General features: G+C 38.4%; 8 protein-coding genes and 1 long non-coding RNA gene across 42 annotated transcripts; 3 read left to right on the forward strand and 6 right to left on the reverse strand.

Moving 5' to 3' along the window:
• Positions 1-3,675: 3,675 nt before the first annotated feature.
• rims1b (regulating synaptic membrane exocytosis 1b) lies at positions 3,676-76,336 on the reverse strand. 20 transcript variants are annotated; one of them, XM_028017890.1, is made up of 35 exons: positions 75,755-76,328; positions 57,766-57,979; positions 52,693-52,704; positions 52,216-52,236; positions 42,956-43,251; positions 41,371-42,257; positions 36,645-36,685; positions 36,371-36,481; positions 35,660-35,759; positions 34,342-34,465; positions 33,851-33,897; positions 31,497-31,612; positions 31,293-31,423; positions 30,948-31,119; positions 30,273-30,426; positions 30,064-30,120; positions 28,095-28,248; positions 26,619-26,735; positions 26,185-26,247; positions 25,712-25,789; positions 22,849-22,968; positions 20,206-20,295; positions 19,447-19,524; positions 18,884-18,949; positions 17,237-17,353; positions 16,833-16,933; positions 16,325-16,428; positions 16,051-16,211; positions 15,690-15,842; positions 12,008-12,225; positions 8,878-9,016; positions 8,658-8,767; positions 8,019-8,120; positions 7,158-7,297; positions 3,684-7,084 (listed from the first exon to the last, which is right to left on the reverse strand). In XM_028017890.1, exons 1-35 carry the CDS (start codon positions 75,919-75,921, stop codon positions 6,866-6,868), a joined length of 4,980 nt encoding a protein of 1,659 aa, XP_027873691.1. In that variant the 5' UTR covers positions 75,922-76,328; the 3' UTR covers positions 3,684-6,865. The 20 variants fall into 20 exon arrangements, with proteins under 20 accessions (XP_027873674.1, XP_027873691.1, XP_027873671.1 ...); XM_028017873.1 differs by lacking the exons at positions 15,690-15,842; positions 25,712-25,789; positions 75,755-76,328 and adding an exon at positions 59,297-59,638 and having other exon boundaries at positions 3,676-7,084; positions 17,231-17,353; XM_028017870.1 differs by lacking the exons at positions 15,690-15,842; positions 25,712-25,789 and having other exon boundaries at positions 17,231-17,353; positions 75,755-76,326.
• Positions 76,337-80,288: 3,952 nt separating this feature from the next.
• LOC114144757 (keratin, type I cytoskeletal 13-like) lies at positions 80,289-85,550 on the reverse strand. The gene is made up of 8 exons (XM_028017899.1): positions 85,140-85,550; positions 84,075-84,157; positions 83,717-83,873; positions 82,569-82,733; positions 82,330-82,455; positions 81,946-82,166; positions 81,661-81,722; positions 80,289-81,054 (listed from the first exon to the last, which is right to left on the reverse strand). The coding sequence occupies exons 1-8, from the start codon at positions 85,521-85,523 to the stop codon at positions 80,948-80,950; spliced, it is 1,305 nt and encodes a 434-aa protein (XP_027873700.1). The 5' UTR covers positions 85,524-85,550; the 3' UTR covers positions 80,289-80,947.
• krt222 (keratin 222) lies at positions 85,539-118,159 on the forward strand. 5 transcript variants are annotated; one of them, XM_028017896.1, is made up of 12 exons: positions 85,560-85,649; positions 96,447-96,763; positions 98,973-99,118; positions 99,349-99,552; positions 102,443-102,525; positions 103,096-103,249; positions 104,475-104,747; positions 108,638-108,763; positions 110,098-110,318; positions 112,305-112,525; positions 112,614-112,716; positions 114,800-118,159. In XM_028017896.1, the coding sequence occupies exons 4-12, from the start codon at positions 99,355-99,357 to the stop codon at positions 115,011-115,013; spliced, it is 1,593 nt and encodes a 530-aa protein (XP_027873697.1). In that variant the 5' UTR covers positions 85,560-85,649; positions 96,447-96,763; positions 98,973-99,118; positions 99,349-99,354; the 3' UTR covers positions 115,014-118,159. The 5 variants fall into 5 exon arrangements, with proteins under 5 accessions (XP_027873696.1, XP_027873697.1, XP_027873698.1 ...); XM_028017895.1 differs by lacking the exon at positions 96,447-96,763 and having other exon boundaries at positions 85,539-85,649; XM_028017897.1 differs by lacking the exon at positions 85,560-85,649 and having other exon boundaries at positions 93,904-96,763.
• A 126-nt stretch (positions 118,160-118,285) lies between these two features.
• On the reverse strand, positions 118,286-140,653 carry LOC114144755 (tensin-4). Of its 2 annotated transcripts, none has more exons than XM_028017892.1 (12): positions 140,547-140,653; positions 138,321-138,591; positions 135,498-135,849; positions 126,259-126,644; positions 126,028-126,159; positions 122,845-122,937; positions 121,221-121,298; positions 121,065-121,124; positions 120,543-120,714; positions 120,348-120,416; positions 120,209-120,238; positions 118,286-120,117 (listed from the first exon to the last, which is right to left on the reverse strand). In XM_028017892.1, the coding sequence occupies exons 2-12, from the start codon at positions 138,559-138,561 to the stop codon at positions 119,985-119,987; spliced, it is 1,746 nt and encodes a 581-aa protein (XP_027873693.1). In that variant the 5' UTR covers positions 138,562-138,591; positions 140,547-140,653; the 3' UTR covers positions 118,286-119,984. The 2 variants fall into 2 exon arrangements, with proteins under 2 accessions (XP_027873693.1, XP_027873694.1); XM_028017893.1 differs by lacking the exon at positions 140,547-140,653 and adding an exon at positions 139,892-139,912.
• Positions 140,654-143,318: 2,665 nt separating this feature from the next.
• Positions 143,319-148,161, reverse strand: ccr7 (chemokine (C-C motif) receptor 7). Its single transcript, XM_028019180.1, has 3 exons — positions 148,050-148,161; positions 147,101-147,147; positions 143,319-144,604 (listed from the first exon to the last, which is right to left on the reverse strand). Exons 1-3 carry the CDS (start codon positions 148,063-148,065, stop codon positions 143,498-143,500), a joined length of 1,170 nt encoding a protein of 389 aa, XP_027874981.1. The 5' UTR covers positions 148,066-148,161; the 3' UTR covers positions 143,319-143,497.
• Positions 148,162-151,525: 3,364 nt separating this feature from the next.
• On the forward strand, positions 151,526-153,774 carry LOC114145061 (uncharacterized). 2 transcript variants are annotated; one of them, XR_003595606.1, is made up of 4 exons: positions 151,526-151,709; positions 152,091-152,199; positions 152,309-152,444; positions 153,643-153,774. It is a non-coding gene; the product is annotated as an uncharacterized LOC114145061 (long non-coding RNA). The 2 variants fall into 2 exon arrangements; XR_003595605.1 differs by lacking the exon at positions 151,526-151,709 and having other exon boundaries at positions 151,787-152,199.
• On the reverse strand, positions 152,638-164,961 carry LOC114145060 (SWI/SNF-related matrix-associated actin-dependent regulator of chromatin subfamily E member 1). 5 transcript variants are annotated; one of them, XM_028018405.1, is made up of 11 exons: positions 164,720-164,956; positions 162,951-163,001; positions 162,786-162,829; positions 162,407-162,505; positions 160,035-160,115; positions 159,582-159,713; positions 159,169-159,340; positions 156,270-156,442; positions 156,059-156,160; positions 155,412-155,673; positions 152,638-153,822 (listed from the first exon to the last, which is right to left on the reverse strand). In XM_028018405.1, exons 2-11 carry the CDS (start codon positions 162,955-162,957, stop codon positions 153,617-153,619), a joined length of 1,278 nt encoding a protein of 425 aa, XP_027874206.1. In that variant the 5' UTR covers positions 162,958-163,001; positions 164,720-164,956; the 3' UTR covers positions 152,638-153,616. The 5 variants fall into 5 exon arrangements, with proteins under 5 accessions (XP_027874206.1, XP_027874205.1, XP_027874208.1 ...); XM_028018404.1 differs by having other exon boundaries at positions 162,401-162,505; positions 164,720-164,954; XM_028018407.1 differs by lacking the exon at positions 159,582-159,713 and having other exon boundaries at positions 164,720-164,961.
• Positions 164,962-181,325: 16,364 nt separating this feature from the next.
• Positions 181,326-201,157, reverse strand: LOC114145587 (insulin-like growth factor-binding protein 4). 2 transcript variants are annotated; one of them, XM_028019225.1, is made up of 4 exons: positions 200,181-201,157; positions 191,131-191,291; positions 187,294-187,419; positions 181,326-185,170 (listed from the first exon to the last, which is right to left on the reverse strand). In XM_028019225.1, exons 1-4 carry the CDS (start codon positions 200,530-200,532, stop codon positions 185,033-185,035), a joined length of 777 nt encoding a protein of 258 aa, XP_027875026.1. In that variant the 5' UTR covers positions 200,533-201,157; the 3' UTR covers positions 181,326-185,032. The 2 variants fall into 2 exon arrangements, with proteins under 2 accessions (XP_027875026.1, XP_027875025.1); XM_028019224.1 differs by having other exon boundaries at positions 191,131-191,294; positions 200,181-201,144.
• On the forward strand, positions 187,440-220,017 carry LOC114145586 (zinc finger protein Eos-like). Of its 4 annotated transcripts, none has more exons than XM_028019222.1 (10): positions 187,440-189,966; positions 191,803-191,979; positions 205,759-205,879; positions 206,604-206,706; positions 207,020-207,124; positions 211,201-211,584; positions 214,471-214,638; positions 215,087-215,203; positions 215,957-216,070; positions 218,982-220,017. In XM_028019222.1, exons 4-10 carry the CDS (start codon positions 206,655-206,657, stop codon positions 219,608-219,610), a joined length of 1,569 nt encoding a protein of 522 aa, XP_027875023.1. In that variant the 5' UTR covers positions 187,440-189,966; positions 191,803-191,979; positions 205,759-205,879; positions 206,604-206,654; the 3' UTR covers positions 219,611-220,017. The 4 variants fall into 4 exon arrangements, with proteins under 4 accessions (XP_027875023.1, XP_027875021.1, XP_027875024.1 ...); XM_028019220.1 differs by having other exon boundaries at positions 187,441-189,966; positions 207,017-207,124; XM_028019223.1 differs by having other exon boundaries at positions 187,441-189,966; positions 207,017-207,124; positions 211,201-211,437.
• The last annotated feature ends 2,516 nt before the right edge of the window (positions 220,018-222,533 follow it).

A 222,533-nucleotide genomic window follows, 5' to 3' on the forward strand; every position in this document is an offset into this window, starting at 1 on the left:
TCCTGTTCTTACTCCAGCTGTTCAACAAAGTCCCTTCCACAATGTTCAACTCTGCACAGCTGGAGTGTAGATGACACTCAAGGATGCTTCATTTCTCTCGGGACTGCTACGCTGGAGCACATTCTGAGCAGCTGACCAAAGGCTTCTGACGTTGCTGAGGCCGTGACACAGTGCTTGAGGCTTCTTCAAAGCCATCTGGAGACCCATTACCAGCATCCCAGCAAACAAACATTCATCAAAGCCACAGAAACACCAGGAAATACACCAAAAAGAACGTTAGGGATCCTCAACTGTGCACCAAGACGGAGATAATATTATGATAGAAAAACTGCTCATATGTAAGGAACAGAGCACAGCACAGAAGTGAGGTTTGTAAAGGTGAAATATTTAGTCACTCAAGAATTACATGGCATAAGTCTGGACAATTTAAACCCAGTCAGAAGAGCAACACAGAAATCTCTGGATTTACAAAGTGATGGTGGTGTCACAAGAAGGACATGTTGTTGGAGTCTTTAACTTTATAATTTTTTGTCTTGTTATTAGAAGATTAGAAGATTCTTCAAGTAGAGTAATAAAAGAGACCAGTAAAAAAAAGTCTTTCAACATGAGAGGAACACATATGGTCTTTAGAGCAAAAAACACAAACTCAATGTCACTGTTAATTGTGTCTTAAATGCAAGAACCGCAGTATCTGTTCCTGAAACACAGCAACAGATGCTGGTGTTCGGTTTTGTGACGCAAAAGAATCAGAGGGCTTTTTGTTGAAGTTTTTGCCTTCATTTCTCTTGACTATTATGTCAGAGTGCAAGCTACTGTTATCTTGCTCTGGTGTGGGAAAGCAATGATGAACTCAGGATCTTAAAACTGATGAGTAGTCATGTCATCTTTTCAAAAGTAGTTTCCAGAATCACCCTGTCTCACATCTCCATGGAAAACATCAAAACAGTTCAGTGTTTCTTTGAGTCAGCAGAAGGTTTGCAGATTAGGAGCTCTATGTTTTCATTTGCTTCGTTTAGTTTCTTTGGGAAGAACATCTCGATGGATTTTAATAAAGCTAAATTTGTGGCATGTATATTCCAGCTCTTTCCAAGACTTCTCTTTCCACTCATGTGGTACTTATGACCTGATTTGATTAATCTTTTTCCATAGCGCGAGATGGAAATTTTATTGTGGCGTCTTACATGACATGTGATCAGCTCTCTGCTTTTCCACAAGGCCTCCATCCATGTGTTGAACCAGAGGGCCGTGACCCCTGGTGCAGCAGCGAAGGGAACAGAGAAGGCCCGGGGGCCCGGCTGGCATGGCAAGTGTGCTGGGAGGATTAGTTAAGATTGCCTGCAGATGTTGTTTCAAGGGGCCCTCTGTTTATTTAATGAGAAGAACATAAATCTCTTAAGCTCTCTACTGCACTGTATTACATGTTAGGTCACGCATGAGGCCATGAGACTCTGACTTCTTCTATGGAAATATAACAGCAATGAAATAATCAGTAAATGTTGGGGTGCAGACGTGTAATGAGCTTTTATTAAGAAACACTGCTGTTTTCAGTTTTTTTCTTGTTTTGTGGCTTGTTTACTGAAATTATTGGTTTATAAAATGAACTAGAAGAAAAGGCATATAAACATAAAGCCGTAGTTTAGCGGGACAACAATCAACAAGGTAAAAAACATCCTGAAAGTGATCTTAAAATATAAACAGGGATACTGAACTAAAAAGGATTGAACATGACTGAAACTACCTTGCTTCTTACTTTTCCCATATGTAAAGGCAGTTTCAACATTTTCTCCCAATTTAAAGTCCAGAGGAGTTTTTTTTCTCTTTTTTGTAAAAAATATTTTCCCCCAGAGGAGAAAACAATGCTTCACATGTTAGCTGCATTGTGCAACGTCAGCAGAAAAGTGTAAAGCTACTCAACAACAGAATGGTGACTAAAAAGAGAAAAGAATAGCAAGTGCAAAAATTGTGCTACAATTCTTGAAGTGTGTAATTGCTTTGCTTCATATGGGGGTTAGGCTATATGAGTGTATATACATATATACATGTTGCAACGTCCTCCCAGTGTGCTAGAGTGGAGTCAAATTAATGCTGGTGATATCATTCACAGTTGAGTGGTAAAAATTAGGTGGAGACGTGGTGTAGGGCTTCCTCTTCCTGTTCAGATCACATGTAACAAGCACTCAGTTCTGACTTCAGACCCACTGTTACCACTCTGTCATGCTCCACTCCTGTATGATTGTTTTCATGAAGCAGTCACTCTCTCAAGTATTACCCCCAAAAAAGTCTCATTTAAGAAAACCCTTAGTTAGTGGACTTACTGTATTTCTCAAAACTATTCATACCCTTTGCAGCTGTTCACGTTTTTCACACAATGTACTTTACTAGGACTTTATGTTGAAAAAAAAATACAAAGTAGTGTATAATTGTGCTGTAGGTGGATGTATATAGGATTTATCCTATATACATAAATGTTATGTGTATAGGATTTGAAGTGTATATATATATATATATATATATATATATATATATATATATATATATATATACTTGTAGTGCAGAATATGGACTGGAAACCCCGAGATCAAAGTGGGAAACACCCCCAAAGGTGGCGGGGAACGCCAGAGCTAAGATCCTGTGGGACTTCCAGATCCAGACAGACAAAATGGTAATGGCAAACCAACCAGACATTGTCGTAGTGGATAAACAACAGAGGAAAGCCGTTGTGGTAGATGTAGCAATACCAAGCGACTGCAACATCAGGAAAAAGGAGCACGAGAAACTAGAGAAATACCAGGGCCTCAGGGAGGAACTGGAGAGGGCCTGGAAGGTGAAGACCACAGTGGTGCCTGTGGTCATCGGGGCCCTCGGGGCAGTCACCCCCAAACTGGACCAATGGCTACAACAGATCCCAGGAACAACATCAGACATCTCAGTCCAGAAATGTGCAGTCCTTGGCACAGCCAAGATACTGCGCAGATCCCTCAAGCTCCCAGGCCTCTGGTAGAGGACCCAAGCTCAGAGGATAAGAACCACGGTGGGTGAGAAGGGAATTTTTTTTATTTTTATATATATATACACTGCTCAAAAAAATAAAGGGAACACTTAAACAGGTGTTTAACACTTAAAGTGGTCCCTTTATTTTTTTGAGCAGTATATATACAGTACAGACCAAAAGTTTGGACACACCTTCTAATTCAATGGGTTTTCTTTATTTTCATGACTATTTATAAGGCAAGAAATCCCACTTATTAACCTGACAGGGCACACCTATGAAGTGAAAACCATTTCAGGTGACTGCCTCTTGAAGCTCATCAAGAAAATGCAGAGTGTGTGCAAAGCAGTAATCACAGCAAAAGGTTGCTACTTTGAAGAAACTAGAATATAAGGATAACATAGATTTTCAGTTGTTTTACACTTTTTTGTTTAGTGCATATTTCTACATGTGTTATTCATAGTTTTGATGCCTTCAGTGTGAATCTACAATGTCAATAGTCATGAAAATAAAGGAAACTCATTGAATTAAAAGGTGTGTCCAAACTTTTGGTCTGTACTGTATATATATAAAATTTTACACTCTGATCAACTTCAAAAAGTAAAGTGATGATACACATCTCATTTTAAAATGACTAATATTGGTGACAGAACAATTACACTTGGCAAAAACTCAAACGATACATATTTTTTCCACACATTCGATTTTTATTTGTAAATAATAAAAATGAATTTTTTTTATATATATATAAAACATACACATCATTTGAGCCACATCTGTTATACAAACAATAATTGTTGCAGTGAATGCTTTACTATTCTCTAATTTTCTCATTGCTTCAGTGGAACACAGAAGATTGTAAACAATTATCGATTTTTTTTTCTTCTCCTGTTAATACTGACAAAAAGAAAGGTGTCGGGGGACAGGAGGGAGGCTTCACCAGACGATGCAAAGAAAACGCTTGTGAAGAGGGATTGAACTTGGCCCTTTCGGTTTCAGTGTTCAGACTGTATAACACCTTGTAAGCCATTACCTTGATGCGTCCGTCTGCATGGTCCCTAATTGTATGTAGTGATATAACCACTTAAATGACTTGGCCACTTTTACAGTAATCGATAGTTGGCTGTTGAATAATATGATTCTCTGTTTATTCGCTGTATAACTTAAAAGCCCATGTGTAACCATATCTGAAATTATTTTAAAACTTAATTATTTCCATATAGTTTAATGTTATTTGTACATATTTATTCATACATCACCTCAGCCCCCTGTGAGGTATAATGTGAAGTGGAATAATAATATTAAGAGGGGCTGTGAGCTCTGCTTAGTATGACTGTACAGTACAGTACATCTTCTAGAGGATCAGGGAAAGACATCAGCAAAATCTCGGGTTTCAGTTTGAGAGACATTCAGCACCAGACAGAGGGACGTGGAACACACTCCAGCTGAGTTCAAATGTCTTTTGCGATATGGGAATGGCTTCTTGGTTTTTATCTCTTTAATATTCAAGTACGAGCAAACTGTACAACTGCATGCAACATACAAGCGGCCCTACAGTACGTGGAACTAACACGCATCAAGGTCAGTGTCTTTTTTTTTTCTGTATCGGTTTTACAAAAAGAGAAAAAAAAAAGTTCAAGAAAAAAAAAAAGAAGTGCATGCAGCTTGGAATGCATTCCCAAGTCATGCCGGCCCCTCCCCACGTGGTGGCGGGAGGTGTCTGCAGACAGACTGGCATATGAGTGTTGGTGTCCCGACTTTCATATTCACATAGATGCACGAGGAAACTGCAATCTATTCTTCTTTTCTGCTTCAAGACAAAATAAGTAACCTGAACCAATGGGATTGTTGCTTTTTTTTTCCTTTTTCATAACTACATGTTTGTTTTTTCTTTGAAAAGTTAAACTTTTTCTAGTAAAAAATCAAGCTCTTGTGCTTGTATTAAAAAAAAGATAAACTAAGGTTTGAATAAAAACCTTTAACGTGCTGGGGTGAGGGAAGGCACTCCCTCAGAAATGTGAAAAGTTATATGGTCCAATCCAGCTCTGGCATAGGTGAACAATAGCATTTATTTATTTTTATCTGACAGTGATACTATATCCCTTGCACATTTCAAAGTGACATAACCTTGATTTATTTGTCAACCCCCGGGGAGGCCTACAACACAATTAAACAAAGACAAGTGGTTGAACATTGATCTCATTATTGGGTGTAAAAATCTAAGACATGTCATTGCTTCGGTCCATCAATTTGCCTCCATTCTCAGCTTATTTCCTTGGCAACACTCTTGGAGGATCATTAGGAGGTTTGCTGCATCTCCGAGAAAGGAGAGGGTTTATGGGAATGAATGCTCTCCTAAAATATGTTAAAATACATTGCAAACAAAGAGACATGAGCTTTTGTGAGGGATACTTTGAGCTTCTTAAGGGGAGGTCGGTTTGGATCAACAGGAAGATCTTTGCAATACATATCCAAGAAAGTGTGGGAACTCATTTTAGCCTGTGCAGCTCTGAACAATACTGCGCTGGACAGTCATGTTTAATGTGCTCTGCCATGTGATGAACTGATACGGGTCAAAGGGCTGTTTATCGCAGAGTGGACCACATGTCAAATGGGTGAGTGTTAAATACTTATGTTTGGAAAGAATAATTAAAATGAAAATGCATGACACAGCATTTGCAGAAATGTATTTCCCTTTGAAAAAATCTGTTTTTTTCATGGCTTATTACTTTTGTGAGGCTATAACTTTAAAATCATAGAAATTAGAATTTGACAATTTTTGTTTCTCTATCGCATTCTGTAACTGAGACGACCAAAAAGTTGAACAAGTAAGAGTGTGGTATATAAATGATGGTCTCCAGCCACCAGGATTATCAGCATAAGGTTGAATTGCCAAGGATTCTTACAGTTTCACTGGTCACACATGGGACATCTTCTATAACAATTTCTGCACCCAAATCTATTTCAGTATTTGACAAATGATGTTTTACTATGTGCAGCAAGATCTCCATTGTCCCACCCAGGATACTTTCAGGTGAGCTCAGTGAAGAACAGAGGCAAAATGGTGGACCACCCTTTATTATTACCTATCATCCCGGAGAAGAGCCGCAGACTAAATTTTGTGTCCTTATAAAATCTCTTTTTTTCATCATGCACACTTCAGACTGACCACATATCATGAACATTTTGCACACTGCAAAAACATTTTGTGCCTTTAGTAACAAAAGGAAAGAAAGGAACGCCACAATTCATTCTTAAAAGACTATGGCCCCAGAGTAGCCATGGTAAACATGTTGAAAAGAGAATATCATGACAAAGAAAGGGACCAGTGATCTAGGCACCAGAAGAAGGCCCTGTGCTTCCAGACTGAACACCCATGCGGGGGAGGGCAGGGCGGCATCCTGACGGGGAGAGAGAGCAGGAATACCGGCAGTCTGATGGGCTTCTGGAGGAGGCCGCTGCAGAAAGGACTGCGCCCCCTGCAGTCAGCAAAGGGAATTTACCTGTCACAAGGCCATACATTCCAATGCTTACGTACATTTCTTTGCTAGGTTGATTCGGTTAAAAACCACCCTGTTTCTTTTTGATTCACTCACACTCATAGCTATCACATTCCGACTGGAGAGCAAGAGATAAACCGTGAGATTTTTCTTTGAATGGAAACGAAACACCGAAATATGACGCTCCCTACAACAGACAAAAATAACTGCGGCAGGAGTGATTGTCAGATTTCAACAAAGCTTTCTCGCTGTGACCGTTTCTGATTGTTGTTGTTCTATGTTTCTACCTTTTATTGTATGGGCCTCTCTCTTCAGTTTCTTTTCTTAAGTTTTTTCCCCCCTTTCCTTCGAGGGATAGTGTAGCACTGTTGGTCCACTACGTTCGAACACCAGGCGGCCCCGAGGAGCTGTCAAGAGATGATTGGGAAGCTCTCCGTGTCAGGGATGCCAGCGTCGGATCGACCAAAGAGGACGGAGGGAACAGCTTGTACCAACCAATGACTGTGTTTGACAAGTCTAACTCATCCAGCAGGATCTGTGCAACTCCCATGAAACTTTTATGGTCCATCCTGCCATAGTCACCCCAAACGATAACCTGAGGGAGAAGATTTGCTTTAAGCTACTCAGCTCAATCATGCGATGAGGAGGAAAAAAAATATGGCACTCACCTGTAGGACTTTCCCCTGTGGGCTCTCCTCAAACAGCAGTGCTTGCTGGTACAGGGGGTCAAGTGTTTTCCGTGCAATCTTAGTTTTCTTTTTGGCTACATATGCTCCATTATTCAGCAGGTAGACTTTGACATATGGAGCTAAAGAATAGACAAACAATAAAATGGTCTGAAAATACAAGCTGATCCAGATTTTCTAAATAAAAAAAACAACTGGTTTTAGTCTAATTGGAATAAAAAAGAAAAAGAAAAAAAATGTATTCAGACCATATAAACATTATAAAGCAAAAGAGAGCAGAGCACCTACAGTGTCTCACAAAATGTACATTGAACTTTTTTTATATTTTGGAATGTCACAGTCACACCCTTCAATGTTATTGGGATTTAATGTGAAAGACCAACACAACGAAGTACACAACTGTTACATACAGGATTTTCAACTGGTTTTTAAAATTAACAGTCTAAAAGGTGTGCCATGCATTTGCATTCGGCACTCTTTACTCTGAAAAAGGATGCTCACAAATGCCCCCGATACTGAATATGACTGACTTGAGCAACTGGCTAAGAAGAATGAAAAAAAAAAGTCAGTTTTTACAAATGCAAACTCAAAAGAGTTCTTGGCTGTACCAAAATGCTTGATGTACCACCTGCTATTTGTGTTTTATCATACGACCAGCTCACAGCACTGAAAACATCTGTGAGCAAAAAACAGCTTTGCAAACAATCAGCAAACAAAGTCAAAAAAAGAGAGTTGTTGGACCAGGGCTAAAGAAGCAGCCATTGCCCATCATGTGAGTACAGGGCACCTCTGCAAATCATCTACAGAAGCAGTAGCTGGGCGTTATTAGGTGCAGGTTCTTACCAGGCAGAGATTTGGATCCTGGCTTTTGTACGAGTCCTCGAGCTCTGATGACCTCCACCTCCAGCTGCCCTTTTTTCTCTATCATTCCAATCTGAATGTCACCTGAGTAATGACAGAGCAATGCTTGCTGAGAGGAACGACAATTGGTTCAAATGATGAAAGGAAAAGATGATGTAATGCTGTGAACCCAGACCAAACAGGATAGTAGCTAAGCTGTTACCTCAGAGCTTTGCTAAGACAATGGGAAGCTCCTGAAGTGGTTAATGATTGGACAGAGAAAAAGACATCTATATGTCTAAACAAACACAAGACAATGATAGTAGGTATCTTTAAAAAATAACCAAATGGAACAAAATCTTTAGAGAAACAAAACAAATTATTAAAGACTAAATTAGAACTGAACAAAGAACTACACAGTAAAAACATATTTAAATAAACAAAAAATGTTTTAAATATATTTAAAAACTAACAAAGTTAGTTATGAGAGAGGAAGAAAAGACAGGTAGACAAGATGCAAATGACTTATAGCAATGGGAGGAGAGAGAAATATTTATAGCATAGATGGGACAAATAAATGAGAGGAGAAATAATAAACTGAATAAAAAGACAACAGTAGAGACAAGTGTGACAATTTAGTACCTATGGCAGGAGTAGCCAGAGTTTGCCTGCCCACCAACTGTGCTGGTCCCAGTCCATCCAGGAAATCACTGAACTGGCTGCTGGCACCCAGATTTAAACTAACACAGAAACTAATACAGAAAACACAAACAAAACAGAGCAAATTTGTTCCTCGTGAAGTTCAGGTAGATCACTGATAAATCTTATCTGTTTTTCAGGAGGAGATTTGTGGTTTACTTACTTTCCCTCAGAGTTGCAGCTGTTCATGCTGCCGTTGTTCGACTCTCTGCTGGGCTGGCGGCTCATGTTCCTGGAAAGCTCCACGGCCATGCCAGTCTCTGTGCTCCTCTGGATGCCCTTTTCCCTTTTAGTCTTCCCCTCTAGAAAATAGAGAGAGAGAAGAGGCAAGTGCAAAAACTTTTCATCCAACAGTTTACAGCCTTCGAGTTTGACGCAACAGATAAACATAAGCTCCTGAGGTCAGGCAGAGACTGTTCCAGAATGATTCAAGTCTGCCGTTTTGATTAAAATTGTTGCATGAACATTTCAGTCCATGTTTTGGACTGAAAACATGGACTTTATGTGTAAATCTCTTTCAAAACCATATTTTAAAACCACAGAACATGTTTGTTGATGACAAAAACGCAACATTTTGCCAACATCTTTTAAGCTTAGTTCTCTGATTTTCTAAGTGATTTCTACTTGTACATGTACAATCCATGTGATTTAAGGAATATAAACATTAAACAAAACAAAGTAAACCACAATACCTACAGTGCCATGCTGCAGTATTCCCACTCCTTGAACATTTTCACATTTTGCCATGTCTCAATCTCAGACTTCAATATATTCCATTAGGATCTTTTGTGAAGAATCGACGTGACCGTAGATAATAATCAATCAATCAATCAAATTTTATTTGTATAGCACATTTCAGCAGCAAGACATTTCAAAGTGCTTTACATCATTACAAACACAGAAACACAATGCAATATAGAATCAATAATCAAAACAAAGCATTAAGTCAAGTTCCATCCATAAGCCTGATTGCTGGTTTTCAGTTGTAATAACTGAAGCTGTGCATTGACTCTAGATCGTTCCTCTTTAGGTCGAAAAATAATAACTTCAGTTTTGTTTCTGTTCAACTGGAGAAAGTTTTGGCACATCCACACATTTATCTGTTCTAAGCATCTGTTCAGTGATTGGATGGGCTCTGAGTCACCTGGTGACATCGTAATGTAGAGCTGTGTGTCATCTGCATAGTTATGGTAGCTAATATTATTTCCTGTTATAACCTGAGCTAGTGGGAGCATATAAATATTGAATAAAAGGGGTCCTAGGATTGAACCTTGGGGTACCCTACATGTGACCTTTGACCTCTTTGATGAAAAGTTTTCAATTGAAACAAAGAAATCCCTGTTCTTTATGTAGGATTTAAACCAGTTAAGCACTGGACCGGAGAGTCCGACCCAACTCTCCAGTCGATTCAGTAATATGTTATGGTCAACGGTGTCAAAAGCTGCACTGAGGTCCAACAGAACCAGCACTGTGGTTCTGCCACAGTCCGTATTTATATGGATGTCATTGAACACTTTTACGAGGGCGGTCTCTGTGCTGTGGTGAGCACGAAAACCAGACTGGAAGGAGTCAAAGAGGTTGGTTATAGTTAGGAAGCTAGTTAATTGTTTACACACAGCTTTTTCAATAACTTTGCTGATGAATGGGAGGTTGGAGATCGGCCTGTAATTCTGCATTAGTGATTTGTCCAGATTGTTCTTTTTTATAAGTGGTTTGATTACTGCTGTTTTCAGAGCCTCGGGGAAAACGCCTGACGAGAGCGATGAGTTTACTATTTGGATCAGATCAGCAGCAATAACAGGCAGGACTTTCTTAAAGAAATGTGTGGGTAAAACATCCAGACAGCAGGAACTGGAGCTTAGTTGACTTATAATTTCCTCTAAGGTTTTAAAATTAAGTAGTTGAAATTGGGTCATTTTTCCTGTATTTGTTTTGTTTGGGCACAGCATTGGTACTGTAATGTAATAATGTGAGGTGGAAGGAAAATTATCGGTGCTTTTTATGTATTTTTTACAAATTAAAATCCGAAAACTGTGGCGGGCATATCTATTCAGACTTCTTCACCCTATCGCCCCTAAACACCTGTCAGATTTTTATTAATTGAAAGCCATATGTCCTTTCAGAATTATGCCCTACTTTGTGTTGTTCTATAACACAAAATCCCAATAAGATCTATAACATGGTACAGATTCAATATGAAAGTGTATAAGGGACGTGAATGTTGCTACCGTTTAATTTACACAACAGAAGAAATATGCAGCAATACATTTGAATAAAATAATTTAGATTCTAGTTCATTCTATGAGTTACAAATTAAAACAGTCCGTTAGTCCCAAAACGTCAAATAGCATAAAATAGCTGGAGGATAAAGCTCAGATTCAACCATACGAATCCAGTAAAATGAGGTTAAAGCCTTACCTGATGTAGCTGTCATCCATCATGACCAAAATAGATTTTTCTATGAATTAGTGTTGGTCTCTGTCCCGTCTCTCTCTCTCTCTTTTCTCCCATCTTTACATCAGAGATGAAACAGCGAGAGTAGGAGAACCAACCTCCGACTGTCCCCCCCGTCCCCCCGGCCAAGTGCTTTTTAATAGCTTTTTATTCCAGGAACAAAGAAGGGAAAGGCAGAATCTGGCTTTCATTCTACATGCCCTTAGTGAAAAGAGTGGATGCTGGACATTTAAACTCTAAGGCAGCAGAAGATTTTGTCTTCTTTGGAAGAAAAGTACACTTTAAATTTTCTGGGTCTGGACTAAAGAATGTTTTAATGTGTCGGGACAAATCATCAAGACTATTCCTATGAGAAAAAGATTTAGAATGTTTTAAATAATCATTATTCCCAATAATTTAAGTAACATTATAGAGCTTAAAATAAAACTTAAATGCAGTCTTCTAAATAAATACAACAGCTGTTATTCTCCTTTTCCAAACGATAAAAAAGTATTAAAAATTAAGGTTAAAGGAAAACAATAGAAAACTTGTGTCTTTTTACAACTTGATAATGAGTCAATTGCTGACAACAAATTTTGTCAGTGAAGAATAAAACTGTGAAGATGCCTACAGCCTAAAATCTCAACATGATGGCATAAATGTTACCCAAAACCCTACCCCCAGAATTTCTACTATTTTCCTGGAATTTTTAATTATATGAATAATTCCCCAAATTTCTTCTGATGTCCAGGTGATCAAAGACAAGGTATTCAAATTATAACTAAACCTGAGGAGTACATAATCCTGTTTTAGAGGACAATAGTGATACAAAGTTTGAACAGTTTGTGTGTGCAACTCACCAGGGTCGCTGATCTGTGAGGTGCTGCGGCTGCGGTTCTTGCCGACGATGGCCACGAAGCGAGCGCTGATGCTGGAGCGTCTCTTCTTGCTGCCACCGCTTACGGTGCCCAAAGCGGTGTCTGATTGGCTGCCATCTGTGCGCTCCTGCGTGTAGATCTCACCGCTCACACTGGAGCTCTTCATCATGTTCCGACCCATAGAAGATCGCATCTGCCGACTGTAAGGTAGAGGACTCTGGATAAACCTAGGATCTTGTTGGTGTTATTGAGTATGCTCTTAATTAATGTATATAATAACCTTCCGATAATCTGGCATAACATAAAACAGCAGGAGCAGAACAGAAAGTGAACTTCTGTTTATTATGCCAAATGGGAACCAAATAGAATACACCTTCTGTTTTAAAGGAACATAACTAGAGTTTACAGTTGTTGTAGGACTGAAAAAGAGTGTTCATCAACCAAAAGGCCGTGATGTTATAAGTTCAAATTTCTTCTTAAACATTGCACTAAACATGAGCAGCAGCAGCAACAATAACGTGAGCGATGCCGCCTCCTAGGGTTTTGGAGGAGCCAGCGCACGTCGATCCCCTCGGAGGGTGTCGGTGTGCTGCAGGACAGCGCAGCCACACTGCCTCTTTCACTCAGACTTTCTGCTCCCAGTGGCTCCCTGATAGCTCTGGTCCAATGACCCAGAGGAGCCGGGGAGAGAGAGGAAAGAGGGAGCGTGGTTTGAGGCCTCTCCACTGCCTCCTGCAGTGGAGTTAGAGAACTTCTGGCAGAGGATGGGTAGGATGGAAGGGGAGGATCCCGGTCTTGAGGATGGAGGGGGTCCGGGCAGTCACAGCACAGAAGGCATGCAAGGAGGGATCTAAGACATGCAGGGGAGGGGGTGGGGGGAGGTTGCACAAATACATAAACACACGGACAAAAGGACAAATAAGATTTCAGTGCAAACATGTAGTTTTTGCATTTCTGTAATGTTCAGCTCAATCTCTCAAAGATACTTTAAGTGTGTATACAGTGGATCTCGAAAGTGCACCGTCTTTAAAAGGCCATGTTTTGTTATGTCAAAAAGTGTCACTTTATTTTATAATTTCAAAACCTTTTCTGCAAATAGTGAAACAATTATCCTGTACAATTCAACAGAAAAACACAATTTATTTGTGGAAAAAGAAAAAAAACCCTACAATAACTTTGTGGTGAAGCACGTTTTGATTTCTTTTTAGAATTCAACCTTTTTGAATTCAGAGCTGCAACAAAATAAAGCAACAGAAATAGAAATAAAGTTTTGATGTTCCTGTTGGATTTTCTTGTTTATTTGTCTGCTTCTTTTAGATAATCAATATTTACAAAGACGTTACAAAGGAACAAATTGGTGCACCAAGGTATCTGTCAGTGGAAGTGGACAAAAATATATTGAAAAATGGCTGCTTATGAGATTGAAACTGGTCAGGAAGGTCAGCAACAACACTGAAAATACCAAAGGATTGTCCAGGAATTGGTGGCTCTTTTCTGAATGTGTACGATTCGTTTTTCTTTAGATGGAAATAGTGTTTTCGTCAAGGCAGATAAAGTTCCAAATTCCATCCAATTTTGTCCCCAATCTTACTGTTGTCGACTAGTGAACTGAAGATGAAGAGGGATTCAACTTTTCATCATAACACTGATACCAAACATATTGTACATCCAAATGAGCAAAAGGATGAAGTCATGAGAAGAAAACAATTTTGGAATGGCACGGTCAGATTTATTTTTAGTTTCCTTAGAACATATTTGTCTGTTTTTCAGCCAAATTGTGAATGAAGTGGGTGTTAAGGTTTATGGAGAAGGTTTTGAAATAATCTTCCATGGTCTCATTTTGTCAAATCCCAGAACAAACACTTCAGCACTAATGAAATCCCCAGTATGTTTAACAATTTTCTTTCATCTAAAAATAAAGCACAAAAAAAAAAAAAATTACTTTCAATTACTCAAAAATGCCAATTGCACAGGCAATTAGAGAAAGATGGCTGATGGACGGTGGTATACAAAAAAGCAATGAAAGTGAATGTGGTATGTGTTTGTGTAATCCCACGTCTTCTCTGTTTCCTTCTCCTGTTTATCCCATGAAGTTGGACAAACTGTCCTGAAGCAGATAACAGAATCCATGAACACAGATATCAACAGCCTGATTGCCTTCAGAATACAAATAATTAGATCCCTAGTTAAAGTGGGTGAACAATGCCTAGATAGCCACACAAGTCTTGCAGTGGACACAGAAAAAGTGGAAAAAAGATGGCCTGAACTAAAAGATCAAAACTGAACTATGTGTAAAAGGATGCAAGTGATGGAGAACTAGTCTGCAATATTGAAGACAACATGGTAGAGTTTAAAGAAACGGCTCTTTCAGCAGCAGTCATATTAGTAGAGGAACAAGCGCTAAAACAGGGATATTAAAATACCTGGTATTGTTTAAAGTCTTTACACTCAAACAGACTCCTCTCACATCTGACTCTTTAAAGTGTGAGAGGTTCTGCTTATCCATAAAATCGGTTGGACTGTAAAGAACAGAGTCACCTTCTCTCACTTTCCCAGACTTCAATATATTTGCCAGCTAATAAGCTCCACTACATCACCACCTGACCCATGGAGGAGTCCTGGGATTGGGTCATTTGTCCCTGTCAGTGCCCTGCTTCTGGTCAGCCAGCACTGTGTGCGTGTTTGAGTTCAAAATGTCCTTTTTATATCAGCTTGACGTCAGTTAAGCGTAATTATGGTTTGCTTATGTTTAGTTTTGCTTCAGTTCTTGCTTATTTTCAGATAATTTATTAGCTCAGTTCAGCATTGGATGCTGCTTATCATCAGGCTTTCGGACAGCTATGTGTGATAAAGAGTCATGACGTGGGTGGAAAGCACTGCATCCACTCATTCAAATATAGTAAACCTACAAATAATATTTAATAATAATGAAGCCTTATTTGCTTCTAGTTAAGGTGAATAACCACATTATCTTTGTCAAAATACATTTAATCACTAACGGGCCGAAAGACAATGACTTTATCTGAATTTTCTATTATGCATGTTTACCATTTAATGACTGTGAAAGAACAATTTCACCTAAAAATCTATGAATGCACTATTATATGCCCTTATTTTTGAGCAAAACCTTTTCTAAACATGTTCTTCCCCGTTTTCACACAAATCACCGCTAGAAAATGAAAAACATTACAAAAAAATTCGCAAAATAAGACGCAACTAATTTATATGGGTTTTTTTGTTGTTGTTTTATTTTTCAAATAACTACAGAGTTTGGGAAATATTTGGGAATACTTAGATGCTTGTGAGGTTTCACTGGAAACCACCGCGGCACAGACGCCATACATGAACAGCTGAAGAGCAACACCAAAGGGCCATCAATAAGCCAGAAAAGCAAAGCTGTTTTTTAAAGCTGCTGAAAGCTCTCTGAAGTCAGTAGATCTCTGTCTGAATGTTTTTCTTTGTGTTGGTGATTTATTGAAATATTTAGATGCACATTTTTATTAATGGTGTTTCTGAATGTGTTAACGTGCAGACAATCAAATCTATTTTACTTATGTTCAGTTCAACGTTATTCAGTAAATTACATAACGTTGGTGTTTGCTTTTTTCCTCCGTCATAAGGAAGGGAAGGATTGATTTTAGAGGAGGTGGAGAATTATTGTTACCTGGACTCCCTTGTGTCTCCTGCTACAGTATGTCTTCTGCGTTTCAACTCCTGAGAGAAGCGTCTCTTTCCTGCTTCCCTCTTTTTCTCCTCCTCTCCGTTCACCTCCCACGATATCCTCCTGTCCTTTTTGTCCTCCTCTAAAGACTTTGATCTAAGTTTGTTTTTAAATTGTCCCATTTGGTGAGTTTGCGTGATTGTTTGCATGCGACAATGTGTGTGACAGAGGAGACCGATCATGCAGAGGAGCGGAAGCATGCAACATTCAGAAAGAAAAAAAAAACAGTGATTAGCATGCAGTTTAAAAAAAAAAAGTAAAATATTGTTCAGATTGTGACCAGAGCATGCACCAAAAAACTGACCTGAGCCGTCCTCCGGGCCGCTCTGATTGTATAGACATGTAACTGGTGCTACTGAGACGAGAGGCACTGCTGGCACGGGAGAGAGCCGACACGTCGCTCATGTCACTGTCCGAAGATCTAGCCGACATGTTGTCACTGCTGCGCCTCTGCTCTGCGTACATCTGCAATCAAAGCTCTGGCGGGTTAATCTGATTTATGCCAAACTAGGGATCAAAAATCTACATTCTGAAAAAGTGATCTAAAGCTTCACAGAAGAAGAGTTGGAGATGTATACCTCCCGTTTGGTCTTGAGGTCTGTTTGAGAGTTGTGGGAGGCTGAAGGCCGGTAGGAATGTACTTTCATTGGCAGCTGTCGGGCTCGCTCCTCCACTGCTAGGGCTGATACAAATAAGAAGATAAATAAAGCATTAAAAAAAAAAGAGTAAAAACAAATTTACCTTGAAAAACATATTGATTGATAACCCTCTTATGTACAAAGAGGAAATTCATTTTCATGCCATTTTGACTATGCATTAGAACTCTTAAATTTGGTCACGGTGAATCCAAAGTAGAATATATATTTAAAAATCAAAGGATAAAAAAAATTTAAGATAAAAGATAAAAACAACATATTTGCATCCTTTTACATTCTCCAGACCATCTTAGTAGAGACAGGGCACACCACTCTTAACTTATAAACTTAATGTAAAGCTTCATTGCCAAATGTTGACTTTGGTGTAGTTTTAAACTGTTCATATATTTTTTTTTCTGTTTTGCTTTATATTATGGCTTGAGAAACATACCATGCTCTATGCTGCTGCTCTTCGCAGGGAGCTGTGGAAGCTGCCGACCCCTTCGACCGGATAACACAGTTGGAGGAGAAGGGCTGCCGTGTGGGTGTGCTCTAACAATAAGCATCAAAGACAAAAAAAAACAGGTGGAAGGATGAGACATGTCTAGTCCCAAAATTAAATATTGACATATTTAAAAGTGGAATCACAGGAGCAACAAAATGACATCTGCAGAAAAGTTAGACAATAAAGTTAGGAGAAAAGGAAAAGGAGTAAAGGACAATTTTCTGGGTATGTTCTCTACATAGTCAACACACATCCTAGAAGAGCACATGGGGAAAAACATACCTGCTTGAAAACATCAACAGAAGCACACATAGGGGGAGGAAAAGATCAACATAGATAACAACATGCACCTGTCCGGGCGCGGCGAGTTAGGACAGGAACCAGACAGCACTGTCTGTGCAAAGGGCCTGAGGGGGCCCCCTCTTCTTCTACTGCCTCTTAAGATAGAGGTGGGCTGAATTCGACTGCTGGCAGCAAATAAAAAAAAAAGATAAAAAAAAGAATATCAAACTATCTAAAGAGAGCAAAAAAAAAAAATACCTCAAGAAAAATGTTGCACAAAGTTTCACTCCTCTTGAGGTCCGGTGTTTCATACAACAACCCATCAAATACATGTTGCTGTGATTTTGACTATTGTGAACTAAGAAATAATTTTACAGACATTAGGGTAAGACTCTTAGTATTCACATCTAACAGGTTTTTTTTTCTTACAATCGCTGCACCAATCAATTGCGTAAAAATTGTATTGAGATTCTACTTTCCTACTTAATTAACTGGAACAAAATGAAACACTTTCACCATATTTAGCCCTTAAATGCATCAGTGAACGGCATGAGCTTCGAGGCAAATTTTTTGAGTTGTATAAAGATCTGTTACATTTTAGGGACATATTGTGTCATGCATAAGATTGGGAAAATCTTTTATTCATATATTTTATTATCTTTGTATTAAAAACATCTACCTCTGTCTCAGAACCCACAGAAAAACTTGCTCTCTAGTCCTTATAAATAACATCAGAAAGACTCAAAATCAAAACCCACAACATCAGAAATGAATTTGGTATCCGTCAGGCTGCTGCTCCATTTTGTAGCAGCTCTGACCATCTCATGATGAAGTTCGCACCAAACATACCAGGAGCTGTTTGAGGCTCAACAGATGGCTGTAAACATTCAGCATGTAAGTTTAAACTGCAAATGACCTAATCGCACGACTGTAGGCTCCCTGAAGGTGGGTCTGCTACATGATGAAATTAATTGTCCTCTTATCACATGATATCAGTATCAAATGTCAGTTTGCCTGTGAATGCAAACTACACAACTGGACATGGGGGGTATTTTGTAATCTCATAGGTTCAACTTGGATTCATCTCACATTATTTGTCTATCACACTCACCACACTTACCAAACCTTCTTACATTCACCTCTAATAGGGGCCACAAAGTTGTGAGATCAGTTGTAGATCCACTTTATTTTATTATGTCGTATTGCATTGTATCACATTATACAATAAAACTGGTAGACTTTATTAAAGAATTGTGTTCTAAAACTTTCTATTAAAATATTAACGTTATAAAGGCTGCTAAAATCTGATGAAAAAACTTTGAATAAACAGTTCATTTCATTTTAATTACTATTAAGTCAACAATTATTCACACTTGTGGCAGATTTAGATTAAAAACATTTTCAAAAATCTGGGAAGTTTGTCTCTGATAGTCCATGAGGCAGGCATCTCTCAAAAAATGTAAAATATATGTAAACATAACAGGAGTTGTTTACATTTTTTTAAAAGATGGCTTGTTGAAAATGATTTATATCATACAGATTTTGTGCTGATTGTCTGGGCCAATTCAATGTCATATGTAGTGCTGCATACTTAAAGATCTCACCAACCAGTTTAGATGTTTATAGTCATTAAGAATTAAGTGATGATAAAAATGAGAGAGGAAACTGATCAAATGAATGAATGAATGAATGAATGAATGCAAAAATGATCTTACCTGTCCAGTTCAAGACACTTTCTGCTTTCCCACAGACAGTTTAGACTGGATGAATTAATACTCTCCCTGTTTTGACAACCAAAAAATAGAGGAAGACAAAGAAATGTGTGGAAAGCAGCCACCCCTTAGATGTGCACTGAATGTTGCCTGAGTATTAAAAAAAACTAAGATCCTAAAACTGATGCTGTACTTTTTTAGGGAGGATTATGAAAGCAATTTAACTGAGAACTGCACATCATGTAAACTCTTTTTCTTCCCTAATAACAATGTTGAACCAAATAAAGAGCTTTAAAGCCAAAGTAGTGTTAAAAATGACAGTGGGAGTTCAGCAGAGAAGCAGCTACAGCAGAATAAATATGGAGTTACATAGCTTTAGACCACAAGTCTTTACGACAAAAGGGAACGAAACAGCATCGATCTCAAGGTTTGTGATACGTTATATCAAGCTTGAGCTCTAAGCAAAAGGAAATGCTTCCAGAAGGAAAAGTCAAGGAGGTTTGAGCAGCAAAGCAAAGCAAGCAAGAAGTAGGGAGAAAGCAGATGGGAGGGCAGGCCTGATATACCTCTCTTCCTCTGGGGCCACATGCTCTACTAAGATCCTGGGGCTTGGGGGAGTCCTGCGGGGCAAAGAATTGGAGCACCTAGAGGGGCAGGAGAAGGAGGAGCGTTCCAGGGTGAGAACACCAGGAAATTTTGTTAGTAAAGGCCATGAATGTGCTGCACACTTCATGGCACAGTATCAGAAAGCTAGAAGAGACATGAACCATCAGAACTACTAAGACGCAGCTTGAGAAAAAGTTCATCATATGTGTTTGTCTGTACTTTTAATTTTCATACCAGCACATTTACATGTGAACACATAACCTGAAAATTATATCTGAAGGACTCCACCAATGTGAACTGAGATAACTTTCCACAGCACAATATAGAACTGAAATCATGTTTAAACAAATTAGCTTTGCTATAAAAGCCCAACTTTATGATTCTTCAGTTCTTCAATTCAACAATGTTGGGAAAGTGTAAGTAAGTATTTAAATACCAGAGCTACTATTTCTGTAAAGGTTAATCTGGACCTATTGGCATCCATAGATGCCAGTTGCTTGGAGAGAAAGGTTTTTCATATTCTTCATAAAGCACTCTTGTGCGAATATGGAGAGAAAATGTGTAGTTATAAGGGGCAGGGCACATGATATGAGATGAGGTGAAAACATGGAACATCTTTAAAACAATAAATACTGGATCACATCATCCTTGTAAACGCACATACGTAAAGTCACTGTAAAGCTGCCTGAGTCACACATTGCACATTTTTTGTCGGATACCTGTCTCTGTCAGAGGAGTGAAAGTTGGTGTCTGGTCTCAGACATGTGGTGCTGGCACTCCTCACTCTGTCCAGGGATGGCTGCAGATCGCTGCAACGCCACAAAATGGCAGAAGAACAAGGCAGAGAAACAAAGATGAAAAACAAAATCAGCTAGATCCAATGTGTGATGATAAAAAGTAGAGTGTTTTATTAAAATGCAGGAAGGAGAGAGAAAGGACAGACATAAGAAGAGTAGAGACAGAGATTTAAGAAGGTGGTGGTGGGGGGAGAGGTAGAATCAGACAATACAGTAACATGTAATGGCTCTGCTGTTACACTTATCATAGCAAGTCATTCCTAGCAACCAAACGCTGGGAGATCACTGAGATGGTAGGCTGATGAGTTACCATGGAAACCAGGTGTCAGAGGCAGAAGGATTGGTTTGTATGAGTTCGTAATTGGTTCACAGATATTTGTATACGTCTGTGTGTTTGTCCCATTTCACTTTCTGACATCAAGTGCCTTTAAATGGATGCCATCGTATAACATCGCATGACCTAAGTGTTGAAAGTGGCAATCCTGCAACTAAACAAAGAACATGCAGCGACATGGAAACAGGCAAACTTAGAAGTAATTGGATCATGTTTGAATCAACAAATGCAATTTACAAATGCAAATAACACAACACATAAACACAAATGCATTTCCACAAAAGGACAGAAAAACAAACCAACTAATTTAGCTGGGGTTCAATTGAATAGTTTCTTTTATTCACCATAGTCAGTGAATTAACCCTGAAATAGCAGCAATGATAAGTAGTCGTGGGCTCATATGAGATAATGGTGTTAAAATAAACTTGAGTAAAAACTCCTCCAAATTGCATAGTAATAAAAAAGGTAAAATATGATCTAATTGTTTGAATTCTAAACCAAAGGTAGCAACAGTGAAGGGTCATTTTATACAGCATTAAAAACATTAATACTGTTATTAATAAAAAAATAATAAACACTCCAAGTAAATATATCCCCTGATGAAATAAAAACAATGTATATTTTTAATGCATAGATTATTTTGTCAATCACATTTTTATTTCATTATGCATTTCATAATAGACTTAATTTGTGATTTTTTTTGATGGAATATTTATTAACATTATTCCTTTTTTTATTTTGAATGAAATAGCGCTTCACGATCTCTAAAGATTTAGAATTATAATAAAGTAATTGTTGCAAGTTTTATTCTAATAAATATTTGTAAATTGGGATTAATACATTCCAAATTTGTAGCTTCGTTTCTTAACATCTTCAATCTTTTCACATTAAAAATGCTAGTAAAACAAAAGGTAAGACAAAGCTGCCTAAGATTTTATGGGTTCCGTGGTTATGTCTTCATCATCTCATTTCTTGTCTCTCAATTTTAGTGTCGAAAAAAAATAAATAAATAAATACTGCTGTTTCTTTCTAGATGTTTGTTTTTCTTACGAATTAGGCTTATACAGTAGGAAGAAATTTGTTTCCATTTGGCCAGGTGTTTTGATGCTCAAAGCAAAACATCTAAATCTACTCATCTTAAATCTAAATATTAGTTGTAGATGTTATTAGATAATGACTTGTTTAAATCTCAACACTAGTAATTTACCTATACATCCAATTACAGTGCAAAGTTTGTGTGATGTAAAAAACAAATATAGAAATAAAACATTTAATAAATACACGGTAAACCATTTCAGAAGTCCTTCCACTTTAAAGGTGACATAAACCTGTAAAACTCAATTAAAACATTAACTTACATCTTTTTGAGAAAAACAGAAACATAGAAATTTACACAACCTGATTACACACCTTTGCACTAATACTAAATTGAAACAACTTTTGATTCAATTTCAGCATTTCAGATGCAATTTGTTTCCTGGGTAGAATTTTACTCTTGATTTGGATGTGTGCTTGGATTCATCTTTGTGCTGAAAAATACATATTTTTTTGTTGTCAGCTGTCTTAGAACTTTGGAAGTTTTGTTGCAAAATTGGAAACTTTTCTTTTTTTAAATTGTCCATTACTCTCGCCATCCTAACTAATACTTCAGTCCAAGCTACAAAATAAAAACATGACAAAGCATTATGCTACCACCACCATGCTTCATTGTGTGCTTGTGTTTAACTTTTGGAATGAGTTGTCAGGAAGTTTAAGGAAAAACCTACTAGACCACACATATGTGAGTTTGACCAGAGGCGTTCGACAAGATGCCAAGTGTTTACTCTATAAGTCTAAATGTGGTGGGTGACCCTCAGCAAAGGCATATGTACAGCTTTAAAAGAGTATACAAACTTAAAAAAACACAGTACTGTTTGGTTAACAATCTATATCTCTCCTAAACAGCGTTAGTATATTTTTTCTTTTGAGTTTTACAGGTTATAGCTAATATTTAAAGATAGAAAATGAAATGGTTTATCTTGGTTTAACTTCTTTAAATTAAAAAAAAATCACATTTTAAAAGCTGTGTGCAGATTTCTTTTAATGTACTGTTAATTACAAAAGTAGATCATTAATTTAAAACTGGTGCAATGCTTCACATGTTAGAATTAGCTGTCAGTCGAGAGTAAAACCATGTTTCAGAATGGTGACAGAATGAGAGTGGAAATGTGTGAAATTCGCTCTGTTCTTACCTAACCGTGACCTCGTCTGTGAACCTGAGAACACGGTGTGTGAGGATGCTACGAGGCAAGATGCCGCCCCCCTCTTGTCTGGTATATGGCTTACTCTTTAGGCATGGAGGGAGGGTGGAGCTGTGTACCAAACACCCGCATGCAAAGAAAGGCAAAGGAAAACCAAATGACACATGCAAGTGACAGAGTGCAGCAGCAACTCAACAGGTGAAGGTGGGGTTAAGAAATGAAAATTTGCATCACAACATCAAGCATCAGGTGCACTGAACAAATGTTTATAACATATAAACTAATAAAGCAGGTTTGTTTTTCTTTTCTTTTTTTGGTTTTTCTTTGCACCTAAATGCATCAGATCATCAAACTAATTTCAGTATCAGACAAAAGTAATTTTATTTACTGATGAAAAAGAAACAAGCCAAACCAACATGCCGCAATGTGAACCATACTATTCCTTTGTTAAATCATGAGTTAACTGTGATTAGCCACATTTTTTGGAAAGCTGAGTTCAGTTATGCAAGCCACACAGAGATCTGATTATTATCCAGACATCCACAATTAAGAAATCCCTTAAAATATTACAGAAAGCATTATACCCACAATCTGAAGCAATTCAGGAACAGATGAGAAAAACGTAATTGAAATATATCTGGAAAATGCAATTACAGCCACAGTCCAGAAATTGAGAAAACAGAGAACAGTGATAATTTTTCCCAGGAACAGGAGGCTTCATAAAATTGTTCTAAGAGCACATTGCAAACTCATTCAGTTAAAAACAAACCCAGCACAATATGTAAAGCAGCATTCCCCAATCTTTGCCCCCAACAGAAAGGACTTGCTCCCCTAGAGGACTATGGGGATCAGGATTTGAGATTTTAGTCACATCTATTGCACATCTCAAGATACCTTACAGTATATACCTTAAAGCATCAACATCCAGTGCCTTTGGCAACATCCAGAAGTTCCCTCCTCTATATTGACTTACACAATGGCCTTCTTCTCCCTTCCACTCTGCATTGTAATACTTCTAAGGCAAACTGATGGAAGCACATGAATGCATTAAAATAAAAACTGCTCACACAACCTGCTTGTAAATATTGCCAAGATTACTACATATTTAATTGACTGTGGAAGGTCATAAATCTAAACTCCACCTAGTCAAAGTCTCAACTTAAATATGACTGAGAGGCTGTAGCAGGTTCCTTCACTGTGGTGTAAACATTTCCTTGCCACTTATCACATTCTTGATGGCAGTTGTTGCTACCACAGATAGCACAACCAGTTTTAAAAGATGATGGCTTTTTCACTTAGGGTTAGACTGATTTTGTTAAGTTTTCCACGTTATAAATGAAATCCTCATTTGAAAATTGTTGTTTGTTTGTATTCTTTCAGGTTATTAATGTCTGACAATAAAATTAGTTTTTTGATCATGTGGAAAACCAGCACTGTAGCTACATAAAGACATATTATTCAGTGCAGTTGAGTTTTCTGTAAGCTCAGATCGCCTTCAGATTTTTAAGATAAAGGAAATACTAAATGAACACATGAGCTAAACTAAATTCCATCTGCAACTTCAGAGCAAGGATTTCATTACATAAAGGCATAGAGATAGTTTATCTAGTTGGAGATTATGTGTAATGCTTATTACATAATATAATCTACAGAGCTATTTCTTGAGAGAAAACAACAATACTGTAGATTTATATAATGTACGTACATATAATTTAAACGGTTATAGCTGGGAAGTTTATTCTGTTTAATATGAGAGTTTTTGCCTCATGGTAGTTATGAGCAATGAATATAGTAGTGCAAATAATGACAGATTAATTTTAAGCTGAGTCAGATATGGAAAAAATGGAAAAGCTAAGAGTATGGAAATGGATACTACAGTCAATATCTCCTAGATATATAAGTGCAATGACTAGTTTAGCAAGCTTTGCCTTCAGACCTACGTGACACTGCCTTGTAGCACCATATATCTCTAACTTTTCAAATTCAATTTTAGCATCTTTTCTTGTTTGAAAGAAATGTTTCATAATTATTCTCATACTTGCTATATTATACTTTATATATTTTCTCAGATACTCATCTCCATTTTGTAGTGGTTGTATATTGGTTCTAACTAATAAGCCTGAGTCAGTAAATTAACCGATGTGTTCTTGATTTGTATGATTACACCCCACTGCTAAGTTAACCAATGCTAAACTGAGACCTCATTGCCTCATTTCGTTTCAGCTCTCTAACACACAGCTCCAGGTAAGATGGTATAAAACATGTTTTGAACATGTTGAGTGTTTCGCTGACAACTAGTTTTCTGTGTCAAGGAATGAAATATTCAGTAGAACTGGCACTTATAATTCGGACATTTGCTGTTCGGAATTTTGAGACCCCAAATGTAAACATTTGAAATAAATAGCAATTTTTTTCATATGCAAAGTGTTTGGAAGCTATTTGCAAAGAGACGATCTGTACTGAGCATCAATAAATTGAGACCAACAAATGGTACAGATTGTGTTTGATTTAAAGAGCATTTCTTTAATAAATTAAAAGCAACATTATATTGCTCCAATAAATGTGATTGATTGATTGATTGATTGATTGATTGATTGATTGATTGATGAATGATAACAACAACATTGAAATTGTAGCAGGAAGAAATGAAAGGGCAACACATAGGTATGAAATAGGTGTAGAAATTGGTGATGGGTGAATTAATCCAGACCGGCTTCTGCAACATTCTGACCACAACAAAAACACAGTGGGAGGCTTGTTGTACCAAAAAGATTCACAAATGAGTAATTGAAATAAGACAAGCACAGAGTAAGGAAGGAAAGACAAGATTGCCTTCCGAGTGTAAAACGCTTACCTGTAAATGTCTTTATGGATACCATTTACTAAAAGGGGCATTTTGGGGGGGAGCGTGTTGCTGTATCTACCTATGCTCCTGGTTGAACGAGTAGAAATCATGCACATTGAAAGCAAGACAAGAAAAAAGCGGAAAATAGAGAAAATATCTCAGAGAAAATGCTGGGAAATGAGAAAGAAAGCTTTGTCTTCTTTCAGCTCATGGAGAGGGTTGGCTTCTAATTCAATTTTATATTGATTCATGTGTTTTGTGTTGTTTTTTTTTTTATAAAGGCAGTAGTGAAAATCTAAAAGAATTCTGGAAAAGAAATTCAAAGTATGCTGCAGCACCTAGGCACAAATGCAAAATCCTTTGATTTCATGCAGATGCAGAAAACATTCAACTCATTCCTTATACACCAAAAAACTTCTGTTAAGATGAAGTTGTTAAGGTATGATGGCAACCATTAAAACACAGCTGAATGGTGTTTGTACCTGTTTGTATGTAGGCACTCTGCACTCCCGCCTCGAATTGATCTGTTCATCTCCAGGACCTCACTGTCAGTGCCATGACGATGAGTGAACGAATGAAAAACGACCCAGGAGAACACACAAAAAAAAAAAACAGGATGGCAATGCAGATGAGCAAAGTGGATTTATGAATGATAGAAAGCAGGAAAAATATTTTTCATATTACAGTCTAAGACAAACACAGTCAGACGTATTAGTAGAATTAGTTTGGTGGAAGCAAATAAAAAACAAAACAAAAAAACAATTAAGCAAATTAAGAGGCAACCTTCACAAAACAAATCGAACGTTTTACAATTTTAGGGTTTTGTAGCGTAAAATGTTGTGAGCAGTTACTGATAAATTACTGTTTTACACATTTCTTCACTCTATAGTTTCAAGACATCCCAATGTTAGTTTACCTGTCCTCTGAATACTCGTAGTCTGAGTCGCCGGAGCGCTGGTGCTCCAGGGAGGACTCGTGGTAGTGTGTTGGGGAATGTGAGTGGTTGCGGTTTTGGTGAATCTCATCCAAACTCCTGAAGAAAATTAAAAGCATTTACATTAAAATATATGTAATCCACTACATATTTATTTAATACACTATGGATTCTGACTGAAAGATATTGATTACTACAAATAAGAAACAAAGAAAAAATCTAATTTTCTTGATTATCAGTATCTTAACAGGGATACAAAGAACAAGTCCTTATCTATGTGATACAGCGACTTGCAAAGTGTCACTCAGACTTTTCCACATTAAGCTATATTAAGCCCCTTTGTAAAAAAAAAATAAATAAATAAAGGGATAAACAAAATTTAAGTCTTCCCAAAGATTTTCTTACCACTCTTCCACAAGGGTCAAATTTGTGAAGCATGTAGTTTCACTGACAACAATTTCTCTAAACTGAAGAGTTGATCTGCCATGGGACTTCTGGTAGTTTCTCTACTAATGCTCTCCTTTGCCTGCCTTGCCAGTTTAGATGGACAAAAACCCACATGTTTGTAGATTTGCAGTACTTGCTCCTTTTTCAGTTGTTTGAATGAACAGTCCTCCGTGAGATCCTTAATAGTTGGACTATTGTTCGATACCCTAACTCTCCTTTAAACCTCTCCACATCTTTCTACCTGACCTGTCTGCTGTGTTTCTTAGTCTACATGATGCTCTTTGTTCACTAATGTTCCCTTGGAAACCTCTGAGGCATTCACAGAAAAGCTAGGTTTATTCTAAGAATAAATTACTCACAGATGGTGTCTTTTTACTAGATTATCTCTGAATGTAACTGGTCACACGTTGGGGCTTTATTTTGGATACAGTAGAAGAAGAGGTGCTGAATACACATGCATTTAACCTTTTTAAGAATTGCATTTGCAAAATTTAATTAAAAACCACACACCATCTTTCCACTTTGATGGTATTCACTGCTCTGCTTTGTGTTGGTTTATTACATTTAATTTTTATAAAATACATTGAATTTTGTTGTAATGTGACAAAATGTAAAGAAAAGTTCAAAGGGTATACATATTTTAAAAGACGCTGTAGCTAAGCATTTTTAACTTTAACTGAGGAACCATGTCACAAGACTATTAATAGACGCATCTCAATCACCTTTCAAGAATCTGAATTACCACAGATTCTGTGACATATAATAACACAATATGGGCGAAATGTCATCTGAACATTATGTATGTTTTATGTGGTCTTTAAATTAGATCTATTCTTGAAAGAAGTTGCTGATACAGTTCAACGCAATGAATTGTAAAATAAATAAATAAATAAATACATAAAAAATAGAGGGAAAAAACCCACATAGTTCACTTGAATTTATCAAAAGTAGGAAGTTATGACTACATGCAGAAATGAAAGGCAACGTGAGACACTGTTGTGGGAAGCTGACCTTTGCATGGGCACGTGTGGGGGCCGAGACCGAGCCCTGCAGGAGTCCTCTCTGTGAGGAGACACGGAGCGGGAGCGGTGCTGGATGGGCCGCGGCTGATCTGGGACAGCCAACGTGCTGCTCCGATCTCTCTCACGGGAGTTTCGCTCTCCACCTTCGCACAAACACAGGATGTGGACACGCATGACCAACAAAACATCCTTCGGGGATTTATATGGATGCAAACATAAATTCACAATCAAGAAAAAGTGAACCCACTCAGATCAAACCTTTTCATTTCATTTATAAATGATGCATCAGTTAGAAGAGGTATTCAATTCACTACTGCTACAACAACTACTGCTACTACTACAGATGCAAATCTTTTGCTGGATGTAGAACATCACATCAAGATGTTTTACAAGCAAATCAAGTGCCTGACTGTTTCTGCAGTGCCTCTTTCAGGTTAAAGATTTAAAAATGTATGTAGCACCAGATGAATTACTAATCAAACATTTAAAGTTGTAACTTATTTACAGATAAAGCTATTTTTTTGGCCAAGCGATCAAATAAAGTTAAAAAGCCATAGTTCTGGATTCAAATAACCTGTTGTAGCTTCATTTAAACATGTATTTCTGAAGAAATGAACATACGTGTTATTTAATTCTAGTTTATAATATATTACATAGTGAAAGGTGTTGAATCCAAACAAACAGGAAACAGCAAACAGGTGCCTGTTTCTTCCTGCTTCCTTGTCCAGAAAAGACATGTATTAATTTAGACAGAAATGTTTTGGTTCTAAACTGGGTAAAGTATTATGCATTTTTAGTGGATCTCTCTTAAGTCTTCTGGGGGTTTATGTATTTTGAGTAGGTCTTTTTGTCTTAATGAGTAAATATTTTCAGCCATTAAAAATACTTGTTCTTTCTAGCTTCCAGTTCCTTGATAATATCTTCCATTTGGAGTCAGTTCACCTGAAATTGCTTAGTTATTACCCTCCCCAATCATTATGCTACCTGGTTATCTTTCAGGTTTCTCTACTATTTTTCTGTTGTTAGCTTTTTCTGTTGATGTTAGCTTTTTCTCAGGTTTTATGTGTTTTTGATACACCAAACACACAAAACCTGTGTTTTGTGTATCAAAACACTGGTTTTTCCCGTGTACTATACACGGGAAAAACCAGTAACTTTATTTCTTCTAAATAAATTTACTGACTCTCTGAGTCTGCTTTTTTTCTGGGGCCTGGAGTCTCTGGTGATGGTTGTACAAAGAAGGATTTTTCATTAAATGAAAAACATTGCAGATAACCATGAGCATCGACTTCATGTGGAATTGGTTTTTGGTCTGCCATCCTTTTCATACTGGCAATGAGCATACTAGTGCTCCTTTAGTCACAAACAACACTCTTATGGCATCTAAAAAAGGCTCAATTAACTTTGAACATATACGACTCAGTAATCAGGTGCACATTAGACTGGTGAGAACTAAAGCTACTGCAGAAACAGACAAACAACAAAGACATTTACTGCTGGTCAAAAAAGTAAAACATAAAAAGTAAAATATATCAGTATAAAAAAGAGGTAATCCTCATATGCATGTTGTCTCCTGTGAAGTGAGCCACAAGTTTGTAGGACTAAAAACATGCAGGGGATTGAGAGAAATGGCAGAGAACAAAAGAGCTCTGCAGTCTAACATGCACTCGGTGCTTCAGTAAGTCTACAGTCCAGCAGAGGAGGAGAAACAGCTCACTGCAGCTTCTAGAAAGGTTAGTACAAACTAAAGGGCACAGGATTACTGTGGACTGTGCTGCAGGACATGATGAATAGTAAAAAATCACAACAGAATTGTGTATTTTAATATGATGGTGCAAATTAGATCTTTAAATTATTTATATGAGGAGAGGAAGGATGCAAGAAGAAGCTTCTCACCAAGTGCTGGACAATTACAAGCTACTACAAGGAAAAACTCAGTAGTCATGCCCCCCACCCACCTTTAGTCCCACCTATCAAACCATCATCAAACTCTGTATCAATGATGCGATGAGACCCTGCATACACACATAAACAGGGTAAGACGGGGCAAAGCTGAGACGTCCTGACACAAAGGAGAAAGCTCAGAAGAGGGAGAGGTTAACTGGTGCAGACTCAAACACATCGCAGGTCCAATGAAATGTGGAAGACTGCATCCTGAAGGACATACTCTGTAGTTTCTTGCTTGGACTGTCTCCATGGACGTGTCGGCGCGGGAGGTATGGAGATGGCTGAGGCAGAGGTATGGAGGACACGTCATGAGTCTGGAGTTTGTACCAGTGGGGGGTGTCGTCCAATAAGGCCGTCTCAAGCTCTATTAGGATCTGACAGGACAGAGTCGAAGGACAGATGATGAGAATATTGGAGAAGAAGAACTGAGAATCAAAAACCAAGTGTTTTATGTGTCATCGGAGTGGTGGAAAGACTCAAATCTTGACAAATCTGGGTTTTTTTTACTTGTTGGGGTAACAAGTTTATGAGCACTGATTACTGACTCAACCAAATTTCTCACAGATTTAAAGGAAGGATGAAAAGAGCTAATACAGAAAACTTGCTAATATTTGTAAAGGATGTAATGACTTTTCATCTTTTAAGTTAAAAATAAAATAAATATTAAATGACTTTAGCATGGACTTTTCAATTTGTTCAAACACACACAACCATTGCTTGAGAGGAAAAAAACATAAAACATTTTCAGCTGTAAATTTTGTCCTTTGGCAGAATTTACATTAAAAAAATGTCAGCACAGCATGATTTGTATTTTTTCATTCATTATAAATACAGCAACATCTTAGCAATGTTATGTTCTGTGATCAGTATGGGGACATTGTGAGACATTGCCAACCTCGCCCAGAAATTCGCTCTCTTCCTCCTGCACTCTGGGCTGATCCCAGACAGTGATTTCCAGCATGCGCTCCCTGAAGTCCCGCCGGTGAACATGGGAATATATGAAAGTCTGGTTCCACTTGGGCTCAGAGCTCTTCTTCACCGTTTTAGTCCGTCGTTTACTCTTGTCACTGGAACCCAGAAGAAAAACAAGCAAAATGAGTTCAAGCGGATAATATAACCTTTAAAATGCAAAATGTAAATGTTATACTTATATAATACAAGCGCTGGGGGGTGGTATTGTTAGCTCAATACACGCAAGGCAGGGTGGTAAAGAGAGCGAAAATACAATAAACCTCCTTACCTCCGATCCGGCAGGAAATACATTTTGACATATGGGTTTCGAGGTCGGCCGTCTGGTCGAGGTGGCAGGTCTATGGCTTGAAGGACGTTGACAATCAACTGGTGACCCACTTTGTCGTACCACAGCTTTACCTAAAAGATGTTGAAATGTAGTTACCCTCCACTAGAGTCAAACCTCAGACCAAACACTTCCTTCTTTACTTACAGAAAGCTGTCCAGGCAGCACCAGAGGAAGGTCTCGAAGGGTGCCAGGACTGGTAGGGGACATCACCGATATAGAGGGACGATCCATCTTCTGTGACTCAAACGAACTGGAGCCAGCTGAGAGACAGAAAAGAAAGGTTCTGGTGAAATATTGTAAAAGTAAGACTACAGAGTAAACAGTAGAAAGAACGAGAATATTTTGCAGATGGTTTCGGAAGGTCCCTGCCTTTTGACTCATGATATCCAACAACAACACATGATTCATACTTTTTACACTGAGTTTACTATAGTTTTGAGTTTTCAATCATGTTAAGTTACCTGGGCTGTAAATCATGTTTGTAAGAAGTGAACCATGAAAAAGCAAGGACTTCATTCTGAAAAGTATACTGAGCAATTCAAAACCATTTATAAAGATGGAATGTGCAAAGCTCAAACACATTGCTGATGTCAGACACATTTTTTAACCAGGAGCAGCAGGATTTGATAGAAACCCCTAATTCTTACAACAATAACATTTCATGAAAATACACACCTGTTTTCCATCAAAAATAAAGTCATCTGAGTAGATTGAAGTTTGTAGCTGTGCAAGAAATTTAAACTGAAATTCTTCAAAAATCTTTCTCCACTCTACAAGTTATTAACCACACTGTTTGATTTTTTTTCCAAAATCTGTTTATTGTCTTTTACATTTCAAAAGAGACACACAGACAAATAATTCACAAGTGCACAAAACACCTAACAAAACCCAAAAGAAAACACATTAACAACTTAAACATTCAAGGTGACAGACATTAGTTGACTGCAGTGAGACATAGTACTTTAAGTTTGTTATCTCAGGGGTGTAAGTTGAGACTTAGTCCAAGAGATTTAATCACAGTCCACAAGCTAGGTACGAGGTGATGGCATCGTCCTTCCTGGTCCTAGGCATCCTGACATCAGTGTTTCAGTTTCATACATTTTTTGAGCAAGTGAATACATTTGGAATTAACATGACGATAACAGACTTACAGCCACTATAAGAATATAAACATAAGCAAAATTAGCTAGAGTACATTCAGTCAATCATCATTATGAGTATTTATATTTTCCAAGAATAGCAAAAACTTTTCCCATATCTTTTTGAACACACAATATTTACCCTTAATCATAAAGGTGAGTTTCTCCAAGGCAAGAGAGCTTGATAATGTAGACATCCAAGTCTTTAATCGGGGTCTGGTTACAGATTTCCAGGACCTGGCTATACTATATTTAGCCTGCACCAAACAATAAATTATGGATTTTTGATCAACCTTGCTTATTTGAGTGGGAAAAATTCCTAAGACACACAACCTAGGACAGAGATTGAGTTTAGTACCGACGATAAGTGACATTTTATCCAAAACCTCCTTCCAAACATTCTGAATCTCAGGACATTCCCAAAGGCAGTGAATCAGTTTAGTTTAGGAATTTCATGATGGTCATAAAATCAGGAGCTCTCTGGCCCTGCAGCCTGTGGGCCCGCTCCATAATGGGGGAGAGGGGGAAACGCGTCCCGCCCCAGGACTTCCATCAGCCAGGTCTGCAGAAAAGCCGCGATGTCCCCTTGCTCTGTCTTCTCGGATAAACCCACGAGCCTCAGGTTGGATCTCCGGCTTCTGTTTTCAAGCTCGTCCACCTTCAAAGCGAGATCCTGGATTTTCTTTTGCATGGACGCTTCTTTGCCTGTTAACGAGGCGACGCCGTCCTCCAGGTTGCTTATGCGGGATTCTGCAGAGGTAAGCCTCTCGAGGAATACTCCAATTGTGTCTTTCATTTCTTGATTCGAAGTTATAACCTCCCGTAGTTGCGTGGTAAAGTGAGTTTTCAAAGCTTGAATTAGTTCAGAAAGTCTGGGAGCTAGCATTAGCCTCCTCCATGTGCTCGGTTTCCACTTCGCTGCTAGCGTCTCCTTCGGATCCTTCTTTGCTGGTTGTTTTCGCTTTTAATTTGTGTTTACTCGGCATCTTCGCAGGTTGAATTGAATTGAAAAGAGTTTGCTCGTACGAAAAATATCTTAGCAGTGGTCTAGATATCTAAATGCAGGGTATATTGGTCGGAGCTCAGAGCCCAGCAGCTGCTCAGTAAGACGCCATAACCGGAAGTGTATTAACCACACTGTTAGACGCCCCGCCCAGATTTTTTTTTTTTTTTCAAAGCCTTTGTAAAACTTAAATGAGATTTTTAGGAAAAGCCTAGAATGTACTAAATATATTTGACATTGAAATGAAGAACGTATTTGTCCACAGAAATTAAAACTGTGTTTCTAAGTCACCTTCTTCATATAATGCACTGCTCTCCATTCATGGCCTGCAACAACAAACGGCTAAAAACACTTACTGGATTCTAGTGGAGGGTGTGGGGACCCTGGGATTCTTGGGATGTCTCTGTAAAAGGTAACAGGTTGGAACACATTCAAATTCAGACATAACTATGTTGTTCACAGTTTTTATGATCATATTGAAGTGTTTCTTTTTTGCAAAATGATGTGGAACAAACAGCTCAATTGTGAAGAATATAAAGGCCATCCATAAAAATAGACTTAGGTAATACAGTGGGTAGGAGAGGAAAGAAAGAAACATCTGGAAAAGAGGATTTTTCTGATGGATCATCAGGATTTTAGGGAGGACACACTGTAAAGGGGCTCCACCCATTAAATCTACTTACTGATATGCTCTATAGACTTTTCTCAAAAGGTTTTTGGACATAACTCGACTGATGGAGCTTTTATACAAGAGGAAAGATATCAAACGCATCTGTTAGAATAAAACCTGTGCCGTTACTCCTCTACTTTAAATGCAATAGTTACATACTGATAACACCAGTCTTACCCTATTGGCCTTGAGACTACAATTTCCACTTGAGGTTCAGCTTTGGATTCAAGAATGATGTTGTACACTTCTTTCTTGGTTGCTCCTGGCAATGACTTCCCATTCCACTGTAAGACCTCGTCACCTGGAAATCAGATTACCAGCAGATGATGCAATCCGAGTTTAGTTTTGATTTGTGTATCAGGTACAAAGCTGTTATATGATGAAAAGTGTGACATCAGGGGCAGACTGGCTTTAGAGACCATCAGGGTTTTCCCTGTTGGGCTGGTGGTTTAGCAGCTGGTGGTTTAGCTCGTGGAGACACAGTCACTCTCTCCCCACGCAGCACGTTGTTATCTTGCAGCACCACTATGCCTCAAATTATTCCATATGAAATGTCTTCTCTACATCTCCTCCACTCGGGCAGATCTCCTTAGTGTGTGGCCAGGGAGACTTGTAAACATATGAACAAGCATTACAATGAGGCTAGACGGCTGAGAGCGGAGTTCAGAAAACTCATCCCATTTAAGCTGGAATATGTAACTTTTATAAAAAAATAAAAAAAAATGTTTTCTACATATTTGTTAAAACTGTCACTATGTTGTGACAGTATAGTATGAGGCAGGTATTCTGTGAAAAAAATGAGCACCTCTCCCTTCTCCCAGTGCTCCCAGTGTTGACTACAGAAATACACATCTCCATCAGAAACAACCAGTCAGGAGGAGGGTCTGTGTTTCATAACATACTGTCATGACATGACAGTTTTACCAAATATGTAAAAAAAAACTTCTGCTTTTTTAAAAAAAATAAAAGTTACATACCAACTTGGAAGAAATGTTAAATTTATTTTAATTTATTTCTGCTAAAATCATTAAATCATATTTAAAGTATTCAAAGTATTGTCAAACTGTTGTTAAAATTCTAGACCTCTATGCTGTGTGTTAAAGTTAAAGCATATAATTCAATTCAATTTAAAAACACTTTATTGATCGCAAAGGGAAATCAAACGTGGTTGCAATGCTCACTAATTCAGGATTATTTCTCAGGCCCCCGAGACCTTCACTGCTTGTGAAGACAGTGCATCTTATTGAATAAAAATAGCTTTGAAATATGAAAAGTTGAATCTTGATATTGTAGTAGTAAGCTTTTTAATATATTCTCCATGTTATAGACGCAAAATATTAGTAAAATAGAACATGTAAAAAAATTTAAGGCATAAAAAAACTTAATCCAATAACTAAAAACAAGAATTCCCTAGAAAGGCAATCACTTACTAGGACAACTGAGTCTGCTTATGTGAAAATAATTCTTGGTTGAAAACAATGTGTAAATCTATTACCTGCACGTAGATGTCCCACAACATCTGCCAGGCTGCCTTTTTTGACTTTGGTGATAAAGGCCCCAAGTCTTCCAGACTCTGTAATCTTTCCTCCAACGACCTGCACACAGTATGCAGTAATCAATGAAACTAAAGATAAATATATGAGTTTCCCTAGATCTTGTTGTAACATTAGTGCTTTAATGCTAGAAATGATCGTCAACTGACAGAAGGCCGACTTTGTGATTGTCTTTATATGTCTCTGAAGGTTCAGGTCTAAGTCTATTCACGGACTTAGACTTGAACCTAAGACAGGCCTGTTCAGTAGTTTCTAGCTGTGTGCTTCAGCTGTTATTCTGTTTTGTTTCATCAGCAACAATTATTTTGCTGAAATTATTGTTTTGATTCCAAATCATTGTTGATTTCCATGTGTAAGATCAACATTCACACATTGATTTGGTCTATGCATCTGCTCAGCATTTGAATGGTTTCATAGTCACCTGGTGACAAACTCATTTTTTAATTTGCAACTTTTCATGGGTATTGTGACAATCAGCCTTGATCTTTAGATCAGATTTGAGTAGGAGTAATTTAAGGCTTAAGCACACTATTTAAATACAGATCTCACAGATTTCTCCTCAGGAAACAGAACATTTATACCTTCAGTTGAAGGACAAAGTCAAGGACAAAGTTTTCTCTGAATGCAAAACAACAATGTAGTTGTGCTCTCACTTTGAGGCCCAGTAGGGAGCCGGCCTCGCGGGGCATGGCCGACCTCTTGCTTAATGTGATACGTCCAATCAGGTGGTCACCCTCTTTGGACGGCTGCCACGTAACCGGATGCTGCAAAGATAGAAAACAAAGAAGACAGCATACGAGAGTTCAGATTATTCAGAGTAATGACGTGTACATATTTTAGTTTAACTGAATGTGATTCTAAATTAATTTATATTCTCCAGTAGGAATTCACTCACAGCAGTGGCCATTATAATCCTTTCATACTTACATGCCATACTGTAGGATCTAAAGGATGACAGTCCAAATCTCCTGTCAGGACAGAGAGCAGAGATTAATATCTTTGCTTCAGGTTGGATTCATAGAAAAATTTTGTAAATATTGAGAACTTATCTTAGATAAAATAGGTTAATGCAGGTGTAGGCTACTTGAGGACCAGGGTTGTAAAAGGTTATGGACTCAATTTTAACAGTCCTTTGGAAAGACACTAAACCTCAATTTCGGGGGTGAGAAGTGCGATATTGTCACAAAATTATATCACAAAATTTTTTTAAATACCTTGATAACAATATCACAGATGATATTCCAAATTATCAACTTTTTCTTTTTTGGGGGGAGGAGGGCTACTTTATATATATATATATATTTGAAGTCATATTAAACATTTTAATTAGTAAATATATACAAAATCACACAATACTAATGCAAAGAAAATCCAAAATTGATAAATATAAATGTAAACTAATTTGACTAACAAAAACAGCCTGAAATCAGCTACCAAATGAAATTATATATACACAAATAAACAAACTGTTGTGGTTCATCATAGCATTGGCTTTACAAGATGTTAAAAAGTGGTTTCCACTTGTTTTAAAAGCAAGCCCTATGGGTAACACTAAGAATCGTCCTTTTTAAAATGGTCAACTCCAAAATATTTCACACAGTAAACTTAAAACCAAGTTCCAGCAATGACCTGGAACTTGGATTTACTGCAAAAGGACTCGGGAAGCAAAGGATATGAGGTCATATTTGATTTTTTGAAACAGAGTAAGTCGTACAATAGGATATAGTGTTTTTGTTTTTTTTTGTTTGTTTTTTGTTTTGTTTTGTTTGTTTGTTTGTTTCTCATGTGGTCCACACTCCTTACCAGTATGTGGCGGTAATGCTCACCTAACATTTTTTGCCAACTGCCAATAAATTTCAAGAAGAAGAAGAAGAAGAAGAAGAAGAAGAAGAAGACCTGAAACTTGGTTCACTTTCATTTCTTCCATCTATCACGGACATTTCCTCCTCCTTCCTCTCTTCCCGCAGCGCCGTTTTCGTTACTTTACTAACAATGAGTGAAATTTGTTTGATCTTTTCCCTAAAATATATCTGATTCGGGATGCAGAGTAAGAAGAAGCTTCAGCTCTTGCCTCCACTAATTTAAATGTTTACGGGTTAGCAGACGTGATTGGCTGCAGCTAGCTAGCTTCTTCTCTATGCTACTGTTTCTGAGTAGCTTTCCAGTCAACCGGGAGCTGAAAAAACGGTCAGGAAATACTTCTCCTATTTCATATATATCGGTGGCCCTGAACCTTGCTCAAAGCTGCGAGTTATTCATTTATTTATTTTCTGGGAAGACATCGGTGTTTCAGAAAGTTTTTTACGTCGTGTTTGACTGGTTTATACTTTCTGTGTGAAGGGGAGAGGCGAGGTGACGCAGGGCAGAAAACAGCGAGTACGGGAACTGCAGCGGCCAAAACACTACAGACGCTACTGTATATCCTTACCTTACCGTAGATATATAAGCTAATTCTGTGAAATACGGCCCAGTCAATACTGTAGACCAGTTGACCAGCTTCTTCTTTGTTTTTTATGGCGGTTCAGCCATGTTTGCATTCACTGTGACAACTTTAATATTGGTGCATGTGATAGTGGAGTCACATACACTCCTGATCAAAATCTTAAGACCAGTCAAAAAATTGCAAGAATTAGCATTTTGCACCATTGAATCTTAAGAAGGTTCTAAGTAGAGCTTCACAATGTTAAAAGGACAAATCAGTGCAAGAGACAAGAACATTTGAGCAGGGAATTGTCTGAAAACTGCATTTACACTCAAACATGATTTTTTCAGCTGATCAAAAGTTTAAGACCATAGTCTTTAAAAGCCAAAAGCTGTGCAAACATCTGGATTCCATGTCATTTTCTGTGAAGTCTTTACACTGTCAAGACCTCCTGATGGCAAAAGCAAAAAAGCTCACTGACTTTGAACGTGGTAGGATTGTTGAGCTGCATAAGCAAGGCCTCTCACAACGTGCCATCGCTGCTGAGGTTGGACGCAGTAAGACAGTCATTTTGCATTTTTTAAACGATCCTGAGGGTTATGGAACAAAAAAGTCAAGTGGTAGACCCAAAACATTTCACCAGCTCTGAGCCGCAGGATCCGATTGGCTGTCCGTCAAGACACGGGACGATCCTCTACCCAAATTAAGGCCATTACTGGTGCTGACTGCAGCCCAATAACCATCAAACGGCATCTGCGAGAGAAGGGCTTCAGAAACAAAAAACGTCTTCAAAGGCCACGTCTTCTTCAACGCCACAGAATTGCCCGTTTGGACTTTGCAAGGGTGCACTAAACATGGGACATTGAAAGGTGGAAGAAAGTTGTCTTCTCTGATGAGAAAAAATTTAACCTTGATGGTCCTGACGGCTTCCAACGTTACTGGCATGACAGGGAGATCCCACCTGAGATGTTTTCTACACGGCACAGTGGTGGGGGCGCCATCATGATTTGGGGTGCGTTTTCCTTCAATGGAACAATGGAGCTTCAGGTTGTGCAGGGGCGTCAAACAGCAGCTGGCTATGTGGAGATGTTGCAGCGGGCATCCCTCATGACTGAGGGCCCTCGTCTGTGTGGTACTGATTGGGTTTTTCAACAGAACAATGCTGCAGTTCACAATGCCCGCCTGACAAAGGAGTTCTTCCAAGAGAATAACATCACTCTTTTGGACCATCCTGCATGTTCCCCAGATCTAAACCCAATTGAGAACATTTGGGGATGGATGGCAAGGGAAGTTTACAAAAATAGACATCAGTTCCAGACAGTGGATGCCCTTCGTGAAGCCATCTTCAACACTTGGAGCAACGTTCCCACTAGCCTCCTGGAAACACTGGCATCAAGCATGCCTAAACGATTGTTTGAAGTCATCAACAAGAATGGTAGAGCTACTCATTACTGAATCCTTTTTTTTTTGACACTTTGTTTCTGTTTTGGGGGGTTTTCGGGTTTTTTTGAGCTATGGTCTTAAACTTTTGATCAGCTGAAAAAATCATGTTTGAGTATAAATGCAGTTTTCAATTAATTCCCCGCTCAAATGTTCTTGTCTCTTGCACTGATTTCTTCTTTTAACATTGTGAAGCTCTACTTAGAACCTTCTTAAGATCCAATAGTGCAAAATGCAAATTCTTGGAATTTTTTGACTGGTCTTAAGATTTTGATCAGGAGTGTATTACACCATGACTTAGCGTCACGATAAAAATTTATTTTCCGGGCAAGTTTTTATTATTTTTTAACGGTATTATGGTATATGGTCTGATATGGTCCACCCCTAACCACAATCAATCTGTGTATTGCATGAAGGTGAGTGTGTCTGTAAATTTGGCTCCAGGTTCAAAACCCTTGAAGTGACCGGTATGAGAAGCAAACAAGTATTGTTTCTGTCTATTTACCATGTACTTCACTATACATCAAGACCTATGTTATGTGTTCCGGCATGCCAAAACTACTGCAATATTCTGCCACAAGCATCAATATCATTCGTAATGCCTGATGTAGTTGTTTTTTCAAAAAAGACAATATTTTACTTGAGCAGAACCATCTTTACAAAAACTTTTTAAGCTATTTTAAAAACAGAAAAGGTATTTTAAACCGTCTTTCTCTTTTGAGTTCCACTGAGTATTTAAAATGGCTAATAATCGGAATCTACACTATTTACCCATTAGTGTCCTCTGAGTTACATTAATCTGGATTAAAACAGCCCATTTGTGTCACCAATGAGGTGATTAGCTGATTGGGCACAACTAACTCCACCTGCTGGCCCTTGAAAGCAACTATCCCAGCAGGTCTTATTTTAGTAATGCTGAGAGTGCAGTATACAGTGTGTAGCCACAACCAGGAATGATTTCAGATGGTAGTCCATGCTTGCCTGTGGCAGCTGGATGTTTGCAGAGCATTACGTAGCCAGCAAGCCAGTGACCTAATTCCACAAATCTGCTGGCCTAAATCATTGGGACTCTTCAAATAAACGAAAGCTTTTCTCAGAGCAGCAGACTATACTGATGCGCAGCACACAGAGGTGTAGATGACGCACAGATATAGTAATGCACGCTGTGATGAGTGGCTGCAAAATCTCCATCACTTGGCATTTACTTTTACAGTCCAGACACTGAAAGTACTGATAATGTAACAGTCTCAGGGATTGGATTCTCACTCTGCTTCAAAATGATTGAAAAATGTATTTTTTAAAACTGGTTTTATTGTTGTGGTAAGAATATGACTACAGTTCCTTATAAAGCTAAAGATGCATCTAAATTACCCTGTCTTGATACATCTCTAGGATCACATTTCTTCTGGTTAACAACTCTGTCATAGCTTGAAAAATGTGTCTGACCTTTTGCACAATCTATCAGTGCTGTCTGCAGTCCCTGCAGATCAGATTACAAATACCCATGTAACCATTTACTCCACTGATTCTAGTCTTACAAGCACAGAATGCAAGTTAATGTGTTTTGCCATGACTTGGACGATGATGAGAGGATAGCAAGTGCAGAGATCAAATTTAGTTTAAATGCACTAAACAAAGAGAAGCAGATGGTTATAACTAAGAAAAGATGAGATTCAGCAAATAACTATCACAATGGCTGTGCAATAGTATTCAAAAAGGAAAGGATGGCATGGGAGTTCAGAGAGATTTAGATTAGTAAGTAAGTGGACTGAACACATCTGTCTGACTGACCTTTCTCGCTGACGCTTTCCATGTCCACGTCGTCACAGCTGGTGTACTCGGGTGTGGAACCGCCCTCCTCTTCTGAGCTGCTGATGGACATCTGTCTCTTGTTGATTCCGCGCTTGCCTTTGTATGACCGAGGAGGGGGCGGCCGCAAAGAATCGGACTGGTCTGAGCTCTGAGAGTCTTTCCTCAACAGGGGGTCCCCACCCTTGTCCCTTGTTGTGCCAGTCTCTGGACGGGAGTTGTTTGAGCCCAGATTGTTAGGCACCAGCCCTCCAGTCTGGGGCCCTGATTTCCCTCCACCTCCTGTAGGTGGTGGTCCACCTCCCATTCCCGCGGTCCTGTCAACAGGAAAGGCTCGGTGGTTCTCAATGAGGCCCTTGCGCTCTCCCTCACCACCACCTCCACCCCTCCTGGCCAGACGGTTTGGAGGTACATGACCTCCCCCACCACCTCCTTCACCTGGTCCCAACCCAACCTCATTGATCGCAAGATCACTGTGCCGTCGCTCGTGCCGTACCTTGGATACCTTTGCATGCATTCGCATCTCCTGCTCCTCTTTTTGTGGTTTTACAGGATACCTTGCCAGGTTGGGGTCACTCCTATAACGATTTTGGAACTCTTCTTCACGGCGCTGCCTCTCCCTCTGTTCCTCATCCTCCGGATGTCTGCGGTGCATCCCTGTATGCCTCAAGTTGTCCTCCCCATCCTCATAATCTTGAGAATTTATCTTCTCCAGTCGCCGTCCTTCTCCGAACCGTCTCTCTCTGTCTCCAGTGCTCACACGCTCATCCAGGGATGACTGAGACTGAAGCTTGCCAGGAGGTCTGCGACCACTGCCCCGTCCCATCCCTCCCCTACCGTTTTGCTCATGAAGGGATACTGGCCTTTTTCTAGATAAGAAGAGACAATACTTGTTGTCGAATCTAAACACACATTTCTAGCAATAACTATTTAGATCCTATTTTACGTTGTCTTTTTATTGCTAAATAAGTTTGCAGTCGATTAATAATTCAGAATCAAAGGAAAATTTACAAGGATAAGAAATGTTATGTGGATGACAACATTAGTTATAATAACTTATTAGTTTTATACAGTGCCTCTCAATAAAACCAAGGACTCTTTACAAAGCTTGTAAATGTCTTATGTTTTGAGGAGCTTCTTAAGAGTTCAGTGATATGACATTGCCATCCTCAGATGAGTTTACAAAGGTAAGCTCAACCCCAAAGCTATGGAGGTTTGTGCAAAGAGCCATTGAATGAGGATCATAGTGCCCTATTTGTGTGGAAGGTCTAACTAACTGGTACTAGGGGCCTAAGGTTGAGGGTTTTGTGGATCAGAAGAAGGTTCTTTTAAATGTTAGTAGCTGAGTTTTGGAAATCCTGGAGTTTCTAAGTGCTTTGTAAAAGTTCCCAATGAAGACTTCATGGCAGTAATCTGAACAGAGGCCTGGACCAATATCTAAAACTTTTGTATGACAAGGTATTACTGAACTTTTTTCCTAGTGCTCTTATTGTTAAAGTGGAAAATGGTGGACATAAGGTATAAAGACAGAAACATATAAAATCCAATTTTTCAATTTGTGACTTACTTTTCTTTTGGTGGTTCACTTTGGGAGCGAGAGCCAGGCATGGTGTCACCAGATTTGGCATGGAGGACTCCGGCAGGCAGCTGTGTCCCGTCCAGCGGCCCTGCGTTTGTGCTGGAGGGCGGAGCTTGCGATCTGGAGCGGAGAAGCTTCCTGTCACGCTGACCCTCACCTCCTGTGGCCGGGTCTTTCAAGGAGGTGCCCAGGCTCCCGGGCCGCACTCCTGACCCCGAAAACCATTCTCCTGATTTGGTGAGAATCTCCTGTTGCTTACGGCACAGGTTGCAAACCCACATTACCTGAAAGGTTGAAAGGAAACACATGTTTTACAGACTCATTTCAGAAGACAGAAATAAATTGTCTTAACATGAGAGAGATATCAGTGGTTTGGTATATACAACATATACTTTGCAAAACATAAATAGCAAAAGAACCATAAAACTTACTAATAAATAGACCATAAAACAATTGAATAGCAGTTTATGGGAGGTGATTTTGCCTGTTTAGTTTTAAAAATGTTTAGCATTCCTCCTTGAACATGCCCCTTTTCCATTCACACCAAACCCAGAAGAGAGGCTGTATCTAAATTGAGCTTTATATAAATTAAAGTGATGTAAAACCAAAATCTGCAAAACATATGAAATTTTTGGGAAAAGTACTGGTCATTTTGCACCTTTATTTTTCATTTTGTACCTGAAAATTAGAAAAAAAAAAGTCACTCTGTGAAATGTGTCATTTTACACCAATCATCAGTTAGTTTGAACCAGTCAGAAGAATATTTTGTACCCGACAACCAATGACTTAAAGCAAACACTGGCATCATTGTTTTACTCAAATTTTGTAATAATTTACTTCTGTGGTTCCACTGAATAATGTCTACTGCAGAACGTTGCTTATTTGAATTCAGTTTCAACTGAGTTCACTTCATTTATGTTATGCCAATGGGCAACATCGTCTCAAGGAACTTTATTAAAAGAAAATGCATACTCAAGTTTTCAATTAAAAATTAGATGTTCAAAACTGCCTTATTGATTGGAAAGGTAGAAAATGCAATCAAACAAACAACACATATACTGATGGGGAAAACACAACACATTAAAAAGCATATGCAAAATATTTTTAGCTGCATTTTTTGCTGGATAATGATGAACTATCCCAAAAAGAGATCTGAATAGCAAAAGGAAATATGCCTTAATATCCAGTTTTCTAGATGTGTACAGGTCAGTGAAATTATATTTGAGATATGAACTTTTTATGACTATTTATTTCCAAAAGGCATAAAAGCCAAAGTCATTTGGCTAAATGCATGAAATAGTTTGTTGTTGAGAATTATAACCTGAAAAAGGAGAAATTACTAGAGGGTTTAAAATAGCTAAGCGGCCAAGTAAACTGAAGGTTAATCTGTTGATAAACAACTCCAGAGAGAGGCTTATTTTAAAAATAAAAACTTAATTCAGAAATAATTCACATTCTATTTTTTTTCAACATTTAACTGAATATCAGTTACATACCTTGAAATTTCTTATTGAAAGTTGTGCTAATTCAGCTATAGCTAGCAAATAAAAAAACTGCTTAATTAAAACTTGTATCACTAATGCATTCTTATAACACAACAAATCTGTATTTATTAATGTATTAAGTCATTTTAGGTCATGCAAAGATAAATATTTGGTTTTGTGACCAAAAGTATTTAGCTCTTTAGGTGTTGGTCTTTTAAGTTTAATGTTGCTGGACAAGAAGGCAATGTTTTTTTACGATGCACAGTAAATAGATGCATAATTTGTTCTCAAAAAATGACACTGGTGCATTCAAATACGATTAAAGGACATAAAGGATATTTCATTCTTCTTCACAAAGCCTCTGCAGACCTCTAATACTTACATGTAGCCATGGCTACTGAATATCACCTCACTTCGACAGCACAAAAACAGGATTTATCTCCCTCCGCATTTATAATCCCTCTGGTTTATTTTGCAGAGAATAAATCCAAAGAAACGAAGAAACACCGATGTCCTATGTGTTCCCCCGGAAAAAACAAAAACAGCTCCTTGGCCTTTAGAAAAATCCAAAAAGCTACTCCTTGACAGCCACTGAGATGCATTTAGCAGTCAGTTTAGCATTTAGCCTTCAGTGTGCCAAACCACATTCATCATGGCCTGATTGAATCCCAGTTGGCGCATGTCCAGACTAATCTAAAGCTAAATCAGCTGCTTGCGCTCCGCACAGCTGTCAGGCTGCCGCCCAGCGTCACACTGCCACCTCTTTCTCCCTCTGACTTTCCTCTTCAGCTGACGGCCAGCAGATTAGAAATGGCCAGTAATCCTTTCATTTTCTCACTATTATTCGGCTCATCATTAACTGAGAATACCCGCTCACAATCCTTAACTTTCCACTGCAATAGAGTCACTGACCTCTAGGGGCTGTCCTCACGAGAGAGCTCTTTTGTCTGCTTTTGTATCAGCTCTGTCTGACTGCCACCGCTGAGACCTGTAGCAGATCATCAACCACTGCTTAAAGAACTCCATCTCAAAGTGTCAAGCCTCTTCTTCCTGGTACTTGATCTATCTTGTCTGCATTGTGCACTTGAGCAGTCTGCTGTGATTAGTTCTCTGTGAGTAACTGTGCACTTCTAAAAGGCAAGTTTCTTTGTTCACAGTGGAAGCTGGTAGGGGTTCTCTGCCACTTTTGCTTAATCCCCTTTTCTCTTGTTTTGTGGGTAGACAGGAAGCTCAGGCTCTGCACTCTTTTGTTACTGTTAAAGATAGAGCTATATGGGGGCGTTTTGTTTGTTGTTTTGGCTTTGGAGACCCTGAAGCTTAGAGCTTCCTTGTGTTTGTTCTTTTTCTCCTGTTTTTTTTTTTTTGCCTTAATAGTAAAGCAAATACTTGGTTTCAATGGGCATCACTTATTTCTGGGGTTGTAACATACACTTTCAGGATTCTCCTCAGTTCCCAGAGTTACTAACAGATATGACACATTTCCTTGAAAGTTCTTTATTTTTGGAGCACAATATGCATTTAATTATATGTTTTTTCCTCAAAACAAATTTTACTGTTAGCATATACTGTATATACAGTAGTATATGTGTGTGTCTGTGTGCGTGGGGGTGGGTGTGTGTGTGTATATGTATAGACATTTTTAAAGGTTATAATTGACATTTTCAGGAGGAAATAACTTGAAAACAAATAGAATAGCTGCTACGTTACCTACCAATCTGTATATGTCATTGGGTTAAACAAAGCATTTTGTGTCATCTGAATAGCACCAGAGCTTGCCTCATCTTCTCTTAAACATGTTTCTCCAACTAATTGATGGAACGAGCTGTTCTTCTGAGTTGTCTCCAAATGTTTATGCAGCAAAGTCAGCTGAGCTTTTAAGACAGATTTCAACATATGGGTACTACACCATCATCAGTGATTAGCTCATCAGGAACTATAAATCCCAATCTTTTTAAGACCAGTTAATGAACTAGACACAGGTAGTAAGCAACATTAACTCCTGCACTCATCAGTGTGGAAGTTGTTACTGAAAAATGAACACTTTGTTGGCTATTTGCAGCATCAGTTTTTGTTTAGTTTTTTTATAAATAAAGAAACAAATCTGTATTTTTGCAAAGGCTTTTTGGTTTTCATTTGAAGTGCTTCAACGGAAAGCTAGGCACCTGCACCTTCATGTTAGAGCTGCTGTTTTATCCTTTTCAAAACACCAGTTCTGCCTTAGAAAGAATACAGTAGTTTATATGTTAGGTCTCTCAGTTAAGATAAGTAGGCTCTCACTCTACGGGGATACACACAGATAGTAGTTTTTAGAATTGCTATCTGGATTAACTATGCTTCTATATTGTTAGAATAGATTACTCTAATATGTAATGGTAAAACTTTGTTTCTTTGAAAAATTCATTTGGACCCAGAATTTCTCATGTACATGTTTTTTGGGGTACAAAAACAGCTATAATATGTCTTGTGGATTAACATAAATTAAATTTTATTTGTACATATGTATCTGCCATAACCTGCAGGACGTCACTGTTTTAGGAGTTTATCTCCACAACTCTGGGCTATTTTTAAAAACTTATTATAAACCATTTATTGGCAAAACGCTTCTAATAGCTTGAGGTTTATAGTTATAGCATGACAAAACCCCTTTTCCCCTTGCTTCCTTTTCTTGACTTTCCTTTTTTCCTTGCAATGTCATTCTGTCTCTTCAGCATACAGGCAGGGTACACCTGTCTGATTTGACAAATGAAGACACCACACATCTGCCATTCAAACGTCTGTGCTAAAAACCAACCCCCTTCCTCTGCCACCCACATGTTTCCTCTGTGCATCTGCTAACCAAATGGTGAAGTCGTGCATCGCTGCAGCAGTTCTGCTTACAGCAGTGAGATGCTTTCATTCAAGCCTCTAAATGAGTATCAGCTTTCCATAAAGGGCAAGAATGGATGGGCGTCATGAGGGTGATAGATCAGTGAGGAAGGGGCAGTCTGCTCTGGGAGTGTGCAGGGAACCCAGCATTCAACACACAACCAGACAGCATGACATATGAGGCAGCGGCAGGCGTAAAGTGCCATCGTTCATGGCTGAGTGATAAATCCTGAATGGTTGGAAGAAAGACGACCGCAAAAAACATAATGCTCCATTTCTCTTAATAAGGCAGTAGATCAACTCTACAAGCAGGAAGCATGGTGAGGGTGGAGATCGGCTGAAAGCACAACAGCACAGCTGTTGAGGCTGTAAATGCACAAATTCTTCATTTCTTTTTCATCGGACGTGGAGACGACTTTTAGCTGTTTTTCACTACTCTCGACACAAATGATGGCCATTTAATGAGAGTCAAAAACATGACATGATAGAGTTTTATCAGCGCATTTTAGGATTTCAAAAATGGTGGCAATAATGGACAAAAGCATGGTAGAGATTTTAGGATGACGCATGCTACCTCGTGAACCACACTGAATTGTGAACAGTGCCAGAATTGTTTTTTTTTTCTTTTGGTCTTTTAGGAATGGATAGTGTATCGACAAAGAGGTAAATCTAAGCTTGACAAATCTCATGGTATATACAGTACAAAAAAAATCTACAGCCTTAATATGCCAAAAATTGAAGGTTCTTTTCTTATTTATATTGTTTCTTATTTTTGAATTGCAGCTAAAAATGCAAATGGGGTAATTAACTATTATCCTTAAACAGATAATAGTTTAAGGAATAACTTTCTTAATCAGAATACTTTCCTGACCTGACACAGAATGATCAACTTAATAATAGCAGAAAAATATTATTTTTCTTACTTTTTCATTCTGGGTGGGTAATTCTAAAACGTGTTTTCAATTTATTTTTTATGAACTCGGGTAGCACAATTACCAGTGCAACATTACATATTAAAATGAAGTTCAAAATAATTCAAATCACTAGCAGACTTAGATTTAGAATAAATTTCTTTCAACTAGGAATTTTGCTTCTGAGCGGGGCATCTCTTAAAATCTAAATGGGGACGTTAGTTTTGATTATCACTATTAAACAGTATGTGCACGGTTTTGAGATAATGCGACAGCAAACGTGTGTGTTTGGAGGGCGGAGGGGGCTACAGAAATAGAAACTTGCAACAGAAGGATGCTAAATGGAGACATAAGTGGACAGGCTCTGTAGGAGTTTTATGGAGGCATCTGAGCTGGATGAGAAGATAGAGCTGGAGTGTGATCAGAGAAGGTTAGTCATCCAGTACTGACAAACATGACTAAGATTATGCAGTACACAGTGCGGTATAGGAAGTGCAGTGTCAGCTTTAAGCAGAAAGTCAGAAACATTTTCTGTGGATGTGTCTGAGTGCATCTTTACTTTTACCACACATAAACTTATTCAAAGCTGACAAGATACTAAAATACGCAAACAAGCCTGAGACACCTAAGGAAGAGCTAAAATGTGACTCAGTAAGAAGTCTGATCATAAATAATAGTTCACATTACACAAATATTTTTGAACAAATCTTTTTACATTGGCACCAAATATGTGTTTAGCACCCAGCATTTGTCTGTCCTCCACTGGGAGGCAGTGCTGCTCCTCTACACGGACATGGCTTGTCAGCAGTTAGTTTCGTTTCTGGGAGCCATCTGGAGCTGACATTAAATACACATAAACAATGAGCCTTTAGCAAGCAACAACACCAACAAAAGCAGGGCAGTTGTTTCACAAAAAGGACTAAGTAACAGACATCAGTTTCCTCACACAGACCAGTTACGGGTTGCTCTAAGAATGAGGTGGCCATAAATATTACACCATTTATAGTCACTGAATTATATACGTTATTTCCTATGGCCCAATGAAAAACAAATTTCCTTTTTTGGGATTATTAAAGTACATCTGCTCTATTATTCTATAATTTTTGCAGTATTTTTGCATACCTTTTGACAAAGGATTTGTCAAATGGTATGCACATTTACACTAATTGTTGCAGTTTTTTTCTTTGTGCATATATATTTCTGTCAAACAGATTTGCTCTTTAGTTGAAATGTACATGACATATTGCAAAAGAGATGGATTTTATTTTCAAGGCCTTTAGCCTTTTTTGCTCACTGCATATCAAATATTGCAGAGAATAACTTAGCAGTAGAAGTAAAAAGCTAACGAAAGCATTATAAGAGCAAGGTGATTCAATAACACAAGGAATATCTTCTGCATTGAAGGATAACAGCACTGAACATGATGGATCACATACTGTGGAAGATTGTGCTGCCACAGGCAGATCTGCCCCTGAAGCAGTATCTCTTTGCACCTATGCAGTTTGCCAAAATTTCAATGAGTCAATAAGTCTGTGAAAAAGTAGTTGTTCCCTTAGAGACTTGTGGGGTTTTTTCTATGCTCAACTGCAGATCAAGAAACAAATTTTATCAGAGAAAGGTCACCTAAGATGATACAAAAAGCTGTTTTTAAATAATTTGATTTATGAAGGAGAAAAGGCAAAATTCCTGTGATAAAGTAATTGCCCCCCTTTTGACAGAGATCTAAATAAAATAAAAAAAACTGCTGCTATGATAGGACAAGACTGAGATGCAAATGTTATTTAAAACTGTTCTGTTTGGTTTTTCTTAAACTCTAGTGAAGGTATCCATTACAGACACACTGAATAGTTTGAAAAGATTTATTAAAATAAGTGTTGGTCTGGCAGGAGTTAGAATTCATTCCCAGTTATTCCAAATGCTTCATGGCATTTGTTGCTGCCAAGAATGGCACAACTAGTTATCAGGTTAGGGGGGGATATTACTTTTCACAAATGTCCAAGTTGGTTTGGATGACTTGATTATTAAATAATAATTTGGTGTATTTGTTATTACTTAGCTTATGTTTGTCTGATAATAAAATCAGTTTGGTATAAAACATGTGTAACCAAAATAAGAGAAAAGGGACAAGAAACTTTGAACAAAAAAATCCTTTTCTACAATAATGAATATATTTTAGAATAAACACAACAATTTGTTTATATTTAGGCTAATTGCAGCCAGAGCAAACAATATTGCATCTTCAAATACTATGTCTTTGCAGTTTGCGTGGAAAAAATACCATCTGTTGAAAGCTGGTGATACTTTTTGCAGAACAAAAGGGAAAAAACAACCTGTCACTCATCAGGTAGAATACATCCTTTTGTCTACTGAGGTCTGCCAGATATTCTTGCAACTATATTTTTTGTTCAAATGACTTGTTTCAAATTATGATGGCATTTTAAATTCGAAATACAATACCAGATGAGTTAAGAACATTGTAGAACACATTTCAAACGCATACGTTGATAAAGTAAAACTCTTAAGCTTGTAAATGAGAACTGTTTTTAGGGGTGAACTTTCTGGTGTTGTGAATTGAGGAGTCTTTGTCTGACTAAGTTGTTGCAGTGAAGGTGAAACACGTCTCTTGACAGATCACACCAGTCAATGGGTGGAGCAAATGGCCTGAGAGACCCATCCACTCTCCATCTCAGTCAACTTATTTCAAACAACTGAAACGATATGTACCGATTGGCCAAAACGCTGACTCTAAACCTTGACCTGAAAGGGACAGTATTTTGTGTTTTCTTTGCACGTATTGTCATTTATAGCACGATCCAGTAACTTTGTTACCTTGAGTTGTTATAAAAACCCAATATTTATCAAATATGACTTGGAAGAAATTTGACTTTGTAGTTTAACATTTTAAAATTGGGCCTTTGTCTCTTTAAGAAACTTGTCCTCCGCCTTCAGGATGTTATCACAACAGCGCTCCTCTATTAACCCTTTAACTTTTACCAGCATTGAATGGAGAAGTAGCTCCTATAATGAGCTTGGGAGACACACAGTTCCACCAGGTGTTTGCTAATTACTTCTGGCTAATCTGAAGGAGCTGAGTGGGGGAAGTCTGCTCTGTGAGACGGAAGATCTGATGCTTGGAAACTGCAGCTTCAAGGAGGAGCTTTGTCCTCTAAGGCAGTGCTTAATCTTCTCAACCATTTTGGACAGCTGAATAGTTGCCACAAGAGATTAAAGAATTTCTTAAACATACATGAAAGAATCAAAGCAACACTTCAGATATGTTTTTGATGAGGGAATAACATTATAGCATGATGTAAAGCTCAAAAAAGTCGATTTTATACAATACTGCCCCTTTAAATACAGAAATACTCACCATCTTTAGAGGCTGAGAAGAGCCCTGCTCTAGAGGTAATATTTGATTTGCTTCCTTTGGCCTGCTAGAGTAGTAATAGTAGTAACAAACTCGATGGATGGCCAAGTTGGACACGTTTCTTAAAGAAAACTAAAAGGAACTAATGAACCTGAACTCAGCCCGTCTCCCCGTGGTAAGGCTGCTCTCGTCTCAAACACAAAGACAGGAAAACGTGCACAGGCATCATTGTGTTTTAAGGAGAAAGCTTTGTGGGGAAAAATTATTTGCTACAGTATATTCATGCTAGTTGCAGTACCAATCACCCAGATCTAATCTTTAAGATCCCCCCCTCTCCCAGCACAGTCATGCCCACAACCATGGGAAGAAGGGTCGGGATTGCTAATAGAGGGTCAGACGCTGAAGACAGCTTGTGTTATTCCTCATGCTTGGTCTGCTTCTTAGTGGAGTTTCAGTGTCTGAACTCATTCGCAGCTATGGTAAACCATATGAACCAAAAGAATTGATCCTAACCCTGCATTTCACCTCTGAAACTGTGAATGAGCACAGACCTGAATGTGGGAGAGGGAACAATATCTGTGACCCATGCAAAAAAATAATCTGTTACCAAACAGTCCTTACCCTGTCCTTCACTATGAGACACTTTGCAAGGGGAGGAGACAAACAATGGACACAGGATTAGTCATGAAGATTTAAAAAAATGCTTTTGATCACATCAGCTGCGGGTTTCCAACCCAAAAAGTTGAAGAAAAGTATGATAGACGCTCTGAGACATAAACTGAACGGACTCCGTCTGCTCAGTGGATTCAATAATCCATCAGTGGATTTATGCAAACACTGGCTTCATTCCAAACTGATAGCTTTCTCTCTTGGGTTTGATAACTTCATCTCTTTTTCTTTCTTTGAGATTGGAAATTACACACCAGGCAAAAGGTTACATGACACAGTTATCCATATTTCCAACAATGTTTCATGACATGTCAACACTTGTGATAGGTCTTAGCTCCAGATCTGAAAGCAGCCAGTGTCTTTTTTTAACCCTTAAAGGGCAAACACATCACATTTGTGGCACAGAGAGAACACAAAAGAGATGCTAACCACTTTGTCCTCCTTTGTGGCATGCAGTCCAGGTAGCAGAGAGAATTAGGAAAAAATGAAAAAAAAAGGATTGGAGAAAAGAGGAAAGGAAGACATGTTTTGATAGCAGAAACGATGCAAGAAGTAAAATGCAGAGGAAGGGAAATATCCACACATGAATGATGTGGATATTGTGAAAGAATAAGTGACAAAAGAAAGAAGGGAGACAGAGGATGTGGTGCAGAACTTGTTAGTTGCATTCTGCAGGATATTTAAACATACTTCATATTTAGTGAGTCTTGAGATGGTGGACACAACTTAATGCAAATGCTGCTGCAGGTACATGCATGAGCCAGCTTGGCATGACATCAGGCTACACCTCCCCTGCAAAAGGAGGAACTCAGCTAATCAAAAGCCACATTCCTCCATGTTCTTTCTTTCTAGCCTTCTAAGTACAAGCTTACTCTTTTAACTGCTTAATATTTATGCACTTATTTATACCACATAAATTTTGTGTGGTACCTCGCTACCTTTTCAAAACCACTACTTAAAATGTGTAAAAATAGAAACCTTGAAATAAATTCCTTCATTTTGTTGTAGGATAATTTCACACAGGGAAATGTAGAAGAAAATCTAACTTTACTTTGACTTGTTAATTACTGGGAACACGTAAACAAACGTCCACTGGTATCACTAACAAATTTGAATATTTTAAGAATTTTAAAACACACTTTGTTGAGTAGACATGAGCATTAAATTAGTTATCAATTGCTTTCTACTGTTGTGCCGAATTAATATGACATGATATTCAGGGCTGTTCCTGATTATCATCATAAATAATTGAACGGCAAGAAGGAAATAGGTTTTCTGCTTAACTTTCTTATATCTAAAGAAATTGTTATAATGTTAAAACAATTGGAACTGTGATAAAGAAGGCTGAACAAGGAACCACTTATTTTTCTGCCACAAACAGCTAGTAAAAGAGATAAAGAAAATATCCAACGCTTACTGTAAGCTGAAGCAAAAATTAAAATCCTAGTTCTACAAAGTTATAATAATAACCAGTTGACGGTGTATTCATGACAGCTGGCTGTTTTAAGATGTAAACCAAGAACAGTAACTTGACTGATCACCCTTACATATTGGATGGTCCTCCACAAATAAAATATTCCCACTGCAACATTTAATTGTGCCTATGTAAGTTTTCATCATTCAGGGATTCTGGTAGTATTCAAAAGTTTCATTCTAATGTATTGTTTTTATTAGGTTTTAATGCAGTGTGCAATGTTTTCCTTAATTTATTGTTCTAGTGTTTATCATGAATTAATTAACAAACAATAATAAGAAAGAACTGTGAAAACAGCCTTTTAAAGTAAGATTTTACTAAAAAAAAAAAAAAAACAAGCCTTGAGCTAATAAAACAAGACAAAAATTTTTCAGCATATTAGGCAAAGCACAAATTTTACCAAATTAAGTGATGGTATTCAGGTGATTCAATTATTGGACTGGGAGCGCAAAAAAACATTTGTTCTGTGATTTACAATTCACTGTGAGGGCAGTCTGATTTCACTTTGATTCATTGTAGTCAATGATCATGTTAGTCTTTTCACTTCCACATTTTAACATGTCTTGCATTTAAAGAGAGATGAATGAATTCACCAGCAGGGAAACTATATTTATCCAATAATCTGAGTGATATTTTCAGACCTGGGTATATGTGTTCCCAGTGTGATTCTAGTCCCAGCCGGGATGAGTGGACACTGAACAGATTGGCCACCAGCATGCTGAGGATGATGGGCTGAGATTCAGGTAAAGTAAGCAGAAGGAGTGTTCTCTCTTAAATTGGAGGGGAGCCCAGAGAAGGCTTAGATGGAGGAGGGTTGGGTCCTAAAATAGCACAAAAATGTTTGGTTATGGGTTGGAAATCACACTGTTCCAATCTGGAGCAACCTTACCATTATTTTATTATTTATAGCTAGGGGTTTTGCTTCTTAAATCTTTTCAAATATGACTGTTGCTAGTCAGAGTATTCATGTGTTGTGTTCATTAGTTATCTAATTAAATCCAGAAGATTATTAACAGATTTTAGCTAAGTAGAGACGGTGTAACTTTGAAGTTTTCACTTTAAAAGATGAGCTTTCTCAGAGCATTTTCTTCCACTGTTTTATCACAACTCCTAAAGTCACATATTAGTGTAAAATTCAGTCTTTGTAAAGCAAAACCTATATGTGCACCAATCACAAATTTTATATCATGAATTTAGACATGCAAGGGATTAAAATATAGCTCTAACAGGGAAACATAGCAGACCTGTAGCTAGATAAAGAGGCTTATTTTAGGTTCAGCTATAAGAAATTCTACATCCGAAAGCTTTGCGACAGGCTACACACTAAAACAAAAAGTGAAACTAAGAGTATTCAAGTTAAGATGGCATATACATGCTTGCTAATGCGTTAGCAGTAGTCGTAGATAGATGGATATGACATCGCCAAAGTTTATGAGGGGCCGTTTAGGACAAAATTTACGTTTTGTCTCTCACACACTACCAAAAACTCTCGCATACTCCAAAAAAATAGCCACGCACACTCCAAAAAATTACGTTTTGTCTCTCACACACTACCAAAAACTCTCGCATACTCAAAAAAATTACGTTTTGTCTCTCACACACTACCAAAAACTCTCGCATACTCAAAAAAATAGCCACGCACACTCAAAAATTACTCACGCACATTCAAAAAATACTCAAATTGCGTATACACACACTACTAAAATGTCACACACACATTCACAAACGTTAACTTTCTCGCTCACATACACTACTACCAGCTCGCACACACACAGACGTTTATCTCTCACATACACAAGACTAAAGTTGAACACACACACAGTACTAAGACTCGTTTTATGAATGTGTGAGAGCGAGACTCTTTTTGAATGTGTGAGAGCGAGACTCTTTTTGAATGTGTGAGAGTTGTCACGGAAGAGGCGGGGCATAATTTTTGGATCAAACTGCGCATGCGTAGATCCTAAACTATAAGTTTCGATTGTTGACTCACTGTATGTTCTATTACTTAGTATATTTGTGCTTTTAAATATATATAGAACGTTTAACTTTCTTGTAGATTAAATGTGCTATAGAAATAAATGAATCTGATTGATTGATTAAAAATAGCAAAATTGCTGTAGTACAATCTGTCCACTGGGTGCCAGTATTACAGGAATTATTAACCGGCGCCAACTAGTGCCGAAGAAGAAAGAGTTTGCTATACCGAACATGGCTAACTCTAATTGTTTAAAATGGCAGCTGCCTGACCAATTCTCTCTCGTTTCGAATTAGAGTATGCCCCGCCTCTTCCGTGACAACTCTCACACATTCAAAAAGAGTCTCGCTCTCACACATACATAAAACGAGTCTTAGTACTGTGTGTGTGTTCAACTTTAGTCTTGGGTATGTGAGAGATAAACGTCTGTGTGTGTGCGAGCTGTTAGCAGTGTATGTGAGCGAGAAAGTTAACGTTTGTGTGTATGTGCGCGAGCTGGTAGTAGTGTATGTGAGCGAGAAAGTTAACGTTTGTGAATGTGTGTTTGACATTTTAGTAGTGTGTGTATACGCAATTTGAGTATTTTTTGAATGTGCGTGAGTAATTTTTGAGTGTGCGAGAGTTTTTGGTAGTGTGTGAGAGACAAAACGTAATTTTTTTGAGTATGCGAGAGTTTTTGGTAGTGTGTGAGAGACAAAACGTAATTTTTTGGAGTGTGCGTGGCTATTTTTTTGAGTATGCGAGAGTTTTTGGTAGTGTGTGAGAGACAAAACGTAATTTTTTTGAGTATGCGAGAGTTTTTGGTAGTGTGTGAGACAAAACGTAATTTTTTGGAGTGTGCGTGGCAATTTCTTTGGAGTATGCGAGACCTTTTGGTAGTGTGTGAGAGACAAAACGTAAATTTTGTCCTAAACGGCCCCTCATCACCTCTGGTTAGGCACTCAAGAAAACAACTATTTCACTGTTTCAAAAGATTATTCAGCTCCAGTAAATAATCTCAATTGACAAGATTGGTCAAACGATGCCATTTGTGAAAACAGTGAGTTGTAAATTGTGTAGAGTAGTCCAGTTTAGTTTCAGTGTTGTTGCACTTTTTAAGCTTGACCTCATTTAAGGTGGTCTGGATGTAATATTACAAACTGAAATTAGGTGCTTCAATTTATTTGTTTATTGCCAACAGAATAAAGCTTCTAAAAATCACAAACAGTGATGTAACGAATCTGAAATCAGTGAAGAATCTATTAATTCAAGATTGACTTGTCCTCAGTAGGTCAGATTTCCAATCTTTGTTTCACCAAAAATATTTTTGTTTACAGCTAAAATTTATAGGATAATGTCACAAGTGTGCTGAAAAAGAGGCTATAAGCATGTACCAAAACTGAGAACTGAATGCATGCCCAGAGAAAGATAACGGATTAAGATAATCATTGTCTAATCAGGAGAAATATTAGTAGGTTTGTATTATCAACATAATCATTATTTTCATCCCTGAAAGTCCATTGTTTTAAATTATGTGTTCCACTGTCTGTTTATATCTCTGCCCATTTAAACTAGTCTGCAGACATCAACAGACACAGTGTCTCAGTTTTTATGGTAACAATAATATTCTGAAGAGATAAGAGTTGAGTGAAATGCAGCCTGAAGCTAGCTACCCTTGTTCTTTTCTGTGCTGTCCTGGAGATGTGGCTTGAGAAAAGCAACACAATCAAAGGCTGACATGCTTACTTTGACAAATACAGTACCATCACAACACAAAAGCCAAAACTAGTGTGCTTTCATGTTCAAGTGTGCAAAGGTGCTTCAGTTCATAATCATTCCACAACACTAAAACCCTCATTTTCATTTGAAAAGAAAGCTTTGAAAGGCCTATGTCGGGAGTAAAGCCATTCTTTTGGGACATTTTGGTTTCTTCAAAGTGTGCAAGGAAGCAAGAGGAAAAAGCATACAAACACAGCACAGAAGCAGAAGAACTAGCTATTATATTATCTACAGCAGGGATGAGGTGAGTGTGTAAAGAAGTAAAGAGGAGGAATTTAGAGTTAAGGATTCTTACATTGTTGGAGCGCAAAGATACCCGCCCCCCACAGCGAGCGCAGAATTTGGTCTGGCAGTATGAGCAGAGATGACCACAGCCATCAGCGAACTTGGTCTTGCGGCAAATGCCACAGGTGGGAGCGTCGTCCTTCTGCTGCGTCTGCTGACGTCGCGTCTCGACCCCGATGCGACGCACTTCCTGTTTGTAGCTTTCAAACTGCTGGTGCAGTGTCCTGTAAGAGAGGTTAGAAAATCTAGTATAAGACATTGGTGTCTTTAACACATGATCAACAAGTTTTCCCTTATTACCCTTAAACAAACTCCCACATGAGGCAGAAGAATGTAAAAAACAATATTAAATAAATGAAGCTCCTTATAAAACTGCTTACGTTTTCAAATTTTGCTGCTTTGCAACCTCAAACTTTCATGTATTTTATGGACAACAACTTAGCAAGAAAAGGAGGCATGCTTTTTTTCTTTTCTTTTAATGTGAACAAAAGACCAAATTAAGTTGCAGTACCCTTAAAATGTATCCCAAATAGATGGTAGAAGGTAAAGGTAATTTTATTTATATTGCACATTTTCAGCAACAAGGCAGTACGAAGTGCTTTGCAGGAATTAAAAGGAAATACAAACAAAATAACAAACCAAAAGAAGAAAAAGGATCTTGATCTAAAGTATGTAAACTAGGTGCTCCTGTTCAGGGTTGCTAAGTGTCCTCTGGTCTAATTCCATTTCTCGATTGGAAGAACAGGAGTCTAAAAAGTACTGTAGTCTAATAATGTTGATCTAAAATATATAAACTAGAGACTCCTATTGAGGGTTGGTAGACAAGTGTAAGTATCCTCTGGTCTAATTCCTTTTCAGGGTTGGGAAATAGGAGTCTAAAACGTAGTTGCTAAGGTAGTTTTTCTGGATTCTACGTTTGTTCTAATGATGGTACTTGGAAAACTTGGTATGTTCTTAAGTGGTTCTTGGTATAAAACGTTTTAGAACATTTTGGTCTAGCAAATTAGATTCCAGGTAAATACATTGAAATCTGAAGTTGAAAAGTCATAAAATCTGAAAAAGTTAAAGGGACATAAATGTTTTACAAGGTACTGTAAATTATAGCAACAGAGAACAATGTTACCGGCAATCAGAGCTGCACTTGAAAGGGTTGTTTAAAAAAGAAATTTTATTCTCATTAAAGAAAACTTGGTGCTTCTCTGTTGCTCTCAGTCTTTCATCCCGCTTCCTGGCTGTGATGGAAATGACCTGTGAGGGTCATTTCCCTCACCCAAATCAGGATAAGCAAAAAACCCCACGCTGCTGTTTTAACTATCAAAGAATAGTGCATTAGTGTGGGAAGCCTCACACACAGGGATGCAGACATGCTCTTTAACCACTGTGCCAGAGGAGTAAAAACCTCTTCATTCACAAATTTGCTGCCAGTTTGTCCATCACCTGTTGAATCTACATTCTCCTATTGTACTGATATACTTCTGTCAATATACTCTAACACAACTAGTTATTTAAAGCTTGTGATCCTGAGAAGTTCCAATAGTTACCTGGGTTTATTGAAAGCAGACATGTCGTTGAAGATACGACCTTCAGCTGCTGGGTGGAAAATTGACTGAAAACGTAACTCCTCATGCGATGAAAGAAGGTTCTTTTTGTAGAGATAATTTAACAAATAAGGATCTTCCACCATGACCCATCCACATCCAAGTAGCGATGCTCTCAGATTAAGGTGTAAAAGCAAATAAATAAATAAAAATCCGTATTTCTCAGTCTGCACTCAGGAATGTTGTCCACATAAAACCTCAACGCAATTCAAAAAGCGATTCAAACTCCATGAATTAAAAAAAAATTATTTATGTAATGTTGTTAGCTCATGGTCTGAGTCTGTTCAGCTGTCTGTAGCTTTAAGTGTTGCAGTAACAGACAGCCTCCATGCTCAGTTGGAACAGGGAGGTGACTGGCAGTCTGGGACTCGTCACAGCCAATCAGCTGGTATGTGGAAAAGGCTGGGACAGTCCGCCTGTGATGTGAAATGTCCAATGAATACTTGAGACATAAGAGTCACCATAAAGTGATTTTATCCTTCAGGATATCTGAGGTCAGGTTCTATCAAAAACAGTTCAGTCACATCACATAATGCTTGTGGTGTCTTTCCTTTTGTGTAAACACAGATTACGGTTCCAGAGGCTGAAGCTTCCAGCCAGCAGGAGGGAAACAAGAAGATATACAAACACTATTTTAAGAACCTTTCAGCTATTGTCATATTTGCAATGGAGAGTTACTTGTCAATGAAAACAACAGTTGACCAGAGGACTTCACAGTTACAACAACAATAATACAGTCTATTGGCATAAAGCTGGACATCTTTTAGGCAGAAGGAGTTTTCCTGTGTGAAAAAATATAATGTATCTTTCCAGTCAGAGCAACTGACTGGTGTAAGTCAGGCCATGTAAACAGCAAGGCTTACTTGTCTATTAATTTGTCACTCATATTAGCAATACATTTAATATTTTGTTCCCCATCGTTTCACAGGGCTGCAGCATGGTGGTTTGGTTTTGACTGATTAAAACGTTTTCTTGTCATTGTTTCTGCAGAGTTTTTCCCCAAGACTCTGTGTTTCCACATTTACTTTCCTCAGTGCCTCAGCTCTCCCTCAGCTGTTCATCAGTCTGTAATTAGACTTATCTGTACAGGATTACAGTAATCAACCTCCCTTACATAAATATACCTCAGTTCAGTCAGTCCCTTGTCAGGCCCTTATGTTAAGCAACATCATTTTATCCTGCCTTGCTTCCCGTATGATTTCTTTACCTGCCATTCCTGTGCTCCAGTGGTTTGCAAGGTTTTCAGTTTTTCTTCCTTAGATCAACATTTAGAGTGATTGTACCTCTTCTTGTCAGCATATGGTTGCACAACAACCATCAATCATGACAACCACTATGAAGGTATCCTGTGGTATTTAAAGGAGGGTATTATGTATTTTCCAGGCACATAGTGTCATTTTATACCACATTGAGGTAACTGTGTTACCGTCACTTGTTATGAAGCTAAAAGAAATTTGTCTTTGCATCATAAATGCCTCTGATGCCTTGAAATTCTCTTTCTTTGACACTCACCATTCAGCACATCATTACAACTCATCATACTCCGTCATTATGCCGTTTACAACCATTCTAAGGAGCGTTGTATTTTGTTGGATAAGCTCACCAGACTTGCAGTTCCACAAAGTGTTTGCTAATTGTTGTTGCCACTAGTCTGGTGGGGCTAAGTGGAAGTGTCGGGAGGAGAGAGGTGGTGCGAAAGCTCAACTGGGGACTCGAGCTCCAAGGAGAAACTTTGGGCAAATAGGCGCCAGTTAGGCACCCCGAATGGCGGCCAGATCTAAGTATTCCTCAAACATGTATGAAATAATCAAAGCACCACTCCAGGTTTGTTTTTGATGAGGGAATAACATTTTAACATGATGTAAAGCTCAGAAAAGTTGATGATTTTGCATAATGCCAACTCTTACATCACAACATTCCTGTTGTTTAAAGTCTGTTTATTGAGATGGCAGGAAAAATAACGAGAGTGATTGGAGTTTTTTCAACTGTATGGAGAAGAGAGTAGTACCACATCCTCCATAACAAAACCATGACCTAAAACAAATCAGTATATCCACCAAGGACTGGTTCTAAACAGAATCAAAGCCCACAGCTTGATCTCATCGGGATGACCTGGATTGATTTGAAATCTGGACATGTAAGAAATTCCTCAAACATGTTACTGAAAGTAAAGGGTCACATTGCTTAAAATAACTGACTGACATATGTTTTTTTAATATAAACCAGAATTATTGGTCTTGTAAAAGCCTTGAAGTTACTTTTACTGTGGACAATGGGTGAATGAGTAAATTGAATAGATTGTAATTACTGTATAAATTCCTTTAAATATCTTTAAAGGAAGGAGAAAAAATAAGCAAATAAAAATTCTAAATCGACAAAATTGTAATGAAGAGCAACTGCCTTGTTGCTATCTTAAACATGTTAATAGATTTACTGTACTTTAATATAACCATATTATAGGATTATATTCTAAGATCAAATAAACCATAGGCAGTATAACTTCAAACTGCCACCCTGTTTTTCCCAAAAGATGCTTCAGACAGGCTCTAATTTAACTCATGGATGATTAGTGCGGATTGGAAAAACCCGCAGCTGTACCTTGGAATGAAAAACAACATGACACTGACAGAGCAGGAACGTCATACACCTGACCTCTGACCCCCCGAGAACAGATGTATCCTGCCAATGGGAGGCCAGGGGGCTGAGCCAGTTCCGGGCGCCATGGGAACAGCTGTCAGAAACACAGGGTGCATGGTCGGTTATCATGGCAACGCAGTGGCGTCAGGCACCACATGTCGGTGGGTGTTAGTGTGCCATATTTTCTGGCATTTCCACATATTCAGCAGAGATGCAGTGTTAAGGAGGCACAAGGCGGCTTGGGTATTAAAAATAAATCTGCAGTCCGCCTGGACAGTACATGCTCTTCCCTAGTACATTTCAGTTTTTTTTTTGTTTGTTTTTTTGTAGCAGCAGCTCACACAGACACACTTTAGCAAGAAAAGTGGTCAAAAAGAAATCCAAGCAGCACACTTTGTAAGTAATATACTTTCTCCAAGTCGTGACATCTAGATGTCTACCACTCAAAATTTAGATTCACCAAACAGGTACAATCAATGTGGACAACAGTCTGATTAACACAGCTTTTTGTTTGGAACCAAAGCAGTTCAGTTGTGTAGTAAAATTCAGAAAAACAGATGACGCGGTGCTCTGATTTTTTAACTAAATTCAGCCGTGGAGGTGAAACTTTATCTAATGGCTTTTTTAGGCATGAGTGTCTTTTGGAGAATGCCTCGCACGTGGGGTTTGATGGTGTTGACTCACAGACATTTGAGCTAGTCCTTCTCGAGTCATGACTTCATTGTTGCTCAGTTCTGTAACAAAGATGTCCCATCAGGTAAGGACAAGCTTTTGGTGTTCACTCAGCTGGGTGTTTATTGATTACATGCCTGAGCCATCTGCCGCCCCTGGGGTCAGACGCAGTGCCTAGAAGCACAGGAAGTGACAGCATGCTATAGTGTTTTAGTGACGTCATGAGAAACATCAATCCCTCCTTGATGATCTCCAATTTAATACCTGATTAAATATATAACAATATTTTTTATGATAATTTCAGTTAAAGGGAGAAAAACCAAACAAATCTTTCCTAAAACTACAGTAATTTAAAATGGTAGAAATAGTTTTTCTTTGAGCATGCTCAGACTGCCTATTAGTTTAATCCGTATTTATGCCAAATAATTAAAGATGCCATTGATCGGACAGGATGTGGGCATTATGATGGAGACCTACATAGAAATCAGAATGCTGAAATTGAGTCAAATGATGCTTTGGTTTTCTATGAGTTTAAGGGTGGGAGCAGTCTGTTTTGTTTTTTGATGCTAGCACTTTTCTCTCCTACACTGCACTTTTCTCTCTCAGTATTACTCATTTTTCAGTTGAATGCCACATATTTATCTCACAGACTAGAAATAAAAGTTGTCTTGTTGAAAACAACGTGTGAAAACAATGACTTGGCAAATGCATGCTGTTATTAAAGTGAAATGTAATATCCGTGTGCAACTTTGCTCTGGTTGTGCAGTGTGTGTTGCCTGTGGGAGGAAGCTAAACAGATGTAGAGAACCCACACACTAGATTGACTAATACCGCTACAGATCAGATGCACAAAGCGCTGCCCCACAGTGATGAAGGAGAACGTGAGCGCAAATCTAGTGTTGGCATGTGGCTGCAGTCTGAGGGGTGTGAAGTCAATAATGGACCAGTAGGGACATGGAGCCAGATGTTGGTTAGCCCAGCTGTGTCCCTGTTAACACCGGTGTGTACGGAGCTGCACACCCACACATTCATGCAAGCAAGCAACAGTAGAGTGACCTAAACTTTTTCGTGTGTGTGTGTTTGTCCGACGAGACATCAAGCACTATTAAGCCCGACAGGCTGAAATACTGCCTCCCTCTTACGTCCTTGCCCTCTCTTGTTCTCGCCATCGTTTCCACCCCTGTCCCAACTGACTTCACCAGTCACTGGTGTTGAGTTGTTAATTAGCACCACTAATAATACACTGCCAAACGATGGGGAGGGGAGGCAGCTTGTGTGGCAGTACTATTTCTGTCTGATCAGCTGATTTTCACCGATGCCCCGCAGAAGATTCTCTGTCAGAAGAGAAAACGTTCCAACACAACCAGTCTGGGAGTTTCACACTGGTGGTGTCTGATTGTGATTGTGGTAAGACACAAATAACGAGCTTTCTGCACATGACATAATACTTTTTAAACACAATGGTGTTTAAAATTTGAAAATGATATTGCGCAACATATCTATCAAAAAGTGGTGTGCAGAAAGCCTTCTAAATCATTTTCACATGGATTGTATGAAGAAATCTTTGCAATCAAACGGTCGGGTATTCATAAATCTTTTGACTCGAAACTATCATCATTTACATACCGCATCCCAAAAATACTTTTATTCTAGAGTCCTATTGTATCTGTTGCTAAATATAATGACAACGTGCCAAGGTGGCAACACTGGTCTTCAAACCTGACAGGTTGATTTCTAACAACACAATGAATAAAGGGAGAGTCTATAAAGCTTTCTGACATAAATAGATGTTTGATCAAGTCTTTATTCAAGCTTCAAAATCAGTAAAAATGCCTTAAAATGTTGCAAGCTACATGAAGTCATAATATAAACATAATTCACAGTATTTTTAAAGAAAAGTTAATAGTATTGAAAAATGGATATGAGCCAAACCCAGTAAGGTTACCAACATAATTTCTATTTACTAAATACTGGGGATTTCTGTCCATTTGACAGAACTGGGGTAACAGAGTCAGATTTTTAGGCTGCCTTCAAAGTTTTTTTAATGTCCAGATTACTTTTATTTAATCTAAGAAAGCAATAGATAAAGTTTCTGATAGTGTCTCAAGATGCAGAGGTAAACCTAGATATAATGTCTTCACATCTGCTCTATATTTAGAAGCTGCTGCTGATGTGTTATTAAGAAGGTTAAAAAAAGATGCAAATTGTCTAACGCATGCAATCCAGAACACTGACTGTATTAAAAACTCATAAACACCATCGGGTATGGAGTTCTGCGGGCAGGAAGCTGGGTTTAGCAAATACCAGTCAAGAAAGAAACTGAACTTTTCAAGGAGTGCAGAGAACAGAACAAGTTTTCTGGATCAATACCCTGAACACTCTGGGAGACGCAAGAGTGAATGATGAAGAAAAGAATGTCTCCACCTGTGATGAAGCCAGATACCAAAAAAGACAAGACAAGTCGACACATGCTGGATGACGGCAAGAAGAAGAGGGGTAAGCTCCAGGAGGGAGGCAGAGCGATAAAAAGGTATATGAAAGAGAAGAGAAAGCACAGAGATCAGAAAGAGGGAAGGGAGAGGTAACAGACTAATTCCCATAAGTCTTTCTGTCTGACAAACTGCTGTCTGCAGGGAGAAGGTGAAAGAATAAGAAGAAAGCAAAGGATGAAATAAAGGAGCAGTGTCGGAAACGAGCGTGGGCCAGAGAGCAGCAGAGGAGAGAAGCCGATGCATCCGGAGCCTCTCTAAAAATACCACTGAAAGAGAGGAGTGGATGATGGAAAGAGGCTGGAGAGGCAGGAGGATGGAAACAAGGAGAAAAAGCAGATCCATCCTTTCAGGAAACTGACTTCATGAAAGCAGGAGTGTTAAGAGTTTTACCAGAAATTAAAACGTAAACCTGAGTACACTGTGAGACAGGAGAAAAAACCTTTTCAACTGCTGCAAAGAAGTAATGAGCTAAGAAAAAAAAATAGTGGATGAATGCTTAAGCAAATGCACATCTTCTTGGGGTTTGTTGTTTGCCTACTGAAACATTCTCCATGACAACTTGATCATATTTGTCTTTCTTCACTGTCAGGAGGCTATAAAACGGTACATCCCAGTGCTTGCAGAAAGACAGCACCCAGATGGACAGTGTGAATTTATCTGTAGGGCAGCCATTTCTCAAACAATCTGGTCCATCCCTGGTGAATGGAAAGGCTTTGTTTCCCAGATGTCCTTTCATCCAGCATCCAGTCTGAACACTCACACCTCCTCAGACTGAAGGCATCATGCAGACTCACTGGTTCAGTGCTCATCTTAAAGGGATGGAAGAATCTAATTTTGGAATCTGCATATTTATTTTACTGAAAAGAATCTGGATTTTACATTTTAATAATTCGCTTTTCTTACCTGTACAAATCCAGTCATGTATCTATCAAATGCAAAAGGGCTTTGAAACTTTTCACATTGGGTTATGTTACAACCACACATTAAAACAATTTATTGTAACCCTGTTCACAAGTCTTTCAAAGCCTCTAATAGGGTTTCTCAAAGGATTGTCCTGTATTTGTCTCCATGCATTTACTCATCAGTTCTTAGCATCTACCTGTCTCCAGCGCTTTGTAAGACCAAGCATTAAGGCACCCCAAACGGTTGCCATTGGAGATTCAAGGATCCCTCAAACATGCATGAAAGAATCATAGCAGCACTTCAGGTATGTTTTTGATGAGGGAATGACATGTAATATGGTGTAATGCTAAGAAAAGGTCAATTTTACATAAAAACTACTGCAGTATTGCTAAAGTTCCTGTCAAAGACCGTGACAATAACTAAGGTGTTTATCTTTTGGGGATTGGGATCTCCAGTAAAAATGAAGAGATCCTGTTTATAGAGCATAGATGCATGATGACGGAGATTTTCACTCAAAGTCGTTGACTGCAGCAGCCGCTCCCTCAGACGGTGCTTGGCTGTTGATAACACATTTATTGATGTTGTGAAGCATATATGGAGCGAAGTGCTTTTTTGGCATGAGCCCTTCAGCATATGAGTGTATCTCTTTTTTTCTGCTCCTCTTGCATTAATGTTACCTTTACTCTCCATTTATATCCCGTCTTACCCTCTTTCCATTTTATTCCCTTTCCTTGATAACTTGTTCTTTCTCGTCAGTTGATCTATTTTCCATGCTTCTGTCTGGTTGTTTTTCTGCTTAGAGTAAGAAGCACTGAAATATAGAAATCTATTGTATATATTGTAACAATAACCTATAAAGTCTATAACCTCCAACCTTCTCTGCTGAGAAATCTAAATATCCACAAAGAAATATGAGGTGTTCAAAGTTGTAGGGATGTTCTGTAAATTAAATGATGCCACCCTATATTAATTTATTTTAATTCCAGGTTGTGTGGTAATGAAACATAAAAAATGCCAGTGGGGATAATTACTTTCACAAGGCTCTGTAATATGTAATAGTTTACATAGAAAACAAAATAAAACTCATGTGAAATTTATTTGATTGGGACAACACTTTAAAAGAATAAAAGAAACCCAAAACAAAACCAGATACGGGAAGTGTTTGTTCAGTATTATGGTAGATGTGTATGTGGTTTTATTTCTCTTTTTTTTTCAAAATTGCTTGCTGAGAACCATGACCCAAAAATAAAATCTGTAGCTTTTTTATTCTTCTAATGCAATTATGTTTTGATTCCATTTATTGTTTATATAACATGTGAAAATTGAGTTATACTGACATCAAGCTAAGGAAAAACTTGCAAAAATGCCTGCAAAAGGTCCCAGTTGGCCTTTAAGGTTTTTATAACCACAATAACATTGTTAAACAAGAAAGTATAAAAATATGAAGTATAAAAATCTGAAGCCTTCGTTTGAAATTAGCATCAGGTTAGTGGAGCTCAAATGCCCCCTTTCAACACTTTTTAAATTTACAGTTATCTTCCAGTGAGAGGCTGCAGAACACGGCCAGCTTGTTTAGTGCCATCAGACAAACAATGCAAAACTTATTTAACTAAAGAATTCATTTGTCGCTTCCAGCAGCAATCACTTAGCTCAATAAGGAGACTTTGATTTTAACAACATATTTTAGTCCTTATGGGTTTTTTTGTGGAAAACCTTGCAGTTTTAAACTAAATAATAATAAACATTATTGAAATGTTAATTTAAAAAAATAATAATAATTTGTGTTTGCAGATGCCAGGCAGACCTTCATAATATAATCTCACGGTTTCCTCTCAGTCCTAACACAGACTGACGTTGGAGGGGAAAACAGATGTAAAGAGCCTGGCGAGCCTAAGCAGAATGCACTAGCATTAAACTTTCATGGTAGGGAGGTCTGGGAGCTTTAAAAAGGTTACTCCCTCCGTCACACCTTGCCAGGCACTATGAAACGCCACGTCTTTCTGTCGTCTGTCAGGGTTAGAGGTCATACTTGCTTAATGTCACGTTTTGTTCTCCTAGCCAGTGTAGCTGCTGATTAAGCCAGATCTTGAGCAAGCGCAGCTGAATCAACACACAAACACACGACTGTTTCCCAAATGAATTCATGCTATCATACCACTGTAAGGAGGTATTCTGAGGATCACCTGTTTAAATATAATCCTATTCCTGTTGTATTCATTTATGACATTTTATTGGTGCAAAGTTTGATTGACACAAATAGAAATCCACCCAATTTCACCCGAAGGCTAAATCCCATTGTTTGTCCCCAGACAGATGCAACAGGCTGAACATTAAAATACAAACATTTAACAAAACAGAGCAGTCTCAAGATAAAACACATGATAAAAATTCTTTTCCCCTACTCCCTAGTTGGTGGTTTAAAAAGAAACAAGTTTATATGCAGCACCTCATTGGGTTTTTGTAAGTCAGAATTAGAATTAACGATTATTATTTTTATTTCAGCTGAACAATTTACATTTAGTCAATACTTTGTAGCACCACCTTTCTCTGCATATGAAGCTGTAAATCTTTTGGATTACACCTCCACCAGTTTTGAACATCTTTTGCAGGGGAGCTCAGCTGAATCGAATTGCAGAATTCACTCATCAGCATGTCATTCAGCGCTGCAGAGGCCTAGTAACAAGCATTCATTTTAATTCAGGTGAGATTCATGTGAAAGTTGCAAGATAGTGACTCTCAAGGACTGGATTTGGGCACGCCTGATCTAGTGCCCATTCCTTTTTACAAAATAACTCAAGCTACAGCTCAATTTTCAGGTCATGTGTTAGATTTTTAATTTGATTTACAAATTTAAATTAAATTAAATTAAATGACTCAAGTAGAGCCATTGTGGCATATTAATATGTTTTGAGCTAAATAATTTTATTGCAACTATTTTTGGTCATTGTCCTGCAGGAAGATGAACCTCTCTCAGTTCTCAGTCTCAAGTCTTCTGCAACTTCTAACAGGTTTTCTTCCAAGATTACTCTTAATTTAGCCCAATCTGTCTTTTACATTTTTATTCGCAAAACAATTTGAAAACCATAATTTTACACCCACATTACTATCACGCACTACTTTGTGCTCGTCTGTCACATGAAATCCCAATAAGACATATAGGTGTTTGTGGTTATGACAAAGTGTGAAAAAAGTCAAACAGTACGGAAACTGTGTGAATACAGTAAGACCCTGCAGAGTGAATTAACAGAGAAAGTTTTTGAGGTGTTGGAAGCCTCACACTCTCTGCAGCTGTTTCAGTACTCAGTGCATCAACCAACAGCACAACATGCTCACTAGCAGCTTGTTACACAGCACAAAAAAACAGCAAAGCAATCTGCCATAGTTTGTGCTACTTCATGCAAAACACAGAGGCTCAGTCAGATATTTGAAATAAACAGTGTATATTTTCTTGTTATGATATGAAATTTAAAAAAATACACAAGGCTCATTTGTCTGAGTGGGTACATGAAGCAGGATTGAATGTTGACAAGATAACTCAGTCTGTGATGTATCTGATTTAAATTCAGTTTTGGGTCAATACTGAAACAGGTTAATAGGAAGGGAGAACAGAAAAGATCCAGATCATCAACAGCAGCCTGTGAAATGAATACCTAAATATTTCAGGAACTGCTTCCATGTGAGTGCTATTTTGAGCACTAATCCATAATTCAACATTTGCATTTTTCTCTATGAAAAAAAGAAACTCTCAAGTCTGCTATAAAGTTCTTTCTTTCATTTTCTAAAAAGCTAGCATCATACATCCAGGGCTTTATTTTGCTCATGTAGTCAACACAAAGAAACTTTGAGACTTAAGGGATCAGAGAAGTCATAAAATCAAGGCTAAGAACTGACAGGCTTTTATAGAGAGAGGGTTATCTAAGAAAAGAGGGTCAAAAATGTCTTGACCCCGATGAAGAACAGCCTCCCACCACCATCTATAACCATGATGCATTCAGAGAGACACTGCACTTAGTTTTCTGGAACACATATCCCTTGATTTTTTCCCCCATTTATATTAAATTACAACTACAAACTTATAAATGTATTTATTTATTTATTTATTTTATTTAGCTAAAAGATAAAAAAAAAAACAGTCAGAAAAGCATAATATGGTAGCTTGATGGTCTGTACTGAAGGTAAAAAGTTAGTCGGTCATTAATGTTGATGTTACAGCCATCTACTGGCCTGACATTGAATTTGTTTTAATGGAGCAAAAACCCAAAGAGGCTTGTGACAGTTAGACCACTGTGGCCTTCTAACAATGTTTAAAACATAGTTAATGTAGTGTTAGAACATGAGCTTTACAACAAAACACAAGCACTTTATAAAGTATGAGAGGCAGGTTTAAAATGCTCATTGAAAGCCACAGGTTCAACACTCTCAGTACAAGTTTTCTGACCTATACGTCTACATATTGATAATGGTAGCTTCAAAGAAAAACATAACTCACAGGTATGTAACCTTTTGTAAAACAGTGTCTGTGTTAGACAACTCACATGAACGAGACCTTTACTAACCTCTCCATGCACCCCTTAAGGCAGAGGCATCGGGAAGCAAACAGAGATAGCCATCTCCGTTGGAATAGGATTTCTTCCATGAGCTTTCTTCATTCTTATAGTCTTCCATTTTTTCTCCCTGTCATACAACCACTCTAATGCTAAAAACCTCTAAATCCTGCCGCCGTCTCCCTCCATCTGCGCCGTGTGTTTTGATGTCTTTTTCTCACCATCTGCTGTCGAGGAGTCTGCAACGTCTAAACAGCGTGCTCCTTTTAGTGAATTAAACTAGCATTGTCACCAATAATTTTCACATTTATAAACTCTGAGAACGACAAGAGCACTACTTCTCATTTGTTGTATGAGCCTCCTTATTTCTCCTATGACCTCTTGAACACTTAAGCAGGATCAGAAAACATTAGACTGTCTCCTGATTTATGTTCCTCCACCAAAACGCTTTTAGAGCTCAGATTGAATGTGTGGTGATATTAAACTGATGGCCAAACCATCTACACAACAAAGACAAAAACAGCTCAGGACAGTGCTAATAAGTTAACAATAGAAAACAAACAGGACTGCTTCAGGCAACAGTAGCAGCTCTGTTAGAAATTATATTTCCATCAGAAATCGCACTGACTAACGAACACTCTCTAAATATGTTCAATATAAATAATGTCATGTATAATGTCAGTGTCAACTACCTCATGCACTCACAGCACCAACTTTAAATTGCTTTATTACCAAGTTATTTTAAAGTTTAAGGCTTAATTCTTTACTCAATCCTTGAAACAATAAGAATCAACTAAAACACCTCCAGGCCAGTATGTCGTCTGAAAGATGGCATTGTTGGTTTTTTTTGTTTGTTTTTTTAAAAAAGAGTTCAATGCGGTATAGGAAACTAACATAATCAAAAAGCAACACTAGTGAAAATGAACCAAGAGTTCAAACTATGCTTGTGTAAAATATTTTTAAAGCAGGATTACTGTAAAAAGAAAAATGGGTGGTACTCTTATAGATGAGTCATACCTTAAGAGCATCATTTTACATAAAAGACAGCAGAGAAATGTTTGCTGCCATCTAAACAAAATGAAATGTTGGAAAGTGAAAAATGAAAAGATGTCTGCATGAAGATGTCCAGCTATGTCAAAATGTGGTTGAATGAAGTATTGCATTGATCAAATAGGTTAAAAAAATTACTTAATTCAGCTAAGTTTAGGACAGGTCAGGAAGTGTATAAGCTAAAAAATTAGAAATTTGAACCTAAATTTTTCTCCTACATAAAATAAAATACTAACACAAACACCCCGTGTTTGAAATGTTTGGAAGGTTTTATTCGGTTTTTTTTCTGTTAGCCTAGCGTGCAAATACATCAATACACAACAGAGACTGACAGCTCTCAGCAATTGTGCAGTGGCACTGTGCGCTACACATATTCTAAGAATATTTTTTTCTGGCATATAATTGAAATTTATTTGGTTTTAAAATAGGACTTTTAAATTCTGGTGTACCATACATCTGAAAGTTGGTCAAAACTTTGTATGATTTGCTTCTAGGAAAATGTTTGCATTGAAGCTTAAAAGGCTAAGTACAAAAAAAAGCATGAGCTTCATTCGGCTTCTGGTTGCAGGCTCAACCAAAACATCGTGAAGCACTCAGTCTCCTGAGCATAAAAATTATTTCATTATGATTAGATTTTGCTAACATGAATTGTATGTCATATAATTGTAAAACATGTAAATACAATTCCGTAAATGAGATCATGGATCTCAATGAGACATCTTTATAAATTAAGGTCACTTTTTTGTCACATTTTTTGTTATTGATATTTAGGGGTTTTTTGGAGGTCTGGAACGGTGAAAGAACGCTCAGGTGTTGCTTTCTCAATAGCTGTAGCAGGTGTTCCAGATCAGGCTGTTTGCTTGAAGCTGGGGGTGATAGAAGTCAGTATCAGTTTAACCTTATCAGTGCCAGGTGCTGCAGGCTCAGACAGCTCTGCAGACAGACTGGACAGGGCTGGCAGGTGGAACTGTGTCTGAGTAGACATATTATACTGGATATTCCTTAATCCATGTACATCAGAGCTCTAAGACTTCTTCTTCTTTTAATTTCATAGAAATTATCATAAAAATAAAGCACGGTTTGTTTTAGCTGTACTCAAATATCTATAAATAACGCATGACGACTGCAGACATTACCACAGATATTTTTATAGGCTTTAACTTTTATATAGGATTCCCTACCATCTTTTATTGTTTTGTATTTGTTTTTATTATTAAGTATACTTTAATGCACATGAGCTATCAATCAAAATGTTGTCACATAGTAATAAACTGAATAAGTTGTCCCCCCCTCCCATCAGTAAGTATAATCATAACTTGTAAACTGCTCTTTTGGGTTATCTTTTCAAATTTTATTTGATGATCTGAACCATTTCAGTGTGGCAGAAAACATGTAAAGGAATAAGCACTTTGTCAAAGCACTGTACTTTCAGAGACTTGATGCACAGCTTACCTATTAGTTTAAACTAAAAATTTATTTGGGAAGATTGATATCAACTACATAAATTAATGAGAAAGCTTTAATCAGTGAGCATGAACTGATAAAATGGTGGATTTTTGTAAGGTTGCTACCCTGGAGCATCTAGGTACATGGTAATGCAATGCCATTAAAGAAACACATCAGCAATCAGTTTAAAGTTGAATTATTATTCAAGGACATTGTTTAGTCATTCCCAAACAAACTGCGGCCCATCACTGTACAAAAAGATTTAAAAGAGTTACATATCAACGATGTATGTGAACGCAAAACAATATTTGTAACATTCGAGACCAAAGTGGAGTGTAAATTATGTTTCACCATAATCTACAAAGTAGAGGAGGGTTGATGATTTGGAGTTGTCTTGCAACCATAGGACTCGGACACGTGGCTAATACTGAACTGACAAACTCCTATGAATAAATAAATAATAAGTAAATAAATATGCTTTGGAAAAGTACTCATAAGTCTAGATGTTTTCTTACACTTTGCCATTTTAAAATCACAAATATCATTGCATGTTATACATGTTTTCTAGCATAGACCAACACAGTTCATGATTGTGAAATGGAAATAATATGATGGTTTTAAATATTTTTTTATTAAAAACCGTGGTGTGTTTTTGTAATTGTATATGTCTCCCCCTCCTTAATCCAATACCACTAAATAAAATCCAGTGTAATAACTTGAATTCAGAAGTAAAGTAATTAGTAGACACCGTCCACTGAGTAATTAAAATTAAACCTATTATTGACCTACATTCAAAATGATACATGTGACTGAAAACTAACACTGAATATCTTCCTGAACATGCCATTTCAACATGTTGGTGCCATCACAGTAGTGTTGTGATAATTTTCTTCAGTAGAAACAGGGAAGCCGGCCAAAGCTGATGGGAAGATGTATGTACATGAGTTAAATAAAAACCTGCCATAAAAGAAAACCTGTTAGAAGTGGCAAAAGATTGGAGGTCCACCTTCCAGCAGGACAACTCCCCTAAGCACATACAGAGCGACAATAGAACCAAAAATTGATGTTCCAGACCCCCGCTTCCCACTCTGACAGAGCTTGAGCTATTGTGGGCAACAACAATTTTCTGCCTCTTCATGGGCAAAGCATGCAGGTAGAGGCATGCAATCAAAAACTTGCAGTTGCAGCAAAAGGTGGTTCTATAAAGCATTGCCTAAGAGATGGGCAACACATATACAACACATATCCAAAAATCCAGATTTTGATTTGAAAAGAAAAATACTGAAAACCATCCCTTGTAATTATCTTTGTGTTACTTTATGGAATAAAACACTATTAAAATCCACACAAACTTATGGTGACTGAGAGGAAAGTGGAAAAATTACACAACACTTTATGAGGCACTGAACTGTCACAGTCAATCAAGAGGAGAAGCAATGAGATTCATTTAATATCAGCATCTGAATAAGCTGTGTACTGTAATAAACATCGGAGACTGCCTCGCAATTATTGGCAAATTTCTGTAAAAATCCCATCTGTCCCCTGTTCATGGTGCGCTGGCTCCATTAATGATTAGCCAGATGATGAAGCCATTATGAACCTGCCTGAGCCTCATGGAACATTAAATACATCCTTTCCTCTCAAGGGGCCTTCACAGAGCTCCCCTTTAGGCTGCAGTCAGGAAATGAAGCCAGCCATTAGAACCAGAGCAAAAACCTGAGGATGCTGCATGCCTGATAAACAGTTCTGGCAATAGACCCTCACTCTTGGGGTGGGTTGGAGGTGTATGAGCTGGACTTATAGTGCCTAGGACTGCCTGGGTTGATGCAAACACATTCTCTGAGGCAGCTGAAGCACATCCAGTCCTATCAATGGGGTTCGACTGTACAGGTTTTTGTTTTTTGTTTTTTTCAGAGAGGCTCCTTCGACAGACTGCAATCTGATCACTGCACGTAGCGTTTGCAAACATACTACAATAATTTTACACTCTGTTCCTGTCGGTCCGGTTCAGGCCTGCTGGATATGCCAACCACACCCCATCTTCATCTCGGGGAAGAGGAACGCACAAATGCTCGCAACGCGCACCGTCGTACTCATCGTAAAGCAGCTTTTTTTTCTCTCTCTTCTCGCTAGTGGCTTGGCAGCATCACTTTTCCTTGCACACGCGCGCGTACGCATGGACACACTCACACTGTGCGAGTGTGTGCGTGTATGATGCTCCCAGCAGCCCACACCGATACGGCGCACGCCATTTGGCCGTGCGTAAAATGGGAAATCACCGCGGAGTTGAAGGTAGATGTGTAAGCTGTGGGTTGGGGTGCAGTCCTCCATTGATGAAAATGAATGGGTGAAAGATATACAAGGCTATGATTCATCCTTCCATCTCCTTCCCCCTCTGTCACACCCCACCCTCGGACCAGCACCTGTAACGGATACTGACCCCCTTTCAGGCCACCGTCACCCACCGTGACCGCTTATTGATTTGATTTAGGGATGAAAAAGCTGTTAATCTTATGATAGTTTCGCGTCTCACATCTTTATTAAGGCTGTAGAGGCGCAAAAAATGATGGTCGATGGTTGTATGAGATTACCTCTAACCTCTATTTCTTAAGCTATGCCTTATGGCTTGAGAAACAGTTTTGAAGTGTTGGCCTTACTTCAGCATTTCTTGTTCTTTCTCTTCCTCTTTCTTCTGCCGAGCCATCACGTCCATGATGATCTTGCGCTCCTCCTCGGTGAGGTGGCTAAGGTCCGGCAGATCCGGCATGGACGGCGGCACGGTGGGTGGGCGAGGGCCGCCGTGGGGCCCCACCGAGGCGGACATCTTTTCGACCACCACCACCCCACCTCCACCACCACCTCCTCCTGGTTCTCCTCGGCGTGTCGTTTCGGCTAACAGGTTCCCGAGGCGCACCTCACGACGTGTTCCCCGGGCGGAGTAGCAGCGGCAGCCGCGGCTTAGGCGAGCAGCCGCTCATGGTTGCAGGCACCTCTAGTTGTGCTTTTGTGATGCGCCCCCTCTGGGTGTTTCCCCCCACCTCCCGGTTTTTACTCCTTCACGGCGAGCCCATCTCCGTATATTTTTTTTTTTAGTCTCTCCTCACGTTCGTGTTTCGAATTTCTTCGTCAGGCCTGCGGCGTGTCTCTTCCCTCTTCCCCACCCCGGACTGGTGCTTGGACGTTGGGGCGGTAAAGGCGGAGTCCTCGGTGCCTCTCCGCTGCCACACTGGGAATGGAGCCCTCCTTCCTCCCTTTCTGGTGTTTTTTTTTTTTTTTTTTTGCGGAGGAGCGTCTAATCATGTGAGGACTGGCTCGTCACCGTCATGATCTGAAAGCTCGTACACGCCACATCCCGGCGTTTTCATTTAAAAGCAGACCCACTCCACATGAATACGCAAATCATGTATAAATCTAACATTTCTTTCCTCCTCTCGCGATACTTTGTACCGCTTTATTGGCTCAATGTAAAAAAGAATACAGCCAGTTTAAAACATCAAGTGCAGAAGAGTTTCAGCACCATGGACAGCAGCTCCACTCACGTTCACTTCTCTGCAAAGTTTTAAATATGGGTTTATTATCTAAAATGTCATGCTTTTGTGTAAACCAAACAACTTTTTGCTGTTGAATTTGAACGGTGTCAGTCATAAATATGTTTTTTTTTTTTTAATGTGACCCTGTCTGTTGAGTTAGAGAGCAGAAATGAATGTTCTGTTTTCTTAATTATGCTCTTTTTTTAATGAAATCTGTGAGCCTTTAAATGAACAGCTGTCTTTATACTAGAATTAAATCACACATAAGGGTCCTATAGTTTTTAATTAGGCAGCTTCTAGTGGCACTGCATTGAATATTATTTTTGGGCTATTTAAGTGAAAGAGAACTAAATGCAAATGTAAACCTGGGAAATTCAACATTTTCATAGTTTTATTCCACTAAGCTGAAAACGCATGCTGCACCTAACGTGGGTTTTTTTTTTTTTTTCAACAGTGACACAATATCTGTTCAGAGTTTATGGAAAGCCGGATCAAGCTAAAAAGTGTAATACAAGACAATCATCTGATGGTGAATCCAAAAGACCTGGAACTGTCGTAAGTCTTACAGGACAAGGGGCAGAGAGTATAAACATACAGCTAAAGCAGCTAAAGCTACAATTGACAGGTTTAGATCAAAGCAGGTTAACGTGTCAGAACGGCCCAGTCAAAGTCTACATTTAAACTTAATTTAAAATGTGAGGCAAACCTCGATGATTGATATTTAGGTGTGCTTTTATTCAGTTACAATTACTTATGTAACTTTTTGGCAACAACTTAGTTTTAAGATTAGTTTTATTTCGCTGTACTTTGTTTACTTTACTTCAGTAACATTGTAATGAAATATTGTTATTCTCACTTAAGAAAAAAAAACCCCAAAATCTTAATACTCTGTTAGCTCTGTATTTAAATAGCAAGAAGGAATACAAATAAATCAAACATCTTTTTACATATTAACACTGATTTACCTTTTCACAATTATATACCAGTTGAGCTATAAGATAATATGTAAGAAAAGGTGTGAATAATTCACAGACCCAAAACTTTTTAAGACACCATTTATTTTATCCACAGTGACTTGGATCAAAAAAGGCTGTTGTCTTATCTGCTCTATTCTCTTCTCTTCTATTCTATTCCATGGTGTCCTTCATGTATAACTATAGTTCTATCTAGAGGTATTGTACAATACCTAGTGTTAAACTAAGTTTTATTTAGTTTCAAATCCCTCCTGTCTTGTCTTAAATTTATCCTCATAGCTGCCTCTTTCCGCGCTGCTTTACATCCAGAACCAGACTCCCGGGCTTCACCGATCTGGACTTGGCACCGGTTTTTCCCGGATGACGTAATGCCGAGAGAGTGGCTGCGACCGTCCAGCAGATGGCATCAACCCTGACTGCTGCTGCTGCTGCCTCCGTCAGCCGACGTCACCGAGGAGGTGACTGTACCGCGGTGGCGTCAGCTTCCCGTGGTGCAGGATTTTGTCATCATTTAGGTCGTGACTGGGGAACAAAAAGCTCCAAATGACAGATTCGTGCTACAGAGGCGTGCTTCGTGGAGACGTCCCGAGAGTTCTATGGCAACCCGATTAACACTAAAATAGTGAGGCAGAATCTTAACGGAGTAACTCATAATTCGGATTTCAGCCATTCAGAATGTCATTCGTCTCTAAAACCATACATTTCCGGTTATACTTGTGTATACAAGTTGAAAGATATGTGATATTACTAACCAACAACAACCTTGTTATAACGTAATTATAACGAAGATACTTTTAATATATGGGGCCTAAAGTTAACATAAATCATGTGAGATAAAATCAGGGCTTCATATAAGTCATAGTTTTCCTTGCAATCATTCAGCTATTTGCAATATCTGTAGAAAATTGTATTTGTAGACGGATAAGACAATAAAAATTGACAAATTTATGCTATTGATATCTAAGATATTTTATTTTTTACAAAGAAAGAATGTGTTTTTTGTTTTTACTTTTCTCCAAATGTATTCTAACACAGATAATTTATCTCCCACTCCCCCCCACCCCCCCTCTCTCTCTCTCTCTTTCTCTCTCTTTAAAAATAATATTTTTACAGGTTTTTGTTAAACCTACTGCCAACAAAAGACACCAACTAAAGTATAGGCGAATTACATTTAAATCCATCTAAACATGATCAATATAAAATACACTGAACTAAACATTGTTAAATTATTAAGAATTTATATGACTATAGGTATTACTCTTGAAATGGTTATGTATTTATTTAGGAAATAGTTGATGAAAATAACAACACAACCTTCAAAGATAAGAACCAGAGACACATATTTGAAGGAAATGGAATATTATGTAACATATCCATCTCTAATTTTCAAAAGTAAAACATATTTGCTTTGCCAATAGGATTCATGCACGTTTTAGTACAATTACAAGAAAGCTTTGATTGAAAAAATAAATATCAAACAATTACAAAATTTGCTTCAGCAACATGCCTTTTTAATAAGCTAAACGTTGTAAATAATTATGCAACAAAATTAAAGTATTTCTTTTTAGAAATTTATGCAAAATAGAATAAGAGTATAAAGACAGAATAAAAATGATCGTGAATATACCGACATCTAGTGGACATTTTAAAACAGTGCATATTGTGGATTAAAGTAGCAACAAGGGAGATACTCAGAAAGTTGATTAAAGATGAAGCAAATCTCTTTACGAAAATCATAAACTTTTTAAATTAAAAAAAAAATCTCATATGAAATGCATTTCCAAACTTTTTTGGTAAATGTCTGCTAAATTTAATTATCAGATCAGATTTTTAAAAAAACAATAAAAAAACAATTGGCCAAAATTGGGAACCAAGGAAAAAGAGTACTGCTTGACTTTATGTCACCTCTCTGTTTATCATATGTTAATTACTTTACCTACTTTGTTTTTTTTCTTTAAAGGATAAAATATCATTCAGTTAAATGACATTCAACTGAAGTGTGCCACTTGGGCAGGAAAAATAAATTTTTAATAGAATATTGACATGAAAATTCTCAGATGAGATGATGTCAGACAGACAGGGCAAATGCACTAACTTAAATACACAAAAGCCCAAATAGATTAGAAAAGGGTTAAGTTTATGTCATTAAGACACTTGTTGACTGCTGCCAGATTTTCCCCTGGTTTAACTTTATATTGTCTTAGCTTTTGATTAATCTTATCATTTCTTCTTCAGTCAGTGAGAGCTAGAGTTCTTGTTTTGTGACATTTCAGTAGTGGTTGCAGTGCTGTGTAATAATCCCTACATGTCCTCATTCACCGCTATTTCTACCTTCTCCTTTCCTGTGTCTACATAGTTCACCTACATTTTATTCATCACTCCTGAATACACCCCTTGGTTTTTACTTTATTACACCTGATACCTTTGTGGTCACAGGTTAATAGTTTTCATTTATCCACCCGTTATTTGTTATTTATTACTTGGTCTCCTGTCATTTGGTAGAAGATATTGATTGTTCTTTTGGCTCAATGAACAAGGCAGCTAAACTCCCTCTAACAAGTTTGAAAGTGACTTTCCTTCAACCTGTATCTAATTTTTATGTAAACAAAATTGCTTCATTTATTGCTATGGCGCCTCTATTCAGCTCACCTTGTGTGTTTGCAATGAAAAAAATATTGAGAACACAATAACGTTTTCTGCCAATCTTTTTTTATTGTCATTAGAAATGGAAATTAAACAAGATAAAGACACACACAACTTTTTAGAAAAAAAAAAAACAGATACAACTCTCAGAGGTGGCAAGAGTTGATCAGAAACACTTGAACCCCAGCAAGAATCTGGACAGTGGTTCCCTTTAAAAAATTGATACCAGTTACTTTAGCAATATGTCACTTGAGAGTGTACAATACGCTATATGCAGCAGTTTTTTCATGACCTTTCGCATTCAAAGTGACAGCCTCTTATTAACCAACAACACAGAAGTGGATCTAATATTCGTTTTCCTAAATCTAACCAAAACTGGATTTGCTCTTTTGCACTTGTTCGTTTTTAACATGATAAAATTTACTTTATTCCTGTAGGTGCTATACCTGGAATAGGATTTCTTTTTCTGATGTAGCTTATAGTTTTACTGCTTATGTAGTCTGGTTTTCCAAGCACAGAATTTTCAAAGCAATTCTAGCTTTGCATATGTCTTCCAGTATTTAAGTCAAAATAAATACCGTGACAAAAAAATCGAAACATTTCAGCTACACAAAGATCTGGAAGATAAATGTTTATACTTTCTGTGTTTTTCAGAGACCTAAATACAAAAGACACTGCTTCTTGATTGGTTTTTTGGCTCAGTTTACTTGCTGACGACTGCGGTGTCTACATCTTCTGTACGTGACACCACTTTTCCGTCCACAAGCTCTTCAATCACCACTTTTGTCCTCTTGGTAATGACCGGTTTATCTGTGGAAGACATTCATAATAAAAAACTATTACTTTTGTCTTGCGTGAATGATAACATATATCTCTTGCAATATCTGTCATACAACTATGAAATTATTAAACTGCAACATAGGCAAACGTGTTTCCTCGCTGCTGGACAATGAATCTGAATAACCAAGAACTGTGGTGTTCAAGATGTGCTGCATTTATGCAAAGATGTGTGAAGCTTCTGATTAAAACAATGTGAAACATTTTGTTTTCTGGCTAATCAAATTGTTTTGCAATTAATTATTGCAATATCTTAAGAAATCAGACAGCAAAACAATGTTGGAGAGATCATCACAAAGCGCTGATCTCCATCTCCCTTGACTTTAGTCCCGACACAAGTTACACAACGTAAAAGTCAGTGCAACCAAATATGGCGAAAATATATGTAAAAAAAAAAAAAAAAAAGATTTAAAGAGATGGAAAAATTAAGTAAATAAAAAATACACTAAATCCATTTTGCTGTTTGGCAAATAGTAAATATTTAGCAGTCCTATACATACATCCATAACTGGAAAAGTTAAGCTGGACATTTCATGAAGATGTAAATATAATTTAAGTAAAACCTTTCAGCAGACTTACGTTCTTCTACTACTTCTTTTTTAACTTCTTTCACTTCTTTCACTTCCACAACTATGTTTTTCCTGGAAAAGAGACAACAGTTAGTTTTTTTGTTCATACAGTCTGAAACAGACATCATGTCAATTACATGGTAAAGTACAGTAAAAGCTTGGTTATTTTCACTCAGGAGTCGTGTTAATCTAATATAATCCCTTACACCATTATGTGAAAGTGCAGCTTAAATCTGTGTCCTATGCTACAGACCATTTCAAAAATTTCTACTCCCTTTGATAAATTTTTTCTTACTTCACATCCTCCCCATCCAGCAGTCTTCGGTACTCTGCTATCTCCATCTCCAGTCTGGTTTTAATGTCCAGCAGGGTTCGGTATTCTGAGGCCTGTCGCTCGATGTCCATCTTCATATTGCTGATCTCGACCTCCAGGCTGTCCACCATTTCTTGAAGGCTGCGCAGCTTAAAGCTGTAGCGGGACTCTGTGTCAGCCAGCTCGCCCTCCAAGCTAGATTTCTGCTCAGAAGAACAAGCAAGTTATTTTAGTGCTTACTGAGGGCTAACTGCTTGTTTTTTGGACATTGCTTATAATGCCTGGGGTAGTTAGAAATGGTAATGGACATGTTAAATGATTTATGATTGGATTGTTCTTGTTACTTCTCCTAGTGTTGTGGATTACCAGGGAAAGCTGGGACTGTAGCTCTATCTGCAGAGCCTGAAGCCTCCTCTTCAGGTCAGTGAGCTCACTTCGGGAGACCTCTATAGTCTCTGTGCTGCTTGCCATCTTCTTGCTCAGATCTTCAAACTGAAAGATATCAAGATTGACATTAAATAACTTTAAATACTCCCCAAACCTTCTCTTAAATTTGAACATGAAATGAATACGAAGCTAGTTGTGTTATGTCCGACTTTCCTCACCTTGTCCTTGTACCAGCCTTCCATCTCACGGCGGTTCTTCTCCACAACGTTCTCATACTGAGATCGCATCTCTTCCATGATCTTGGACAGGTCCTCCTGGGGTTTGGCATCAACCTCAACGTTCACAGAGCTGGATTGCATGTTACTGCGCAGGCTTTCCATTTCCTAAAAAAAAAAAAAGACAACACAATTAAAGATGAAGAACAGCAGAACATAAAACCCCAGAGAGAATCGAGTTCTGGAGAGGTGCTAATGTCTTAGATTTTTTTAAAAATGTAAATAATTTATAAACATTGTGAATAATGAGGTGACATTCACTGAATCTTCTTCGTCCTTTCAATGATGACTTGTGTTTAAAAAGGACTTGTTAGCATGAGTAATGTGAGACTTGCTGTTATGGGACGATATTGCTTGAGTCATTCTTGGTAGCCTCAGGGTTGGCGGCTTTTCAAAGGTGCGTCAATTTTGGCTCAGCAGTCAGTCTCGACAAATTTTGTTTGTCAAAGAAAATAATTACATTTGCTTGGAGATCTATCTATGTTCTGGTGTTACTCTAGAACACAGGTGTTAAACTCTAGTCCTGGAGGGCCACTGCCCTGCAACTTTTAGATGTGCCTCTGCTGCACCACACTTGAATACAATAATTAGGTCATTAGCAAGGCTCTGGAGAACTGATCTACACAAGAAGGAGGTAAGTAAGCCATTTCATTCCAGTGTTTTTGTACCTGTGGCACATCTAAAAACTGCAGGACAGTGGCCCTTCAGAACTGGTGTTTGACACCCCTGCTCTAGAACAAGCAGAATGGCAAAACAGTATGCATATGCTGCACAAGGTGCACTTGAAAGCTCCTTCTAAATTTAGTGGTTGTTTACTCTAAAATTTGGTCAAGGTCTCTCTACCAAAATGGAAAAAAGAAAAGAAAAAGCATCAAAGCTCTGTATGTGGCATTACTTTAGCAATAAAAGACATTATTAATGTTTTTGAGGTTTAAATGAAAGATATTAAGTCAATTTAGTTTTATTTTGTTTAAATATCAACAATGTCATGGTGCTTTAGTCAACAATATACTGTGAGAATTTCTTTGTTTCCCATGCCTGTTAGCTATGCTGAACCATTGATCATTACAGATTTGTTGTCAGTATCTCACCTCCTTATGGTTCTTCTTCATAAAGATCAGCTCTTCCTTCAAACCCTCCACCTGCATCTCCAAGTCGGCCCGAGTCATGGTCAAGTCGTCCAAGACTCTGCGCAGCCCAGTGATGTCTGTCTCCACTGACATGCGCATTGCCAACTCATTCTCAAACCTGTGAAGAGAGGGGTTTGTGTTGCTGTAACTGCTTAACAGCCTCAGTAAACAAACAGAAAGTGCAACCAAACTGGCTCCACCTGTTTTCCAACTTTGCTGACTGGTACAAGTCTGCAAAAATGTCCAGTTGATCTGACTCAACCGTGAGAATGCTCAACATCATTCGTAAATCTCTGGAAAATAAATTATTTTCACTTACTTCACTTTGAAGTCCTCTGTTGCCAGCTTGGTATTATCTATCTGCAGCATCAACTCGCAATTTGATAGCGTGGCAGCTCTTATCTAGAAAAACAACATTATGCAGATGTGTTAGTGATTGCTTCATCTGTTGATCAGACTGGTGGATAAGTTTACTTTGAATTTTCACTGGAGTGCATCCTAAATTGGACTTTTGTTTATTCTCAAAACAGTGTGGGAGAAACAAATTCCTTCAAAGTTGCTTCAAGCTCCAACATGTAAATAAATTCAAGTTGTTCTTGATTTTGCTGGGGGATGCAGTTGAAAAACTTCTAAGTGTCATCATGCAGGATGTTACCCAATCAGGGTGCATTCTGGTGGGGACTAGACTTAAAGCAGAAAGATTTTCAAGAAAGCTAAATGAACTAAAAATTTACATTTTACTGTAGCCTACCAGAGCATAGGTTATTTATGACATTTTTAGATGTAGTAGTGGCATCACAAAAGGGGGTACAAAGGGATTTTGTGATCACTCCAATAACAGGCACTGGGGAACCAATATTTTTAGGGACTAATAAAGGTTTCATTATTTATTTTATGAAGAAAAATTCAAGAATTAAAAATAAATAATAAACACAAATAAAGTAATAACAAAGAATTGCTGGCTCAGTCACTCTGAACATTTTATTCACAGGGTTTTGTTTCAAAACAATAGCCCCACCTTTTACTTCACCTCCATCGTTGCACATAACAACAAGCTTTAAGCCCATGCTCCACGCCTCCTTTATTGTTATAATACTTTTGTTTTATAGAGATAAAACAAAACCACTACGTCACGCAGGGACATGCATGTTTCAAATTCGGTCATGTCTAAATTTTTTTAAATATTTTTCTACGAATAAGAATTTTGGGCATCAACGTTCCTTTTTATTATTATTATTATTATTATTATTATTATTATTATTATTATTATTATTATTAATCGTAGTAGTATTCTTATATGTAATAAAACTTCCAACAGTCCGTTGTGGTTTATAGATTTTATGTCATGCTGTCAGGAGTCAGCTTTATAAATTTCAAAGTTTACCTTGTTGCGTAGGTCCTCGATGATTGGCTCGAACTTGCTGTAGTCCTTGACGGCGGGGGTCTTTTTTTGGTACCATTCACGGATCTGAGTCTCCAGCTGAAGGTTGGCAGACTCCAGCGAACGCACCTTCGCCAGGTAGGAGGCCAGTCGGTCGTTCAGGTTCTGCATCGTCGCCTTCTCGTTGGTGGTGACGCTTAGGTTGTCGCCGCCCGCGAGCGCCTGCGTCAGGTCGAAGCCAGAGCCCAGACCGTTGGAAGCGTACGACACGCGGACGTTCCTGCCTCCGGCCCCGCCGTACACGCTGGTGCCGCGTGAGGCTCGCTTGGAGGAGCTCATGGAGTAGAGTGACATGGAGGAGGACAATCCTGAGCGCACGGAGGTCATGGCTGCTGCTGGTGGTGATGTTTCTGCGGGTCTGTAGTGCGTGTCTGAGGCGGTGTGGAGGAACCGGTGCTGAGGCAGCGCGGATGATGGATTTTATAAGCCTCCTCGGGTGGGAGCGGCCGACAGGTAGGTGTAAAGATGCTACCATTCCAGGTGTGACCACCTGGGCGTGGCGCAGCGCGGAATTCACGTTAATTCCCAGTCAGGTATAACGGCTGTCATTCCACGTTACAGTTCAGGAGACATTAAAAAAGGTGTGAGACATATTTGATCTCTTTGAGTGTTTCCTGTAATTACTTATGATTAATACAACTTAAAAAGGAAGGAATTCCTCAGTAGAATGAATATTTCGGGCCATTTTACCGCAACTTCTAAGTAAATTCATTTAGATGGCTCGGTTTTCGAGTCCTTCACATATCGGCTCAACAGGGCCAAAAGGCCGGAGTCCACCCTGACGACTCTGATGGCTCAAATTAGCATCCCTTCTTCAATTGTAAATGTGGCCGTTGACCGTCAGGCCAGAAGGTAGGAGTGTGAATTGTCCATGTTGGGGGTGGGTATCTATGATACCTACAGGAGATCAGATCTCCTGTAGGTAGTGCTCTTCAGTTTAGTTTTGAAGCATACATGAAGTGTTTTTGGAGAGATGTGACCTTTTGCAGCTGATCCATGATGTTGTGCTGCATTATCCAGGTCATTTTGCCAAATGTACATAGAGTTCGCAAAACATACAATCTGTTTCAAAAAATATGCAAAGGTTTTTCTAAAAGAAATTAGTAATGTTTCTCTTTGAAATAAAGCTAAGAGGGTATAACATGACAGTTTAGAAATAAACTAACCAAATTAATTGTGTTGATCCACCTCAAAAAAATCATGCAAAAAGTGTAAGCAAAAGAAATCTGGGAGACTTAGCACATGCAAATTTGCATGCAGCCTTTTGTGCTGTGGAGGATAAATAGGTGACTGCTTCACCTATTTAGTTCACAAGAACTAATGGCATTTATTTCAGTCATAATCTTGCGGGGGGTGACCAAGGTTCCATCACTATGTGACAGCTGGTCAGCAAACCTGGCAAACATGATTGACATGGCAGCACTGAATGCACATGTGCTTTATCAGGCATGCATTGGGGTGCAGGAGAGACGGGTGGACTTCCTGGTTGAGCTTGCAAAAGAGTTCGGTAACTCTCATGTGAGTGAGAAGAAGGCACACAAGGAGAAACTGCTTCGGCAACAACCTTCCACACCCAGCTCAGGCAAAAGGGCGAAGTGTCAGGTCAACCATCGATGCAGGATGCGTGTCCTGAGGCCGAAACATCATCAGTGACCCCTCACACCCCCACCATGGACTGTTCTCCCTGCTGCCCTCTGGAAAGAGGTTCTGCAGCATCCAGGTGCAGGTCCACCTGGTTCCGAAACAGCTTTTTCCTACTTGCCATCAGACTGCTGAGCTCTTAACTGGACTGCACTCAAAAACTGGTCTCCACTTTATACCTTGCACATGTACAGAGCTAAATAACTTCTATTTTACTGTCAGTCCTGCACTTTATATTTTATATTTAGATTTATATTCATATTTTATACTGTATTTTATTTTACTCACAACATTGGAACCTCAAACATTATCCTGAGCCGTATGCAACGAAATTTCGTTCTGTATACACCCTGTGCATTGAAAATGACAACAAAGTCAGTCTAAGTCGAAGTCGAAGTCTAAGGAACAATTGTGCAACTGTGAGATGCGTTGAGGCCATTACCAGGGTACTTGGCCTAGGTAATGGCCCTATTTACTGAACAAAAGCACCTGCTAGATAAAATCCTTCAGGCCAGTTGGACTATCTAAGCCGAAATAGGTATATGTCAAAATGGCCTAACTCAAGCCATTCTAGTGTTAAGGAGATCTCACATTCCGCACACCCACTTATTAATAGATAAAATAAAGCCGAGATGGGGTTAAAAAAAGAGAAAAGTGCTGAGAAACTTCTATTTTGCTGCTTCCATAGGAAGAGCATCCACCAGTTTACTGGTTTGAGTCATACAATTGTGGGTCAACACAATGTCAGTATGGAGAGACATCAACAATGACTAGAAGCAAAAGTTGGTGCTCATCAAATAAGGGTTAAAGAGATCGGAAAATTCAGACCTCTCCACTCTCTTGCTCATCCTCCCTTACATTAGTTTTGTATGTTTGGCACCATCATCTGACTGATTTAAGTATCTGCTTTGTACCACAGTCGAAATATATCCCATGCTATTAAATATATTGTTGCCTTTACTGGCATTTTAGAGTCGAATGTGAGACCATCTTTTGACAGCTGAAGCTTGCCTAAATTGGGACATGTAAAAACACACTGAGACCAACAGAATGGTAGAAAAAAAGAAAGTACACTAAAAATAAACACACTGGCTTTCTCCCAGGTTTCTTTCTCCAAGTCTTCCTGATTGTGGACCTTGAAAAGTCAGTTGTAAACAATGTATGAGGGATTGCTTTTTATTTTGAAGTTACCATGGAGTCCTGTTGAACCTCCCTAATGCCACACCACGACTGATCTTTGTTAGTTGAGCACTTCCTGGGGCTAACAATGGAGCTGAATTTCCTGCATTTGTTCCTAATTTGTCTGCATGTTGGAGCACAAACCTTTTATAGATTAATTTATAACTTTCCGTTTTGGTGGATAACAACAGTTCTCTCTTTGTAAAACTGTTCAAAATCTTATTGGCAGGCACATTAACATGTACAAAATGTATTTCTGCTCTCATAAAACAACTGATGACTGATGTCTTTGTGTTTGTCTTCTTTTTTATTTTTCCAACTTGAGTAAATGAGGAAGTCCTTTTCTCCATCTATGCAGAAAGAAATTTAGTGTTCCTGTGTTTGCCAGATCCCTCCCGGGGGGCAACTACAGACTGACATGAGACAGTTAATTATGACATGCAGCTGCTTTGTGTAAACAAGTGGGTAACTCAGCTGTTGACTGAATTGCAACATCCATTCAGGTCTGATACAATAAGAGTAGATATAATTAATCTTCCAATTCTGGCTTACACTACAGAAACACTTGTTCCACTAGGGCTTGAAGAATCTATGGAGCAAAGGATCATTTAACTAAAAGGATCTGATGTAAATGTTTTTAAAAAAATCTTATAGTGAATTACTGTAAGATAACTTTTTCATTTAGTGGTGTTTTGCCTTAGGCCCCAGCTATTAATGAAGCTATAGTGGAGGAGTGCTTCTGTTCTCAAGTATGTGTTCTTATCTCAATATTTAATGCTACAGTATGTAGCTTTTATGAAAAATATGTTTGTTTGTTTTTTGTTTTGTTTTTTACATATTTGTTAAATCTACCTCTATGACCGAACAGTATAAAATGAAACAAATAATCTGTGAAAATGCACAACTCCTGGTCAGAAACAACCAATCAGTGTCAGGAGGAAGGTCTTAGCTCGGGTATGCGCTGCTCAATGTGCTAATGTGGCACAAACAATTTATTGAGAAAAGCTCTGTTGTGGGGGAACTAGCAGTAGCAGCCAGAGAGCAAAGGGGAGGGGGTGAGTAGCGCATTCATGAGAGTGATTAACAGCACTGAGACTTTCTTTTTGGCTCTGATTGATTGTTTCGGTCCGAACAGTGTATTTTTGCACATGGCAATAGGAGCATTAGGAGGAGGTGGAGGCTCTTGACCATTTCACAGCCTGTCTGTCACAACTGCAACAACACAGTGACAGTTTTAACAAATATTTAAATAACATGTCACCTTCCTAAAATAAAGGAATAATGTTGATATGGTAATTTTTTTTGCCAAAAATGATAATTTTGCCTAAATCACTTTTTGGCAAAAATAGGTGGTAGCTTTAAGACAAAGTTGTTTTCCTTATTGATGTCACATGAACTGAAAGCTTTTCTCATCTAAATCTGTGCATAGAAACATAAGTGTTTATTTCTTCCATATAAGTTGATATAATTTTCTATACATCTATAGACAAGACCAAAATTAGCAATTTTCAGCATTAGCTTTTAGCAGTAGCTTGTCTGATTTTATTTTCGGTTTGATCTTTGGTTGGAAAATGTGAAATCTTGTGGGCTCTTTGAAATGTAATTAACTGAAAATGATTATTTTTTCAAAGTAATTATTTCTTTTGAATTGCATGCAGCCCTTTTCCAGATAACAATTACTATGCTTTGTCTTGTACCACACGCTTCAAGTATTTTTGGCATTGTGAAATTAAGGTTTATTAAAACGTCCCAGTCAAGACTGCAATTACGCAATGTTTTGGGTTGTTGTCCTACTGGAAGAGGCATCTGCAGCCCACATATTTTCTTTTAGGACTCCCTTGTATTTAGAGCCATCCTTCTTCTCATCAGTTTGACTGATTTGCTGAATGAAAGCATTCCCACAGCATCATTCTGTCACTGCTATGTAGTGACAGAAAAGACCGTGTGATCGATCACATTTTGTACTCCAAATGTTATTTGACCAAAGCCCCTTTTTCTACATATTTACTGTGTCTCCTATTAGCAAAAAGAGTTTCAGTGACTTTCTTTCAGCAATGACTTTCTTTTTGCCACTCTTCCATAAGAGCCACATTTTTAGAGCTCATTATTTTGTATGTCAGGAGAAGATCCCACATGAGCTTTGGATAACTACAACTTTACCAAATTTGTCAAATTTACCTTTGGCTGCCTGTTGATTAATGCTGTTGTTGCCTGGTCTGGCAGTGTAGCTGGTTGGCCAAGTCGTTGTAGGATTGCACTTGCTTCTCACATGATGAAATTAACAGCGCTCATGAAATGCTCCAAGTCGCACATCTTCTAAAAATGGAGTGAGGCTTTCAGGAATATGTTGTTATCAGCCAAGTTGTTCATGCAGGTGATGTACTGTATATAAAGAAATGCAATTCTGGTGATTCTGATAGTACAAACAGCTGACCAGTATGTGAGGTAAATGTTTGCTACATCAGAGCATATTCAGAAAATCTCTCATTTAGCACAAACTCTTTTTCTGAAAAGTCAAAAACCATCTCAAGCGAACATAATAACTTTATTGCAAAACTTAGGAAGTTCTTACAAATTTAGCCATTTCCATCAACCTTTTCTAATGCGTTACTTAAAAATGCACATAAGAAAAACATTGATGGAAACATGGCTATTGTGGAAAACTAAAAATAATTAATCCAAGATATTAGGAAAGGATTATTCCTCGACACTCTTGGTTCATCCATATCAACCAGTATACCAAGCGTTTTTTAAAATTATCTTCTACTTGAGAGAAATATTGATTGTTGTTTTGAAATTTATAGTTACACAATTTGCTATTACTGCTGTATTTTTGATAATAATCACACGTCCCTCCCTTTTCGTCTTTGCCTCCTCAAGGTTTGAGACTAAAGTCAGAGTTGTTTAACTGAGCTGATAAATATTGATCTTGGCAGAAGTTGGCATTTACTCCTAAATAAACAGAAGCTATAAGGAGCAGACCTTTTTTTCTTTTCCTAGCAGCTGTCCAGAGAGTTTCTAATTACGTAATGAGAATTCCTTAGATCTCAAATTGCCTCTGATGGAACATGTTTTCCCTCAAAGCTGGTAAGATTTTCTGAAGCATATCAACCACAGATCATGTTGCTAGTAGTTCTCATTGTAAAATGCATAAAGTGTGACAGTTCCAGGTGACTGACAGGATTTCTTTTGGGGACAATTAACTCCTGTTATTAAATATATTTTTGTTTTTCTACTGTTTGAATTATTTTTTCCTGAGAAGTGCTTATTCAGGTTCCAAATTAAAAATGAAGGAAGATAACCTGCAGAGCAACACGAGTTCAAACCATTGCAGAGCAACATAGCAGCTGTTGTGAACAACAAAAAAGCTTCGGTTTTGAACCTTCTTTAAGGAGACGATGTGGGGAACAGCATGACTGAGCATAATATATTTTAACATTTAGCTTGGGCCAACTTGTTTGTGCTGCTTAATTTTAGGAATTACACATTTTGTGTTAGCATTGAACAGTGTATCTTTAATTGTTGTGCAATTCTGGCAAATGAAAACATTGTCTTTCAGCTCAGTGCAGTTACTGACCTCTTTTTTGATTCTTTTTTGATTCTTTTATTATTGTTTTTGCTCTTTGGTTAGTATTTTTTGATATAGTCATGTTTGTTGAAAAGTAAAGGATTCGCTCTCAAAGGTATTCCTTCCCATTTAGTTTTCAAAGTCATTTACACTTTCCCACATTACTCTGCTCAGCACAGGGCTCTTGTTTAACGATAGACTTTTGGAGCTGTTTAAATCTTTTTATTTACAGAGTTTTCATGTATCTACTATTGATATCTGAAGGGTTTTATGTCTCAGTCTCTTGATAAGGAGGCTACAAATGACTGTTTTACTTGTCTCACTCTAGCACAATTAATCCAAACTGACATGTTTTGGAGTATATGCCCTGCCTGTTTCTGTGTAACTGCAAATGACATCCGAACTCACCACTCCCAGATTAATTGTTTTGTAAGACACACGCAACTGATTATGACAACAATAATTGTTTTTTTGCACTCAGATGCTGTAAAGCTGTGGAAAAATTAGATAACTGTGGCTTTAGTGTAATGCTAAGGTTTTATCCTGTCCACTCAACTTTCTCCATTTATCTCTTTTGTAATATTGAGTGTGTATGTGTTATTTAACAAAGAGGGCCTTCACAACATTAACATTAATGATTTTCAAGCTCTTGTTCTCAGGCTGTCAAGAGTACTGCCTTCCTGCATGCATGAGAAACTTTTTTGAAATATTCTTTTAGTTGTGTGTTGTCTTTGTTTCTACAAACTAAAATGTGCGGATTGGTGCGTGGCAGGTAGTTCTCCACATAATTGTCCATCTTCCCTTGAATGGCCAACATTTGATTTGAAGGTGCGGCAGGTTTGATTGACAGAAACAAAACGTATAATAAGAATAACTATGTGGTATTTCTGGTTCTGTCTGCCTTAACAGCGTCTCGAACCAGGTGACTCAAATTGTCTTCCAGATGATCGTTAGATCTCCTGCATTGTAAAGACACATGTATCACTGTCAAGATTATAAGGGGAAACAAATCCCAACATCTAGTCATTCAGTTTGCCTTCAGGGATTTTTCCCCCCCCCCCAAACACTTCCCTATTTTTTTTCACCTGTAAAACATTTTTTGCTTTCACAATGTGCCAAACAACATGTTGAAACATGCAAATGTGTTATAGGTTGTTCATAACATCTTTTGATTTGGGACAAAGGTTTCCTTAAAATTAAGCAAAGATCCAAAACCATTAAGAAGACAGCTGCAGCTGAAAAGAACACTCCTCTCTCAAGAATCATGCAAATTAGTGAAAGGAGACATTGAAAGAAAACCACTGATGGTGTTGAGTGAAGTACAGAGACAGCTCTGATTTGACAAATGGTTATTTCTTAAGACGCTTTCCAGCTTCTTGGTTCAAGAACAGAGAATGTTAAAATATAATTTAGGAGTAATCTAAAATCATTACTATAAAGAAAGCTTTCAGTTTTAATACAGATGCTGAGTCACACTGACAGGCTTATTTTTTAAATACAGTACACCTTGCTAGTAAAAGGCTGGACCCCCTTTTTGCCTTCAGAGCGTTATGGCATTGAATCAACAAGGTTTTCAGAAACATTTCTCAGAGATCTTGGCCTATAACTGACATGACAACATCACATTTTAGCTGGAGATTTACTGTCTGTATATCCATAATACAAATCTTCTGTTCCACCACAACACAAAAGGAAAATACCAAAAGTTATTGGGTTGACTATTAAGACTACTTAATAGTCCCCAGAAACTGTCCTACAAGAAACTGAAATAGAGTAAACTTATTGATATGCTCAAGAAACCAAGTTATTTGAATTTAGTGGCAAGATGCATTATCTTTCTAGACGTAGCTATCAGAAGATGGGTACACCATACAGTGGCTGTATTCACACAATGCTCAACTAGCAAAGGACCCAAAGCGTGCCAAGAAAATACCCCCAGACTGTCATATCACCATCGGCTTAAACAGTTGATAGAAGGACATCTGAAGCTGAAAGTATAAGACCTGTCAAAGCAGACCACAAGTGCACTTGTCTAAATTGTAACTTCAGTTTCCTGTTTTTAACTAAGTGGAGGCACCAGCTCTTCTGCTGCCATAGTCCATCTGATTCAGGTTCCAGAGAAGTTGAAAAACAATGTCATTACATTGAATGGGGGCTATCTACATAAACAAAATATTCACACCCTGAAGAAACTTACCCATAAATCTGTATGGCTTAACATTTGCGACATCTTTTCCGCAACTAGAAGGAACTGTTTTCTAAAAAAAAAGGATCTTTCATTTGCTTGAACAATGTTTAATTGTTTTTGTTTAAATTTGCATGTTTAGCTTTTGTTTGCTTGCTATAAAGCTGTTAAATGATCATGTAAATATCTTTTCTTCTGAAAAAAAAATGTTCCATGCTTACATCTCTAAGGTAACAGAGAGAGGTGACAGCCATCAAGATATATGACAGTTGCTCTTTTAATTCTTTCCATTTGCATCTCTTTTTTGTGATTTTCACCACGTTTTTTGTTTAGGTTTTGTCAAATTCTTTCTAACGGTATTTGCTTGGACTCTGTGTGGCTATGGTAAACAGAATCTTTGTGTCTTTTGCAGTTTTCTTCTTTTTGAAAGTGCTTGTTATGTCACTGTACAACTTCTCACAGCGTAGAATAAGGAATTTTTTTTGTCTCGAATGCACTTTTTAAAAACTTCGCACGTTCTGTGAACCTGCTTTGAAAATTGACACTTCATTTTCCATCTGTATGTTTACTGTATATTTGTTACGCAAAAACATACCCTATGAGATTGTATCTTTAAGCTTGTTTGTGTTGTGGCTCACTGCATTACATGACAGCAAGAATGAACAGCAAGCAAAGGTGACAAAGATGGGGGCTGAAATCTAAACAGTTTGCAGACATTGTTGTAACCTGCCTCAGTCTCAAGAAGAGGTTGCAATAGTGGCATGATGGCGCTCATGAGAGCATTTGTTGAGTCAAAAGATCATAAAACACAATTTCAGTCTGTGCAACTCTAGATATATCAGAGCCGATGAGCAGATAACTTTAATTTAGATATTTGTGATTAATAAACAAACAGTACTTACAATTAGATTCATGGTTTGTTTGTAAGATGTTGGATGTCATGTAAAAACCACTTCAGATCTGACCTTTAACTTACATTTACCTAACCTTTAAAAACTGCTGCTGGACCTTTAGAGTTGACATTTTGATAGCCTACTTATATGCCCTGTGATGTGAATATTTATTGACCTTGAAGAGCAATGCTTGAAGAATCTCATCCGTCAATACATGTCAACATTTCTCCTATATGCATGACTTTAATTTACTAATTTAGAAATTCAGGACAGACTTTTAAATAATCCATAATTAGTGAACTTTAAATATTAGTCAATGGGCTGAACTCAATGAGTGTAAATTCTCTCGTTATTAAGTAGAATCCTTAAATGTCACAAAACAAACCTGCAAATTTCTTCTCTATTTTGGCTGGGCTAAAGTGATGTCGTCAGTCTACTGCAGCAGTGTGTTGAGCGGTGCTGCCTGATGATGCACAAATAATTTGGTGCAGATCTGATGATGTATCAGTGAGATATAATTGTAAAGGATGTCAAAGGTCGAAGTGGAGTCAAATTTCAATGTAATCCAAATGGTCCATTTAAAAATTGACAAAGATCTTTCATATCCAGTTTGATACAAATCGGATCATGACTGTGTGATTTAGAACCAACCGTATACAAAAGATATGGTAGTGGAATTTGCCACTTTGCCACGCTCACATGCACCATTCAACAGTCACTGTTCAGTACATGATTTAACATCACCTATGTCATCAGACACGGCTTGAAAGTTGTAAGTGTGAGTGTGTACAAGGAGGACACCCATCAACAGGACATGTGACTTCATGTAATAAGTAGGTGGGGCTAAAGTGATGTCACTAAATGACCATGTAAATGTGTTAAGAGCTGGTCTGTAATGACACGCAAAAAGTTTTATTGAGCTCTGGCCTTGTGTGTGGACGTTATTAGAGGCTTGGTCACTTGTACATGATTTGATCCAGCAAAAAGCTTTTGATAACTTTTGGTCTTCAGTACCTTAAGATTGTGTTGAGTCACTTTGAAGTCTGTAATTCAAAAGCTGTAGGAGAAGTTCACTCAGATGCAATGTGTGTAAAACAGACAAAATGGCAGCTTTGATCCAAAATGGCCAACTTCCTGTTGGGTTTGGACAAAAGGCTCAAGGGACAATTTTGTAAGTTTTGAGAAGTTACGTGTCTACCAAATTTCGTAGTCTTGGGTCAAAACATGACTCGTTATATTTATTGTATTAAAAACTAAATAAAAATATACATATGCATGTTGTTTTAAATGGTACAGTATAGTTGAGCTAGAGTCAGTAAGTCCAGGATGAATGGTTAGATAAATACTAGCTTTGTATAAACTTGACAATGTGAGGGAGGCTTATTTAACTTAAGCTGACAATCTCCCCTACAACAAAGACTGGGTAATAGTTCCGAGTAATTTAATCTGCTCAATATTTTTGGACTCAGGCTACATAAGCTGCAATCCTGATCTTAAGTGGTGTGCATTATAATATATTTTATGGTCAAAAACGTGTTATGAAGTTTGTTTTGTGATTGCTTGAGGCTTTTTTCAAGAAGATTTGATGTTTGTCCTTTAAATTCCTTAAATAAAGAGCTCTTTGTTTAGAAAGTGGAAACAGGACTCAGTGAGATCCTAAGAGTCCACCCTTCACAGGAACAGAGGAATGCAGAGTTACCTAGAGGTCGGATTCATAAAAGTGCTTGATGTTAAACCCATAGTCTGAGGTTGGCTTGTTTCTTTTCTCTCTCTCTTGTACACAGTGTCCACAGCTACAGCCTCCACCACTCCTCCTGAAATTTGAATAAGTCAGCACCAGCTTGGGATGTCATTTACTAACAAACATGAATGCTATGCATTAGAAGGCATTTCTTGGACTGCAGAAGAAAGCAACGTTACCTTCAGAAACAGGATCTGTGACATTGTTCCTCTTCATGGGCACAGAAATCATCAGTCCCAGATGCTTGACGGGGCGCTTCCTTTCTTTCATCGAGGATTTTTACTAGGCGGCAAATGTTTTTGTCATCTTTGCCAACAAGAAGAAGCCACCTTGCTGAGAGGGCGTGGGAATGTGCTGACAGTAAGCAGACAATCCTGATTCCTGACTGTTTTGGTTCGCATGTTGTTTTTAATGACTTAATGACATCTTTACAATTACTGCCCAGTAGGTTGTCTGCCTGGTATTACATTGAACTAACTTCTTCTCTTATGTGACAACTGATAAGTATAACCTTAACTAACTGGTTTTAAACTCTCCTGAGAAAATTTGCATAATGAATTAACGCCTAGACGGAGACAATATTTGTAAAGTGGTTGTAGCTCTCTGCATCCATAACTCAAACATCCTGCCTCTTATTTACTCAGTGGAGAAGTCAAATATATATAGATACAGTAGCTGAAAGTTCACAGACACAGCTCTTTGAAGTCAAAACAGGCGTAAACGTTTCACGTTAAATTTTTTTGTGCACATTTAAGCACCAACATCTTAAAATCAGACCAGTTCAGTCTATTTCAAATCTATTTCATTGCAAGATATTCAGATTTAAATTTTAAAAAACTTATTGATGCCATTCAGTTCAATTCTGAATTTCAGTTCAGTTCCAATCTGTCTTCCATTCCATTCTTTCTTAGAAAAATAAGTAAGAATAGAGATAAGAATAGAGATAAGTCTCTACTTACCTTTGGAATAATTAGAAACTTATCCCATAGGTATAACTGCTCACTTATACCTTTGAGTATAAGTAAAGATACCCAAAAACAACATCAGTGCCTCACAAGAGAGAATGATCAGAAATGCCCATAAACATATCCTTAACAGCAAAAAATGTATTGTTAGCTGAAAGGGGTGGATAAATATCATATGAATGCCTTAAAATGAGATTTCAAAATTAATTTCTGTGAAAAGACAAGAGACCCAACACTTGGAAATACAGGGTGTGTTGATCTTTTTAATCAGCACCATGTTCTTTTTGATAAATTGCTATTAAAAGGTTGGTGAATTTTAAACCTCCTGTTGCGGCTAACGTTTTACTTAAACTCTCTATTATCAGTGGTTTTAAGTGACCTGTGTGTTTTTACAACTTCAGGTGTTTATGTTCTTTTAGTAAAGCTACAGTGTCGTTAAACATGATGCTTTAAAGCATGTTCATACTTTAATTTCAATAAAGAGTGTTAATCTAATGATGCAATGTTGTTTTTTAGTCTACTACACCCTAGACATGCTGTGATTATTCACAAAGCTGTAAGAATGATTCATGTAACTTTTAGCAGTTATAATTTTAATACTAACAAGTGACTAATTTTAAAGCATTACATTTGTCTTAGGTCAACTTGTTAGATCAGCAAAATAACAGATAAACTAAACATTTATGTAAGAAACAAATATTATTTTAGCAGCATGATGCCATGAATTTAATTATTTTGTAGTGAAGAACATTGTGTAAGAAACATAAAACTACAAATATATTTTTCTTGTATATAAATCAATCAATCTGACATTTATATCTAGTTTTAGTTTGTTACATGATGCTGTTTTGAGATTTGCCAAACCAACATACAAAAGTAATTCATTCAAGTTCACAGTCTTTCATACATATTGCCCTTTGACCCCTTTTGTTTACATACTGAGAGCTTTGGTGGAACACACCTCTGGTTAGACCAAACATCTGTCTCAGAACATCTTCTGGTGTTATTGGTCTATAGCTGTGATGATACTTAGCAGGGCACCTTAGCCTGCTGGCTGTTTGAGGAAGATATGGAAATATATGTAAATTTTAAAGAACAAACACAGCGTGGCTGCTGTAAATGGAAAGGCCTTCCTTTTAGCAACGTTTGAATTACATCATACCATCTAAAGAAGCAATCTTTGACCCAGACGGTCTGGCAGAAACGCTCTAATTTTAAAGATCTTAAGCAAGAGGTGAGTCAAATCAGAGGTTCTGGGGAACAGGCTTGTGTTAGTTATGGTGTGTTTAACCTGTTATTATGGAACAACTAAAATCCACACCGGTCCTGTCACTGTGTTTCCCTGAACATTCTCTTTGCAGCTTGTGCTGCTGCCTGTTTGAAAGCAGCTCAGTAATCCTGGATCAGGGAGCACAAAAGCCCCCAGAGTGTTGGTGAGGTAAGCACTGCATCCAGGACTTACCCCATGACTCTCCTTCGTCCCACATTCTGCCCGGCGGGGGAGATAGGGCAGGGAGGAACGTCCCTGTCCTGGCTGATCCTGAACTCTACAAATTAACACATATGCTGTGATATTAAACAGCTGCCACTCTTCTCTGTGTCAGAATTTGGCTGCCAATGAGCTGAGACACAGTGGGAAAGTCAACCAGCTCTCCGCAGAGGAATACGGTTGATGTGTTGGATTGGCTTGTTGTGACCAGGAGGACATAACACCGCTTCAACTCTCTCATAGAGTGCCACGTCACTTCAGGCGAGTATCAGTGGGTAAACATTTACCTTGAAAACACTTTTGTCAGCACGTGGCTTCAGGTGGGAGGCAGAGTGTTTGCTGTGAAAGTTATAAACCCTTATATTACTGTGAATGAGGCTCTTCCAGCTGTGTACAGGCTCAGTATTTTGGCCGTCACAGGTGCTGCATTTTACTCTGGGAAATTTCTGCTGCTTGTGGGATACTAAACATTTGGATGAATGCTCTTCCAGGACTCCATGGACTTGCTGCAGGACTCCAGCCACACCATGTGGGACCTGAATACTCGACTAAAAAGTTTCATGGAGCAGGTTAACAGGCTGCAAGAGGCCAACCACCAGCTGGAGGCTCAGATAGCCGAGTGGAGCTTCCGGAATGCCTCACGCAGCCAGAACTGGTCCAAGCAGGAACAGACCGTCCGGGACCTTCGTTCACAGGTGATTATTAGAAATCATTGACTAATAAATAATAACAAAAACTGCAGAAAAGATTCCATTAGATGTCACTTTTCAGACTCTTCAGTGGTAATGTTAAGATTTCTCCCAATTGCATCATTGTAAATTTAATGTGCATGAAAGATTAAGCACCAGTGACTGTGGCTTTTTGTCTTGTTTCAATTTAATGACTGCTTCACATGCAGGGATGTTAAAATTGTGGATTAAATAACTTAATGACAATGATTTTGCTACTTCATATAGTTTACATAAAAAAAATGTTTCAGTAAATATATTGTTATTAGAGATATTAAATCGCAATTAAATTCCCACTCATTGTTTATATTCTTTCTCTGAAACCAATTAAAAGTTTCATTTGTTGTTTTCTTAGAATTGTAATACCACGGTGGTTTTGTGAACAAATTTTGATCTAGACAATCAGACACATTTTTCTTTTCATTCTTTTCTCCAATTGGGTTAGGTCAGATGTATTTTGGAGTGATGTCCAGGGCTATTCCCCCTTCAAACATAGAGATTGCACTGACAACCGGAATCAGTGCAATCTGTGCATTTTTGTCTCATCTGACAGAATGAATAAAGTAATATCATTTTATTGACTTCTGCAAATATCAGACTTTAAATGATATTCAACAGGCTTTTTCTTCTGCAGTGGAGACTAGCATAGTCTGCTGCTATTCCACGACTGCTATTGGACTGTTTTCCTAATTTCTCTTTTGATTTTTCTGTGAGAAATTGGTCTTTGGGACTGTGGATCTAAAATTATTCACTGGAGCACCCAGAGGTTTAGGAATATATTTGTAGCTGGCCATCAATATGTTTTGCAAAAGTCTTAAGACAGCTCTTTGTTTTTTCCCCTTTATGAGACGCATCTTGTGCAATAGCTTGGTAAAGAAAAACCATTTCATATGCCATCCATTATATCAAATTCACTAATAATGAATAGGGTTGCTTTCTAAATACTTAGTACTAAAAGTATTTTAGCCATTTCTTGGCTTTTTATTCCTGTTGCATCTTTGTTTGCTGTTTTAAAAAAGTGTAAGTATATACTGTATAACTTGGCATGCTCAATACTCTCCAATCCCAGGTCAGACATACAACCACATTAAATTAACTTGCTGCATAAAATTACAAATACTCGTCTGTGACATTTTGGCTGGACTGGAGCCAGAAAGCCTGGCTTATGTCACAGTCACTCAGCATAAATATTGTGGAATTGTTTCTCACTTTGAGGACTGTCTTTTTCTGTGGAACATTAACTAACTTGTATGATCGGTGTTGCAATGTCACATGACTGAGATTTATGGTTTCTTCTTCCGTTTTACTTGCTGTTTTATACTTCTCAGTAAGTGTCAAGGACTTAACAGATGATGTCTTTCTTGTTTCTGTTTGTATTTTCCATATTATAAAGTATAACACGTTTCCATGACACCAGCCATCTCAAGAACTCTGTTTCTTTGTCGGTTTATCTGAGTAGTACTTTTATTTCAGCATGGAATTAATATTTCGGTTATCTTTTTTGTTTTCAGCACACACTCAAAGATGAGTAGTCGACCTATGAGACAAGTGCTCACTCACCTCTCAGAGGGTATAGTAATACCCTTCTAATAATTGGAACATCATGTTTATAGTAAAGTCTGGGAATATTCCATGCTATCATTGGCTCTCCTTCAGTTTGGGTGTGTTTCTCTCTAAGAGTTGTATGTGTGAGAAACTAAAGAGTAATGAGGGTGTAAAATATATTTGATGTGTGTGCCAAACAATACAGAGCACTATTTCCTCTTGTATTCTTCCACTGGCACAAAAGAGATTTGTTTTGTGTTAAAGTGCTTTTTTAACTTATTGAACACTACCAATCAACTGAAAGTGGGCAGTATGTTTGTAGCAAACATTACTCACAGTTTTGTAAAACCTATTAGTATAGCAGAGTAGCAGAGTGATCCATTTACACTCAAATAAACATGAGCGCTGAGAAGTTTTTTCAAATAGTGAAGAAATATAAACACTGAATGAAATGAATACAAACATCACTTCAAGAAAATTGTTTTTGATATTTTCTTCTGGCATATGTGCTTTGAAGCATCATATGTAAGTTCCCGCTGTTATCTTCACACAGACGCACAGCAGTCTCTCTCACCTTGAGGGAAAGTAATCGTGCCTCTTTTTTCCCATAACATATCAAATGCTTTCTCCCTGAAATATACAGTTTAAATAATTTTTTCAGTCTAGAATAAAGTGTCATTTAATGATGTCAGGGTAAGTTTTCATGCTTGTTTTGCTGCCCAGCAGGCCTATATTACATTTCGCAACATAGGGAACTAGGTGATGACTTTATTAAAATCCTTGCATGCTTGTGAACTGTATGGGTGTCAGTCACAAAGAACACAGACAGCAGTTCAACAGGTTGGGGAGTTACGTTTCATGACTCTACACTCCAACAAATACTTTTAAAATACTTTTATCTGCTGCTGACATCATGCTGTAGGCTATACTAATATTTTTTTAAGTGAGTTGTTTCTTACTGTTTTATTTCTTGCTAAAATGACTCGTCTGCTTTGTCCAACAAAATCCATGCAAGAAAGAAAAAACTCAACGTTTGCAAACTTTACAATCCGGTTTGCAAACTTTTGTAGAATATTACACACATATGGAATGAAAAGGAGTGAATGGACGGATGGATGACTGGAGGGATGGATGGACGGATGGATGGATGTCAACTAAGATTAGTTATTTATCATTGCCACACTGATTAATTTGAGAAGAAAAGCAATATGCAAATCAACATGTTCTTAAATTGCTATTTTAGTCTTAGGTATTACATTTGCTTCAAATATATTATGTCCTGATTGTATTTATGTTAATTTGTTTCTGTCAGATTTGCAATCTCCTCATGGAGAACGCCCAGTTGGCATTACAGTCTGACAACATGAGATCCAGAGCTGCTGCTATCCAAGCCAGGTCAGCTCTACTTTACTTTTCCTAAATGTTCTAATGTTTCACTTTTTCCAGTCAGTACTAAATCTAAATAGATGATTTTGAGTTGATATGTAATAGATCAGATCTATCAGATCCTGCTAAACAAATTAATATCAAAGAGGTTAGCTAAGGATTCTTTTCTTTAAAATACATAATATTTATAAATATGAGGAGCCTTTATGGGGTAATTATTACCAGCGTATGCAACGGTCTCACTGGGAATGTATGAATTACTCTTTGTTTACATCCTGGTTTCCAGCCTGTTGTAACTTTACTGAGATCAATCCCCACTTCTGTGAGCCGGCCAGCATGCAAATCCAGGCGAGGTTTTGTGCCGCTTCAGCATTTTCACTTATGTATTGATGCGTAGCGACACCAAGCTCCCTGCCAACTTCCTCTGCTGTCAGCTTTTAACCCATGAAGGACAGAAACAGCTCCTTGTTCTTTTTATAGCTCCACCTGATGTGTCTCCTGACCAGCTAAATGTGTCAGAGAGACTCTACATTCTGATAATGAACTTAACTTAAATGTGCATACACTCATTGGTTTTAGGTGTGAGACAGAGGAGAGGACCACCAGACGCCTTGAGCAGCAAGTGTCCCTGTTCAGGGAGGCAAAGCGAGAGGCAGACGAAAGCAACAAGGCACTGCAAGCCGAGTGCCACCGCTCCATGACACAGCTGCAGCAGATGGACCAGGAGTTTATGGTCTGTGTTTCCCCTCTGCTATGCATTTGAGAACATAAATATTTGATACATTGTTGTTTCCTTACTTACAAAGAATGGAGAGATCTGTCATTATCATCGTAGGTACAGCTCAGCTGTGAGAGAGACGACTTATTTTCTCCACTGTTAATGTATGTTAGTTTGATTTGCCTCCAAGTTTTCTTTTCCACCTTCTAGAAGAGGCATACAAATGCTGAACCTAAGCCTGAGTGGCTAAGGGTTCTGTAGTTATGTTGGTTTGAACTGGAGCAGCTAGAGGATGTGTTAACCACTTCACCATTTTCTACTCATTTATTGCAGAAACTGCTGCCAATAACTTTGTGGTTGTTCTGTTTGGGTCTTTTGTGCATTCAAATCCAGGTTGAATTCAGAAATGTGGAATTAATGACAAGTATGTTATTGTTATTTTCAAAAGGTACTATTTACTCTGACAAAAAGCCTCATTGGAATGTCTTTTTCAATTGTGCTCTACCTTGAAAAATTAGTAATTTATCCCATATCGTGTATCAAATAATGTGAAAGAACATTTATGATAACATTCCTATCTGCATTATAGGGAAAATAGAAAGCGTTAGCATGTTACTGAAGCACATTAACAGTTTTAACCTTACAGTTGCTAATCAAGTAGAAAACTTACATAATAAATGTTATTGTAAAATTAGAATCCCTGTTAGAAAATATACTGCTCAAAAAAATAAAGGGAACACTTTAAGTGTTAAACACCTGTTTAAGTGTTCCCTTTATTTTTTTGAGCAGTGTATTTGTGGTCCCTACATGACCCACATAAGGCAGCATTAAAATAATTAAAGGCATTTTCATTTGAGATACCTCACGTAATTATAACCTACAACTGTGAGAGGAGAGTTATGACTGTTCCAACCTCGACATAATAATTGGGTGTGTGTGTTTCTTTTGAGTTTAACAGTTCACAGCATCTTCTGATCTGCCTCTCTCTCTCTCTTTCTCCTTTAGCTTCTCTATTAATTCTTTACCTGTGCATTGCATGCTCTATCTGCTTCCTACTCAACTCATGCCCAATCTCTTTTTCACATTTTTGCTTGTTTTTTCCTATATTCCCCTTGTCATTCCCATATTATTTTTAATATTTGTGTTTTTTTTTCTCCTTGCCACCATTCACTCTGTTTGCATCATCTCTTTTCCGCCTCCCTCCCTCCCTTTTCTGCCCCCTGTGGTTGGCTGTGTCCAGGCAGCCCAGGCTCTGCAGCTGCAGCAGGCCGACTCCTGCGATGCTCTGTTAGCAGCAGCAGGAAGGGAGGAGGAGGATGGCACAGCGATGGAGCTCACCCAGCTCTTTGACCAAATCAGAGCGCAGTGCGACCAGAGCAGACCTGCTGGCCTGGCTGAGAGACACCGTGTCCTGGGAACAGCCTCAGATCCAGCTGCCTGCTTGGTGGGGCCCAGCCAGTCTGGATCAGGAGCGGCAGCAGCTTCCAGAACACACAGAGGAGCCGTTACTGAGGTAGGCATCCACTTCCACATCCTCACCCATTTTTTTTACATGGTTTTCTGGCTGTAATCCAGCATGACACACCCTTAAGACAAATATCACCCCAAGAAGATAGTGGGATATCTGTGATGAAAGGCTTGGAGTTTAAAAGCTGCTGCTCTCTGTCTTTCTCTGTGTAACATCAGTGTTTGTTCTTTACTTCTTGTGGGTCTGTGAACGAATTTAATGGTTTGTCTCCTCACTCTTCTTATTAAATGCTGCTTAAAGAAGTATAGTCCATTAGTGGTTAGCTTGTGATGCAAATAACCCCTGATCGTCATTAAATATATGTATCAAACTACAGCAAAAGCCATTCCTAATCTGTCCTAATATTTTACAACCCCTTAGTCAAGCAAGTATTTTTTTCAGTACTGCTAGAAAAAGCTGAGTCTGGAATGATTATTCAACTAATCCTGTAAGCAGAGGTCATGTAATTCCTTTTTAATAGGATAATCCAGATGTTTTAGATGTATATATTCAGTTCTCTGGGATGTTTTGCGTAGTTTTCTGCCAATCTGAGACATCTTCAGGAAAAAACAGTGTGATCAAAATCACAGTTTTTAAAACTTTTCATTTTAGTTTTGCTTAGAATTGAAGCTCATATAAAAAATATTTTAAAAAGATTGTAAGACAAAAAAGTTGAAGATAAGCTAGAATTTTAATTCATAAAATATGAACATATAAACATTTATATGGTGATTTATCCAGTGAGGAGAAATACATAGGAAGAATAAAGTGGGAACATCAAATCATCCATGAAATTAAAATCTTTTTGATATGAACCCAGTCAACTCATCACATTGGTAAGTGAAAATTTAAAGTAAAGTAAAAATCTAGCAGCATTACATTGATGTTGCAATGTTCTGCCCAATTTTGACCAGCAGTGTTGCCGATTCCCACGGCTGTCATGTCTTCCATATTTCTGCACAATGACGTAACGTAACTATCCAAACAAGATAAAGTCCAACATGACAATCTGCAGTACCCTAGGTGGTCGTTCTGCTGACTCTGCAACTTATCTTCTGGCAGGAAGTTCTGTTTCCCTCAGCATTGGGTTGTTCCTTCTCTTAAAGCCAAGTTTCTAATTGTGATATAATCTCATGTCAAAAGATGTTTCCAACACAAAACACTAGTGGAAAGAAATCTTCATCTGTTAACTTTCACAAAACCCATCTGTAATATTAGGACGTTTGTAGCAAACCTCTTACTTAATTTTTCTCTGTAATGACAATGAGAAGTTGAATATCCCCATTCAACATACCTGTTGGAAGAGTCTCTTTCTGTCAGGATAACCATTTATTTTCTCATTTGTCTGACAAATTGTCAGACAGGGCAGATACAAATGCTGAGTCATCATCCATATACGTGCATGTCCCATGTTGAGAATATTACTTCAAAGATCCTTTTTTTATTCCAGAATAGTATGTTTTAATTTGACATTAGGTTGTAATTTATTTAGATTTTAAATGTTTAATAGTTTTAGTTATTTGGCTCTACAAAACGTTTGTTATATTTATACAGGAAAATCTTGACACGTCTGAAAATCAATACCACGCATTGTCAACAGAAGGATTTTCACTGATAACAAATGCAAGTGCCCACCAACAACTTTTTAAATCCCTTTATTAAAAGTTTGAACTCCCCAAGAGTGACCAGTTTGGATAGATTCAGGTCCTGCTGACGCCTGTTCCAGGTGGAGGGACCAGAAAAAGAGAAAGCCTTTTTGCCAAGCTCAGTACGCATTGAAGGAACGCTGAATGTAATAAAGTCCAATATTTTTAAATATACTTCTGATTAAATTCTAGAAAATGCATTAAAGTGAAGTTCTCTATCCTTTGTTGTGTGTGCACTCGTAGCAACCTCTAACTTGGCTAGACTTTCACATTTAACTTGTCCACACCTAATTGGCAGTGAGCCAGACAGAAATGCTGATTTGTGCTCAGTGAAATGCGAACAACTAAGAAGCGTTTCAAAACTAATTCACCGACAAGGCATCTCACACAAAAAAACTTGACACTTTTGTTAAGAAGCTGTGAAGCAAGGCAGCCTGGTTCATAGGTGAATGTCATCTTTTCAAGCTTCTGTACAATGGTTTTCTCTGTTGTTAATTATCCTCACAAAAACACATAAACTCACAACTGGATGTGATGACAGAAGGGACAGAGACGTTACCTACTATAAATCAGAGTTAAATACTTTGGATTTCCAAAGAATGAATCCACCTTGAATACAACCACACATTTAGTGTATCTGGCTGGGAATTTATGTGGCAAACCAGAAGAAGTGGTTATTTATTTTAAGCAGTTTCAAGTGTGGCATGCATTCGTATATAATCAAAACATCACTTTTAGCTGCAATTAGATGGTAAACTTTCACCTTATCCAAATATTTGTTGTCCCCAGCATGGCTTGTGGCAAACTGCAGAGGGAACTTCTTGTGGCGTTCTTCAACAATGACGCTCTTCTGCGATAAGGACTAAATTTGTGATAATTGCATTAGTTGTTTTGTCATCAGATTCTCTGATCTGTGTCAACAATCTTTGTAGTTCCTTAGGTGACCTTTGTAGAGGAGTAGTTCTTCAATTTCCCTTATATTTTCACAAGATGGTGTGTACAGTGCTCTTTGGGATGTTCAAAGCTCAGGATATGGCTTTTGTACTCTAACTCTGGTTTGAAGCTCTACCCAACTTTTTTCCCCGATCTTCATGATGCTGATTGGTCACTAATGGTCTCTAATAAACCTCTGAGGCCGTCACAGAACAGCTGCATTTATAATGAGATTAAATTACATACATCGTGACAGTATCTATTAAATAGGTAACTTTTTAAAGAAGTTGGAAGGTTTAACGTGCTTTGTTTTATTTGGGAGAATCAAAGTAAAAGGGGGTTAGAACAATTGTACACCACACTTTTCAGATTTTTGTGCTGACTAAACATTTCACATACCAATAAAATGAGATGTGAGAAGTTCATGGGCTGTGAATATGCTTGCATGGTACTGCAATGAGCTCAAAGTATAGGAATAAGCACTTCAAAATTATTTTGGTGACACTTTTGGCAAGGCAAATTAGTCCATCTGTAACAATGATAGGTGTTTACTGGTTTTAGCTTTCATGATTTTTCTTTTTCATTTATATGTCATCATAAAAATGTCACTGCAGAAATAGTTGAGTTGCTGAAGTAAAGGATCTATATCTTTTACATGTTGATCCAACCGGAAAATAAAACCCCTCCCTGACCTGATCTGAAGGATCTGGGGTTATCAGTAACTACGTGCTGATGATGGGAAAACATGTCTGAAACCTGCTTGTTCTGTGACTCAAAAACCGTTTTGTGTGTTGAGACAGGTAGTAAGCGTAGGTGGAGGAAGAAATTAAACACAAAATGCCTTACATAACTTCAGATTCTTTTATGTTTCGGGGGTTTTTTGTTGCTGTAAAAATATTTGAATAACAACAAGCAGCTTCAATGCTTGACTGCGTTTAAAGGCTATGGTGAGGAATGCCTAACAGCTGTACGGCGTGACAGCGCGGTGCAGCTGTGTATACACGCAGGCCTGGGTGTCTGCTCTGTTGTCTGTTTGCCCAAACCTGAAATCCACACTGCCAACGTTGCCACCCGTCTCCTCTTCAACCCTTGGCTGAATGCCAGCAGGGATTAAAAAAAAAACACTTACCAACAAGGTGTGGCTTCAAAAGAAAAACAGGCTTTTCTTCTTTAGTTTAAGCATTGTCACACTAAACCCAAGAATTTAGTACAGTTTGGACCCTGATTGTTACATAAAAACCACCTCAGCCCTGAGACTGTGTGTATGTTGCATTGTTCTTGCCAGCTGTACCATATGATCCTCCGTCCATCATATAGGAGGAGGCAGCATGGGCGCAGGTGAGCCTTGGAGGAGCTGCGCTGAAGGAGGCACGGGCTGAGCTTGCTGAGGCCAGGAAGCAGTGGCGCTCCCTGCAGGTGGAGATTGAAACCCTGCATGCTTTGGTGAGATAAACTCATCACTCATCACCACACCCAGCCACTGCACTGATAACACATGAAAAATCTTAGATGTCACTTTTGTTTGAAAGAAAAAACAAACAAAAAAACATCACTCTGACAGGTCAAAGAATACAATCGTCTTTGCATTTTCTAGTCAAGTAACAGTGAAAACTTTTCTTTTCTGGTAATTGTTTTCCAACGCATACAACATTTTTACATTAATCTTATCTTCTTTTTTTTCCCATGGATTTTTTCTGCATGAATCTACAGTAGGTTACAAAAATACAGAAATGTGGCTGTTCTGAAAATAGTATTAAAAATAATCTAGAGTAATTTAATGTATGAGACAGACAACAGTTACACATTTAGCTACGTGCATCCTGCATTTGTTTGCACACAAGGATTCAAAGAGCCAAGAAATTAATGATCCTCTGTTAAAGTTATATAGCAAAAACAAAAGTTATGTGGTGTCAAGTGATCCAAAAACTGAAATTTAAAAAAAAAGATATTAAGTGAGTCAGATGATTTTAATGGGTTTTTCTTTCTTCAGGCTCATTGTGTATTAATATTTATTAAACTGAGGATAAATTTTGACATCAGCAATTTTTCTTATAGATTAAAATTGGAATCTTTAATATAATCCTGTATTTATAAAATGCAAGACTTAACACAAACTTGATCTTAAACCATTCTGGATATCAATCTAATAACACTGACCAGAATGATTAGATGCTGATCTAACAATGACTTGAACTTCTGCAAGCATTGCCCTGTTCTCAAATTTTTTGCTTAATTATGTAGGGCTAACTATCTACCAACACTCTTTGGAGAAGCTTAGATATAAAATGTAAAATTTTTGTTTGAGATTATTAAAATATTTAACTGAATTACATAACAAGTAAACTATCAATTCATTTTGCAAAAAAGTATTGAGCCCCTCTGGAGCTAACAAAGTGGTGTGTTCAACTTTAATATTTCTTTCCCAGGAGTCACAACAAAGGGGCTTTGAGGTCAGTGTTGGTGAAATGCAAAACAGCTGCTGGTTATTTGATGTCAGCCAAACTAGACATCATACAAGCCAGATGCAAATCTACAGTACATGATGATTACGTTTGCAAGTTTTCAAAGAAGATTCTGTGTGGTGTTGTTTGTAGATGAGAAAAAACTTCAGTGGTGGTTTTAAAGGCCTTGTAGGCCTCATAGACAGTCTAGCAACAGTTTTCTGAGCAAGTTGCAACCACCATCGCCATGTTTTACCATGGGGATGGTGTGTTCAGGCTGATGTGCAGTGTTTTCTGACACAGAATCAATTACGTTTATTGTTTTCTGGTCTCCAGGAGAAAGGCCTGGAGTGTTCGCTGCAGCACACCCAGGAGCTGTACACAAGCCAGCTGCACGACCTCTCGCAGGTGATCGTCGGGCTGGAGAGCGAGCTGGAGCAGGTTAGGAGCGGCTTGGCCACCCAACGCCAGCGCCACAGCCAGCTGCTGAACACCAAGATGAGGCTAGAGCGTGAGATTACCATTTATCGACAGCTTCTGGAGCGAGAAGAGGGCAGGTGAGTGCGAGACGCAGGAAGAGAGGTGGAACATCAAAGGAACCAGGAAGGAATTCCTCAATGGGAATTTTGTGGTTCTGGCATGAACATTCCTGCTTTGCGCTTTTAATTGAAAATCATTTCCTGGAACAGTAGACAGAGAAAAAAAATCATACACCTCATTTTATGACAAAGTCTTTATGTAAACACAAGCCTTTAAACCCACTTAGTTGACATGAATACAGCAGGAAGTTAATCTTCGGCTCCTCCTAACAAAGTCAACAAAATTATCTCATTATTGTTTCTTTCACCAAAAGAAGTCAAACACAGCTCTTTACGTGTTAGGATTAGTGAAAGCAGCTCTTTGTGACTCGGATCATGCAGAAGCCGTCCGAGTTGAGAGTGAAAATGTGTAATGGTTGCAGGTTGAAACACAGACACTCCTGTATGCTCAGATAATATGACACTGGCTAGAAACTAAGTCAGTGAAGAAATCACAAACAATGAACAAGGTAATCACAACATTGGTTCAGAAACCTATCAATTAGCTGAAAGTGAGTTTTAATCAAACAAGATCAAAGACTCCAGACAGCTGTATGATCTGTCTGTCTGCTAGCATCAACCTGTTTTATTTTACAGTATTTAGCAAGGGCTTCAATTATCTTCTCAAGAAATTTGGACAATGAAAGGTGTAGAGGACTCTGGCACAAGCCGCACCTTTCCAAGCTTTGTAATTGTCACGTAATTGAGGAAAACCATTTAATTTTACGCTGCCAGTAGATGCCATGGGTCGGGTAGAGGTGATGGGGAGGACATCTGATTGTTGGAGAAGGGTGGCACCCGAGTGGCTCACGCCAAAGAAAACACACATGAATCCTTGTAAAAGCATGAGTTTCCCACTGAAGCATTTTACACACTGCACAACGCTCAGTGCATATGTAATGGATGCAAATGATTTTCCAAAAAGTCTCATACTGAAGCATGAAGCGTTATACTTCTTTACTATAGTAAAGAAATTAGTGTAGTGGTGCTGTTCATTCCCAGCTGTCATTATTAACTCTCTAAGATAGAGAACAGAACCCAGCAACTGTGTGAAAAATAATTTGGTGAGATGTTCTTTTGGGTGCATCTACGGATCAACTGGGAAGAATTTGGAACTTTTCCTCCATTTTCTTATATGCTTCTTATTAAACTTTCCTTTGAAAATAAGTGAACCATTCTGCGAAGATGAAAACTGGACTGAATGCTTCCTTTTTCTTTTTCCAGCCTTAATCCTTCACAGCCACACAAGAATGAATGTATAATTTTTGAATGTATCCATTTACTGTAACACATTCATGAAAACATCTGACACATCTGCGATTTCCTTTCTCAAGATCTGACTTCACTGGTTTCTATTGAGATCAGATTAAATTAATTAACTGAAGGAAAACATTTGAATACCTCCATCTTCCAACTGGAATAGTTCAGATCGAAACATTATTTGTGCGTTTGTACGCTTTGCAATTATTTCGCAAATAAAAAGTGACAGATTTCAGACTGTAGGTGCTCATAGCTCTTAGAGTCTTGCAGCTGTAAATGCAGCAAAAGGTGGTTCTGCTTAGTTTTGTCTCAGATCATGAGTAAAGAAGCATGTCATACTTTTCAAATTTTTATTTGTTAAACATTTTGAGAAGCATTTATCTTTTTTTTCCACCTCCCAGTTATGCTCTACTCTGTTAAGTTTGGGGTTAGAGTTCGACAACAAAATAACAAATTTCAGCTCCCTTTTGCTGTTGTTGTTTTTCTTTTGGAGAACATTAGGTTGTTTCAGATTTAACTGATGTTACATTTTACCATAAGTCACAGCCTTTCAATAAATATTAGAGCAAATAACATGTTAAAAATTTGGTGCATAATGATTTTTTTTGTTTTACTTTTAATTCTTAATAGTTCTACTTGCAGATCTGACAATTAGAAAAAAGGCCTTTTTTCTGTTTTGGCTACCATGAATCTTCGTATCTGCAGGTACGTCAGTCGTCGTGCCCATCCGTTGGTTCTGCGGCCCTGGAGGTCTCCTGTGACGGAGCCAAAAGAAAATGGGTTGGAAAACAGCTTCAGTGACTCTGCTGTTACTCCGGATGAACCAAAATCTGAACCTCTGCCTGACATCCCGTCTCTCCTTTCTGCTGACAATGGACTGAAGAAGAGCAAGCTGTACAGGCAGCAAAGCCTTGTGATACTCACAGGTAGGACACACACACACACACCAACACATACACAGAACCTTATCGCAACCATACTTACTCATGGTGTGTCATGGATGTCTTTCCATAGAGCCGGAGCAGGATAAGGACTTGCCACTGTCCACTGTGAAGACTCAGGAGATTCTTCAGGGCAACGTGGTGCGGGAGAGCGCAGAAGGTCACGGCACCATTGAGTAAGTATTGATCTTCTCTCGCCCCCATTGACCTGCTGTCAGCAACTGTGCCTCAGGCTGAAATGTGGGCGGTTTTTCTTTAGCAGTAAGCACTAATTGTATCTCTGTGAAACAGGCTGCTCTACATCATCCAGACAAATACCCTCAAAATAACACTGTCTCCCTCTCCTTATCTCATGGAAACAAACCACCTGTTTGCTACCAGTTTTTAATCGCATGTGTTTTTCACACATTAGCACATCATTCCCCTCACACCCAAGCAACATCTGCTCCAGCAGGCAAGGGCTTACCATCTATACAACCTCCAACGAGTCACACGCAATAAAACAGTGAATCGGCGTCGTAGGTTCTCGTGAGTAACTCATCACGGTGTATCATGGGAACTTTGCTGCAGTGTTGGTTTGTGTTTGATGTGGAGACGCATGCCTGGTGTGCAGGCTTTCAGGGTGTGGTGCATTGTTATTATTGGATGAGACGTGGGAGGAATATTTTTGTATGCTTCAGGTCCAGGAGACACAAAAAGTCTAAAAGCTTCAGACACTCTGACATTATGTTGAAAGGGAAAACTGCATAGGAGCTGACTCACTTGTAATTTTAGCTAACTTTGACGCTGTCTGTAAATATCTGCTCACTGTACGACAAACACCTCTCATGTTTTAAGCGTCTGTTGATAATACTGCAAATTAGGAGGCATCATGTTGTCATCAGAAGGCTTAGAGGCACTGTCATTTAGGATGGCAATGCTTTGATGTAGGTATAGACCATGGCTTAAAGTACATCAGCTTTACTGATCTAACTCTCAGAAGCCATTATTTCTCCAAGAAATCTGATCTAATCTTTTAAAAGAATCATACTCAGTAGTTCTTTACTATTTATAAAAGCCTCGTCTTTCAAATGGTTTTTTCAGTGTTTGCTTTTGTCTGATTTTGGAAGATATTTTTGCTTTTCTAAATCAACCTGACCTGGTTATTTTTAATGAACCCATAGAAAATCCTAGTGGTATTATTTATTATTCTAATTAGTTATTCTTAAATCTATAAAACTTTGCTGGGACATAAAGTGTTTTTGGGAAGTATTCAAACCCTTTGAACATCTTTACATCCTGTCCTATTACACTCATAAAGTTCTGTGTGTTTTATTCATATTTTATGTAATTTACCACTGCAAAGTGGGGTATACCTGTGAAATGTAGAACAATAATACACCGTATAAAATATATGTTACAAGTATAAATCTATAAAGTGAAATATACATTTCTATTCAGGCCCCCTTACTCTGACGCCCATAAGTAAACTCCTGTGCAGCCACTTACTATCAGAAATCACCTAATTTAACTTCATCTGTGTGCAGGTTAACCTCTTGTCACAGGATATTAATGATCAAACAGCACCATGAAGACCAAGACACTGAGCAGAAAAGCTAAATGTTGTTTACCACTCAGTCAGATCGCAGCTGACCGATGAACATTTTCCTTCCCAAAGTGACTGAATAAGATCTCATACATGAAAGATTCAAAATACCACCACAATTTGTCATAAATTACGGGTGTTGAGGTGGTGAGGCAGACGCTGTAGACCCACGATGTGATAAATGAATGATTTTAATAGTGAATATCCAGCAAAACACAGTCCAAAATAACGGGCAGCATGGCCGAGCGGAAACCAGGGCTCGACGCCGGTAGCAACCGTAAAAATGAATGGACAACGGAACAACACGAACGCACATTAGACGAGGACCCAACAGAGACGGAGAGACACAGGTGACACTAAATACACATGGGGTAATTAGGGAACGAGAAACACCTGGGAGTAATCGAGGGGAGAACAGGACAACACGGAGACACAGAGACACCGATAACTCGAAATTAACACACAGAAAACACAGAACATGACACAATTAGCTTTGCACATAGTTGTTCTTCATGCTTGTTCTGTACGTGTGAACTGGAAAAGAACTACAAACTATGTTTAATGACTTCAAACAGACACAAGTCCCACAGTAGCTTCCTGTCTCTCCCTTATTGTTCGAACATTCTGTGCAGTAAATGACTGCGTGATCTTTTCTTGTCACAATCTGCTCGCAGGACAGAGAAGATTGACAAGGTGATAAAGCAGTGGGAGGGCTCCTTCTTCAGAGGGAACCCCAAACTGAGGAAGAAGTCTGTGTCGCTGCGCTTCGACTTGCACATGGCTGCAGCAGACGAGGGCTGTGGCCAAACCAAACAGGACAGCCTCCCCGACGTGGAGGTTCGTCTTATCATGAAACGGTCCCGCAGCATCTCCACCATCACACAGTGACTCTCGTGCTTTGAGTACACAGTTATTACCTGTTCGTAGCGGTATGTGGTGATGCCAGAGGTGTCGAGGATGCAAATGGAACTGCAGCGATCCCCGAACTCTGGGCTGCAACCATCCATTGCCATCATGCTTTCAAATGCAACATTTACTAAGCTTAGCATCACAGCTCATGACTGAATTTACCTGTCGGATACGGGTTGTGGCAGGTTAAGTGTTATAAAAGGAGGCTTTTGTGGTGACCGTTTCAATAGAGCCGGAGAGATTTATATTCTCTGCAGTAACATTTAAAGCATATCCTTACGTCATCGGCTTAGACAAAGAGAAAGTGTCTCTCACTTTTTCAGCCTTTGCTGCATAATAGGTATTACAGACTAACACTGACATTTAATCCCAGTTAAACTCTACGTGAAGGTAGGAGGAGACTATTGAAAGCAGACTTGTTCAAGCAGCTACAAACTACCAGAGGGTGCATTTAAGTGGTGGATTTTCACTACAGGACTGTATGAAAATTATAGAAGTGACTGAATTTCGCATGTTTTTATTTTATTTTATTGCGTATGTCACCAGCAAACACAGCTAAGACTGTGTTGATTTTCAGATTTATTTTATTTCAAAAGTCATAATCTAAACAGTGATGCTTTAGGTTTCTTTTCACAAGATTATATAAATGTTTTATGATCTATATAAAAATTAGAGCTGAACAAGTACACTTCTATTCTTCATAAGATAGGGACTAAATGTTACCTACCTTCTTTCTGTGATTGAGTCATTGATATTTTTGAATGAAGAATAGTCATAATAATCAATAACATAAAACCATCTAAACAAAGTTTCCTGCTGTTTGTGAAGGTAAGCAGGAATGTAACGAGCCAGGAAAGAGAAAGTTGACTTTAGCTATAGAGTAACAAATATAGAAACTGTAATGCTTCATTTTATCCACTTATAATTTTTTGCAGTGTAGTGTCACTATGTCCTTGGTCATTGTGTGATTTCCATCACTAATCTTTACAGCTCTACTCACTGCAGTTCAATTTAAGGGAAACAGTGAATCAGTTAGACAGTAAATTGTAAAAAAAAACAAAACAAGTAAATTTTGGTTTAATAAAATAAATACAACCTCAAAATATAGTAAGATTATTAAAACATAAATGTCTGAAATATTTAAGATTGCATCCAATCACTTTTTAGGGATGATGCATTGTTACATAAGAGCAGGCCAGCCTTAGAGGTTGTAGTAGCACACACCAAAAAAACACAACAGGGTCAGATTTCAGTTTGTCTTTATCTGACTCTTGTACTGACTTGGCCCAGAAAATACCACAATGTTGAAATGACCAAAGCGACTGCATCATAATTTTGAACACTTTCTTTTTTAACTGAGTTCAGACTTATAGCTCTTGATAGTTCTATTTGTTTTCATGTCAAAAGTAGCAAAAAAGGTAAAAGAAAATCCAAATACAAAATTTCTCTCAACATTCAGGTAGATGTCGTGCTTCAGTTCTTACCAGCAGTTTTACTCTGAAGTATACAGCCATTTGCATCCTCTTTTTCCACTGTCAGCATTATACTTATATAAGTCAACAGTGCAGTGGTTATGGAAAACATTGGATTAGTGAATGGAAGAAAGTCTTACTAATCACTGTCTTACTAAACAGCAGAAAGGCTTACTAATCACCACATAACCTCAGACAGAAAGACCCCAGGCAGAAATTCAAACCCATAAATTTCTTGCTATAAGGCAGCAATGATAATAACTGTCACTCTGGAGCCCACTGCAGTATTAATATCTAATGTTTCTTCATATAATCAGTCCATGTTTTACTCCCAGTCCGTCCTATCCTCACATAATATAACTTCCCAAAAGTTATTTAAATATGTCTGTCACACCTTTCAAACTCTACAGTTTCTTCTATCACTTCAGTTTTGTAGAACAACACTACTTAAATATACTGTAGGTGGCATTAATATTCTGGTATACACTCTGTATATGATCTGCCATTCATTTGTCTCAGACAAATGAATGAGAAAAAACAAGTCACAGTTGCAGCTAATTAAAGTATTTCAAATGGAAAGATTTTTTTTTTGGTGGCAGAGAAGAGATCTGCTGCTAAGCAACCACACACACATTTGACTGGTATTTATTGTCAAGAAAGCAATATTTTCTCTGCTCACATCAAACAGGAAACATGCTTTTACCTGCCTTGATAAACCTGCCTCTAAAATATGACATTTGCGCTTAGGTTTTGACTGCAAAGGCTAACAGTGAGAACTACTGCTTATATCTAAATCTACATATGTGTTTTTCTTTAGAAGATCTTTTTGTGTGTGTTATTTCTGCTTCACTGAGTACCAGGTTAAGGATGAATATTTATTATCCTGTTTGGTTTGAAAAGTTAGGTAATGTTAAAAATAACTGCTTTACTAACTGAAGTAGACAAAATGGAGTTAGACACAGAGCTGGCTGACAAAAATGAGCTGATTTAATTTCTGTAATTCATCTTCCTAGATACAGTAATTCGGCCTGATTGGTAGTTTGGTTGGGAAAAGATGGAGAGTTTGAGATAGTCCCATCATATCATAGTGGCTCTGACTGAAATATTTCCAGCCCTGTGAATTTCTTAACCCAGTAATTTTCTTACAGTCCTGAAACACGTTGCACTGCAAACCCACACAGCACGTAAGAACGTCTGCACTGAAAAATATCCAGAGTTGGAGCACTTTGGTGGTCCTTTGTGAATGCAGGTAATTCTCAGACTGATAATGTAGATGTAATGTACCACTGTGATCCTAACAGCAGCGCTGCTTTTAAGTAGTAAGTTTCACTTACAATGTGTTTCTCTGAGAATCTCGCTTCCCCCTTTTCACCAATAGAGGACAGCGTTTATTAAGATTTACCTCTGCAATGAATCCATCATACTGTATTTGTGCCTCCTTAGATTTTAAGTTTTTATGCTAAGTTTTGAGTTAAGCCCCGAAGATGTTTTGAAAAATAAAATTCGGACCTATAGGCAGTATGTTTAGGTCCTTCAAGGGTGGTTTAAAATACCTGAATTTATCTTATCTATGCAGTCCTGTGCTTGATTTTTGCTCTGCTTCAAGAAGCACACTAGAGGTTTATCATTTCAAATAAAGAGAAAATGTGCTGACTGGTGTGTTTGTCTTTCAAATGTGTGCCCAATGCAAAATAAGCACAATGTCTTCCTTTGTGTTCACAAGTCTGTGTTTTTACACTTTTACCACTTGTGCTCTTATCTTTCCACTTTCACACAGAATTTGCTGAACATCTTTGTTTTTATTGCAGTTTAAAAAAAATACAAATCCATATCTTTACAGAGAACACAACAATAAATACATTCAAACAGATTTATACAGTGAGGGCAATCTGCACAGATTTTACTTAAAATGAATGGATACATCAGAGCTTCAAGTCTAAATCTCTCAGTAACAGTTTGAGTAATCAGTAGGACGCAAGCATCACTTTAAATGATGATAATCTTACACTCTGTGCGTTTATAAGCCTTTTTTACTCTGTTACATTGTGTAGCAATGCAACCACAAACTTATTTTATCAGAATGGATGTGGAATGAAATGTAACATAATTTTCTAGATTTTTACAAATAAGATCTAGATAGTATGATGTTTGTTCACATTTAGCTCCTTTAGTCAGAAGAATCCCAGAAATGCTTTGTAGTTAAGTTTCCATCTGTTCTGAGCAGCTCCCCTGTTCCTGCTGAACAAAAATCATCCCTCCAGCTGGATGCTGCCACCACCGTGTTTCACAGTGTGTGTTCAGCTCCAGTTTTACTTAATTTCTCTTGCATATCCAGAAAGTTACATTTTGTTCTTTGTTTACAGCACATTCTTCCACAAGCTTGCTGAGTTCTCTATGTGGCTTGTGGCCACCTCAAAATGATTGTCAGGTTTGTGAAATGTGCAACTTATAGTCCTATCAACAAAATGTCCTGACTGAACTATGGAACGCTGCAGCTCCTCCAGCATTACCAGCTGCTTCTCGGGTTCTGTCCTTGCCAGCTTAGGTGGATGTCTTGGAGTGTTTCCAGTTGTGCCATAATCAGATGATGGACTGATGAATCCTCCCTGAGATGTTGAATACTCAAGATATTGTTTGGTAACCTAAACAGGCTTTAAATTTCCCCACAGTATCGTCTATGACTGGTCTGCTGTGCACCTTGGTCTTCATGATGCTGTTTGTTCAGTAATATTCTCTGACAAAGCTGTGAAACCTCAACAGGATGTCTGCATTTGTACTGAGATTACATTAGACGCTGCGCACTGTGTAGCTTTTAATAATCAGCTGAAGGCCACTGGTTGAACCGGGTTTTATTTGGAGGTATTCGATATAAAGAGGCTGTATACAAATGCAAGCTTTACTTTTCAGATATTTATTTGTGAAACACTTTTCAATTTAAAATTATCCACTACTTTGCGTTGGCCTTATAAATAAAATCCCAAGAAGATATACCGGAGTTTATTGTCGTAATATAACAAAGTGCGGTAAGGTTTAAAGGGTATAAATATTTTTGCAAAGCTCAGCTCATCACAAAATTGGACAAACAAGTTGATATTAAATTAAGATGCTTGTTCCTGGAACATTAAGACATAAAAAATAGTATTAAAGTTGTTGTTTGGGCTAGGTAATTGCATTTCTGTAGTATTTTTACAAGCTGGACAAATTTTAAGCACAAGACGTCATCTTTTTTTATTTGTTACTCCATCTGTTTTTTTATAGTCTTGAGCTAAAAATACATTAATTTCTGTGTGGGACTTTAAGGATCAGGATGTGATACTGGAGTGTTAAGCTTTAAGTCGGTTCTTCATCTGGTCTTTCAGCCCAGAAGAGACGGTAACTTGACCAGCTTATCAGCAGTCGTGACATTTATTTCGACCGGTATTGCATGTCAGTCACAGGCAGTACAGTGTAAAATGGGAGGCCATCAGAGTTTGGTTGTCTACTGCTTGGGTACGGCAGCCTGAATATACTCAATGGCTTCGTTGCAAGGTTGCAGGGGGTCACATTCTGCAAAGATGTGGCAAACGTTCTCCATGCCAGCTTCAACACCTTTTGCCACAAAACCAAACATCCTGCAGAGAGAAGGTATGAGTACTGCTTATATGCACTTGCACAAAAGGAACAATAGAAACTGATGTATTGCGGGTTGGAAGTGTAAATTACCTTGCACCAAAATTTGTGCCTTTCAACCACCTGCAGAAGAATAGAAAGCAACTTTATGAGCACTAAGAGAAATGTGAAGGGACGAGACACATGCATGTATCGAATTCATCAAATTCATGAACATGTTGCATAAACCTACAGTCGATTGGCTGGATCTTCACCGCTGTAGCTGAGCAGATGAGCTGGGTAGTGGCGTCTGAAGAAAAGCCTGCCAAAAAAATGGTAGATTTTGGAAAAAATGTTTCACACAAACCTCACCTCGCCAGCAGCATGACTCTGAAGCAGGCTGTCGGTAACAATCTCAGCTGTATAATGGAGGGCTATATTTTCTTACTTCCTGTTGATATCGGTGAGTGTAACACCCTTGAGGGACACCTTCATGTTCACAATAGAGGGTGCGAATGAACCGGGTGTCTTCTCAAGTGTCAAGGACACCGCCTTTTGCACAGCACAGGGACCTGTCAGCATCTCAGTGGGAACGGCATTCAGATAGATAAAATTGCAGGCTGCAAAACAGACAAAGCGTCCATTTAGTTCTCTCTGCATTACTTACAAACCAAATAAGAGATACGTGCAAATGCACAACGAAGAACATAACTTTTTACTCCCTGGTTGTTACTTTTAACTTATTGCAAACTTTATTACCTTCACATGTGTCTTGCTTTGCATAAGCAGCTTCTATTGCTTCTTTATCTATCTTTTTTTATTTCCATGCATGCAAGATGTGACAACCTAAGACATGTTCTGGAATGCTAAGTAATGAAGTAGTTGTCTTATTTTATGTTTTTCCCTTGACCTGGTAAGAAAAAAAAAATTCTCAATATAATGACACAGACATTATGTCACCTTGACTCACCTGTTCTTTTGTTCTCCAATGATGCTTTTTCATTCACTTTCTCTCCAGTTGTGCCCATATCTGTAAAAGAAAATATGGAGGTGTTTCTTTTACAAATATCTGTATTAGTTGCACACAAACACATCAGGAAATGTCTCGCAATAAAAGTTTACTCACGCTGATCATTTAGTAGTAATCTGCAGGGTAGCGCATAAGGAGAGATAGTGTGCTGGTAAACCAAAGCCGAGAGACTACCTGCAAGAACAACCAAAATCTTTCGGGTTAGAATCTGAGAACAGTTTTGCTGCCATTTTTCAATCTAACTTTACCAAAACAAAAATGTGGCTAAATAAGTGGGTGTACGAAAAACATGGTGTTTATTTTTTCACGTCCAAATAACAGCAGAAATGTTGAAGTTGTATGAGTCACCCCTATTATCTAATAATTTTTTTCTTGTTATCCTGACTAAATGCACACAGATAAGCTGCTCAGGTCATCCTTCAAGAATTTGGATTGTCTAATCTTATCCCCAAAATAATTTCAATAATCAAAAAAAGTTGCGAAAGAAAAGAAGAAACACTTTTTTCAAAGATGTAAGAGACTATTTAGATGAGATTATTTGAAGCATTATTGGTTATGAGGAGAAAGCTCGCAGGTGCAGAGCATACTCTAACCCAGGGGTGGGCAACTCCAGGCCTCGAGGGCCGGTTTCCTGCAACTTTTAGATGCATCTCTACTTCAGCACACCTGAGTCAAATAATGAGGTCATTAGCAGGACTCTGGAGAACTTGACTGCACTTAGGAGGTGATTCAGTTATTGGATTCAAGTGTGTTGGACCAGGGAGACATCTAAGATTTGCAGGACACCGGCCCTCGAGGACCAGGATTGCCCACCCCTGCTCTAACCCCTTGCTATTCTTTTTTTCTTGAAGAACAAGAAGATAAGAAGAACAAGAAGATAAACATGTATCTGATTTGAAACTGTTGTCTGCAAAGATTCTTAAAATTAGCATAGAAATTCAGGATAACGTTTAGTTCGAGGCAGAGATGGTCCCAGCCTGTTTGACAGCCCAGGCAAACAACCCCACCGGCAAACACCCCTGATGAGGTACCGCCCTGGGTGGTTGCCCACATTGCCCATATCAAAAACCGCCACTGGCTTGAGGCAGAAATACCCCATTAAATGTTTCTTACACTGCTCACCTCTTAGTTTCAGTTTCCAAAGAAATAAAAGTAGAGTTAGCTTTTTTAAAAAAAAAAAAAAAAAAGAAGAAGAAGAATAAGTAGACACCTATAGTCCTACATAAACAGGATTTGGTATTTCCCCATCCACTTTCAATGGAAAGAACTGAGAAAAAATGGAAAAGAGACTAAAACATGCTCAAGTATAAAATATACATAATTATATTCACCTGTTCTTCAGAAAAAAACATCAGGAAATGAAGATGCTTAACATGACAAAATAAAGGTTTCCATATCACAGGCATTCTAATTGTCTTAAACCACAGAGAGTTTGAGGTTCAGAGTTTCTATCAGTCAACATCTACTTATGCAGCCAGAGGTACCATAGCATCTGTCTCACACATGGAAACCACACATGTTGAAGACGAGCAAAATGTCAGAAAGACAAAATGATCATTTCTCTGTGGTTAGGAAAACAAACCTCAAAAACTCATTTCTTGCAAGAAGACCAACTGAAGTCCTCTGAACATGAATCAGCTTTCATGTCATTACAAAACCTGAATTTTAAACTCACTGAACTATTGTTCAAAAAGGGGGAAAAAATGGAAGGTTTACTCACCAAAGTAGGGTTCCTGAGAAGAACCTTTGATGCGAACGCCTTTGGCCGATGATTCAATCAGAAAGTGTCTGATAAAATCTGAGCCGCTCTCTCCTGAGTACATGAGAGCAACAAATGTCACAAAAATGTTCGCTCACCACATTAAAGAGGCGAAATTGTTTTTGGCCCAGTAAGAATTACAAAAGACCGCATGAAAACAACAAATATCGACAAGACCAATCAACAGCATTTAAGCAAGAAAACCACATCAGAAATGTTGAATCCAGGGCAATCTATCCTTGGACCCTGAAACACTAAAATACAAGTTACTGCAACACAAATTCAGACTGAAAAACCAAAACAATAAAGATTCCTACAAGGTCTGTTGTAGAGCAGCACAGTGGCCTATTGGTTAGCATGGATGCTTCAAAAGTAGAAGCTCCTGGAGTCGAGTCCTGGCCAGGGTCTTTCTGTGGAGCTGAAATGCTCTTCTCATAGCAATGAGTTAACCATTTGCAGATCAAAAACCTACATGTTAGATTAATTGGTCTCTGTGATTTGACTTTATTTGATCTTGTTTGTAAGATGTGGACATGCAAAGCAAGATGGTACCATTAGTCTCTCTCTAACAAGTGACCTCTGACTGTAGGAGCAAGCCGGTCATTTTACCCAGTTGTCCTGAATAAACTGCTTAAACGGTCTCAGGTTTAGATGGTTATAATCACCATTTTCATATCTTTCCTCAGATATTGGATAGTATAAAGATCTGGGTCCAAGGCCAGTCATCTAAAAGGAGTCAATTATTTTTTTGTTTCTTCAAAGCCATTCCTAAGTTCTTTTAGTAGTATATTTTCCCTAGGGTCATTAGCATGTTGGAGAACACGACTTGCTTCTGAGGGTGAGCTTTCTGACATTAGGCCATCTGTTTCACTCCAACATGACCAGGTAGTCCTACAACCGCTTGAATTTCTACACAGATTCAAGATTCCCCCAGGCTAGAAGCAGCAATGCAGTCTCAAGACCTCAGATGTTTCAGAGCAGGTATATTGTGTTATTTTATTTCAAATATTCAGAGCTAATGTAACTGGCTAAAACATTCCCGTTGCAGTGGTGTCTTTGGAGTGGGCAATGTGGCTAGAAAAAGTTACCTGTCAATTCTTCTTGTTAAATATCTGCAAGTGTCATCAATGGGTAGAAGAAGAGGAGCCATACTGTATAATAATGCACTATGGGAAATTATGACTGTATGCATGGTTAGCAACACACACGTGGGTATGTAGTTGGCAGCAGATTTTTGTTTTGTTTTTTTCCCCTTCAGTGCTGGAGTCATTTTGGATTTTCTTTCATATAAACTATAAATACTCCTGATGTTGCAATCAAAGAGTGGAGTTCTGCCAAAATGTTTTTGCATGTTTTTCCTCAGTTCTTTTTCTACCATTGTCACCAGAAGTCTGATCCAATTAATGGTGCATTTTCCCCTTGTGTCTGCATCCTGGGAGACTGCTGTTCTCCCGTGAGCATAGTTCGGTTTAACAAAGTTAACAGATGTTGTCGCAGGGACATGAGGCTGCACAAATCCTGTTTTTAGTTTCCATGTTATGAAACATGAATGAGATAACATATATTATTCATTTTATTTAAGCCATAAATTTATATTTCTTATATGCTATTCATTCAAATGTTTTGTATGATTGCATGTTAATGACTGCTAAATTGTGTTTCATGATTTAAACAGTGATGAAGTTCCTATCCTATTCTATTCTATTCTATTCTATTCTCTTATTTTACCTGTGTTATTTGCTTATAGCACATTCAAAAGATATAAATGTAGGTTTTGAATTGAATCCATTTTAGACAAATGAAGAATTTCTTTAGTGATCCCTAATTTATTTTTCTGTTTTTTATTTTTTTTGGGCTGAGGGTTCATTTGATTGCATATATGAACATAACAAATAAAGGATAGTTGGCGTGGTAACATCAATTACTGAAGTTAACACCAAGGCCTCACAGTGGAGTTATATCCCACATCTTTTACTGATAAATTTTTATCTTAGCAAGTACCGTAACATTGTGTGCTCGCTATTAATTTCTCCCATTTCCACGAGGGTATGCTGCTGCAAGTTTTAAGCTTGTTTGTGAGGCTGCCAGCTCTGCAAGCTGGAACTTGAAGTTGCCATAAAAGTTATTTTACGACAACCTAGAGTAATGAAGATATTTAACCCCTCAGCTTTCAAAACTTGTTTTAAAGTCTTGAGTTTCGCTTTATCTGAAAGGCGTTTATCTGTTGCTTGATGCTCTCACTTGTTATTAAATGAGTTATTTTACACAAACATTTTAATTCTTTACTATATTTGCAGGATGGATAGAACTGTAACTTTAAAATCCTTGTATTTCCTTTGCTACAGGATAGTTTCTCACCAATCTATTTTGAAACATGTCTTACATGACGAGTGATGTCTTCCATATCTTTTTGTTGTAATTACCTTTACAACATTACAAATCTGTGACAGAACGAAACCTCCAAATGGCTTTGTGATTGAGATTTGTCTTTTGTTCTTTGATTGCTCTCAGAGTCGTAAACAGCCTCGTTTTCTTTGGTGTTTACACAATGCACACCGCGGGTGGAAAAATCACTGGCACCGTCCCCTGGCTCGCCGCAGACTGCTGCATGGCATAAGATGACATCCACTTTCCACAGCACATTGTGTTTGCATTGTTTGTCTTTGGCTGTGGGAGTTGTGGCTTTAAGGCTTTCAGTTGCCTGTTTCTGACCAAATATTTTAAAAGCCGTTTAAATTGTGTTTTTTAGACGCAGACTGGACAGACAATCTGTCTCTGTGTTCCTCTCTGCAGGGTTTCTTCACATTGTTCATATCCAAACTCCATCGTTTTCCAGGCTCAAATTTCCACAGCTGCCAATCTTTTTCAAAACCAGCAGTACAAATTAAAAAGTTCACTGGGAAATTAGGGCCTTTTAAGGATGGACAGACAGAGGGATGAATGGGAAAATTTTCTTGGAATACATATGTTTTTCCATGCTTTGATCTGTTTCCTTACTTTTCCAGACCTGTAAAATGCTCAATTCCAGACTCTTTTTTTATGAATTTTCCAGAGTGTGCGTGTTTCTACAGATCATAAAACAGCAAGCCTTGTGAGTGACTCATAAGTAGTCAAGAGCTGCTGTGTTCGTGAGCAGACGTTTACCTGGATAGGCGGCAGCAGTGAAGGTGGTGGGTGACTGGTCCACTTTCATGGCCAAGCCAAAGCTTCCTCTGTAGGAGGTGCTGTCTCTCACCACAAACGTCCCGGCTTCTTTATCCTTTAAAAGGGCTTCAGCTGGAGCAGAACAGTTAACAAAAGAAGGCATCGCGTTTATTCTGACATCCTTTGTTACACAGTGCACTGTACATAAAGCCAACATCAGGACCACCTTACTCTCTGCTCTGCTGATGTGCGGACGAAACCAGAACTTTGACGTGTTCATGACGAATTTCATAGATGGCTGGCTGCCGCTGAAACTAGCTTGAAAACACCTCCGTTTTGAGGGAGAGGCAGGGACTTTCTGGACCTGGTCAACTTCTGATCCAGAAGACCTCAGGTCTGACTCTGGTGCGCCATTGATCAGGAGCAAAGGAATATCTGTCTGGGAGCCGGCGAGCGAAGCAGGACTGCTGTTTGCTCCTCTGCTGTGTAGATGACCCTGCTTTGAGAGCGAGGGTCTGCCTTCCAATGACTGATATTTGGAGCCATCAGTGAAGGTGTTTAGAGTGCAAGTGGGGACGAACTCTGGAAAGTCGAGGTCCTCAGTCAAAGATAAGTTGCTGTACACAGACAAAAATCAATAAAATATCATCACAATACTTTTATACTTCAGTTTTTTTGTTTAAACAACAACTTTGAATTTGTCATTTTAAACTTTTTTTTTTATAATGAATACACACTAAATACTATAATTTCTGGATTTCATTCTTGTTGAAATTTTCAACAAGAATGTTCATTTTTTCCAGAATGAAAAAATGAACAGGAAGCCTAACTTCCAAATAAAAAGATAAAATATTTCCTGAAGTTCACATCTTGATCTTGCCGAGATGCTGTGGGGTGACTTGAAACAGGCTTTTAGTGCAAGAACCCATCAAACATCTCAAAGCAGAAAGCGAGGAGTGTGTCAAATATTCTTCACACTGATATCAGAAACTGATAGCTATCTATAAAACCATCTCACTGAAGTTGTTTCAGCCAAAGGTTAGGTGCGTATGCAGCTATAGGTGATATGGTGTTGTAACGTCTTCTTCAGTTAGAAAAATATATTTTTCTTGATGTCTTTGAAATGAAATTATTTTTCAAAGATAAATTAAAATGAGAGAATATCAACATGTCAACATTTTTTGATAAAGAATTAAATATTTAATTGTGCTTCTTTATTTTTTATGAATTAGCAAAGTAACAAAAACCTACATAATTTGATTAACAGGCATTGTTTATCGCTACTTTCATATTTGAATCTGCTTGCTTTTGATGTGAAGATAAACTTCACGCACAGAGTGTGTGTTTCCAATGGTTGTTAATGAGCAAAAAATCTAACGTTCCCCCTGTAAAGGAAAATGATTATTTAAGTGCTAAAATACTTACAATATGTGTAAAGGTATAGCCAACACTTTTATTTGGAACAGTTTTCTGTTGAGCATGTGGGAGCTGACAATAGCAGACATTTAAACAAGCAGGGCTTTTTCCTCCCCCGCTGAAGACAGAGTAATAAATTTACATTCCGATAGGGGGCAAGAGACTTCTTGGCGCCTCTCCTCGTGCCAGACAGAGATGAGCACGAAGTGGCCCTCTTACTGAGATAAAAACCAGACCTCTGAGCTGTATAGGGGAGTTTCCGGGGTTTTTCTGGGGCCGAAAACAGGTCTCTGATTGGTTGAACAACGGAACGCCTTCTTTGCATATATTAAAATACGGAAACTCCTCTTTAAGATTACTACACGGAGCACGCGGAAAGAGTTTTTGCCATCTTTTTTCTCTCCACGTTGGGCGCCTTTGTCTGTCTGTGTGTTTGTTTTTTGTCTCTCCTTGTGTGTTGTTATTTTATGAGAAATGCATATCTCTGTATCTCTGCAGCTTTGTTGTTCATTGCTTTGTTGATGAATTAAACTCTGTGATCTGTGACGTCAACACGCCTTGTTTAGTTTCGTTTTACAGCTGGCCCGCTCGCCGAGAAGAACCCGGATGTGTTGAGGAAGAAGCGAGCCAAACGTTTTGTTCAAAGTTTTAAATACGTTCTTCCTCAATAATTGGGGGCTCGTCCGGTCTTGGCGAGGGCGGATCGGTCTGGTTCGGCTCGGCTTCCTGCGGTAAGACACTATTTGCTTACGCTTTGGTAGTATGTAGCGCTGCGTGCCAGCTGTAGCCACGCGGAGTTTTCGGAGCTGCAGGGATGCAGGGATTGTGTTTGTAAAAGAGTTTGTATAGGAATTGGATTAAAAATACACGTGAAACAAGAGGATCGTGGCGGTTCCAAACATAGGATTTGCTACCCTATTGTGTAAATGCTGGGTTTTTCTTAGTCGTTATTCTTTTCCCCGGAACGTTTAGTCTTGGACTTCCAAATAGAAAGGAAATTGTGTATTAAAATTTAGTTTAAGTGTGTGGTACACTTAATAGACAAGTCTGGGGAAGACTGTTACGGATAGAATTTGCGGTAAATTCTTGATATAGTTTGCGGGAAGCTTTGGTTTGTATTTTTGTTTTGAGTTAAACAGGTCTGCGGTAGGCCGACGGAAAGAATTTGCGGTAAATTCTTGGTATAGCTTGCGGGAAGCTTTGAAAATAGTGTGGGGTACACTTTTAAATAGCTTGCGGTAAGCTTTGATGTTGCATCTTTTATTTTTAGCCGGCGCCTTCTTTGTATTTTTGTTTTCCTTCTCCTTCTGTTTTTCTAATTTGTCTATCATTCTGTTTAGTGTTATCTGTGTTTGTCTGTTTGTGGTGCTTTTGCAGCTAGCTGCTCTTCTGTGTGAAGTGTGTGTGTGCAGAGCTCTGCGTGTGTGTCTGAGTGTGTCTGCGTGCGGGGCCGTGTGTGTGCGCGTGTGCGAGTTCGGGCTGGCTGTGTGTTTAAGCGGAGTGTTAAGTGGTGTGAATAGCGCTGTTTGTGTGAATTTGCATTGATTTTGCTGCGTGGTGTTTTGAAAAGTGAAGTACAGAAAACACGTGGTGTTTTGGTTTTAAATTAAGGGTTGAGTGAAATACTAGTACCACTGGATAACGGGAAATGACTGATTGCTGAACAATTTTGACATGTCTCTTTGTGAACGTGCACGATATTTAATACAGGTTCCTGACAACTAGAGTTGAAATTAATTAAATGAAATCTTGAAACATGTTGACAAAACATTGGCAAATTCCTGAAGCTTCAGTACAATTTAAAATTAGACTGCAATTTGACAAAATAATGGGGACGGACTGACACTTTGACTGACTATAAAACTGGCCAGATGTGTTGTGTTTGTGTTGTATGTCTTCGTTTGTGGTGTAATTCATGTTGGTGTGAAAGATTGTGTGATTGGAGATAGGATACCACTTGGTATTTTATCTCATTTAATACAACGGGAATGTGAACAGCACCTCTGTATGTGGATGCAATAAGCAAGAATTTCTCACTTGGGACACCAAGTTGAAGTAGAAATTACTCTACAGAGTATTTTTTAGTGCTGTCTCGTGGTGCTAAATTTCCGGTTTTTAGAACACCCTATGTGTTAAACTGGACTAAATTATTAAAATTAGGCAATAACAGCAGTTAGTGTGACCTGCAGTGTAAAGATTGGAAGGTTATTGAAAGATAGAATCTGGATAAAATAAAACATCTGAACAAATTGAAAATAAATTATGGGTTCTATTACAGGATGAAATACATAAATAAAATTACATTGTGATCTCAGGGGATTGTGGAAATGATGTATTGGCAAATTAATAGATAAATACATAAATGATTGGGTAGAGCAATAAAGTAAATTAACTAAAATTTATATAGAATTGAGAACTAACATAGTGGATGAAGATGTTAATAATTCCTTCTCAGGCTGTGACAGGATAGAAGGACAATAGAATAAAATATAATGAGTTACAACAGGACCTTTTTAATGGGTAGAGGATGCAGACAAAACAAAGATCTTTAGGGAAACAGGCTCTAACTGTAAGAGGGATTGATCAGATAACAACAAACTGTAGCATGCTGCTGATTCTAGATATTTTCACAATCAGTCTTTTTAAAACTGACCAAAACTTTAAGATAGATAAAATATTATTAAACCTACAGGACTTACTGATAATTAGACAGGATAAATTAGAAGTAACTCTCTTGTTAAATAGACATTGATTAAATATAGAAAAGTTTGCTGAAATTTACAAGATTTGTTGTTCAAGGATAATATTCCGTTTGGAATAACTTATTGGTTAATGAAAAAAAAAGATCATATGGCACTAGTGTAGAGAATTAAGATTGAACTGTAATAAGAGATGATTAAACGGTGCCTACAGAAAGAAGAGAGTGCTGTAAATAAAATAAGAAAATAAAGACAAATAAAGTAGTAATAGAATTGGGAGTTCCTCCTGCAAGTCCTTATCGGTTTTTCTTTTTCCTGCCATGCAGTCGGCCCCTCCGAGAAGTCAAAAGGGGGTTTTATGGTGGGCTTAAGACTTTGTTTTATGGTCTGACAATAGAGATTGCTCAGAATAGTGTAGTGACTTTAAAATATAAATTGGGCAATATAAAAGTACAAAGGATTTCATTTTTTAGGTGCATAGAGATTGGCTGTTTAAATCTTGGGGTTTTCTTTGACATTATAGATTGTGGAAAGTTGTAGAGAGTCACTATCATCACATGACGCCGGATTTTGATGCAGTTTGGTTTCCTACATTTAGTGAAACCTTTTATAATGATTTTCTGTTTTCTTTTCATATTATTTTATATTGTTTAGGGAATAGTTTAGATTTTTTGTTTTTAAATTTGTTTTCCTTAGTCTGACTTTTTATTTAGCTATTCGAGTCAGTTCTCTGTCTATTTTGTTAAGTATTACAAATTAATTTTTTTCTTTGGAGTTACTAGTTTCCCCTGGACCCGTTCATCAGGGGACAGGGAACTTTGGTCTTTAGTTTAATTTCTTTCATTTGTAAATTTAGTGATATACTGACCTGTATTTGTTAAGTTTGTGTGTTTAATTACCCTTTGGTGTGTGTTAATGGTCTGATCAGCCATTATCTAAGTTTCCCTCGTGTCTTGGTAAGTCCGTTTGTGCCTTGTGTCGTTCTATTACTGCCTGAATTGTGTTTTGATTATGTTGATCTCAGTTTGGGCCCAATTTCTTATTTTTTGGATTTTTCTTTGTTAACTGTGTTTTGATTCTTCTTCAACGTCTCTCTGGCTGGTGTAGGCCAGACCATCACAGTGTCTTCATTAGTAAACGTGCTATTTGTAAGTCATAAGAGTACGATGAAATAATGAGTTTTAAACCTGTAATGTGAAGTATTTTGGGAACATCGTATTCTTGAAGGTTTAACACATGCTTAAATGACATATTCTGTTTGTTTTGCAAACTTTACTTTTTAGAAAACGGCAGCATTGCATATCGGTGGGGTTCTCAGCTAAAATGTTAACCCTGTTTCATCAACATTTTTATTTCGGGTGCTGGACATGATGTTGCATTTAATAGTTAATGCATCATCAAAAGGGGGAGAATATGTTATGTTTTTATTTTTATGGGTTTATTTTACTTAATTAGAGATTACTGAAATTTATATTACTTAAACAAAACTTTTGAAGAACATGTCTGATCTGTGCTATACATAAAAGTGAAAGGAAAATATGGTCTGGTAATATATGTGCTTATTTTAAATGGATTTGAGTCGTTCTCCATTGAAAAATGTTCTGACAATGGGCTAAAGTATTTTGAAACCAATAAAAATTTATAGTGATAATGAAGCATATTTTGGTTAATTAACTTGGGAAAATAATTATAGAAATTAAAAAATATTATTGCGCTGGCCATTTTCAGAGCATTAATTTAATGGAGTAAAACGTCTTAAGAAATGTTTTGAAGAATCTGTTTTTGATTAAGTATCACTAATCAGTACAAGTACACAGGTGGGATTATAATGATTTTTCTAAACTGGATTTTTGTTTTGATTTATATCCATTTAAAACGATTTTGAATAAAACTTTAAATTCGACAAGCAAAAGACATAGGTAAAATTGGTATATTTTGAAAATGTCTGGATTTGTTCACTGATACATTGACATTATAATTTCTCCAGGTTTGTCTCTTTTGAATTTTGTTTGAAGAACGTATGTAAAATGTTTTAGACAATAACAACCAGTAAGATCTCGTTGGTTCTATAAAAGTAATTTAAACTAGACTGTTTAATTCATATTGATATTCATTTTTTGATGGTGAATGTAAGCTTTACAACTACGATTTTAAGCTTTTGTTATTGTTTTATTTCGTTTGTTTAATCCTATTTTTACAAGATTGATTTAAGAAAAGATCTGCATTTGTTTAACATTCTGGCAAAACATTACTTTGGACACATGTCCTTTGAAGCTGGTGATTACAAGGTTTTGGCGTTTTCCACCAGTTGGAGGTATGATATTAAATAATTGAAACGTAGGTTGAATGGATCACATCCTACGTCGAATGTGCAGAACGAGACACGTATGAGATCTGCTCACGGTTTTCTACATATAGACTGGACTGAAGTTCCGAGCTCTAAGTCTGACTCTGGAATTTACGGCAAATGCTGTTGTCTTAAGAGGGGGTGTGCAGCTGCTTGGAGGAGCGGTTTCACATTTTTTTTCAAAGATAACAGCCACAGAGCCACGAGCGGGGAGGATTCACTCGGACACGAGTGAATTGAAGATATTTGTGTTGAATACGCAAATGAATGATGCTTTTGGAGACTCTTACATCTGCTTTCTCATTTCAGTTTGCTGTTGTTCTGGTGCCTTCTGGATGTGATCTCCTTCAAAGTCTGCGTTATTTGATAAAAAGAGTAAGAAGTAATTCTCCTGATGGAAAATGACAAAGCACAAAATTGTTTTTCATTGTTTGCTTATGATGATATTACAGAATGTTGTAAGTGTGTTTCTGATGCTAATGAAACTTATGTTGAAACAAAATGTCTGTTTTATAAACCGGTGTCGGGTCACGTGGCTGGATCTTGTTTTCTCAGGAGGAGATTTCATTTTTTGAAACTCACTGTTATATTGGCATAATAATCCAATTTTCAGTGAGCGACGGACGCTCGGATGGAAACCTGAGGTTTCCATCCGAGGAGGATCAGGCTGCAAGAGGATCATCATTAACTTTTATTGCGTGTTTTCGTTCGTTGCGAACTCTGAAAAAGGACTTTCGTTTTTGCGCGCATATTTTTGAACATTTCCTGACGAAGACTGCATATTTTGTTTTTCAGAGACTGTCGATGGACATAAAAAAAAAAAAAACAGAAAAAGGCGAGCAACAGATTGTAATTTTGTGTCTTTCTCATTTTGACGGATTGTAATTTTGTGATGAATGTTGTCTTTTAAGTTGCAGAGCATTTCTTATTAATTTTTCTGTATATGTCCCTGTTTTATTTTTTTGTTTCATATTTTGGGTTTTTGTTTGTTCTGTGTTTTGGTTGTATTATGATGATTTTGTTTTATGGAAAGGATAAGTCTTTTTTACCCTTGAGGTTTGTTTGAAAAAGGGGACTGCTATATAATCAGCCTACACGTTCTAATTTTTATTTTTTGATTTTTCTTCTCTCTGTTATCTTTTAGAGTACGGTTTTTGGTTGTGTATTGCGCGGCTTATTAGATTTTTATTGAGGTCTGTTGTTTTCAGACCTCAAAAGGGGGATTGTAAAGGAAAATGATTATTTAAGTGCTAAAATACTTACAACATGTGTAAAGGTATAGCCAACACTTTTATTTGGAACAGTTTTCTGTTGAGCATGTGGGAGCTGACAATAGCAGACATTTAAACAAGCAGGGCTTTTTCCTCCCCCGCTGAAGACAGAGTAATAAATTTACATTCCGATAGGGGGCAAGAGACTTCTTGGCGCCTCTCCTCGTGCCAGACAGAGATGAGCACGAAGTGGCCCTCTTACTGAGATAAAAACCAGACCTCTGAGCTGTATAGGGGAGTTTCCGGGGTTTTTCTGGGGCCGAAAACAGGTCTCTGATTGGTTGAACAACGGAACGCCTTCTTTGCATATATTAAAATACGGAAACTCCTCTTTGATATAAGATTACTACACGGAGCACGCGGAAAGAGTTTTTGCCATCTTTTTTCTCTCCACGTTGGGCGCCTTTGTCTGTCTGTGTGTTTGTTTTTTGTCTCTCCTTGTGTGTTGTTATTTTATGAGAAATGCATATCTCTGCAGCTTTGTTGTTCATTGCTTTGTTGATGAATTAAACTCTGTGATCTGTGACGTCAACACGCCTTGTTTAGTTTCGTTTTACAGCTGGCCCGCTCGCCGAGAAGAACCCGGATGTGTTGAGGAAGAAGCGAGCCAAACGTTTTGTTCAAAGTTTTAAATACATTCTTCCTCAATACCCCTCCTCTCCAATGTCCCTCTCACGTGCAGAGCTGCTAAAATGTTCAGATATTAAACTCTGGTTAAACTCTGCTTAGCCCTAATCTGGTTTTGGGTTGTAGGTGAAATTGTTCTGAAGAAAACTGTCTAATCTCCAAATATGTCTTTTTTATTTTATGTTTATTGCCTCTCATAAACATACAAAAAAGACTTTTTTTGATCTTTAATTAGATCTTGAAAATAGAGCAAAGCTTTGTCCTTCTATTGGAGCCATTTTTACATATATATGTATATATATATATAATTTTCTGTTTGTTTAGCTCAGCAATTTGATTTACTATATTTTATGCATTTGTTTCTATTACCTATCATTTAGATTTTTTTATTGGCTTCTGAAGATTTAACACAATGTGCTTTCTATTGTTCTTTTCAGTGAATTTTCTGTGTGGTAATTTTATGACATGCAGTTATATAATAATCGGTTTGGTTTATAACTTTGGCTTTAACATTTTGTGTGGGAGGTGGGGGGAATGGTTATTTCAGTCTTGTGATTTGTCTTTCCGTTCACATTTTGTGCTTAGTCACATTCTTCAAAGTTGTTGTTTCAATCATTCCCATGTTTTCCTGTAACCATGTTGTGCCTTCCTACCTGCACATATTCACCTTCCTCCCTGTACTTACAAGTTTATAGTCTCTGTCAGATCGTCTTCTGTCTAAGCCCGTTTATTCCTCTTGTGGTGTCTCTGTCTGGTACCCAGTTTTTCTTCACTTGTGATCCAGATCTCTTCCTCTATTTGGTTTCTTCCCCTGACTCACTTCACCGGTATATTTGCCTAACATGTGATTCTGCCTGCTTCCTGTCTTAAGTGGGGTGCTTGTATAACACAGAACATAAAAACAGGAATAGTTTCTAAGATATACTATAATTATTGGTTTTAATCTTATTCTTTTTCACATTTGTTGTTGTTGTTGCATTTTCTTTATCTTTTTCCAGGTTTCTATAATCATGTTTAAGTTCTTTTTGTTTTTGTTTAAGAAAACAAAAAAACACGCCTCAATGAGATGAAATCTGAATGAAATGCAACAGAGTTTTCATCGGTTTTCACCTGCCCAAAATGTAGCTGGTATCTGAACATGTGGACGTGGAGAGCAGCGAGGTGGCGCTGTTCCTGTTGGAGCCCGACAGGCGCAGTGACCCTAGAGAAAAGGCCAGGTCGTTCTTCGGCGAGGGGTTTCGCCTGGGAGCGCTTCCAAATGGAAGAGGTGGCAGGGAGGGTGTGGGAGAGCAGGAGAACACCAGCGCGCCATTGGGGCTGCCTCTGAGGCTGCCGGGCATGGGGATGGGGACACTGGGAGACACAACAGGAAGTGCAACTGCTGGCGATGAGTGTGGAGGGCATCCTCTGGGAATCAGCACGCAATGGGAAGCGCCATCTGAGTCATTCGAAGAAAGGGAGACTGAGGAAGAAATGAGGAGTCATGGTTAGGATGTATTTAAAGTGCTTTAGAATTACATAAGAATATGAAAGCTTTCCACAGCCCAGAACTTGTCTGACTTTGTTTTTTTTTTTGCTTGCATCATGGGTTAGGCCTCTTTCTTGAATCGCAGAAATGACCCTGCTAGAGAAGTTCACATTTCTCATGCAGGAACACGCAGAGCAGTCTATTATTTCCAAACTAATTGCTTTTCCAAGGCGTATTTCTGCTTTTGCAATAACAGAAAATAAGAGGAGTCTCAGCTTGTTCTTGGACTGTTGCGCTTGTGTCTGCCTCATTGTGCTGACGAGCACAGAGTGAATGTCTGGAGGACAAAAACCTTTTCATTCCAGTAAATATATGTGTAAGGGTGGGTTTTGTAGTTGAATTGACAAAAATAATGACTAACATTTTCACAGATAGGCTCTATATGACCACATGCAGCATGACACGCTGTTGCAAGGTGAAACATTGCAGAAATGGGAAATGAGAACTCATCAACAGGCGCAGAAATTCTCTCTTCTTGTTTTTGCCAGCCAGAAAATACATCTAAAAAAATCTTCAACTGCTACCGATTTCCTGTAAACTTTTTCACCTCTACGCCACTTAACGGTTTCAAGAAAAGCGATCAGAAGACGTACAGGCAAAACACCTTTATGAAAAATGCGAGAGCAACAGGAAATGTATTTTCATATTGTTTTACCCCTTGTACACAGTTTCTGATGGCAGGAGTTCCTGAGCAGAGGAGGCCTTGCCGGATCACCCCCAAGCTTGGCTGTGTGGTTAAACTTTCCTGACAGGGTGTGGTTTCAATCTGTTCAGATGTGGTGCAATAACTACACGATTAAAAGTATTTAATATATCACAAAAGGTGCGTGAATTTAAAAGCTGTACTTTTTGTTTTTACAAGGCTGACTGGTTTTATGGCACAATTAGACATCGCTGTTGTGCCAACAGCTGGTCACGCCAAAGAAGCTACAAAGACACCTTTTAACTCTCCGAACCAGAGTGCAGCTCAGGGCATGTAGCTATCGCCTCCAAAAGCCACAGGAGTCTGAAGCAAACAGACTCCAAGCACCACCACAGACTGGCCACCACACTGGTCTTCAGCGGAGGAGCAGCACCCCGCTGGCCAAAGGCACAGGGAGTGATGCTGGGCATCGAACCACCCAAGCCAGTACTACAGCCACATCCCACTGGTGCGGGCCAAACCCGGTGGTTGCAAGTAGGGTAATTAGCTCCTTTAGATATATTGCTATTTATGCTGACGTGTTTCTGAACACGACCGTTTTCCTATGACATCCTATAGTTTGTGTGCGTTTGAGTGTTTGCATGTTTGAAGCTGGATTGTGTTCGAGTCAGATTTGAAGAACCCTCACCTTGAGTCCACTTCCAACTCATTCGCGGTGAGGATTTTTTAAATATGTGATATGACTCACCGCCCAGCGGACCGTTCTAAGAACAGCATACACATTAGGCAAGAAAAAAACTCCAAGCCCAAACAATTTTTTCTATTGCTTTTTGAGATGTCCACTCAATGGGGAATGAGCATTGCCAGAAAAACAACCATACAGCTGAGTTTTTCTAGTCAGACCAAAGTTAGTGTGTAATTCAAGATTCCTATTCTGTTCTGAATCCCAGGGCTGTTTTCATGATGTTTTTGAAGGAATCTGGACTTTGTTTGAACATTGCTGGTTCAAAATGTTAAATTCTAGAAATCTGAATAGAGATTATTTAACCACACAGAGTTTGATATATATGTCCAAACTGAGCATAGCACTATTTTAAATTCAGTGTCAGAATCGGTAAATTACTTTTCTAAAATGGCTCAAATAAGTTGAATAACTTGAGTTAAAGTACAAAGGCGTGAAATGAAGAATGGGCAAAATAAGCAGCGCTCACTTGATTAGTTTGACAGACACTGTATGTGAAAACATGTTCTCCAACATCCCGCTGCTTGACATTAACAATTGTAATTATGTTGTCATTGGGGCGTCAAAATTTGCTCCTCTGTTACAAAATACTGCAGTTGGTCTCCTGACTAATTTGACTAATGATAGTTGTAATAGTATAAAAATCCAGCAAACATTACCAGTTTGTGATTTGTATTTTACTTATCTTATTTGAACAGTTTTTTTTCTGTAGTACCTTTTTCATTTGAAAAGAATTGCAGTCAAACTAAAAGATGTAAAAAAATATATATATATACTGTATGTATAGCCTTCCTTCCTCTTTAGTTTTATTTTTGCTCTTGTTAGCAGATTTTTATCTATTCATGCCTCTAAAACTAGACACAAAGTAGTAGAAGAGAAAAACCTACAAAGCGTAACAAGAACATTGAGGGTGGGCAAAGACGATGTCGTGCCGTGATACAGTTCTCTACTTTTCAAAGAAAGACAACAGAAACAATCATAATTTAAGGATCAAATTCTGAAGAAGAAGCTACCATGTACCTGTTGGAGGGCTTGTGCAAGTGGGGCTTCGGATTGGTTCGAAAGTGGGATCCAGGTCAAGCATGAGTTGATTGAGATTTTCCAAGGTCATGTCAAGATCGTGGTCGACAAGGTGGAACTCTGGCTTAGGGATACCAAGTGACTGAGGGACATTTCCCTGTGAAGAGTCAAGGCAGGTGGTCTGACCCACTCTCAGAACATGGCAGGGTATCACTTGAGACATGCCTTCAATTGTAGGCATCACAGTAGATGGAACCACTGTCTTCTTAAGCTGCAAAAGGCACAAGAAGAAAAATGTAATTAGAACTGATTTAATTTTGTGTGCTTATTGTGACATCATACATTTTAGAGGAACTGATTTGTGCTTCTTTGCATTCACAGTCGGAAAAACTCAGTCTGCTTGAAACTCATTCACTGTCTTACTTCTAAACCTCAACTGATTTTCTATGAAACGGTATGGCATCAGTAAGTAAATTTATTCCAGTAATTTAATTTAAATATGAAGCTCATATATTATATATTCAAAAGTTTCTTAGTGAAAGACTGTTCTATTTCTGTTTTTTGTCAATTAATCTGATTATTATGACTTAAAGTTAATGAAATCTATGAACATTTAAATATTGCAAAGTAAAAAGGGTTTTTAAAACCAAAATTTCATAGTTTGATCATGTGACTGACTTGATAGTTGTCCAGCAGACAGTCAGTGTCACCCTCACTGTCTGCACTTCCCTTTGCTCAGACTTCTGGGAAGCTTAGACTTCAAAAGATCAAGAATCTGACTGTTTAAACAGAGCTGCGTTAATCGAACAGGGGAAACCGCCGCTTTTAGAAAATTGGGAAGTAAAACCTGTTCAAGATGTGGACTGCAGATGGGGTCAGAGCTTCAAGACTAACCACAAACAGGCATACCCATAATGCAAGCGCTAACGGTCACATTTATTGTGTTAAGTCCCTAATGAACCAGAGATCATGTCAGAAGTGTCTTTATTTTGTCTTTATTTCAACAAAGTCACAGGCTGATCACCACCATGGAATCCTGCATTGATACAGTAATTCAAGCAGCAAATGTCAGCAAAAGTTTTCAGAGGATCTTCTGTGTAGCACACATGTGCATTTCAGCAGACCCACAGTTCCTCTAATAATCGGTATTTTCATTGGTCTTCCGCAACATCACAATTTTCTGAGAAACCGTAAACCATAAACCATATTTTTCAAAATGAATAGAGAGTTAATGGTAGCTGAGATACTTTACAAAACGTTTTGCATAATCTAGCACAAGTCATGTTGACACAGTTAAAAAGAAGAAGTAAAACAAACTGAGTGTTTACATCGGCGATATATATTATTATAAGTATTATTTTGTTTCTTCAAGGTGTGAACTATATTATTTTTGGACTATATTTCAGCCATGCTGTCTTACACAGGTGTAAGTAATAAGTTGCCATTCCCTAAGTTGGATCAGATCACAATAAGTCAGGCCTCGAGGGACAAGTTTGTCACCTTATGTATAAATCCACTACATGAGTAATTATACGTAGCAGAAGTGATGCACTCAAGCGCTGAAATCTCACCCAGGCTGAGTAGAGCTGAGGAGGATCCACACCCTCTGACTCTGCTGGCCAGGCGCGTCAGACAAGGCGTGGCACTGATTGCATAACTCAGGTGACTGGTTGTTACCATGACTACATAATGTTTACCCTGCAACAGTTCAGCCTTAATGGGTGTGGTTTAAAGGTGAACAAATGAGTGTTGAAACATCTGTCATATTATTGCCATTATTTTGAATTTTCTTTGCTTTTGATCAGCCGCTTTGCTTCTGCCAGAGACGTGTGTATGCCGGCCTGCTACAGGTCAGCTCTTATACTGTACAGAGATTTTTTAAACATATTTTTTTATATATAATTTCTTTGCTATATATGTACTTTTTTGAGTCTCCATGTTTGATGAATATTGAAATAGAAAGTATATTCTAATAAAAAACATTTTTTTTAAGTAGTTCAAATATCTGATACTGTAGATTAAGGTAGGCATTAGTACTACATGTATTAAAACAATCTCCCATTCCCACAATTTGCACTACATTTTTACACTTCATTATACTCGCTTGTGTTATTTCTAGGTCTTAAAGCTGTAGTTCTATTTTATGTTTTTACTCTAGCAACATGCTTTGAATAAGTAAAATCCCCCCACTTGAATATATATCAACATTAAAAAAAGTAATCTTACCTTAAATTCCTTTGTTCAGGTTTCTGCTGTTACTGTCTCAGGTAAACCTCCCACCTCTCGTGTTGCACGCTTTTATCAATGCAATCCCAACCCTTTTCCCCTGGAAGCCTATCAGCAGCTTGATTCAGTGGTCCCTGCCTTTTATGCTGATTATATCATCTTACCAGAGTTGCATACATGCCTGGTGGGTTGGTTTTTCTATTCCCAAAAGTACAATCAAAGCACAGAACTAAACCAATGTTTCTTACTTTGCTTCAAATATTCAAGCTCAAGTATTTAGAGCATGGTGAAATATTAACCTTTAGTGTCTATTGAAGATGCAAAATTCTTTATTAATTACAGCCCATAATTGTTATTTAGGCTGTATATAATGAATGCTTTTTGTGCAAATTTCACCTGAACATTTCTTCTTATGTTTGCTTTTTATGTCTACGCTTCTATTTGTTGAAAACCTTTTTAGGTTCTTAATAATTAAATATAAAACATAAACAATGATTGTGAGAACAATGTGAAATAGCTGTGATTGTACGTTGTAAAACATTACATTGTTACTCTTTTTAATTTTCCCTAAATACCGTTAGAAGGTGTTGGTTAAGCATTCTTGGCAGCTGTACTTAAACTGTAGTCCAGTTTAATTCCAGACTATTTGATGATTACTAATAGCTTTTTGATATTTCATAAGACTTGGCGCCCTTGGCTATGACCAAAGTAATGAGATGTTATATCAGGGCTTCACTGTGCTAAGGCGTTATGATTCAGCTGAGGTGTGGCAGCCGCCTGTAGCTTTGAGATCAGTTTGCTAAAGTATTAAAAAAAATTTAACTTTTTCACATTTTGCTTTTTCCACAACCATTTTTCAAAGTTTTTGAGTGTTTTGGAGTGCATCTCCACTATGCATTTATAGGAACTAAATGCTTTTTTTCCCATTTCTTTGCAAAACATTTCAAGCTCTCTGTCCCTGTTAAGGACAAACATCCCGCAGCACAATGTCGTCACTACCATGTTTTGCTGTGGGAATGGTGTGTTTAGAGTGATGAGTGTTGTAAGTTTCCAACCACACATACCCTTTTGCATGTGAGCCAACAGATTTAGCTGTGGATCAGTGCATCTCCTCCAGAGTTACCATAAACCTGTTGGTGTCGTGATCTGTGTTTTTCTGTGTCTATTTTGAGTTTCTGTGTTTTCCGAGTCTCCGTGTTGTCCTGTCTTCCCCTTGATTGTTCCCAGGTGTGTCTCGTTCCGTGATTACCCTCTGTGTATTTAACCCCACCTGTGTCCTTTGTTCCTCGTCGGGTCCTTGTCGATAGTCGTATGTAGCGTCTATTCTGTCAATGCATTCTTGTCCTTTCGTGTAGCCTGTTGCTACCTGTGTTGAGCCCTGGTCTTCTGCTCAGCAGTGCTGCCTGGCCTTTTGGACTGTTTATTGGACTGTTCATCATTAAATATCATCATTTCTCACTTCAGCCTGGGTCTGCTGCGTTTACCTCACCACCATTCACCACCACTTCATGACAGTTGGTTGCTTCACTCATTATTGTCCTTCTTGGCCAGTCAGTCCATTTTGATGAATATACATAATCTCTGGGTGTTTGGGTTTTGGCTTTGATTGTGTTTGTGCTTTTAACTATTTCTGAGTTCTTTATTATTCTTACAGTGATCTTCATGTATTCAGTTGTTAATTGCAGCCATTAGGGTTTTGCCATATCCGTGAGTTTCTGATATGACAGAAATATCAGTGAAAGTTTTCGTTCTCGCCATATCAGTGAGCTGAGTTTCTTGGCTTATTCTTGGGTTCTATTGTCTGTGCGTTTTAGCTCATAAATAGATAATTATCTTAATTGATTTGGAATTGTACTTTTGCTGCTTAACGAGCAGCAAAAGTTTAGAAATTAAAGGTTAAAAGTTTGGAAATCATTTTATAACCTAATCTTATATTAAACATCTCAATAACTTTATCCCTGACCTCTGCTGTATTTATGGTGAACTTTTTTCCATATTTACTTATGAGCAGCTTTCTTCAGGTCTATCTCGTGAAATCCAAGTGAAAACCTCTAAAGTTGTTTTAAAATGGCAAAGATGTGAACAAGTTAAAGGGGTGTAAATGTAATGGCATGGATAATTATGTGTATTTGTTGATCTAATGTTACTTGTAAACTAAACACCAGCATGTTCCTATTTGGTGTTTTATTTCCAGTCAGTATCTTGTGTTTCTTTTGTTGTCTGTTTTCCCCTTTCTCTTGCCAGTTACCGCTCCTATTCCTTTTGGCGTCACTCCCACTTGTATGTATTTTTCCTTTTTGTTAGCTCATGCTTTGTGTTAGTTCTTGTTTTGTCCTGTGCCAGATTCAGATCCTGCGTCATCCGTTCTGGATTCCTGGTTTTTAGTTACCTGCCTGTCAGCTTGGGATTTGTTGAAGCTAAATAAAAGTTCCTCTGGAACAGCGATGGTTAAAAAAAACAACAAAACAAACAGGTAATTAGTAAAACAGTGTCTGTCACCTGCTTTACAAAAATGATATTAGCTATTTTCATGTTATTTGGAAATGGGCTGCTGTAAAAGATGTGGGTTTCAAATGTGTGTGAGTGAATTTCTATTTCTTCAATTACTGTTTTTTTCTTCATGCAAGCTTGTGACATCAGCCTATGCAGCTGATTTATTATAATCTGCGGTGGACGTCATGAGGGTTTTGGTCTTATTTTGGAATTTAAACTGAATGCACTGAAAACAGCATAAAGAAACAGTTTATTTATTGAGTATACCAGAAACTTCACTTTCCTTTAAAATATGCATGTTTTTATAAACAACGAGAACTTTCAAAATACAGTCTTTTTAAACAAATCCCTGAATAAGACAAGCCAAAAGGTAGCATAACTCAAACAACTTGCAATTATATAACTTCTGCTATGTACATGGCAAGCTGATAGGCTTCGACAAAATAAAACAGTTTGTATTAGTCCATTTCAAGCATTTTGCATGTGGGGTTGACACCTTTAGGAGCGAAGGAGGTGGTAGTCTCTGTGTCAAGGCCAGCTGAGCTCCTCCTCCGACCGCAGGTGTATCTGTAGAACCTTTCCTGGCTCATGCAGCCAGTTTCCTTCAGCAGCTTAAGAACATCATTGCGAAACTTAACACCGATGAAGGCATAGACGAAGGGGTTCAAGCAGCAACGCAGAAAGGCCACATACTGTGTGATATCAGTGGCAAACAGGAGACTTTTGTCGTATTCACAGTTCTTTGTTCCTCCGGCTCCTATGTCGATTGTAGTCAAGAAGAGGACGACATTGTAAGGCATCTGGGAGACCAGGAAGACTATGACAATGGCGAGAATCACTTTGATGGCCCTGTTCCGCTCAAAGCTGCGAGCCTGGCAGAGCGTCTGGATGATGCAGGTGTAACAGAAGCTCATGATCAGGAGCGGAACGAGGAACCCCAACACAATCTGGCTGGCCTGGAAGCCAACTCGGAGCTGATCGTTTTTGATGGAGAACAGAGAGCAGGTGTTGTTGCTGACATTGGTGTACATCATTTCTGGTAGGGAGCAGATCAGCGCCATCATCCAGCTGGCAGTGGAGGACAACTTGCTCAGAAAGACAGCCTTTGAGCGAAGGCCGTGGGTGGAGATGGCCTTGGCGATGGCAAAGTAGCGGTCGACGCTGATGAGTGAGAGGAGGAACATGCTGCTGTAGAAGCTGACCTTGTAGATGGTGTGCATGGCTTTGCACAGAAAAAGCCCCAGCATCCACTCTGCCATGGAGTTGGCTGCCCAGAAGGGGAGCGAGAGGGCAAAGAGCAGGTCAGCGAAAGACAAGTTGAGCAGGTACACATCTGTCATGTTCTTGAGGCGCTTGAAGTAGAAGACAGTGGCGATGACCAGCAGATTCCCAGCCACTCCCAGCAAGCAGATGACGGAGTAGAAGAGTGGCATAAACCAGAGGCGAAACTGCCGGTTTGACTCTTTGTCGCAAAGCAGAGGAAAGTCATAGTAATCCTGGGACGAAGATGAGTAATCAAAATTCTCCAAGAATGTTGTATTTTCCAGGTACTCAGGCATGGAAGACTGCAACCAAAGAACAAAAAGTGATATAATGAGCTTTTCAGCAAATCTTACTGGTTTAATGCACTTTTAAAAACTCACTCCTTCAGAGGAAATGACACTTACAAAAGGAAACACAGGGATTAGTGCTGCTAAATCTTTCAGTGTGGATGCAACCTCTACAGGTGGATCTTAATGCAGTGTCATTAGACAATAGTCACACCATTTTGCACTTTACACACTGATTCTAAAATATATTTGAGTGTTATTTTTTTGTGTTCTAGTCATAATAATAATAAGACCCAGAATAATAAGGCAAAACAGTTTTCAGAAAGATGTACAAATATTGTTACCTCTTGTTAATGTACTGTTCCAGTGCACACTTGAGCAGGTTATCTTGCAAATTTTCACATTTTGGTTCATGCCCTTTATGTGGTCTAGTCATCCATGCTACATAGTTTTTCTCCAGACGCTTGGAGTTCAGGCCCAAATGTTCTGTTCTGGTTTCATCTGACCAGAGAATTTTGTTTTTTCTTGTCTGACATTTTCCAAGATGCCTTTTTGACAAAATTCAAGCAGGGTGCGATGTTCATTAAGTAGTGTTTCTGTATTCTTCTCCCATCTCCACAAAGGAACACTGGAGCTCCACCTTTGTGAACATTGGGTTCTGGGTTGCCTCTCTGATCAAAGACCTTCTACTGCAGTTACTCGGTTTGTTTGAGCAACCAGATCTAGGAAGGGTGCTGCTAGTTACAAACTTTTTTTTATTTCCAAATAAAGGCGACCTATGTTCTGGCATACACAATTATGAGAGGTGTTCGATGCTGGTAGAGTTTCTTTTGTTTATTCTGCGTCATGTCCAGTCAGCTGAATTGTCAACTGGTGGACTTCAATTAAATTGAAAAAGCATCTCAGCGATGATCAGAGAAAATCAAATGAATTGGAGCTCACTTTTAAATTCAATAGCAAAGGGTGTGAAGACTTATGTGAATATTATGCTTAGCTGTCTGAAAACATCCTTCCAATCTGTGGAAAAGGTGACGGTATAGCAATACTTTCCGACGACATAGTAGATTCAAATTTAACAGATAGGTTTGTTTATTTTAACCATGCAATTCTAAACATAGGAAAATCTGATTCAATAAACAAAGAGTGGTATAATCCAAGGATTGATTTCTGTTCATGTTTATGGTTTGCAACTAGTGAACACCCAAAATTTAGTTACTCAAGTAAATTGATATTACATAACGTCAACAAAAACAACGCTATGTGACAAAAACAGTGTTACGTTCTGGCATACACAATTATGAGGAAAACGTCTGACATGACAGTTCTTCTGTATACAGTCATTGATCCACAAGAAGGATGAGACAAACAAGATTACTGTTTATCTCACAGTTTTGTATTCAAGCATAACAGAATACAAACTTAAGTGGAAGGAAACATGCAGACACAATAATGATAACAACAGCATAGAGAGGATTGTAAACCAAAACCTGCTCAAGATTTTGGAGGAGATTCACAACGTTTGGACTGGGGTTGGAGTCAGAGCTTGAAGAGCCATCATACAGAGATGTTCATAGACATGCGCTACAGCTGTCACATTCCTCGTGTTTGGCCATTCTGAACAACAGACGGCATCACAAGTCTTTCCTGATCCAAGGAGAAAAAGGACATGATTGTTGTTTAGTCATCCAAAGATCTCTTTTCAAGATGAAAGCCTTGAAAAGGCTGGTAACTGGTAATCAATTAAATATCCCAGAGTCAGGAGGAAAAGTGGGGAGGTACAGAATCCATGCTGCTTGGAGTAGAATGTGAAGCTTACGGAGTAAGAAACGATTTAGGGTGTCATGTCATCTGCAGGTGTCGAGCTGCTCTGCTTTCTGAAGTTCATCATGTCATTATCAACTAGGCAATTTTAGGGCATTTCATAATTTCTTCTTTTGACGAGTTTTATGAAGTTGCTGGTTTTATTTTATAGTAAGAACATTTGTCCACACCTGCTCACAAAAGTATCAGTATCTGCTTTAATGAGCATGGCACTACTGTGACTGACCAGCAAGAGAAGTATGAGAGACTCCAGACCAGAAAATATAGATGAATCAAAGATTTCTAGCAGAGTTCCCCCACCTTCCTTTGTAGCTCAGCAGTGCCACATCTTGATCACCTTTATGCTACGCAGCGTTGATACAGTAATTCATGCAAAACATAAGTCTTGGCCAAATATTGTGTACACATTACAGTACACTGACATGCTTTTCAGTAGGTGTGCTAGTACATTTTTGTACGCATACAACAGGTTTTTGTCCTGCATAAAATTTCAATCTTCTTAGAGGTTGTATTTTGGGTTTTCAATTACTGTAAGTTGAAATCATAAATTGACATAAATAAGCATTTTCAATCTACTGTATACAATATGTCAGTTTCACTTTGTGGACTGAAATAAATTAACTCCACAATGATATTCTGATTTATTGAGATGTACCTGTATACATTATTGTTATTTAGAATTTCCCTTACCTTTGTTGATATATTTCTCAACATGGTTGTTTGAAGACTTTGGTTATCTGAAAAACACGTTGAGAAAGTTTTGTAGTTAGGCGGCCGCTCAGTGTCTAGTACTGGACTTCACTAATTATACGACAGATCTTTAAACTCAAAGATGTAAGTTTGTCTCCTAAGATTTCAGTCAAAGAAACGTGTCATGTGAACATTATCTGATAACATTTTCAAGAGTATCTCTCTCTAATTTTCCTAATTTTCCCTTAAGCTGGGACTCTTCCCTCTGTGGTTAGTTCTACTGACTACAGTCAAAATTCTTTGTAGGCACATAATTCACAGGTTTCCCCTTTTGACACCAGTGAGATTCATGGTGGTACTGCTGTTAGAAGTTAGCAACTTTGAGCCCAAGTAAAAAGATCAGTTCTTCTTTTTTTTAATTTTCATACAAAAATACATTATCACAAGTAGCTCAGTTTAAATCTTGCAAAAATTTGGGGGGGAAACTTCTCATTTTGCAAATGAGTATAACTACAACTAAGAGAAAAATTGCTTTTACAACTTGTATATATAAAGCCATTGTTACATTGCATTTGTATATGTAGTGGTATTTTACAAATAATACATTGCTCCTCTGTTAGTTCATAAATGAGGATAAACGAAGCCAGTTTTTGCTCTATTTTATCCAAAATCAATAAAATGAACCATGACAGAATCTATAGTCATACATATGTGCAAGGTTTTCTGAGTTATCATGCTTTTTACAAGCACAGTTTGTGGATTTAACTCTTTGCCTCCTAAGAATGGCAACTAGCAGAACAATACCGGCATTAAAAATGAGAAGTGATTAACCAGTTTCATCACCAAATAACAAGAAAAAGTCATTCGAAGGTTGTAAATAACCAATCAAACCCAATCATTCATCACCACAGCATATGCACCCATCCTTTTTAACTGATAAGGTACTTACCACCAACAGTTGGCATATTGACTGAAAGCCGCTCACAGTGTGACACGCAGAGTATCTGTGTTTGATGGTGGTTTCCCTTGTTGATGAAAAAAAAAAAAGCTGCATCTCCACTCATGAGAAATGTTTCTTTCTCGGTACCCTCAAAAATCATGTGAGAACTCGTCTAACCACAAACTCCATTTAGAAAGAGAGCAAAGCACATGCTGCTTTCCATTTAAAAAAAGAGACATTTAAAAACACAGCTTAAAGTCTAGTCAAAATATGTTTTTTTATATCCATAGACACAGCCTCATGCAACAAAGAGGATGCAAAGATTTACATTTGAGTCGAGATAAATAAATAAAAAATAGGACTGCTGAGCCAGATAACATCTTCACCCAAGGACTGTGGAAGCATCTTGTGTGTATTTAATTCAAATAAAAAAAATATTTTGTGTTGCTTTTGAAAGTTCCTTTGCCATGATTCATTGTGTTACTCTTGCTTTCATATAAGCTATTACCTGACAAACAGCAGGTGCTCGTATCTTGGTATGAATCATACGCAAATGAGAAACAAGCTGCTGTTTAAAGGATGCTAAGATCACACAGAGCAGAGGGGGGTTTATCTCACTGAACTCGCAAACAATGTGTTTGTATTTTAAGAAGGAGGTTTGGTGTGGCTGTTCAAAAACAGTATTAACCACTATGAGCTACTGTTGTGCATGTGTAATTCTTTTCCCCTGTTTTGCTGCATCTTTTAGTTGTGTTTGTACTGGACAGCAGCAGGAACCTTGCATGAATTAACCTTTCAAAACAGACTTGCACAGGCTGCTGCACACCTGTGCCTTTGTGGTTTGTGTTTTCTGCTTTCACTTGAGGCAGTTTTAACCACAGACCAAAAAAAAGGAAAAAAGTTTTAGTGTAAAGCAAATCATTCACACCTAACGCAAATTGTAGGTTAAGATTATGGTAAATCTGATCCTAACAGCTTCGTACAGGCACAAACGGCTTACATCTCCAGTCAAATGTGTGACTTTCCTCGAGGCATCGGTGCTGAATTTTGTTACATGCACAAGTGAGCACACTTCTTGTTCAGTGTTGAAAACAGGAAATCAGAACAAATCCTTTTCATCTAACCAACTTCCCTTACCTGTACTGTGCAAAGGATAAGCATACTCTTTGCAAATACCCTGCATGCCACAGTCAGAGACAGATGTAAACCACTGAGCTCCCAGAACCCTTGTTTTCGATCATTAACTGTCTGGGTTAAAAAAAAAAATTTTTTAAAAGTAGGTTACAACCTTTTTTTAATCATAAGATTATAAACATCAAAAATCCCCGGTAAAAGACATTTAGTTCTTATCACGTGAATGAATTGGTTAAATATAACACATGACAAGCCACAATATGTATTACCTCATGTTAGTATGAGTTTTATGTGCAAGAAATACAATAACAAACTGCTGAAAGCTAAGTACCCAGACAGGTCATGTGACTGTATCACCATGATTACAAAATCTGATGACTTTACAACAATAAAGCCATCTGGTTATATTTCCCAACCAATCTTTTTGTATGTTTCTACTGGCATTTTGATGATTTATTGTTGGTGATGAACTCCAAGTCTTTGAGATTGGAAGGCCTACCTTTCCATTAGCCCAGGGGTGGGCAACTCCAGGCCTCGAGGGCCGGTCTCCTGCAACTTTTAGATGCATCTCTACTTCAGCACACCTGAGTCAAATAATGAGGTCATTAGCAGGACTCTGGAGAACTTGACTGCACTTAGGAGGTGATTCAGTTATTGGATTCAAGTGTGTTGGACCAGGGAGACATCTAAGATTTGCAGGACACCGGCCCTCGAGGACCAGGATTGCCCACCCCTGCATTAGCCTAATTTTTTTTAGCTCCCTCCTCAGAGTCTCTATCAGTCTCAAGTCAGGACTCTGGTTGGGCCACTAAAGATGTTAGTATTTCTTTCCTATAATCACATTTTCCCCTTATGAATGGGAATTACCTTTTGTTAAATGGGATGAGACAGGAGGATACAAAATGTCACTGATGTGGCACAAAGGCTTAAAGTTTTACCGTGTGACTACATCAACCATAATATCAGGAGTAACATTGGCAAGAATGGTCCTCTTGCCTTGATGTTGCCTTAATGTTATAAGCTACCAAATCTGCATGTTATGCACACAGCCTTACTTGTGGTCTGTCTTAGGTGCACAATATGTGCACTGTACTGTCCTCACATACTCATAGGCTCCAAAAACAAAGACTTGCTGTTGGAACCATTGGGTTCCAACCACAAGGACACATGTTGCATTTATATGCACCCACTGATTGGATGAACAGGGTACTGTGGTATCTAGCAAATTCCCACAAGTGATGGCATTCTAAATGCTCCAACCCTTTGGTGGAGAGTTCTCTCAAAATGGGTGAGACATGGATATAGGATGTGTACATAGGAACCTAAAATCTTTCTCCATGTCTCCCCAAATTGTGATAACAGCAGTAATATGACCAAGATTAGGACCTCTTGCCTCTGGGCTCTCATAAAGTCTGGATGACATGAACAGATTGAACAGATGGTGTTTGTGCCGCTATGAACCCACCAGTTTCAACAGCTGGACACTGTATACCCCACATGCAAAGCAACTGCACAATACAACCACCCGATCTGTCAAATTCCACCAAGAGCTGGTAATGCTGTGAAATGAAGTTACCCTCTTTGACTGGTGACTTTCAGATACATCTTTGTTGGACGACTTTTGCTCCACTTATTTTTGCTCTGTTGGAACTTCGTTTAAAACCGTTATAAAATTTCTTCCTTCTGTGTACTTAGCTTGTTTTTCTTACATTTAGTGAAAGCAAGTTCAAGTGACATTCAAAGTTAAAATGTTCAGTCCTTGTATGCTAAAACTGGAGAAACCCAAACACAGAATATGAGTAGTAACACAATGTTACACATAGTGGGGGGTGGGTGTTGATTGAGGCATGTTTTGAAGCAACAGGCAGCTGGTTCTTTTATAGTTAATATGTTGACTGAACCTGGCTATGGATTAACATTTTTGATCCAAAAATATGGGATTTTTAAAGTTTTTTTAAAGTTGTACTTTAAAAAACAACTGACGTATTGTTTTTTAAAGTACAACTGTACCCAGCAAATCGAAGTTCATAATTGCTCACAAAGACAGACTGAGTTCACAATATATATTTTAACAGTTCCTTAAAATATAATCCCATTATGTTTTAATGAATAATATGTAAGCTTTAACCATGGCCTAAGACATTACTACTTGGTCCCTGAGAAGAAAAGGAAAGGTGTGAGGAAGACAATGTCAGACAAAAGAAAAACAAAACATGCAATAAAAAGAGCAAATTAGTAATCAAACTGAAAAAAAGGAAAACACATTAGTAAGTTCAATAATGGAAACCAAGCAAATACAAAAGGTCAGGGGTGTAGAACTGGAAAGTTCGTGTCCAGTTCTACACCCCTTTACAGCAGGATCAGTCCAATCATGGTTGCTGATTGCACTGTCCAATCAGCAACAGAGGCAATGGAGAAGCGGCCCAACCAATCAACGACAAGACAAGACAGCGTCCAGAGCGCTGCAGCTTTAAAACAGCGTGCAGACAGTCACGTGCCTAAAACAGAGCGAGAGCTCATTAATTGTGGATTCAGGTAAGATAAAATTAGGAACTGAATAGCTGGTCGCTTACTCAGGAGCAGAAACGCAGCCTACCCAAGGAGGGAGCGATTAGCGGGCGGGAACTAGGCCACAATAAACTCCAGCTGCAGCTAAAAACGTCAGCAGAGCAACAACACTAAACACATGGCAGGTGTAGGACCCAAAAACCAATTAAAATCCCAGACACTGGTTGTAAAATGGCACTTATGATCTCAAATGAGCAGATCAAGAACACGAGCCACCCACAAAGCCGACATGTAGCAGCAGGAACATGGACACACACACCTTAGCAGTGTTCTCTTACCTCCATGTGATTGATGGGCGGGGGAGACGCCCATCAATCAGAGGTGCTTTTCTGTCTGCATCTGGTGCAGAGTGGGAAAGGTGTACTCAACAGAGTAGCATCAGAGGACACAGGACAGGAGCTTCTGAAAACAATGGCGGACAACCAGCATCATGAAGACCAAGTAGCACGACAGACAGGTGAGACAGAAAGTTGTGGGAAAATTTAAAGTAGGATTAGTTTGTAAATCAGTACTCTAAGCTTAGGAGACTCATAGAGCACCACTCAATCCTTTATTTGAAAATGTAGGGAACATCTGCAAACCAGCCAACCAAGGCATGACGATCAGCCTAAAGTGAAAAACCAGCCAATGAGAAATTGACCCAGAGGAGCAGCCAAGACGACTGTGGTAACTCCTGAGGAGCTGCAGAGATCCACAGCTCAGGTGGGAGAATCTGTTAACAAAATGACTTAAAAGTGTTTTTTATGAAAAAACAAGTTGAAAGAAATGCATTATTGGAATAAATAAACATTTTTGATATTTCAAGTTACTGAGATAGATGCACCCGAGGAGCTAAATTGTATTTTAAATGTATTACCAATTCGGACATGTTTTCCAAAACAAAGAGACAGCTGTATTTCAGGGTAGAAAAGTTTATTCGTATAAATATGCAAAAATGAAATTCATCTTAAGACTGCATGTTAATAATGAGGGTTCTAACCGTTTTACAACATGAAAATTCACGTTTAAGCAAACCTCGTTACACCATGTACACATTAACTGGACATGTAAAAGATTCCTGCTAAAAACCGCAATACTGATCAAAACAAACACATGTTCTAAGCATACTGCTTTTGATTTGATTGGCAGCCAGCAAACTTTAGAACACTTTAGCATTGTACAGCATCAATGATCAGATGATATATACTTAAAGACGAGCTGTACCTAGAGCACCCAATCCACAAGTATAATAAAAATGCTGATAATAAATAAAAGAGTAACTACTACTAAATGACTACAAACTCCTGAGACAATACTGTTACTGTAATACTGATACAGAGAGTAAACAAATATTCTCCTGCCAAGGAGATGGTCACTTAGCTCCACTCTTAAACAACTTCTTTTTTTTTTTTGACCTGCAACATGCAAAACAATAGAAGCAACAATGGTATTACAACACAAAGAACAAAGTTAAACGTAACACTGAGCAATTTTGTTTGTCTGCCAGACATAGTGCTAGAGATATGTTTCCATATGTGCTGATGAAGGGCTTGTGTGCACTCTTCCAAAGAAGCCGAAAATATAGTGCCTTCACATGGGCTTTTGTGGCAAAATGTAGCAGCCATTGATTTTAGACAAGGTCATTGCTTTGTCGACTTAGAGTGCAGACTTTTTATTATTATTATTATTATTATTATTATTATTTTATTCACTGTGTGTCTGCAAGTTTTAGGTTTATAACCTCAGCTGCAGCCTCAGGCTTGTTAACCAATCAGCCCGTCTGAATGCTGCTTTCACACTTTGACAACAAACATGAGATTGTGCAATTTCTGTAATCAGAGAGTCAAACAGATGGAGTGGCAGCCCTGCGGTTTCCACCATGTTTGCTGCTGAGCTCAGTGGGCTGCCCTTGCCTTGCCAGGTCCCTCTGATGGCTCGCTGGTCGTGGCGTCTTCTGTCTGCGCAGAGGTGGTCTCTGAGCCTGTGTTGCTGTCGCTGGTTCCCTCCTCCATGGCTCCCTCAGGGACGCTCTCCTTGTCCTCTGACGCTCCCTCCTCACTGCCTGGATGGGCCTCCATCTCCTCTGAAGCTTTTTGCTTTACTGCATTAGACAAATAAAATTAATTAATCAATATTTTCAAATTATTGCTTAAGTCACATCTCTTTGCTTACTAAAAAAAAAAAAACAGTGCTGCACTACATGGAGATGGAAAATTCATTTAAATGGCTATTTCTTTTCTATGTTGACTACAGAAACTACTTAAAACAGTAACACCAAATATTAATCTCCATACTTTGCTTCTTTCTGCTGCAAGTAGAGTAGAGCTGAAACAATCAAATTAATTCTGATGAATCACCAGTTATCTTAGCAATCAATTAACCACTAACTAATATGTACTCAAATAAATTTAATTTGCCAAAAGAACAACATATTCAGAAAAGCAATTAAGCCAAATCTGTACAAAAAATATATACATTAAGATAGAAAAAAACTTTTGTTTGTGAATATGTTCTTTCCAAAACTCCTCAAGCGCCACAGTTTTAGCTTCACCTGGTTCAAATTCTGTAAAAACAACAACAAAAAAAACATAAGCACTTTTTTGCATTGTACAGCATCGATGATCAGATGATATAAACTTAAAGACAAGCTGTACCTAGAGCACGCAATCCACAAGTATAATAAAAAAAACAAAAAATAATTAACAAACTGTTCACATGTTGATTTTAGAGGTATTTTTAAGCTGCAGCTGCATCCTAATCAAACATACAAAGGGAAATTAATTAGTTATTTATTTCATTCTATATTGAATATTGTATAAAAAGTCTTCATTAAAAAATTTGCAAACTGTGCCTTTTTTATCCAATTAGTCAATTAATTGTCAGAATAATCAACAGATTAATCAATAACTAAAATAATTATTAATTGCAGCCCTAAAACAGAGCGTTAATCAGTGGAGCAGTAAAGACGTCAATAGAATAATAACTATTTTTAACCAAGTTCTCCAAACATGATGAAACCACAAACGCATGGCAGAATGTGACCAGGTCAGATGATATCAAAATGTAACTTTTTGGTCTGTATGCAATCTGTGAAAGAAACCCAATACTTGTTATCACCATGAACACACACGAAACTTGGTGGTTACAGCATCATCCTGTGTGGATGGTTTTGGTTATCCTAGAACAAAACCAGTTAAAGATTTAAAACTTGAGACGAGGACAGGACAATAACCATAAACACACAGCCAGAGCTAAGAAGACACTTTGAACTAACACTATTTCAATCAGTACATGTGCAAAGCTGCTAGAGACAAACTGCAAAAGTAACTTTCAATTGATTATTGGTTAGGGTATAAAATATCTAAGGTATTGAGTTTGCACTTCACACCACTTTGTGTTGATCTGTTGCATCAAATCCCAATAAAATGCATTGCAGTTTGTGGTTGCGACGTGACAAAATCTGAAATTGAAATAAATTCTTTTTGCAAGGCACTGTGTGTCATTTCGTTCTGCTTAAAGTTGTTAGGGAGTGTTGTTTTCAACTACGTGTTGAATGGAAAAGAAAACATTAGACTGAGACTCCTTGTTTACAGGTACTACTTCTTGAATGAGTCAGTTTGGTATCAGGGTCACGCCATCTCAACTGGGACATCCATGAATTACACACAAAGTTGCATAAAGGCTGCTCACCTGGTGGATCTGCAGTATTCGACTCTGCGTCCTCTCCTTCCTTGCTGCTGCTGTCACTGTGAGAGTTCTGCTGAGACTTTTTGCCATGTGTAGCACAAACATGTTTTTCCTCCTCTGCCAAGACGCAGGTGGGCGCCTCTCTCGCCCCTCGGTCCCCTGCATCCTTCTCCCGTTCTGCCATCCGTTTACGTGCTGCCTCTTCTGCTGCAGCAATCTCCGCAGAGATCTTCTCCATGTCCACTTCCACCTTCATGCAGCACAACTGGACAGAGAAACATGTATGAGAAACGTGTTTGCTGTTGCATGTGGACGCTCTGCACAAAGAGACTGTTTACAACAAGATAAATGAAAGTTTAAATTGGATAACTAAAACATGTGTTGCTGCATGTTGTGTCCTCAAGGAGCTCTTTATAGGATAAATGGCGCCACCTGTTGTAAAAGCCAAATGCTGCATTCAGGACTAATATAGGGCCCTCAAACAATAAATGACAGCAACAGCATTATAAGGACATGTGGATGGAGTTAGCCCCAGCTGTGGGCTGTAGGACAGACTGAGACTGGCGCAGGGCCCAAGCTGCATGCGGCATGCAAACTGAAGCTTGCGTGCAAGTAAGCAATGACCTGATTTAATGTAAAAGATGCCATACCCTTTTGAGCTCATTGTTGAACGACTCCGTGGCTTCAATGAATTTTCTTTTCTTGTCCTGGTGGCGGTCTTCAATCTGAAGCAACTCTGCCTCCAATTTTCTCTGCGAAGCAGGACATCCAGGCGCCACAGTTAATAAAATAATGAGTCAATGAAAGCAAAGCTGTCGCAGCCAGAACGCAGAGTTATACGACACTGCGGTTTGATCTCACCTGATGCACCATTAGCGACTGGACCTGACGTTTGAGGACCTGCATGCGGGCGGTGGTGACGACGGACCGCACATCTGGGACGACGCTCTCGCTCAGGATCTCGCTGATCAGGCGGTGGTTGCGCTGGAAACGAGCAGCAGCTGTGTGTTTCACAGAAAAGCCGTCGTCGTAGTCTGAAGACAACAAACAAATTGGGTTGCTGAAGTGGCTCCAGGAAATACAGGTCGATCCGTATCAATGTCCCATTAAATTGCTGAAGGTACACTACTGAATGATGCTAGAGCTACTGTGTCCAAAAAGAAGGCTGATGTTGCTCGGTATTTGTAGCGTTTTAGCTGAGAACATGGTCTTCTGCGATTCCCACGATGTGGGGGGAAAAAAAACCTGAAAATAAATCGCCCTTTACTGCAGTAGAAAAACCCACATTAAAATGCTAAAAAGAAAAATCCCAACCTTTTAATTGGAGCATATTAACTCAGTAATGTGCTAAAGATAGTCCAAAGTTTTCTTTTACATTATCTTCCTTCTAGCTTTTTACCACAAGTTTTTAATAGGATTTACAACGCTACTTGGAAATGGAAGACGGTTGATTTTGTAGTTTAAATGATTTCTACATATGATTCCCTACATATGATTCCCTATATATATATATTTTTAGCCTTATATTGATTTCTTCTTATGTTTTTTGATGTGAGATTTTGCTACTGCAAGAAATATGTAAGGTTTCTGAACATTCACTGGGCATCCCAGTAAATATATATGCTGTTATATAAAGATACTTTAAAGGGAATTGACCTATTATTGTTGCTGGAGTAGGACAAGGAGTTAATTATGGGTCACTGTGTGAAGACAAATGTTTAAGATATGCTCTGTAGTCGTAATTTATCAGCAGCTGTTCTTTATCCCGAAGCAGTCCTTAGATCACAAGGTAGCATTCTGAACAATTAAGGCACGTGATTATTTATTTTTAAAAAATCCCTAATAACCCATTGACCTAATTACATATTTAATCTAAATACAAATTAAACTTAAACAGATTTTTTTTTTAGCTTTGGCTCGTGAGTCAAATGCTTTTGTAGCTCACTTTAATGCCCTTCCCGGTACACAGTAAGCTTTCTAATAGTTTTTGGCATTTGTTTTGACTAATTATGAAACCTTGTTTTCAAGCCAAACCTCTTAACATACACTACCTGAACATGCAATTGCAGAAAGTTTGTTTCAGGAGCAGAATTTTCTCCGTTTTAGGGGAAAAGACTGAACATCTGGGGTTTATTGCTTCTATATGTCATGTTTTGATTCTACATGAATCATAAAATATCCATTCTGAGAGACAAATGACACAACAAAGGAAAGCTTTCACTGCATTTGTCAAGGCAAAAATAATGTTGAAGATGAAAAAGCAGTGAATGAATGCAATGAACACTATGTACTTTAAACCAATCATGAAAAATCCTCAGATTTGTGACACTTTAAAATGAATAAAGTTGTGACTTTGAAAATCTTTTCAGACCCCTTCAGCAGAAACACTAAATTATGGTAATTACTGGTATTTTAACGACCTTCTAAAAGATTTCCAAGTTAATAATACTTATGTGAAGAGTACTCTACATGTATGTAAATGTTATAACACCGCTGAGCACTTGCATCATCATATTATATTATTGATGTGTTGATTGCTTTGGATTTTGAAGGCCTTAATTACGCACGGTGTTGTAGTTTTGTTTGGTTCACTAGTAACCACCCAATGTTGTTGCTGCTGCTGTGCAACAACTGTGCAAATTTGAAGCTTTGACAACAACAAAGTACAAATGAGTCGCATATGCCAAGATGAAAACTTCAAAGAACACATATAGGAGCTCTCCCACCACAACAGGAAACACTCAAGAGGGGTGACAGATTCTAAAAGTATTGTGTGGGAATTAAGCTTTTCTCTGGTTCACAAATTCAGCAGAGGTACGTCTCAATAACGCGTGGGAAACTCATTCAATATCATCCCTCATCATGTCCTCATTTTTTTCCCACCTCAGTCTGCTGGAAGCATTCAAGGTGTTAATAAAAACAGAAACATTTAAATGTCTGGGATTAGTGATTAAATTACACCCAAGACAAAGCTACAAAACAATTTACCTGGCTGCCTGTACGAGCTTTCGAAAAGTTACAACCTCTTTTGATGGTTAAAGTGAAAAAAAAAAAAAAGAGAGAAGTTGTTTATAGAAAGAGATTAGGAGCGGATTATCATAAAGGGTTTTATTAATAAAACATAATCCGTGACTATGTTGCCACCCGGAGAGCTAAACCTTATTTAATTATTGCCATACGTGCAGCTTGTTCAGTACGTGACCCGCTGGGATGTCGACTTTAACTTTTTTTATGGTCTGGGGTGTTTCTAAATAGCAGCTGTTTTATCTGTAGTTTTCCTGCACATCATTAACTTCTACTGTAACCCAGCCCGACCCCAGACAAGCATCATTTCCTGGAGGTGGGTGTAACTCAAATGTCTTATGCTGTCTAAATCTGTGCGTGTGTGTGTGTGTGTGTGTGTGTGTGTGTGTGTGTGTGGGTGTGTGTGTGTGTGTGTGTGTGTGTGTGTGTATCAGACTTTATGACAACAGACAAAAGAATGTAAATTTGGTAATCATGTCTAAACCGATCTCAAGAATGTAAACACTGGTGCACAACTAAAACAAAATTTGTCTTCATTTGCAACTTGAAGGAAAAAACATTTCATTTCAAAGGTAGAATTACATAAACTGAGGATGGATGTAGCAGCGTAGGAGGAGAGAAAGAGACTTTCAGGGAGTGGAGGCTTGTAAATCTGTGTGGTCGGGCTGCAATAATTACAGCTCTGTCACCGTGCCCTAAACCTTGGGAAACAAAGCATTTAACTGAGTGGCCTTACCGTCTGGATCCTCTGCTGGCTGAATGCTCATATAAGGCTCGCCCTTGTCCAGTCTGGACTGCCTCTGGCGACTCTCCTCCTCCAGAGCGGCCTCGGCCCGGCTTTTTGCGTTGACATACGCCAGGTAAGCTGGTGAGTTGTGATAGGCCTTCATGCTCTCGTTATACTCAATCTACAGCGGAAAAGATGACAGGAATGACACCGGAAAAGCAAAAAAAAATAAAAAATAACAAAAAGCAAGCAGACTCAACATGTGGTTGGCTGTTTCAATCAGCAAAGAATAAACAAGAAAAGAGGTTTTACTCGTGACTGGTAGAAAGAAGGAGCAATGTCTGGGGTGACCCACAACCTTTGGGGACACAGCTACTTGTCACCCACCAACCCCATAGACACCCCCCTGTAAAACAACCAACCTTCTCTGCTTCGTAGTCATTCAAATAATCCTGTTTCTCCTCATCAGTGAGGTCCCTCCACATTCCACCGATTATCTTCCCAATTTCCCATAGCTTCAGATCAGGATTGGAGGCTTTTACTTGATCCCAAACCTGGTGATGAGAACCAGACATGGGTGTGGGGTTGGGTTGGGTTGGAGGGGATATAGGTGGTTATCTCTTTGCAGAGAGGTCACAAACCAGAGGAGGCCGTGTGCTTTAAGTTCCATATCCAAAGTGGATAAATCCCACTAGGATGTTGACACTCCTACCTAATCTCTGGCTTCACATCTTACCTTGCTTACCAACTTTAAACATCTGAAACAAAGGTGCATCTAACTGAGTTTACAGGATATCTAAAGAAAATAAAATGAGCCTGTCAGTAGCACACACAATGATGATTAAAAAAATTGTGATTTTAAAGAATGTACACACCTTCCGACTGTATCTCATGTAGGGCATCAGTGGCTTATCAGGTGGTTTTGGGGGCTTTGGGATGTTTATTCCAGAGGAATTCTTGTAAAACAGAAACAAAGAGTTCAAGCTTTTTTGCGCAATGAGATGAAGTATTCAAACATGACTTGTATCTCTGAATCTGACTACAACAGAATACCAGTGACCAGAGATTTTCCAGATTTGTCGTGCACTATAATCCCCCTCTGCTACCTACTGCTGATCAGCTGGCTATAATGAGGCGACTACACTTTTGCCAAGTTTACAAGGAGACCTGGAAAACGTTAAATCAACTTCAAAACTTTTCCAGACTGTGTAGAAACCCCTGGATGTATACCCTAACAACCTAATTTAATCTACTTTGACCATTTGTGAATAACAACCTCGACAATTATCCTCTAAAGCTTTGATGATTCTCCTATTGTTACTGAAAATATAAAATGTCACAACATTTTTAAAATTATCCTGCAGAAACTTAAAACAGAGAAGAATGGAGCAAATGTGAGGTGCGGGCTTATTAAACCCACATGTGACGCAGAAAGAGCAATGTAATTTTGACAGTCAAACCTTGACACTAGCATGTTATTTCACGTTGGCCAACTCAGAGCGTGACGCACAACAAGGATGAACCTCGCAGAGAAATCTGCACCATCTGTATTTAGTTTAAATTTAGATCAAATGTAAGGAGGAGCTAGCTGAAATTTAGGTGGGAAGGTAACAACTTATGGGAAAAACAACTCCAGAAAACTATTTTCTTACAGGTCCTTAGACTTAGCAATGTATCCTCTCTGGTAGAACAACGGCTAGATGAAAGGGTAGTGATTGCAGTTTGAGGCTAAACTAAAGTTTATTTGGTAGCTGAAAGCTGATATGGAAGATCTCCAAAGAGTCTCTCGATACAGAAGAGGCCTTTAAAACTGTCACTGTAAATTTGCCATTAGAAATTGAGCTGCTGTGCTGCTGTGCTGAATTGCTGCAGTATTTTCACCCCATATTTCAGTCATATTTAATTTAGAGCTCAGAAAATAGTGTCATTTGGTGAGAAAACGTCTGGAAAAGTGCCCCGATATGACTTCTGCTGTGAGTTTCGCCTTATGAATTTATTGAAGAAGTGCAGCGACATCTCTGATGGATGATCTAACCATTCTCTGAATTCTCCTGAGAGAATATAGTTAGTGTCCTTTCACACTATAATCATTTTTGACTATCTGTTGAATTTACTTCAAAAGATTAAAACATTAGTGTGAGGTTTAAAAAAATTGTTTTTTGATGTACAGTTTGCGCTGCAAGATCAATGAATCTGGTTGTAATGATTGAATCTTTTCACATATTTGATGCCTTTATTGTTTTGTTTATCGTTACCGAAAGAAGAATTAATAAGAATTTCATTAGAAGAAACATTATAATATGAAATGATAACCCAGATGCATCCTCATTATACATGGGCTGGTTACTAGTTTAAAAACTGCTAAATTATTCTGTCATACTAATTCAATTATACTGAGATGCCCAAGACCTATATTTTCACTGGCTGTATGGTGGCTCCATTACCCCTGTTGCTGCACACTATCCATCAGCTGCCTGAAATAAATTCCCCGCTAAACTGAGGTACCATAGTATATGCAAAATAATTTTATACTGGCCCATGCCTATTGATGAGATTTTGTTACAACTTTAGTGAACATCACTTAATTCTTTCAATTAAGTTTTCACAACAATGTCGCCTCGGAGCACTTTTAGAAGACATGCACATCTTTAACAGTTGAAGACTGTGCAGAAATCAGGGAACTGGGCTGCTTATGAGAAACTTTAAAAAAAAATCTAATTTAAGCTGAGATTAGCCCATAGCGAGACATAATGCCATTATCAGAGTCAGCCAACCACCTCTTGCATGCAGCGACTAAATTATTGCTCAGCAGCCAGGGCCATGTTGAGCAGCAAGTCTGCAATGCCATGGCAACACTGAAGGCATGGGTTATTTAAGATGGCTGTCAGAAATGCAGAATTAGAAAGGAAGGTGCGATCTGAATGGACACAGATGGACTGTTTTACTGCAGGTTTGACTGTGGAATGACGCATATTTCCAGTTCAGTCTCAGAAATGAAATAAGGCAGACATCTCACACGAATTACCCAGCAGCATTTTACTTTTAAGGAGATGTGTAAAAAAAATCTTTCCTTCTCATTGGAACAGAACAAAAAAAAAATGCTGACACTATAATGATGTTTGTAAAGTCTTGGTTTAATTACTAATCAAAGTTTCACTGGAAAATAACCGATGACCGGTCTGAGCTTACCAATTGATTAATATACCGAGTCACAATATTTTTACTTGGTTCATATTCATACCGTTACCCGACTGTTGCTGCTTTGGCTCCCTCCCAGTCTGTAGTTGTTGTAGGCCAGATGACTGTAAGGGTTGTACCCCACAAACCCGGGTGTATTGGGCATTTGCTGAAGGAAACAAATAAGACATAATCATGAATGAGAAATGACATAACACAGGCAGTGAGGGGATTTAACACAAAAAAACAGCCCATTACATAAAAAAGAAATGAAAGAAGCAATTTTATGGTGGTTTGGGAGGGTAAGTAAGTAGAAAATATGCAAAACAAACTTTCATTAATGCTACAAGGAAAACAATTTCCAGAAGAAGACATTTATCATTAGTCTGTGTGTTTAAAGATGTAACTTTACCATGTGGTACTCATACTAGAGCAACCTGTATACTTACAGTTGTTGGGGCAGGAGGCGGCGGGGGGGCATAGGATGGTCTCTCTGTTGTGAATTAAAAAATAAATAAAAACCAGGAAAGGCTCAATAATTAGGACACTTTAGTGATTCCATATTGTCTCGTAAAGGTTGTCTCTATCAGTTACAATTATTTCTAATTACTTACTAGACATTTTTGCAGCGAGACGGTGGTATCAGTCAATTCCAGTCATTGAATCTGAAATGTGCAAGTTTGACATCATGACAACAATTTATATTGTAGAGATGATGTGACATAAAATAGTGATGGATGTTTATTTAAAAAAAGCACAAAACAGTTACATTCGTGCTGGGTTATTAAGACACAGACATTACTCTAAATTTCAACATCAAAGCACTTTTTTTTTTCTTTAAGCAATTTCAGACAAAGCAATGCCAGGTTGGGATAAATATGTTACCAACAAGAGCTACTAGCATGCAACCAGTAGATGCAACATACACAAATCAATTGCTGAATGCCCTCATTAGCACATTTTCTTCTTTTCTGCACTTTACCAAAATATCCTGTACTGTCTCAGGTAAACCACAATCACACAAAAAGCTTCGGTTTTCCTGCTACTTTCAAATAATGATTCAAGCTACCGTGTTCTAACTTTAATCTAGCCAATACAATAAATTCCTTCCTCTTTCCAGTATGTGTATTAGTTTGCTTTACTGGTGGAATCAGAATGTCATTAATGAGGAAATTCAAGCATGTAGGAGAAGGGATGCAACAAAAGCTGCAGAATGGTAGCTGGACTTAGGTATCTCTGAGCCACATTCTCCAGGGAATATTCCTACTAAAACTGCATTTTTTTAACACGACAGACTCACAATGTTTGATTATTTCTGTAATGGTCTGTTTGCTCATAATATTAGTAAAGCAGGTTTTTGTTTTTTAAAGAGAAATCAGAATGAGCTAATATTGGTATCATCGGATTTTACGAAAGAAAAAATGAGATTGGAAACTAGTCCATCTTATAGTAGCAGTGATGTGATTTGTAAGGGATATAAGTCAAAGCCGTTGTTTATTATTTCTCTTCCATACAGTCTGAGTTTAGGTCATTCAATATGACCCACTCACTTTGTGAGTAGATGGTCCATTCATGTCTAAGCACACGTCTGTAGGAGACCTAATGAATGTGCCCTAATATCCTTTCTAAGTACATTTTATGACTCTAGACATACAAAAAAAACAAGATATTGTGTTAGGTGACTTTTTATATTTAATATGGCACCCTAAAATAAACAAGCAAAATCCCACCAAGACATGGTTATAAGTAAGGATTCATTTAGTGTTCTTTAAATTTAAAAAAATTCAAATTGTGATGATTAATTGGTTTTGGGGTGACCATCTCCCCCATCCCAAATTTAGGATCCCCCACCTCCTAATCCGTCAAAAGAAACGCTACGCCCCTGTGCCAGTGAATCAGCGTTGCTTACAGCCTAACATCGCCTCGGACTTAAATGTTTAAATTGTGAATGTATTGGAATGCTTGTTATTGTGCAACAGTTTAATGTTGACTGGTTGTCATTGTTCTCAAAACGGACTAGCTGGAAGTTAGCTATCACGCTAACGTTCGCCAGCAACCGACAAGAGCTAATGCAGGAATTTCTAGTTAGCTACTCAAAAACAAACGCCGACTACATGTTCACTGACGGGCTGCTTTATTATGTATCCTTTGGATTTATTGTGATTATAATTGTGCCACGTTTAATGAAGCTAATCAGCTAACATTAGCGCTAACTAGCTAATAGGTTAGCCACCTCAATGAAAAGAAAAGGACACCTCCAGACACGGTAACAGCATGCAGCGTCAAGTCGAACCGTCCACAGACACGTAAACTAACTCGGATTCAAGTGGAGGCAGAAAAAAAAAAAAAGCCAGCTTGCTGCAATGACAGCCGGACAACTCACCACTACAACCTTCAGCCCCCCACCACTATCTTGTGGGTTTCACGGAGGGGGCTAACCATCTAGCTGAGAAGGGAAGGAAAACATCCCCCACAATAAACGAATGAAATGGGGTCCTCTCCTATGATTGCTGCAGAATCCTCCAGAATGCACCCCCACCCTAGCTCTCTCGTGAGAACACCCGTGCCTCGGCTCCGCGATTGTGGCAATCGCCCTAAACTCATAGTGCTGCAGCTCTCCCTCATTAATGTTACTGCAAATAGAGATATTTTCTCCTTGGACATAGCCTTTCAGTCAAAACATTAAGGAATGTATCGATAGCTTGTTTGTTAGACTCTTTGTCATGTGATTTCTGCATAGAAAACCATGATCTGCAACAAACATATTCATGTTCAAGTGTATCTGAATAAATTGAAAGTCACTGAGAAAGTTCATTTGTTTTAACCTTTTTAAAATTTCTTGTAAATAGTCTGTTGCAGTAGTATTACAGCTAATGAAAACCTTGCAATCATGCTTCCTAACAATTAGAATTAAAGTTTAATGAGGAAAAGACTTTAGTACAGATATGTCAACCTTCTAACATGGTAAGCTTTATAATTAGTGGGTCCAGGGCCCTTTGGCACAATTTATTGCATTAATGCAGTGTTGCAAGAAGGGGTGGGTAACAATATAAATTTATCTTGGCATTGCAATTAATTTCTTTCCAAATCAAGCACGGAAATCAATATTGAACCAGATCAATATTGAATAAAATTGTGACCCAAAGAACTGAATTGAATTGTGAGATTCTTAACAACACCCAGCCTTAGTTTGCAAGGAAGCCCTGTTGCTTTAATGGTGACCAAGTCTGTCTCTGTTGTTGGGTCCACTGCTCATGTTCCTTTGACCTGACTCCATTGTTTCTCTATGGGGGATAGGTCAGGCTTTTTATTGGTCCATTATACAACGACAATTAAATCAGATATTGGTATTTTTGGGAATGTGGACAGGTTGCCAGCACCTGCTGGAAAATTAAATCACTATCTCCATAAAGCTTGTCTGCAGTATGGAGTTGCTTATAATTTCCTGGTAGAGTCCTTTACTAACTTTGAACTTGATAAAAACACAGCTGACTACCAGTCCATTCTTAAGCAGCTTAATTTTTCTGCCTCTGCATTCTTCATTGATTTGCAAAAAGCCCCGTCCTTTTTCTCTTTACCTCAGGTAAGACGCTTCTGACATGATCTGGTTCAGGTTTGGTTTAACCCAAGGAATGCTAATATAATAACCAATGTCCTGGATACATCTTGGACACCATATAAAGTCCTGACCAAATTCCTGTCCTCATAACATCATACTGCCTCCACCTTGTTTTATCATGGGAATATTGTGCTTGGTTATTTGCTTTAAACAAATAAGAGTTCATAAGTGGCAATTGAAAGAAGCAAATAATGCAATTAAAAAAAACTGAAGTGGTTTAAAAATATGCAAACATAGTTGGATAGTCTGCATAGTTCTTGAGTCTTTCCTTAATAGTATTCTCCCAAACAGAGTGACTTTTTCAAAAATATTTTGAAGCATATCTAAGTCTTTAGCTGTTTGACTGTGTCAACATTTTGAGGAAATTTCATTCAGCAGTTTACTGGAATGCTCGGATTGTCTGCAGGCAATTGCACCAGTTACATGAGCTTGATGCGCCTATGTGTCTGTGTGGTGACTCTCGAAACTGTGCCTCCAGCTGCAGTTCAATTGACCTTTGTTTTACAATTCTTGCCTGTCCCTGCAATTGTGCAAGTTTTTCTACCACATTTTGCTTCCACCAAACTTTCCATTAGTGTCCTTAGATAAAATACTCTTGGAACAGCTAGCTTCTTTAGCAATATTCTTTTGTAACTTGCCCTCTCTATGGAAGGTTTTCCATGACTCACACTGTCTGCTGGAAAATTGCCCAGTCAGCAGTCTTCACACGATTGTGTAAGCTATAAAATGGCCATGACATAACATTTTTTGATTGAGGCTTTTTTTAATTGTTCTAATGCCATACTTAATGTTTTTACAAGCTAAATATTTCATGTCAATTGGGCCTTAATTGCAAGAATATAAGAAATAACCCTTTAAACATTTCACACTGTTCGCAATTAATTTGTATACTGTATAACTTTCCCATTTTGAGGTGAATTTCTGAATGAACTATTCATTGATGTTCTCTCTTACTGAGATGCACCTGAACACAATAACTTGTGTCAGCATATTAGGCATGACATTATGGATGCTTCACAGGCCATAAGCTTTTGAGACCTATTTGCTGCTCCCTTGTTGCTACAACTGAAATACTTTGCATTCTTGTTCGCATTGTGTGAGAGCTGCGCAGGTCAACAGTTGTAGTTGTGTGTTGCCTAAAAATAACAGTCCTAAGCCCGCAGGATTTAGCCTATATCTCAGTCCGTTCAACCTGAATAGCACTTGTTTGGTACTTGTTTAATTGACTGTGTTCATAATGACCCCATTTCTTTCTGTTTACTCGTCACACCTACAAGAGCTCCTTTTAATTCTGCTTGACCTGCACCCTAATGATGCTGATGTGATTTTCTCTCCAGGTGTGGTGCTCAGAGAACTGCGTGCAAAAGGCATGCAGCTAAAGCCACAGTAGGAATGTCCGGCCCTTGTACAGTATACTGTCAAACACCTGCAGCGAAGTACATCTGGAGGTGGGGGAGGAGGTCACATGCTTCCTATAAGCTAAGCACACTAGCTCTCATAATGGGCCTCCTGGGCTCAGCTGTGGGATTGTGGATGCCCAGGGGCAGAACTGGGGCTGTGACATTTCGAACCAGCCCGATGGAGATGTTGCCCCAAAGCAGTTTCAGGCCCTGTTCTTAAGCCCATAGAGCTCTCCAAAATAGACTCAGGCAGTGGAACTAAGCAGACTTGAAAGTTTACTCTGGTAGTGGATGGTGGAGGGATATTTTTAGAAGCTGCTACCCTCAGATTATTGTCAGGTGTCTTTAGAGAGCTCTTCCTTCCATTGCTGCCTTGAGCAGTATCAGCAGCCTGTCTGTTTAATTGACTTTCACATTGGATTTGGGGTGAACCAAGGTTATCAAGGCAGGAAGAAAGAATATGTAAGACGATGATATAATCGGAAGTGTAGTAACTAGTTATGTTTTAATATGTTGAAGCAGTGCCGCTCCTGCTCGAGTATAATTTTTGGTACTCTATCCATCTCTGGAAATGATTCTTCTTTTATGCTTACCTTTATAACATTTTAAAAAGTTCAGAAGTTCTCTGTAAATGCTTTCTCTCACTTTTGATCAAGAGACAAAAGCTTAGCCGTTTTTTATCACTGATGTAAAAAAAAAGTAAGAGAACTCTTCCACATGTTGCTTTTCATAACAATAGATGCCTGAGACCTGCATGCAGGAACAGACCCTACTATCTGGCACCTGGAAGCTTTTATTCAAAAGGGTTTTTTTCTGTTTCTTTTTGGCACAGAATCTTATATCTGCTTCATGTTAATTTAGACATCAAAATGAAGAGTGCTCCTTTGACTTCTCTAACAGTTTACATGTGAACATTTTGAAATATATTTATTTTTTTAACACCACACATCTAACCTTTAAGATATAATAGAATCTTTGTCTATCCATCCATCCTCACTGAATGATCATGCCACTACCATGGTAATTTAATTTCCTTCAATTTAAAAAATATTGTATTTATCCACATGAGAAACTAAATCTTGTTCCAACACATATCGTCTAAGGACCTTCAAAGTGTTGTTTAAGTGCTATTTCTGTGAGCAAGAATGATCTTCAGGAGCAGTCAGTCTTGCAACAATCTTGAAAAGGCCTCTGACAGAAGACTACTGTATGAAAGTCTTATGGCTATCATGAGAAGCTAACAGCTCAATATCCAGGCAGCATAGATAAATATGGAGTTGAGCATATGATCCCTCTTTATTATGATTGATAGAAGAGATGGTTTGAACTTTGCCCTTCTCTCTCCGCTCGTTAGCGTGTTGAGATGGTGTAGTCATAATGATGTTTTACTTCTTGCCACTTTCTCAAAATTGCCAGATTTGTTTTGTGGACAACTAATAATTGTCTTGTCCACAGATTATTCCACCTGAGCTGTGGATTTCTGTAGCTCCTCTAGAGTTACCATGGGCGATTTGGCTGCTTCAATGATTAATTCTCTGCTTTGCTAGCTTGTCAGTTTAGGTCAAGGGTCTCCAACATTACTCCCCAAGATCTACTTTCCTGCAAGTTTTAGATCCATTTCTATCAGACTCAGGTGCAATATGATTACTCCCTTACTTGTAAAGTCAAAAAATCACTTAAGTTGAACCTGCCTGACAACAGGAAGTTATCTAAAAGATTTCCAAAATCAACACCCAGACTGAATGATATTTGGAAACAGAAGAAAAGCAAAGTCATTGACTTTAGTCTATCTGGACTGGGTTACAGAGACATTTCTAAGGCATTGGGACTCCAGTGGACCACAATGGGAGTAATTGTCCACAAATAGAGAAAACGTCAAACAGTGGTGAACCTTCCCAGGAGTGAGTGGTGTGTCAGAGCTCATAAATGACTCATCTGAGAGGACACAAAAAAAACCTCACAACGTTTAAAGCAATGTGGACCTCATTTGAATCAGTTAAGGTCATGATTTAGTGGAGGGAAGCATGTAATAAATGTTCTGAGGCAAAAACCATTGGTAACAAAAATAACCCTATTGCCAATCTCACATTCATTAAGACAATATTCTGTGGAGTGGACAAAATTAAGTGTTTGGACAGTATGTCCCATTATATAATAAAACAGTCCCTTAAAAAAGACATCATACCAAGTCAAACATGGTAGTGGTAGTGTGATGCTCTGAGACAGCCAATCTGACCTGGAGGAGTTAGTGCACTTCTGATTTAAAGTCGGGCCTTAAATACAAAATGAGATCACATCACTTTAAAACAGTTTTGGTTCAGAAAGTCATCAATGGGGGAGGGTAAAAAATTCTCCATATCCATGTAAAACACTTATTTCAAAAGCTTGATGGCGAACCAACTATTGTGTGGTCAATTAGTTTTCCACACAGGCCTAGGGGTGGCTTGGACAGCTTTTTGTTTTGGTAAATGATCATTCTGCACCAAAAACATGTCAATCTCTAGTCCTAAATTATATGATGGCTGAACATTTATATGGTGCAATCAATCAAACATGTTTTTATACTTGCATATCATTGTTTAAATAGATGAACATTGCACCTTCAAGCATCTTGAAATTGTACCAGAGAACCAGACATGTGAACGTCCATAATTCTCTTCCTGGCATTGCATATGATTTCATTTGATTTTCCATAATGTCACAAAAAGAAGTGGTATCTTTGAACCATAAAAAAAAAAAATAATACTCTCAGGTGTACTTTCCCTTTAAAAAATAAAGACTCTGGTGGCCTTTATTTGATAGTGGTCAGACTATGAAGCGTGTTGTGAGATTGGGAAAACATGCGGTACATGGTTTGTGGCAAATGTCAACTGGCTGAGACTCAAATCTAAGATGACTGCTTTGAGGACTAAGGCTTCTATATCTGGGCTGTGTGTGTTTTGCCTGTGCTGTTCCAGCGTTATTAGTCTCCATAGATAACAAGTAAAAATAAATTTCTTGTGACATATTTTATTTATACCCGAGCAATATCAAACTTAAACATGTAAGTTTTTATTGAATTGGGATCTGTAAATCATTGTAGATGAAGCTATAATGACTTACAGTGCAGTGATGATGGTAGTAAGAGCTTGTCCTGTAATCAATGGATTACGGGGTCAAGCCCCTGCTCAATCTGTCTCAGTCGTTGTGTCCTTGGTCAAGTCATTTTACCTGGCTTGCATGCTGGTGGTGGTCAGAGGGCCACCAGCAGCATACCCCTTTGCATATGGCTGCTTTACACAGTGAATATAGCGATCTGGTTTTAGCTGTGTGTACATGTTATGGCTTAAATTACAACTACATGGTCTGATTAATTTGGAGCCTGAGGTAAAAATAAAAATACAGTCAAAGAAATGTGTAAACATTGATTGTTTGATTGTTTTCAAATGAATTGCACTTGACTTCATTATTTCTAAGTACAGTTGTTGAAGAAGTAAAATCTCATATCACTAGGAGTGAAAACAGTCTGTCCTAAAATGGATTTTTGTGGTTCCTATAAAGTGTTAGTCCAACAAATCAGAAACTCAAACTTGTTCTGCATTATCTTTATTTACAGAGGTTAGCTTATATTGATTGAAACAATGTGCAGAAAAAAAAATTATGTACATTTTCTTTTCACCTGTCTAGATTACACAAGCTGTTGGAAAGCTTATAAAATACAAGTCAATCAACATCACCTCCTGTAAAGGTCAACATACCAACATAAATGGGGTTTTGTTTATGTTACAGTTGTCCAGTACTGTTGATATCACTTCTATCACTAAGAATTACACAGCTACAGCGTAGTTTCTATTGTATTTTAATTGATACATTACAATGAGTACATTTTAGTTTCAGGTAAACATTATTCATTTCAACTCTATATTTTAATTCTCTGTTCACTCAAACATGTGAGCACAACAATTCTCTTCTAGACAAAAAAAGACCTCATCTGTTTCTGGCATATTTTTATGCATGCAAACATTAATAATCTACATGTAAACAGATAATATCAGATGCAAATAAAAAATTGTCTATTCTCCAGAAACAGTTCAAAACTGCAAAGTCTTAGATTAAGCAGCTTACTATCAAGTAACTATTTTATGCACTCAAAAGGCATTTAAAATGAAAAATAAGACTTTTTTTTTAATGATGAAAATGTAATTATAAATCAAAGAAATGGTTTTGAACATGTTTAGCATTGAGTCTTTAGTGGCATTAAGATAGATTCAGGTAAAACATTCTTTCATCTGTCTGTGTGGCTCATTGAAATATGTAGGAAATCTTGTTCTGTCTTTAAAACAATTCTAAGGTTATCTTAATCTCTGAAAAGAGATCAGTTCTCCAACTCTATCTTCATCTAACAGCTAGTTAGAAATAAGCTTAGGAAATGTTTCCATTTTTTAGTAATATAACTTAAACTTTTAATCACATAAAATACATTCTTTTATGAAAGTTACTAATTAAAAAGATCCTTGAAAAAGTGAATTCATTTGCTGATATTTAATAGTTGTGATGAGCAAATAAAAGAATTTAAAATTTGCCATAGACAACCCTACTACTCAACAAGACAGCATTGTAGTATGAAATTTGTTTTAAAACAAAGTTATGAGGTGTAAATTTATAGTAATGGATATTTTATGATTCTTTCGTCATATTTTTTGTTATTATGTAAATTTTTCTTTAAAATACAATAGGTAAAAGAGCCAAAATTAGTCAGGAATGGGCCAGCAAATACCAGGTTTTGGAGTTTAATGTGTAAACTTCTACATTTACGTCATAGACTCCAAAGTCATAATTGTCATAATAAATAAGAGAGGAATTCTTTTTTTTCATTAACTCACTGTTATGAATTTGTATTCTTTAACATTTCAAAAGGGTTTCAAATTTCCAGTCTATTGCAAAAGCATGACTCCTCACGAAGTTGCACAACATATTGAATCACAATCATCAGCCCAGTTTCTCATAAGTGTGCAATATTCACATTGGAAATAATTACTTTGATGCAATGAGAAGGCATTTCATTGTTTCTGAATCATGTGGCATATTGTTCACTTGTCTGCTTTAGATCTTTATGAAAGACATGGTAAAGTGTAGGGAGATTCTGATAATGGAGAAGAGAGTAGTGAGTGGGTTACTTGGAGTTGATGATGTCATTGCAATACTCTGCAATAATATTGGAAAGTTATGTTTTCCTGATATTGTGAAGTCCTATCTCAGCTCTAACCAGAATAACTATGGAAGACCTCCTGCTGGTATATTTAATTTTTTTGTCACATACAAGTGTCTTAAACTACTTTAAATCTTTTGTAGTCCAAGGTGGGTACAAAATGTCCGCAAGGCAGTTATAACATGGCATACAGTTGGTAGGAAACGTCTTTTGCCTCCTTTGTCAGGTAAACAAAATTGTAAAATATGAAATGCTAAAGTGGCAAAATGGTAAACAACAGCAAAAATCTGATCTCACCCTTTGAATTTGTGCTAACAGCAATTAATCTTCGATATTACAATTTTCCACATAAGGAGGACATGTTTGGCTAGCCTAGTGTCAATGCTTTTCTTCACAGTCTCACTTTTTATTTAAACTTTGGTGCGTTTTGTCCTCTACACAAAACATGAACCTAACAGAAATATTTTCTTGAGTCAATATTAACTATCTTCCGATGAACATTCAAACCCAACTGTCCAGATCTGACAACATTAAAAAGTTAGCTTAAATCCAGTACTCTCCTTTGAGTGCCCACTGGTACACCTATGCAATTAGCATGCTATTAGCTACTGCTACAAGTTACCTTCAGTAACATTACGCTCTTTTGAATATCATAATGCTTAAGAGGGAATCTACAAGAACATGTCTTTGTTTGCTTTGGGATATTTGTGGTACATTTGAAGCAACACCAGATTAAAACACTTGATTTGTGAGCTAGAAGTCATCCAAAGCTCATTACACAATGCTGTTTTATTTAACAAAAATGTTCTGCCTTTTTCAGAACACTAGCTAATTAAAATGTAATAGCGGCAACTATAGGGCAAAGCTGTATACTGGATTTTCATCATTTTAAAGAAAAGGAAAATATTTGTCAATAGCTAAAGCAGAAAGCTGAACACATAAGGTTGCTCCTCATATATGCCAATACTTTTGTCTCACTTTTTCTTGAATGCTAAACAATGGCCAAAAGAAAACTGTAGAAACCATCTTTGCTTCATATTTTGGCACAGTCAGAATATAGCACCATTAGTTCTGCCAAGCAGTCTGCTGGGGAGAAATCCTCTAAGCCAACGCATATCCATACAAACACAAGGGTCATACTGGCATCTTTTAGCACCAGCTGGAAAAGAAGATTATCCTATCAGCAGTGCACAGAGCTATTAGTAAAGCAACACTGCCCATGCTTTTTGTGCTAAAGATGTTCGTCAGAAAATATGACAGGGGAATTCACTGCAGCATAATAAATAAAATCTGTCCTGGGATCTCAGAGATACAGACTTTCTCATTTAATTTCAATTTTCACTTTGGTGCACTTGATGTGAAAGGCTATGGCTTTTTCTTTGTTAGTTCACAAGGGCTTTTCAGTTTTTTGCAGCCCTTTCATATCATTTCTTAGAATCTGTTATTCCCATTCCATAAATCTTTGCTACTTTAATGCTATCACTCAGTTAAGTTTTTTTAACTTATTTCTGTAATGGTCTGTTTGCTCATAATATTAGTAAAGCAGGTTTTTGTTTTTTAAAGAGAAATCAGAATGAGCTAATATTGGTATCATCGGATTTTACGAAAGAAAAAATGAGATTGGAAACTAGTCCATCTTATAGTAGCAGTGATGTGATTTGTAAGGGATATAAGTCAAAGCCGTTGTTTATTATTTCTCTTCCATACAGTCTGAGTTTAGGTCATTCAATATGACCCACTCACTTTGTGAGTAGATGGTCCATTCATGTCTAAGCACACGTCTGTAGGAGACCTAATGAATGTGCCCTAATATCCTTTCTAAGTACATTTTATGACTCTAGACATACAAAAAAAACAAGATATTGTGTTAGGTGACTTTTTATATTTAATATGGCACCCTAAAATAAACAAGCAAAATCCCACCAAGACATGGTTATAAGTAAGGATTCATTTAGTGTTCTTTAAATTTAAAAAAATTCAAATTGTGATGATTAATTGGTTTTGGGGTGACCATCTCCCCCATCCCAAATTTAGGATCCCCCACCTCCTAATCCGTCAAAAGAAACGCTACGCCCCTGTGCCAGTGAATCAGCGTTGCTTACAGCCTAACATCGCCTCGGACTTAAATGTTTAAATTGTGAATGTATTGGAATGCTTGTTATTGTGCAACAGTTTAATGTTGACTGGTTGTCATTGTTCTCAAAACGGACTAGCTGGAAGTTAGCTATCACGCTAACGTTCGCCAGCAACCGACAAGAGCTAATGCAGGAATTTCTAGTTAGCTACTCAAAAACAAACGCCGACTACATGTTCACTGACGGGCTGCTTTATTATGTATCCTTTGGATTTATTGTGATTATAATTGTGCCACGTTTAATGAAGCTAATCAGCTAACATTAGCGCTAACTAGCTAATAGGTTAGCCACCTCAATGAAAAGAAAAGGACACCTCCAGACACGGTAACAGCATGCAGCGTCAAGTCGAACCGTCCACAGACACGTAAACTAACTCGGATTCAAGTGGAGGCAGAAAAAAAAAAAAAGCCAGCTTGCTGCAATGACAGCCGGACAACTCACCACTACAACCTTCAGCCCCCCACCACTATCTTGTGGGTTTCACGGAGGGGGCTAACCATCTAGCTGAGAAGGGAAGGAAAACATCCCCCACAATAAACGAATGAAATGGGGTCCTCTCCTATGATTGCTGCAGAATCCTCCAGAATGCACCCCCACCCTAGCTCTCTCGTGAGAACACCCGTGCCTCGGCTCCGCGATTGTGGCAATCGCCCTAAACTCATAGTGCTGCAGCTCTCCCTCATTAATGTTACTGCAAATAGAGATATTTTCTCCTTGGACATAGCCTTTCAGTCAAAACATTAAGGAATGTATCGATAGCTTGTTTGTTAGACTCTTTGTCATGTGATTTCTGCATAGAAAACCATGATCTGCAACAAACATATTCATGTTCAAGTGTATCTGAATAAATTGAAAGTCACTGAGAAAGTTCATTTGTTTTAACCTTTTTAAAATTTCTTGTAAATAGTCTGTTGCAGTAGTATTACAGCTAATGAAAACCTTGCAATCATGCTTCCTAACAATTAGAATTAAAGTTTAATGAGGAAAAGACTTTAGTACAGATATGTCAACCTTCTAACATGGTAAGCTTTATAATTAGTGGGTCCAGGGCCCTTTGGCACAATTTATTGCATTAATGCAGTGTTGCAAGAAGGGGTGGGTAACAATATAAATTTATCTTGGCATTGCAATTAATTTCTTTCCAAATCAAGCACGGAAATCAATATTGAACCAGATCAATATTGAATAAAATTGTGACCCAAAGAACTGAATTGAATTGTGAGATTCTTAACAACACCCAGCCTTAGTTTGCAAGGAAGCCCTGTTGCTTTAATGGTGACCAAGTCTGTCTCTGTTGTTGGGTCCACTGCTCATGTTCCTTTGACCTGACTCCATTGTTTCTCTATGGGGGATAGGTCAGGCTTTTTATTGGTCCATTATACAACGACAATTAAATCAGATATTGGTATTTTTGGGAATGTGGACAGGTTGCCAGCACCTGCTGGAAAATTAAATCACTATCTCCATAAAGCTTGTCTGCAGTATGGAGTTGCTTATAATTTCCTGGTAGAGTCCTTTACTAACTTTGAACTTGATAAAAACACAGCTGACTACCAGTCCATTCTTAAGCAGCTTAATTTTTCTGCCTCTGCATTCTTCATTGATTTGCAAAAAGCCCCGTCCTTTTTCTCTTTACCTCAGGTAAGACGCTTCTGACATGATCTGGTTCAGGTTTGGTTTAACCCAAGGAATGCTAATATAATAACCAATGTCCTGGATACATCTTGGACACCATATAAAGTCCTGACCAAATTCCTGTCCTCATAACATCATACTGCCTCCACCTTGTTTTATCATGGGAATATTGTGCTTGGTTATTTGCTTTAAACAAATAAGAGTTCATAAGTGGCAATTGAAAGAAGCAAATAATGCAATTAAAAAAAACTGAAGTGGTTTAAAAATATGCAAACATAGTTGGATAGTCTGCATAGTTCTTGAGTCTTTCCTTAATAGTATTCTCCCAAACAGAGTGACTTTTTCAAAAATATTTTGAAGCATATCTAAGTCTTTAGCTGTTTGACTGTGTCAACATTTTGAGGAAATTTCATTCAGCAGTTTACTGGAATGCTCGGATTGTCTGCAGGCAATTGCACCAGTTACATGAGCTTGATGCGCCTATGTGTCTGTGTGGTGACTCTCGAAACTGTGCCTCCAGCTGCAGTTCAATTGACCTTTGTTTTACAATTCTTGCCTGTCCCTGCAATTGTGCAAGTTTTTCTACCACATTTTGCTTCCACCAAACTTTCCATTAGTGTCCTTAGATAAAATACTCTTGGAACAGCTAGCTTCTTTAGCAATATTCTTTTGTAACTTGCCCTCTCTATGGAAGGTTTTCCATGACTCACACTGTCTGCTGGAAAATTGCCCAGTCAGCAGTCTTCACACGATTGTGTAAGCTATAAAATGGCCATGACATAACATTTTTTGATTGAGGCTTTTTTTAATTGTTCTAATGCCATACTTAATGTTTTTACAAGCTAAATATTTCATGTCAATTGGGCCTTAATTGCAAGAATATAAGAAATAACCCTTTAAACATTTCACACTGTTCGCAATTAATTTGTATACTGTATAACTTTCCCATTTTGAGGTGAATTTCTGAATGAACTATTCATTGATGTTCTCTCTTACTGAGATGCACCTGAACACAATAACTTGTGTCAGCATATTAGGCATGACATTATGGATGCTTCACAGGCCATAAGCTTTTGAGACCTATTTGCTGCTCCCTTGTTGCTACAACTGAAATACTTTGCATTCTTGTTCGCATTGTGTGAGAGCTGCGCAGGTCAACAGTTGTAGTTGTGTGTTGCCTAAAAATAACAGTCCTAAGCCCGCAGGATTTAGCCTATATCTCAGTCCGTTCAACCTGAATAGCACTTGTTTGGTACTTGTTTAATTGACTGTGTTCATAATGACCCCATTTCTTTCTGTTTACTCGTCACACCTACAAGAGCTCCTTTTAATTCTGCTTGACCTGCACCCTAATGATGCTGATGTGATTTTCTCTCCAGGTGTGGTGCTCAGAGAACTGCGTGCAAAAGGCATGCAGCTAAAGCCACAGTAGGAATGTCCGGCCCTTGTACAGTATACTGTCAAACACCTGCAGCGAAGTACATCTGGAGGTGGGGGAGGAGGTCACATGCTTCCTATAAGCTAAGCACACTAGCTCTCATAATGGGCCTCCTGGGCTCAGCTGTGGGATTGTGGATGCCCAGGGGCAGAACTGGGGCTGTGACATTTCGAACCAGCCCGATGGAGATGTTGCCCCAAAGCAGTTTCAGGCCCTGTTCTTAAGCCCATAGAGCTCTCCAAAATAGACTCAGGCAGTGGAACTAAGCAGACTTGAAAGTTTACTCTGGTAGTGGATGGTGGAGGGATATTTTTAGAAGCTGCTACCCTCAGATTATTGTCAGGTGTCTTTAGAGAGCTCTTCCTTCCATTGCTGCCTTGAGCAGTATCAGCAGCCTGTCTGTTTAATTGACTTTCACATTGGATTTGGGGTGAACCAAGGTTATCAAGGCAGGAAGAAAGAATATGTAAGACGATGATATAATCGGAAGTGTAGTAACTAGTTATGTTTTAATATGTTGAAGCAGTGCCGCTCCTGCTCGAGTATAATTTTTGGTACTCTATCCATCTCTGGAAAGGATTCTTCTTTTATGCTTACCTTTATAACATTTTAAAAAGTTCAGAAGTTCTCTGTAAATGCTTTCTCTCACTTTTGATCAAGAGACAAAAGCTTAGCCGTTTTTTATCACTGATGTAAAAAAAAAGTAAGAGAACTCTTCCACATGTTGCTTTTCATAACAATAGATGCCTGAGACCTGCATGCAGGAACAGACCCTACTATCTGGCACCTGGAAGCTTTTATTCAAAAGGGTTTTTTTCTGTTTCTTTTTGGCACAGAATCTTATATCTGCTTCATGTTAATTTAGACATCAAAATGAAGAGTGCTCCTTTGACTTCTCTAACAGTTTACATGTGAACATTTTGAAATATATTTATTTTTTTAACACCATACATCTAACCTTTAAGATATAATAGAATCTTTGTCTATCCATCCATCCTCACTGAATGATCATGCCACTACCATGGTAATTTAATTTCCTTCAATTTAAAAAATATTGTATTTATCCACATGAGAAACTAAATCTTGTTCCAACACATATCGTCTAAGGACCTTCAAAGTGTTGTTTAAGTGCTATTTCTGTGAGCAAGAATGATCTTCAGGAGCAGTCAGTCTTGCAACAATCTTGAAAAGGCCTCTGACAGAAGACTACTGTATGAAAGTCTTATGGCTATCATGAGAAGCTAACAGCTCAATATCCAGGCAGCATAGATAAATATGGAGTTGAGCATATGATCCCTCTTTATTATGATTGATAGAAGAGATGGTTTGAACTTTGCCCTTCTCTCTCCGCTCGTTAGCGTGTTGAGATGGTGTAGTCATAATGATGTTTTACTTCTTGCCACTTTCTCAAAATTGCCAGATTTGTTTTGTGGACAACTAATAATTGTCTTGTCCACAGATTATTCCACCTGAGCTGTGGATTTCTGTAGCTCCTCTAGAGTTACCATGGGCGATTTGGCTGCTTCAATGATTAATTCTCTGCTTTGCTAGCTTGTCAGTTTAGGTCAAGGGTCTCCAACATTACTCCCCAAGATCTACTTTCCTGCAAGTTTTAGATCCATTTCTATCAGACTCAGGTGCAATATGATTACTCCCTTACTTGTAAAGTCAAAAAATCACTTAAGTTGAACCTGCCTGACAACAGGAAGTTATCTAAAAGATTTCCAAAATCAACACCCAGACTGAATGATATTTGGAAACAGAAGAAAAGCAAAGTCATTGACTTTAGTCTATCTGGACTGGGTTACAGAGACATTTCTAAGGCATTGGGACTCCAGTGGACCACAATGGGAGTAATTGTCCACAAATAGAGAAAACGTCAAACAGTGGTGAACCTTCCCAGGAGTGAGTGGTGTGTCAGAGCTCATAAATGACTCATCTGAGAGGACACAAAAAAAACCTCACAACATTTAAAGCAATGTGGACCTCATTTGAATCAGTTAAGGTCATGATTTAGTGGAGGGAAGCATGTAATAAATGTTCTGAGGCAAAAACCATTGGTAACAAAAATAACCCTATTGCCAATCTCACATTCATTAAGACAATATTCTGTGGAGTGGACAAAATTAAGTGTTTGGACAGTATGTCCCATTATATAATAAAACAGTCCCTTAAAAAAGACATCATACCAAGTCAAACATGGTAGTGGTAGTGTGATGCTCTGAGACAGCCAATCTGACCTGGAGGAGTTAGTGCACTTCTGATTTAAAGTCGGGCCTTAAATACAAAATGAGATCACATCACTTTAAAACAGTTTTGGTTCAGAAAGTCATCAATGGGGGAGGGTAAAAAATTCTCCATATCCATGTAAAACACTTATTTCAAAAGCTTGATGGCGAACCAACTATTGTGTGGTCAATTAGTTTTCCACACAGGCCTAGGGGTGGCTTGGACAGCTTTTTGTTTTGGTAAATGATCATTCTGCACCAAAAACATGTCAATCTCTAGTCCTAAATTATATGATGGCTGAACATTTATATGGTGCAATCAATCAAACATGTTTTTATACTTGCATATCATTGTTTAAATAGATGAACATTGCACCTTCAAGCATCTTGAAATTGTACCAGAGAACCAGACATGTGAACGTCCATAATTCTCTTCCTGGCATTGCATATGATTTCATTTGATTTTCCATAATGTCACAAAAAGAAGTGGTATCTTTGAACCATAAAAAAAAAAAATAATACTCTCAGGTGTACTTTCCCTTTAAAAAATAAAGACTCTGGTGGCCTTTATTTGATAGTGGTCAGACTATGAAGCGTGTTGTGAGATTGGGAAAACATGCGGTACATGGTTTGTGGCAAATGTCAACTGGCTGAGACTCAAATCTAAGATGACTGCTTTGAGGACTAAGGCTTCTATATCTGGGCTGTGTGTGTTTTGCCTGTGCTGCTCCTAACGTTATTAGTCTCCATAGATAACAAGTAAAAATAAATTTCTTGTGACATATTTTATTTATACCCGAGCAATATCAAACTTAAACATGTAAGTTTTTATTGAATTGGGATCTGTAAATCATTGTAGATGAAGCTATAATGACTTACAGTGCAGTGATGATGGTAGTAAGAGCTTGTCCTGTAATCAATGGATTACGGGGTCAAGCCCCTGCTCAATCTGTCTCAGTCGTTGTGTCCTTGGTCAAGTCATTTTACCTGGCTTGCATGCTGGTGGTGGTCAGAGGGCCACCAGCAGCATACCCCTTTGCATATGGCTGCTTTACACAGTGAATATAGCGATCTGGTTTTAGCTGTGTGTACATGTTATGGCTTAAATTACAACTACATGGTCTGATTAATTTGGAGCCTGAGGTAAAAATAAAAATACAGTCAAAGAAATGTGTAAACATTGATTGTTTGATTGTTTTCAAATGAATTGCACTTGACTTCATTATTTCTAAGTACAGTTGTTGAAGAAGTAAAATCTCATATCACTAGGAGTGAAAACAGTCTGTCCTAAAATGGATTTTTGTGGTTCCTATAAAGTGTTAGTCCAACAAATCAGAAACTCAAACTTGTTCTGCATTATCTTTATTTACAGAGGTTAGCTTATATTGATTGAAACAATGTGCAGAAAAAAAAATTATGTACATTTTCTTTTCACCTGTCTAGATTACACAAGCTGTTGGAAAGCTTATAAAATACAAGTCAATCAACATCACCTCCTGTAAAGGTCAACATACCAACATAAATGGGGTTTTGTTTATGTTACAGTTGTCCAGTACTGTTGATATCACTTCTATCACTAAGAATTACACAGCTACAGCGTAGTTTCTATTGTATTTTAATTGATACATTACAATGAGTACATTTTAGTTTCAGGTAAACATTATTCATTTCAACTCTATATTTTAATTCTCTGTTCACTCAAACATGTGAGCACAACAATTCTCTTCTAGACAAAAAAAGACCTCATCTGTTTCTGGCGTATTTTTATGCATGCAAACATTAATAATCTACATGTAAACAGATAATATCAGATGCAAATAAAAAATTGTCTATTCTCCAGAAACAGTTCAAAACTGCAAAGTCTTAGATTAAGCAGCTTACTATCAAGTAACTATTTTATGCACTCAAAAGGCATTTAAAATGAAAAATAAGACTTTTTTTTTAATGATGAAAATGTAATTATAAATCAAAGAAATGGTTTTGAACATGTTTAGCATTGAGTCTTTAGTGGCATTAAGATAGATTCAGGTAAAACATTCTTTCATCTGTCTGTGTGGCTCATTGAAATATGTAGGAAATCTTGTTCTGTCTTTAAAACAATTCTAAGGTTATCTTAATCTCTGAAAAGAGATCAGTTCTCCAACTCTATCTTCATCTAACAGCTAGTTAGAAATAAGCTTAGGAAATGTTTCCATTTTTTAGTAATATAACTTAAACTTTTAATCACATAAAATACATTCTTTTATGAACGTTACTAATTAAAAAGATCCTTGAAAAAGTGAATTCATTTGCTGATATTTAATAGTTGTGATGAGCAAATAAAAGAATTTAAAATTTGCCATAGACAACCCTACTACTCAACAAGACAGCATTGTAGTATGAAATTTGTTTTAAAACAAAGTTATGAGGTGTAAATTTATAGTAATGGATATTTTATGATTCTTTCGTCATATTTTTTGTTATTATGTAAATTTTTCTTTAAAATACAATAGGTAAAAGAGCCAAAATTAGTCAGGAATGGGCCAGCAAATACCAGGTTTTGGAGTTTAATGTGTAAACTTCTACATTTACGTCATAGACTCCAAAGTCATAATTGTCATAATAAATAAGAGAGGAATTCTTTTTTTTCATTAACTCACTGTTATGAATTTGTATTCTTTAACATTTCAAAAGGGTTTCAAATTTCCAGTCTATTGCAAAAGCATGACTCCTCACGAAGTTGCACAACATATTGAATCACAATCATCAGCCCAGTTTCTCATAAGTGTGCAATATTCACATTGGAAATAATTACTTTGATGCAATGAGAAGGCATTTCATTGTTTCTGAATCATGTGGCATATTGTTCACTTGTCTGCTTTAGATCTTTATGAAAGACATGGTAAAGTGTAGGGAGATTCTGATAATGGAGAAGAGAGTAGTGAGTGGGTTACTTGGAGTTGATGATGTCATTGCAATACTCTGCAATAATATTGGAAAGTTATGTTTTCCTGATATTGTGAAGTCCTATCTCAGCTCTAACCAGAATAACTATGGAAGACCTCCTGCTGGTATATTTAATTTTTTTGTCACATACAAGTGTCTTAAACTACTTTAAATCTTTTGTAGTCCAAGGTGGGTACAAAATGTCCGCAAGGCAGTTATAACATGGCATACAGTTGGTAGGAAACGTCTTTTGCCTCCTTTGTCAGGTAAACAAAATTGTAAAATATGAAATGCTAAAGTGGCAAAATGGTAAACAACAGCAAAAATCTGATCTCACCCTTTGAATTTGTGCTAACAGCAATTAATCTTCGATATTACAATTTTCCACATAAGGAGGACATGTTTGGCTAGCCTAGTGTCAATGCTTTTCTTCACAGTCTCACTTTTTATTTAAACTTTGGTGCGTTTTGTCCTCTACACAAAACATGAACCTAACAGAAATATTTTCTTGAGTCAATATTAACTATCTTCCGATGAACATTCAAACCCAACTGTCCAGATCTGACAACATTAAAAAGTTAGCTTAAATCCAGTACTCTCCTTTGAGTGCCCACTGGTACACCTATGCAATTAGCATGCTATTAGCTACTGCTACAAGTTACCTTCAGTAACATTACGCTCTTTTGAATATCATAATGCTTAAGAGGGAATCTACAAGAACATGTCTTTGTTTGCTTTGGGATATTTGTGGTACATTTGAAGCAACACCAGATTAAAACACTTGATTTGTGAGCTAGAAGTCATCCAAAGCTCATTACACAATGCTGTTTTATTTAACAAAAATGTTCTGCCTTTTTCAGAACACTAGCTAATTAAAATGTAATAGCGGCAACTATAGGGCAAAGCTGTATACTGGATTTTCATCATTTTAAAGAAAAGGAAAATATTTGTCAATAGCTAAAGCAGAAAGCTGAACACATAAGGTTGCTCCTCATATATGCCAATACTTTTGTCTCACTTTTTCTTGAATGCTAAACAATGGCCAAAAGAAAACTGTAGAAACCATCTTTGCTTCATATTTTGGCACAGTCAGAATATAGCACCATTAGTTCTGCCAAGCAGTCTGCTGGGGAGAAATCCTCTAAGCCAACGCATATCCATACAAACACAAGGGTCATACTGGCATCTTTTAGCACCAGCTGGAAAAGAAGATTATCCTATCAGCAGTGCACAGAGCTATTAGTAAAGCAACACTGCCCATGCTTTTTGTGCTAAAGATGTTCGTCAGAAAATATGACAGGGGAATTCACTGCAGCATAATAAATAAAATCTGTCCTGGGATCTCAGAGATACAGACTTTCTCATTTAATTTCAATTTTCACTTTGGTGCACTTGATGTGAAAGGCTATGGCTTTTTCTTTGTTAGTTCACAAGGGCTTTTCAGTTTTTTGCAGCCCTTTCATATCATTTCTTAGAATCTGTTATTCCCATTCCATAAATCTTTGCTACTTTAATGCTATCACTCAGTTAAGTTTTTTTTTGTCTGTCCATTGTGCTTTATTCTACATAGAGAATATGAGATGCAAAAAAGTAATTGCTGCATAAGCTTTATCTTTCAAACTAAATATTTCTGGATGATCCTGACTCAGTAATTCCAACCAATCTGGTGCTACACAAGGAAGAAAACATGATCAGTTTCTGTTTTTCATCAGCTACACTAAAGTGGACTAAATGCTTTTTGCCACTTTTTAAGAGGATTACACAGAAAATGTTCAAGTCTTCTCTTACATAAATCACATGTACAGCCCCTTTCTGAAGAAGCGTGTTTTGTTTTTCTACCACCTGATACTTTAAAGCGCACACGTTTAAAGACAATCTGTCTTAATTTCACATGGTAGGAACAAAACAAGACAAGTGCTCAAAAGACTCAAATCTCACATACAGAAACATAATAGTAAAATAATTCAATTTAATGGTTTCCTTTTTTTTTTCTTTGCACAAACTCCACAACTGTTTGCCTTTGGTAGAGCTCGGCTGAAGTATAAAGTCCTTTAGTCATATGGTTCTACTAAAAGCACCAGTAAATTCAGCTGGTTCACCAAACCCAAACTGTCCCTTTCTGCGCCCCTCAGTCCCTTAGGGTTGCAGTCATTAACTGGTGGCAGTCCAGATCCCCCCGCAGCTCTAGGGGCCCTGGCAGCCTCATGCCTGTCTTGGGATCCACACACCAGCACTTTCCCCGATGGCCGTCTCGTGCGGGATGGCACTGTGGATGAATGTAAAGATGAAGGAATTAGTCACAGAAATGCAGTTCTAAAGATGCACTACTATGTTTCATGTCTGACTGTGTCAGTATCTCACATTACTTTGGTGGAACAGCATACACCACTTCACAACATTTATTCAGTTTGTCAAGACTTGCAGTATCTGTAAAGCTTAAGATATCTCCACAGAATTTCGGTCAGGTTAAACTCTGGGATTTGACTGGCACAGTCAGAATATAGCACCATTAGTTCTGCCAAGCAGTCTGCTGGGGAGAAATCTTGTAAGCCAAAGCATATCCATACAAACACAAGGGTCATACTGGCTACTAGACCAACTACAAATCTGTAGTTGGTCTAGTTGGAATCAGTGTCATGCTGATGAGCCAATGTAAGCCAAGCCTCAGCTGTCCAATAGTACGTCACATACTTGACACTAGAGGACTTTGCTCCTCCGTCCTGTAGAGGTGATTGAACTAGATGTTTGTAGTAGTAATACCATATATATATGGGGATTTGCAAGTATTATTTTTTCCCCAACTGGAATCTGGGAAAGGGTTTACATTTAATTTTGTCATCCTCAAGACAGGCAATCAATAGGACTCATGTTAGCAATATGAACTAGTAAATATTGGCTAGTCTATTTTTGTGCTTTCTTGTGATTTCACAAACAAACATCTCTCTGAAAAACGTTATAAGTAGAAACACAAAACGAGTGAAAGAGAAAATAATTATTATTTTTTTTAAACTTAAGGTGATTAAGATCACCTTAAAAATCCAAATAAGCTTCTGGGATATGAAATATGTTAAAGTGACCCTGTCAGAAATGATAGTTTGAATGTTGATTTTTTTCTCTGTGTATTTTTAGCTAAATAAAAATAAAAAATTAATTTTTTAAGTACCAAAGAAGTCCAAATGGAAAATAGCTGAAATATGTGATCTACATGTGTGAGCGAGTTTGACATGAACATAACTGTGGAGGAATGCAGACATTGCTCTGTATGTACTAGATGAGCAAATAAGCAGCTCATCTTTTGACTTTGCTCTTTTGACTCTTTACTTTTCGTGACCAGTAGTCTCTAAAATGGTGGAAAATACATTTTGGCAAAGAAGTAGTATCCACTAACAACTCCAATACCTAATCTCTTAAAGAGATCAAAATTATATGCTAAACTAATTAAAGTGCAATTAAAGTGACACTAAACAAACAGTAAATGGCAGTTGGTCTAATTAAATGATCAGGTTCAAATCCCCACATTCCCCGTGTGAGCTTTCAGCTGTTCAGATTTTGCGTGTGTTTGGACCTTTTTAACAGGATGATTTCAGTTTTTACGTAGGCTCCAACACCACCAGTTAAAAATCTCAGAGCAACGCTGGCTTAAAATTGGTCCCAGTTGTCCTTAATGGCCTGTGCTTTGCTTGCCTTTGGGTATTATCACAGTGCAGTTTTAGTTAAACAGTAAACAGATGCCTGAGAAACTGAGCAGACTGAGATACTTTAACCACGTTACACAATCAGCATAACTCAGACATTTGATGGCTGGTGCCTTAGCAGAGCTTTCTTTTTATCACATAGTCTGAGTCTGCAACTTAAAGCGGCCTTATCTCAGTTTTTATTTTTTATATTCTCTGATTCTCTCACTCTTATCTGCATGTTTGCTCAGTCTTGCAAAAACAGGGAAACAAAGAAAAAAGAAAAGCAGCTGCTGCATTCAAAACCTAATTGCATCCATCACAATAATAGAGTGATCGTTGTTCAACGGTTTCGGGCAAATTGCCTTACACATGACATCTTAATTTCTGAACATAAATCTCTTTTCACACCAGCTTGGAAAAACAGGGTTTTGGCTTCACTGCGACAGTCTGTTTGGAGACTCTTTTGTTGATCTTGAACTTGTATGATAGTATGTCATCCTCTGCAGGCGTGCTTTGTGTTCTGGCCCACAGAATGCTGATGCGATCTGAATAGAGCCGTTTGAAGTTTAAAGATTTTCTTTTTCATTTAATTTGGCGTAACATTAAGGATTCACAGTTCACCAGCAGACATGGCCAAAAGAGCAGTCTGCTCAGTGATTCCAGAGGAGGATTCCAGAAAGCTTATACTAAGTTTGTTTTCCAAGTCACAGACCTGTTTTGGGTGGAAATCTCCATTCTTGTCACAGTTGGGAATGGGAATAGTGAAGAGGTCATCATGGGTGCGGCTGTTGGATGCCAATCTGTCCAGAGCTCTTTGCAGCTCAGCACGGCAGGGCGCCTTTAGGAGAAACAAGTATTTCAAGAGACTTTTATGGTACACCCTGATATCAGTTGTGCAGTTGTTTTTTGTACACACTCAATAATGACACACACACACACACACACACACACACGCACACACCCACACACAAAACATTTATACAAAGGATTAGTGCTATGAAAGTTGCAAAGTTGAGTAAAATCACAATTAAAACATGTAATGTGTTGCAACTCCTAGTGGATGTCTAAAAGTGAAAATACAAATAATTATTTGCAGCTGAATGCTTTTTGAGGTTTTACTTTTTTGTGCTAATTTAAAAACTGTTTCCAGCTGCATATCAAAAGGTTAATCTCCACATGTCAGCTCCTGTTTTACCAAAACTCTTTGATTGTTTGGATTTTTCTTCAGTCAGAAAATTATCTGCTTCACAAATCAGGGTCTACTTCCCTCCCCCCCAATTTTCAATTTTATAAAGATCCAAAGGGTTTTAAGAGGTTATAAAGCAGGCTGCAGGCTGCTCAGTTTAGCACATAGACTCTTGTTGCTGAACTAGTAGGCCATAGATTGTGAAAGAGATGGTCACAACTCTAGACCAAGTCTCAAGTCTTTGAGAGGCAAGTCAAAGTCAGGTTGCAAGTAAATGACTTGGACTTTGAGCCTGCTAACTTCTCCAGGTATACCTCTCTTTTAGAAAATTACCTGAAACCATTAAATCATAATTTATTTCACACTTTCCAGGGTTCAAAGTAATTTTATTAAAATATCAGAGAAAGTTCCAGAGTGAGCAGAGATTGAAGCAGAGTTGAAAGACTGACAGCTTCCAAATCAAAACTAAAAAAAAACAAAGAAACAACCAAAAACAAGCCCAATTCTCAAACTTAGGTTAAAATTGATTTGGGCCAAAACAATTTCATAGTGACACTTTATTATCTAATATAATTTCAAAATAAAATAACTAATAAAATGAGAGTAAGAATATGACATGTCATTAAATGTTAACGTTTTTTACTTTTCTGCCACTCAGTGATAACTATTTTGATTTAATTTTCTATGGATGCTTTCTAAAAACACGTCAAATGCTGTGAAAAACAGCCCAAATATTAGCAACCAACCAAAAGCTGTTCTTTTCCCAGCCCAACGTGTTCAAAAGAAGCCCAATTGGGGAGAAACTCGCCCAATCTGGCAACACTTATCCCTACTTGCCCCTCCCTTACCTGTGCCGTTGCACTTTTGATGCCATTGCCAACTACACTCCAGTCCGGTAGGTGGCAGTAAATGCCCCTTCAGTTGGTTTGCCAACCGCCAGTAAAACTTAAAAGAAGAAGAAAATGAGTCTGGCGGTTTCCTGGAACGTGGTGTGCAAAGCGGAGGAGCGCCATCAATTATTGTAATGAGGTAATCAAAGTTCTTCTGAAAGAAACTTTGCATGCTAAAAGTTTAGAGCAGCAAGTTTTAACCAGAGTACCGACAAGCTCAGCGAGCAAAAATAGCTCTGCTAATTAGCCGGCTAATATCAAATTTCAGTGTTTCTCTATAAGGCACAGAATGCCAAAAAGCTCTGTTTTCCACAATAAGTACAGTAACTAAATGCTTAGACTACATTCAATAAAGTTTTAGTAGCTCATGTCTAGAGTAGGATTCTCAAACTTTATCCCTCGACGGCTGGTGTCCTGGAACTATTAGATCCATCCAATGAACTTGAGTGAAATGGCTAACCTACCTCCTCAGCATGCATTTAAGATTAACAGAGTCCAGCTAATGGAGTAGTTATTTGATTTGGGTGTGTTGTAGCAGAGAAATGTCTAACATTTCCAGGAACCTGGCCCTCTGGGGCCGGTGTTTGAGACCAGTTGTAGGTTTGCAACTTGCTATGTAGGTTGCAAACAAATATTTTAGAACTGGTAGACTTAATTTTTCCTAAAACATTTTCAATGTTAAAATGACCATTACTTAGATAGAGGCAAAATGTAATCAAATTTGTTTTTTAAAGTCAGGTGAAAACAATTCTATTGAATTACCCATAATTTAATCTAGGAGTTGTTCTCTATTACACAGTGGGGAAATAAACATTCAACTCCCTCCTGATTTGTAAGTTTGCTCACTCTCAAGAAATAACCTCTCTCATTTTTGAGATAGTCAGAATTTAAGTTAAATTTTACATGGCTTCAAAATTACCCTGTTTTTGAGTGAAATAAGCATTTAATACCCTACAGCTCAGTCTGAATTACCTGCATATTGGTCATGGGACGATTACCAAAGCCCCGGATCTCAACTCGTTGCACGCATAAAGCATGCGTGCCACAAAATCATAATTTCTAATATCCACATCTCTCTACATTGACAGTCAAGATCAAAGTTGTGTCGAAGCACGCGAGAGATAATACATGCATTTTATGTACATGGAATTTGGAAAAGCATGAAAACTTTGAGACCCTTGGTTTGACTCTGTAAAAGATCTTGGATTGAAGGTGATCAAGACAAAGGTGATGGATCAGTCTACAATTGCAAAGGAGGAGCGTCTTAACAATCTCAGCACAAGTGGAACCACAGTTACCAAGAATATTGGTAAGTCACTTTGCATAATTTATTTAAGTGTCAGCACCATACGGTGTGTTTTAGGTTCCCATTATCTCAGTGTTATTTAGGAAAAAGTGATGTGGTCAGATGAGACCTTTGGCATCAGCCTGACACATGTCTTTGGTGGAAAAAAAAAAGCAGAGTATGATCCAAAGAGCAACTTCTCCCAGGAGTATTATGCTGTAAGGCTGTTTTTTTGCCAAGGTACAGGATGACTTCACCACAGCAAGGGGCCATTGTTAAAATTTGAAGCAAAGCGTTCTCCCTTCAGGCAGGACACTGAAAGTGAGCTATGCATGGGGCCCCCTGCATTATAATGGCCTATTTGTCATCAAGCCAAAGGAGTGGCTTAAGAAGAATCACATTAGGGTAATTTACTGTGATCTAGCCAGTCTCCAGTTAAGAAGGGAATGCTTAACCTACAGGGTTTCTGAAAAGATGGGTGAGTCATAATTCTTCATCAGGTGTCTTTAAACCTGCTGACCAACCACGAGATATGTCATATATTATCTACATAAAGGCATTAAGACATGTGCTTGCCATTGAGCAATTACAGTGGTATCACCATTCCTTTGCCAGATAAACAGAACAAACTGCACATTGATGCAAGAGTGTAGAGTCGTAGCTAACAAATATTTCAGTAAGTGGTTATTTTATTGACTATTCTGACAATTAATTGTATAAGAACTATTGCCACATTCAGCAGACTTTTCATTTAACCACTTATGCTCATTTTATACATTAATAGAATGCTAATAAATAATAAATATGCAATTAAATTATTCAATTCCTCTATTTAATAAAATAATAATTTTAAATTGAATGACATTGCATTCCTTTAGTGTACGCTTGATCATTTGTAGCAAAGGATGCATCTCCAGCTAAAATAATATTTCGCACATCAACTTATGAAAAACTTTAAGCTTTCTGCTTGACTTACTTAACATCAGTTCAATGGAGGGATAATTTGTATATTTCTTTCCATTATTTTAATAATTAGTGAGCAAAAGGTGCTTAATAGGAATTCCTTTTTTTTTTTCTTTTTTTTTTTTAAGAATTTGAACCAGGACCAATTGAATCCTGATGTGAAATACCTGCTGGGGCTTACGAATTATATTTCTTTGTTTGCAGTTAGGTGGTAATTTCACTCACCAGCACTGGCTTGGTCTCCTCTCTGCCGCTGTTGCTTCTCAGATTTGTGGTTTTCAGAGGGTGTCGTGCCATGGTCTTCTGTATGCAGCGCTTGTCCTGTGGACTGCACCGGATATTGCTGTTGTTCGGGTGTTCAGGGATGATCTCCTCCTGTCTGTCCACTGCTAAAGACATAGACATGCAGATGTGGGGAGGATTTAGTTACAAATTATTACAAATTCAGTTCCTCTGTTCAAATTTGATCGGTAAAAAATTCTGAAAACCATGTACCATTTATTTTCTACATTTGTTGGCCTACCAATAAAATAGCCCCCACCCCTGGACTTATTATGATTATTATTTTAATTAATAATTTAAATACAGTACATTAAAAGAAGTGGTTGTGAAGTTCAGAAATGTGATAAAGTTAAAATGGTGTCAATATTTTAGCAAGATGTGGTAGATCTCCTACAGCTGAACGTGGAGAAATCCGTGCTAACAAAACGCCTGGTTAACCACAACGAAGGAGCCTCGGTAATTGGGCTCCCCTCTTCAGCACTGACCTTGGTACCCTTCAGTTACTGTGTTATGACCAAGTTCAGAGATATTTAAAACTATGCCACCTCCTCTCTTCTATCCTCTCTGCATTGTGGTCAGCACCACTTTCACCTTTGTATGTCTATAATTCTGCAGCTCTCTGGGCCTGAAGGCACCCAGCTGCTTCCTGAGGAAATGCCCTCCTCGCTCTTCGTCCTCAAGAACTCCTCAGCAACATCGCTTTGTTCCAAATGGAGGTTGATAGAGGCCATCTGCTCTGTCATAAGAGGACACCAGTCAGTGAACGTGACTGGAGGAATAGCAAAGTATATTGTAAGTTGCAATCCTTTGTTCTCAACCATCTTTCTCCCTTCTGACTTCAAAGAACTTTGTGCAAATGGTTTGCGCCTTTGGTCTATTTACAAATTGGCACGAATATCAAAGTACTTTAAGTGCTTTATAACACTTTAAAGTTGTTGCTTTGAACACTAAACCAGATTTTAACTCAGGCTAAGGCCACTACTAAACATCTTGTTGTTTGCAGTTGCCTAAAAGACAATGAAGGAAAGGTCCTAAAGCTTCAGTATCATGCAAGTCTTTCTAAGAATTGTACTACACACAAACTCACACCCAGACAAGTTCTATTGCATTTATAACAAAAGTCAGGAGTTGAATAATGACCAGGTTTCGGACTTTGCAGACAGTGGCATTGCTTGTCCGAGATGGAAAGTGTCTCTCAGCTGTTTGTATTTTTAGTCGTGTTGGTGTTAAGCACATTCTTTAGCAAGAAGCAACAGCATTTCAGCTGCTTCCGTCACTTTGTCCCTTGCTCTTCTTTTTGTTCATACTTCTCCGATTCCATGCTCTTTCACAGGGCAAGCTGAAGTGATTTAGAAGTGGGTCAGGGGTGGCATGTCCTGTTTGCTACCCTGCTGTTTTCCACGGAGGAAGTCACTACTTCTGTATGTGGTTTCACTTGGATCACCACCCTTTGCCATGTTAGATATATTTCGAACATTTTATGGCCTGAGCTGACAGATTGAAGGGTGTTTCTTTGTGGCAGGTGAGCAGGAATTGTAAAAAACAGCCCTGAAAAAACATTCATTTATGTGGTTCCTTGTTAAAGAGAAAAAAAACTTACTGCATTTTTAGTGGAATTTTATTTAATATACCAACACAAAATAGGCCACAATTTTAAAGTGGTCTAATAAAAGAAAAATTCTCAAAGTTGTGTGGTAGATTTACTGCTGTGTTTTGGATCATTGTCATGTTGTGTGATTCGGTTTGGAACAAATTTTATCAGATAGCCTCAAATCTGAATCAGGAATATTTTGGTTTACTGTTGATATCATTGTCAAGTCAGTGACTGCAGGGTTTACAAAAACTCCAGGTCAGTTCACCCCTTTAACATTTCATGACCCCACTTGTGTGCCCAGTTGTAACTAACCATTATATCACTTACATTTTTCTTGATATTCTTTATATGTTGATTTATATTTGCATAATTTTGGTCCAAGCACCTAATAAAACATCTACCTTGCATTGGTGGTTGTTCCGATCTTCAATTTTAGTCATATTACTGTTGCAAAACATGAAACTGCATAACCTCCTGCTGGAGACGTATTTATCAGATTCATACGTGAATATTTTCTTCTGATAGAGTTGTATCGGAAGAACATATTAGAGCTGCCTGGTGAATCACATTGCAATCACCATTGCAGTTTAAATTTATGTAATATCATGAAATGAAAGTGTTGTATACTAATACCTATTGATAACCAATTGGATAGATTATAACTTCTAAGCATCTGAAGAGTGAAAGTTAGTCGTAGCCAATAACAACATTCCTAGTTTCATCAATAGCATCATGTAGATTTTCCAAAGACGGTTCAGCCCTAGAACAGGTTATAGAAAATTACTTTAACTGGTTGTCAAAGTATGTACTAATTTAGGGCCCTATATCCATTTTATTATTTTCCAAATTATGTTTTATTTTCTTTGCGTTCTATTTTTGAATTCCATTTTTTTCCCCATTTTAACCATTAACCCCCAAAATTAGTCGATTGTAGTATGAATTTAAAAGATTTAACAAATCAATTGCTAATGATAAACATTTACTGTTACTCTGTATCACCAATGAAACACACTGTTGTGTTTTAACAAAACATTGGTTTTACAAGCTAAGTGTTTCCACCCCCCCATTTTTTTGAAGAACTCAAACATGTGCCAAACTAAGAATCAAATTTTTTAACATAAAAGAAAATCTCTATCTTAAAAATTATTTAGAGTTGAACTGAAGATCAGCATATTTATCACAGAAAAAACTCTGTTGCGTGTAAAAGCTTGTTCACGGTTTCGTAATGAGCAGGATCTTTGTTAATTTTTTTTCTTCCATCTGTGATAGATATCTCCATTGAAGTAATGACAGTGAGTGTTTGGTGTTGCTTTATTTAGCAATACTTTTTTTCCTCCCATAGTGAACAGATTTTTCACAAAGGGGCAAATATTCAACTAACTGCAGATTTTTTCATTTTCACAATGAATAAAAAAAATATAACAAAGCATCCTGAAAATGGTCAAGAATGTAGTTTTAAATACAGTACTTATGCATACTTTGAAATTGTTTTGTCATAGACAATCCTGTTGTACTTGAAAGCACAATAGAAGGGCTCTTGGTGAATAATTAACGACAGATGGACTCACTTGTCTTGACATAGTACCAGTGTGTGGTCAGATGTCTCCTGCAGAAAGGACTCAAACAGTATTTGGGGCTTGTTGAATGCCACAGGCAGCTGGATTTATACTTCAGATGATTTATCTGCATGTTAATGTTTGCATTTGGCTTTACTCTTATAGATAAAGCTGACATTACAAACCATAAACTCAATTTTAAAATGTTGATCTTGATAACTTTGTATAAGATGTAGCAAATCTTAGTAAAAATTATAAAAAAGATACTGAGAGTCCTGAACTCTGAGCTTAAGTTATCAGTTTAGTGCAATTTTTTCCATATGCCTAATGACACTAGTGCACCATGTCAATGGCCAGTTCCAGCAGTGTTGAATAAAAACAGAAGTTCTGTAATAAGCAAAACATGTTGGTCACTTTGATGAAAATCACTTAGGACATTTATGATGGTGCATTTGCTACTCAGCCAGATAAACCAAAGATGAAATGTCAAAGTATTGATTCAGACAGCATGTTTAAGGTCAACAATGATCAATCACTGCTGCAGTTACTTCGTCCTACTTGTTTACTTGTGATGAAGATACTCCCTTCATTGCAACTATACTACTTCCTAAAATCGGGGGATCAGGTTTGTTTATAATAGTCTGGAAACTGAAATCAGCACATAAACAGAAACAAATGTAATGAGTGTTTGTCAGGCATCTTTAGGACACTATGCAAAAGACTTTTATATGTCTTTGACAGCAAGTTTAAGCCTTCCCTGCTCAAAACCATGAGGCTTTTCTGTTCAGTCAACACCAGCTTCTCCCACAGTATCAATGTCAGACCAGGCAGCTTCCAGGCAAAATACTTCTTAAAAATCTGTTAATCATCAGCTGATGTCTGATTTAGTTGAACACACACTGTTCAAAACTATCAGTATGGCTCGTGTGAAATGCCTGTGCCTATTCTCTTATCATTTACCAGTGGAATGATTTAAGCAAAGTTACTTCATTATTTGATCAAGAAGACAAGAAAACCAGTTTTAGCTACGTCTGATTCTGCTCCACTTCCAACTTGTGTCAAAACAGTACCTTATGTTAATTTGTGTGAATCCAAGCACAGCAAACGCAGTACTATTATGAATGCAGACTTATTGTTTAGGAAGCTTGACATAAAAGGAAGCAACAAATCTGTAGAAATTAAAATGCATGCCTTGCTTTGAATAAAAATTTTGTACTCAAAAGATTGCGTATTGAACTAATGCTACTTTAGAAGAGTTTGTATAGAAACAAGATGTTTTCAAATATTCTATCACTCATTTCTAGCTGCTTATGAAAAGGAAATACTTTTGTTGACTTTAAAAATTGTGTAAGACTTCAGCCTGAGGCCCCAAACATTTACAAGCCAGGGATAACACACTCACACAGGTGTGGATCAGATTCAAAAATATGGTTTAAAGAGCTGGCCAGAACCTCTTCCAGATGGATCGTCAACAAAAAAAACATTGTCTTTAATTCTGTGAAAGACTTTGGATCAAAGCGTTGTCCGCTATGTCCTCTGAGACTCTGGGTTTCTTCTGTTTTCAGGAAGGAATTTTATTTTTCTTCTCTATTGAAACCAAATCTGAATTCATGTCAGGTATCCAACAACATTAGAGGAATAAGCTGGGGTGTGATTGTGTGTCTTTCGCCTCAGGAAATCTACAGCAGCACTGAATTAGGCTACACTACTTTGGAATGCACCCTTTGTTTCCACTTTCAAGTTGAATTCACTAATATAATGCATGGAAATAAACAATACTGCCATTCTTATTTTAAGAGGAGTCATTCTGTTTTTAAACTTGTTAAGAAGATGCTTAGGAAGTGGGAATAAATGTTCCTTTATTATCAGTAGATGATGTAGTGACCCACAATGATTAATTGTCCTCACAGTACAAATGTCATGGGCAGGACAAACTGAAATGTTGGTGTGTCTCCATCATAACAGCTCCAGCTGTCCAAATGTACTGCACAGCCCAAAGAAAGCAAATAGACAACACTAAAGAACATCTGCCAAAAGAAATCTCAAATTTCAGTGCCCTGAAAGAAATTCATAGTTCCATACTTTGATGCAAACTTAAAGAGTTTTAGAAAGAAGATGAAATTCCAAGAAAGATTCAATTTAATCAAACAAAATGTATATGCAGCCTGATATTATTTTGTATAACATATAAGAAAGCCCATTCTAAAGCTAAATCTTTAAATACCATTTTCGATGTCAGACTGTCTGCTGTGCTATTTTTTCACCTCATGTAAAAACATAAGGGGTTTAAAAAGAAGCAAACTCTCCACAATGGTCAAGACCAAAGAGCCAAGGACATTGTGGACTGTGTTGTAGACCTGACCAAGGTGTGAATGGTTAGGTGTACAGCTTGGCATCGATGTTGGTGAAACAGCAACAACTGTTGGCCCTACTAATAGAGAATGGAAGAAGCTCAAAATAACAGTCAATCTCCCTTGGATTGGGGTTTCATGCAAGAGCTCACTTCAGGATGCATCAGTGATCATGACTAAAGTCCAAACTACAGTCTCAAAGGTTACCATGATAGCGCTATGCTGTCATGAAATAAAATCCTATAGTGCAGGTGAGGTCTCCCTGCTCAGGCCAGGCCCATCTGAAGTTTGTCATCTCGATGAGCTAGATGGAGCATGGGAGAAGGTCACGTGTTCAGACCAGACCAACATAGAACTTTTTGGGATAAATTCAACTCGCTGTGTTTTAACGAGGAGGAAGGACTACCATACAATCCCAAGAACATCATCCCAACCATAAAGCATGTGTGTGGAAACATCATGTGTTAAGAATGCTTGTCAGGAAAAGGGACGGGATGGATATGTTGTGAGGTTTTGGGCAACAACCTCCTATCAGTAAGATAATTAAATATGGACCCTGACTGGGTCTTCTAGAATGACAATGATCCAAAACACAGCCAGGGCATCTAAGAGTTGCTCTGTCAGAAACATTTTATGGTCCTGCAGTGACCTAGCCAGTCTCCAGACATGAACCCAAAAGAAAATCTTTGGAGAGAGCTGGAATGCGATGTTGTCCAACAACAACCCTGAAACATGAAAGATTTGGAGAAGAGCTGTATACCCATCAAAGCATTTAAATATTCCATTTTAGCGTGTTTTCACAAATAAGAGAAAAGTTTCATGCATATTCAACAATTTAGAATTATTCAGGTGGTGTTTGACCAGTCTCAGAATTTCAGACTTGGAACCTTTAGCAAGGTACCAGTAAGATAGATCAAGTATTAGCATTGGTATACACCTCAACAATAGTTTTTTCTACCAAGTACCCAAAATGTGACCATACAAAAGATTTCAAAGAGGTAGAGGCTTTGTCAATGCTTGTGCAATAGTGTTATTGGCCAGTGCATTTCAGGGAAACTGAAGACCACTAAGTTGGATTAGATTTTTCCTGTGCCTTACCATTGTATTTGTTGTAAACCAAATCCTTATAAATAAACAGAATCTATGGAAATTTAGTTCAGATTTTCAACTAGTTTGAAACTGCCGAAAAACCTCATCTACATTAGTGTGTGGCTTTTATAATGACGTGTGCGTCACAGCAAACTCAGTGTGGTCAAACAGAGTCCAGCGTTACTGACAGCATTATTCATCAATTCCTGTTGGGACCTAGAGTTGTAGGACTTTTCATAGTCTGACATCGGTACGAGTCAGGTCGTAAACTATATCTGCGTTTGCCATAAGAGAGAAGTGCCCCAATACCCGACACCCGGGTTCTCGGCAGGAACGCAGGGATGTATGCCAACACATGCATGAGGATTTATTCTGAGTATTAAGACTGAGTGTTTCTGAAAAAAAACACTCAAGAGGTCCTTGACTTTAACATGAGATTCAGTAGAGCGCCTGTTGTTGAGATGGTAAAAGTCATTTTCTTCTTAGGATTTATATTTTATGCTTTATGTTGTAGTTTGTCAGTAGTGAAATCAATTGACAAAAGATAGTATTAAAAATAATTTTTTCAAGCAGGGCTCTGACATCCACCTTGAACATCCTTTCAGCAAAGATGTGCATTGCTGCATCCTAGCTCTTTTTATTATGAATCCTCTTGGTTTTTAAAAACCCTCTTCTATTTTTATCTTGCATGTTCACTGTTGCTAGGAGTGGGGCATGTATTCAGGAGATGCACCCCCTTGTTTAATAATGCATAAGTGCAGAGAATGCGCCACAAAGGAAATCTACTGCCTGTGAATGAAGTTGCCTTTCTCCACTTCCTTTTTCTGATCGTTTCTCCTCATATTCACTGGATCTCAGAAGCCTTGGTAGAACTGATTTACAGTTTGGTTTATGGGGAAACTGCACCTCTTTGTTATGACAGACTCTTTGGGGTATTAAGGGGGTGCAGTGGAGACTCAACACTCAGATTACCGAACACTCAAAACACAAAAGTTTCCAAAAGCTTTCATTCCCAGAAAAAAAACAGACATGACTCCTCATTGGTTTGTTGCAACCTCTATTCAGGGCAGCTTAATGGTCAGCGCAAAGGGCAGCAGTAACATACGGGTGTGGACTAATGAAAGCTGAGACAAATGCATACAGCTGCTTGTTTTTTGTTGTTTTTTTATTTTTTAATCAAAATCCAAAAAAATCAGCTCCTTTCTTTTTTCTGACTTCATGTAGTCATGCTAACCTATGCCGGTCATGCACAGAGAGAGCAGAAGGCTCTAATTTCAGCCCTGGCAGCCAGGGTGACGATGAGCTCATCCTCATCAAGGAGCTGGAGGCAGTGGGCGATGCGCTCGAAGGCTCGTCGGGGCACACAGGAGGCGGGGTGGATCGGGTCAGGGGGAGCAGATGCTGCAGTTAGGATGCAGCCCCTGGGAGCTTTCTATTGGCTGAGCCTCATCTACTTCTCTGGTATTCTCAGAGGCAAGTAATGATCTGGGAGATTGAGTTCAGAAGGAGCAGTTGCAGTATAAGAAATGCAACAGCTAACATATCTTCAAAACATTATTAGATCGATCGGATTGTCCTTAAAGGCACCAATAGTACATGTCTTCTCCAAAAAGAAGTTGAGCTAGTAAAACATCAATAATTATTCCTTCAACTGTGTAAAACTGGATGCAGACTTTTTTTTATTTTCAAAAGAATACTAGAACAAAGAGAAGTCAGGGGAGAGAAAATGAGACCCCAAAGATCAGAAGAGTTTGATAGAGACATCAGGACAAGAATTGTTTGAAATCTGCAGCAGGAGGAAGGGGGATATCCATGAAAGAGCACCAAGTGAATTACTGATTGCAGAGAGTGCTAATAGCCCCAGACTGGCCTCACTCCATTACAGACATTTTATACAGCAGCTTTTATTACCTCCTCCCATTACAAAGGCACACATATGGACTTACATTTACACTGCAGCAATGGTGTACATCCCTGCCTGTGCCTGACAGCTCCCTGCAGGATCTATTTAATCCACTTTTTCATTGAAACAGGTAGAGCATAACGTCCTACACACAATGTCTGCCCCAGCCAACACCAAGACACTCGCATGTCTTAAGCCTGCGCTGCACAGCAGGGCCCCTTTCACAGCGAGCAACCAGGAGACAGCAGAGGGACTGTGTGAGCTTGGCCGACAGGAAGCATGCTCTGCTTCACGGCTTAGCTGAGATTAGGGTGAACACGCAGGACCTTGTCACAACCACTCCCCAGGTCAGGTAAGGCCAAGTGAGCAAAGAAGCAGGAATTTGACCTGGTCAACTGGGACTGAAGGATTGTAATTGGACATTTCCTGAAAATCTTTCCTGTCATGAGTCTGCCTGGCAGAGGCAGAAAGGATGCATACTCAGATCTGTTTGCTCTTACCTGAGTTCTCCTCCACTTCCCTCTCGTCTGTACAGATGCCCTGGCCATGCATCAGGGAGTGCAGCGGCCTCTCCACACCCCGTGGTGGGTAGCATCGGAGGCCAGTGCCACATCGGGGCGAGTACACACCACAGTGTGCCCCTTTAGGAAGAGCACAGGTGGGGCAGCAGCCGCAGCCAGGTTCGCGCACTGTTTCTTCGCAACTCTCGGGCAGACGGCAGCTGGCCAGCCTCTCATCGGAGCACACTGGACAGCGGATGGCCTGGTCCGATAAGCACAGTACCGCCAGTGACAGGGCACCGAATGTCCACAGGCCCCAGCAGGTTGAAGTCACGCCACGTCCTCGCACCATGACAGCTCAGACACCTGCACGTAGTCCTTTGCCCTTTGTCAAGGATCCTCTCAGGTTCACCCCTCCCTTCTCTTGCTTTTTGATGACTTTCCTCTCTAACAGCAGACTTTAGACAGACAAAGAAGGTTTTAGAGGAACACTTTGTCCAGGAATCTTTTGATATGTCAGCCGGTTAGTGTTTCGACTGCAAGGACACAATGCCTCGACTGTATTACCTCTCTGTTCCTCTGGTTCAATTTCACAGTGCAGAAACTGGAGCCTGCCTTTTATCAGCTAGAGAATGTTCTGGTGATTAAAAAATATTTTTTTGTTGAGATTGAAGGATATACAAGTGATTTCTTCAGGTGAGTATCATCCACCTTTTGAGGAAACGCCAAAAAATGCCTAGTCAACAAGTGTCCATGTGCAAAGCTGGTAATCAAAAACAGAATCGCCACAGTTTCCAGTTTCCTCCTCTGGTCAGTGTGCAACACGAAGGACCGTCTTCTGAGAATGTCTCAATGCGAGCCGCTCTCTTTGGACTTTATACTGGTCCGTGGACACGCCTCTCTCTCCAGACGCAGCAGAGAAAAGCCAGGCTGAAGCTCTCTCCTCTGTCTCCCTCTGTCTCTCCAAAGCTTTCTCACACTCTCAGACCTGCAAACTTGTGCACACTCCCCCTTGCTTGTCCTCTCTCAGTCCTGATTGCACAGAGGAAAACGGCTGAATCGCCTTCTCACTTGTTCTCGCTCACTATCCATTTAGATTTGGTGTATTTTACATGACAGTCTCTTGTATTGATTTGCAGTCTGCAAAATGATACATTTGGTTCTGAAAAGAAGCAGGAACCCATCAGGTGCTCTCCTCTTTAATCAACTCCAAAAGTAGAAAATCCATGTACATATCTCTGGGGCTAATTATTGTTCAGCCAACAAAACAACCTCTGCTCCCTCAAGAAGGTCTCGGTGTGTTTTTATGGATTCCCCCCTCCACTCCCTGCTTCATTATGTCAGTTCCCAAATCTCCTTTTCTCTCCCTTGCTGCTCACTGAGGTGGGCAGCTATAAAAGGCAAAGGGACACTCAAAACACCACTCTTCCTGATCCTGCCCTGCCCCCACCAGCCCTAAAAAATCCCCCCCACCCTTCAAGATTCTGTTTAAATAACACTGCACAGCAGGGTCAATTTATCATGTGTGTTTCTGATCATGAAAGACTGTACTTTGTTCTTGTTTGCCAGTGTGAACAGATATGCCCTCCACCCAGCTTTTAATGGCTTTTATTGGTCGACATCTCACTTTTTTTTTCTTGTGTTCCTTTGCTTTCATTTTGCCATGGAAACCCAGCATGCATTGTAATGCTTTTGTGAGCGTGCGTTCTTTCTGCTTTTTTTTCCAAGCTCGTGGCTGGTTGCCATAGACAGACCATGGGCAGCAGCCAAACGTTCACAAGGCACCACTCAGGTGGGAATGGCGGCATGGCTTGTTACTGAAATCTCCTTGAGGGTTGCTTTATCCATGGCAGTGATTGCATGTTTGTTTAAACAGGTTGTTCTACACCGTGGCCAATCTTGTTATTGTTGAGTCGCACATTAACAAAAAAACATCTGTTGGCTTTTTAGAAAGCTCCTTTATTAGGATGACTAACTTGTAAAACAGTGAACTAACCCAATAGGTAGTTAGCAAGCCCCCATTACATTCTGTGGCATTTATGAGGGTTGGGGGTAGCGAACAAAGGATGGGCTTCTTGGAGGTTAACAGTGGCTTGGTGAATGAAGGTCAGATAAAGTGCCTTGTTAAATTATGTGTGCTCCTTGAACTCTTTAACATGTTACAACCACAAATGTCTATGTATTTTGAGCTCATGAAATGGAACTAAAATGAAAAGTGTAGTTTATCTACTCAGTCCCCTTTCCTCTGTTTTTCCTAAATAAAATCCATTGCACTCAGTTGCTTTCAGAAGTCCTAAAATTGGAGTCCACATGTGTGTATATAATCCACAGCTAATCTGTGAGGGACTCTGGTCTTTGTACGAAGAATGAAAAACATTATGAAGACCAAGGATTACAGCGGACAGCTGAGGGAAAATTTTTGTGGGGAAGTTTAAAGTAGGGTTGGGTTACAGAACAATATTCCATGCTGAACATCTCACAGAGCAATGTTAAAACCATCATCCCGAAATGGAAAGGGTATGGTAAAACTACAAACCTACTAACACATACTGTAGTTGTCCACCTAAAGTAGACAGGCCAAGCCAAACATTGATCATAGATGCGTATAGTGGTAACTTTGGAGGAGCTGATCCGTTGACTTCACAAATATGGTCTCTATAGAGGAGTACGGAAAACAGTCATTGTTGAAAGAAAGCCATAAGAAGTTTTTACCTGATGAAGAATGACACCAATCCTTTTATTAATGCATGCACAACACTGTGATAGAAAATTTACCACCCTGTATCACTCTGAACAAACTATTACACAAAACGGGGTGATAAGTAGAATGTTTCTCCAACATCTCAAAGTACTCAATTTAATGTTTCTATCACAGATGTGGAAATAAACTTTGTCAGAGCCACTGATTCAACCCTAAATAATCACAGTCTGGCATTTTGACTTGTTTCTGAGAACAGTCTGGATTGCTTTTTTATACACTGGAGAAAATCAAAAAATATTTATAAAACTGATGCTTCTAAGCACATAACCTGTCAATGATGGTATGCAGTTTTGAAGGAAAATACACTCCGACTCCTTTATAGAGAGAGCTTTTGTGAATCCTGCAAGTTATTATAACAATCACCTCAGGCTTCTCTTGTCAGATATAGTTATTTGCTTGCATGCTAACCAACAATTCATCCTATCTCAGCTTTCTTGTAATGTGTTGCAGGCCTGAAATAATGAGTGTTTTCCCAAATTAGATTAAACTGGTGAGACAAAACAGAATTATATTAGACAAAAAAGCAAATCTAGGAATAAAATTTGTATTTATTTACTTCATTCTATGATTTTAAGATATTATGCTTTGATACAGGTTGCTTTAATAAGGTTTTTGTGATCATGTGAAGCAGATGTTTGTGACGAGAACAAAGTATTGGGGGGGGTATCTTTTGCATTTTATGGCTACATTTTTTTTGCTGAGAGTTGAAAAATTACAAGAACAGGAGGGTGAGGGGATAGAGACAATAAAATGCGACATAAGACCAGATGTGAGGGGTGCATAGCGGGTTAGGGTCGGCACGTTAAAGTTCAAAACGCCAAATGGGAATTTATCGGACACATCCTTGGCATGTGCTTTGATGGGGGAGTTGTTTTAAAACCGAACTCAAGGATCCTTGTAAAAGATTGTATATATATAATTTGGTAGCACAAGCACACTGGCAATTAATGATTGGTGGCGAATCAGCAATTTGGTTAGCTATTACAAATGTGCCATTACACATAAAACAGAATAAAAGGTTTTGCCTTAAAGGGCAAAGATATAATGGAGCAAGGGGTGGGCAATCCTGGTCCTCAAGGGCCGGTGTCCTGCAACTCTTAGATGTCTCCCTGATCCAACACGCCAACCAATAGTTGAATCACCACCTAAGTGCAGTCAAGTTCTCCAGAGTCCTGCTAATGACCTCATTATTTGACTCAAGTGTGTTGAAGTAGTGATACATCTAAAAGTTGCAGGAGACCGGCCCTCGAGGCCTGGAGTTGCCCACCCCTGGACTAGAAGGTAATAAAAAAGTTCTCCCAGATCACAAAGAGGATTATTTTGGCTTCAGTTCCACTGTAGTTAGAGCTAAATGTAGATCACTATAAAGTTTCTTTGTTTCTTTGTGCCTTATTTTTTCTTGTTGCAGCATAGCAGAACATACTTTTTTACACCCCACATGTGGGATATAAAAAGGGTAAATTGAACACTGGAGTGGGAGAGATAAAAAAAAGATAAATTGCAGGTTTCATTCCAGGTACTCAATAAGTGCTGGCGCCATTATCAGAACACTGTTAAAGATGCTAAAAGGGAAGATCTATCCAACATTATTGTGTCCTATCAGAATAGCCCACGCCTGCTGTTTAAATTGATTAACTCGGTTCTAAATGTCCCACAACCTGTCTGCCTAGAAGCGTGTTCTGAAACATGTAATGACTTTATCATAGAAAAGCTAGTTGCTGCAAGGACCCTCATTTCAGCATCTGCTTGTGATCCTTCTTGTTTGATCCACTATCCATCTGTGTTTGATACATTTGAAGCAGTGAATCTGACCTTTTTTTTAAAGGATAGAGTTGAACATATAGCCTTCGGGTTCTCCTTGTGATCCTGCTCCCCTTCACTTCTTTAAGGAGGCTTCACCCAGCATAGAGCAGATCATCCTCGCTACTATAAACAGCAGTTTGCTGTCAGGCATTGTCCCTGCACCTTTTACGATGTGGTGCAGCCTCTATTTTAGAAACCTGGCTGTGGCCAAATTGTTTTAGCAAATTTTAGGCATATCTCCAAGCTGCCTTTCATTTCAAAATTTTTATAGTCATCCAATGTCAGCCCTTTTAAGATGAACACAATATTATGGAGGTTTTTCAGTCAGGTTTCAACACAGTAAACTACCTACTCCTCTATTTAGACCAGAATAAGTTGGTTAACACAACTTTTTATTTTGATTTTTAAGTATGTATTGTAGACTTATTAAAAATGTGCCACAAGAGCCTGAGTATGACTAGGCGATATGGCTGGAAAAACATACAACGTGATAAACATTTAATATCAGTCAATATCAATAAATACCGTTTAGTTTTTGCTTTAACTATCTGGAATAAATAGGCTTGGAGTACTTATTTTCTCACTGTATAACTACAGTATCAACAGGCATGACATTCCACATAGTTAGCTTGCCTTGTTCTTCGTGAGCAACAGTGGAAATACTGTAGGAATAGTTCAGGCCTTTTTTTTTTTCACCAATATGAAGTAGAAGTAAATTGCTGTGAATAGCAGTTCTCCAGTTTGGCCACAAGATGGAGTTATAGCTCCTTAAATTGAAACAAGTCAGTGACAGTGAGGACTGAGAGAAATTATATCAAAAGCCTAATCCACTCTTTGTTCCTTTTTATTGGGATGTGGTGTGGCGGATTCTTCACATCCAGGTCCAGTGGAAACAGCTGATAGGTTGAGTTTCACCTCGACTGCTCTGGGCCGTCTGAGCTGCTCGCGCCGTTCTACTGGATGTGAAGTCTTTGTTGCTCCACCTTGTTCACAATGAGTTCCTGTTCCTTTAAGGGATTGCTCCAGCATTCACCGTAGTCACGCTGCGCAGGATCCATATTCAGAGAAAGTCCAGCGGTGGAGTGGGGAAATACCAGAGCAGCTTTCCTCTCCTCTGGTGCTGAGCAGCTGGAAGGTAAGATAGCTTCAGCAATATCCAAACCTTAGAGACTATAAGGTAATGAGATGAATTGTTCTAAAATAGTGGGTCCTAGCAGTAACTGCAACATGTGGACACACACTTCTCAATTTTATTTTGAGCTTGTGAGAACTATGAGAAGAAGACTGTAACTTTTTGTATTTATTTTTGTTTTTCTTTACTATTATGATTCATAGAAGCTTTCAAACTTGAATTAACTTTCTTAACTCCTCTGTGACCTGTGGAGGTGTCTCTGTAGCATCTTTAATTAGAAATACGCAGTAGGATGGATGTTCGTTTTCGAACTATGGCCACAAGTGTAGGAGGTTTTGGCTGCTGGAGTGGAAAGCTCTTTTACATTCGCTCCTGTGTACATACCCAGCAGGAAATACGTGTGCAGAGAGAATATCTTGTCTTTCTCATACGGCTAAATGTAGAGACAGGGTCGAGCAATCAACCGTGGGCTTTCACCCACTTTTATTTTTGTAAGCTTCTTTTTTATGCTGTCCAACCAACAGGAACAGTCAAAGACAAGTGTTGCTTCTATTTCTTCACAGGCTTCATTGAAATAGTCAGAATATCTTTTAATAGGGTTGTGAAATGTTATATTAATCCTATATTAAACGGCAGGATGAATGTAGGGAGCACATTTGCCCTTTTACATTGTCACTGCTCTGTGAACTCCTTCTCACAAACCTGGTTCTAAAATTGCCCATCGCAGGAACCCAACTGGACCTGTTAAGTAAGACCTTCAAACTACCAGCATCTCACCATGAGCACAGACAAGCATCCTGAAGTTACATCCCCAGAGGAGGACAAGATGGGTGAGTATCTCATTCCTGTTTTTGAATTTGAAAACATATGTGATCAGTCTGAGCTCGTTCCTCCGCAGAAACCGCCATCTGACCTGAAGCACTCTTTCGAAAAGATCAAGACGTATTTGTGGAATTTGTGCAAGTTGCAAACATGAGAAATGAGTTTGTGTCTCTACAAAGCATGCGAGAAAGATTTTCTGTGTTAATTGCTGAAAGGGAATATTTGAATATTCATTTCTTGGTGTAAAAAGACTCTTCGTGGTTTTATTTTTAATTGACAAGAAACTGATTACGAGAATTGATTTGTGCCTTTGTTCAGAAGCTTGCAGTGAGGCTGCAGAGGTGAACACGCAGGAGGAAGAAGAGCAGACGGAAGACGCCTCTGTCACTGTGAATGGAATGCACTCGGATCCTGTCATGGATGCACGTATGTGCATACACTCACACATATGCACAAGCTATTCTCAACAAATGAATTTGCAGTTTATCTTACATTTTCAGCAACGTGCTTAAGAAAAAGTACAACTGCAAATACCAGAGAGCTAATGAAAATACAGTAATTTTTTTCTTTGTGGAAATTAAGCATTTGTTGGTATAAATAGTAGTTTGTTTACCTTTATTTATTTAATTAGGAGACTGAAAATCTCTTTTCCAAAATTATCATGGTTAAGATAGGCTGCAAGGCTGTTCTATCCCATAGAGACATTGCTATACATAATTTTTTTTTAAAGTTTAATTATTATTTGATAGTGAATTGACAGGAAAGTGGGTAATGAGAGAAAGGGGAAGACATGCTGCAAAGGTCACCAGGCCGGGAATCGAACCCGCCTGGTTCGATTCCAGGCAGGTTCGAACCCACCTGGAAAGGGAATATTTGAATATTCATTTCTTGGTGTAAAAAGACTCTTCATGGTTTTATTTTTAATTGACGAGAAACTGATTACGAGAATTGATTTGTGCCTTTGTTCAGAAGCTTGCACAAAAATTCTGTGCAAACTTCTGTGTGGCCCCGTGTGGGCCTGTGTGGCCCACAGTTTCTGTACTGTGGGCCACACAGGCCCCCACACGTGGGCCGTACTCAACCCCTGCGCCACCACAGCACCCCCTGCTATAGATAATTTTAAATGCCAAAGAAGCAAAACCTGAGAATTTTAAGACATGTAGGCATGGATAGTTAAACGGATCTCATTTCTAATATTTACCATCAGACATATCGTCCTTTCGCAGCTGCAAGTAGAATGAGATTATTACAGAACTACAGATTTTGGGGAAAAATATTGAAATCGATCAGTAAATGGACAAGTGGAGGAACTGCTACTTATGAGATAAGTGATAGATACCTTATTTGTTTAGATATAGTAAATTAAGGTAAGAAAATAAGGAAGTCTGAAAGACAAACTGTAATCAAGTCCTACTCTCCATTTTCTGTCAGTATCCACAATTTAGTTTTAAGATTTCATTAATTCCCATGAAATATAGAACGAAACTTCAATTCCATTCATTTTCATTAATCAATTTTTAGTGGAATGTTAATTAATTAGAAATGTTGAATTTGACAGAGGGTCCCAGACTCTCTGTCTATTAACAGCAAGTTGCCAATCGTAACAGTTTGTTCCAACTCCAAAAGTTTTTTAACTTCAGTCCTCAGTGTTGAGAAGAGAACATTGTGTGCAGGCGGCGCTCCCTTCTTATTTCTGGTTGGCTGCCATCTAGCCGACCGGGTGGACTTCCTAAAGCCCCGCTCTGCGTTCTGTTGCATGGCCCTGCGGTTCACTGCTGTCAGAGACCCTGGACTCTATATTGGGTGTCACAGATCTCTGTTCTTGCAAAGTTTCCATAGCACCTCTGAGCGCTCTCCACAATACAAGGCGCTGCTCTTTAGCTCATCATCAGCCACCGCCAAGACCACAGTGTGGTTTCTGGATGGAACTGAGTAGCTCTCAGGGTTGCTTCACGCTTAGCAAGAGGCTAGGTGAGAGGTCCTGCAAGATGAGCCTCAGGACTCTGCATGTCAGCAGCTGCGGTGCTGATAACTGTGCATTCAGCAATCGGATTCCTCTAAACTGTCATGGTGAAACATGACAGTTTCACCATGTTTTCACCAAAAAAATATATGTTTCCATTGCAGTTTTGTGAAATAAACCAATTTTAATTTGGCCAAAATACCACATCATTCTAGCACCAAAAAAGATTTTTTTTTTTTTTTTAAATTGGCATGTTTCGAAAATGTAAATTTATTTTGGAAATGTCAAATTGTGTAATCATATCAGAGTTTCCCCTAGTGTATTATAACCAGGTTCACCAGGTTTTATTTACCCCTAATAAACATGCTTATTTATAATATATTAGGATAAAACAGCTGAAGTACAGAAAAATATGCCTGTCAAAAGTATTCCTTAAATACTTAAAGGTTTTCCACATTTTGTCAGAGGCAGATGTAGTAAGAGCATTCCTTCAATATATTCTACTCAAGTAAACGTAAAATGTAATCATGCAACAAATTACTCAAGAGTAAAACGCTTTTGAAAAGGCTGCTCAATTACTGATTAACTAACTGGTTCGTTTGATGTCATCAGGCAGACAAAAATAAATCTGTGTGGCAAATTCTAGTGTTTTAAAGTCTAAAATGAAAAAGAAAATGTTTAAGAAAATAACAAATTCAGACAGAAGAAACTGTCTTCCAAATCCAATTTATTGAATATCGAACTTCTAAAACTAACGCTGAAGCTTTATAACTGTGTTGGAACAATGTAAATAACTTCTAGTGAGCATTTTCAAGCCTATTTTTCATTAAGTGAAGTTTTTTGCAGTGGGTAGAGTAGCCAGAGGACTTACTATAGTAAAAGTATTGATACTTTAGATTCTAAAGTAGTATTGTTCTAAAGTTTAGAACAATACTACTCAAGTAAAAAGTAAAACTATATCTAAAGTTGTTTTTTTTTTTCACAAAAGCTACTCAAATTTAACCGAGTAAACGTAAGTAGTTCTCTGCATTTTGTAATTTTACAAACACAGACCTCATTGTATTTCCTTGGGTTGTCTTTTTGTTCAATCATTTTTATTCGGATACTACTAAATTTAATCTTGTGTCACAATGTGCCTTCATAGCTGTCCACCGAACTGACCAGCTGAGTAAGGAGAGCACAAAACGATCTAGAGCCGTATGGTAACTCTGGAGGAGCTGCAGCGATCAACAGCTCAAGTGAAGATTTTGGCCTTCACTTGAGCTGAAGATCGCAAAACGATCTTGTAGGCAAGATCGTTTTGCCTACATGCAAAACGATCTTGATCTAAATGGTGGAAAAGTACACATCAGTACTACACATCACATATGAATCATGGTTTTCGCAGCATCATGCATTGATGATGGTTTTGTGAAGCATTTTCAGAAAGACCTGTCAGAGTTGATGGGAAGATGGGAGGGAGCTAAATAAACGGCAGTCGTAAAAAACCTGTTAGAGGCTGCAGAAAACCTGAGACTGAGTTTCACCTCTCAGCAGGGCAATGGCAATAAGCGTAAAGCGAGAGCTACAGTAGAGTGGACTAGGTCAAAGCTTATTTGTGTGTTGGAATGGCCCAGTCAAAGTCTAGTACTAAATCATACTTAGGACCAGAGGCAAAACTCGAAATATCTTGCTTGGAGATGCTTTAGATTACACCTGACTTAGCTTGAGCTATTTTCCAAAGAATAAGTAATAAAATCAGTCACCAGATGTGCAGCGCCACTAGAGCATACCCCACAAGACATGAAACTTTGAGGTGGTTCTACGTGCTGTCGACTGAGGAGGGCTGAATTCAAAATGCAAGCAGCACTTTTCAGATTTTTGGGTTGCAGAAAAACATGCATTTCCTTCCACTTCACAGTCATGAACTACTTCGTGCAAAACTATTACAAAACATCCCAATAACATTACATGCATTGACGTTTTTAGTTCTGACGTGAGAAAATGTGAAAAAGTGGAGGGAACTCTTTTGTAGGACACTGTATGTTGACATCTTGTGGCTATAAACAGGGTCCATAAATAAAAAAAAGCAGGTCATATTATTACTGGGGAGTGTGTGTGACAGTGCTGATGAACACACTGACTCCTTCAAAGCAAAGGGAACTGGTTTTGTCTGTCTGAGGCGCCTGCTGTGCTTTTCTCCTGTCCTGGTTCTACTTTCTGTGTATTCATAGGAAACGCTTTCCTCTTATCTCAGGCCCACATCTACTGAATCTCTTTGAGACACTAAATGTCGGCCCAAATTAAGCTCCCCACACTTTGGAGATGTGCCTGTGCTAATATCGAACTTTAAATATAAAAGTAGAAGTGAAGACGTGACTGTTTCGCATTCTGACTCGCAGTAGTGTCTCCTCTAGCTTTTTTAGCTCCTTATTTGGAAGTGGGAAATGTTTTACATGTTTGTTGTTCTCATATGGTTCAGTTTAAGTCTCTGCATGTGCGATTAGAAAGGTCTCTAAATGTTTGCCTTGCTTCTTTATTACTTCCATGTTTTGTCTAGGTGTGATAAAAACCGAAGCTGAGGAGACGGACGATACTGAGCATGCAGTGATTGTGCCCAAAGAGGAAGTGGAAGGAGACAGCGAGGACGGGATGGAGGAAGGTGTTGACGAGGACAGGACAGAGGAGGACAACGACGAGCAGAGAGACGAGGATGGCATGAACGAGCCGCAGGACCTGTCACTGGTGGACTACTCGCGCTACGAAGTGGCGTCCCTGCCAGACGGCCAAACGACAGGTGCGTTGGATGAGGCTGCAGACGGGGGCTACGCGCCCGGATCCACCGCGGCCCGCATTCCGACACAGGGGAAACTCAGCTGCGACATCTGCGGTCTCTCCTGCATCAGCATTAATGTGCTGCTAGTGCACAAGCGCAGCCACACTGGTAAGCACCAAAAACAAACGAGCAAAGAAAATCGTATAAAAGCACTTGACCTGAAACAGACAAACAGCTGCACGATCATCTGATACCAACGGACTTATCTCTTATTGATGGGGTCAGTGCTTTTGTTCTTGCTGCATTTGGCACGTCATTGCCACCTAATCGGCAGGCGGGATCTGGTTGTGAAATATCTTCCATTGTAGTTCACTGACGAGCACAGAACAGCTAACTGTTTGATTTGATGGCAATGACAGATAAGTGTTCAGATGAGCATGCAAAGATGCAAGATGAAAAATGGTCAAAATTTTGGACTTGAAGCCAAACTTGACATCTTTTCCTCACTGAGACGCACGTTTGACGGGAGTGAGTTACGAACGCCATAAAAACACCCTTCAGGTCAGCCAGCATCCCACGGTTGCAGTGGTATAGCACCTATTTGCTGACGTTTAACACTTTTTAAGACCTCCACTACTAGTTGTTGTTTGTTTCTTGTTTCCTTTTATAGGTTTTGTAAACTGAACCAGACTTCAGGAAAGTCTCACGAGGACAGTATTTGGAATTTAAGATGTTTGAAAATAGTTTTTTTTTAGGATATTTTTGCAAACCCTGAATTTTATGGATTTCAAATATAAGTTCATATCAATTCCAGATAAGCAGGAAATGAACTGGAAAATTGCCTCGTATTGGATACAACAGGTCCCCAGTGGGTTCCACATAAATTTCCCCTGTAACTCTGATGCACTGTAACTCTGATGCAGGTAAACCCTGGCTATAAAGTGGGACCATATGGGCCCCAAATGAGTCGCCATTTGAACCGAATTTAACACTAATCTGAGACCCCACAAAGGTGTACTTATGGCTATAGTTTTACTGATATTTACTTTCCCATACCAGAAGCCCATTGTGACCCCAGGGCTAAGTAATGATAGGAATGGGTAATTATTGTTTTGTTTTTAATTATATGGGGAGAAGGGGGGGAAAGATGTGATGAGAATAAACTCTGACGTTTGGAGCCACAAAAACTGACTTTGATGTTGGAGAGCATCATTTGAAATTCCAGCTAACTGCAGATTTTCTGTGCTGTTTAACAGTAACGACCTCAACGATGGCGTAAGTGATGAGCAATATTTGTTTATGGGGCTCTAAATATGTTCAATAGTGCTACTAAAAAGACCAAAAACACTTGTGTCCTTTATTTGCAGTATTCATACAGGAAATTGGCAGCGAGAGAAAGGGAAACACATGCAGCTGAAGTCAGTAATGGAGCCTCATACGGCTAGGTTGAGGAATAATTGCCTCTGGATACGGGGCACCTGCTCTACTGTTTTGCAACACACCATCCGGAAACATTTATTTTTAGGGTGGTAAACATTTATTTACTTTTGTGAAGCAGCCTCTTAACATTATTAACAACTTAATAAGCAGCAGGTATTAAAGATTCTATGTTTTGTTTTAAAAAGAAAAAAAATCCAGTGAGAGCATTTTAGATTTTCAAATGGAGCCGGAGCAATAACACGTCCAGATTCCAAAATAGTGGAACAGCTTTGAGTTTCTTCGTCTGTGAAATATGCACATAATAAGACCTGACTACTGCAGTAGAGTTTTCATTGTAAACAAACCTCGTAGCAATTTCTGGTACACCACAAAACCTGAAAATTCAGTGTGGAATTTTGAAATAGAAAATGTGTGGGAACCTTCATCATCAACTTTTGTCACTATTACCCATCACTACTACAGAACCAAACCTCCAAACGCCTCAACTGGGTTACCGGTACAGTTGAGTCCAAATGATTCATACTTCTAGTAGATTTACATTTTTTTCATTCAACCAAAAGGTTTCTGTCTGATTGTAAATGACAGACATTTCACACCAAAAAATAAAAAGACAAGTTAAAAAGGACATCCTTTTCTCTGTTTCATTTACATTTTTACAAAAAATTCCTGTGATTAAAATTATATACACCTTTCTCAATTGTCGGTGGAAAAACTTTTATTGGCATTAAACCTTTTTTAAAATGGCTGAGCAGGTTTTTGCATGCGTCTATTGGTTTTTTGACTATTTATTTTTTGGTAATAAGCCTATTTGATTAGAGGTTTTTAATCAAATGGCCTGCTTGCCATTACCCTAATCTTTAGCTAGGTTCACAGATCATCAGATTCAAGTCACGACTCTGGCTTGGTCGCTGCAAAGCATCAATCGTGCCTCCAGTCTGAAGAAACATGCTGTTCAACATGCTGCCCAACTGCTGCTTTGTTTTTGGGGCATTTCAGTGAATGCATTGGAGTATCACGTATGATACTGCTGCATGCTGCATTGTAGCATTTTGGATCCTTTTTTTTCTGTACTGATGAAGACACTTCTAGAAATGATGGGGAACTTTCTGAAAATGACAAATGTAAAGATAATGTTGAGAAACCTTGTAGATGATGCATACCTTTCAATCAGTACATTCCAGTTGAGACGCTACCAGAAGGCCGAACTGGCTTAGTCCCCGTCAGCTGGACGCATGGGGGAACATGAGAAGCGTTACACCGCTGTTAGCCAAAGCTGTTTTCACCATCTTGTGCACAACTCGCTTGGTGGTCTGAGTCGTGAGAAAGTCTTCTCTCGACAATCAGTGACTGTTGCTTTGTTCCCCTTTCAAAAGATGGTGAATGATTCTGTGTTTTGCAATTCACTGTAATAATGGGAAACTACATAGTAATTGCAAAAAAAAAAACACAAAACAGAAATGCATTTTTTTTATATATATATATCAATGCTGTGACCAACAAGCCAATAGAAGCAGCAAATATGCAAGAAGTTTCTTCTGCAATTAATGAGTTAAACCATGTGGGTTTCTTTTTTTTCTTCCCTCCTCTGAATGTTATTTTTTTTTTGTTTCTCAGGTGAAAGGCCATTCCACTGCACTCAGTGTGGGGCCTCCTTCACCCAGAAGGGAAACCTGCTTCGCCACATCAAACTGCACTCCGGAGAGAAGCCTTTCAAATGCCCGATGTGCAGCTACGCCTGCCGACGACGCGACGCTCTCAGCGGGCACCTGCGCACCCATTCTGGTAGCAGCCAGCCACATGCATGCGTTCTTAATCACTCAGCACACACACACAGCGTCAACGCGCTCATATATCGTATGCACCTGCGAACAATGCCATGTCAGTTATTCCTTTGAGTCTAGGTTTTCTCTCCCTTTTGAATCTCGGCTTGTGAGGGTTTGCGGGAGGGCTCTTGGCTTTTCCAGTAACAGCCCCGCCATGCAATCTTGCAAACAACACACATCGCATTATGATATCTTTTACTCAATCACCTCTGGAAACTTACTCATTTTCTTTCAGGTCACGTGTTTTTTTTTGTTTTTTTTACCTGCCGTCCGTTTCAAAACATAAAAGCAAAAAGAAACACCTCATCAGTTTTGAGCGAAACTGCACACTTTGTGAAATCATATGTGCTGTGCCAGTTTTCATGCCGTTGATGTTTTGGGTGATTAACTGAAACTCTTGCTCGCAGTAGAGAAGCCCTTCAAGTGCAACCACTGCAGTCGCAGCTACAAGCAGCGGAGCTCCCTCGACGAGCACAGAGAGAGGTGCCATGTGTACATTCAGAGCAAAGGTCCCGCCGAGAGAGGTGAGCAGCCGTCACACTCTCTGAAAACATCTCCGAAACTTCACACATGCAGCTGCTGCATCCATCAAGTCCACAAAAACACGTTGTTGCTTTTTTTTTTTTTTTTTCGTGAGCGTACACAGCAGGCGTGCAGTTAAAAAGCCAGCAGATCCTGTTTTTATGGCCTCATTAAATTAATGAACTTATAGCTGGTGCCCCATGATTACAGACTAAATAGGTTATGGCTGCTGTGGTGTGATGGCTCAGTGCAGCGGAGACCGCTTCTAATCTCTGTATCAGCAAAGGGGAAGCCAAATAGGGCAAACGTTTGAGCCCAGGCCGGCCCAGCGCAGGCACGCTCGCGTAAGACGTCAGCCCCCGCTGCCGACTGTGCCTTATTGTACCAGCAGGACAGTTGCATGATTGCAACACAGAAGGAGGCGCACTGTTTCTGTGGTCACCGAATGTCGTAAGTTTTGCTTGATAGTGCTGTAGTGGTGAGGAAGTACATCCTCATCCTGTGGTCTCTCCTCCTTCACTGATGAGGTAAAAAAAACCAAAAAAAAAACCAGGAAGTGAGGTCAGAGGAGCGTCTAATGTCAAATTAATATGTTGTTCCTCCTTGTTGGTTTATTTATGTATTTGCGCTTCATTTTATGAAGAGCAGTGGCTCGGCAACAGGTCTTCATTTCCTTGACATTGCTGTCGACTTTCTTTCTATTTTCTTACTCTTTTTTTTTTTTTTTTTTTTTTTTTTGTCTTTTTGTGGTCAAGCAGAGGACAGCCACACAGCCAGGTCTCAGATGGGCTCAGAGCGCGCGCTGCTTCTCGACAGGCTCGCCAGCAACGTTGCCAAACGGAAAAGTTCAATGCCACAGAAGTTCACTGGTAAGAGCAAGCACAGTGGCATACCTCAAACTGCAAAAAGGGCGTACTTTTGTAAAGCAACCTTATTTAACATGCTATGTTCTTACGTTTGTGTTTTAAATGAAATTACACCTATTTTCAAACTAGCTTTTGCTGCAATTGCTGCTGTTGTTTTGACATGTTAACAGTGCCTTGCAAAAGTCTTGATACCCCCTGAACTTTTCTGCTTTTTGTAACATTAAAACTACACACTTCAGTGTATTTATTTGGAGTTTGATGCGACAGACCAACAAAAATTAGAACATGATTGTATTTTGCTTTGATCTCAATCACTCCGTTGTAGCCCTTGGTTCATTTCCATAACACTTTTCCCAGAATTGCCTTGTATTTAACTCCATGCATCTTCCTATCATCACTGTCCCTTCTTGCGAAACAAAAGCATTCCCACGGTATGATGCTGCCACCAACATCTTCTGTATGTAGGTCAAAAATGTAGTTTGGGGTTATCCTCTTTTCCTACCTGAGTAAGAGTAACTGGTGCCTCTTGGCCGCTTCTCTAAAAAAAATCTTCTCCTTGCCCAGCCTGTCAACTTTAAGTGACACCCCTGTCTTAGCAGAAAATAATTGAGCTGTACTCATTTTAATATACGTTTCATATAGTGAATTGATCACTTTATGATGTTGGAAACTTGGCATGTTATGTCTTAATGTGTCCCGGTTCCAACCTTATCCCAGAGCTCTGTGCTGTGTTCCCTGGTCTTGGTCAGGCTGTTCCTTCATTAATGCCAAAACCGTGTTTCCCCTTGGGAATGATGTGTTCAGAATAATGAGGCCAAAAGGTTCTCTTCTAATGGCACATATTTATTGTGTCGTCCGTAAAATAACATGACTTTAAACTTCTCCACAGCCTGATGAGGCTGTTTATTCACTAATGTTCTCTAATAAACCTTTGAGGTTTTCGCAGAACAGCTGGAGTCATACTGAGATTAAATTACACACAGGTGGAGTTTATGTACTGATGAGGTGCAGGAAATGGTCGGACTGGATTCTATTTAGGGGTAGCAGATGAAAGGGGGAGAGGGCATATCACAACTTTTTAGGTTATTTTCATTATAGAAGGGATGTTTGAAAATTGTGCATCGTTTTCATTTGAATCGACATTTATAAGCTAATTTTTTTTGGTCTGTCACATACGATCCTGGTGAAATCAACTGAAGTGTGTGTATGTAACGTGTTAATGAGTTCAAAGTGGACGTAACCTTTTGCAAGGCACTTCATGTGTTAAGTTGCATCTATTTTCCCCAACAGCTCTTTCTGTAAATGCTGCTGCCTTTTTCTCAAGTTCACAACAGTTTGCTTGTAGCAATGCTTTAAAGATCTTTAAATAAAGAAGTCTATTGTAAATTATTTCTGTCTGCCTGAGCTTCTTGTTTGTCTGTGTATCTTTGCTGGCCTCTGTCTCGTGCCAGATGAGAACTGGGGCCAGAACACCTGGCTCACACCACAGAGTGCTTCCCACTGCTCTAGATTTTCTGCCCAGAGCGGTGTCAGTGTATATGTGACCGTCCATGGTTAATTGAACAAATTTATGTAAAAAAAAAAAAACAGAAATATGATTCTGAAAGTTCTCAGTAGTATTACTCATTTTCTTTGCTTTGAATTGAACTCGGGTAATCCGCTGGAGTGATGAATGATCAGAAGCTATCAGTTTCGGTAAACGGCTGAGTTGGCGCTGCCATTTCCCAAACTTTATGAGCGTACGCACAATTTTTCAAGTCTCCTCTCACCTCTCTGGTTAAGCTCAACATTGGGGTTGTAGTTTCGCAATCACGCCTCAAGCTTCCCGCGAGCACACACACACATGCACATTAACTAACACATACAACACTCCTACGTCTATCAGCTTGGCAAATGAAGTGAGATCTTTCAATATGACAACCACAGGGGAAAAGAGAAGTAAGAGAGTCTGCAACCACAGAGAAAGATAGAACAAGCGGGAGGCGAGAAACGTGAGCAGGTGTTTCTCTGTCGATACTTCTGTAGCAGCTGCAACAAAGACCTTCGTCTGCGCCGTCTGCTTCCTCTCAGCCCTCTGTCCTCTCCTGGCTCAGGATGTTTTCTTGCTTTTAAGCTTCTTTTGTCCCATGAAGTGCCTGCAATCCAGGTTAGCCAAATGGGGTGCACATTTTTTGCTCTGTGCGTGCTGCACACCAAAGCGAGGACCCCTGTGAGCCCCATCTGGATCTGTCTAAGCTCTTGCCCATCTGTAAGCAATAAGCGCTCTGACTGCAGTTTTCTGCTGCTTGTCCATGTGCAGTGCCTTGCAAAAGTATTCTTAGCCCTTTGTCACTTTGAAACCACAAACTTCACTGTATTTTATTGGGAGTTTATGTGACAGACGAGCTATAGCGGGATGAATACAAATGTTCACTGCAGTAGAGATTTTAAACACCCTGACTTGTTTTCCTCCCACTTCACAAGATTACTTTACTTTGCGTTGGTCAGTCACACAGCAAAAACACAAAATCTTACTTTTTGTCTGATTTCTAGTGCAAATATCTTTGTGCACTTGAAATAAGACAAAACTAACTAATACGTAACTTTTCAGCAAGATATACATTGTCTTAAGTTAATGATTCCTTAATATTGATGAAAAAAACACTCGTTATAAGTGAAATAATCTCTGTGGAACAAGTCACTTTTCCCATATTATAAGTTAAACTGCATTGATATTAATTCTAAGATATAATGCAAATAAGGTATTTGCACTAAAATCTGTAGAAAAACTCCAAAAAAATACATTGATCTTTGTGGCTGTAACGTGACAAAATGTAACCCTACTTTAACAAGGTACTGTAATGCTCTTCAGTGAAGTATGTGAAACCAGCCCATGTTGAATCTTCAGTGCTCTCTTGTCGTGTCACTGGTGTAGGCGACAACGGGGTCTGCCTGGACCTGAGCTTTAACAGGGAGCTGCTCCACCGATCTGACATAAAGGAACCTCCACCAGGCTCACCAGGGCCAGAGGGCCAGCTGCAGACAGTCCTTGCAGGCCCAGATGGCGACCCACCTCCCACCCACAGACCGTACCCCATCCCGTTAAACCGCACCGATATCAACCCAATCAGCCTCACCAATGGCCACAAGATGCCTCTTCTGGGCCTCCCTCATGGAGCACAGCCGCCCCTCGGCATGGACTCCTTCCACAACGACGCTTCCCAGATGACCCAGCCCGTCATGTACAGCTTGGGTCACCTGCTGGGGGGGATCAATCACCAGAACGGCGTCCCACACCCACACAGCCAGCCCATTCCACTGACGCCCCTCGAGGCCCTGCGGGTCATGCGGGCGGACGGAGAGTCCGGGGCACCGCCCGGAGCGGTGTACCCCTGCGGCCACTGCAGGGTGCTCTTCCTGGACTACGTCATGTACACCATCCACATGGGATGCCACGGCTTCCGCGATCCGCTCGAATGCAACGTTTGTGGCCACCGCAGCCGGGACCGTTACGAGTTCTCCTCCCACATAGCCCGCGGCGAGCACCGCCTAGAACTCAAGTAGACTGCATTCATGCACACAAACAGTCACCACCATGGAGACAGACAACGATTTAGTCATATAAGTAGCTGGTAGTATTAGAAATGAAAGCATAAAGTAGCGGCTCTGTCTGTCCTTGGCGTTTGTTAAAGTGTGTGTGAGTATAGATGTCGTGGGAGTGTGGCGGCTGTTCTTAGTCATCCATCTGAAAAGATGGCCTGTAAAGAGTTATCGCAGGAGTATTTCTACTCCTCAGCATGCATATATTTGTAAGTAACGGGGTTGTCTGTTTGCATAAAGCCACGTGTTTCACTCACACAAAGCAGCAGAAAGTACTGTTTTTATGCTGTACCTACTGTTTAATTTGTCTGTATAAAGATGTAAAAAAAATAAAAGAGCAGTTCACACACAAGCTGCAGAGTGTTTAGAGATGTTCGAGTTTGCCAATTCTGACTGCAAAAAAAACAAAAACAAAAAAAAACCCATCCTATTATCTCGAAGGTCACATGTCTCTTTTTTTTAAGGCTGTGGTTTTCAGAGATCTGCAGTTCACGGCTTCAAAGGACACCACTCTGCACCATGTGCTGGTTTCTCACTCCAGAATAATATACTCATTTAGCTTTCCCACGAGGTAGAAAAGCCTCTGTTTTACTGCTCGTAGTGCAGAATAGAATCCTTTCAGCAAAATAAGGGAAACTATTCCAGTACCTTCAATGTAAATGAGTTCCTGGTTCATCAGATGAGAAACTAGTTCTATTTCACATCAGAGGTCTCTTCAGGTCATCATGATCTCAGGACGACGTGCTAAGGAGTCTCTGTCTAAATGAATAGTAGCTAACTTGTTATTCAGTTAGGAAAGGATGAGAGAAAGCACACAAATTAATTTCAGTCAGCAGTTTCTCTTTCCTCCTCATTCTCACCTGACCCACAGAATGGATAGTAACAGTAATCCCCGCAGCATGATGCTGCCACCAATCATGCCAGTAAAACTCCAGATATGGGAATTTATCTGTGTGCAGGGCAAAAAAAATGTTTTAAAAAATGAGGGTTTTGTGGGAATTTTCAACATGACACACTTTTAAAAACTTCCGCTGACGACCAAAATGTGCAGTGGGGAAGTTTTGGTGAACACACACACACAAAAAAATTGACAAGCCACAGAACTACTTCATCATGGCCGTGCGTCGGACTGCGCGTGCGTGTGGATGCACTTCGCCCACATGGCAGTGCAGGAACTCGTTCACGCCTTGCTGGCTTTAAGACCAGAAGAGGGTGTTAGCCTCTTCCAGCTGCTGCCTCACTATCTGTCCTCTCTATCAGAGCCAGTTCCCCTTTCTCTGTTTGGGTTTGAAGAGAAGTGACACTTGTGAGGCCAAACTGTCTTCACAGCTTCAATTCTACATGTCGAGTTAAAAAGCCAAGTCATTCATTACAACAGCACAGCTTTGCTGCTTCTCTTTTCCCAAGTACAAGACGATGAATTCAAGGCATTCGTCTTCTGGGTAATGGTTTATTATACTGAGTAAATAAACTGACTAAAGCAGATGTAACGCCCGTTCATGGAAGTGTGAGTGGCATTTTTAATGAAGTAACGTGTTATTGAGTATTGAAGGGATCTGCTTCTGCCAAAAAGTCCCATTCCCAACATAAAACCCAGGGTTAAGAAGTTGGAGTCAATACATCATCAGAAGATGTTGGGTTTTTGGTGACATCTACTGACTGACACCTGGGACTCACACAAGATACTCAGAAGAGTTGTTTACAAAGCAAAATATGAAACAAATAATCTGTGATGTAGCGCTGGCTGGCTGAAACAGGTGAGAAGACAAGTAGTTTAGGCCCATTACCCTTTGCTGCCGATAGTAGAAGGAAGGTTGGTGAAAGAGTAGTGCGAGAAACCTCACGTGCAAATTAAAGCAGACGGACAATGAAGTGAAAAAAGCGCCTAATATTTATACTGAGTTCCATCAAACCCAACCTGACCATGTTCTAGTTTCAAGTTGGGAATCCCTTGGTCAGTTTTTGCGCTCAGTAATCAGACAAACCACTAGCACTACAAGCAATTAGCAGAGTACATGCCTGCATATCATGCATTAAAAAAATAAAGGAAAATGCTGATAATTTTTAAATATATTTTTTGCATGTGGAAGATTTTGTGAGATTCAAACTACATTAAGCGCAACTTTACTATGATTCAAGTACACCGAATTTTGAGATCAACGTCAATGAGAATCTTGTTTTTCCTTTTTTTTTTTTTTTGCTTATTTTGCTTATTTGTCCAACTTGGATTTATTTTATTTTTTTCTTACTCCAAGAATCCAATTCAAATAAATAAGGGCTTCTACACTTTTTTTTTGTGACAACCAATAAAAACATCTCAACTTTTGCTGGTGTAGAGCAAAAGTTGAATACAAGTTTTTTTGTGTAATGAGTTGTATACAAACAACTCATTATTTTCTTGTGGAATGCAATACCTTTCCAAATAATTAAAAGGAGATTATTATAAAGAAGAATGCAATTATTTAAGGATTATTTAAGGATGCTTGTGTCTATTGTTTCCCCATGGAAGCCCTCAAGGGCCAAAAGAACAAAAGGTATTCACTGGTTACTTATGTGTGTCATTTTAGTTATAGATGATGTAATAAAGATAAATATATGTCAATAAAAATATTTTGTTTACAAAAGGCATTTATAATTTTTTAATTGAAAATGTATTTAATTACTTTATTAATGTCTGCTGCAACACCTAGTAAATCTGTTTTATTGGTAATAAATTAGAGATTTTAGAAGTAAACCTCAACCGTCGCAGCTGTTCAAGTGAATGTAGTTGTTCTGAATTTGTCTTCCAGAGCAGAATTTTAAAAAAAATCTAATGCTAGGGTTTGTTGGAGTGGGGTGCTTCTTATTTCAGACTCATCTTTTCATATTGTTGTAATTTTGGTAGACC

The sequence above is a fragment of the Xiphophorus couchianus genome, chromosome 5 (assembly GCF_001444195.1).
Source record: "Xiphophorus couchianus chromosome 5, X_couchianus-1.0, whole genome shotgun sequence".
NCBI classification, from domain to species: Eukaryota; Metazoa; Chordata; class Actinopteri; order Cyprinodontiformes; family Poeciliidae; genus Xiphophorus; species Xiphophorus couchianus.

Coding starts and splice junctions, on each gene's coding strand:
- rims1b (XM_028017890.1), bottom strand. CDS start 75,921: ATGTCCGCCTCGGTGGGGCCCCACGGCGGCCCTCGCCCACCCACCGTG. Junction 26,248..26,618: donor TACGAGTATTCAGAGGACAG/GTAAACTAACAT, acceptor TGGCACTGACAG/TGAGGTCCTGGAGATGAACA. Junction 16,429..16,832: donor GAGCAGCAGCATAGAGCATG/GTATGTTTCTCA, acceptor TATTTGTATCAG/CCCTAGCAGTGGAGGAGCGA.
- LOC114144757 (XM_028017899.1), bottom strand. CDS start 85,523: ATGACCTCCGTGCGCTCAGGATTGTCCTCCTCCATGTCACTCTACTCC. Junction 82,734..83,716: donor TGAAGAAGAACCATAAGGAG/GTGAGATACTGA, acceptor TTTTTTTTTTAG/GAAATGGAAAGCCTGCGCAG. Junction 81,723..81,945: donor CTGGATGGGGAGGATGTGAA/GTAAGAAAAAAT, acceptor TCTCTTTTCCAG/GAAAAACATAGTTGTGGAAG.
- krt222 (XM_028017894.1), top strand. CDS start 99,230: ATGAGGCTCTTCCAGCTGTGTACAGGCTCAGTATTTTGGCCGTCACAG. Junction 99,278..99,348: donor CAGTATTTTGGCCGTCACAG/GTGCTGCATTTT, acceptor ATGCTCTTCCAG/GACTCCATGGACTTGCTGCA. Junction 104,748..108,637: donor ACAGAGGAGCCGTTACTGAG/GTAGGCATCCAC, acceptor TCCATCATATAG/GAGGAGGCAGCATGGGCGCA.
- LOC114144755 (XM_028017892.1), bottom strand. CDS start 138,561: ATGCCTACAATTGAAGGCATGTCTCAAGTGATACCCTGCCATGTTCTG. Junction 120,417..120,542: donor CTCACCGATATCAACAGGAA/GTAAGAAAATAT, acceptor TTTTTTTGGCAG/GCTTTTCTTCAGACGCCACT. Junction 120,118..120,208: donor GGCACAAATTTTGGTGCAAG/GTAATTTACACT, acceptor TTCTCTCTGCAG/GATGTTTGGTTTTGTGGCAA.
- ccr7 (XM_028019180.1), bottom strand. Junction 144,605..147,100: donor TGAGAAATATATCAACAAAG/GTAAGGGAAATT, acceptor CTTTGGTTGCAG/TCTTCCATGCCTGAGTACCT.
- LOC114145060 (XM_028018404.1), bottom strand. Junction 160,116..162,400: donor GCAGCAACAGTCGGGTAACG/GTATGAATATGA, acceptor CTGTTTTACAAG/AATTCCTCTGGAATAAACAT. Junction 159,341..159,581: donor ATGACTACGAAGCAGAGAAG/GTTGGTTGTTTT, acceptor TTTCCGCTGTAG/ATTGAGTATAACGAGAGCAT.
- LOC114145587 (XM_028019224.1), bottom strand. CDS start 200,532: ATGGTGCGAGGACGTGGCGTGACTTCAACCTGCTGGGGCCTGTGGACA. Junction 191,295..200,180: donor GGAAGTGGAGGAGAACTCAG/GTAAGAGCAAAC, acceptor CTATGTCTTTAG/CAGTGGACAGACAGGAGGAG. Junction 185,171..187,293: donor GAGATTTCCACCCAAAACAG/GTCTGTGACTTG, acceptor ATTCATCCACAG/TGCCATCCCGCACGAGACGG.
- LOC114145586 (XM_028019220.1), top strand. CDS start 206,655: ATGAGCACAGACAAGCATCCTGAAGTTACATCCCCAGAGGAGGACAAG. Junction 207,125..211,200: donor GGATCCTGTCATGGATGCAC/GTATGTGCATAC, acceptor TGTTTTGTCTAG/GTGTGATAAAAACCGAAGCT. Junction 214,639..215,086: donor GCACCTGCGCACCCATTCTG/GTAGCAGCCAGC, acceptor TCTTGCTCGCAG/TAGAGAAGCCCTTCAAGTGC.